At 45.7% G+C, this 288,358-nt stretch overlaps 1 protein-coding gene and 1 long non-coding RNA gene across 6 annotated transcripts; one reads left to right on the forward strand and one right to left on the reverse strand.

Moving 5' to 3' along the window:
* The first annotated feature begins 577 nt into the window (after window positions 1–577).
* Window positions 578–93,836, forward strand: LOC143815003 (nectin 1a-like). 4 transcript variants are annotated; one of them, XR_013223663.1, is made up of 10 exons: window positions 578–717; window positions 5,253–5,576; window positions 15,334–15,645; window positions 28,609–28,714; window positions 40,619–40,866; window positions 44,127–44,275; window positions 47,763–47,866; window positions 84,577–84,700; window positions 88,184–88,237; window positions 92,108–93,836. XR_013223663.1 is itself a non-coding variant. In XM_077293774.1 (10 exons), the coding sequence occupies exons 1-10, from the start codon at window positions 657–659 to the stop codon at window positions 92,118–92,120; spliced, it is 1,212 nt and encodes a 403-aa protein (XP_077149889.1). In that variant the 5' UTR covers window positions 578–656; the 3' UTR covers window positions 92,121–93,836. The 4 variants fall into 4 exon arrangements, 2 of the variants coding, with proteins under 2 accessions (XP_077149889.1, XP_077149890.1); XM_077293774.1 differs by lacking the exon at window positions 40,619–40,866 and adding an exon at window positions 75,572–75,616 and having other exon boundaries at window positions 47,763–47,856; window positions 84,647–84,700; XR_013223664.1 differs by lacking the exon at window positions 40,619–40,866.
* Window positions 93,837–106,251: 12,415 nt separating this feature from the next.
* LOC143815004 (uncharacterized) lies at window positions 106,252–126,810 on the reverse strand. 2 transcript variants are annotated; one of them, XR_013223666.1, is made up of 4 exons: window positions 126,695–126,810; window positions 125,239–125,488; window positions 115,829–115,936; window positions 106,252–106,873 (listed from the first exon to the last, which is right to left on the reverse strand). It is a non-coding gene; the product is annotated as an uncharacterized LOC143815004 (long non-coding RNA). The 2 variants fall into 2 exon arrangements; XR_013223665.1 differs by lacking the exon at window positions 106,252–106,873 and adding an exon at window positions 114,183–115,687.
* Between the last annotated feature and the right edge of the window lie 161,548 nt (window positions 126,811–288,358).

Genomic DNA, 288,358 nt, shown 5'->3' on the forward strand with positions numbered 1-288,358 from the left:
CTATCATCTAACTATTATCTATCTATTCTCTATCTATCTAGCTGTGTGTGTAAACATTATTTTTCAATGGAGTATGTAAAAGAAGAGGTTGGACAAGAAATGACATCACAATTCTTTTTTTTGTATATTTTTTATTTAGCTTACAAAAACACACAAATCTGCATGAAAAAAACGCAGGTGACCTGACAGTGACCTCAGATGCAGATTTAGTGCAGATTTTACCTGCGTCAAATACTGAGCAAATACTGAGCCATTCCTGACCGTGGAAACATACCCTAAGACATTATTTAAATTACTTTGCATGAGTAGTAAGCTGCATTTACGCAGTTATTACGCATGTGACTAATAATTAGATGCGGTTTTCCCGCATCTAATGATTGTCAATGGGAAATTTACGCAGTGGGGACGGAGCGTCTCTGCATTGTAAATAGACATGCTGCGGTCTAGAAAGACGCACCGCATGTCCGGATACACAGGTCTGCTGCCTGTGTCTCGGAACTTATAGTCGAGATCCCATCCACTGTGCTGTAACATCGGACCGTGGAAACATCAGAGGTCTCTCTGGTGCCACCTTGTGGTGAACATTTTTGTGAAACGTCACACTGCACAGACAGAGACAGAACAGACAAAGATGTTTAGAGAGCTGGGAGTCCACCATGTCTCTGCTGTTCCTGCTCCTCTGTGTGTCTCTGTTACTCCAAGCCGGGCACTGCCAGGGTGAGTAATCTCCAGAATTATCTCTGTTAACCCTGTAGATGCTGACTCTGCTCCTCTGTCCCTGCCAGGGTGAGTAATCTGCAGAATTATCTCTGTTAACCCTGTAGCTGCTGTCTCCTGCATGTTCTGCGTCCTCTGCTGTTCTGCCAGTGCAGACATGGAGCCTTTGTGCTTCTGTAGCTCCTGTCACATCTCTGCCTCTGCTCTGTACACTGTCTCACTGCTGAATACAATATTACATATGGGTGAGAATAGCTCTGACATGTGGGGTCCCCATCAGGGGGGATACAGGGCGGGGGTGGGCTCTGCTGGGGTCTCTCCTCTGTATATTGTTCTCTATTCACTTATTCTATAAGGAATCTGAGACTCTAACATTCGTATTTTTGGCCAAGTCTTCACCGTACGGTTCCAGAACAGTTACTAAAATGAGGAGCCGAGCATCTTCTCTGGGAACAGACGGGTACAGAAAATAAACCATTGTCCCCAACCTGCCCCCCAACCTCCGTGACACATATTTGGGATTATCAATGGGTCAGTGTCAGACCCCGGTAGAAGATGGCTCCCAGCTGAGGGCGGTATAAGGGTCCGTTGGGGGCCAATAGTTCAGCTTCTTGCTGGTTTGGCGGTAGAAGTCGCCCCCCGACCCTCTGTGCCCCTGTTCTGCTGCCCCAGTGACATGTCCGCCTCTGCGGTGGGTTATTACGGACCTGAAGGGGCATTTATTTCACCAGTTAAAAGAACAAACAAACCTGTAAATGACCTCAATTTCTTACATTTTGCAAATAAAATCCTGCAAATATTAAATATAATCATCTGATATCGTCGCATCCATAAGCTCCAATTGCTGCTTCTTAACGTCGCCTAGAATTGCTGCTTTTTACGTACCTTGTCCCCTTCCCAAAAATATAATAAAAAGCAATCAAAAATTCTGATGGTCGTCAAAATGGTGGCAGTAAAAGCTATGGTAAGTCTCACCCTACAAAGGATGCAGCGCACCTGCCCTCACGTAGCCGCGTCCTCAGGTTTTCTGTTTTATAAAAGTAATAATATGAATACTCTGGTCTTGCTGTAATTGTTCTCTCGGGGACGGTGGGTGACGGGTCATTTCCTATTCAGTACAGTTAAGAGTTAAGTCTTTCCCATAAGTAGACCTAAGTGTATGTCCCGGAGGCTTCATCACAGTCCAGTGTGTAATTCCTTCCAGACATTGATCCATCCCCGTGTGAGACAAGCAGCTCGGGATCTCAGTGTCTGACACTTGCTAGGCACCGGCAGACATTACTGGCAGGGGCTTTTGTTCCTTGCAGACAATAGCTGTGTTTGTACTGACCAATCACCATCATTATTGGTGGCTCTGATATCCTCATTTTTGTTATGAAGTCGGCTAGAGAGAAGATCTCTGCTGCAATAGAGCAAAGTATTAAAAACATGCCGAGTCACCAGGTCCAGTTCGCCAGGTCCGGTCAGTCTGGTCTGCCTGTGCCGGGTCTGGTTCGCCCTTGCCATGTCCGTCCGCATGTGAGGTGTCGCCGGGACTGGTCTTCACGTTCCAGGTCCTGTCCGTCTGTGCTGTGTCGCAGGCTCTGGTCTGCCATGGCCAGTTCCTGTCCGCCTGTGCTGAGCCTGTTCAGCCCATGCTGAGTCGCTGGGTCCGGTCCTCTCATGCCGAGTCACTGGGCAGGGTCTGCCCGTCCCCTGATTGGTCAGTCCGTGCCATGTCACCAGGACCGGTCTGCTCATGCCGGGTTACAGTCCACCCATGCTGTGTCGCCGGGTCTGGTCTGCCAGTGCCAAGACAGTATAATGGCCCCACACAGCCCTCCACACACTATGATGGACCCCAGATAAACCTTAACACTGTATTTGGAGATGTGATGGAGGCACTGTGTGCATAGCGCTGTATTTTTTTAATCAATGATTACACAGTGGCCGTACTACTACATGGATGGCTTTGGGCTGTGCATGATACTATATGGATGACTATGGGCTGTGCATTATACTATATAGATGACTATGGGCTGTGCATTATACTATATAGATGACTATGGGCTGTGCATTATACTACATGGATGACTATGGACTGTGCATTGTACCACATGGATGACTATGGGCTGTGCATTATACTACATATGGATGACTATGGGCTGTGCATAATACTATATGGATGATTATGGGCTGTGCATTATACTACATGGATGACTATGGACTGTGCATTGTACCACATGGATGACTATGGGCTGTGCATTATACTACATATGGATGACTATGGGCTGTGCATAATACTATATGGATGACTATTGACTGTGCATGATACTATATGGATGACTATGAGCTGTGCATTATACTATATAGATTATTATGGGCTGTGCATTATACTGCATGGATGTCTGTGGGCTGTGTATTATACTACATGGATGACTGTGGGCTGTGCATTATGCTATACTGAGGACTATGGGCTGTGCTATATGGAAGTGCATTATACTGTATGGAAGAATATGGGCTTTGCATTATATTACACAAAGGACTATGGTGCATAATATATGGTGGTGTATTATACTTTATAAATGAAGATGGAGAACTATGATAGGTGGTGCATTATATTTTACGGAGGACTGTAAGCTGTGAATTATATATGGAGGTCTATGGGATGTGCATTATACTACATGGATGACTATGGGTTGTGTGATTATGGGTTGTGCTTTATACTATACAGAGGACTATGGGTTGTGCATTATTCTTTTTGGATAACTATGGGCTGTGCATTACTTTATATGGAGGAATATGGGCTGTGCATTATACTATACAGAGGGCTATGGGCTGTGCATTATACTTTATAGATGACTATGGCCTGTACATTATACTATATGGAGGACTATGGACTGTGCATGATACTGTATGGATGTCTATGGGCTGTGTATTATAATTTATGCATGACTATGGGCTGTGCATTATACTACAAGGATGACTATGAACTGACTGCATTTTACTATATGGAGTACTATGTGAGTATATTATACTTTATGAATGACTACGGGCTGTGCATTATACTATATGGAGGACTATGGGTTGTGCATTATACTATATGGATGACTATGGGGATGCATTATACTGCATGGAAGACTATAGAGTGACTGCATTTTACTATATGGAGGACTATGGGAGTGTATTATACTATATGGAGTACTATGGGCTGTGCATTATATATGTAGGTATGTGGATTACTATGGGCTGTGCTATGGATGACTGGACTGTGCATTATACTATATGGAGGACTATGGGCTGTGTTTTATACTATATGGAGGACGATCGGCTGTACTTTATAATTTATGGATGACTATGGGGACTATGGGAGTGCATTATACTACATGGATGACTATAGGCTGTGCTTTATACTTTATGGATGACGATGGGGGTGTATTATACTAAATGGATGACTATGGGAGTGCATTATACTACATGGATGACTATGGGCTGTGCTTTATACTTTATGTACGGTATTGTAGAATTTACAATAATGTAATGTAAGAAGTAAGTGAAATCTTTGGCATTGTACTATACCTACAGTATATTTCTCTGCCGTTTCTGTGCATCATAAATATCGTGGTATGAAGATACAAAGTGTTCATGATGTCTTGTTTATGTTCAATGGAACTAAGGGTCCGAGGCTGCCCTCTGATAACAGCCCATAGCATTATCCTCCTCCACCATCTGCACAATGGCACAATGCAGTCAGGGGGAAACGTCCTCCTGGAATCACCAGATTCCAGATAGAGAAGTGTGATCCATCACTGCACAGAAGACCTCTCTTCCAGAGTCCAGTGGTGGAGCTTTATACCACTCCATCTGACGCTCAGCATTGTGCTTGGTGATGTACGGCTGCATGCAGCTGCCCGGCCATGAAGCTCCCGGTGGGGATGCAGTGTGTGTGCTCATGTTATACCAGAGGAGGTCTAGACTCTGCAGTTATGGGGTCAGCAGAGTGTTGGTGACTTTCATGCTTTATGAAAAGATTTCCCGTGGGAGCACTCGACCATGCTATTTTTCCAACTCCTGAACAAAATCTGCTTTGAGCTCCCCCGAAATCTACAGAAACCAACATATCACAGACCAAAGAGTTAGTGTGGGTTGGTTCACACATTTTCAAATGATGTACGTAAAGCTGAGAGGATCGAAAGACTTTAGATGTCTGCATCCAATTACTACATCCAAGCCCCCGGGGGAGGCCCTGGACCTCCCATTACATCTGCCAGTGTTTTATACCAGACGATAGCACAACTCCATCTCTGATCCTTCTATTGGAGAAGGAGGAAGCAAAAGTAACGAGGCGATCTTTCCAGCTGGGCCCAGTTTGGGGTTTTCAAAAAGTTGAGTTAACGAGAACCCATGGAAGAAACTAGGCCTGACTGTGTCACAAACACGTCCCCAATGGTGGAGAGGTCCCCACGTGTCGGTGATACATGTACCTCCTTTCTTATGTAACCCTGTTATTGACCCGGCTTGGCTAAGAGTTCATTACTCATGTGCTTCTTTTTCAGTCCGAGTTCCAGGAATGGTTTATGCTTGGTTGGAATCTCAAGTGGCGCTACAATGCCGAGCTGACACCAATGAAGAAATCAAGCAAGTCACCTGGGAAATCCAGAGCAGCGGAGGCAGCGTGACACTGCTTACTTATAGGAACGATACCGGAGCCAGGTATCACATGTCGCATGGAAAAAGAGTCAGGTTCAAGGGTAACGGATACAAAGATGGATCCATCGAGATATTCAACGTGAGCCTGGTCGATGAAGGCTTCTTCAAGTGTGTCTTCACTACATTCCCATCCGGTACCATTGAAGGAAGAATTCAGTTACAAGTTTTTGGTAAGAAGACTTTATTTGGTAGCTCTCTCCATTTTATAATATCTTAGATCCATAAGAGATTTTTTTTCCCAAGAGATGAGCCCAAAGCCTGAGTTTACAGTACTGACAGATTCTTTATCCTGTGCCCCAGAGCTGCACTCACTATTCTGCTGGTGCAGTCACTGTGTACATACATTACATTACTGATCCTGAGTTACACCCTGTATTATATTCCAGAGCTGCACTCACTATTCTGCTGGTGCAGTCACTGTGTACATACATTACATTACTGATCCTGAGTTACATCCTGTATTGTACTCCAGAGCTGCACTCACTATTCTGCTGGTGCAGTCACTGTGTACATACATTACATTACTGATCCTGAGTTACATCCTGTATTGTACTCCAGAGCTGCACTCACTATTCTGCTGGTGTAGTCACTGTGTACATACATTACATTACTGATCCTGAGTTACATCCTGTATTATACCCCAGAGCTGCACTCACTATTCTGCTGGTGCAGTCACTGTGTACATACATTACATTACTGATCCTGAGTTACATCCTGTATTGTACTCCAGAGCTGCACTCACTATTCTGCTGGTGCAGTCACTGTGTACATACATTACATTACTGATCCTGAGTTACCTCCTGTATTATACTCCAGAGCTGCACTCACTATTCTGCTGGTGCAGTCACTGTGTACATACATTACATTACTGATCCTGAGTTACATCCTGTAGATCTTTTATTATAAAAATGAAAAACATAACAATAATAGCAGAAAACATAACAAAAATATTAGCCAGAAAATAATCAGTATACTGAACACTGGTCCAGCCGCTCATTCTCTCCTCTCACACATATTATACAGTATATACAGAACAATAACTTCAGGTCCGGTCACCAAACAAAATAATAATAACAAATAAAATAAACAATGGCAAACAAAGACTATATACATGAACTTTTTTTTTTTTTTTTTTTTAGTTTTAAATAAAATAACTACAAATTAAACAAATATATACAATACTAATCTATCCTCCATTCCCAACCCCCCGCACTGACCTGAGAGCTGGTCCTGCGTCTCATGCCTCAGTCCATGTCCAACGTCCATAGGCCAGATCAGGCAGTGCCAGTTTTTCCCCCAAACAACCCAGTGTCCCATAGTCCCACAAGATAATCCCACCTCCCCCCTTTTCCCACCACCCAACCTAAGACCTACACCCAAATCTATATCCCCATATACAATATATACACTATATACAGCAGCACACACCACAATAATCACAACTCACGAAGCCCAAGTTCGGCGCCTGCAGCCCTACATCACTGTATAATGATCAAACAAAACAAAAATCTACAGTGTCAGCAGCAGCCCACCACCAGGAAAGGAGATGACCAGACTAGGGCACACTAAAAGAAAAGCCCCTCCAGAGGAGCGCAACCCTCCGTGCGCCCAGTCTCCCATACTCCAGAGAGCGCACCTTCACCAGGTCACCGAGTATGGTCCTAAACACATCGTCCACTGGGAGGATTTTTCGTTGCATCGATACTAAGCACCGTGCGTTCCACGTGTGATACCTAACCACTGCGCTAACTAGAAATAAGGTGCAGCGGTCCCGACCACCCAGGTCTCAGAATGCTCCATAGGCCCATTCCGCATAGGAGAGACCGGCCAGCCGAGACCAGCCAATGAAGGCGCCCACCCTGTTGTACACCTCTGTGTTGAAGGGACAATGAAGCAGGAAGTGGTCCATGCTTTCCAGCAAGGTACCACAATGCTCCCGAGGACAATTCCTGTCCTCAGAGCTCCTACACTTCAGATTGTCCCTCACACACAGTTTCCCATGGAAGCAGCGCCAAGCCAAGTCCCAAAACTTCGAGGGGATCCTGATAGAATTCAAAAGATGCAAACCCACCCCAAGATCCCGACTTGGGCAGTCCCTGAGCGCCAGAGGCCTCTGGAAATGGGTCAACAGAACTCTACTGTCAAGTAGTTTCCTTGGCAGAGTCCTGATCTCCCACATTCCCAGACCCCACCGACGAATTACCTTCAGAACCAAGGTAGCGTAAGCCGGAAGATGTCCATGCGGTGTGTGAAGATCCTTCACTTGCCCTCCTGTCTCCCATTCCTGGAAGAAAGGCTGAAACCATCCCCTACAGGAGAATACCCACGGAGGAGCCCTCTCTTTCCAGAGGTTTGCGATATTGATCTTAATGAAGGTATCCACAAGGAATACCACAGGGTTGACCATACCCAACCCTCCTAGTCTCCTCGTACGGTAAGTAACCTCCCTCTTGACCAGGTTCAGTCTATTCCCCCATAACAGTTGGAAGAACAAACTGTAGACCCGAGTCCAGAGAGATTCCGGCAAGATGCACACACTGCCCAGATAAATCAGTAAAGGGAGCAGGTAAGTTTTGATCAGGTTTACCCTTTCCCTTAGGGTCAAAGACCAACCCTTCCATTGGTTCACCTTCTGAGTGGCGATCTCTAGCCTGCTATCCCAATTTTGTTTGGGGTAATCCCCCTGGCCAAATTCGATGCCAAGGACTTTTGCAGAGACTTTGGGTCCTGGAAGGGTGTCCGGGAGATCAAAACCAGGATCTCCTCCTCCCAGCCAGAGACTCTCACACTTATCCCGGTTGATCTTGGACCCGGATGCCTCCGAGTAGCGATCTACCTCTGACATCAGCCACCCTGCCTCCTCATGAGAGGAAGCAAACAGTGACATCATCGGCATATGCCACCACCCTCAGAGTGGCTTCCGGTGCTGCCTGATCCATCCCGATCCCGGCCAACGGTCCACGCTCCACCCTCCTAAGAAGAGGGTCAATCGCAAACACGTACAGCAGCGGGCTCAAGGGACAACCCTGGCGAACACCGGACCCAACCTCAAAAGAGCTACCAATCCAACCATTCACAAGCGGGAAACTCTCTGCCCCACTGTACAAGGTCTTAAGCCAATCAACAAACCCCCCCGGCAGGCCATATCTCAGAAGGACGGACCAGAGGTACTCGTGATTAACCCGATCAAACGCTTTTGCCTGGTCCAGTGACAGCATGTACCCCTTCCAGTGACCAGCCCTACCCTGCTCCACTGCCTCTCGGACACAGAGCACAGCACTAAATGTGCTGCGGCCTGGAACAGAGAACAGAGCAATGCTGGGCCCCCGAAAGGAGTCGGGGTGCAAATTTCACCAGCCGATTAAACAGCACCTTTGCCAGAACCTTCCTGTCTGCATTGAGAAGCGCTATGGGACGCCAATTCTCAATGCAAGACGGGTCCTTACCCTTTGACAAGATGATCAGAGCAGACCTCCTCATTGACTTCGGCAGAGTGCCCGAGGAAAGACACTCATTGAATACCTCAGTCAAGAGGGGAACCAAAACGTCCTTAAAGGTCTTATAGAATTCAGATGTTAAGCCATCTGGACCAGGCGATTTTTTGGGGGCAAGCCCTTCAATCGCCAACTGAACTTCCTCTTCCCTGATCATTTCTGTCAAAACGTCAAGAGAGGGGTCTACCCCTGGTTCGGGGACAGCTTCTGCCAGGAAAGCCGACATCTCATCCCAATCAAGATCCCTCTTCCCCAAGAGGTGCGAGTAGAAGGATCTGACAACCTCCAGGATCCCTGATCTGGATCGCCTCAGGGACCCCGTAGTGTCGACCAGTCCTGTAACCACTTTACTATTCACTGACATCTTGCAGTTTCTGTAAGGGTCGGGCGAGCGGTACTTCCCGTAATCCCTCTCAAAAACCAAAGATGCGTGTCTATCGTACTGACACCTCATAAGCAAAGATTTCACTCTGGAGATCTCGCGGCTACCTCCAGTTGAGACAAGATGCTCGAGTTTCCTCCTCAGACCCTGATACAGGCGGTACCTGCTCAGACTCCTGAGGCTCGAGAGCTGGCGGAAGAATCTCGCCACCCTTTCCTTGAACATCTTCCACCACTCTGACCTACTACTACAAAGATCCAGTAAGGGTACCTGGCTCTGAAGAAAATCCTCAAAGGACTGTCTTATCTCCGCTTCTTCCAAGAGAGACGAATTGAGCCTCCAAAAGCCTCTTCCCATCCGGATGGTCTCTGTAACATTCAGAGAAAACAAAATTAAACAGTGGTCGGAGAACTCCACCTCAACAACAGACACTGCTGAAGAGACAGCTTCCTCCTTTAAATAAAACCTATCTATTCTGGACCTACAGTTACCTCTATGATAGGTGAACCCCTCGTGGCCTGGGGTGTGCCGAATGTGGACATCCACCAGGCGAGCCTCACTAGCTATACTATTAAGGGTGACGCTATCATAAGTCAGCTTGTCTCTGGAACCTCCTCTATCTCGGGGCCTCGTGACAGCATTGAAGTCCCCTCCAAAGACAACCTGCCGACTTGTAAAAAGGTAGGGCTTGATCCTCATAAAGAGACACTTCCGGTCGCACTTAGATTGGGGACCATAGATGTTAATGAGCCGGAGCTCTTGTCCCTTCATGAGGACATCTAAGATCAGGCACCTCCCCATTTCTAACTCAATAACCCGTCGGCATTCCACCGGTGCGGTAAAAAGGACCGCCACTCCGCTATACGGCTCGGCCGCAAGAGACCAATAGGAGGGCCCGAGTCTCCACTCCCTCTTAGCTTTAAACACATCTGCCATGTTTGGCAGCCTGGTCTCTTGCAAAAAGAAAATGTCAGCTTCAACCCGGCTGAGAAAATCAAAGGCCGCAAATCTAGCTGTATTTGACTTTATGCTGGTGACATTAATGGACGCCAGCGTCAACGGAGTGGGTTCCGCCATCATTGGTGATTGAATTAGATGGCTTTCTTTTTCCCACTACCCTTATCCTCTGCCTCATAGGAGGAATATTTCCCCCTCTTTAATGACATGGAGGTATCCATTTCCACTAGTGTTGAGCATTCCGATACCGCAAGTATCGGGTATCGGCCGATACTTGAGGGTATCGGAATTCCGATACCGAGATCCGATACTTTTGTGATATCGGGTATCGGTATCGAAACAACATTAATGTGTAAAAGAAAGAATTAAAATAAAAAATATTGCTATACTCACCTCTCCGACGCAGCCTGGACCTCACCGAGGGAACCGGCAGCGTTCTTTGCTTAAAATGCGCGCGTTTACTTCCTTCCGTGACGTCACGGCTTGTGATTGGTCGCGTGCCGCCTATGTGGCCACGACGCGACCAATCACAGCAAGCCGTGACGTAATTTTCAGGTCCTCAATGCCTAATTCTAGGCATTCAGGATTTTAAAATTACGCTCCGGCTTGTGATTGGTCGCGTCGCGGTCACATGGGCGACGCGACCAATCACAAGCCGTGACGTCACGGGAGGCAGGAAACGCGCGCATTTTAAAATTACGTCACGGCTTGTGATTGGTTGCGTGTCGCCCATGTGACCGCGACGCGACCAATCACAGCAAGCCGTGACGTAATTTCAGGTCCTGAATGCCTAATTCTGCATTCAGGACCTGAAAATTACGTCACGGCTTGCTGTGCGGCCACATGGGCGGCACGCGACCAATCACAAGCCGTGACGTCACGGAAGGAAGTAAACGCGCGCATTTTAAGCAAAGAACGCTGCCGGTTCCCTCGGAGTTTCCTCTCCTTCAGACCCTGGGAACCATCAGGGATACCGTCCGATACTTGAGTCCCATTGACTTGTATTGGTATCGGGTATCGGTATCGGCCGATACTTTCCGATACCGATACTTTCAAGTATCGGACGGTATCGCTCAACACTAATTTCCACGCGTTCTTTATTTTTTTCGTCCTCGTCTCCGGACTCTGGGCCAGTCCCTCCCTCCAAAGATCTTATGTTCCCAGAAGGAGGAGACTCGGCGCCCCCTGTGAGCCCCGCCGAAGCCAGAACCTCACCCTCAGCTTCCTCCTCAGAGGAAGAGATGTTTTCAAGGGCTTGGAACCGGTTAGAAAGACCAACCAGAGGGGAGTCGGTTTTTCCTTCCTTAGGTACCTTGGTCAGAGTGAGAGAAGATTTTTTTTTTCTCCCTTCTTTCTCTTCTTTTTGGTGCCGAGCTTACGCTTGTCCTCTAGCCACTGCCTATTATCCTCATCCATACTTTCATAATGGGAGGACTCTGGGGCAGTGGCACTCTCCTCCCTGTGGATCCTCCTGACCTCCTCATCCAACTCATCATCCCTTGGGGCCTCAGCAGCAAGACTGGCATCCAGGACAGGGGCCGCCCCAGTAGCCCGAGGCTCGCCCAGCTCCCTATCCTGTCTGCGCTTGTCTAGACACCTTAGCTGGGCAGGCGTCTTTTTATTGCTTTTCTTCCTTGGCCCCTCAGCTCCCTCACCCTTGCTAGTCCCTTCCCCAGCAGAATCAGCCTCACGGCTTTCTCCCACCGGGGTCACGACTGCGTTAGCGAAGGAGCGAGGACAACGGCTGAATGGGTGACCTAACTCACCACACAGATGGCACCTAATCTCCACACAAGATGCAGCAAGAGGGCCGACATCCCCACACAATGCACACTTCTGCACAGTGCAGTTTGCGCTGAAGTGTGTGGGGTCGCCGCACTTGTGACAGAGCTTCGGTTGCCCCTGGTAGAAGACCAGGATACGATCCTTACCCAGGAAGGCAGATGATGGTATGTGGGCAACCGTACCACCTGAACACTTAAGTTTTACCACAAACGTCCAGGCCCCTGACCAGATACCAAACTCATCACGGTTTTTCTTTGGCATCTCCACTACCTCTCCATACCGGCCAAGCCACGTCATGATGTCATAACAAGAAAGCGACTCGTTACACGTCATCACGGTCACTTTCTTGACTTGATTTTGGCGAGACACCGCCTGAACGGCAAAGTCTCGCCAGCCGGGCTCATTTTTTGCCAACTCATAGTTCGACCAGAAAAGTTCAAGCCCCTCCGGCCGAACAAAGCTGACATCAAACTCAGGTGTGGAATAGGGATGTATCAAGGCGTAGATGTCAATCGCCTTGAAGCCCATCCTCAGCAGGAGCTCCACAACCTTCGACCTTGGAGGACATGCATCACTGCCCCTCCACCGAAGACGGACCACATTCCTACGCACACTACCCGGCCCGGCTGTTGGGAGGGACCACACTGTATCCCCCCCTCTTTGCTCTCGGAAGGCCCCGAGGCCATGCCTCTCTATCCAGAAGGATAGATCAACCTCTCGACCCTCTACCATTAGTGATCTCTCTCCCTTCTTTAGAGCCTCCAGGAGACGCCGTTGCAACATGCCGCCCCCAGAGCCCAGAGACGAGGAGGACGCCCTATTTCCCCCGGAGGTGACAGCGGCATAACTCCTGACAGGTGCTGCCACCACCGGGGGGGCAACCGGACCAGTGACCACATCCACACCAACAGCATCACCATTACCCACCTCCATAACCTCCTCACCCTCCACCAAACCAGCAACCACACCACTAGACAAAGAGTTTTCCTCATCCATACCCACCATCACATTCACTCCTGCTGGACCAGTGACAACAGGGGGTGACACTTTGGCCTCCGCATCATCTGGCACAAGGGGCTGAGTCTCCTCCACAGAACTGGAGGTGACCTCACCCCTGGTTTTATGTGTGCCCTCCGCATCATCAGTTGATATTTTCCGCTGCTTCATGGTTGCTACCAGGCGCCGTTGATCTTTAGCTGCTGTGAGGCACCGCTGATCCTTAGCATCAGGATCTTGTTGACCAGCGGCGCCAACACAGAATAGGACTTTGGTGGGAGGACCGGAACGCCCAGCCCCGGTAACCCCCTCACACTGCCGCCACTTCTCAACTAAGTGATCAGCGGCAACAGCATTCAGGGGCACCGAGGCTACCGGAGCTGCCCCTGACACCGGGCTGCTCCCCCCTCCCACTGGGGAGCGCACCACAGTATCGTGGCCTGATTTTTCGCCCGCCGCCGGGCCGCCCTCACTGTCCAGCCTCTCGGCTGATGCCCCTGCTGCTACGTCCCCGCTACTACAAGCAGAGATGGAGCTCTGCGCCTCACTACATTGCTTTGTAGTCTCCCCGCGCCTTTGCACCGGATCCACAGCAGAACCCGGGCTGGGCTGGGCAACGGGGCTTATACAGCGAGCTGACCCTGCAGCCGACTCAGGGGGTACAGGGAGGGGGGCATACACATAGCTTACCGCTTCCTGGAGCTTAGGTTTGATCTTCTTTACCTTTTTCTTGTGGCCCCCAGGTGCCTCCTCTGGCAAATCATCACCAAGATGGAAGTTCTGAAAGCACACTGGGGACTCCAGGAGCTTGATCTCTGCCATTAGCGCCCCTCCCTGGCCGATGTCACTGTCCTCCCCAGAGCCAGCAGAACTGCGACGAGATGTCATTGTCGCCTGTCCAGCAGGGAGCTCGCTGCACGTGGCCTGTGAGTGACTAAGCAGGCCGCCAGGTGGGGCTTTCTGCTGGTCATCCTCCTTCTTCTCATCATCATCATCATCATCATCATCATCCACCTGGCTCCCAGGCTGCAGCCCTATCTGCCTTTGCTCTCTGTTATCAGCCATTTCTCTGAATCGGTCTTCATTTTGCAATTTTTCTTTAAATGGTCCACTTTTTTCTTGGATAAAGGCTTTTCTTACCTCTAGGTCATTAATTTCCAGCTTCAGCCTCTTTACCTCAGCCTGGAATTGCATCTTCCTGGGTCTGGAGGTGCCTGCAGCTTTTGCGCTTGTGCAGCGCAGCTCCTCCAGGAGCCTTCTCAATCTCTTGCTTGCCTCTTCATACTCACGAAGGTGGCTCATGACCCGGGAGGCATAGGTGGACACAGACTTCCGGGGTCTCTGCAGCGCCCAACCCTCCTCAGTGAGGTCGGCCTCACCTCCGTGAGCACTCAGCTTTCCTCCGGAAGGGCCGTCATCCTGCACGCTAGCAGGCTTCTCCTCCATGGAAGCCTTGCGGCTTCTCTGGGTCTCTGCAGGCCTGGGGGGAGTAGGAACCACATTGCTGCGACTCCTGGTGGAGCGTCTCACCCCCGAATCCTCTGATGTGCAGGCTGGTTGCTGGTTCCTTCTGCCCCCCGCCAGCCTGGTCCGGGAAGCAGAAGCCTGGGACTTGGCTCCTTCACTCATCCCAGGAAACCCACTCCCTCCCTGGGTAAGAGAGAGAGCAGGTCCCTGGGTGGAGAGGTGGTGGTTCTCAGGAGCTCAGGAGCACACTGCAGGTTCAGCAGCGACCGCACCCACAATCAGCACAGTGAGTAGCAGCTGAGCAGAGCTGCACCCACTATCCTGCTGGAGCAGTCACTGTGCACATACATTACATTACTGATCCTGAGTTACATCCTGTATTATACTCCAGAGCCGCACTCACTATTCTGCTGGTGCAGTCACTGTGTACATACATTACATTACTGATCCTGAGTTACATCCTGTATTATACTCCAGAGCTGCACTCACTATTCTGCTGGTGCAGTCACTGTGTACATACATTACATTACTGATCCTGAGTTACATCCTGTATTATACCCCAGAGCTGCACTCACTATTCTGCTGGTGCAGTCACTGTGTACATACATTACATTACTGATCCTGAGTTACATCCTGTATTATACTCCAGAGCTGCACTCACTATTCTGCTGGTGCAGTCACTGTGTACATACATTACATTACTGATCCTGAGTTACATCCTGTGTTATACCCTAGAGCTGTACTGGTTGTAGGGAAATAGTCAACAATCTTGTAGTCAGACAATGCCAATTAAGTTTTCACATAGATGATAAATATTAACATAAGCACTTAATATTTTTTTTGCAGTTCTACCTACAGTAAATCAAGTGCTTAAGAAAGGCTTAATTGCTCCTTGTGTTAATTTGGTGGCCGAGTGTTTGGTGTACTCGGCAAAACCAGCCGCAGAGATCCAGTGGATTACAAATGGAATAAATTACACTTCAGAAGAAGAATCCATTACGCACTCCGATGGAACGATGAGTAAGAGGAGTCAATTGTACATGATGACGACACCGGATTTGTTTGGCCGTCAAATATTTTGTGAGGTCTATCAGCCCAAGATACCTTTTGATTTCCAGGACAATATCACCACCAACGTCAACCTGACCAACATTCAATGTAAGTGTCTGCTAATTTACATGAGTTTTTTGATACTTTGTTTGGGTGGAGATACATAAACTACATGTCCAGACCAGATTATTATTATTATACATTTTTATAGCGCCATTTATTCCATGGCGCTTTACATGTGAAAAAGGGGGCAAATATAGACAAGTACAATAAACATGATCAAAAAACAAGGCACACAGGTACAGAAGGAGGGAGGACCCTGCCCGCGAGGGCTCACGGTCTGCAGGGGATGAGTGAGGATACACTAGGAGAGGGTAGAGCTGGTTGTGTGACGGTTCAGTAGGTTGAGGATCACTGCAGGTTGTAGGCTTGTCGGAAGAGGTGAGTCTTCAGGTTCTTTTTGAAGGTTTCTGTGGTACGCGAGAGTCTGATGTGTTGGAGTAGAGAGTTCCAGAGTATGGGGGAAGCACAGAAGAAGTCTTGGATGTGGTTGTGAGAAGAAGAGATGAGAGGGGAGTAGAGAAGGAGATCTTGTGAGGATTGGAGGTTCCATGCAGGAAAGTACCGGGAGACGAGGTCACAGATGTATGGAGGAGACAGGTTGTGGATGGCTTTGTATGTCATAGTTAGAGTTTTGAACTGGAGTCTCTGGATGATAGGAAGCCAGTGAAGGGCATGGCATAGGGCAGAGGCTGGGGAATAGCGGGGAGACTAGTCGGGCAGCAGAATGAAGGATGGATTGGAGTGGTGCCAGAGTGCTGGAGGGGAGGCCAGAGAGTAGGAGGCTGCAGATAAGTAATACTTTTCCTCAATATATTAGTAACCTTTTTGTCCGTTCAGTTCTACTTTATACCTTTAATAGCTCTAAAATTCTGTAAAACAAGCAAAAAAAAAGTCAAAAAGTTTCGAAGTTCCAAATCCTGAAATGCTTCCCCCAAACCAGTGTACTCAAACTACTCTTACACTGACTGGTGGAGCTTAGATTTTCTTGGCATGAAGATAGTTTATTATCCTTACATGGGTTGTCCTAGGTTAGAAAACCATGGCCTATCTCTTCTAAAAAAAAAAAAAAAATCTCCCCAAAACAAAAAGAGAATGGAGCTGTAATAAAGTGCACAATCTCTATACATTTGTTTATTTATTTTTTTTTTTAATCTAATCTTGGACCACCTGTTTCTGTTCTGTCTGTTTTTTTCTTATGGATGAACCACACTCGCCCTCCTTCCCCAAGGCATATCTATAGTTCTATATTTCTTCTTCCTAAAGGGTCTCTCAATAAATATTTTCACCCAGTTTCACCTTTTTCTGCTTTCTCTGGAACTCACAATGCCATGACCCATCTATTATTATTATTTATTATTATAGCGCCATATATTCCATGGCACTTTACATGTGAAAAAGGGTATACGTAATAAAAACAAGTACAATTATCTTAAACAGTACCATTCAACTGGTACAGGAGGAGAGAGGACCCTGCCCGCGAGGGCTGACAATGTACAAGGGATGGGTGAGAATACAGTAGGTGAGGATAGAGCTGGTCATGCAGCGGTTTGGTTGATCGGTGGTTACTGCAGGTTGTAGGCTTGTCGGAAAGGGTGGGTCTTCAGGCTTTTTTTGGAGGTTTCCATGGTAGGTGAGAGTCTGATATGTTGGGGTAGAGAGTTCCACAGTATGGGGGATACGCAGGAGAAATCTTGTATGCGATTGTGGGAAGAGGAGATAAGAGGGGAATAGAGAAGGAGATCTTGTGAGGATCGGAGGTTGCGTGCAGGAAAATACCGGGAGACGAGGTCACAGATGAATGGAGGAGACAGGTTGTGGATGGCTTTGTATGCCATGGTTAGGGTTTTGTACTGGAGTCTCTGGGTAATAGGGAGCCAGTGAAGGGATTGACAGAGGGGAGAGGCCGGGGAATAGCGGGGGGTAAGGTGGATTAGTCGGGCAGCAGAGTTTAGAATAGATTGGAGGGGTGCGAGAGTTTTAGAGGGGAGGCCACAGAGCAGGAGGTTGTAGTAGTCACTGCGGGAGATGATGAGGGCATGGACTAGGGTTTTTGCAGATTCTAGGCTGAGGAATGTGCAGATCCGGGAAATATTTTTGAGCTGAAGTGGAAAGGGCTTGTATATGTGGTTTGAAAGAGAGATCCAAGTTAAGGATTACCCCGAGGCTGCAAGCTTGTGGGACTGGGGAGAGTGGGCAGCCATTTACTTTAATAGATAATTGGGGGTTGAGTAAGATGAGGGAAAGATGATGAATTCTGTTTTGTTCATGTTAAGTTTTAGAAATCGAGCATTGAAGGATGAAATAACGGACAGACATTGAGGGATTCTGGTTAGTAGGGTGGTGATATCTGGTCCAGAGAGGTAGATCTGTGTGTCGTCAGGCCAAATGTGTAAATTGAGAAGAGCAGAGGTCCTAGAACAGTGCCTTAGAGAACACCGACTGATAGGAGGCAAGATGAGCAAGATGAGGGGGTGGTGTGTGAGTGGGAGATGGTGACTGTCCGGTCTGTTAGGTATGAAGAGATCCAGGATAGGGCACAAATCTGTGATGCCAAGGGATGAGAGGGTCTGTATGAAGAGGGAATGGTCGACCATGTCAAAAGCAGATGACAGGTCCAGGAGGAGGAGGACAGAGTAGTGTCGCTTGGATTTGGCAGTTAGTAGGTCAGTTTCGGGTGAATGATGCAGTCGGAAGCCAGATTGTAAGCGGTCAAAGAGGGAGTAGGAAGAGAGGTGGGAGGATAATTCAAGATGGACTTGTTGTTCCAAGTCAAGAAGACAAGTTCCAGAGACAAGAGAGGATGGGTCATGGCGTAGTGTTGAGCATTCCGATACCGCAAGTATCGGGTATCGGCCAATACTTGCGGTATGGAAATTCCGATACCGAGTTCCGATATTTTTGTGATATCGGAAATCGGAATCGGAAGTTCCCAGTGTATGGTTCCCAGGGTCTGGAGGAGAGGAAACTCTCCTTCAGGCCCTGGGATCCATATTCATGTAAAAAATAAAGAATTAAAATAAAAAATATGGATATACTCACCCGTCCGGCGGCCCCTGGACCTTACCGATGTAACCGGCAGCCTCCGTTCCTAAGAATGCAGTGAGTTTAGGACCTGCGATGACGTCGCGGCTTGTGATTGGTCGCGTGAGCGGTCACATGAGCGGTCACGCGACCAATCACAAGCTGCGGCGTCATCGAAGGTCCTAAACTCCTCATTCTTAGGAACGGAGGCTGCCGGTTACATCAGTAAAGTCCAGGGGCCGCCGGATGGGTGAGTATATCCATATTTTTTATTTTAATTCTTTATTTTTTACATGAATATGGATCCCAGGGCCTGAAGGAGAGTTTCCTCTCCTTCAGACCCTGGGAACCATCCAGGATACCTTCCGATACTTGTCTCCCATTGACTTGCATTGGTATCGGGTATCGGTATCGGCGATATCCGATATTTTTTGGATATTGGCCGATACCATCCGATACCGATACCTTTGAGTATCGGAAGGTATCGCTCAACACTAGTCATGGGATTTCCTTTTTAGGATGGGCGTGATCGAGGCATGTTTGAAGCATGCAATAGTAGGTCTACAAATCTTGAAAGTTTATTATCTGTCTTTCAGTCCTGCAGAAAAAAATAACAATTTACAGCAATGTTTATGGGAAAATAAAATTATAGCTTTCAGAATTTGCACGTACCACAGAGTCCCAAAATAGACTGTTTCTTGGAACGTTAACCTTACTGTATTTACTAAGCTTCATTACTCACCCTGTCTGGCGTTGCCAATCATTGTTTATTGATATATGTAGTTTTTGCTGACAGGGTTAGATTTTTCTTCTTTCCACTAACCTTTTTCCTTAACTAGCGAGATTCCACTCAATGACTGGAGAAAGAAACTGCAGCGTTTAAATTTTTCACATTGAATTTCAAAACCCTCCTACGCAGGTGAAAACATGGACTCCTTTGTTCCTACGATAATACCACTAATTGCTACAGAAAATTTCCCTTCTCGATGTTAACCTATTGCAACAAGTTGCTCCAAATCTTTGAGTCCTTCCAACTAATAAATCAAAAATCTTGAAATTTCTAGATTAAATTACATGAAAATGAATGAGAAGGGGCATCACAAAGTTTCCCAACCATTACCCTCTTCTTAAAGATGGTTTAAGAGCCAATAAGATAAAGTCGTGCCTCGCTACTATACCACTTCCTTCAGCACACCACACCGTGGCCTGTGAGGAGCAAGAGAATCTTGTTGTTCTTTTTACCTATTTTAATATGATTCTATACCTTTACCTTTAAGGGGTGTTCCATCATTAAAAAAAGTAAATAAATAATACTCACCCTTTCCAATCCTTTGCAATTTCCTTTCTGATGTTTGTGCATATACTAAATACAAGAAAGTGGAATACATACTAATTAAAAGGGGATAAAAACATAGTTTTACAAGGGCTCAGACTGGTATAAAAAAAAAAAAGAATCAGAAAAAAAATCGATACTCACTCTAGTTTCCTTGCAGCTCCAGTTCCAACACATATCTAGTGTTGGCTGGTCTCTGCTATCTGGTGCAGTAATGTGTTGTGAAATTGGATTTTGGGCTCCCCCGGTGGCCACTGGTGGAATTGAACTGGTGTGCATCATCCCCTCTGTTCACCTGTTTCCATCAGGATGTGGGAGTCGCTATTTAACCTTGCTCCTCTGTCACTTCCATGCCGGTCAACATTGTAATCAGAAGCCTTTCTGTGCATGTTCCTGCTGCTAGACAACTCCCAGCTAAGTTGGACTTTAGTCCTCGTTTGTTTTTGCATTTTGTTCCAGTTCACTGCTGTAGTTTCGTTTCTGTGTCTGGAAAGCTCTTGTGATCTGAAATTGCCACTCTGATGTTATGAGTTAATACTAGAGTCTTAAAGTAATTTCAGGATGGTATTTTGATAGGGTTTTCAGCTGACCATGAAAGTGCCCTTTCTGTCTTCCTGCTATCTAGTAAGCGGACCTCAATTTTGCTAAACCTATTTTCATACTACGTTTGTCATTTCATCTAAAATCACCGCCAATATATGTGGGGGCCTCTGTCTGCCTATCGGGGAAACTTCTCTAGAGGTGAGCCAGGACTATATTTTCCTCTGCCAGGATTAGTTAGTCCTCCGGCCGGCGCTGGGCGTCTAGGGATAAAAAACGTAGGCAACGCTACCCGGCTACTGTTAGTTGTGCGGCAGGTTTAGTTCATGGTCAGTTTAGTTTCCATCCTTCCAAGAGCTAGTACTTATGTTTGCTGGGCGATGTTCTCTTGCCATTGAGAACCATAACAGTTTGACCGGCCCCAAAAAAGGGTTAAATTAATTGACAGAGAAAGGAGAGAAAAGAGAAGTCTGCTGAAGATTTTTTTTTTTTTTTTTTTTTCCCCTTCCCTTCAGTTCTGAGTGTGCTTGTAATTGAATCTCTTGCAAGTCTGCCTATATTGCAGCCTTTCTCTCTCTCTCTCTCCTTCTAATCCTGGAATGGCTCTGTGTTCACCTGTTTAAAATGGATATTCAGAGTTTAGCTGCAGGTTTGAATAATCTCACCACGAAAGTTCAAAATTTACAAGATTTTGTTGTTCATGTTCCTATATCTGAACCTAGAATTCCTTTGCCTGAATTTTTCTCGGGGAATAGATCTTGCTTTCAAAATTTCAAAAATAATTGCAAGTTGTTTTTGTCCCTGAAATCTCGCTCTGCTGGAGATCCTGCTCAGCAGGTCAGGATTGTGATTTCCTTGCTCCGGGGCGACCCTCAGGATTGGGCTTTTGCATTGGCTCCAGGGGATCCTGCGTTGCTCAATGTGGATGCGTTTTTTCTGGCCTTGGGGTTGCTTTATGAGGAACCTCAGTTAGAGCTTCAGGCGGAAAAGGCCTTGATGTCCCTATCTCAGGGGCAAGACGAAGCTGAAATATACTGCCAGAAATTCCGTAAATGGGCTGTGCTTACTCAGTGGAATGAGTGCGCCCTGGCGGCGAATTTCAGAGAGGGTCTCTCTGATGCCATTAAGGATGTTATGGTGGGGTTCCCTGTGCCTGCGGGTCTGAATGAGTCCATGACAATGGCTATCCAGATCGATAGGCGTCTGCGGGAGCGCAAACCTGTGCACCATTTGGCGGTGTCTACTGAGAAGACGCCAGAGAATATGCAATGTGATAGAATTCTGTCCAGAAGTGAACGGCAGAATTTAAGACGAAAAAATGGGTTGTGCTTCTATTGCGGTGATTCAACTCATGTTATATCAGCATGCTCTAAGCGTACTAAGAAGCTTGATAAGTCTGTTTCAATTGGCACTTTACAGTCTAAGTTTATTCTATCTGTGACCCTGATTTGTTCTTTATCATCTATTACCGCGGATGCCTATGTCGACTCTGGCGCCGCTTTGAGTCTTATGGATTGGTCCTTTGCCAAACGCTGTGGGTATGATTTGGAGCCTCTTGAAACTCCTATACCCCTGAAGGGGATTGACTCCACCCCATTGGCTAGTAATAAACCACAATACTGGACACAAGTAACTATGCGGATTAATCCGGATCATCAGGAGATTATTCGCTTTCTTGTGCTGTATAACCTACATGATGTGTTGGTGCTTGGATTGCCATGGCTGCAATCTCATAACCCAGTCCTTGACTGGAAAGCTATGTCTGTGTTAAGCTGGGGATGTAAGGGGAAGCATGGGGACGTACCTGTGGTTTCCATTTCATCATCTATTCCCTCAGAGATTCCTGAATTCTTGACTGAATATCGTGACGTTTTTGAAGAACCTAAGCTTGGTTCATTACCTCCGCACCGGGAGTGCGATTGTGCCATAGATTTGATTCCGGGTAGTAAATACCCTAAGGGTCGTTTATTTAATCTGTCTGTGCCTGAACATGCTGCTATGCGAGAATATATAAAGGAGTCCTTGGAAAAGGGACATATTCGTCCTTCGTCATCTCCCTTAGGAGCCGGTTTTTTCTTTGTGGCTAAGAAAGATGGCTCTTTGAGACCGTGTATTGATTATCGGCTTTTGAATAAAATCACGGTTAAATATCAATATCCGTTGCCACTGCTGACTGATTTGTTTGCTCGCATAAAGGGGGCCAAGTGGTTCTCTAAGATAGATCTCCGTGGGGCGTATAATTTGGTGCGTATTAAGCAGGGGGATGAGTGGAAGACCGCATTTAATACGCCCGAGGGCCACTTTGAGTATTTGGTGATGCCTTTTGGTCTTTCAAATGCCCCTTCAGTCTTTCAGTCCTTTATGCATGACATTTTCCGTGATTATTTGGATAAATTTATGATTGTGTATCTGGATGATATTTTGATTTTTTCGGATGACTGGGACTCTCATGTCCAGCAGGTCAGGAGGGTTTTTCAGGTTTTGCGGTCTAATTCCTTGTGTGTGAAGGGTTCTAAGTGCGTTTTTGGGGTTCAAAAGATTTCCTTTTTGGGATATATTTTTTCCCCCTCTTCCATCGAGATGGATCCTGTCAAGGTTCAGGCTATTTGTGATTGGACGCAACCCTCTTCTCTTAAGAGTCTTCAGAAATTTTTGGGCTTTGCTAACTTTTATCGTCGATTTATTGCTGGTTTTTCTGATGTTGTTAAACCATTGACTGATTTGACTAAGAAGGGTGCTGATGTTGCTGATTGGTCCCCTGCTGCTGTGGAGGCCTTTCGGGAGCTTAAGCGCCGCTTTTCTTCCGCCCCTGTGTTGCGTCAGCCTGATGTTGCTCTTCCTTTTCAGGTTGAGGTCGACGCTTCTGAAATCGGAGCTGGGGCAGTTTTGTCGCAGAGAAGTTCCGATTGTTCCGTGATGAGACCTTGTGCCTTTTTCTCGCGTAAATTTTCGCCCGCCGAGCGGAATTATGATGTTGGGAATCGGGAGCTTTTGGCCATGAAGTGGGCTTTTGAGGAGTGGCGTCATTGGCTTGAGGGGGCTAGACATCAGGTGGTGGTATTGACTGACCACAAAAATCTAATTTATCTTGAGTCCGCCAGACGCCTGAATCCTAGACAGGCGCGCTGGTCGTTGTTTTTCTCTCGGTTTAATTTTGTGGTGTCCTACCTGCCGGGTTCTAAGAATGTTAAGGCGGATGCCCTTTCTAGGAGTTTTGAGCCTGACTCCCCTGGTAACTCTGAACCTACAGGTATCCTTAAGGATGGAGTGATATTGTCTGCCGTTTCTCCAGACCTGCGGCGGGACTTGCAGGAGTTTCAGGCGGATAGACCTGATCGTTGCCCACCTGGTAGACTGTTTGTTCCTGATGATTGGACCAGTAAAGTCATTTCTGAGGTTCATTCTTCTGCGTTGACAGGTCATCCTGGAATCTTTGGTACCAGGGATTTGGTGGCAAGGTCCTTCTGGTGGCCTTCCCTGTCTCGAGATGTGCGAGGCTTTGTGCAGTCTTGTGACGTTTGTGCTCGGGCCAAGCCTTGTTGTTCTCGGGCTAGTGGATTGTTGTTGCCCTTGCCTATCCCGAAGAGGCCCTGGACGCACATCTCGATGGATTTTATTTCGGATCTTCCTGTTTCTCAGAAGATGTCTGTCATCTGGGTGGTGTGTGACCGTTTCTCTAAGATGGTCCATTTGGTTCCCCTGCCTAAGTTGCCTTCTTCTTCCGAGTTGGTTCCTCTGTTTTTTCAAAATGTGGTCCGTTTGCATGGTATTCCGGAGAATATCGTTTCTGACAGAGGAACCCAATTCGTGTCTAGATTTTGGCGAGCATTCTGTGCTAGGATGGGCATAGATTTGTCTTTCTCGTCTGCTTTCCATCCTCAGACTAATGGCCAGACCGAGCGGACGAATCAGACCTTGGAGACATATTTGAGGTGTTTTGTGTCTGCAGATCAGGATGATTGGGTTGCTTTTTTGCCTTTAGCGGAGATTGCCCTCAATAATCGGGCCAGCTCTGCCACCTTGGTGTCTCCTTTTTTCTGTAATTCGGGGTTTCATCCTCGATTTTCTTCTGGTCAGGTGGAATCTTCGGATTGTCCTGGAGTGGATGCTGTGGTGGAGAGGTTGCATCAGATTTGGGGGCAGGTAGTGGACAATTTGAAGTTGTCCCAGGAGAAGACTCAGCTTTTTGCCAACCGCCGGCGTCGGGTTGGTCCTCGGCTTTGTGTTGGGGACTTGGTGTGGTTGTCTTCTCGTTTTGTCCCTATGAGGGTTTCTTCTCCTAAGTTTAAGCCTCGGTTCATCGGCCCGTACAGGATATTGGAGATTCTTAACCCTGTGTCCTTCCGTTTGGACCTCCCTGCATCTTCTTCTATTCATAATGTTTTTCATCGGTCATTGTTGCGCAGGTATGAGGTACCGGTTGTGCCTTCCGTTGAGCCTCCTGCTCCGGTGTTGGTTGAGGGCGAGTTGGAGTACGTTGTGGAAAAAATCTTGGACTCCCGTGTTTCCAGACGGAAACTCCAGTATCTGGTCAAATGGAAGGGATACGGTCAGGAGGATAATTCTTGGGTGACTGCCTCTGATGTTCATGCCTCCGATCTGGTCCGTGCCTTTCATAGGGCTCATCCTGATCGCCCTGGTGGTTCTGGTGAGGGTTCGGTGCCCCCTCCTTGAGGGGGGGGGGTACTGTTGTGAAATTGGATTTTGGGCTCCCCCGGTGGCCACTGGTGGAATTGAACTGGTGTGCATCATCCCCTCTGTTCACCTGTTTCCATCAGGATGTGGGAGTCGCTATTTAACCTTGCTCCTCTGTCACTTCCATGCCGGTCAACATTGTAATCAGAAGCCTTTCTGTGCATGTTCCTGCTGCTAGACAACTCCCAGCTAAGTTGGACTTTAGTCCTCGTTTGTTTTTGCATTTTGTTCCAGTTCACTGCTGTAGTTTCGTTTCTGTGTCTGGAAAGCTCTTGTGATCTGAAATTGCCACTCTGATGTTATGAGTTAATACTAGAGTCTTAAAGTAATTTCAGGATGGTATTTTGATAGGGTTTTCAGCTGACCATGAAAGTGCCCTTTCTGTCTTCCTGCTATCTAGTAAGCGGACCTCAATTTTGCTAAACCTATTTTCATACTACGTTTGTCATTTCATCTAAAATCACCGCCAATATATGTGGGGGCCTCTGTCTGCCTATCGGGGAAACTTCTCTAGAGGTGAGCCAGGACTATATTTTCCTCTGCCAGGATTAGTTAGTCCTCCGGCCGGCGCTGGGCGTCTAGGGATAAAAAACGTAGGCAACGCTACCCGGCTACTGTTAGTTGTGCGGCAGGTTTAGTTCATGGTCAGTTTAGTTTCCATCCTTCCAAGAGCTAGTACTTATGTTTGCTGGGCGATGTTCTCTTGCCATTGAGAACCATAACAGTAATGGTTGGAAGGCCCGCCCACCTCAGCCTGTGATTGGCTGAAGGAGTATTTCCTGTTTATAAAATTAGAACTAGGAAGCGGAGACCAGCCAGGACTACATATATTTTGTAACTGGATCGGTGAGGTGAGTATTGTTTTTTTTTTATTTTATAAAGGTATGAGCCCTTTTAAAAATATTTGTTATACAATTATTTCCCACTTACGTTTGTGTTTTTTTATTATATGGTTTATTATATGCACACACCTCAGTCCTTCATACTGTGAATCATGTACCAAAGGAATAAAAAGCAACCCTCGTGGATGCATCTCTATAAGAAAAAACGTAACTTATCACATATAATAACGCAGTGAAGTAATGTACAGAGCAAAGAGATTCAGCACTCTAAATGTAATAAAATAATAAACTAGGTAGCAGAGTCATTTAATTGGGTCACTGCCCGCCCATATATGTGAGGATCACAGAATCCCAAAAATTAACTACTGGTTGTAAGCAAGTGAACGGATATGCACAAGCACACTCACCCTGCAGCATAAATCCACTGGCGCTTATGAAGATGAGTGCGCTACGAGTGGAATATTATTTTTTCTTTTGCTCTTGTATTATTGCTTGTGGTATACTTGTGCATCACGTTATGTAACTTGGTAATGAGTCTGTTCGCTGCAGCGGTTCAGTTCACCTTGTCACCTACTTGTTTCACATAATTTTTCTTGATTTACCATTCTGGCTTTACAGGAGCCAGAGAAGGGTGGGAAGGGGCACTAAACTGTTTAGCCATGACGAGGGCGCGCTGACATTCTGTGCTTGGTTAGAACGGTCTACACAAATGTTGAATCGAAGTTGGCCGAATATGCTGATTCAGAGGGGAGCGACTGAGCATAGAGCCTGTACTGGGGTTTGTGTTATTTTAGACGGTTTGGGTAGTCTGAAATTTTGGGGTTTTTAGGATCTGTAGAGATCTTAATTTAGGAAGTCTGACGTCTTCTTTTGGGGTTTAGGCTACCCAAGAAGAAATGACCAAGTAGTTTCACAGCTTTTGTGTCAATCTGATGCCAACCAAAGACCAGAGTACGTTTGGAAGAGGCAGAAGGAGGAATTTTTGTGAAAGGGGAAAAAAATTTTGAGGAAAGTTTTTCATTTGTACAGGGTAGTATTTTAGGTGTCGAGGGGCCCCTGAGTAGATGTGTATTAATATACGGTAAAAAGGAATAAAACAAATTTCATTTGTCTCATTCTTGTCCTTGGCATTTAGTTCCTCCACAAATGGCCCACATTGAGGTCCTCAAACATGACCAAGAAGTTCTGTAGCTTTTATGTATGAACACTTGTAAGCATTGGTGCTTGTTACCTGATGGAGGATTTTGACCTAGTTAACAGATCGGTCCCACAAACCGCCTGACTGTGACTGTCAGAAAGATGGTGGGTAAAACAGTCCTGTCTGCCATGTTCACTACAAGTTTCGATGCCTACATTGATGTCTCAGAGCAGGTTGGCATGGCAGTGTGGCTATGTGATGCTTTCTGAGAGGGGTTGAGGACCATGTATATAGGACTGAGTTTGGTGTCAAGGTAAAGGTGGGTGGGTGACTAGGTTTAGCACAACCTTGTAAGGTAGGTGTTCCTCCCAGCTTGAGATTAGACATTTCAGAGCAGAAGATCCAGAGGAGGCGACTAGAATCTTACTGACTTAGCCACCATGTGAGGCCTAGAAACTTTCCTCATGGCTTGATGCATCAAATGGTAGTGAAAAAACCTCATCATTATCATTTTTCATGTTCCTTGGCCTTCGTTCCTTGGACACCCTATACCTAAAAGACTTTGCCTGAGATGGTTTCCAATTTATTTGAGGTTTCTAAATATTGTATCCACTTTGTGAGAGTGACCATCAAAATCTAGATGCTTCTTACACCTAACAACTCTCCCAGATTTCAGAAGACACTTCTCGAAAAAGGGTAGGTCTCCCTGAAAAGGTAGTCAGGAATAGAGAAAGATGAGTGTTTGTAGGGCTGTTCTGCAGTCTGTATAAAAAGGGTTTTGTTATGTGTCATATACTATGGGGTGCCTAGTTTGAGGTCCGTATTTGTTTTTGATGACCCAGGCTTGTTTTTATTTATTAGGTCTGAACTGAGATCTATATTAGCTTAGAAGCGTTGGGAATCTGAAATTATCCTGAATGTATACAGAGGATGTAGAAAGCTCTTTATTTTGGAGGTCAGAGGTCTTTGTTTATTTTGAGGAGTCTCAGCCATGTTTTTTATCTAAGGAGTTTTTTTTGTAAGGTCTATTTTTATTTAAAGAGTCAAACTTCAGAATTTATTTAAGGGAAATGAGATCTACCGTATGTTTGTTCTATAGGTGCTAAATTGGGTCATATGTACTATTTGTAATTCTGTAAGGTATGGACGTTTCATGAAAAAAAATCCATCTCCTTTTTTAAAAATGTCTGTACATTTGATTAGTAAGGCTAGCTATGCACATACATGCTGATATTTTTCATAAAACACAATTAAACTTAGCAGCTCCCTGTGAAGGGAAGGAGCAGAGACATTTGGATAAAATGTTTTTGGAAAGGTTTTTCATTTGTTCATTGTAGTATTTTAGGTACCACTTGGCCACTAAGTGGATATGTACTGATATCAAGCATAATGATAAAATAAATAATTGCAATTGCCTAATTGTTATTTTTAACACTTAGTTCCTCCACAGGCGGTCCATATTGAGGTCTTCAAAAATGACCAAGAAGTTCCGCAGCTTTTATGTAAATCTGATGCCAACCCAAGAGCAGAGATCATTTGGAAGAGGTTAGTAGAAGGATGACAAATCCCCAATCACATCCCACCCCTAACAGTTATCCAACAAAAATGATGGCTTGTGCTGTCATGATTCTACTACTCATGTTGTCCTAGGGACGCTTTGAATAACAGCTCTTCCGCCCTAAGGGATCGAGGGCTGGCTGAGCTGTCAGGATTGTGACGAGTGACAGGTCTACCGCCCAATCTGAGGCAGAGGTATTGTTATGAGTATTGTGATTGACAGCTCAGCCATCTTATCTGGTTGCGTTTGTGGGATATCTTCCAGGTCTCATCTATTTTGGGTGATTACAGAGCTATTTAGCACTCTAACAATTGTCAGATCTTTACCAATTGCAGCTTTGCTCATATACTGTAGTGTGTGTTTGCTCTGTACTTTGAGTTGTATTCTGATCTCCGTTGCTGACCTTGGATTTACCTTTCTGATCATCTGTTTCACTTTCCCCTTTGTCTTGATCCGCTACATTCCTGATTCTCTGACCTCGGACTGTTCCTGGACTACACTTTGTCTTTTACCTTTGTCTATTACGAGCCCTCTTGACCCACTTGGGTACTTGACCCACTTGGGTACTGACCCAGGACATCTTAACTATCCTGGCTCACAGTAAGTCCGTGAGTAGTGACTAGCGTCACATTGATTAGTGACTGGCATTACATTACTATTGGCCAAAATATATATTTTTTGTCTTTCTCCCACGAGTATGGAACCAATTCGCACACTTTGCAATCAGGTGATGAATCTGACCCTGATCTGAGGAAGCATCACAGTCTTAGCTGCAAAGTCAGTTTTCCAACGCGATGGTGCTATTCAGAACCCTATGCAGTAGTTATGACAGCTGTGCCTTCTGATGTGCAGTTGGTCACTTCTGAAACAGTAGTTGCTCTCCCTGATAAAGTTTCAGGGGCAAAAGATTAGTCCAGGGTGTTCAGGTAAAGCTGTAGATTATTTTTTTCACCTTGGTCTTCAGAGGCTGAGTCCCAGAGCGTGGGAATAATCATGTCACTACTGCGAGGAGTTCCTCAGACTTGGGCATTCTCTTTGTCTCTACAATCCCCAGAATGGTCTTCGGCTAGCGCTTTTTTTGTCGAGATATAGTTTAACTATGAAGAACCTGACATGATCCAGGTCACGGAGGCAAAAATTATGACTCTGACACAGGGGGCTGCACCGCTGAGGATAACTGTACCAAGTTCTGACAATGGTCCACCAAAGTGCTGTGGAACAATGCTGCTCTCAGGTGCCAGTTCCGCAGAGGCCTCTCAGATACCCTCAAGGACGCTCTGGCTCTCCATATTCCACCTTGTTCTTTGGAAGAGGCCATGACCCAGGCTATTCGGTTAGATCACAGAATTCGGGAGAGGTGTGAAGAGAGACAGGGGAGTCTGGTCATGCCCCTGAACCTGTCAATTTACCTGAGGCGGAACTGATGGAAGTTGGAGCTGCCAGCACTTGGGTCATTGAGAGGAGTCATTCTGGACTGCACAATACACCCTCAAACAAGCAAGTTGGCTTGAAATGCCTAAGGCTGGATGATTGTCGAGGAGATCACTCTGACTTCCAGTTTAACTTTTTATTCCTTTGATAAAGTGCTGTTAAACGTAGAACTTCCAGAACCTGTGGTTATCTGCATTTGCTTTCATTGACTGTGGGTCTGCAACCAACTTCACTGATTCAGGACTGGTTTGTAAATTAGGATTAGGGATAGTTAGATTAGAAAGACCCATCCAAATTGTCACCATTAACAAGTCACCATTACTCCAGAACTTTGTCCAGCTGGAAACGGTGTAATTCACACTTAGGCTGCCGTCACACTCGCAGTATTTGGTCAGTATTTTACATCCATATTTGTACCAACCAAACCAGGAGTGGGTGATAAATGCAGAAGTGGTGCATATGTTTCTATTATACTTTTCCTCTATTTGTTCCATTCCTGGTTTTGGCTTACAAATACTGATGTAAAATACTGACCAAATACTGCTAGTGTGACGGCAGCCTTAGAGTGGGAACACATCACTGTGAGTCTATCTTTTGCTATTTTTGGATAATTTACCTGCTGGGTTGGTATTTGGATTTCCATGACTGCGCATTCACAATCCTGTTATTCATTGGTGTCAGAAGGGTATTCTTAAGAGGCATCCTGATTGTCATAAGAAATGTCTTAGTTCTGTACAAATTTGCTCCACTAGTCTGGAAGGTCTTCCGAGGTACCTGAAAGACTTAGATGGGCTCTCTGAAAGACAGGCTGAGATACTACCTCCTCATTGTCCTCATGATTATGCTATAAATCTTATCCCTAATGCCAAATTATCTGTAACGCTCGCTCCCAGACAGGTTGGCGCAGGGGTGCGGCCGCACTGTGCCACAAGCCAGACTACCCTGGAAGGGGCCTGACTAAGTAGCTTCCTTGGTGTTCACTGGAGCCTCTGATGTTAAGGTCAGGCTTGTGCGGCAGGAAGCTGCCAGGTACCACTCCAGGTTGGTGTCTGGTTGTGGCTGCTGATCCCACTGGGGGACAGAACACTCGGACAGGTGCAGTCGAGTGTCGACGGGCAGGACTGACACTCTGGCAGGACAGGTGGGCACGGCTGGCACTCTGGCAGGACAAGCGGGCACGGCTGGCACTCAGGCAGGACAGGCAGGCATGGCTGGCACTCTGGCAGGACAGGCGGGCACGGCTGGCACTCTGGCAGGACAGGCGGGCACGGCTGGCACTCTGGCAGGACAGGCAGACACGGCTGGCACTCTGGCAGGATGGCACAGCTATCGGGACCGGAACTGGTACGGGTAAGACAGGAGCATAGACAGGTATGCGTAGTATATGGAGACAGGTAGGGACCTGTTCACACTGGAGGAGAAGGGACAGATTCAGGGAGGACAGGAACACGGACAGGTATGTGGAGCGCCCCCACACCGCCGCAGGGCCGAGGGGTACCCGGAGCCGGGCCTCTGAGAGTCTCTGTCCAGTACTGGGGTTGTCACGGTGGCTAGACCCGGTCCGTGGCCCTGTCTGTCAGTGGGGGACGTCCAGTGCAAATAAGTGGTGGTGTAGCGGTGCAGTTGTGGGGTGCAGGTCGCGGTAAATAACGAGGACACCAGGTTGCAATCTCTTTACCTCTTTACTGGAGATCTCTGAGTCCTCAGTCCAGAATACGGTTCACCAGGCTGCGCAAGTCCGGCCGGTCCAATGGCACTTCCAGAGTTCTCTTCACAAGTGGAAATCAGTGCCTTCCTTCTTAGCGCTATGTGTTGTAGTCCTTCCCTGCTGTGCTTACGGAAAGTACCCCACAACTGTTGTGTCTGTTTCTTAAGTTCCCTCACAACTCGATTAGATGATGTTCTGCTAATCATCCGTCCCTTCCTGATGTTACAGTTAGAACGGCACCCGTTTGTCGGGTAGGCCTGGAGTTCTTCCGGGACCCTAGAGACGCCCCTCTCCCGCAATTGCCTCCCAAGACTTCATAGGTGATTTAGGTGAGACAGCCCGCCTGAGACTGACTGTCCTGCCGCTGTTTAGAGTATTGCTTGAAGCTGTCTATTGAAATACTCCCTCGGCGTTCCGGCCACCGGTAATGCGCCTCAGTAGGATGTTGCTCCGGTCTTACAGCACGACCCCTACTGGTATTCTCCTATTGCTTCGATCTCGTTTCTCACTCAGCACAATATATCTCTCTTCTAGTCCCTTCTTGGGCACCGCCGCTACCCGGAGCAGGCGCGGTCCCGTTACGTTCGTTCTCGTTGCCAAGCCTCTGTCAGGATCCCACCCCTGACAGAGACCCTACTGTCTCTGCGGAGCGCCCCCACACCGCCGCAGGGCCGAGGGGTACCCGGAGCCGGGCCTCTAGGTCTCAGTCCTGGGGTTGTCACGGTGGCTAGACCCGGTCCGTGGCCCTGTCCGTCAGTGGGGGACGTCCGGTGAAGTAGGTGGTGTTAACGGTGGTGTAGCGGTGCAGTTGTGGGGTGCAGGTCGCGGTAAATAACGAGGACACCAGGTTGCAGTCTCTTTACCTCTTTACTGGAGATCTCTGAGTCCTCAGTCCAGAATACGGTTCACCAGGCTGCGCAAGTCCGGCCGGTCCAATGGCACCTCCAGAGTTCTCTTCACAGGTGGAAATCAGTGCCTTCCTTCTTAGCGCTGTGTGTTGTAGTCCTTCCCTGCTGTGCTCACGGAAAGTACCCCACAACTGTTGTGTCTGTTTCTTAAGTTCCCTCACAACTCGATTAGATGTTCCTCTCTTATTCCATCCCTCCCTGTTATTCAGGTTGGAACGGCACCCGTTTGTCAGGTAGGCCTGGAGTTCTTCCGGGACCCTAGTGACGCCCCTCTCCCGCAATTGCCCCCCAAGACTTCATAGGTGATATGTGGTAGACAGCCCGCCTGAGACTGACTGTCCTGCCGCTGTTTGGAGTATGGCTTAAAGCTGTATATTATTCCACTCCCTCGGCGTTCCGGCCACCGGTAATGCGCCTCAGCAAGGTGCTGCCTCTTTCAACAAAACCCCTGCTGGTATTCTCCGTCTGCTTGATCTCGTTTCTCACTCAGCACAATCTATCTCGCTTCTAGTCCTTTCTTGGGCACCGCCGCTATGCTGAGCAGGCACGGTCCCGTTACGTTCTTTCCAATGCCAAGCCTCTGCCAGGATCCCACCCCTGGCAGAGACCCTACTGTCTCTTCCTCCACAACACCCTCTCTCACTAGGTGTTGCTTCGTTCAATCCAGTCAGCGTTCTCTCTAACTTCCTGCCTGACCCCCAGTTTACCCACTATGGTGGGGAGTGGCCTAATGAATAGCACCCTTAGCTCCCCCCGGAGGCCCTGCTGTGAAACATATTGGTGTCTGTGATACCTGATCAGAAGAACTCCTTCAGTGCCATCGAACGCACCATGGCTCCCCTTAGTGGCGAAGCCACAGTACTGCAACGACCAGGACTCTGGGGCGCTGCATCTCTTCCCCTGCAACACCCTCTGCCACAAGGTGTTGCCTGGTTCCGACTCAGTCAGCTTCTGACTAACTTCCTGCCTGACCCACAGTTTACCCACTATGGTGGGGAGTGGCCTAATGAATAGCACCCTTAGCTCCCCCCGGAGGCCCGGCTGTGAAATGTATTGGTGTCTGTGATACCTGATCAGATGAGCTCCTTCAGTGCCATCGGACGCACCACAGCTCCCCATAGTGGCGGAGCCACAGTACTGCAACGACCAGGACTCTGGGCCGCTGCATATGAGTGATATATGGGAACAGGTAGGGACCTGTTCAGACAGCCGGACAAAGACCCGCGAGGTGCGGAACGAGAGCGAAGCAGAACTGCAAGGAGCGGAGCAAGGCAGAGCTGCAATGAGCGAAGCAGGACGGAATCGCAAGGAGCAGAGTAGGGGAGAACCGCAAGGAGTGAAGCAGGGCAGAACCGCAAGGAGCAGAGCAGGACAGAACCGCAAGGAGCGGAAAAGGGTAGAACCGCTAGGAGCAGAGCCAGACAGAACCGCAAGGAGCGGAGTAAGGTAGAACCGCAAGGGGTGGAGCGAGAGCAGGACGGAACTGCAAGGCGTGGAGCAGGAGCAGGACAGAACCGCAGAGAGCGGAGCGAGACCAGGACGGAACCACAAGTGAGCGGAGCCAGGTGCAGAGCGGAGCCGAGAGCAAAACAGAGCCACAAGTGAGCAGAGCCAGGTGCAGAGCGGTGCCAAGAGCAGAATGGAGCCGCAAGAAGCAGAACTGAGAGCAGAGCAGAGCAAAGCCGCAGGGTGCGGTGAGCAGAGCAGAAGTAAACACAGAGAGCGGAGCACAATGATACACCCAGCAGGGTAGGGAAGGCTACAGACAAGGTTACAAGTAGCCACTGGTATAGGACTGAGTTCAGACTAGGTCAGGTGCAGGAACAGGATAAGATACAAGAGTAGGACACAGTACAGACAAGAACGGACACGGGAACAGATACTGCGCACGGACACAGGCCTGAGTATGCAGCCCTCAGGGAGGCGGAAACAAAACATACAAAGCACAGTAACAGGTCTGGGTATGCCGCCCCCAGAGAAGGCAAAGAACATACAAAGTACAGAAACAGGTCTGCGTATACAGCCCTCAGAGAAGGCAGAGACAGGACAGGACCTGGCAACAGAGCAGCAATGTACAGACTGACATAGTATGTTGCTCAGGCCCCACTCTAGGGATGGGGATGTCTTAAGTACCTGAGACTGCATGGCAATTGGCTGGGGACACCTTAGGAAGGTGCACACCATCACCATAAGACTCAGGAAGTGTCGGCATTGACGCCCTATGCACACAGCCAGGAAGTATGCAAAGAGCAGGCAGGGGACATGAAGTACACAACATGGAGCCGGCAGCAGACAGAACTCACTCACAGCATAGCCTGGAGCAGTGAGTAAGTAAAAGGCAGGTGGGGGATGGGAGGCCATGCAGTGATGCCGGCAGGGTTGTTACATTATCTAAAGCTCGCCTGTATAGTTTATTGAACATACTGCCATGAAAGAATATGTAAATGAAAGTTTACGAAAGAGTCATGTTCGTCCTTCCTCCTTGCCAGTAGCTGCTGGGGTTTTTTCTTTGTTAAAAAGAAAGACGGTGGCCTCCGTTCCTGCCTCGATTTCCGTGAACTAAACAAAATTACGGTTAAGAACACTTACCCACTTCCACTCATCTATATAATCAGTTTACAGGGACTAAACGGTTTCCTAAACTTGATCTTGGAGGGGCTTATAATTTTTTATGTATCTAGGAGGGTGATGAGTGGAAGACAGTGTTTTTGACGTCTGAGGGTTTATTTGAAAACCTTGTCATGCCTTTTGGGTTAACCAGTGCACCAGAAGTCTTTCAAAACTTTATGAATTACATTTTCTGATATTATTGGAAGGTTTATTGTGGTATACAAAGATATTTCACTATGGGGCATGTCCACCAAGTGTTGATGTGTCTCCCACTTCATCACACCCCTGAAGCATTTGTCTGGAACTGTATGACAGATTTTGTGTAGGTAACTAGGGACATAATGAGTTCTATGGAATAATCTGAGGGAGGTTTCGGTAAGCGAGATTTGGTTACTTCCTTTTAAAATGTTTTCAGAACATTTATACCATCTCTGAGGTGAAAGGGTAGTTTGTAGATCTTCTTCCCATTGCTCCATGGTTTTTAATTTCAAGTCAACATTGGATTTATTGAATATATTCTATAAATCTGATATAAGGCCCTTTCCCAGAGGGTCGTGTAAGCACTTCAGTTCATAAGTAGTTGGTTTTGGATTTGGTGCATTAATAGTTAGGGTCTGCAAGAAGTGAAATATTTGTTCTAATCTGAAATTTTTGGACATTGGTACTTGTCATTTTATAATGAATGTATGTTTCGACATTAATTTAAAGTGAGTAGTTAAACACTGGTATCTAGTTATGTTATTTTGCTTCCACCAGGAGTGATTCCTGCATGCTACACCCGGGGGGATCATGGGGTTATCAAACAGTCCCAAAAGTGGCGATGGTTGTGAGTGTAGAGCAAATTGGAACCTGTTGGCTCTGCACATACGTAGTGAGTGGGATGTGTATGGTGAGTGTATAGCCAGGTCTTTTGGTAAAGGTCCGATAGCCCAAATGAGACTCTCCAGAGAGGAAGGCGCTAGATTTGAGCTTTCTATTTGAGGCCAGAGAGGCGCGTGTTGATCTACTTTCACGGCTGCCAATTGTGCAATCTGGGCTGCTCTGTAATAATGAGCAAAATTCAGTAAAGAAACACCTCCCTGTCATTTGCGTCTGAATAATATCTGTTGTGAAATATGAGATTTTTTGTTATTCCATATAAAACGTCGTATGTGCGAGTGGAGTGTTCTAAAAGTCATGGAAGGTATCGGAATTGGCAGTGAAGAAAATAAATATAGAAACTGAGGCAGTGTTACCATTTTTATGGAATGAACTCTTCCTAAAAAGGAAAGAGAAGGAGAGGACCAAACCTCGTGACTTTAAAGCATTACAACAGTTTCCTAGAAACCTTTTACTGATCTAACACATAAGAGGATGGATCGTAAAGTTTGTTCACCGGATGCTATTAAAGCCTTTAGTAAATTGAAAGCATGTCGGCTCCAGTTTTAATCTATCCCGATCTACAGAAACCATTCATTGTGGAGGTGGATACTTCAGAGGTCAGGTTAAGGGTTGTTTTGTCTTGAGGTCCAAAATCTCTGACCAACTTGAGGCTATGTGCATTTTTCTGCAGGAAATTTTCATGTGCTGATAAAAATTATGATGTTGGGAATCACGAAAATGGAGACATTTTTTGGAGGGAGCTATTCATCAGGTCACTGTTGTGACGGATCATAAAAAATTAGCTTTTATTGAACCGGCTAAACGTTTAACTCCAAGATAGGCCACAAGGTCCTTTTTTCTAGATTCAATTTTGCTATCACTTTCAGGTCAGGGTACAAGAATGTTAAGACTGACTCAGCCTTGATTCAGTTTCTCGCCCAGAATCTCCATCCTCCATTCTTCCTCAGGGTATTGTGGTATCTATGGTATCCTCTGAGTTGGAAGCAGAGATTTGTGAAGTCCAGTTGTTGGCTCCTTCTGCTACTCCAGGGTCCAGATTATTTGTGCCTCTGTACCTAAGATTGCGTTTGTTGCAGGAGTTTTTTGATTTCGTCTTGAGAGTTCATCCTGCGGTTACATCTATAAAGAAACCCAATGCTAGACTCTTTTGGTAGCCATCCATGCTTAATGATATTAAAGATTTTGTATCCATTTGTGATGTTTGCGCACACGCTAATGTCTGTCATAACTGGTTGTCCGGGGAATTGGCTTCATTGCCAGGTCCAGAAAGACCGTGTACTCATTTGTCCATGGATTTAATTCTGGATTTGTCTTTGGAGGGAAGACTGTTATTTAGGTAGTCGTTGACCAATTCAATGAACAGGCTCATTTTGTTCCTTTTTTGGGGTTACTGAATGCTGAAACACTTTCCAGATTTTTAATCAATCATGTGGTGATATTGCATGGAATCCCTTTGAACATAGGGGGAGCAATTTGTTTCGGCCTTCTGGAGAGAGAGTTTGGTAAGACATTGGGGATTGATTTGTCATTTTTCTATGCTTGCCACCTTGAAATAAACTATCTGACAGGAAGAATCAGTCGTGGGAACACTTTTTAAGGTGTTTCGTTGGTGCTCAGCAGGAGGGCTGGTTCTCATTTTTACCTTTTTCTGAGTTCACCTTTAACAGTCTGGTTAACCAGTCTACTGGAGCTTCATGTTTTTTTTTTAATTATTGTTTTCATTCCCATTTTGGTAAAATCTCTACTATAAGTCCCGGAGTAGAGGTTGCTATACAGAAACTTGGGGATGTCTGGAGGGAGGTTCAAAAGAATATTGGAGTTGCTAAGCTTTGCCAGAAAGTAATGCTGATAGGAAATGTTCAGTGGGTCAAATATTCAAAGCACTGTAGATTATAAGGTTTGGTTGTCATAAAAAAATATTAAGTTGAAAGTGCCATTAGCAAAGTTGGGTTCTAAGTTTTTTGGCCCATATGAGATTTTGGAGGTAGTTAATCCAGTTGCCATTAGACTAAAACTCCCTCCATCTTTTTGCATCCCGACTGTGTTCCGTAGATCACTGCTAAAGGAGTTTGTCCCTTCAGTTTTGTTCCCCTCATCCACACCTTCCCTCAGTTTCTGTCAATGACAGTTTAGCATATGAGGTACAAAAAATTGTTGATTCTCCGAAAGTCCATAATTCCCTACGGTATCTCATCCATTGGAAGTGATACGGACCAGAGGGGAGATCCTAGGTGTCAGCTCAAGCCATGAAGGCCGATCGTCTGGTCAGAGTCTTCCATCGTAGGTTTCCTGGGAAGCCGGGGAGGAGGGGGCGGTGTCCCGCTCTAGAAGAGGTGGTACTGTCACGATTCCACTGCTCACGGTGTTCTAGGGATGCTACGAATGACTGCCAAGTCTGAGGCAGAGGTGTGAGTATTGTAATCGACTTCTCAACCATTCTATCTGGCTGGGTCTGTGGGATCTCCTCCAGGTGTCATCTATTCTGGGTGATTACAGGGCTATTTAGCACTCTAACAATTGTGAGGCATTTGCCAATTGTAGTTTTGCTCAAGTAGTGTGAGTGTTTGATCTCTACTCTGAGTTGTATTCTGATCTCTATTGCTGACTTTGGTTTTACCTTTTTGACTTTCTGTTTGACTTACCCCTTTGTCAAGATCCGCTACATTCCTGATTCTCTGACCCCAGACTAGTACCTTACTACGCTTTTGTCTTTTCCCTTTGTCTATTACGAACCCTCTTGTTACTGACCCCCGATCTCTTTAATATCCTGCCTCATGATAAATCCGTGAAGAGTGACTAGATCACATTGAGTAGTGACTAGCGTCCCATGTGCCATTGGGTTTCAAACATAATGGACAGTAGGTGTTAGATGGGGTTAAATTCTGCATGCTGTAATTTAGTTTGCGCCATCACCTTTTACCCCATTGCTGTAAGATTGCTACTTACAAAGAAGGAAATTTTGCTGTGTGTAAAGAGGCTACTGAGAATTGTTTGCGTTCTTGGCCAAGCAGGTGTAGAATAAAGTCTCTGTGAAAAAGTAAGAGTACTATTTTTCTTAAATGACTATTGTCTCAACCTCTCCTATGAGTGGTTAGAACAATATAAAGGTGAATGTAAAGGCATTGTTAACTCGATACTGGTAGAACGAGGGGTGTATGTTTACTAATAGGGTGCTTGGGGGCTCAGACGCTTAATCATCAGGATAGGGCAAAAATGTAAACCTCACACAGTAGATGTATTACTGATCATTCTTTGGCAGTAAAGTGAATGTATTGTCAAAAAATTACCTACATTGTTTTTTTTTAGGCATTTGCTGGAAATATTTTTTTATGTCACAATTTGTAATAATAAAGAGATCTAGAGTCTCTGGCCTTTAAGACACCACTACTGAGGAAGGTCAAAAAGATGACTACCTCAAGCAGATGTCTTAAATAGTGATGATATTAGTACCCCTTATCATCGTTCATGGACATTGAGTTGCTAGCAGAGGTATTCAAAGTCGTTACCTGTAAGGAAGCTTTGAGGTACAATGGATCTTGTCGGCCATAGGGAGTTCAAAATGACACTTTTTCTTAATCTAGGTACTTAGATGCATGGTGGAGGCAACAACTTGATCCTTTGCCCTTGGTAAAAGTCTTAATCCTTGACGATCAAAACAACTTCATGACAAAGAACTAAGGGAACCTTGGGCTCTACATGCGAGACAAGCATGTGTTTCATGGCACTAGGTTATCATGGAAAAGTTGGGTCTCAGTCTCAGATTATATCTTGGGTATGACTTTATATGCTCTGTTGAAAGGCACGATTCAGTTGCATTTACATTCAAAAATGGCCTAAGCATAGCTAGGACTAGGTTCTGAGACAGAAGCAATGTCAGTGACAACATTTTTGTCCATAAACAATTGGCACACATTTAAAGGGTTGTTCTAAAAAAAAGAAAGTTATCCACCATCCATGGGAAAATGAAAAGCTTGTTGATCACTGGGGTCCAACCATTGGGACCCTCTGCCATGCCGAAATTGGGGCTTTACAACCCAAAGAACTAAGCTTTACAGCCGTTTCTTGAATGGATTCCAAGGTTCACATTCTTGATTTATTCCTCATTCATTGTCTATAGGACTGCTACATGTACCAGCCAGACTGGGAAAAGATGAGATTAGGAATTATATCAATATATCACAATGTACAATAGCAGACAGACAGGAGCCAGGAAAGGTTTTGATCCTTAAACACTAAACGGTGAATAAAAGAGACCTAGTGAGGTTGTCCTTACTTTCTTGATCAACCACTGCTGTATACACCCATAGAGTGCAATATATGCCATACTGATTGTATTATCCTGTGCTTTGCAGGCCACATGGATCACAATTTCCACTACTTCTCTACTGTGACACATACCCACTGGCTATTGGAATCTATGGCACGTGGCACAATAAAGTTGGTAATGGGAGTCACATGGCATTGATGGGCTTTAGTCCTCAGCAAGAGACTTGGCAAAAGTTACATTGGTCTTCAAATTCACCACATATTCCTCTGTTGCTTCGGCAGTTCTCGGGACACCCCACAAAACGTTATGGGTATCAAGATGCTCGACTCTTCCGTGAGTAAATAGGACTTTTAATGACTCGACAAAATATTGTCACCAAGCATTTATCAAGATTCTTGATATTTTTTTAATCACTTGTTTGCAAATCCAATTTTTTTTTTAAATTTTTTTTATTTTATCTAAATCATTATATTAGAAATGGCTCCTATAAATGTGGTGCTTTGTGGTGGCCATTGTTCCTGTGGTTCTGTGCCGCGGAGGCTTTGTCTTGTAGCTGGGTGCTGTGGGGCTCCTGTATCGCTCTCTGAGCTGGTGGGGAAGCGATGTGGCGCTGGTTGCTTCACAGCTCTACGTCTGACAAGTTAGAGGTTGTAATTTTACATGACTCTTCATATTTTGTTAATTGACCTGTTTCTATAAAGAAGTGCCTGCATAAAAGAACCAGTCTTCTTAAAATTCAGCCTTGTATGATCATATAAACAGTGCCAGACATGGTGTTCTCCCATAAACAGTGCTAGACAGTGTACCAGTGTACCCCATGAACAGTGTTAGACGGTGTACCCCATGAACAGTGTTAGACGGTGTACCCCATGAACAGTGTTAGACAGTGTACCCCATAAACAGTGTTAGACAGTGTACCCCATGAACAGTGTTACAGTGTACCCCATGAACAGTGTTACAGTGTACCCCATGAACAGTGTTACAGTGTACCCCATGAACAGTGTTACAGTGTACCCCATGAACAGTGTTACAGTGTACCCCATGAACAGTGTTAGACAGTGTACCCCATAAACAGTGTTAGACAGTGTACCCCATGAACAGTGTTACAGTGTACCCCATGAACAGTGTTAGACAGTGTACCCCATAAACAGTGTTAGACAGTGTACCCCATGAACAGTGTTAGACAGTGTACCCCATGAACAGTGTTACAGTGTACCCCATGAACAGTGTTAGACGGTGTACCCCCATGAACAGTGTTATGAACAGTGTTAGACAGTGAACCCCCATGAACAGTGTCAGATACAATGTGTACTCAAAAAAAGCCAGAGTTCTGCCATGAACTGTAGCAACGACAGTGTGTCCCCATAATGTAAGCCACAATGTGTCCCATAAACTGTCAGTCATGGTGTGTCCTGTACTCAGTGTCAGTCCTAGCGTGCCTCTTAAACAGTGCTAGCTGAAGTGTGCCTTTATAAGCAGTGTTTGACATGGTGTGCCCCCATAAACAGTGCCAGGCATAGCGTACCCCATAAGCAGTGCCAGTCACAGTGTGCACAATGAACAGTGTAAACCATCGTGTGCCATGTAGAGACATGGGGGGTCAGCAGGTGCTCTAGTCTGCTAGCCGAAACCGCATGGACCAGGGCTCATCCCACTGAAAGCCCACTCTCCTTTTACCATGGGCATAATACTACTCAGACAACACAGGGTGAGGGTGGAACAGTGCGGTAAGCACAAAAAAACAGCCAATTAACACATAGAACATTCCCAGCAAAATACCCAAGATGGTGCACATTACAGTTTCACCCTTCCGCTGACTCACTTTGATAGGAGCAGTTGAGACTTCAGAGCTTCCAGGGCCAACTGCCCCCACTTGAGGCACACACAGAGAGGAGGTAACGACAAGATTAGGAAGCTGGCAGTCCATTGATGTACAATGCCAGGTGACTGGTGCCTCCTGGCTTCTCCGAACACCTCAATGGAGTCAGGTAACCGATGGGTCCCAATCCTGGCTTTCCCAAACGTATCCATGGGGCTCAGGTGACCGGTGGGTTAAGATCCTGACTACCCCAAACATATCCATGGGTTCAGAGATGGTCAATGGAGCAGATCTGTATTCTTTCAGCCGGGGCCGTGGTCCCCTATGCTGGCATCCTGTAGAATGTCAACTCTGTGTCCGTCGTTTTGGAGCCATTATCCCGTAGAGTATTCCTGCCTGTGGTTTTGTAAAGAGTCTCTGGTTCTTTGAATCTCTATTTCTCCTGGAAAGTCTGGTTGTATCTTGTTACAGATGCATATACCTTTTTTTAGCTCACAACTGTTCTTCAAGCTATTATTCACAGGTCAAGGAGAAAAGGTGTTGAGATTTACTCATATTGTTTGATTATTTAGTTTATCCTTCAAGGTTTGCAAGTCAACAAACTGCATGGCCTGGTATAATGTGTAATCAACATGTCAGCAAACATCATTGTTCAGTGACCCTGCATCCCAGTTTTGCAAAGATAACAGTACAATAAACCATAGGAGCTCACATAAGAGGTAAATAACAACCATTTACAAATCTCAATTCAACCTACAAGAAGAGCCAACATAAAGATAACAGTCTATGCGTCCTGGCTTACTGCAAATAGACGTCTGGATAATTGAGATTAAATACTGTGTTGTTACACACCCCAATAACATTTCCAGCCATAGTGTGCCCAATAAACAGTGCCAGAGCAGTGTTACCGCATAAACAGTACAAAAAGTGTGCCCCCATAAACAGTGCAAGAACATTGTCCCTCCATAAACGGTGCGAGAACATTGTGCCCCATAGACAGTTTAAGAACAGTGTGTCCCCATTAACTGCAAGCACAGTATTCCCCCTAAACAGTATTAGACTCTATAGTCCTCTCCTCCTTTACCTATTTAGAATGGACACACTTGGGTCTACTTCTTAAGAAGTCAATTACTCTGTTAATACATTTTTGTAGTTTTTGGCCAAACTGGAGTACCTGCAAAACTCATTGACCCGTGTCCGATGACACAGCGACCATGTCATCATCTGATGATGGTAGATCCGATATTTACAGTATTATAGACTAATTTGACCACTTCCTCTTAATATTTTGGTTATTACGTTGGTAGCTAGACTATTCTAAAGGCTGACAACTCCTGCTTTCTGCTGCTCGCATTTCAGCTTTGCTGTATAGATTGAGTCAAGATGAGCGGAGTCTTCTCAGTATTATTATGGACAGCAGCTTTTATCGTAGATTGCTGCTCCCTCGCTCTGCTGGAGGACACGATGAGGCCGCTTAGTAACACTGTACCATACTTGTCCACTATTGTCCAATCAAGAGAAAAACTTCCAAACTCCTGAAATATTTGAGAACCCCGACGATCACGACTCACAGAAGACATCACTTCTGGAAGGTTTCATGTACGTGATGGTGGGATGCGTAATGACACTCGAAAGGAGCAGAAATCAGGTTCAAGAAAGGCTCATGGATTCTTACACTATTTGTGCTGTATGATTTAAAGCCTAATGAATTTCACTCACATTATATACGGCAGACATTCCCTATAATTAACTCTTTGCTGTATTTTTATTACAGAAGTGACAACCAGAAAAGTGAAGCTTTTCTCCCAGTGTCATCAGCGGTTCTCCGCTTCAATGACACGACTAATGATGGATTGTACATTTGTGAAGCATCAAACGCACTTGGCATTAACCAAGGATATTTTTACAAGTACACATCAAAAGGTAAAAACTGAGCGTCGTTAAAAGGGGTTGTCCACTACTTGAATTGCTCCTTCTTAAATATTGTTCCCCTGAGTAAAATTTAAAAATCTTAGACTCCTCTCCCACAACAAACCATTCCAGCCATTTTGGTGCTGGGTCTACCAACACAAATGTGACATATTGTCATGTGAGCGCTGCAGGCAATCAGTGACCGCCAAAAGGCTACTTCACTTACATTTCCCTGTGACAAAATCAAGATCTCTGGGATTGAGGTTTGAGCACTGCACCCATTAGTGTCTGCAGATTGGCTGCAGCTCTCATGTGACATAATATCACCCAACCAGTGGGAGATGCGGTGCTGACAGCACTAGAACAAAGTCAATCTAGAAGATGACTATACTCAGGATAAAACGGCATTTTATAGGATTTCCAAGTAGCGGACAATCCGCTACATGTGATCATGCATTACATATACAAACTGATCCTGTACTGACCCTGAGTTACCTCCTGTACTATACTTCAGAGCTGCACTCACTATTCTGCTGGTGCAGTCACTGTGTACATACATTACATTACTGATCCTGAGTTACATCCTGTATTATACTCCAGAGCCGCACTCACTATTCTGCTGGTGCAGTCACTGTGTACATACATTACATTACTGATCCTGAGTTATATCCTGTATTATACCCCAGAGCTGCGCTCACTATTCTGCTGGTGCAGTCACTGTGTACATACATTACATTACTGATCCTGAGTTACATCCTGTATTATACCCCAGAGCTGCACTCACTATTCTGCTGGTGCAGTCACTGTGTACATACATTACATTACTGATCCTGAGTTACATCCTGTCTTATACCCCAGAGCTGCACTCACTATTCTGCTGGTGCAGTCACTGTGTACATACATTACATTACTGATCCTGAGTTATATCCTGTATTATACCCCAGAGCTGCACTTACTATTCTGCTGGTGCAGTCACTGTGTACATACATTACATTACTGATCCTGAGTTACATCCTGTATTATACTCCAGAGCCGCACTCACTGTTCTGCTGGTGCAGTCACTGTGTACATACATTACCTTACTGATCCTGAGTTACATCCTGTATTATACTCCAGAGCTGCACTCACTATTCTACTGGTGCAGTCACTGTGTACATACATTACATTACTGACCCTGAGTTACATCCTGTATTATACTCCAGAGCTGCACTCACTATTCTGCTGGTGCAGTCACTGTGTACATACATTACTGATCCTGAGTTACATCCTGCATTATACTTCAGAGCCGCACTCACTATTCTGCTGGTGCAGTCACTGTGTACATACATTACATTACTGATCCTGAGTTATATCCTGTATTATACCCCAGAGCTGCACTTACTATTCTGCTGGTGCAGTCACTGTGTACATACATTACATTACTGATCCTGAGTTACATCCTGTATTATACTCCAGAGCTGCACTCACTGTTCTGCTGGTGCAGTCACTGTGTACATACATTACCTTACTGATCCTGAGTTACATCCTGTATTATACTCCAGAGCTGCACTCACTATTCTACTGGTGCAGTCACTGTGTACATACATTACATTACTGACCCTGAGTTACATCCTGTATTATACTCCAGAGCTGCACTCACTATTCTGCTGGTGCAGTCACTGTGTACATACATTACTGATCCTGAGTTACATCCTGCATTATACTTCAGAGCCGCACTCACTATTCTGCTGGTGCAGTCACTGTGTACATACATTACATTACTGATCCTGAGTTACATCCTGTATTATACTCCAGAGCTGCACTCACTATTCTGCTGGTGCAGTCACTGTGTACATACATTACTGATCCTGAGTTATATCCTGTATTATACCCCAGAGCTGCACTTACTATTCTGCTGGTGCAGTCACTGTGTACATACATTACATTACTGATCCTGAGTTACATCCTGTATTATACTCCAGAGCTGCACTCACTATTCTGCTGGTGCAGTCACTGTGTACATGCATTACATTACTGATCCTGAGTTACATCCTGTATTATACCCCAGAGCTGCACTCACTATTCTGCTGGTGCAGTCACTGTACATACATTACATTACTGATCCTGAGTTACATCCTGTATTATACCCCAGAGCTGCACTCACTATTCTGCTGGTGCAGTCACTGTGTACTGACATTACATTACTGATCCTGAGTTACATCCTGTATTATACTCCAGAGCTGCACTCACTATTCTGCTGGTGCAGTCACTGTGTACATACATTACATTACTGATCCTGAGTTACATCCTGTATTATACCCCAGAGCTGCACTCACTATTCTGCTGGTGCAGTCACTGTACATACATTACATTACTGATCCTGAGTTACATCCTGTATTATACCCCAGAGCTGCACTCACTATTCTGCTGGTGCAGTCACTGTGTACATACATTACTGATCCTGAGTTACATCCTGCATTATACTTCAGAGCTGCACTCACTATTCTGCTGGTGCAGTCACTGTGTACATACATTACATTACTGATCCTGAGTTACATCCTGTATTATACCCCAGAGTTGCACTCACTATTCTGCTGGTGCAGTCACTGTGTACATACATTACATTACTGATCCTGAGTTACATCCTATATTATACCCCAGAGCTGCACTCACTATTCTGCTGGTGCAGTCACTGTGTACTGACATTACATTACTGATCCTGAGTTACATCCTGTATTATACTCCAGAGCTACACTCACTATTCTGCTGGTGCAGTCACTGTGTACATACATTACTGATCCTGAGTTACATCCTGCATTATACTTCAGAGCTGCACTCACTATTCTGCTGGTGCAGTCACTGTGTACATACATTACATTACTGATCCTGAGTTACATCCTGTATTATACCCCAGAGCTGCACTCACTATTCTGCTGGTGCAGTCACTGTGTACTGTCATTACATTACTGATCCTGAGTTACATCCTGTATTGGTGCAGTCACTGTGTACATACATTACATTACTGATCCTGAGTTACACCCTGTGTTATACTCCAGAGCTGCACTCACTATTCTGCTGGTGCAGTCACTGTGTACATACATTACATTACTGATCCTGTACTCCGGAGCTGTATTTTCAATTCTGAAGATTTTATAGTTCACTGGTTATTCAGTGCCCGTACAGAGCTTTCTTCAGTCATCTTGGTATCAAGCAATAATGTAGAAAAACTAAGTGCCCCACTGCATTATGGGAGCTGTCCGGGACATATGTGATGATTAGTAATGAACTGTCGTTAAGGCCATGGGAATATAATTCACAGTGCACACAACAGGCCGGGTCATGTGCAGCTACATCCGAGGTCACGAATTTTGCTGTAGCATACAGTTCTCTTGTGATTGCTGCAGAGGATCAGCGCCTTCGCTCATTTCGCCTTGTGATACTTTACCATAAGTTGAATAAATAGATAAACATTTACTCTTCGCTTCTTACCACTGCTTTTTGTTTTTTTCTTACCTTTTAGGATCTGACCGTTGTCGTTATGTGCCCTTATGTAGCATCACCGTTATTCTTTGTTTGCTGTTTTTGCTGTGTGCTTATTTCATGATCCGAAACAAGTATGTATTAGTGGATAGTACTATGCATTGTTCATTATTCCCATCATTGCTGTCTCACTGACTGTTTGTTGTATTCCAATTGTTCAAACATTATAACAATCACTTAAAAAAATACCTGCTTAAAATACAAAAAATCCCAAATAACAGTGAATTGAATTCTATGACAATCTCATTATGAAATATGGGCTTCATTCACAAGGAATGAAAGTAACTACATTTTTTATACAGTTTTTATTCTTTCACTATAATTGCCTTTTGTTCCCCGGCGGGGGGTTCCGGAGACCCTCAAAGATCACTTGAAAGACCCCTATAAAATCACAGTGGAGTACAGACTCAGTTGAAAGCATAGACCTCTGACATCCTCAGTCCTGAGCTGCCCACTTCTCAGGAGTCTTTTGATAGGTCAGCATTCTGCAGGCAATTAAAGAGACAAAAGAAAAAAATCTAAAGTTTGTTTACTTTTTAGTCTATGTGCACGCATTGCAAATTTCCTGCGGATCCACAGCGTTTTTTTTCGGCGCAGAAACGCTGCAGATCCGCAAGTGATTTACAGTACAATGTAAATCAATGGAGAAAAAAAAAGCTGTGCTAATGGTGCGGAAAAATCCGCACGGAAAACGCAGCAGATTCAAAAAAGGACCATGTCACTTCTTTTTGCGGATCTGCAGCGTTTCTGCACCCATTGACTTCCAATGTGTCAGGCCAATCTGCAGCAAAACCACAGATGTAAAAAAAGATCTACAGATTTGCTGCGGATGTGCCTGCGAGAAACGCTGTAGATCGGGAGGGGGAAGAGTGTGGGCGGAGACTGTGTGTGCTTAGATGTGCGTGTCTGTGTGCGGGTGTTTGTGTGTGTCTGCGGGGCTGTGCGGGGGTCTGCGGTGCTGTCAGGGTCTGCGGGGGTCTGCGGGGCTGTGCCAGGCTGTGTGGGAGTCTGCAGTGCTGTGCCTGGGTGTGCGGGGGTCTGCGGGTCTGTGCCGGGCTGTGCTGGGGTCTGTGCCGGGCTGTGCGGGTCTGTGCCAGGCTGTGCGGGGGTCTGCAGGTATCTTCTGATGGGATTACGAGTCCCATCCGGCTATGCCTGCTACAGTGACAGCTGTCCTGGATGATGGGACAGTATAGTGCCATCATCCGGCTACTGTGTTCAAGTGTAAAATAAAAAACAAACACATATACACATATAGACATACAGTACATACTCACCACACAGCTATTCCCCGAAGCCATCGATCATCTGTAAGAAAGATAAAAATAATAAACCAACAATATACTCCCTGATCTGCAGTAATCCATGTAATAACGAGTGTCCCATGACTATCTCCAGGGGCTCCGGGATACAATGACGGCAGGTATCCTTCTGCACTGTATCCCTCCGCCGCTGTGAGTACAGTATAGTTCATACTGTCTCTTGCGGCACAGCTGCGTCGGAAATTTCTCACGCAGGAGTGCCGTAATGTTAGAGCAATGAACTCATTGAACCCTCAGTGATAACACTGCAGGAGCCATTGTCTCTTGTCAGTGTATCACTGGAGGCCCTGTAGAGCAGTGACATCTCCTGATGTCACTGTTCTATAGGGGAGATTGTCGTGGGACATTCATTATTAATTGGGCTGCGTCAGACAGTGAGTATACTGTTGGTTTATTATTTTTTCTTTTTTGCAGGTGATCGATGGCTTCGGGTAATTAGGCGTGGTTGTAAGTATGGTAAAATTAGAAAAAAGCAACAAAGATCAGCTCACCTCCTCTCAGTCCCACCGCACGGATCATGCAGTGCTGTTAGTAGTATTAAGGTGATGCAGAAGTCCAGCATGGGTGATATCCTTAAAAAATAACTTTTATTCCATTTTCATTAAAAGCACATAAGTACAAAATCAATCTTTATATCTAGAGACACAAAAACGGGTGATTCCTACCAGTGACCGTCACAGGCTTACAGTGGATTTAAAATCATAAGCGTTTCAGTTTTAGTTATTGTGAATTATTATGGTGAAATTAAGAATATTTCAATACTTTTTTCTGGCTCTTTTTTTTAACTCTTTCGCTACTATGGGATTAGTAATGGATAGGATTCTTATTGACATCTCTCCATTGCTAACCGGGCTTAATATCACCTTACAATCAAAGGTGACATTAACCCCTTATTACCCCATATGCCACCGCTACAGGGCAGTGGGAAGAGAGGGGCTAAGTGTCGGAATTGGCGCATCTTACTGATGCCCCATTTTTGGGGCTGCTGGGAACTGGTGTTTGTAGCCGGGGGGGGATATCCATGGCCCCTCTCTAGGCTATGAATATCAGCCTGCAGCTGTCTGCATAGCCTTTATTGCTACAAATTATAGAGGGACCCCACGTCCCACGTTTTTAATAGCAAGTAAAGGCTAAATATACAGCTGCGGGCTGATATTCATATCCTGGGAAACCCTTCCCAGGCTATAAACATCGGCCCCCGGTCGCCGGCTTTCCCACTCAGGACTTGAAAATTGCGCGGGAGCCCATGTCATTTTTTTCTATTTTTTTAAATGAAACAGATACTGTGTTTAAGGCCGGGGTCACACTTGTGAGAAAATCGCACGAGTCTCGCGCCTCAATACGCCTCAATAAGTGCGCGGCTGCATGTATTTGTATGTAGCTGAATGCTCCGGTCCCAGTGCTGCCGGCGCGAGGCTCGTGCGAGTTTCTCACAAGTGTGACCCCTGCCAACACAGATTTTGTGTGTGTGTGTGTCTTTATTTAACTCTTTATGTACCATTTTATCATGTTTATTACTAAACATCGGGCTTGGTATTATCTATAGATATATCTATCTATTATCTATTTATGTATAGATCTATCTACCTGTCTATGTATCTATCTATCTGTCTATGTATAGATCTATCTATCTATCTATCTATCTATCTATGTATCTGTCTGTCTGTCTGTCTGTCTGTCTATCTATCTATGTATCTGTCTGTCTGTCTATGTATAGATCTATCTGTCTATCTATCTATCTAGCTGTGTGTGTAAACATTATTCTTCAATGGATTATGTAAATGAAGATGTTGGACAAGAAATGACATCACAATTTTTTTTTGTTAAATAATAGATCTTTATTTAGCTTTCAAAAAAGCATACAAATCCACATGAAAAAACGCATAAAAAATGCATAAAAACGCATCAAAAACGCATCAAATCCGCACCTGCGTTTTCTGGCAAGAGAGGGAAGAATCTGCACAGAAAATTTCACAGGCAAATCTGCAACCTGTGCACATACTCTTACAGGTAGTTTCAAAGCTAAAGTTCCAAGCCTCAATTGTCTGCCTATGACATAGCACAGAAATCCCGAAAAAAATCAGTAAAACTAAAAAAAAATTTGAAGGGTACTTACATTAATACATCTCCAGAGTCAGGTTTTAAGTATTTGGGAAGGATTTTGAGAGTTTATACTCCACCAAAATCAGTGTAAACACACACTAACTTAAACTGAGTTTTTGGAGCAGAAACTCGCCAAATCCTACTCATAAAAATAGTCAAAATCTAAAGATTTGAGATTAAGTTGTAACATAAGCCCGTAGCAATTGCTACTTGTTGAGGATCAGAACCAGCATCAGTACAGGAATGCAGCACCATAACTATCATCAGTACACGAGTGCAGCACCAGAACCGTTGTCAGTACATGATTGCGATGCTAGAACCACCATGAGCAGATGAACGCAGGGGCCAGTACCACAGTCAGTACATGAATACTTTGCCAGAACTACCATCAGTACATGAAAACAGCGCCAGAACCAACGTCAGTACATGAATGCAGCGCTAGAACCACCATTAGTACATGAGTGCAGCGCTAGAACAAATGTGATGTCATTTCACCCCCAAATATAATTGTATTGCTCAAACCTATAAATCCCACTTTGCCTTTAACAATGGTAAGGAGATACTGGGAGTTGTTGTTACCAGCCATCAGACTGCAGACCTTACGGGCACCACAGTACTGATGAGACGTAGTCAGTATCTATATATATATATATATATATATATATATATATATATATATATATATATATATATATATATATATATAAAATCGTCTAAGGGGTACTTCCGTCTGTTTTTCTGTCTGTCTATCTTTCTGTCTGTCTATCTTTCTGTCTGTCTGTTTGTCTGTCACGGAAATCCCGCGTCGCTGATTGCTATTAACCCTGTGTGACCAACTTTTTACTATTGATGCTGCCTATGCAGTATCAATAGTAAAAAGATCTAATGTTAAAAATAATAAAAAAAAATAAAAAATCATTATATACTCACCTTCCAGCGCCTTTCCCGCTCCTCGCGACGCTCCGGGCCATTCATTGCAGTCTCGCGAGATGATGACGTAGTGGTCTCGCGAGACCGCTACATCATCATCTTGCGAGACCGCAATGCATTCTTGGGACCGGAGCGTCGCGAAGAGCGTCGCTAAATGCCTCACTTGGATCCGGGGGCCGACGGAAGGTGAGTATATATCTATTTTTTATTTTAATTATTTTTTTAACAGGGATATGGTGCCCACATTGCTATATACTATGTGGGCTGTGTTATATACTACGTGGGCTGTGTTATATACTGCGTGGGCTGTGTTATATACTACGTCTTTGTGCTATATACTACGTGGGCTGTGTTATATACTGCGTGGGCTGTGTTATATACTACGTCTTTGTGCTATATACTACATGGGCTGTGTTATATATTGCGTCTCTGTGCTCTATACTACGTGGGCTGTGCAATATATTACATGGCTGGGCAATATACTACGTGGCTGTGTTATACTGCGTGAGCTGTGCTATATACTACATGAGCTGTGCTACATACTACATGAGCTGTGCTATATACTATGTAGCTGTGCAATATACATGGCTGGGCAATATACTACATGGCTGTGCTATATACTATGTGGGCTGTGTTATATACTACGTGGCCTGTGTTATATACTACGTGGCCTGTGTTATATACTACGTGGTCTGTGTTATATACTACGTGGGCTGTGCTATATACTGCGTGGGCTATGCTATATACTGCATGGGCTGTGTTATACACTGCGTGGGCTGTGCTATATACTGCGTGGGCTATGCTATATACTGCGTGGGCTGTTATACACTGCGTGGGCTGTTATACACTGCGTGGGCTGTGCTATACACTGCGTGGGCTGTGCTAAATACTCTGTGGGCTGTGTTATACACTGCGTGGGCTGTGCTTTATACTGCATGGGCTGTGCTATATACTGCGTGGGCTGTGCTATATACTACGTGGGCTGTGCTATATACTACGTGGGCTGTGCTGTATACTACGTGGGCTGTGCTATATACCACGTGGCTGTGCTATATGCTACGTGGATGTTTTATATGCTATGTGGGCTGTGCTGTTGTGAATTTTCCTTTTGGCTCCCTCTAGTGGCTACTAGTGATTTGACTCTGGGTATGTCATTCATCCCTTGTATGCTCACCTGGGTCGTTAGGTCAGGGTGTTGCTATATAAGCTCCCTGGACCTTCAGTTCAATGCCTGGCAACGTTGATATCAGAGCTAATCTGTAGTGCTCTTGTCTACTGATCCTGGCTCCTGCTTGATTAAGCTAAGTCTGCTTTCTTGCTTTTTGCTATTTGTTTTTGTTTGCATTTTTGTCCAGCTTGTACATAATCTGTATCCTATCCTTGCTGGAAGCTCTAGGGAGGCTGGAGTTCTCCCCCCGGGCCGTTAGACGGTTTGGGGGTTCTTGAATCCCCAGTGTGGATTTTTGATAGGGTTTTTGTTGACCATATAAGTTATCTTACTACATTCTGCTATTAGTAAGTGGGCCTCTCTTTGCTAAACCTAGTTCATCTCTGTGTTTGTCATTTCCTCTTACCTCACCGTTATTATTTGTGGGGGGCTTGTATCCAACTTTTGGGGTCCTTTCTCTGGAGGCAAGAGAGGTCTTTGTTTTCTTCTTCTAGGGGTAGTTAGCTCTCCGGCTGGCGCGAGACATCTAGCGACCAACGTAGGCATGTTCCCCGGCTACTTCTAGTGTTGGCGTTAGGAGTAGATATATGGTCAACCCAGTTACCACTGCCCTATGAGCTGGATTTTTGTACTTCGCAGACTTGCTGATATCTCTGAGACCCTCGCTATTGGGGTCATAACAGTTTGCCAGGCCAGTATTAAATGTTAAATGCATTGCAGAAGCGGGATTATAAGAAAGAAAATTCTGAGTTTTTTTTTTCTCTCTCTCATTTTTTTTTTTTTTTTTTCTTTTCCCCTTTACCTCTGAGTGGCTTGTGTTTGCTGCAGACATGAATGTTCAGACCTTGATTACAAGTGTGGACCAGCTTGCTGCTCGTGTGCAGGGCATACAAGATTATGTTACCAGAAATCCTATGTCAGAACCTAAGATACCGAGTCCTGAACTGTTTTCCGGAGACCGATTTAAATTTAGAAATTTCAGGAATAATTGTAAATTGTTTTTGTCTCTGAGACCCTGTTCATCTGGAGACTCCGCTCAGCAAGTAAAAATTGTTATTTCTTTTTTACGGGGCGACCCTCAGGATTGGGCCTTCTCGCTGGCGCCAGGAGATCCGGCATTGGCTGACATTGATGCGTTTTTTCTGGCGCTCGGTTTGCTTTATGAGGAACCTAATCTTGAGATTCAGGCAGAAAGAGCCTTGCTGGCTATGTCTCAGGGCCAGGACGAGGCTGAACTGTATTGCCAAAAATTTCGGAAATGGTCCGTGCTGACCCAGTGTAACGAGTGTGCATTGGCTGCAAATTTTAGAAATGGCCTTTCTGATGCCATTAAGAATGTGATGGTGGGTTTTCCCATTCCCACAAGTCTGAATGATTCTATGGCCCTGGCTATTCAAATCGACCGGCGGTTGCGAGAGCGCAAAACCGCAAATTCCCTCATGGTGTTGTCTGAACAGGCACCTGATTTAATGCAATGTGATAGAATCCTGACTAGAAATGAGCGGAAAATTCATAGACGCCAGAATGGCTTGTGTTACTACTGTGGTGATTCTACACATGTTATCTCAGCATGCTCTAAACGTCTTACTAAGGTTGTTAGTCCGGTCACCATTGGTAATTTGCAACCTAAATTTATTCTATCTGTAACTTTGATTTGCTCACTGTCATCGTATCCTGTCATGGCGTTTGTGGACTCAGGTGCTGCCCTGAGCCTTATGGATCTGTCATTTGCCAAGCGCTGCGGATTTGTTCTTGAGCCATTGGAAAATCCTATCCCTCTTAGGGGTATTGATTCTACGCCATTGGCAAAAAATAAACCGCAGTTTTGGACACAGGTTACCATGTGCATGACTCCCGAACATCGGGAGGTAATACGTTTTCTTGTTCTGCATAAAATGCATGATTTGGTTGTTTTGGGTTTGCCATGGTTACAGACCCATAATCCAGTCTTGGACTGGAAGGCTATGTCAGTGTCAAGTTGGGGCTGCCATGGAATTCATGGAGATTCCCTGCCCTTGTCTATTGCTTCTTCTACGCCTTCGGAAGTTCCGGCGTATTTGTCTGATTATCAGGATGTCTTCAGCGAGTCTAAGTCCAGTGCACTGCCTCCTCATAGGGAATGTGACTGTGCAATAGATTTGATTCCTGGCAGTAAGTTTCCTAAGGGGAGACTGTTTAATCTGTCGGTACCTGAACATACCGCGATGCGTTCATATATCAAGGAGTCTCTTGAGAAGGGGCATATCCGTCCTTCTTCTTCCCCTCTTGGTGCGGGATTTTTTTTTGTGGCCAAAAAGGACGGATCTTTGAGGCCTTGTATTGACTATCGGCTTTTAAATAAGATCACTGTCAAATTTCAGTATCCTTTGCCGCTGTTGTCAGATTTGTTTGCCCGGATTAAAGGTGCCAAGTGGTTCACCAAGATAGACCTTCGTGGTGCGTACAACCTTGTGCGCATTAGGCAGGGCGATGAATGGAAAACCGCATTCAATACGCCCGAAGGTCATTTTGAGTACTTGGTGATGCCATTTGGGCTCTCTAATGCACCTTCAGTTTTTCAGTCCTTCATGCATGACATTTTCCGGAAGTATCTGGATAAATTTTTGATTGTTTATCTGGATGATATTCTGTTTTTTTCTGATGATTGGGACTCGCATGTGGAGCAGGTCAGGATGGTTTTTGAGATTTTGCGTGAAAATTCTTTGTTTGTAAAAGGCTCAAAGTGTCTCTTTGGTGTACAGAAGGTTCCCTTTTTGGGGTTCATTTTTTCCCCTTCTGCTGTGGAGATGGATCCAGTCAAGGTCCGAGCTATTCATGATTGGACTCAACCCTCGTCAGTTAAGAGTCTTCAGAAGTTCTTGGGTTTTGCTAACTTCTACCGTCGTTTTATCGCAAATTTCTCTAGCGTTGTTAAACCGCTGACGGATATGACCAAGAAAGGCTCTGATGTAGCTAACTGGGCTCCTGCTGCCGTGGAGGCTTTCCAGGAGTTGAAACGCCGGTTTACTTCGGCGCCTGTTTTGTGCCAGCCTGACGTCTCACTTCCCTTTCAGGTTGAGGTGGATGCTTCGGAGATTGGGGCAGGGGCCGTTTTGTCGCAGAGAGGCCCTGGTTGCTCTACTATGAGACCTTGTGCCTTCTTCTCTAGGAAGTTTTCACCGGCAGAGCGAAATTATGATGTGGGCAATCGGGAGTTGTTGGCCATGAAGTGGGCATTTGAGGAGTGGCGTCATTGGCTCGAGGGTGCGAAGCATCGTGTGGTGGTCTTGACTGATCACAAAAATCTGATGTATCTCGAGTCTGCTAAACGCCTGAATCCTAGACAGGCCCGCTGGTCATTGTTTTTCTCCCGTTTTGACTTTGTGGTCTCGTATTTACCAGGTTCTAAGAATGTGAAGGCGGATGCTCTGTCTAGGAGCTTTGTGCCTGATGCTCCTGGAGTCGCTGAACCTGTGGGTATTCTTAAGGAAGGAGTTATCTTGTCTGCTATTTCTCCAGATCTGCGACGTGTGTTGCAGAGATTTCAGGCTGGTAGGCCTGACTCTTGTCCACCTGACAGATTGTTTGTGCCTGCTAAATGGACCAGCAGAGTCATTTCTGAGGTTCATTCCTCAGTGTTGGCAGGGCACCCGGGAATTTTTGGCACCAGAGATCTGGTGGCCAGGTCCTTTTGGTGGCCTTCCTTGTCAAGGGATGTGCGGTCATTTGTGCAGTCCTGTGGTACTTGTGCTCGAGCTAAGCCTTGCTGTTCTCGTGCCAGCGGGTTGCTCTTGCCCTTGCCTGTCCCGAAGAGACCTTGGACACACATCTCTATGCATTTCATTTCGGATCTTCCGGTGTCTCAGGGCATGTCTGTCATCTGGGTGATATGTGATCGTTTCTCCAAGATGGTCCATCTGGTTCCTTTGCCTAAGCTGCCTTCCTCTTCTGATCTGGTTCCTGTGTTCTTCCAGAACGTGGTTCGTTTGCACGGCATTCCTGAGAATATTGTGTCGGACAGAGGATCCCAGTTTGTTTCCAGGTTCTGGCGATCCTTTTGTGGTAGGATGGGCATTGATTTGTCGTTTTCGTCCGCTTTCCATCCCCAGACTAACGGACAAACGGAGCGAACTAATCAGACTCTGGAGGCTTATTTGAGGTGTTTTGTCTCTTCTGATCAGGATGATTGGGTGACCTTCTTGCCGTTGGCTGAGTTTGCCCTTAATAATCGGGCTAGTTCCGCCACCTTGGTTTCGCCATTTTTCTGCAACTCTGGTTTCCTTCCTCGTTTTTCCTTGGGACATGTGGAGCCTTCTGACTGTCCTGGGGTGGATTCCGTGGTAGATAGGTTGCAGCGGATCTGGAGTCATGTGGTGGACAACTTGAAGTTGTCACAGGAGAAGGCTCAGCGTTTTGCCAACCGCCGCCGCGGTGTGGGTCCCCGACTTCGCGTTGGGGATTTGGTATGGCTGTCTTCTCGATTTGTTCCTATGAAGGTCTCCTCTCCCAAATTTAAGCCTCGCTTCATTGGTCCTTACAAGATATTGGAAATCATTAATCCTGTATCCTTTCGCCTGGATCTTCCGGTGTCGTTTGCCATTCACAACGTATTTCATAGGTCCTTGTTGCGGCGGTACGTTGTGCCTGTGGTTCCTTCTGCTGAGCCTCCTGCTCCGGTGTTGGTTGAGGGCGAGTTGGAGTACGTGGTGGAGAAGATCTTAGATTCTCGTCTCTCCAGGCGGAGGCTTCAGTACCTGGTCAAGTGGAAGGGCTATGGTCAGGAGGATAATTCCTGGGTGGTCGCCTCTGATGTGCATGCGGCCGATTTAGTTCGTGCCTTTCACGCCGCTCATCCTGATCGCCCTGGTGGTCTTGGTGAGGGTTCGGTGACCCCTCACTAAGGGGGGGGTACTGTTGTGAATTTTCCTTTTGGCTCCCTCTAGTGGCTACTAGTGATTTGACTCTGGGTATGTCATTCATCCCTTGTATGCTCACCTGGGTCGTTAGGTCAGGGTGTTGCTATATAAGCTCCCTGGACCTTCAGTTCAATGCCTGGCAACGTTGATATCAGAGCTAATCTGTAGTGCTCTTGTCTACTGATCCTGGCTCCTGCTTGATTAAGCTAAGTCTGCTTTCTTGCTTTTTGCTATTTGTTTTTGTTTGCATTTTTGTCCAGCTTGTACATAATCTGTATCCTATCCTTGCTGGAAGCTCTAGGGAGGCTGGAGTTCTCCCCCCGGGCCGTTAGACGGTTTGGGGGTTCTTGAATCCCCAGTGTGGATTTTTGATAGGGTTTTTGTTGACCATATAAGTTATCTTACTACATTCTGCTATTAGTAAGTGGGCCTCTCTTTGCTAAACCTAGTTCATCTCTGTGTTTGTCATTTCCTCTTACCTCACCGTTATTATTTGTGGGGGGCTTGTATCCAACTTTTGGGGTCCTTTCTCTGGAGGCAAGAGAGGTCTTTGTTTTCTTCTTCTAGGGGTAGTTAGCTCTCCGGCTGGCGCGAGACATCTAGCGACCAACGTAGGCATGTTCCCCGGCTACTTCTAGTGTTGGCGTTAGGAGTAGATATATGGTCAACCCAGTTACCACTGCCCTATGAGCTGGATTTTTGTACTTCGCAGACTTGCTGATATCTCTGAGACCCTCGCCATTGGGGTCATAACACTGTGCTATATGCTACGTGGGCTGTGTTATATACTACGTGGCCTGTGCTATATACAATGTGACCTGTGCTATATACTACGTGGCTGTGCTATATGCTACGTGGCCTGTGCTATATGCTACGTGGCCTGTGCTATATACTACGTGGCCTGTGCTATATGCTACTGGGCTGTGGTATATTTCTCTGCTGCATCTGTGCATCATGAATCGTGGTATGTGTTAAAGAGGGGGGCCCACTGAAACTCTTTCGCCCAGGGTCCTCAAAAACCTGGAGCCGGCCCTGGCTTCAGTGATTGGTCACGCCCGGCCGGCCGCGAACAATCAGCGACAGGCGCAGTCCGGCTGCGAAGTGACGCGGAATTTGAACCACGCTTCGCTAATTGGTCACGGCCGGCCAAATCCTGTGTATAAATTGCATTATTCTGAAAACTTCATAAATAAACTATATACATATTCTAGAATACCTGATGCGTTAGAATCGGGCCACCATCTAGTAACAAATAGAGGTTTACACTCGGGTACCTCATAGGTGACATCTTCAATGACCAGAGTCGTTCTCATCCCTTTTGTCTTCACAAAGTACAGACGCCATGATGAGATTTCATGTCTCTGGGGGCTTCCATCTTCAGCAGCATTTCCTGACACGGTGCTCTTATTAAAATAAAAGTATCTCCAGTGCTGTACCCCGGAATAAATAATTGCCCTTCAGTTTGCTTCCTCACAAAATATTCCCCCCACACTGCCCATCTACATAGTATAACCATCCCCACAATGTCCCCCACACTGCCCCTCTCCATACTGTCCCCCACACAGTCTAAGCCTCTCCATAATAACCTCCCCATAATGCCCCATTCCATAATGTACCCCCCATATTAATCCTGTCCAAAATATTTCCCCAAACTGCCCCTTTCCATAATAAACCTCCAGACTGCTGTCTTCTTCATAAAGTCCACCCACTCCACTACCCCTCGCTATATGGTGATATCTTTCACAATCCCCCCATAAAGTTCCTTGTCAGTGACGCAGACAACCCCCAATCTAAAATTATGTGTAAACAAGTATAATCTTCAGCTCCTCAATAGAGCGCTTACTGTTGTGAATTTGGATTTTGGGCTCCCCCGGTGGCCACTGGTGGAATTGAACTTGTGTCATCATCTTTCCTGTTCACCTGTTCTCATCAGATCTGGGTGTCGCTATATAACCTGGCTTCTCTGTTAGTTGCTTGCCGGTCAACAATGTTATCAGAAGCCTCTCTGTGCTTGTTCCTGCTCCCAGACATCTACTAGATAAGTTGGACTTTCGTCCATGTTTGTTTTTGCTTTTTGGTTCCAGTTCACAGCTGCAGTTTCGTTACTGTGTCTGGAAAGCTCTTGTTGATCAGGAATTGCCACTCTGGTATTATGAGTTAATGCCAGAGTCCTAAAGTAATTTCTGGATGGTGTTTTGTTAGGGTTTTCTGCTGACCATGAAAGTGTTCTTTCTGTCTTCTGCTATCTAGAAAGCGGACCTCAAATTTGCTAAAACTATTTTCCTGCTGTGTTTGTTATTTCATCTAAAATCACCGCCAATATATGTGGGGGGCCTCTGTCTCCTTTTTGGGCATTTCTCTAGAGGTGAGCCAGGTCTTATATTTCCCTCTGCTAGCATTATTTAGTTCTCCGGCCGGCGCTGGGCATATAGGGATAAAAAGTAGGACATGCTACCTGGCTACTTCTAGTTGTGCGGTAGGTTTAGTTCATGGTCAGTACAGTTCCCATCTTCCAAGAGCTTGTTCCTATATAGGCTTATGCTATGTTCTCTAGCCATGGAGATCATGACAGTTTGACCGGCCCACTAAAGGGTTAATTCCTTGGCTGAGAAAGGAGTGAAATAAGAAGTCTGCTGAGAGTTTTTTTTTTTTTTTTTTTTTTTGTGCTCTTAATTGGATCATTTGCTAGTCTGTCTATGCTGCAGTCTTTCTTTTTTTTCTCTCTCCTTCTAATCTTTGAATGGCTCTGTGTTCACCTGTTTATTATGGATCTTCAGAGTGTAACTGCAGGTTTGAATAATCTCACCACGAAAGTACAAAATTTGCAAGATTTTGTTGTTCATGCTCCGGTATCTGAACCGAGAATTCCTCTGCCGGAATTTTTCTCGGGGAATAGATCTGGTTTTCAGAATTTTAGAAATAATTGCAAGTTATTTTTGTCCCTGAAATCTCGTTCTGCCGGGGACCCTGCACAGCAGGTTCGGATTGTGATTTCTCTGCTCCGTGGCGACCCTCAAGACTGGGCTTTTTCATTGGCACCAGGGGATCCTGCGTTGCGCAATGTAGATGCGTTTTTTCTGGCCTTGGGGTTGCTTTATGACGAACCTCATTTGGAACTTCAGGCAGAAAAAACTTTGATGTCCCTATCTCAGGGGCAAGATGAAGCTGAAATTTACTGCCAGAGATTCCGTAAATGGTCTGTGCTTACTCAGTGGAATGAGTGTGCCTTGGCGGCTACTTTCAGAGAGGGTCTCTCTGATGCCATTAAGGATGTTATGGTGGGGTTCCCTGTGCCTGCGGGTCTGAATGAGTCCATGACAATGGCTATTCAGATCGATAGGCGTCTGCGGGAGCGCAAACCAGTGCACCATCTGGCGGTGTCCACTGAGAAGACGCCAGAAAGTATGCAGTGTGATAGAATTCTGTCCAGAAGCGAGCGGCAGAATTTTAGACGGAAAAATGGGTTGTGTTTCTATTGTGGGGATTCTACTCATGTTATATCAGCATGCTCTAAGCGTACTAAAAAGCTTGATAAGTCTGTTTCCATTGGCACTTTACAGTCTAAGTTTATTTTGTCTGTGACCCTGATTTGCTCTTTGTCATCTATTACCACGGACGCCTATATCGACTCTGGCGCCGCTTTGAGTCTTATGGATTGGTCCTTTGCCAATCGTTGTGGGTATGATTTAGAGCCTTTGGAGACTCTTATTCCTCTGAAGGGGATTGACTCCACCCCATTGGCTAATAATAAACCACAATACTGGACACAAGTAACTATGCGTATTAATCCGGATCACCAGGAGATTATTCGTTTTCTGGTGCTGTATAATCTACATGATGATTTGGTGCTAGGATTGCCATGGCTGCAGTCTCACAACCCAGTCCTTGACTGGAGAGCTATGTCTGTGTTGAGCTGGGGATGTAAGGGGACTCATGGGGACGTACCTTTGGTGTCCATTTCATCATCTATTCCCTCTGAAATCCCTGAGTTCCTGTCTGATTATCGTGACGTCTTTGAAGAACCCAAGCTGGGTTCACTACCTCCGCACCGTGAGTGCGATTGTGCTATAGATTTAATTCCGGGTAGTAAATACCCAAAGGGTCGTTTATTTAATCTGTCTGTGCCTGAACATGCTGCTATGCGAGAATATATAAAGGAGTCCTTGGAAAAGGGACATATTCGTCCATCGTCATCTCCCTTAGGAGCCGGCTTTTTCTTTGTGTCAAAGAAAGACGGCTCTTTGAGACCATGTATTGATTATCGGCTTTTGAATAAAATCACGGTTAAATATCAATACCCATTGCCGTTGCTGACTGATTTGTTTGCTCGCATAAAGGGGGCCAAGTGGTTCTCTAAGATTGATCTCCGTGGGGCGTATAATTTGGTGCGGATCAGGCAGGGGGATGAGTGGAAAACCGCATTTAATACGCCCGAGGGCCACTTTGAGTATTTGGTGATGCCTTTTGGTCTTTCTAATGCCCCTTCAGTCTTCCAGTCCTTTATGCATGATATTTTCCGCGATTTTTTGGATAAATTTATGATAGTGTATCTGGATGATATTCTGATTTTTTCGGATGACTGGGACTCTCATGTCCAGCAAGTCAAGAGGGTTTTTCAGGTTTTGCGGTCTAATTCTCTGTGTGTCAAGGGTTCTAAGTGCGTTTTTGGGGTTCAGAGAATTTCCTTTTTGGGATATATTTTTTCTCCCTCTTCCATTGAGATGGATCCTGTCAAGGTTCAAGCTATTTGTGATTGGACGCAGCCCTCTTCTCTTAAAAGTCTTCAGAAATTTTTGGGCTTTGCCAACTTTTATCGTCGATTTATTGCTGGTTTTTCGGATGTCGTTAAGCCATTGACCGATTTGACTAGACAGGGTGCTGATGTTGCTAATTGGTCCCCTGATGCTGTGGAGGCTTTTCAGGAGCTTAAGCGCCGTTTTTCTTCTGCCCCTGTGTTGCGTCAGCCTGATGTGGCTCTTCCTTTTCAGGTTGAGGTCGACGCTTCTGAGATCGGAGCTGGGGCAGTGTTGTCGCAGAAAAGTTCTGACTGCTCCGTGATGAGGCCTTGTGCCTTCTTTTCCCGTAAATTTTCGCCCGCTGAGCGGAATTATGATGTTGGGAATCGGGAGCTTTTGGCCATGAAGTGGGCGTTTGAGGAGTGGCGCCATTGGCTTGAGGGGTCCAGACATCAGGTGGTGGTATTGACTGACCACAAAAATTTGATTTATCTTGAGACCGCCAGGCGCCTGAATCCTAGACAGGCGCGCTGGTCATTATTTTTTTCTCGGTTTAATTTTGTGGTGTCATACCTACCGGGTTCTAAGAATGTTAAGGCGGATGCCCTTTCTAGGAGTTTTGAGCCTGATTCACCCGGCAACTCTGAGCCCACAGGTATCCTTAAGGATGGAGTTATTTTGTCAGCCGTTTCTCCAGACCTGCGGCGGGCCTTGCAGGAGTTTCAGGCGGATAGACCGGATCGTTGTCCGCCTGATAGGCTGTTTGTTCCTGATGATTGGACCAGTAGAGTCATCTCTGAGGTGCATTCTTCTGCATTGGCAGGTCATCCTGGAATTTTCGGTACCAGGGATTTGGTGGCAAGATCCTTCTGGTGGCCTTCCCTGTCACGAGATGTGCGAGGCTTTGTGCAGTCTTGTGACGTTTGTGCTCGGGCCAAGCCTTGTTGTTCTCGGGCTAGTGGATTATTGTTGCCCTTGCCTATTCCTAAGAGGCCTTGGACGCACATCTCGATGGATTTTATTTCAGATCTGCCTGTTTCCCAGAAAATGTCTGTCATCTGGGTGGTGTGTGACCGTTTTTCTAAGATGGTCCATTTGGTTCCCCTGCCCAAATTGCCTTCTTCTTCCGAGTTGGTTCCCCTGTTTTTTCAAAATGTTGTTCGTTTGCATGGTATTCCTGAGAATATCGTTTCTGACAGAGGAACCCAATTTGTGTCTAGATTTTGGCGGGCATTCTGTGCTAGGATGGGCATAGATTTGTCTTTTTCGTCTGCTTTTCACCCTCAGACTAATGGCCAGACCGAGCGGACTAATCAGACCCTGGAGACATATCTGAGGTGTTTTGTGTCTGCTGACCAGGATGATTGGGTTGCTTTTTTGCCATTGGCGGAGTTCGCCCTCAATAATCGGGCCAGCTCTGCCACCTTGGTGTCCCCGTTTTTTTGTAATTCGGGGTTCCATCCTCGATTTTCCTCCGGTCAGGTGGAGTCCTCGGATTGTCCTGGAGTGGATGCGGTGGTGGAGAGATTGCATCATATTTGGGGGCAGGTGATGGACAATTTGAAGTTGTCCCAGGAGAAGACTCAGCTTTTTGCCAACCGTTACCGTCGTGTTGGTCCTCGGCTTTGTGTTGGAGATTTGGTGTGGTTGTCTTCTCGTTTTGTCCCTATGAGGGTCTCTTCTCCTAAGTTTAAGCCTCGGTTCATCGGTCCGTATAAAATATTGGAGATTCTTAACCCTGTTTCCTTCCGTTTAGACCTCCCTGCATCCTTTTCCATTCATAATGTTTTTCATCGGTCGTTATTGCGCAGGTATGAGGTACCTGTTGTGCCTTCCGTTGAGCCTCCTGCTCCGGTGTTGGTTGAGGGTGAGTTGGAGTACGTTGTGGAGAAAATCCTAGACTCCTGTGTTTCCAGACGGAGACTCCAGTATCTGGTCAAGTGGAAGGGATACGGCCAGGAGGATAATTCTTGGGTCACTGCATCTGATGTTCATGCCTCCGATCTGGTTCGTGCCTTTCATAGGGCCCATCCTGATCGCCCTGGTGGTTCTGGTGAGGGTTCGGTGCCCCCTCCTTGAGGGGGGGGTACTGTTGTGAATTTGGATTTTGGGCTCCCCCGGTGGCCACTGGTGGAATTGAACTTGTGTCATCATCTTTCCTGTTCACCTGTTCTCATCAGATCTGGGTGTCGCTATATAACCTGGCTTCTCTGTTAGTTGCTTGCCGGTCAACAATGTTATCAGAAGCCTCTCTGTGCTTGTTCCTGCTCCCAGACATCTACTAGATAAGTTGGACTTTCGTCCATGTTTGTTTTTGCTTTTTGGTTCCAGTTCACAGCTGCAGTTTCGTTACTGTGTCTGGAAAGCTCTTGTTGATCAGGAATTGCCACTCTGGTATTATGAGTTAATGCCAGAGTCCTAAAGTAATTTCTGGATGGTGTTTTGTTAGGGTTTTCTGCTGACCATGAAAGTGTTCTTTCTGTCTTCTGCTATCTAGAAAGCGGACCTCAAATTTGCTAAAACTATTTTCCTGCTGTGTTTGTTATTTCATCTAAAATCACCGCCAATATATGTGGGGGGCCTCTGTCTCCTTTTTGGGCATTTCTCTAGAGGTGAGCCAGGTCTTATATTTCCCTCTGCTAGCATTATTTAGTTCTCCGGCCGGCGCTGGGCATATAGGGATAAAAAGTAGGACATGCTACCTGGCTACTTCTAGTTGTGCGGTAGGTTTAGTTCATGGTCAGTACAGTTCCCATCTTCCAAGAGCTTGTTCCTATATAGGCTTATGCTATGTTCTCTAGCCATGGAGATCATGACAGCTTACCAAGGTCCGATATCACTGCTGCCTGTGCGGCGACAAGAGAAATGAAGTATTACACTGCGGACATTCTCATCAATGTACTACCTGTGTTAAGGTATATAAGACAGGAGAGGTGCTCTAGAGCAACTGACGCACTTTATAACTGCTCTTCTCTCTCTTTACCTTAGAATTTAGTATTTGAAAATGGGCTTTGTATTTGTTTTATTTAATATAAGTATTTTTATTTTATTTTATGTGACATCCCCTGTTGTGAATGGTGGATCCTGTGTTATCTACTGTATATATAGAGGTGTTATCAGTCATTGTACAGGAGGAGGAGGTGAGCTGTGACATCACCTATTGTGAATGGTGGATCCTGTGTTATCTACTGTATATAGAGGTGTTATCAGTCATTGTACAGGAGGAGGAGGTAAGCTGTGACATCACCTATTGTGAATGGTGGATCCTGTGTTATCTACTGTATATAGAGGTGTTATCAGTCATTGAACAGGAGGAGGAGGAGGAGGAGGTGAGCTGTGACATCACCTATTGTGAATGGTGGGTGTTATGATGACCTGGTGGTTAGAAGCACCCGGAATGACCTGATGAGCAAACTAGTAATACAGGACAAGCTCTGGCAAGTGGGAGCTCTGCTGACCGCAACCACTAATCCTATCACAACACACTAGAAATAGCCGTGGAGCGTACCTGACTCTGCCTAGATGCCTCTTCACAGCCTAAGAGCTAACTACCCCTAAAGATAGAAAATAAAGCCTAACTTGCCTCAGAGAAATTCCCCAAAGAAATAGGCAGCCCCCGACACATATTGACTGTGAGTTAAGATGGAAGTCACAAACACAGGAATGAAACAGGTTTCAGCAAAGGAGGCCAGACTTAACTAAACAGACTGAGGATAGAAAAGGTATCTTTGCGGTCAGCACAAAAATCTACAAAAAACCACACAGTGTGCAAAAGAGACCCCCGCACCGACTCACAGTGCGGAGGTGCCACTCTGCATCCCAGAGCTTCCAGCTAGCAAGACAAAATCATGATAGCAAGCTGGAAAAGAAAACAGTGGTGAACAAATAAGCTAGCAGGGACTTAGCTTTTGCTGGAGTAGACAGGTCATCTGAAAGATCCAAGAGAAAACTGAACCAGTACTAGGACATTGACAGCTGGCATCAAGTAACGATCTGAGTGGAGTTAAATAGAGCAGCCAGCCAGGACTAAACGAGATCAGCTGAAGAAGGAACCTCAGAACCAGCAGCTCCACTCACAGCCGCCAGAGGGAGTCCATGGACAGAACTCGCCGAAGTACCATTCCTGACCACAGGAGGGAGTTCGAGAACAGAATTCACAACAGTACCCCCCCTTGAGGAGGGGTCACCGAACCCTCACCAGAGCCCCCAGGCCGATCAGGACGAGCCAAATGAAAGGCACGAACCAGATCGGCAGCATGAACATCAGAGGCAACAACCCAGGAATTATCCTCCTGACCATAACCTTTCCACTTGACCAGGTACTGAAGTTTCCGTCTCGAAATACGAGAATCCAAAATCTTCTCCACCACATACTCCAACTCCCCCTCAACCAACACCGGGGCAGGAGGGTCAACGGAGGGAACCATAGGAGCCACATATCTCCGCAATAACGACCTATGGAACACATTATGGATGGCGAAAGAAGCTGGAAGGTCCAAACAAAATGACACAGGATTAAGAATTTCAGAAATCTTATAAGGACCAATGAAACGAGGCTTAAACTTAGGAGACGAAACCTTCATAGGAACATAACGAGACGACAACCAAACCAAATCCCCAACACGAAGTCGGGGACCAACACAGCGACGGCGGTTAGCGAAACGTTGAGCCTTCTCCTGGGACAATGTCAAATTGTCCACCACGTGAGTCCAAATTTGCTGCAACCTGTCCACTACAGAATCCACACCAGGACAATCCGAAGACTCAACCTGCCCGGAAGAAAAACGAGGATGGAAAGCAGAATTACAGAAAAAAGGCGAAACCAAAGTGGCCGAGCTGGCCCGATTATTAAGGGCGAACTCAGCCAAAGGCAAGAAGGACACCCAATCATCCTGATCAGCAGAAACAAAGCATCTCAGATATGTTTCCAAAGTCTGATTGGTTCGTTCGATTTGGCCATTTGTCTGAGGATGGAAAGCTGAAGAAAAAGACAAATCAATGCCCATCTTAGCACAAAAGGACCGCCAAAACCTTGAAACAAACTGGGAACCTCTGTCCGAGACGATGTTCTCCGGAATGCCATGCAAACGAACCACGTGCTGGAAAAACAATGGAACCAAATCAGAGGAAGAAGGCAATTTAGGCAAAGGTACCAAATGGACCATCTTAGAGAAGCGATCACAAACCACCCAGATAACCGACATCCTTTGAGAGACAGGGAGGTCTGAAATAAAATCCATGGAAATATGCGTCCAGGGCCTTTTCGGGACCGGCAAGGGCAAAAGCAACCCACTGGCACGAGAACAGCAGGGCTTAGCCCGAGCACAAGTCCCACAAGACTGCACAAAAGAACGCACATCCCGGGACAAGGAAGGCCACCAAAAGGATCTAGCCACCAAATCTCTGGTACCAAAGATTCCAGGATGACCAGCCAACACCGAACAATGAACCTCAGAGATAACTCTACTAGTCCATCTATCAGGGACAAACAGTTTCTCCGCTGGGCAACGGTCAGGTCTATCAGCCTGAAACTCCTGCAGCACCCGCCGCAAATCAGGGGAGATGGCAGACAAAATTACCCCCTCTTTGAGAATACCAGCCGGCTCAGGAACTCCCGGAGAATCAGGCACAAAACTCCTTGAAAGGGCATCCGCCTTCACATTCTTAGAACGCGGAAGGTACGAAACCACAAAATCGAAGCGGGAGAAAAACAGCGACCATCGAGCCTGTCTAGGATTCAACCGATTGGCAGACTCGAGATAAGTCAGATTCTTGTGATCCGTCAAGACCACCACACGATGCTTGGCTCCTTCAAGCCAATGTCGCCACTCCTCGAATGCCCACTTCATAGCCAACAACTCTCGATTGCCCACATCATAATTGCGCTCAGCAGGCGAAAACTTTCTAGAAAAGAAAGCACATGGTTTCATCACCGAGCCATCAGAACTTCTTTGAGACAAGACAGCCCCTGCTCCAATCTCAGAAGCATCCACCTCGACCTGAAACGGGAGCGAAACATCTGGCTGACACAACACAGGAGCAGAAGAAAAACGACGCTTCAACTCCTGAAAAGCCTCAACGGCCGCAGAGGACCAATTGACCACATCCGCACCTTTCTTGGTCAAATCAGTCAATGGTTTAACAACATTAGAAAAATTAGCGATAAAGCGACGGTAAAAATTAGCAAAACCCAGGAATTTCTGAAGGCTCTTCACAGAAGTAGGCTGAGTCCAATCATAAATGGCCTGAACTTTAACAGGGTCCATCTCGATAGTAGAAGGGGAAAAAATGAAGCCCAAAAATGAAACCTTCTGAACTCCAAAGAGACATTTAGACCCCTTCACAAACAAGGAATTAGCACGAAGGACCTGGAACACCATTCTGACCTGCCTCACATGAGACTCCCAATCGTCCGAAAAGACCAAAATATCATCCAAATATACAATCATGAATCTATCCAGGTACTTTCGGAAGATGTCATGCATAAAGGACTGAAACACAGATGGAGCATGACTTTTGGATATGGGATGGACCCCACTCCTTCTTAAAACCACCATAACTACTGTAAACCTAGGTACTAAAATAAATACACAAAACACATTATTTTGGTTGTCAAAATGGCCACAGCTTTTATTCAAATCACAGGATTAAATAATCACAGTAGGAGTCAGGTGAAGTGCTAGTACATTGGGATTCACAAGTACTGCGATATCCCCATCTGTCTGACATACAGCACCAGGACAGACAGCCATAAAGGGGCGGCACGCACTGGCTTGCCATTCAAGCAGAGCCAGTAAACTTTCAGGGCACCAATGACCCTATTATCCTCACTCCTGTGCTTAACCACTGTGCCCGCCCCTGATTGATGTTACCATTACAACGTCCTTGAGGCTGGCCACCAAAGCCGAGCCTGCTCACCACCATGAGGTTTTACATCCTCTATTAGTTAAAATGAGTCCACCTTAACTTGTCTGCAACTTCCACCTGACTCCTAAACCACAAAGCCGTGACGGGTTAAATATTCCAAGTCTCATTTGACACCTTTTTTTTTTTTTTTAATAAATAATTAAATCATTTTTGTAAACTTAAAAACTAGAAGTCCCTGCAAAAGCATTAATGGGACTAAACTTGGCAAACCCCCGACTCACAAAGAGTCATCCTACAGCGCTCAGGAGAGGAAAAAACCCCTGTGGAGGAAACCTCCAGGGAACCATGGCTGAAGGATTGCCCTTCCCTTGGGCTTAGAAGGTTACCACAAATAATAACTCTTTATAGCCAATATACAATTGAACATGGTACAAGATATACAATGACAAATTCAAAAATACAATGAAAAATTTATCATTATACAAGCAATAATTAAAAAGTTTAAGGACAAAGATTATAAACAGGGCGGGAGGGCGGGTAATGTTTCCTCCTGTCCATCCTGTGAGAGAGAGAGGGAGAGCCAGAGTTGCCTCCCCTATATAAGCCCCACCCTCCTCACAGTAATACACCAGGCACAAACATCTAAACTTCCTCTTAAAGCAACAACACTCTTGTTTAAAATCTACACCGCAATACAAACAAAAGCTGCAGGAGTTCTTGGTCCACCCATCCCCAAGTCATGTCCACCTCCATCTAGTCTCCGGTGGTTTCTTTAGAAAGCCCGAATGGCATCACCAGGTACTCAAAATGGCCCTCGGGCGTATTAAATGCTGTTTTCCATTCATCGCCCTGTTTAATACGCACAAGATTATACGCCCCTCGAAGATCTATCTTGGTGAACCAACTAGCCCCCTTAATCCGAGCAAACAAATCAGACAGTAGCGGCAAAGGGTACTGAAATTTGACGGTGATTTTATTGAGAAGGCGGTAATCTATACAAGGTCTCAGAGAACCATCCTTGGCCACAAAAAAGAATGTATATAGAGGTGTTATCAGTCATTGTACAGGAGGAGGTGAGCTGTGACATCACCTATTGTGAATGGTGGATCCTGCGTTATCTACTGTATATAGAGGTGTTATCAGTCATTGTACAGGAGGAGGAGGTGAGCTGTGACATCACCTATTGTGAATGGTGGATCCTGTGTTATCTACTGTATATAGAGGTGTTATCAGTCATTGTACAGGAGGAGGTGAGCTGTGACATCACCTATTGTGAATGGTGGATCCTGTGTTATCTACTGTATATAGAGTGTTATGACCCCAATGGCGAGGGTCTCAGAGGAACGTGGAAGTCTGCAGAATACAAAAATCCAGCTCATAGGGCAGTGGTAACTGGGTTGACCATATATCTACTCCTAACGCCAACACTAGAAGTAGCCGGGGATCATTCCTACGTTGATTCTAGATGACACGCGCCAGCCGGAGAATCTAGCTACCCCTAGTAGAGGAAAACAAAGACCTTTCTTGCCTCCAGAGAAGGGGACCCCAAAGCTGGATAGAAGCCCCCCACAAATAATGACGGTGAGGTAAGAGGAAATGACAAACACAGAAATGAACCAGGTTTAGCACAGAGAGGCCCGCTTACTGATAGCAGAATAAAGAAAGGTAACTTATATGGTCAACAAAAACCCTATCAAAATCCACACTGGAAATTCAAGAACCCCCGAACCGTCTAACGGTCCGGGGGGAGAACACCAGCCCCCCTAGAGCTTCCAGCAAAGGTCAGGATATAGATTTGGAACAAGCTGGACAAAAATACAAAATCAAAACAAATAGCAAAAAGCAAAAGGCAGACTTAGCTGATATAACTGGAACCAGGATCAGTAGACAAGAGCACAGAAGACTAGCTCTGATAACTACGTTGCCAGGCATTGAACTGAAGGTCCAGGGAGCTTATATAGCAACACCCCTAACTAACGACCCAGGTGCGGATAAAAGGAATGACAGAAAAACCAGAGTCAAAAAACTAGTAACCACTAGAGGGAGCAAAAAGCAAATTCACAACAATAGAGGTGTTATCAGTCATTGTACAGGAGGAGGAGGTGAGCTGTGACATCACCTATTGTGAATGGTGGATCTTGTGTTATCTACTGTATATAGAGGTGTTATCAGTCATTGTACAGGAGGAGGTGAGCTGTGACATCACCTATTGTGAATGGTGGATCCTGTGTTATCTACTGTATGTAGAGGTGTTATCAGTCATTGTACAGGAGGAGGTGAGCTGTGGCATCACCTATTGTGAATGGTGGGTCCTGTGTTATCTACTGTATATAGAGGTGTTATCAGTCATTGTACAGGAGGAGGAGGTGAGCTGTGACATCACCTATTGTGAATGGTGGATCCTGTGTTATCTACTGTATATAGAGGTGTTATCAGTCATTGTACAGGAGGAGGTGAGCTGTGGCATCACCTATTGTGAATGGTGGATCCTGTGTTATCTACTGTATATAGAGGTGTTATCAGTCATTGTACAGGAGGAGGTGAGCTGTGACATCACCTATTGTGAATGGTGGATCCTGCGTTATCTACTGTATATAGAGGTGTTATCAGTCATTGTACAGGAGGAGGAGGTGAGCTGTGACATCACCAATTGTGAATGGTGGATCCTGTGTTATCTATTGTATATAGAGGTGTTATCAGTCATTGTACAGGAGGAGGTGAGCTGTGACATCACCTATTGTGAATGGTGGATCCTGCGTTATCTACTGTATATAGAGGTGTTATCAGTCATTGTACAGGAGGAGGAGGTGAGCTGTGACATCACCTATTGTGAATGGTGGATCCTGTGTTATCTACTGTATATAGAGGTGTTATCAGTCATTGTACAGGAGGAGGTGAGCTGTGACATCACCTATTGTGAATGGTGGATCCTGTGTTATCTACTGTATGTAGAGGTGTTATCAGTCATTGTACAGGAGGAGGTGAGCTGTGGCATCACCTATTGTGAATGATGGATCCTGTGTTATCTACTGTATATAGAGGTGTTATCAGTCATTGTACAGGAGGAGGTAAGCTGTGACATCACCTATTGTGAATGGTGGATCCTGCGTTATCTACTGTATATAGAGGTGTTATCAGTCATTGTACAGGAGGAGGAGGTGAGCTGTGACATCAGCTATTGTGAATGGTGGATCCTGTGTTATCTACTGTATATAGAGATGTTATATCCTGTACATACCGTATTTTTCGGACCGTAAGACAAACCCCAAACATTCAGGAGGAAAATAGGGAAAAAATTAAATGTGTCAAATGGGGTCCGTCTTAGGCTGGTTTCACACTTGCGTTTTTGTCTGCAGCGTTTTTTGCACAAAAAACGCATGCGTTTTTTCCCCCTATATTTAACATTGTAAACGCATGCGTTTTTTTGCACATGCGTTTGTTTGCGTTTTCAAACGCATGCGTTTTTTGTCTGCATGCGTTCATTTTCAAAAATGCTACCTGCAGTATTTTCTTGCGCGTTTTTTTGCCGCGAAAAAACGCATGCGTTTTTTCGCGGTAAAAAAATGCATTGCTGTCTATGTAAACGCATGCGTTTTTAAGCACATGCGTTTGTTTGCGTTAAAAACGCATGCGTTTTTATAGAAAAAAAACAGAAAACACACTGAAAAACCACCCACCACCATCAAGGTGATAAAGGGATCCAAACCCTAACCCTAACTCTACCCCTAACCTCACCCCTAACCGTTTAATGAACATTTTCTGACAGTCATAGTGCCACGTATATAAGTGCCACGTGCCACGTATGTAAGTGCCACGTATGTAAGTGCCACGTGCCACGTATATAAGTGCCACGTGCCACGTATGTAAGTGCCACGTGCCACGTATGTAAGTGCCACGTGCCACGTATGTAAGTGCCACGTGCCACGTATGTAAGTGCCACGTGCCATGTATATAAGTGCCACGTGCCACGTATGTAAGTGCCACGTGCCACGTATGTAAGTGCCACGTGCCACGTATGTAAGTGCCACGTATATAAGTGCCACGTGCCACGTTTGTAAGTGCCACGTATGTAAGTGCCACGTATTTCAGTCACATTTAGGGTTAGGGGTAGGGTTAGGGTTTTCTTGTTTTTTTCTGGTGTTTTCTTGTTTTCTTGTGTTTTTCTATAAAAACGCATGCGTCTAAAAAACGCATGCGTTTTACCGCGTTTACATGCGTTTTTTCACACATGCGTTTTTTTTTAAAACGCATGCAGATAAAAACGCAAGTGTGAAAGCAGCCTTACAGTCCGAATTCAGCTTACCAGGGAAGGGCACAGGTGGAGGAGTGGTCACAGGGGTCGTTCGGTGGTCCAGGCTGGTGCGGTGGCCTTCAGGAAATCCCATCCCAAGCTGGTGCAGTGGCGGCGGCTCTGTGCTTGGGCAGGGGCTCTGTGCTGGGACAGGAGCTCTTTGCAGGGGCAGGGGCGCTATGCTGGGACAGCGGGCTGTGCTGGGGCTCTGTGCTGGGGCAGGGGGGCTGTGCCCTGGGGCAGGGGGCCTATGCTCCGGGGCAGGGAGGCTGGGCTCTGAGACAGCGGCTCTGTGCTCCGTGGGGGGCCCTGTCGGCATTTCGTCTAAGCCCCCCTACATCTGTTGCTGCCATTTTGGGGTGGCCTCCGGGAACATGGCCTACGGGAACATGGCCACCGGGCCTAGCTCTGTGGAGTAATCATGGCGGGCTGTGCTCCGGGGCAGTGGCAGCGGCTCTCTGTGCTCCGTGTGGGGCTCTGCTGGCATTCCATCAAAACCCAGAGGCCCCCGCACATCTATTGCTGCCATGTTGCGGTGGCCTCCAGGAACATTGCCTCCGGGAACATGGCTGCGCCGGAGCGGCGCATGCTCAGATTCAAATCTCGGCAACGAGATCTTGTCCTGAGATCTCGTCTCCCAAGATCTCGGGACGAGATCTGAATCTGAGCATGCACTGCCCCCAGCCCAGCGGCCATGTTCCCGGAGGCAAAGTTTCTGGAGGCCATGTTCCTGTAGGCCATGTTCCCAGAGGCCAGCGCAACATGGCAGCAACAGATGTGCTAGGGTCTCCGGGCTTTGTCAAAATGCCAGCGGAGCCCCCCACCGAGCACAGAGCCGCTGCCACTGCCCCGGAGCACAGCCCGCCACCACCACACCACAGAGCCTCGTCGCACCGCCGCAGCCGCAGGATTTGTAAGTATATTGCGACCATAAGACGCACCACCATTTTCCCCAAAAATTTGGGGGAGGGGGGAGGAGTGCTCCGAAGAATACGGTAAATTATGTCATCAGTCATTGTACAGGAAGAGGTGAGCTATGATATCAGTTATTGTGAATGGTGGGTACTGGTTTATCAATTATTGTACAGGAGGAGGAAGTGAGCTGTGACATCTCCCATTTTCAATTATAATATATATCATTCATAGCATATCAAGAATACTATCTATTATTTCACATATGCAGACTACTGACAATATTTAGATTAGAACGGAGCATCACAAAATGAACTGCTGATACCTACATGGTATATTTATTTTTTTCGACAATTTCAGAGCAGTTGTATATCTGTGCACAAACTGGTGGGAAATTAGAGCTCCCCAAAAGCCGCAGGTCTTCACACAGTTATTCTACACCCAAGGTCACATTATGAAAAAGACGACTCAAAAATATATTTTTACAAGTGTTTTTGTTTTTTTAATCTTGTATTGCCCATTGTTTGTTTTTGCTGTTAATCTCTTGATCACTTGGTATTTACAGGCGGCTGTTTACTATGGATCAATGTTCTGAAAAGAAACATGTAAGGTGAGATGATGATGATGATGATGATGATGATGATGATGATTTATTATTATTAATTATAATAACATGAGAAATGATTAACTTTTATGTTTTCACAAGTTACACAAAATTTATTTGTTACCCCCTCAAACTGGACTTGTATTAGTAGATTGCGTTCTGTTCCACTCAGGTATTGATAGCACAAATTTCCTGTTTCTAACCTGCTGAAAATCGCATGCAAACTGGTGTCATAATATTATCAGCAACAACTGCTGGTCCACCTGGGTTTATACTAGGCACTGGACCACCAGGGATTATAATGAACACTAGACTGCCAGGAATTTTTATAGATTCTTAAACCACAAGGAAATATAATGGATGGTAGACAACTAGGGATTATAATAAACACTAGACCATCAGGGATTATAATAGACACTGGACCACCAGGGATTATAATAGGAACTAGACTACCAGGGATTATAATAAACACTAGAACATCAGGGATTATAATAAACACTAAACAACAAGTAATTATAAGAGACACAAGACCACCAGGTATTATAATAAACCCTAAACTACAACAAATTATGATGGTCGCTGAGCTACATTGGATCAGGCTGCTAAATGACAATCCGGGATTAAACTTCAGAGATACCACTGATAACCATTTTTAATGATTAACCATCTTTTTCTTGGATACTAAATATGTAAGTAACCACATAATATCCAGACGCTAGCTTTAATATTCAGTACCAACAATTAGGGTGGCTTAACCTTTTGGCATTACTCCTTCACTTGCTTGGTCGCATTTATGAGATTATTCAGAGGGGAAGCCCTTTGCCAATACACTTAGTTCACTGGAAAGGTCCCACGGCCGGCATCTGCCAGCAGAAGGTTTTTTTTAGTATGTAGAGGTATTCATTATGTAAACTAGGGGGCAGGTCAGTGAGGGATCAGTGACCTGTCAGCAGTCTGCATTATGAATAACTAATCAGAGCACCACATGAAGACCCCCACAGGCCGCCCCTGAGTACGAGCATATCATTAACTAAAAACTGAAAATAGAGATTACACAACAACCACAAGACGGATTTCATCAGCAGGTATCACTGTAATCAGTATAACGGCGCGGACCCGACACTGTCTGTAGGTTACTGTGCACAATCCTGCTGACAGGTTCCCTTTAAGATGCAGTGACGACACTGGAAGTCAATATAAGAATAGCTATGTGCAAATCAACAGTACAGTCAATGGAACAGGTCTTCAAATCAAGCAACTTTTCACTTCCAATGAAGACATGGTTTGTACATAGTCTGGTCTTTTCTGTAGTAACATTTGGATGCGAAACCTGGACGATAAAGAAACAAGTCAAAAGAAGAATTAACACCTTCGAAATGTGGCGCTGGAGAAGAATGTTATCAATACCATGGATGTCAAGAAGAACAAGCAAATCAATTTTGGAATAAATCAAGCCAGGCATGTCACTGGAAGCAAGGATCACCAAGCTTCGACTTGCCTACTTTGGACATATCATACAAAGAGAGCAAACACTGGAGACAGACATTATGGTTGGAAGATTAAAAGGAACAAGGCGAAGAGGAAGACCAGCAACCTGATGGCTTGATACTATTAAGATAACAGCGGAGAAGACCCCGATGGACCTATCTGGGCTTGAACAAGATCGATCATCCTACAGAGCTGTCATCCATCAAGTCGCCATGGCTTGAGATCCATATACCAAAACCAATAATAAAACATACAAGGGAGAAATACTGCCACACCATGACTTGACCACATATTACAACCACATAGTGGCCAAATCGGACAACATGCATGGGAGGAATACTGCCATACTTCATGTTACCAACACATATCACATACAAGAGTCAATGTGGATAGAGCGTGTGAGCCATACATGAGCGAAGAGAGGGACTGATGTGCATGGAGCATGTGAGCCATACATGAGAGAGAGGAGAGGGACTGATGTGGATTCAGTGTGAACCATACATTTGAGAGGAGAGGGACTGATGTGGATAGAGCATGTGAGCCATAGATGAGAGAGGAAAAGGACTGATGTGGATGGAGCGTTTGAGCCGTACATGATAAAGGAGAGGGTCTAATGTGGATACAGCATGTGAGCCGTACATGAGAGATCAGAGAGACTGATGTGGATTCAGTGTGTGAACCGCACATGAGAGAGAAGAGGGACTAATGTGGATACAGCGTGTGATCCGTAGATGAGAGAGAAGGACTATTGTGACTGGAGCATGTGAGCCATAGATGAGAGAGGAGAGGGACTGATGTGGGTGGAGCATGTGAGCCGTACATGAGAGAGAAGGACTGATGTGGATACACCATGTGAGCCGTACATGAGAGAGGAGAGGGACTGATGTGGATACAGCATGTAAGCCGTAGATGAGAGAGAAGGACTAATGTGACTGGAGAAGGTGAGCCATAGATTAGAGAGGAGAGGGACTGATGTGGATGGAGCGTGTGAGCCGTACATGATAAAGGAGAGGGACTGTTGTGGGTGGAGCATGTGAGCCTTTACATGAGAGAGTAGGACTGATGTAGGTACAGCATGTGAGCCATACATGAGAGATCAGAGAGACTGATGTGAATGGAGCATGTGAGCCATACATGAGAAAAGAGAAGGACTGATGTGGATACAGCATGTGAGCCATAGATGAGAGAGGGATTGATGTGACTGGAGCATGTGAGCCGTAAATGAGAAAAGAGAAGGACTGATGTAGATGGAAGGTGTGAAAGGCTGATTATTCTGAAAGAAAAAAAATCAGCAGACATGAAGACCAAGGCAGTAAAAATAGAAGGAGAATTTTGCAAGTGTGTGGAAGTTCTGCTTGTAGGGGTCTGACATGTGGAAATAAGAGTGTGTTAAATCAGTTGAGTAAAAAGTTTAAAAAGGAACAGTCAATTCTGTAAGGGTAAGTGCACATGATCAGTAAACACTGCAGGGTGGACGCTGTGTACTTGTGCAGAGTCAAACACGCAGTTGTCCAGATGTTACAGCATAGTGGATGGGATTTCAAGACATCCCATGCCCGCTATGCGTGCAGCGGCACCTGCAGCTCACCCGCGGAGACGGACATGTGGCATGTCTCTACAGACCGCAGTATGTCAAGTCTATTGCGGAGATGCGAATCTCCGCAAGAGAAATGTCACCCATACTAACATAGTAACATAGCAAGGCCGAAAAATGCCATTTGTCCATCCAGTTCAGCCTATATTCCATCAGAATAAATCCCCAGATCTACGTCCTTCTAAACAACCTAATAACTGTAAGATACCATAATGTTACGCTCCAGGAAGACATCCAGACCTCTCTTGAACCGCTCGACTGAGTTCGCCATCACCACCTCCTCAGGCAAGGAATTCCAGATTCTCACTGCCCTCACAGTAAAGAATCCTCTTCTATGTTGGTGGAGAAACCTTCTCTCCTCCAGATGCAGAGAATGCCCCCTTGTGCCCGTCACATTCCTTGGTATAAACAGATCCTCAGCGAGATATTTGTATTGTGCCCTTATATACTTATACATGGTTATTAGATCGCCCCTCAGTCGTCTTTTTTCTAGACTAAATAATCCCAATTTTGCTAATCTCTCTGGGTATTGTAGTTCCCCCATCCCCTTTATTAATTTTGTTGCCTTCCTTTGTACTCGCTCTAGTTCCATTATATCCTTCCTGAGCACCGGTGCCCAAAGCGGTACACAGTGCTCCATGTGCGGTCTAACCAGGGATTTGTACAGAGGCAGTATAATGCTCTCATCATGTGTATACAGACCTCTTTTAATGCCCCCCATGATCCTGTTTGCCTTGGCAGCTGCTGCCTGGCACTGGCTGCTCCAGGTAAGTTTATCATTATCTAGGATCCCCAAGTCCTTCTCCCTGTCAGATTTACCCAGTGGTTTCCCGTTCAGTGTGTAATGGTGATATTGATTCCTTCTTCCCATGTGTATAACCTTACATTTATCATTGTTAAACCGCATCTGCCGCCTCTCGGCCCAAATTTCCAACTTATCCAGATCCATCTGTAGCAGAATACTATATTCTCTTGTATTGACTGCTTTACATAGTTTTGTTTCATCTGCAAATATTGACATTTTACTGTGTAAACCTTCTACCAGATCGTTAATAAATATATTTAAGAGAAAAGGTCCCAACACTGACCCCTGCGGTCCCCACTGGTCACAGCGGCCCAGTTAGAGACTATACCATTTATAACCACCCTCTGCTTTCTATCACTAAGCCAGTTACTTACCCATGTACACACATTTTCCTCCAGACCCAGCATTCTCATTTTGTGTACCAACCACTTGTGTGGCACGGTATCAAACACTTTGAAAAAATCAAGATATACCACGAGTAACGATTGGAGTGCATCCTCTCTATAACGCTCCTATATCTGTTGTCCTAGTGCAGCGCCCCAGAGTCCTGGTCGTTGCAGTAATGTCATTCTTCCACCAGGGGGAGTGATATTACATCTGAAGGTAACAAAGGAGATCTTCCTACCAGGTATCACAAACCATACACCACACTTCACACTCCAGTCCACCAGGGGGAGCCTTGCTCCTATCTATTAGGGCACTCCTCACAGAAGGGTAAAACTGGTGGGCTGGATAGAAAGTTAGAGAGAAGCTGGCTGGGCTTTGCCCAGGCAACACCTGTCAGGCAGACAGGGGGAAAGGAGGAACATCTGAGCTGCAGATAGAGGGTCCTTGTCAGGGGTGGGATCCTGACAGATGCCTAGCGGGACAGAAAGCTACGGAGCTGCACCTGCCCCACGTGCGGCAGCATCCTAAGAAAGGACAAGAAGAGAATTGTATTGTAGAGGGTGAGAAGCGAAGTCACAGCACAAGGAGAAAACACCAGGAGGAGTTCTGCACTGAAATAGGCTGCCTCCTTCCGAGGCGCATAGCCGGAGGCCGGAACACCGAGGGAGTAATTGACTCTACGCATTACTTCATAGACCGGCAGGACAGTCAATTCCAAGTTGGTTGCCCGACCTTAATACCTAAGAAGACAAAGGAGGCAAATTGTGGGAGAGGGGCATCTCTAGGGTCCCTATAAACAAGCCTCAGGCCATCAGTCATACGGGTTTGTCCTATCCATACCATCTCCGGGGACAGAGAGGAAGAAATAACATCTAGAACATCTACAAGAGTTGTAAGGACCTTACCGTGGTGCTCAGCAGGGAGGTACTACAACACACAGGCGCTAAAGGAAGGCTACTGATTTCCACCTGGATAAGGGGACTCTGGATTTGCCTTCGGACCGGCCGGACTCTGCCTGCCCTGTGATCTGTACCCTGGACTGTGGATGCTGGAGCCTTCAGTAAAAAGGTAAAGAGACTGCAACCTTGTGTCCTCGTTATTCTCTGCGCCTTACATCACCCACCATCACCATCTACACTTCTGGGAAGCCCTGGGGATACACTTCACCTGTGGGAAGATATACCATCTAGCTGCCATCACATCACCCCAGCGGATGCCTAAGCAGCGTCGGTCACCCTGACCGAATACCACAGGTGGCGTCACGAACTTTATACAAACTCTCCCTTTCATTGGACTCCCCTCTAAGGGCCACGGGCCGGGTCAGGCCACCGTGATATTCCCCCGAACCGAAGGACCCGGTACCGAGTACCCCATTGCCCTTAACGTGGGGGTGATCCACTATTATATGGAGTCTATCTAAGCAGCATTTTCTGAAGACCATAAATGTATAGAGACCTCCCAAGCTTTGTGGTGGCACAATGTCCTCATTCACCATTGCACAGAGATACAAAAAAAAAAGAAAATTCCGATGTTTGTGTCAGCTTGTGCTGCAATCTTTGGCTATGTCACACGTTTTGTTTTGTAACCACAAAGGAGGATCACAATATTTTTAGAAAAACCTGTTCGGCAGCTGCTGACTTTCACCATCTCACTGCCAGAAATGTGTTTTCTTACTCGCTCCGGTGGCATCAGGAGTGGGACGAGCTCTCATGGGGCACACAGCAAGGGTTTTCGAAGGCCTCCGTCTCTTTGGCCCTGAAGTTGAGGATTATGTTTCCAGTTAGTGGGACAAACATTCATTTCATTACAGAAAAGCTGTGATTGTTCCCAGTAACCTTGTGACAGTCTGCAACTGACAGGCGCCATTTCCTCCCCAGTGCACCAATCGGAGGCACGCACTGGTGCCCGGCACCTACTGGTTTTACAAAGAAACTAAAAGGCAGAATGTCCATTTTTATATTCTTACTGTTTTGTGATGTGAATTTAAAAAAAATGTATGTTCTAATGGAAATATTTTTCAATTTCTTTTTTTTTTGCAACTTTTTATTGTTTAGAAATGATAATTTAATTAAAAAAATAATTAGCCTTTTCTTTCTAATTTTTTTTTAAATCTATTTAGATACATGTTTATATATTGTCTGTACATATCTGGGCATAATGATGTACTAAAGGTATTTAGGTTAATTTAAGGCTGTTTAGCCTGAGGTTCACTATTAGTGTTGCTGCCCCCTGTATAAAGTTTGGTGCCAACTGTTCAGAAAAAGACAGAATAGTGTCCTGTGCACATTATGTTGCAGTCTCCCACCAAATTTGTGTAAGGAGAGGCTGCACAACAGGGTGAACAGGTGAAGGTGTCATATCCTCATTCCGGGGACCACTCCAGCAGTATATTATTCACACCCAGTAATACTCACCGAACTTTACTCTTCTAACACCCAGAAAGGCACTATCCCTGACTCCCAGCCACACTGACAGCGCAGCCGCCTAAATACCGGGTCCTGGTCTCTACACTCAAAGTAGCAACATGAAGTTCATAGACAACTGGGCTGGTATGAAATGGTTGTACAAGGACTTACGTCCTAGAGGAGAGAGGACCCTGCCCATAAGAGCTGACACTCTACAGGAGAGAGGACCCTGTACACAAGAGCTGACAATCTACAGGAGAGAAGACCCTGCACACAAGAGCTGACAATCTACAGGAGAGAGGACCCTGCACATAGGAGCTGACACTCTACAGGAGAGAGGACCCTGCACATAAGAACTGACACTCTACAGGAGAGAGGACCCTGCACATAAGAGCTGACACTCTACAGCAGAGAGGACCCTGCACATAAGAGCTGACACTCTACAGGAGAGAGGACCCTGTACACAAGAGCTGACAATCTACAGGAGAGAAGACCCTGCACACAAGAGCTGACAATCTACAGGAGAGAGGACCCTGCACATAGGAGCTGACACTCTACAGGAGAGAAGACCCTGCACATAAGAGCTGACACTCTACAGGAGAGAGGACCCTGTACACAAGAGCTGACAATCTACAGGAGAGAAGACCCTGCACACAAGAGCTGACAATCTACAGGAGAGAGGACCCTGCACATAGGAGCTGACACTCTACAGGAGAGAAGACCCTGCACACAAGAGCTGACAATCTACAGGAGAGAGGACCCTGCACATAAGAACTGACACTCTACAGGAGAGAGGACCCTGCACATAAGAGCTGACACTCTACAGCAGAGAGGACCCTGCACATAAGAGCTGACACTCTACAGGAGAGAGGACCCTGTACACAAGAGCTGACAATCTACAGGAGAGAAGACCCTGCACACAAGAGCTGACAATCTACAGGAGAGAGGACCCTGCACATAGGAGCTGACACTCTACAGGAGAGAAGACCCTGCACACAAGAGCTGACAATCTACAGGAGAGAGGACCCTGCACATAAGAGCTGACACTCTACAGGAGAGAAGACCCTGCACATAAGAGCTGACACTCTACAGCAGAGAGGACCCTGCACATAAGAGCTGACACTCTACAGGAGAGAGGATATTGCCCATAAGACCTGACACTCTACAGGAGAGAATATCCTGCACATAAGAGCTGACACTCTACAGGAGAGAGGACCCTGCCCATAAGAGCTGACACTCTACAGGAGAGAGGACCCTGCACATAAGAGCTGACACTCTACAGGAGAGAGGTCCCTGCACATAAGAGCTGACACTCTACAGGAGAGAGGACCCTGCACATAAGAGCTGACACTCTACAGGAGAAAAGACCCTGCACATAAGAGCTGACACTCTACAGGAGAGAGGTCCCTGCACATAAGAGCTGACACTCTACAGGAGAGATGACCCAGCACATAAGAGCTGACACTCTACAGGAGAGAGTACCCTGCACATAAGATCTGACACTATACAGGAGAGAGAGGACTCTGCCCATAAGAGCTGACACTGTACAGGAGAGAGGACCCTGCACATAAGAGCTGACACTCTACAGGAGGGAAGATCCTGCACATAAGAGCTGCACCATCTTCCTGTTTTCCAGGCCTCCTTTTGAATTTGAATCCAGCCCCTCAGTTGGTGTTACCTGTTGCACTAGTGTGCATAGCCTCTTGGTTTCTTACACTTGATAAAGATGCCAGTACAGCATTGAAACGCTTAGTGGATACTGATGGGTGAACGTGCTCAGATAAGGTGTTATCTGCCACGCTCGGGTGCTAATCGAGTGAGTTCAGCATACTCAAAAATTATGTCCTAGTCCCTGCTGCTTCATGTCTCTCGATTAACCAACAGCCGCAGCACATGCGTTGATTACCTGTTTGTTAGTTAATCCCTGTATGTGTTGCGCCTGTCGAGCAGCCACGAGACATGGAGCTCGGGGACTCGGACATATTATCCGAGCACGCTGAACTCACTCGATTAGCACTCGAGCATGCTCGCTCATCACTAGAACCAATTTTTTTATGTGTTTTTATCCTGTTTTGGTAAATTCCATCTGGCGGATCTTTCCCCAGTGACTCGGCTGCTGGCGATCTAAACCTTTATAGCGCTAGTGTCTTCACGCCAATGTGAGAAAACCTTTTGTTTTTACTGTCTCCTACATAAGGCTTTATTGTGCGCTTCTACCTTCTCAGTCACTGATTCCTTATAAGATGAGGAAATACATAAGTAATTTAGTGTTCAGATTTATTTTTAGTCTGGGAATTTTCTGATACCAAAAAAGAATTAAAAGTTTCTAAAATTAAAAATGTTTTTTTCTTGCAAAGGGAACCGAGCACAGAAAGAACTACAGTTATGGGAAGCGTAAAAGAGTCTGAAAGGTGAGAATGTTTTAGTATTGCTACAATAAAGATTCTCTAAATTCTCAAGACACAATCCAGTTAAAGGGAAAAGATTTTCCTGCTTGCAGCTGCCACTAGGGGGAGCTCTCTGTATTCAGATTTATACAACTCCTATTGATTGCAATAATAAATCAGCTGGAGGAAAGAATATGAATCCTTGACCTTCATGATGCTAGAAATCCCCGGCTGTCATTCACACCACTCACTGGCTGGAGAATACATGGAGTTGGTTTCATGAATCGAATACTTATGACCATGTGATATTTCAGTTTTTCTTTTTTATTAAATTTGCAAAAATTTCTACATTTCAGTTTTTTTTTCAGTCAAAATGGGGTGCAGAGTACATTAATGTGAAAAAATGAACGTTTTTGAATTTACCAAATGGCTGCAATGGAACAAAGAGTGAAAAATTTCCATACCCACTGTATACATACACCATGTTCCAAATTATTATGCAAATGACATTTTTATCGGATTTTCCTAAATGGACGGTGTAAATGACAGTCAGTCTAATGAAGGTCATCACCCATTAGAGTATATATCGAATTTTATTGAAGAAACCTCCCAATAATAACAGTATAATCTCCAAAATGAATAAAACCTCACAATGCACTGTTCCAAATTATTATGCACAGTAGAATTTCTAAACATTTGATCTGTTTTAAAGAACTGAAAATGCTCATTTGTGGAATTAGCAGCATTAGGAGGTCACATTCACTGAACAAAAAAGCTATTTAACTCCAAAACATCCTAACAGGCCAAGTTACATGTTAACATAGGACCCTTCTTTGCTGTCACCTTCACAATACTTGCCTCCATTGAACTTGTGAGTTTTCGGAGAGTTTCTGCTTGTATTTCTCTCCTTGTATTTCTTTGCCTCCAGAGCTGCTGTTTGGATGTGAACGGCCTCCCACCCTCATAGATCTTTTGCTTGATGATCCTCCAAAGGTTCTCTATAGGGTTGAGGTCAGGGGAAGATGGTGGCCACACCATGAGTTTATCTCCTTTTATGCCCATAGCAGCCAATGTCTCAGAGGTTTTCTTTGCAGCATGAGATGGGGCATTGTCAGCATGAAGATGATTTTGCTCCTGAAGGCACATTTCTGCTTTTTATACCATGGAGGAAAGTTGTCAGTCAGAAACTCTATATACTTTGCAGAGGTCATTTTCACACCTTCAGGAACCTTAAAGGGCCCTACCAGCTGTTTCCGGCCCAAAACATGACTCCTCCACCTCCTTGCTGACGTTGCAGCCTTATTGGGACATGGTGGCCATCCACCAACCATCCACTACTCCATCCATCTGGACTGTCCAGGGTTGCTCGACACTCATCAGTAAACAAGAATGTTTGGAAATTAGTCTTCTGTATGTCTGGGTCCACTGCAACCGTTTCTGCTTGTGAACACTGTTTAGGGATGGCCGAATAGTAGGTTTATGCACCACAGCAAGCCTTTATAGGATCCTATACCTTGAGGTTCGAGGGACTCCAGAGGCACCAGCAGCTTCAAATAACTGTTTGCTGCTTTGTAATGGTATTTTGGCAGCTGCTCTCTTAATCCAATGAATTTGTCTGCCAGAAAACTTCCTCATTTTGCCTTTATTTGCATGAACTCTGTCTGTGCTCTGTTTCAGTCACAAATCTCTTCACTACGATGATCACGCTTAAGTTTTCGTGAAATATCTAATGTTTTCATACCTTGTCCAAGGCATTGCACTATTTAACGCTTTTCGGCAGCAGAGAGATCCCTTTTATTTCCCATATTGCTTGAAACCTGTGGCCTGCTTAATAATGTGGAACATCATTTTTAAGTAGTTTTCCTTTAATTAGAATCACCTAGAAAACTAATTATCAGATGTGTTTAAGATTGATTTCAGTGATCTATTGAGCCCTGAGACACAATACCATCCATGAGTTTATTTGAAAAACAAAACAATTAAATCTTTATGACACTTAAATCCAATTTACATAATAATTTGGAACACTGTGTATATATATATATATCACATAGGATACACTGAGACTGCTATATAAAATATCACATAGGAGACACTGAGACTGTTATATAAAATATCGCATAGGAGACACTGAGACTGTTATATAAAATATCGCATAGGAGACACTGAGACTGCTGTATATAAATCACATAGGAGACACAGACTTGTAAATAAATCACATAGGAGACATTGCAACTGCTTTATATGCATCACATAGAAGACACTGAGACTGCTGTATACATCACATAGGATATACTGAGACTGCTGTATATACATATACTAGAAATAGGCCCAATGCTATTGCATCGGGAGTGCGGTGAAATTAGCAACTGTGTATGCTTAGTGGTGCTGACAGGAGCAGCGGACATGTCTTACACCGTTTGCGCTTTCCAACATATCTGTTCTATATCATCCCTCTGCATTTTTGTATTTTTGCGCAGACGCAGTTCGTGGCCTTGCAGCCACGAACTGCGCCTGCGCAAGTGACTGCTTGTCACTGCTATTCCCGCGCATACGTACGACACTGCGCCTGCGTGGGAATAGCGGAGAAGGCCACGAACTGCACCTGCACAAGTGACACTGCCGTGGTGCCTTATGGGATTCGGGGACAGCGGCCGGAAGTCCCAACTGGCGATTCTGATTATATATATATAGAGGATATATCTGAGGATGTATGTATGAGGATACACTAAGACTGCTACATAAATATCACATAGGAGACAGACTGCTACATAAATATCACATAGGAAACAGACTGCTACATAAATATCACATAGGAGACACTGAGACTGCTCTATATACATCACATAAGGTACACTGAGACTGGTATATACATATATATCACATAGGATACAATGAGACTGCTGTATATAAATCACATAGGATACACTGCACCTGCTGTATATGCATCACATAGGATACACTGAGACTGCTGTGTACATCACATAGGATATACTGAGACTGCTGTATATACATCACATAGGATACACTGATACTGATGTATATACACCATATTAGAGACAGCTGTATATAATTCACATAGGAAACACTGTGACTGCTGCATTTACATAACGTAAGATTCACTGCAACTGCTGTATATGCATCACATAGGAGACGGTGAGTCTGCTGTATACATCAGGTAGGGGAGACAGAGTCTGCTGTATATACATCACCTATGAGACACTAAAGCTGCTACATTATCATAGGAAGGAGTGGAACGGGAGAGCAGAGCTTGCTAACTTCGCCCATAAAGAATGTTCAGAAGTATTCTGCCCTCTACTCTAGATTGTGTCCAAATGCTGGAGGAAATGGTGCAGTGAGCCATAAATGGCCCATGGGTCAGAGATTCTTCACCTCTGTATTAGAATGATAAAATTGAAACTTAATTTAGCATGCAGTTTTTAGTTTTAATTTCTTGATACAGAAAAAAGTAAAGTCTCTTAAAAAATTTTGTTGTTTTTTTTAAAGGGTACACAGTAAAGAAATAACAAATGTGGACGACAGTGATGATGAATCTGAAAGGTGAGAACATAGTAGTATTGCTGTGATACAAATTTTCCAATTTCTCAGACACAATCCAGTTAAAAGGTAAAGTTTTGCCTGCTTCCATCTGCCACTAGGGGGAGCTCACTATATTAAGACTTAAACAACTCGCATTGAATTCAATAATAAATCAGTATACAGTAAGCTCCCCCTAGTGGTGGAGGATTTATTTATTTTTTTAATCAATGACCTTGGTGATACTAGAAATACCCAGCAGTCATTCACATCACATTCCAGTTAATTGATAAGGGTTGGATGGAAGAATTATTATGATTCACCTGTAATAAAAATGTTTACTAAAACTATTGTTTTTTCTTTATTTATTTAAATATTTTTGGGGCAATCATGCTGATTGACTGCCCGTTCCCAGCAGTTAGGCAGTAAGGAGCTGACTGTCAATCAGCATGACGTCAGCAGTGACTCTCTGTCAACAAAGCAGAACTGAAGAGAAAGAGCTGCTCTGTTGATGAGAGGTGAAATGAATCTATGGAATTGATAGCTGTGCTGGCACAGATCATTCCCGTGCAGAGCAGGCAGGTAGTTAGTAACTACCTGCCTATTCATCCTTTCTTTCTTAAGGTCTTTTTTTCTATTTAGAGTGGGGACATCATTATAATATTATCTACTATATACACTCACTGGCCACTTTATTAGGTACACCTGTCCAACTTCTTGTTAACACTTAATTTCTAATCAGCCAATCACATGGCGGCAACTCAGTGCATTTAGGCATGTAGACATGGTCAAGACAATCTCCTGCAGTTCAAACCGAGCATCAGTATGGGGAAGAAAGGTGATTTGAGTGCCTTTGAACGTGGCATGGTTGTTGGTGCCAGAAGGGCTGGTCTGAGTATTTCAGAAACTGCTGATCTACTGGGATTTTCACGCACAACCATCTCTAGGGTTTACAGAGAATGGTCCGAAAAAGAAAAAAAATCCAGTGAGCGGCAGTTCTGTGGGCGGAAATGCCTTGTTGATGCCAGAGGTCAGAGGAGAATGGGCAGACTGGTTCGAGCTGATAGAAAGGCAACAGTGACTCAAATCGCCACCCGTTACAACCAAGGTAGGCCTAAGAGCATCTCTGAACGCACAGTGCGTCGAACTTTGAGGCAGATGGGCTACAGCAGCAGAAGACCACACCGGGTACCACTCCTTTCAGCTAAGAACAGGAAACTGAGGCTACAATTTGTACAAGCTCATCGAAATTGGACAGTAGAAGATTGGAAAAACGTTGCTTGGTCTGATGAGTCTCGATTTCTGCTGCGACATTCGGATGGTAGGGTCAGAATTTGGCGTAAACAACATGAAAGCATGGATCCATCCTGCCTTGTATGGAGCATCTTTGGGATGTGCAGCCGACAAATCTGCGGCAACTGTGTGATGCCATCATGTCAATATGGACCAAAATCTCTGAGGAATGCTTCCAGCACCTTGTTGAATCTATGCCACGAAGAATTGAGGCAGTTCTGAAGGCAAAAGGGGGTCCAACCCGTTACTAGCATGGTGTACCTAATAAAGTGGCCGGTGAGTGTAATAGTCTAAGGGTACTTCCGTCTGTCTGTCCTTCTGTCTGTCTGTCTGTCGCGGTTATTAGTTCGCTGACTGGTCTCGGCAGCTGCCTGTCATGGCTGCCGTGACCAATCAGCGACGCGCACAGTCCGGAAGAAAATGGCCGCACTTACTCCCCGCACTCACTGCCCGGCGCCCGCACACACCCCTCCGCTCACCGCTCACGCAGGGTTAATGCCGGCGGTAACGGACCGCGTTATGCCGCGGGTAACGCACTCTGTTACCGCCGCTATTAACCTTGTGTGACCAAGTTTTTTACTATTGACGCAGCCTATACAGCGCCAATAGTAAAAACATCTAATGTTAAAAATAATAAAAAAAATAAAAAATGATTATATACTCACCTACGCCTCCTTTCCCGCTCCTCGCGATGCAACCGCCACGTTCCGTTGGCACCGATGGTCTGGCAGAAGAACCTGCCGTGACGTCACGGTCATGTGACCGCGACGTCATCACAGGCCCTGTGCGCCTGCGCGAGCAGGCTGGGTCCGGAAGCTGCCGCCTGTACCTCGCACAGGCGACAGAACTACAAGCATGGTGAGTATGTTAGAACTTCAAAGGGCCCTCGGATCGGAAGGTGAGTATGTTTATTTGTTATTTTTTAACCTGTGACATACATGGCTGGGCAATATACTACGTGGCTCTGTGCTCTATACGACATCGCTGTGCAATATACTGCGTGGCTCTGTGCTGTATGCTACGTCACTGGGCAATATACTACGTGGCTGGGCAATATACTACATGGCTGGGCAATATACTACATGGCTGGGCAATATACTACGTCGCTAGGCAATATACTATGTGGCTTGGCAATATACTACGTGGCTGAGCAATATACTATGTGGCTTGGCAATATACTACGTGGCTGAGCAATATACTATGTGGCTTGGCAATATACTACGTGGCTGAGCAATATACTATGTGGCTTGGCAATATACTACGTGGCTGGGCAATATACTACGTGGCTTGGCAATATACTACGTGGCTTGGCAATATACTACGTGGCTGGGCAATATACTACGTGGCTGGACAATATACTACGTGGCTGGGCAATATACTACGTGGCTTGGCAATATACTACGTGGCTGAGCAATATACTGCGTGGCTCTGTGCTGTATACTACATCGCTGTGCAATATACTACATGGCTGGGCAATATACTGCGTGGCTGGGCAATATACTACGTCGCTAGGCAATATACTATGTGGCTTGGCAATATACTACGTGGCTGGGCAATATACTACGTGGCTTGGCAATATACTACGTGGCTGAGCAATATACTATGTGGCTTGGCAATATAGTACGTGGCTGGGCAATATACTACGTGGCTTGGCAATATACTACGTGGCTTGGCAATATACTACGTGGCTGGGCAATATACTACGTGGCTGAACAATATACTACGTGGCTGGGCAATATACTACGTGGCTTGGCAATATACTACGTGGCTGAGCAATATACTGCGTGGCTCTGTGCTGTATACTACATCGCTGTGCAATATACTACATGGCTGGGCAATATACTACATGGCTGGGCAATATACTACGTCGCTAGGCAATATACTATGTGGCTTGGCAATATACTACGTGGCTGGGCAATATACTACGTGGCTTGGCAATATACTACGTGGCTGAGCAATATACTATGTGGCTTGGCAATATACTACGTGGCTGGGCAATATACTACGTGGCTTGGCAATATACTACGTGGCTTGGCAATATACTACGTGGCTGGGCAATATACTACGTGGCTGGACAATATACTACGTGGCTGGGCAATATACTACGTGGCTTGGCAATATACTACGTGGCTGAGCAATATACTGCGTGGCTCTGTGCTGTATACTACATCGCTGTGCAATATACTACATGGCTGGGCAATATACTGCGTGGCTCTGTGCTGTATACTACATCGCTGTGCAATATACTACATGGCTGGGCAATATACTGCGTGGCTCTGTGCTGTATACTACATCGCTGTGCAATATACTACATCGCTGTGCAATATACTGCGTGGCTCTGTGCTGTATGCTACGTCACTGGGCAATATACTACGTGGCTGGGCAATATACTACATGGCTGGGCAATATACTACGTCGCTGGGCAATATACTACGTAGCTGGGCAATATACTACGTGGGGCTGGCCAATATACTACGTGGCTGGGCAATATACTACGTGGACTGTGCAATATACTACGTGGACATGCATATTCTAGAATACCCGATGCGTTAGAATCGGGCAACCATCTAGTAATATTATAATTCTTTTGTTTCCAATCAGAAATGAAAAATGATGAGAAATGACACAGAGAATAAGCCAAAGACGCTGGACCCAGATGCTCCTTTGAAGCTTTAAGTAACAGTCTGATTTTCAAAGCACTACCTTCATGGAGGGCACATTGTCCTTCAGCAGACCCCGGGCTCAGATGACAAGTTGGCAGCCGAGTACTGATGCGCACATGGAAAAACGCACCCCAAGACCATACACCTTTAAATGCCGCTGTTAGAGATTGACAAAGAAGTTAAAGGGTTGACAGCAGGGAGCAGAGGTCGGCTCCGCTTGCTGCTGGTAGAGACAGCTCCTGAGATCGCTACATACATTGCAAAAGCAATAATGAAACTACGGTCTTTCACTTGCCTAATCTTAAGCCCAGGACCCCAAGTACGACTTCTGTCTCGGCACCTCTATCAGCCACCTTCCTGCTCATAGCTAATGTCAGGCTTGTTGAGAAGCCCTGCTTCAGTCCATCTCACTGTGAAAAAGTTTTTCAACAAAACACAGCGACCAACATACAGCAATTCACGGGGCCGCCTATAATTTATCATTATTTTATATTATTTATTTTGGGTGGCAGACCCATATTCCGCGTTGCTGTCTGCAGATTGATGTCACGGACAATTTTCTGTCCTTAATGGATCTGTCTCGTAAGAAGCCAAATCAAGATGTTTTTGGAGCATGATGGAAAACAAAAAAATACAAAAAGAAACGATGGAAACGACTCCAAGACCCCATCAGTCCCAACCAATGAGCCGCTATAGTTCTCTGCTACAGTGTCTTTACATTTCAATTTTTGTTTTTATTATCATTACCCTTCAGGCCTCCTCATACCTGTTCCTCCGCCATCAGTCCTCTGAGCAGCTCATCACTCCTCTATCTTCCTTTCAGTGGGGTCTTTCCTTCTCTAGGCCCCACGCTGTCATGTGGGGAGCGATGCATACCTGTGAATTGCACCACATCCAACATGATGACGTTGGGCTTTATGGAATGCAAGACTCGGCGGGAAGCCCGACAGCCGGCGGTTTACTACTTCTACGAGAAACCCTTGAAACAGGCTGGGGCAAAGAACTAGAGGATGGGTTAAGATAAAAAGTTGCTATTCTTATTCTATTATGTTCTGCTTTTCGTTTTATACATTTTGGTAGCATTCCTTATTTTGACAGTATAACAGTATTATTTATGAGCACATCGCCGTGGTATTATTTATGAACATTAGAAGTGAAGAAGAGAACTGACTATATCAAGTACAGTATCTAGCAGGTAGTGTGATCTGTTACAGTTGTATTGTCTATTTTCACTTTTTTTTATTATTTAAGGCGATATTAGGGTTTAAAGTCGCAGGTCAAAATGTCAAGTTGTAGTTTTGATTGACACCGTTCATTTTACCATACAATGAGTTGAAAAAAAAAAATAGAAAAATAAACGACTTGCAGTGAAATAATGAAATAGATGCAACCCCACCTTTTTTCAGGGTTCATTAAATTATAAAATTAACCCGGTAACATAAATCTTCAATACCGTACAATGACAGTGATGTCAACATGTGCAGTTCACATATATATTAGCGGTTAAAAACAATCAGAAATTTGTGAATCAAGAATTTGTTATTTTGTCGCCATTTTCTGAGATCTTTATTATATTCTTTATCTTACTTTAGTTTTAGTTTAACAAGCTGACATTTTGATTTACACCAATTTGGGGTTCTTATAAAGAGTTGATTACTTTCCCTCATAAAAAAAATAAGAAAGAAATTAAAAACTGAAAAAAAACAAAACAATTAAACATATCAAACCTCCTGCTTTGCACTGATGAGGGGCAAACACCCCGAAACACCACGTGTCTGCAAATGGAGTTTCTGGTTGGCGTCTTATCCTACATCATGTAGCAAGGCTCATGAAAGCGTAATATTGACTTTTAGGTTTTCTACCCCCAATAGCTTGGGCTAGAGGTCCTCTTCCTCTGTGAAGATGCTATTTACATACTTAAACCCGCAGTGGAGCATTGTATGGCCTACAAGTCTCCTTACGCCGGATTGGCACTGTCTGCAAGAAGAAACGCTCCTCCTTAGACGTTTGGAATAATGTGACACAAACCAAAATGTATTTATTTTTTTCAACAAACCACAATTTTTTTCATTGCTTAAATAATAAAAATAAAATTTATGCAAGTTTTACATAGCTGTAATAGTACGTACCGCACAATGAACGCAGCAAAAACAAAGCCCAAAAACAATGGTGGAATTGCATTGCCCTAAACCTATCTCCAGTCCTAACTCTTGCCCCTAAGATTAGCTACAGCCTTGGCCCAAGCTCCAAATTTAACCCTAGCCCTAACCATTAGCCTCAGTCCTAGGTTTAGTCGCAGCCTTAGCCCAAGCTCCAATCTTAACCTTAGCCCTAACCTTAACCCAAGCCCTAACCTCAACCCTAGCCCTAACCACTAGCCTCAGTCTTAGGTTTAGCCGCAGCCTTAACCCTAGCCCTAACCTTAACCCTAGCCCTATCAACTAGCCTCAGTCCTAGGTTTAGCCGCAGCCTTAACCCTAACCTTAACCCTAGCCCTAACCTTAACCCTAGCCCTAACCACTAGCCTCAGTGCTAGGTTTAGCCGCAGCCTTAACCCTAACCTTAACCCTAGCCCTAACCTTAACCCTAACCACTAGCCTCAGTCCTAGGTTTAGCCGCAGCCTTAACCCTAGCCCTAACCTTAACCCCAGCCCTAACATTTACCCTAGCCCTAACCATTAGCCTCAGTCCTAGCCTATCTTTATGGTCTCATTTTGTGAGTTTTCTTTATCTTTATCCTGATTATATACATTGATAAACTTTCTGGGATGTCATTACATTATATTTTCTCTGGGATTCCATTCTAATAATCTGTTGCTCATGTGGTATTTGTTTCCTTTGGTTTTTCATGGCATTATCTTGTATTGTACTAGGGAGCTTTTGTCTTTGTAGTAGGGGATAATTTAGGATCATGGTCTTTCTCGGAGTGTCTGGTGTGCTCATGTGCTCTGTATATTTATACTGTGTAGCATTGTTCTAACTGAATTGTCATGATAAATAAAGTTTGTGTGTCCACTTCATTTTTCTTAACCCTTTGGTTTTGCCTTATGGCTGGTCTGTGATTATTTTACTGTCTGTGGAGATCTTGGTATAATAGTATTGGGCGAGGGGACAAGTAATACTGTGATCTGTGGGAGTATTCTGTACGTGTTCTGTGTAACACCACATCACAGCGATAACGGAGTACAGATAATGTAGTAGATGTCACCTGCAGTCCCATGTAACACCACACAGATAACAGTGATAACTCTCTGAGTACATATAATGTAGTAGATGTCACCTGCAGTCCTATGTAACAGCACAGATAACACAGCAATAACTCTCTGAATACAGATAATATAGTGGATGTCACCTGCAGTCCCATGTAACACCACACAGATAATACAGTGATATCTCTCTGAGTACAGATAATGTAGTAGATGTCACCTGCTGTCCTATGTAATGCTACTATTTCCCGCATACAGTGACCATATAACAGAAGCTCTCGTCAGACCTTATATGATGATACAGTAACACATAGGTAAAAACTCTCTCTTTATAGTTGTTCACATTCTTCTCCATTCGGCCCAGACCGTCATGACCACTGCTTCAGTCTAACACACTGACATCTTTGATCAATTTAAAGGGGTTCCCAGGACTTACAATCTTTATATTTTCCAGGAGACAGTGCCACTTCCGTCTGTCTGATGAGTCTGACATTCACTAAATAACGTTGGGCTACAATATCAGACACAGAAGTGGCACTGTTTCTGGTCTTGGGCCCCTTTAATATGTGCTCAGGTACATACAGGTATGAACATGTGGCTAAGGCTTCTTTCACACTTCAGTTGTTTGGCGTCAGTCAGCTCCGACATATTGACGGATCGCCGGATCCATCACAATTGTTGAGAAAACGGTTCTAACGGATCCGTTTTTTTGACGGATCCGTTACTTGGGGGTTGTCTGGGAAAAGTATCTACTTTTTGGAGCATGCGCAATTGAAAAAGCGGATTGGGGTGACGGATCCGCCGAAATGACGGTCGCGACGGATCCGTCGCCCATAGGCGGCCATTCTATGGAATGGCGGACGCGACGGATCCGTCGCGAACCGCCATTTCGGCGCAGACAAAAAACGTTACAATGTCTGTCAATGTCTAGATGACATCCGCCAAATCTCGACGGATCCGTCGCATGGCTGATCATCCGCCACAATCCGTCGCTAATGCATGTCTATGGGAAAATAGCGGATCCGGAAAAAAAAAATGGCGGATCCGCTATTTGACGAAAATGACGCCAAAAGACTGAAGTGTGAAAGAGGCCTAATAGAAGTAAAGTACAAAAGCTGCTTAACATACCAGAGACCCAAGTGACAAGTCATCCTCTTGTGGCGCCTCATCCATCAGCAGACATGATCCCTCTCAGAAGCTTAGAGACAACAGTCCCTGTCTCGGGAGAGAACAAAGTGCTCACTATTTATATCACTCTCCATTAACAATTGACCTTCTGTTTTGTGCCATTTAGATCACAAACTAATGTTATGTTCTATTTTAATTTCCGACAGCTATTATTTTTGTGTTATATTTCTTCACTAATGGACATAGCTGTACTATTTATTATTACTAGATGGAGGCCTGGTGCTATCGCATCGGGGGGGGGGGGGGGGGGCGGTAATGTCGCGATGGGGGTAGGCTTTGCAGCATTAAGAATCTCTCCCCCTCATGTGCTCACCCACCTATCCTCTCTGTCTTTCCCCATGTGCTGACTTCTCCCGTCTGTGCTTTCTTCTTTGACATTAGCGTACTTTTTAGGAGGAGCCATGTTGGCGTTGATATTTGCTTTTTAAAGGAGTTTTCCCACGACCGACAGTTCATTTTAAAAATTGTCTCTGTCTGACGTGTACAGAACATACCACAGCTCCTGGGCAGGGGAGGAAGCAAAAGACAATACAGACTTTACAGCAGGAGATGGCAGAGGATACATTTTGTGAGGTAAAATATTCTTTAAAAACAGTCAGTGAAATATTTTACCTCACAAAATGAATCCACTGTGATCCCCTGCTGTAATGTCAGTATTATCTTTTGCTTCCTCCCCTGCCCAGGAGATGTGCTATGCTCCGGACACGGTCAGACACAGACAATTTTTAAAATGAACTTTCGTTCATGGTAAAATCCCTTTAATGTGACCATCTTCCTCTGCCTGTAGACACGTCGCACATCTGCCGCTGGGATCAGCCGAATGATTCACTGCGCCTGCTCGGAATTCCCTCAGGCGCAGTAAATCAGACCTCCACCATCTTTGTGCAGACAGATAGCGTCAGATGTACAGTTAGGTCCATATATATTTGGACAGAGACAACATTTTTCTCATTTTGGTTATAGACATTACCACAATTAATTTTAAACAAAACAATTCAGATGCAGTTGAAGTTCAGACTTTTAGCTTTCATTTGAGGGTATCCATATTAAAATTGGATGAAGAGTTTAGGAGTTTCAGCTCCTTAACCTGTGCCACCCTGTTTTTAAAGGGACCAAAAGTAATTGGACAATTGACTCCAAGGCTATTTCATGGACAGGTGTGGGCAATCCCTTCATTATGTCATTCTCAATTAAGCAGATAAAAGGCCTGGAGTTGATTTGAGGTGTGGTACTTGCATTTGGAAGGTTTTGCTGTGAAGTAAACATGCGGTAAAGGAGCTCTCCATGCAGGTAAAACAAGCCATCCTTAAGCTGTGAAAACAGAAAAAACCCATCCGAGAAATTGCTACAATATTAGGAGTGGCAAAATGTACAGTTTGGTACATCCTGAGAAGGAAAGAAAGCACTGGTGAACTCATCAATGCAAAAAGACCTGGGCGCCCACGGAAGACAACAGTAGTGGATGATCGCAGAATTATCTCCATGGTAAGAGAAACCCCTTCACAACAGCCAACCAAGTGACCAACACTCTCCAGGAGGTCGGCGTATCAATATCCAAATCTACCATAAAGAGAAGACTGCATGAAAGTAAATACAGAGGGTTCACTGCACGGTGCAGCCGCTCATAAGTGTCAAAAATAAAAAGGCTAGACTGGACTTTGCTATAAAACATCTGAAAAAGCCAGCACAGTTCTGGAAGAACATTCTATGGACAGATGAAACCAAGATCAACCTCTACCAGAATGATGGAAAGAGAAAAGTATGGCGAAGGCGTGGTACAGCTCATGATCCAAAGCATACCACATCATCCGTAAAACACGGCGGAGGCAGTGTGATGGCTTGGGCATGCATGGCTGCCAGTGGCACTGGGTCACTAGTGTTTATTGATGATGTGACGCAGGACAGAAGCAGCAGAATGAATTCTGAGGTCTTCAGAGCCGCCATACTGTGTGCTCAGATCCAGCCAAATGCAGCCAAACTGATTTGTCGTCGTTTCATCCTACAGATGGACAATGACACAAAACATAAAGCCAAAGCAACCCAGGAGTTTATTAAAGCAAAGAAGTGGAATATTCTCGAATGACCAAGTCAGTCACCTGATCTCAACCCAATTGAGCAGCATTTCACTTGTTAAAGACTAAACTTCAGACAGAAAGGCCCACAAACAAACAGCAACTGAAAACCACCACAGTGAAGGCCTGGCAGAGCATCAAAAAGGAGGAAACTCAGCGTCTGGTGATGTCCATGGGTTCAAGACTTCAGGCAGTCATTGCCAACAAAGGGTTTTCAGCCAAGTATTAAAAATGAACATTTTATTTAAAATTATTGAATCTGTCCAATTACTTTTGGTCCCTTTAAAAACAGGGTGGCACATATTAAGGAGCTGAAACTCCTAAACCCTTCATCCAATTTTAATGTGGATACCCTCAAATGAAAGCTGAAAGTCTGAACTTCAACTGCATCTGAATTGTTTTGTTTAAAATTCATTGTGGTAATGTCTATAACCAAAATGAGAAAAATGTTGTCTCTGTCCAAATATATATGGATCTAACTGTACCTCCTGTACAAAGATGGCGGCGGTCAGTGAATCATTCGGCTGATGCCGGCGGTGGTGTGTTCACGACAGTGTTCCGCTGGTGGTACTGCGCAAGAGGCTGCGTACGGTGTATACTGTGCGTGTGGTGCACACGGCGTATACTGTGTGTGTGGTGGACGGTGTTCTGCTGGTGGTACCAATATGGAGGTCGGCGAACTTCCGCCGCTTGGAATTATGGGATCTGGATACATCTGGACGGAACAGGATGTGAAGACATTACAAGGTAAGTATATATTAAGATTATTATTATTATTATTATTGGGCATTTATTCCATCGTGGGAGGTCCAGAGCCGAAGAAGTGAAGAAGACTTGTTTAGGGTGTGATGGAGATTAATTACCCTGCATACGAAGAAGATTATAGACTCGATATACATGATTGATATTTATGGATAATTATGTAGAACAACTAGAAGGAAATACAAGGAGCGAGAAGTCTGCGCAGAGTCTTGCAGAATCTCGCAGAGAATAGACAAGTAATAAGTTCTGATCCATCACCCTAAAGAAACTTACGGATAACTTTTATAATGGCTAATAGTGTATTATAATTGTTTTTTTACCTAAACACAGAAGGAAGTATAAGCAGCGAGAAGTCTGAAGAGTCCTGAAAAATCTTGCAGAAAACAGACTTGCACTAAGTTCTTACCCGCCACCTTAAAGAAATGCATTCTAGTATGTTACTATTAAGGATAATTATGTATTAAAGCTGCGAGAAGTCTGCGGAGAGATCTGTAGAATGTCGCAGAAAACAGACTAGGACTGAGCTCTGACCCATCATTTTATAGCAACTTATTATGGCTAATTATGCCTTACATTTGCGTTTTTATCTAAACATACAAGGAGATACAAGAAGTGAGAAGTCTGTGCAGAGTCCTGTAGAATCTGACACACCAGAAGTTCTGATGTACCAACCTAAATAATACATTAAATAAATAAAAAAATAAATATAATAATAAATAATTATAGTAATGAAATATTAAAAATAATAATATAATAATAAATTAAAAACAAAATCTTACTAATCAGACCACATTTAATGAAAGGGACCTAAATTCCACTATCCCTACAATTGTTACGAGGGGATGTATGAGGTACTGTTCAGACCAAGGAGACATTTACTGTATTGTTCTTTAAAGGGATGAAAGATCATAAGTCCAGAAAACTCCCCGTCCGTCTATTCCATTATTCTTTTACCTGCAAAAGACTTTTTCCAATTTTCTGGATTCAAAAACCATCATTCCCAAAACCCATGAGGTGCTATGATCATGTCACCTGATGTTCGGAGATTTACTTATTTTTCAAGTGATAAATATCTAATAATGAAGTACAAGAAGTAGAAACGTGTGTCCCAAGAGATCCACCATTACCATCCTCATTACAATAGACTCCGTTGTGAGGTGACTGATCTCGGCGGGAGCTGTTCCCCATTTTTCTACCTTCAAAAAAGAGAAAAAGAAACCGAGCATGAGACAAAGGGAAGGGGAACAAGTGAACCCATTGTGGTCTGGATGATGCCTACAACACTGTTTCATTGAGGAGGAACAGGAGATTCTGCAGACAATCACTGTGGTTGAGGTCACCTCCGGCCTTACCAATAATTTATGTGTGCCGTCTCTTTTAGATCGTGACTTTTTGCATTCGTGATTGACCTTGTATCTGAGGAGCGGGGATTTCCATAGAATGAGATACCGGGCAGAGAAACCAGAAAAAGAAACTTAATAAGGTTAAATGAACAACTGCGCACTGGGTCTTATCTTGGACGGTAATTTTAGTCTTTCTATTTCTGTTGGACTTGACATTTAAAATGCTGCAAAACATCATAATCATGATCAAATCTAGGCATTTTTACCAACTGTCTATAGGTACTACTGAAGAAATCCAAAAGTATATATATATATATATATATATATATATATATATATATATCGCTTGAGGTTTCAGAAGATTAGGTACGAAACGGGGAAAAAACCCTAAAAAAATAACCTTTACTAATTATTATCTAAAACCATGTTCCCATATGAACCGCTCTCTTAATTAAAAGCAAATACTACACAGTAAAGGGTGTTCACAGGGAAAAACAATTGTAAGGCTAACAGACCCTAGTAGACCCTATGTACCTGTTAGCCCATCTAACCGTGGACGTTGGCACCCTAAATAATCGACATGGCGCCCCCGCTCAATGACGGCAGTCTCTGGAAACCCTTGTGCCACCTGTGCTAAACAATAAATATAAGGTATAGAGTACATATACACCATCCTACTTGGAATCTCAAGTAAAAATTGGTGGCCTTACGAAGAAATCTGAATAAGTAATGTCATGACATACATAGGTCCTCCAAAATACCTTTGACATATATTTTTGTTAAGGTTGGTACATATAAACATTTTCTAGAGACACAGCCATAAATAGAGTACCTAGAAGTAGCCAACTGTGCGTAAAGATACCCCAAGATATTTCCTCACCCATTATCCCCTATACTGTAAAATCCCCTAATAAAAATAATTTTGAGAAACCCCCAGATATTGGGGAAAGAGTGTTCATGTCACGTTTCTCCTCGTCATTCTGGGGTTCATCAGGGGACACCTAACAGAGAATGACCTTAATGGGTTGGAGGGCCAATAATCCAGTGTTTAGTTCCCCCTAGCCACAAGGAGACCATGCCCGTATAGGTGGTACTGAATATTTTTACATTGTGTGGCTTATGGGTTCATGATGTAATACTCCTGGTGGTGGAGAGCAGTTTACCGAGTAATTCTCAACATCCTTGATGGTCCAAGGCATGATTTGTCAACCCTCTGATCGTGTACTCCAGTGTGTTCATGCCTTGGTTGAAAAACAGAATCCAATTCTTGTTTTCCGTAGCATCTAACAATGTTGTTTTGCTGGCCTCTAAGGTGAAAGCCTCGATCTTTGGCGGGAGGCCTGCCTCCTCGGCAGCACTGTGACGGGGCATTGGTCTTGTAGCCACCACTTTCACCTACATTGTTGCCATCATTCTATGTATGGCTGGAGCACAAGAGGCTGAGGAAAGTTTTTGTATCTTTTGGGGTCATATGCTCCTATGCCATAGGGTGGGGCATGTTTCAATTCTTTTAGGTAGGAAAATAGGCAAATATTTTGTCTGACCTGCTGCTCTCTTTTTCTTATTTGCCTTGTCACACTACTAAATCCATCCTATGGTGGTACGCAGTGTCATCCCCCCAATCTCTATAACGCAGAGCAAAGAGAACCGCTGTCCATCACAGTCACAAGTTTTAAGCTACCAGGATCTGAGTTTTCTCCAATTTTGGCCTTCATCACTGGGAACATAAGAAAAGCCCTTACTAAATATATTCAATGAACATGCTGCTCTTCCACCAAGAAGATATGACCCATGCAATGTGCCCCATGTTTCTTCTCTAGGTGAACGGTCCATGTCAGCTTGCCTAATTGTCCTAGAGATATCAGTGGGTCGTTTGTATGTCCTTAGCACTTGCTGATACATGTTGTCGTTTTCCCAGTGTTCTAGCTCTGGTTACTTTGATTTTTAGGTTTACTGTTCCTTTCATGTTTGTTGTGTACACAGAATTCTGGGCAGGGAGAGAGTGGAAGTGTAATCAAGTGTGACTGCTATTGCTTCATCCATGGATGGCTGCTGATTGCGTCCCTCTACTAATGTGTTTGTACATGGCCCAGTGAAGCTTGTCATGTAAGAATAGACCTTTGGAGCGTGAGACTTTGACCTGATGAAAAATAAATTAATCGGAAAACTGGAAATCTGAAAGTATCTTAAAGGGATTTAAAAACGTACATTTCAGATCACCTAATATGGTTCTACGGTTACAAAATGACCCAACCGTAGACATTAAAATAAACTTTTCTCTGAATGTAGGATTGACCAAAAATTCAGTGTCTATGATGGTGTCCTGAGTCTTCCTCCATGGCAGACATTGGAGGAAAGAAGAATTGAGCATGGGGACTGGAAGAAGCTCAATGTCCTTGGATTGAAGAACACTCACTTGGATGTGCATCGGTTATCACGGTAGACTAGCAATCGGCAGAATGAGCCCCAATCTTCTCATCTGACAGCGATTGAACTTGAGATATTATTTTATTTTTTCACTTATGAAATTTCTCTTGGATGTGTTATTACTACATGATCCAGCCTCTCAGATCTCCGCTAATCACGAGAACAAACGGCTCATTTCTTGGCACCTTGGCTGCTCCAACCTGCAGATTGTGAGATCACTACAGTCGGACCCTCACGATGAGGAAGATGGAATACTCTGCTGATCAGTTATACCATGATCTGGTTCAGCGATCCGAAGGTGCAAGTCCTCTCCATCCTGTATTCCCAGTATCACCAGTCACTCCCAGAATTGATGAAAGTCTTATATTGTCATAACACAGTGGAAAGCGGTTAATTATGCCACGGCGAGATTTTCTTCTAAGTGGTTTTCCATTAATGAATCTCTTTGTTCCTTCTTCCTGGAAACCATCTAGGTAATAAAACATTTCTTTGAAAATAAACGGCACTTAGGCAATTATTTACGAACAGGTTGAGATTACATGACTAAGTGGACAGTTAACCATTCTGCTAAATGGTATTCAAAACCATAAAATAATAATAAAAAACACAACTTATGATTCCTAAATATTTTTGCCTTCGTGTACTTTTGCATCATAGCATGACATTTTGCTTAAAAAAAAAAAAAAAAAAAAAAAAGGATACACAGTGAGTGCATGTTAGTGGCTAAAAAAAAGACCCTTGAAGTATCTGAGATGCACAACACATCTTACAAATAAAGGAGTTTAAGAGCTGCAGGGGCTTTGGGTTGTAAGACCCCATAAAAAAATTCTGTAGCCGGTCCGTAATTCTATGGCCCAATATTTAGTAAGCAGTTTTTACAATTTATTAATTAAACTGGACCCTAAAAAATAGGAAGAAAAGTTGACATACAGCAAAATGACTTGTGCGGTTTCTCATCACGTGAAATACTTATAGACATGGCCTATAAGGAGATGAAGTCTAGGCCACATTTACAAGGGGATAAGCTGTTCGAAAGTGTTTGTGGGAAACCGCATCCCCTTCTTCCCCGACAGCACACCTCTTCAGACCAGAACAGAGAGATTGATGGGACTCGTCATTAGCAACTTCAATTGAAGCACACAACTTAACCAAGAGACACACAAGGGGCTTGGGACCATGAACAATCCAAAAGATGGAAGGTCGAGCTCAGCAGTTGTGTGAAAATATTAAATGCCTTATTCAAAAATCATTAAAATAATGGAAAATACCAAAGAAATCTGTATCACCAACACGTTTCAGGCACGTTATGTACAGAAACTCAAGGTGCCTCAAAGAAGTATGGAATAGACACAGTTATGATAGATTCTGGCTCCAGTTGGGCCAGAAGTGGACTAATCACCAGGACTAGTCTAAATTAAGAACTTGAGAGAAATCATCAATCCGTTGTGTAACATTGGTTACCTCTTGACGTTTAAGCCACGGGGTGTTAAGTTTAGACATCCTCCTGCCTCCGTATTCACAAGGAGAAGTTCACTATCATCAACTCTATTGTTGAAATGTATTTGTTCAATGACAAATGCTTGGAAAAAAATCAACGTTCTCATTGTGACTGTTAATTGTTTTTTTTTAGGTTCCCGTATACACACCTGTCCCTGATGGAACCATTCAGTACAATGAGACAGATGGTGCTCAGATGGACGCCACTTGTTTTCTTTTATGACGATCCATTATTTTGTTGGGGAACAAGCACTGTCATAGCTTGAGTTGCCATGGCCCAGGCCTAACCCGTTATCGTTAAACAGAACATTATAAAAATACCGTTATACTTTACAATATCTTAACTTTTTTGTTTTATTTAAAGCAACTATTTTATTACCCTAACTCTGGTCCTATATCTATCCCTATACCTAGCACTAAACCTAGCACTGAAAAAAAAGTAAATATAAAATTAAAGTTTATTATAATATCAGTCTTCTTAATTATTTTGAGACAATTCTCACAAATTTACAAGCGAGAGGAGTGATCGGGAACTGTGGGAGAGCCCAATGCAATTGTATGTCATTTCCGTTGCTGCCTATACAGAGCTCCCTTCCGGTCACTCGCCACTGACTATGGAGGTTCCCTTCCCCCTCGACATGCAGGGACGCCGGCATACTCACCGGCCGCGTGGCGTGGTCTAAGATGTGCTCTGTGTTTCTAGAGTAGTGCACAACACACCAGCAAAGTGCTCCCCTGCTCTTAAAGGGGCAACGCACACATAGTAACATGCTCCCAGCCAAGGCATTTACCGTAGTAACAGTGTACACCTGCAAGATGGCTCCCAGCGAATAGCATTAATCTTAAGCTTAATGTTTTATAAAAATTGTTTTTTTTGCAACAGCTATTTCAGTTTCATATATCTAATAACTGTTGGACACAGTAATGTTTCTGCCTTGAAATGAGGTTTATTGTACTAACAGAAAATGTGCAATCTGCATTCAAACAAAAGTTGACAGGTGCATAAGTATGAGCACCCTTATCATTTTCTTGTTTTAAATACTCCTACCTACTTTTTACTGACATTCTAAAGCACTTTTTTTGGTTTTGTAACCTCACTGAGCTTTGAACTTCATAGCCAGGTGTATGCAATCATGAGAAAAGCTACTTAAAGTGGCCACTTGCAAGTTGTTCTCCTGTTTGAATCTCCTCTGAAGAGTGGCATCATGGGCTCCTCAAAACAACTGTCAAATGATCTGAAAACAAAGATTATTCAACATAGTTGTTCAGGGGAAGGATACAAAAAGTTGTCTCAGAGATTTAACCTGTCAATTTCCACTGTGAGGAACATAGTAAGGAAATGGAAGAACACAGGTACAGTTCTTGTTAAGGCCAGAAGTGGCAGGCCAAGAAAAACATCAGAAAGGCAGAGAAGAAGAATGGTGAGATCAGTCAAGAACAATCCTCAGACCACCTCCAGAGAGCTGCAGAATCAACTTGCTGCAGATGGTGTCACTGTGCATCGGTCAACTATACAATGCACTTTGCAAATATATAATTGCCAAAATATATATTTATTATTATTATTTATTTATATAGCCCCATTAATTCCATGGTGCTGTACATGAGAAGGGGTTACATACAGGGTTATAGATATTGTTTACAGTAAACAAATTTACAATGACCGACTGGTGCAGAGGGGAGAGGACCCTGTCCTTGCGAACTTACATTCTATGGGATAATGGGGAAGAGACAGAAGGTCGGGGGTGCGGCAGCTCTGGCGGTGGTGAGGCGGCAGTTCTGGTGGTGGTGAGGCGGCAGCTCTGGTGGTGGTGAGGTAGCAGCTCTGGTGGTGGTGAGGCGGCAGCTCGGGTGGTGATGAGGGGGCAGCTCTGGTGGTGGTGAGGTGGCAGTTCTGGTGGTGGTGAGGCGGCAGCTCTGGTGGTGGTGAGGCAGCAGCTCTGGTGGTGGTGAGGCGGCAGCTCGGGTGGTGGTGGTGAGGCGGCAGCTCGGGTGGTGGTGAGGCGGCAGCTCGGGTAGTGGTGAGGGGGCAGCTCTGGTGGTGATGAGGCAGCAGCTCTGGTGGTGGTGAGGCAGCAGCTCTGGCGGTGGTGAGGCGGCAGCTCGGGTGGTGGTGAGGGGGCAGCTCGGGTGGTGGTGAGGGGGCAGCTCGGGTGGTGGTGAAGCGGCAGCTCTTATCTGGTTTTTCGGGAACAATTATCTTTGCTGTCTGCAAAACCGGAAATGTTATTATCGGATGAAAGAAAGGGCCACTTTCCAAATCAAGGAGCCACATGATTTTTCCCATTTAATTTTTAGTGTCTACCAAAAACTAGCATCTTATACAACTTACTAATAGCCTTCAGTCATTACAGGTGCCCCGATCTTCAGCTATCTGCTTAATTTGTGGTTTGGGCTCTTTTGTGTTTGTAATCCTCTTGACGGAGAAAGAAGACAGAGTCTTTAGAGCCCCCGGTTGAAAGTTGCGCTCCTATAAGCCGATATCAATCCATTCCACATGACTTCGAATCTATAGACAAACCAGAATCTACTCCTAAAAGAAAAGACCTCCATTTACACAGAGCTGTTTCTGTCTTTTCGCCTCTCATTAGAGCAAAGTAGGAGACTGGTTGGATGGATGAGCAAACTTTGATGAGGTTAATGCTTCTCCTTAAGGACACCATCAATGGGGATACGTATAGGTCATGCTATACTCTCTGGGAAATAAAACATGCAAGCAGCCTCTCAACTGGAAAACCAGTCTCTTATTTTGCAGTGATGTTTTTATATTGTCTTTTGGAGAGGATTCTGTTCTTAAATCCTAGTTCATGTTTCAAGGGCCAATATTGACTTCTAGGATTGCTCCTTTTAATTAGTGGCACTAAGGATACTCTTCTCTTCCTTTGTTAAAAAGCTTTTGGCATACCAGCCCTTACCAAAAGGACTTGACCCTGTGATAGGAGCCTGTGAAGAGGCTGCTGGTGAGCACTGCATGGAGAAACTTAATCTCTTAGATCCTTGGATAGTGTACAGGACCGATCCTCAGGTGTTGACTTATCATCAAAGCTGGGTTTTAAGGGGACAGAAGGAAGCTCCATTCCACCTTTTCGTCAATGGTAGAGGGGGGCTGGTTTGGACATTAAAAAGCGTAGTCAACCATCCCCCTAAACACAGCATTGGTCAGGTGTCTCTCCTTAGTCGAAAAAAGGCCAGAAGTTAACACTTTTGATTTTAAACTAGTACATTCCTAGTATAACTTGATTTTTTGCACAGTGGAGGCCTTTTTTTTCTTTAACAGTACAACCCCTTTAATTTATATAATGAACATGTATGCAGATAGTACCTAAGCTCCCCCTAGTGGTGGCTGCAGGAAGCCAAAATTATGTGACTTTATGTAGTCCTGCATAGGAAGAGTCAGAGCTCCTGGAGGGGACAGGAATTGGATATCTGACCCCATATATATTTTGGTAAGCCGTCATTCGAGCATAAAAATATGAGTAAAGAAAGAAGAAAATATCTAGCAGGAAAGGAAATTCTCAATCTCTAAAGCCGCAACACCATTTCTGAGAATAGCCCAGGAAAAGTATATAGGTTAGAGAAAAAGAGAGAGCGCTTAGTGCGTCATGGTTCACCGGAAGGTTTTCACACTACAGAAGATTTACGCACCTTCTGGATACTGAGCGGTGGGACTGGAGGAAATTGAGGTTTATGATGATTCTTCTCCCACCTTCATTAGTAATTGCATAACTTCTAGGTCTGGAATATATGACTAAAAGTAAAATCAGGTGTGACTTCAGTCAACCGCAAAATTCCTTATTTCTTGCCATTCATTAGAGGTGTTGATATTTGAGGATTTGGGGATTGCTTCCTGAGATCCTTACAGCTAAGAAATGATTTATCGGTGCTTATTCCGAGCTTAGACTTCTCCAGGAACGTCCAGGAGGCTCCCGGAATAAGAGGAGACGTCTCGGTCTAATGGAAGGATCAACAAATCTCCGGGATCCCTCTGAACCTGCCTGAAAATGCACAGAAAGTAGCGCTTTTTTCATTCAGAGAAGTAGAAAATATGAAGTGGCGCGGTGGAGAACAAGGTGTGGAAAGGTAGGGAATGGGTGTGGAGGGTGTATGTAGTGCTGGGTGATGTGCTGGGGTGAGGTTTTATCCGACCATGCTCTTGTGCTAACCGAGTATCTTGGGCGTGCTTGAAAAATATGTTCGAGTCTCCGCGGCTGCATGTCTCGCGGCTCTTCGACAACCAAAACACATGCAGGGATTGCCAAACAAACAGGTTGCGCGACATGCAGCCGTGGGGACTCGAAAATATTTTTCAAGTACGTTATCACCCGAGTATGATAACACCTTATCCCAGCTCGCTCGCTCATCACTAGCTGTATGGCTTCACACACATCCTTGTCAAAAGTTGACAAGTATTACTTAAAAGGGGTCTGATTCTGTGTCATTATTTTCCCCCAAACTCACCATAAAGAGCCCCTGTACATCACATAAGGCATGTCACTACTTTCAGCTTTTTTTCAATGTTTTTCACCCATTGAAAGCAATGGGTCATGAAGAAAATACTGACAAAATGAAAAATAGCAAGTACAGCAGTATATGAAACCCATTTATTTTTGTGTTTTTTTCCAGGTTTACCATCTTGTCTTGGTCACCTGAGATGGCAGTTGGGATTGGTACAGTTTTATTCAATTAGTGATGCGCAAAAAGTAAACATTGGATAACAAAGGTGTGAGATTGAACAATGCATGAGCAACTCAATGGCTGACCAAAGTGTGAAAGTTAAACAGCGTCCCACAAACTCAATGCACTGCCAGTGTTTTAAGTAAATGATTCCAGACAAACTCACCTCCCCCAGCTGTTATATTTGTATGTGTATTTTTACATTAACATATGTCTCGTATTGGTGACCTGTGTTCATGCTTCTGTGGTGCAAGCAAAGCTGGACTTTGGGATCATGAAAAAAACAAAAATGGGGATCTGTGGATGACGCACTGTTATGGGGGATCTGTGGATGATGCCCTGTTATGGGGGATCTGTGGATGACGCACTGTTATGGGGGATCTGTGGGTGACGCACTGTTATGGAGATCTGTGGATGACACACTGTTATGGGGGATCTGTGGATGACGCACTGTTATGGGGGATCTGGGGATGACACACTGTTATGGGGTATCTGGGGATGACGCACTGTTATGGGGTATCTGGGGATGACGCGCTGTTATGGGGGATCTGGGGATGACACACTGTTATGGGGTATCTGGGGATGACGCGCTGTTATGGGGTATCTGGGGATGACACACTGTTATGGGGATCTAGGGATGACGCGCTGTTATGGGGTATCTGTGGATGACGCACTGTTATGGGGTATCTGGGGATGACGCACTGTTATGGAGATCTGTGGATGACACACTGTTATGGGGATCTAGGGATGACGCACTGTTATGGGGGATCTGGGGATGACGCACTGTTATGGGGTATCTGGGGATGACGCGCTGTTATGGGATATCTGGGGATGACACACTGTTATGGGGTATCTGGGGATGACGCACTGTTATGGGGTATCTGTGGATGACGCACTGTTATGGGGTATCTGTGGAGGACGTGCTGTTATGGGGGATCTGTGGGTGACATACTGTCTCTATTGACCATTTATTTTTGGAAAAATACATGACTGCAACACAAGAAATCATGGAGGGGCCCCCATATGAGCACATTGAGGTTTGTACACACAGACATCTAGTATCTAAGTACATTTGCTGAAGTTCTTGCTTCGGTCACAGCAGTTCTAATAATTAAATCTGAGTTAATTCCAGAAATAATTCCTCAGCGCTGAGTTTCAGCCTCACCAGGAGCTGATGGTGACTGCGGCCTTTGTGCCCTTCTGAGCCTCAGAAACAAGTGCATACATGTGGAGTATTAATCCTCCAGAACACTGAACGGTGAATTGTTCTTCTGCCCCCGTCCAGCTGAGGTAAAACACTCTCACCACGTGTGATGGTGGCTCTACCACATGTAGGCCTCAGGCAGACGTACCCATAATAGTCTATGGAGATATTCACATGTCCACGTTTCTCAGGGGATCTTGTGTCAGCAAAAAAAAATCAGAGACTTGTCCGTTTTTTATCAGCGTCACAGATGAAAATCACAAATAGAGGCCTATGCATCCATGAAAATCAGGGACAGCGGCGTCAGTGTGCAATCTGTATACTGTCTGCTGTCCGCAATTAATGCTGCCATGTATAGGAGAAATTTTGTAATTTATTTATTTCTCCATACGTGAAAATGACTGATGAAGCTGATGTTAAAAACTATCACATGGACCAAACCATGGTGAGACGCGGAACGATGCTTACACAAGTGAAAAATCACTGACGTCTGAATGAGGCCTTAGACAGATTCATCCAAAATTTTCAATATTTTTAATTTAGATTTAGTTAGTTGGCTGCTCACAATAAGCTCTCCATGAGGAGTAACACTATTTCTGGCCATTTCATAATTTGTTTTCTGCATTTTTCACCAATTTTTCCAGCTACGGGCTCCATCTCTAATTTTCAGCTGTCTCTGAGCTGGTGGTTGGAGACTACCTGCTATGATGATACACAGAACATACAGACATAAAGGATTCCTGCTCTACTTTCTCTATGCAGCACATGTTCATAAGCGGATACATGGCCCACATTGTAAAGCACTACTGAGCAGTGTAGGTGTAAATCCAGCTTTGAGGTGAGATAAGATATCAAATATTATAGAGCAGTACAGCTGTGAATCCAGCTCTGATGTGCAATAAAACACTTATTAGAGAGCAGCATCAGCATGTAGTACATTATACAGCAGTGCTGCAAAATGTCACTGTTAATAAGGCCCACATAGCCATCACTGGTCATCATGCAAGTGCCAGATATGCCATATCAATTGTGACTTTTTTTTTAAACAGTATTGGTGTTCTCACAATGCCGGTACTGTTAATAGCTGTGGCGGAGCACAGAGACACCAAAGCTGTGAGGTGACCATCATCCTGTTTACTGAGCAGTGCTGACATTATGCTGTATGTGGGGCAGTTACATAGTTATTAAGGTTGAAGGAAGACTGTAAGTCCATCTAGTTCAACCCATAGCCTAACCTAACATGCCCTAACATGTTGATCCAGGGGAAGGCAAAAAAACCCCATGTGGCAAAGAGTAACTCCACCATGGGGAAAAAAATTCCTTCCCGACTCCACATACGGCAATCAGACTAGTTCCCTGGATCAACGCCTTATCAAGGAATCTAGTGGTGGCCATCATACTGTGTTTGGAGTACTGGAGGAGCCATCATACTGTGTGGAGTACTGGAGGAGCCATCATACTGTGTGGAGTACTGGAGGAGCCATCATACTGTGTGGAGTACTGGAGGAGCCATCATACTGTGGGGATACCATAATACTGTGTGGTGGGCTGTGGTAACCGTTATACTATGTAATGGTCTGTGCTGGCCATCATATTGTGTGGGGGGGGTTGTGGTGACCATCATACTACAGTATATGGGTTGATATGATGACCATAATTCTGTGTGGTGGGCTGTGGTAACTGTTATACTATGTAGTGGTCTGTTCTGGCCATCATATTGTGTGGGGGGGCTGTGGTGACCATCATACTGTGTGGAGTACTGGAGGAGCCATCATACTGTGTGGAGTACTGGAGGAGCCATCATACTGTGGGGATACCATAATACTGTGTGGTGGGCTGTGGTAACCATTATACTATGTAGTGGTCTGTGCTGGCCATCATATTGTGTGGGGGGGCTGTGGTGACCATCATACTGTGTGGAGTACTGGAGGAGCCATCATACTGTTTGGAGTACTGGAGGAGCCATCATACTGTGTGGAGTACTGGAGGAGCCATCATACTGTGTGGAGTACTGGAGGAGCCATCATACTGTGGGGATACCATAATACTGTGTGGTGGGCTGTGGTAACCATTATACTATGTAGTGGTCTGTGCTGGCCATCATATTGTGTGGGGGGGCTGTGGTGACCATCATACTACAGTATATGGGTTGATATGATGACCATTATAATGTGTGGGGGGCTGTGATGATCATCATACTATGTTGGGTGAGTAGTGACCATGATACTGCATGGTGGGCTGTGGTGACCATCATGCAAAGTAGTAACCATGAAACTGCATGGTGGGCTGTGGTGGTTATTGTTACACCCGATCCGTTCTCTGTACCTTTGCGGGGTCGGGACTCTCGCTCTGTGCCGGCTCCACGCTGTCAGGATGCAGTTTCTCCCCCTCCTTCCTCTCCTGCTTCCTGGCGTGCTGCCAGCAGGTTCTCGGGCAGAGTGCTTAGGGCAGGCGCTCGCTCGTTCCCAGTCTCTTAAAGAGACAGCGCGCATTTTATAAAATATGCTTCTGGCTAATGGCGTGTTATTCATTGCTATTTCTAACTCCTCCACCATAGGGAGGGCGCCGGAGCAACAAGTATCCACTGTTGCTTACTTCCGGTTCCTGTCTGCATGTGCTCCTGTTTCTGAAGTGCTTTCGCTAGTACTCCACTACTCTCTGTTTCCACAGTTCATCAGCTATCAGTTACCCGGCTATCTTGGGCGACGTTCGCTCTGTCTACGCCAGTTCCCTCTCGTTCTGCCAATCTGCCATCCTCATCTCCGGACAACGCCAGTACCGCTGGAACCAGCTTCTACCAGTACACCCGGTCCCACCTGGTTAGCTCCATGTCTCCCGCTAACCCTGCTTGTCCGTTCGTCCCGCTGGGACAGCTACCACGAGTCCGGGGTCTAACTGGAGGTAGCACCCGTGTCCCCAGGCATTCCATTCTGACCCTGTTCGAGGGGACTTACCACGGGTGTCTGGGGCTCACGTAGTCACGCCCCCTTCAGAGCCCCCCGGACCGTGGCCCAGAGGTTCCACGCTAAATCATAATAAAAACGAATGTGAACTTCAACTTCTGTGCCTCCGTTTCCATTCGTTACAGTTATCATAATATGTGGGGGGCTGTGGTGGGCATCATACTGTGAGGGGGCAAAGGTGATTATCATACTGTGTGGGGGGCTGGGGAGATCATCTTACTGTGTAGGTTGTGGGGCCATCATGCTGTGTAGGTGGATGAATATTGGAACATCATTCTGTATGGGGGTAATTCTGGGGCTTCATATTCTATGTTGGCCATGCAAGTTGTATCATAGTGGGTGAGAACACTCAGGGTATGTGTCCACGTTCAGGATTGCTTCAGGATTTGGTCAGGATTTTATGCAGGTAAAATCCTGACCAAATCTGCACCTGAGGTCACTGGGAGGTCACCTGCGTTGTCCTTGAGTTTTTTCTGCAATGTAAGAACATGCTGCGTTCTTAAAAGACGCGCCGCATGTGAGTTTTCTCGGGTGTGCCGCATGCATCTTTTACTGCATAGTGGAAACAGGATTTCATGAAATCCCTCCACTATGCTGTAACATCTGGACGCTGCGTTTTTTATGCATGCTGCTCAACGCTGCGTCAAAAACGCAGCGTTTCCTGAACGTGGACACATACCCTAAGGGGCTTCAGTAGGGGTAATATAACCGTGGAAGTGCTGAAATACACATTCCTCTCCAGGTCTTAAAAAGTTGGGAGACTGCACCTATGTGGTGTGAGCAGACTTCTACTTTGGGGTCCCATGATTTCTATGTATGCTCCTGCTCAGGGACATAGTTATAAGACGGCACATTAGGTGGGTGGGATTATTATAAGGAAGCTCACTAGGGTCATTATCACATTAAGCACATGGGTGTTACGGTATCATTATGGGAAGCAACGGGGGTGTTGGTAATATTGATTGCGAGTCATTATTATAAAGTGTCTGTGTTTGTGTAGGTGTGGGAATGTGAATAGCATCCTGGAAAAGCAGTAAGCCAAAGATGTCTGTGTGTCACAGTTTGCATTGACGAGTTATGGATGGAAGAAGAGGTCATGGCGGTCTGGGCCGAATGGAAAATAAAAGATAAAAATAATACTGTGGTAATTCTGCTTCATGTCACCTGGCTTATCCATGGTTTTTTTCCCCTCTCCCTTTTTTTTTTTTTTTTTTTTTCTATACTATGTTGTGCATAAATATGTGATTCTTCAGAATTTGTTTTAGTCTTTGCCTGATGAAGAGACCTGTGTAGTCTCGAAAGCTTGCAATTTGTTATCATCTTTTCAGTTAGCCATTAAAAGGGATCAACCACTGAGGACTCTCAATTCTAAATATTTTAAAAATAATACCTATGATCATCGAGAACATCACTGGCGAGGACCTGCACAGTATACATATGTGGTCTGCAGAGCACTGGTGTAAAACTAATATTACCATTATATAGTCACTGGTGGTAATGTCCTGGTACAGTGGTTGTTGTTAATGGTCAGTATGGTGATATTATTGCTACTGTATGTGCTAGCAATATTTGTCATGGTCTGGCGATATTTTTCTGTTACATTGCAATATTATTACTAAATCTAAAATGGTAATATTATTGGAAATATTGGTGTTGTAGTAAATCTTGATTTTGTGCAGGAAGGGTAATATTTGTGATAGAAACCCTATATAGGGAAGGGGAAGGAGCTGGCATGGGCCTGTGTGCTTTCAAAGGCCAGGGTCCAATTTTAGTCCACTCTAACCTTAACTGTGAAGACAGCTCCTGAGAGAAATAAAATGCTCATTAGAAAGCAGCATCGAAATGGAGGACATTGGTCAGCGGTACTGAGCAGTGTGGCTGTAAATCCAGCTCTGAAGTGAGATATAACACTAATTAGAAAGCAGCATCAGCATGGAGGATGTTATATAGCAGTACTGAGCAATGTAGCAGTGAATCCAGCTGTGCAGTGAGAGATAACACTTATTAAAAAGCAGCATGAGAATTGAAAGCATTATACAGAAGTACTGAGGAGTGTAGCTGTAAATCCATTACAGAAGTGAGATACAAAACTCATTAGAAAGCAGCAGCCGAGGTCTATGTGTCTCCCAATCTGCTCCTTCCTTCTCCATAGATCTTAATAGGCAGTAAGCGGGCAATCCATCTAGAGCAAGACAGGTTTCATTAATTGTTTTTACAGCGAATGATGAGTTCAAGAGGCAAGATGCAAGGGGAGGAGAAAAAGTGGCTCATAAGTGGAGAAAGAAGCAGGTTTGATATCTATTACAAAGATTCTTATACTCACGTGTAAGATTGATTTATGCAGTTTGTTGGCATGTGAGTGATCATTTATCTGGTCCTGTATCACTACTTTCCTACTAGTCTTCGTCCAGTCATCGTATTTGATAGGAATCTGTGCAAGAAAAAGTGAAGCAGTAAAGGAGCTATTGCCTTTTCTGTGACAGTTGAGCTTTATGTGAGCCTGTTCCCTGCCCTATGATGGGGATGGAGCTGAACTTTAGCCGTCACTTATTTTCCACAGCGAGATCCTGTGTTTTTTGCCTCTTGCCTTATCTCACAGGCGGAAATGATGGAGTTCTATAGCTGAACTGTTGTCATCAAGCCTAAATATTTACAGTGATCTGGTACCAAGAACTACAGACGTCACCTATGAGAAATGTTATGTCTGTGGACTGAGATAGCAACACAGTTTAACCCCTTAATACAGAATGCCGCACATGTATGTCATTATAACTGCTCATCCTCGGTTGCTACTGCCAGACCTGGTTTTCGACAAAGTGGGGGCCAGGGTTGCCTATTTTATTTTTAGTTTTCTTTTTAAATGCTTCTCAAAAAATCACAGACAGACAACTTCTTTTTTATATTGACAAATAAGATGATCATAATAAATCATTACCACTATAAGTGATACATAACATGACCTATATGAAGACATCAGTGTCACGAGTGTGTCACGCCAACCTGGGAGATCAGAGGGTAGAAGATCACTGCGTGTTGTGAAATGCAGATCTTCCATTTTGACTGTGTATTTGGATCCCATATTAGATGAATTTGGTTTCCTTTGTTGCATAAGAGGTTAATGACCCTTTCTTTGCTGGTCAGAAACATGCAGCTCCATTTCAGCTGCTTCTGATCTGGTCATTGCCTCTACCTATAGAACCTGGCCAGACCTTCTCTGTCCTGCCGGTAAAAGCTCTGCTTCCTTGCTCTCTGGAGATGCTGTGCTGTGTGCTAAACCTAGGTAGTTGGAGTTGTGGTGCTCTGTAGTTTGCTGTAGTACGTGTGTGTTTATCTCCTGGTCCCTTATCCCAATTAGTTTATTCCTCCCTGTCCCTATCCTCCACCCTATTGTTGGTTAGTGCTCTTGTATGATAGAGTTTTCTGTTATCTATGTTTTGTCTTTGTGTCTTGTTCACCTTCCATTTCTGTCCCTTACCTCATAGCGTGGGGGAGGGGAAAGATCAGGGTTTTTAGAAGAGCATAGTAAGGTCAAAGACTTGGGGATCTCTACCTTTTAAATGTACCCCCAGGACAGGGATAGTTAGGGTCCCAGCTTCAGGGGCAGTTTGAGGCCCCTCTTCCTTACTGAAGACCGCTGCCTTCACTATGAACAGGAATTTCTAACATATTGCACCATCACACACAAACATTTCGGTTGCATTTACATAAGCTGAGTTCATGACGTGTGGGGTACACCTGACTCACAGGCGCCTCTGCTAAATATACCCTTCCTCCCAAGCTCATTTATCCATACCACCCCCACCCTATAATAACATCATTTTGTATCACCCCAAGAATGACATTACACCAACTTTTGGATTAAATGGCCACAGCAGCCTTTTATTAACATACAAATACAAAAATTAAACAATAACCCAAACTAGGAAGGGGTGGTCCTCGAAGCCACAAATTAAGTATTTCCAATGTTCCGATTAACTATTCCTTTTGGCCTCCAGGCTTAATCTTACCCCCAGCTGCGAAGCACCAGCTCGGAGGCAGCTGATGACCAGCCCGGCCAAAACCAACCAATACCAAGTCCCATAATTATCCGTTCCACCGAATGATCGGCCACATCCACTCCTAAACTACTCCGGGGGAGTCCAGGACCAATATAGATCCCCCCCCCCTGCAATCCGCCATCGCCCTTTCCACCAACTTCGAGGACCTCCCTCCCCCACCACCAACATAAATGTTCTGCCACCTCAAACATTTATGTCCCTCCAAACTCTGAGGCCGGTTTCAATGCCCTCTTGTATGGCCAAGCACCACATGTCCGTCCCTACATCATTTAAGTGAACCCCTTCTGATCTCCAATATTCCCCTTTTCCCGACTCTAAATTAGCGTGCCGTACAACCACTGCTCCATTTCGTGACATGAAGCGCGAAATTGTCCTGTTCACATTGATTCTCGCCCTGTTTATTCCTTCAACTGACCTTGCCGGGCACCACACTTTCCGAGGAACAATGTCAGACCATACAACCATCAATTTTGGGAACGATGCCCACAACCGCAACATGTCAAATTTTACGTCTTTTATCAGTTCCCGGCAAGGCCTTTTCCCCAAATCGTTCCCGCCCAAGTGAATTACCACCAAATCCGGAGCCCGATCTAAGCGTACAAATCGGTGAAATTCCGTCAGGGATTGACTCCAAACCATCCGCGCTTCCCGATCCATCGCAACGTCACGGAATCTCTCTGGAAACCCAGCTGACGCCCATCGGGCCGAACCTCCGCCCTAAGTGCCGCCCAGAACACGAAGGAATGGCCTAAAATCCAGACCAAACGGGGTGTACAGCCTGAAATAAATAACAAAAACGTAAGTAAGAAAACATCTTCACGAGGCATATAACCGCTAATACACTAGATTTGGGCGGATATAAGATCTGAATCTGATTGATTCCCATCGACCAATTCTCTTAACCACATCTTCACCTAAACCTCTTTTAGCCGCCTCCGTCGCGGCACCAATCCTAAACGAGTGTCCACTGTAATCCGTAGGCGGCACACCCCCAGCTGCCAAACAACGCTTGAACACAGCGATAAACTGGAATCGCGATAAAAAAGACCCCTCTTCATGTATCAAAAAGGGGTTGGGTAACACGCCATCTCGTCTAATGAAATTATTCGCGCACAACACTGGACACATGATAGAACCCGGAACTGCAAAAAAGGCTATTTTATAACCTTTACCGCAAACATCAGTCTTAGAAGACCGTAATAATATCTCAACCCTGTCGCTAAACACATTGACATCTTCTCTCCGTACTCCCCCTTTCTTTAGTTTGGAGGGGCTAACCAACTCCTCGAGGCGAAAAGCACCGAAAAAGGCTAAAGCAAATGCTACTCTGAAAAGGTCGATCTCCCATTGCGAAACACATACCATAGACAACTGTGCGCCTAAAACCAATAACACCTCGTACGAAACCGGGCGTCTTAAATCCTCCACTTTCCAACCCTTTCTCCACCCTTTTAACGCCTGACACACCAAAAACGATTTTGTGACATCCTTGGCACCACGGGCCTTAAAACCAAAAGCTAGCCCTGCAAGCATCTTGTTCAATTTAGAAACGGACCAACCCTTTTCTTTTAGGTGTCCGATCAACAAAAGCATTCTGGGTTCATCTTGCAAACGCTCCCCTAAATAACCTTTCCAATCCTCCCAAACGCCCCAAGCATGATCGTACTGCTTCCAGGACTTATCGGATAGGGAGTTTGCCAATAAACCTTCTAAAGCCCGCCAGGAAGATTCCACAATTCCGCCGGACACTCCATGCCTGTTGAGTCCGCTTGAGGCACCAGCTCTCGAAAACGGTCCTCCTGAAGATGAGAAAGAGCAACAACAACTGAGTTACTCTCCATTGACCTGACTTCAGCCACAATCCACAAGTTACACGATAAACCCAAGAAAACCAGACGTTGCAAAATTTTAACCACTAATGGGGAATCCGCTGACAATGAATTCAACACCTTCGCCTCACTTTCTGACCTGCATGGGAAACGTATCTTTTTATTCATGATAACCTTGCCCCATAACGACAAGGCCACCAAAATGGGAAACAGGTACGTCAACACACGATTCGCTGTCCAACCTTGTTCCTTCCAAAATTCGGGCCATTCCGCCAACAACCAAGCTCCCTGAAAAAAACAATCCGAAACCGCATCCGTCTGCTACTGCAATAAAAAGACCCAAAGCATCAGCATCTATCACCGGCTCAATCCAAATGGACTTGCCATTGTAATCCTCCAAAAATCGCGCCCAAACTGCCAAATCATCCCGTAACTCTTTTTTCAGTCTAATAAAATGAACGGGAGATTTTACGCCTGCTGTTGACAATGATAGCCTCCTGCAAAATGCTCGGCCCATCGGCATGATCCGACAAGCGAAGTTTAACTTGCCCAACAACGACTGCACTTCATGTAATCTCAGTTTCTTCGCCCTGTACGCCTTAAACACTTCATCTCGCAGCGTGCCAACTTTTTCCTCTGGTAATCTACAAACCATTTCCACCGTGTCAATTTCAATGCCTAAAAAACTCAAAACAGTAACTGGGCCCACTGTCTTATCTGACGCTAACGGGACCCCAAAACTCTTAGCAACTTTCTCCATTGAATGCAATAGTATTGAACAATCTGCAGTCTGAGGCGCCCCTATGAACAAGAAATCATCGAGATAGTGTATGCATGAATTTAAACCTGACACGTCTTTTATCACCCATTCCAAAAAAGTGCTGAAGGTTTCAAAATACGCACAAGATAGGGAACACCCCATGGGAAGACAACGGTCAACAAAATAACCTCCATTCCAATAACACCCTAACAAATGCATACTATCAGGATGAACAGGTAAAAGACGGAAAGCTGCCTCGATATCTGTCTTTGCTAGCTTGGCACCCTGGCCGCATACCCGAACCCAATGCATGGCTGCATCAAAGGAAGTATAAACCACCGAGCACAATTGCGGGTCAATGCCATCATTCACAGACGACCCCTTAGGAAAGGACAGGTGATGTATCATCCTAAATTTATTGGGTTCTTTTTTAGGAACTATACCTAGTGGTGAAACCCTTAAATTCCGCAGAGGAGGACCAGCAAACGGACCTGCCATCCTGCCTAGACTGACTTCCTTTTCTAACTTCTCCGTCACAAACTCAGCAAATTGCCGCGCCGACTTTAAATTTTTTTTTTTTTTTTTTTTTTAGACAAATTTGCTGCCGAATCAACTGACGGGATACGAAAACCATCCCTGAAACCGTCTTCCAACAACCTGGCAGCCGTCCTATCTGGGTACCTATTTAGATAGTGTACCATCTCTCCCAGCCGAATTGGCGTCACCCCTTTTTTCAGATCCCTCAGCTCCTCTCTGTCTGTTTCCCCTGAAACATTTAGATGATCCGTGTGTTCCTCCGCAAATTGTACACTCGTGCTTAAACTTGCATTTTGCGCCAAATCTACAAACCCCCTCGTTGAATGCGAAACACAAACCTTTTTGCATAGCCGTTGAATGCCCTGACTGACTATAGCCCCGGGAAAGGACTGAGTGCTAGGTACAGCTCTGGATGGGACCATCACCCGCATCTAAAGAGCGATATCCTTCTGATCCCACCGAATGTTAGGCCTAACTGCCTTCCTCTGACGAAATTGTTCGTCATATCTCAACCACCCCTGACCTCCGTAAACACGGTAAGCCTCACCTATAGCGTCCATATCTATATATATAATTGTCTAAGGGTTTTTCTGTCTGTCTGTCCTGGAAATCCCGCGTCTCTGATTGGTCGAGGCCGCCAGGCCTCGACCAATCAGCGACGGGCACAGCATGGCGACGATGATGTCATAATGGAAATCCCGCGTCTCTGGTCGAGGCCGCCAGGCCTCGACCAATCAGCGGCGGGCACATAATGGTTGCCATGGCGACGATGATGTCATAAAGGTTGCCTCAACCAATCAGCGACGGGCACAGTTTGCCGCGAATTCTGGAATCATCATTGTCCATATACTACGGGGACATGCATATTCTAGAATACCCGATGCATTAGAATCGGGCCACAGTCTAGTAACAAAATAATCCTGAACAATTCTCGGGAGCCTTTTCACCTATAACGCTGGCCAAAATGGCAAATGCCTGCAGCCAATTTGCAAAAGTTCTCGGAATCAATCTATATCTCCTCCTTTCCTCGTCCTCTTTCTTAGACTCATCCCTCTTCACTCTATCTAAATTAAACCGTTCCAAAGGCAACAAAGAAAAAAATCTCCACATACTCCCCTTTCCATATTTTTTCCCTAACCTCATTTTTAAGATGAGCTTCCTAAGGGCCCTCGAAACAAACATATACCTCTCCTCGTGCTGTATCGTCTAACCTCACTGTATCCTCCTTCTCCTTTTCAGTGTCTCCTACCTGGCTAGCCACTGATACTGTAGCGGATGAAACGGCTGCACCGGCCCCCCCGCTCTCGTTCCTTAAACTCTCTGCTGATAAGTCCCTAGCCTGCACATTAGATACCTCACCAAACACGCCCCCATGCCCAGAGCTCCTACCCATATATCCCAGCCAAGCAGTAGATGGGGGGGAATAGGCTAATCCCCCCAGAAGAGCTAAATCTCTCAGACCGTGCATAAGCATGTTTAATCCCCCGCTAACCCCCCCTGGAACTGCATCATGACTACCACTCCCAAGCGAGGTTAACAAAGGGGGGTAAGATAAAAAAGAGGTGTTCTCACCAAGCTGCCCGGGCGCTGTGGACCCGGCAGCCGACGATCCGGAAGCCCGATGCTGCCTCTCCTCCTCAGTCCTCCTTTCATGATCCGATGATCCATGGACCATGTGGGAGGTGCTCTGCGACGCCCTCCTCGGCGTTCCCGGTGAATCGGTGAAAGTCTGTGCTGGGGACTGTGATCCTGCAATATCCAGGGACTGCCGCCGCTGATGGTCCCTGCGCATGGAAACGGGGGATGGGGCCCTCGCAGCATCCATTGACGGCCCGGGTACACGTGCCATGATCGACCCCCCGCTGCCTTGCGACGTAACTTGTAAGGCGGCGCTGCTGGGGCCGGCTGTCAGCCGCCCGCGTTGCACCCCCCGCTGAGGCACCTGAGGAGCAGGCCCTCGTATAGGGTCTCTCCTGCCTGTCACACGCTGAGCCGGCTCACCTGACCTGGTGGCTCCGGCCGTTCCTGCTCCTGCCACCCTGCGTAGTCTGGATGTTGAGGAGGAGGCCGACGCCTCCCCCTGCTGCAGGCCCCGCCGCGTGACCGGATTCCTCCCAGCTCGCCCTCGGGACCCAGCAATCCCACGGCATGTGCTGCTAGCTGGAGGGTCCCCGGAGGGGCTCCTAACTCGGCGTCGGGCCCAGGGGTGACATCAGGGCTTAGGCGTGCCGGCGGCCGGGACCGCCGCAGCCGGCGCCCTCCGGTGGAGACCTGGGGAGATCCGCTCGCCACCCCCTGGAGAAGGCTGCTCACATTTTGTTGCAGCCACGCAGTACCCTGCGTGCTGGCTGCGTCTCGGAGGCTCTGCAGGAGCGCTTCCACCTCCATGACGCCGGCAGACCGGAGCTTTGTTCACTGGCAGACCGGCCGGTAAGTGAAGGCTCCAGCAGGATGGATGACGTGTCCTTCTTGGCGGTTTTCTTATTAACCGCCCTGAAAGCTCTCAGCCCACAGCTCCTCCCCTTTTTGAATCCCTCCCCCTCCTCTATTCAAAAAACTCCTCGCAGCCCACTTAACCCCATAATGCCCATTAACCCCCTGTGGCCCTGAAGTTCGCATGCGACCCCGTCATGGCGGCCTCCCTTGATGGCCCGGGGCCCAGTACGGCCTTTTTGGCCTTTAAACACACAAGATCAACAATATTCAGGTTTTACATGGTTCTTTCCCGTCCTCTTTACACCGGCTGAAGAAGGATAATGGACACAGAAAGATCACTAATAGATAAATCTGTCCCCATACACTATCATCTTATCAGCGGCATATCTGCAGGTTACAGTGGGCGATGTGCTGCTGAGAACAACATCTTTTTTCCAGCATAAACAATCCAATCACACCACAAATGAGCAGCATGTTGCTCGTTTGTTTAACAGTTCCCATTGAACAACAGATTGCATACCTAGAGATGAATGTGAGGCATAAAGGAAGCATCTGCCGTGGATATTCAGCAGAATGGCGGTGTGGCTGTCCGCGACAAACTTCTGCTTGAAGATCCCTCGAGTAAATTGACCCTAATAAATATCCCAAATGTTGTGTATAAACTCTGTTAAGACAGGTAACTGAATGTTATTGCAGACAGTCAGCGATCAGGCTGGGAGGGGGAAAAGAAGAGGAGCGGGTGGGTGGGCCAGGGGGTTGGTGAATGGGAGGTCGGATGGGGGAATGGGAGGTCGTACAGGTGGGCGCACGCATCTCGTCTCTTTCGGGCCCACAACTCCTGCATATAATGTGCCAAAAGGGCACGGTGCACGCCAGCAGCTTAGGAACAGAGGGTGGGCTGGCAGCGTCTGACGTCACTGATATCAGACTGCTGCTATAATGTAGGTAGAGTGACTCGGGCCCTGGGGCTTATTAAAGCAAAGTAAAGTAATTAGCCCGGGCCCCTGAGTACCACGCAGTCTGCCAGGCTGTTTATACAGTGGCTTGGCTGTATTGTGTCAAACGGAGGCTGTGCAGCATGTCTCACCCAGTCGGGACGCTCTCTTTGCTTCTGCTCACCAGGCCCAATAATGCTTGGATGGTGGTCCTGCACAAAGCATATACATACACACAAACCCTGTACACAGAGCACATACATACACAGACATCTACTCCTCATAATCTTATCCAGAGCACCCTTCTGCCTGTGGTATATAGTGCCATGGTACTGGTGGATAGCCTGGGCTGTTGAACCACGGTATCACACAAAAAATCCAAAGCCAACACCACTTGTCTGAAGTATCTCAAAATGTTATCTCAAGACACTCCTTTGTCTATGTACTCCTCCATCTGGAGGAGCCAAGGCCGAAGCTCCCTTGCCACAGTTTAAGAGGAAATGGCAGAAGTTGCCTGTGTTGCAGCCGACAGGTAGCATCTGCGTTGTGCACTGTAGATCCTTTTATCTATAGGATTAGAAATATTAGAACTGTCTTCACTGGGCACAACCATATGTTTAAAGGGTATATCCGGGACTTTACAAAAAAAATTGTACCTAAGCACCATCAGACAGGTAATTGCAACCTGTCTGCCTGTTGTGCAGTTCTTCCCCAGCACAGGGCGGTCACAGACCGCTCCTCCTTGGGATTCAGAAGCCTCTTCGGATGTCATATCTACAGAGTAGAGGCTTCTTTTCCACTCCGCTCTGTTGAAGGACCGGGACTGTCTGGCGTCATTGTGATTGACAGCCGGATCCCTGCTGCCTAATTGGGGGAGCCAGCTGTCACTCAGAATGACGCTGGAAGTCCTGCCCTGTTGCATCAGCAGAGGCAGCTGAATCCCCGGGAGGAGCCCTTTTGCTGTATTAGTTATGTCGCATTTCCCTATAATCTCTGAATATAGGACATCCTCAGGAACAAGCTTCTTAACCATTCTAGACGTTTTCTCTAGTGGAAACAGGTTAATCTCCTGGTCACTCAGAGAGGGAAGAAGAAACGTGAAATGTTCTGCATCCTTCGACTCTCTTTACGAGGTGAGACCTCATCATGGTTCTGGGTCAACTGGACTCGGAAGTTACCTGGGATGTCTTGGGATGCAGCTTGGCTATAATGTCTCATGTATCATGTAGAAAGTCCTTCATCCACAGCATCATCTCCCTGTTGGGGAGGTTCTGCTCCTCTATAGGATAGTCATAGTCTGCAGTCTGCCAAAAATCTTATTCATTGCCATCTGGCTGGGGAGTGTCACAAGATCTACATGACAAATGCCTCAATTTTTCTCAAGCAGTTCTTCCCCCTCGAGCTTCTACCCGCAGAGCCTTGAGTCATCTGAGGATAGAGAAAGAGATAAAGAGAAAGAAGTGCCGCCATGTGGACATGCTGAGTATGTGGTGATTTTTTTACCTCAGCATTTGTAGCCAAAATGAGGAGAGGAACAATCAGAGGAAAAGTCTAATAAGAACACGTCACCACTTCTGAATTCATCACCCACTCCTGGTTTTGGCTTACAAATGCTGAGGTTTCGCTAATCCATGCTTCAGCGGGTCCAGTTGAAGCGTGGAAACACGAAACGGCTGTCTGTCCACTTCATCATCTCCTTGCACCCCTCTGCATGCCTATGCACCGGACCATCTGATATGAAAGTCACGCAATAAAGGACTGAAATTTCACATGCCTTGGTGAGTGCTGCTTACTTTTTCTTTGTTTGAAGGAATAAAGACTTCTCATACCTGCAGGGAAAATAATGCTCTCTGGTGGCATGTAAAAGTTTGGGCACTCCTGGATCAATCATGCTTTGGGGTTTTGTTGCAGCCAATGGCACAAGGAACATTTCGTAGGTTGAGGGAAGAATGGATGCAATGAAATTTCAACAAATTCTTGGTGCAAACCTAACACCATCGGTAAAAAGCTGAAGTGGAAAAGAGGATGGCTTCTACAAATGGATAATGATCCTAAACACACGTCAAAATCCACAATAGACGACCTCAAAAGGCGCAAGCTGAATGTTTTACAATGGCCCTCACAGTCCCCTGATCTGAGCATCATTGGAAATCTGTGGCTAGACCTCAAAATAGCAGAGCAAGCAAGACGACCCAGGAATCTCACAGAAATGGAGGAATTCTCTAAGGAAGAATGGATGAAAATCCCTCAAACAAGAATTGAAAGACTCTAGACTGGCTGTAAAAAGCATTTACAAGCTGTGATAATTGCAAAAGGGAGTGATACTAGGTAGTAACCATGCAGGGTGCCCAAACTTTAGCATCAGCCCATTTTCCTTTTTGTAATTTTTAAAATGTAAAAGATCAAAATACATTGTTTTAATTTTTGCCTAAAATACCAAGGAAATGTGTCATCTGTAACTTTAGGCCTTTTAGAGATCATTTCATCTTCAACTTGCTTAACTGTTCACAATAACAGTAATTTTGACCAGGGGTGCCCAAACTTTTACATGTCACTGTATTCCTCAGAAAAGAATTCAACCACAGCCACAGATCTGTATACGGTGGCCTACACCTTTATTTCAACAAACGTTACCTCAACACTGCTTTCAACCTGGCAGGTGCTGATGGAAATTGGCGGTCTGCCCAGTTAACTGCTCAGGGAGATGTGATTACCGCCCTGGAGGCGTGCACACAGTAAGTGCATGCAGTGTCATGGCAACGGCCGAGAGAGGAGATCACATGGCTGCAGATAACAGGAACTCACTAAGATCTCTATGGAGACACTGGGGAGGAAACATGTGACCAGCAGATGACGTCTCGGGTCGGGGAGCAGGAATTTAACCTGTTCATGTAAACTACTCCAAAAGAGGGATAACTTTGGGAAAAGATAGTATTAAATATGGCACTTATGTAAACAAAAATAGACTGGAAATTATGAATAGTTTATGGAACAGTGGATAAAGTAAAGAGACTTTGCTCCCACCTCCCCAGAAGTGAGGTAGGACACCCTCTGAGAAGAGGGAAAGCTAGAGATAGGACATCTTCTGAGAAGAGGGAAAGCTAGAGATAGGACGCCCTCTGAGAAGAGGGAAAGCTAGAGGAAGCATGCCCTCAAAGAAGAGGGAAAGCTAGAGGTAGGATGCCCTCTGAGAAGAGGGAAAGCTAGAGGAAAGAAGCCCTCTGAGAAGAGGGAAAGCTAGAGGAAGGATGCCCTTTGAGGAGAAGGAAAGCTAGAGATTGGACGCCCTCTAAGAAGAGGGAAACCTAGAGGTAGGACGCCCTCTAAGAAGAGGGAAAGCTAGAGGTTATACGCCCTCTGAGAAGAGGGAAAGCAAGAGGTAGGAAGCCCTCTGAGAAGAGGGTGCAGCGCCCCAGAGTCCTGGTCGTTGCAGTAATGTCAGTCTTCCACCGGGGGGAGTGATATTACGTCTGAAGGTAATAAAGGAGTTCATCTTTCCAGGTATCACAAACCAAACACCACACTTCACACTCCAATCCACCAGGGGGAGCTACGCTCCTATCTAGTAGGGCACTTCTCACAGAAGGGTAAAACTGGTGGTTTGGATAGGAAGTTAGTCAGACACTTCCTGGGTTTGACCCAGTGAGTACCTGTCAGGCAGACGGGGAGAAGGAGGAACATCTGAGCTGCAGACAGAGGGTCCCTGTCAGGGGTGGGATCCTGACAGAGGCCTAGCGGGATAGAAAGGACACGAAGAGAACTGTGTTGTAGAGAGTGAGAAACAAAGTCACAGCACAAGGAGAAAACACCGGGAGGAGTTCTTCCCTGTAAAGGCTGCCTCCTTCTGAGGCGCGTAGCCGGTGGCTGGAACACCAAGGGAGTAATTGACTCTACGCATTACTTTAGAGACCGGCAGGACAGTCAATTCCAAGTTGGCTGCCCGACCTAAATACCTAAGAAGACACAGTGGCAAATTGTGGGGGTCGGGGCTTCTCTAGGGTCCTTATAAACAAGCCTCAGGCCATCAGTCATATGGGTTTGTCCTATCCATACCATCTGTGGGACAGAGAGGAAGACATCTAGAACATCCACGAAAGTTGAGAGGACCTTACCGAGTTGCTCAGCAGGGAGGTACTACAACACACAGGCGCTAGTAGGTAGGCTACTGATTTCCACCTGGATAAGGGGACTCTGGATTTGCCTTCGGACCGGCTGGACTCTGCCTACCTTGTGGTCTGTACCCTGGACTGTGGATGCTGAAGCTTCTAGTAAAAGGTAAAGAGACTGCAACCTCGTGTCCTTGTTATTCTCTGCGCCTCACAGCATCCACCATCACCATCTCCACTTCTGGGAAGCCCTGGGGATACACTTCACCTGTGGGAAGGTATACCATCTAGCTGCTTTAACATCACCCCAGCGGACCCCTAAGCAGTGTCGGTCACCCTGACCGAATACCACAGGTGGCGTCACGAACATTATACAAACTTTCCCTTTCATTGGACACCCCTCAAAGGGCCACGGACCGGGTCAGGCCACCGTGACATCCCCCAAACCGAAGGACCCGGTACCGAGTACCCCATTGCCCTGACGTAGGGGCGATCCAAGGGAAAGCTAGAGGAAGGAAGCCCTCTGAAGAGAAGGAAAGCTAGAGGTAGGACGCCCTCTGAGAAGAGGGAATGCTAGAGGTAGGATGCCCTCTGAGAAGAGGGAAAGCAAGAGGTAGGATGCCCTCTGAGAAGAGGGAAAGCTAGAGGAAGGAAGCCCTCTGAGAAGGAAAGCTAGAGATAGGACGCCCTCTGAGAAGAGGGAAAGCAAGATGTAGAACACCCTCTCAGAAGAGGGAAAGCTAGTTTATTTAAACCAATGAAGGGACGTGTGGGTTATCACCCAGTCTGTGTGATATCAGGGTAACAGCACTCTGTGCACCAAGGGAATATACACCACTATGGGATTCCTTAGATATTTTCAAGAAAATGCACTTTATAAGCACATAGAGACTTTACACTGCAACAACTTCAGTGTCTTCATGCTGATACCTCCCAATAGCAAGTGCACTACCCTCATGACTTCTCTTTAAGGAAGGAGCCTCTTTTTAGGATAATAGCTCCACTTGGGTACTGCCCTTGTTAGTGCTGGAACAACTGCAGGGGGCACGACAGGGCAGAGTGAGGGATGCTTCTTCCCGGGTGGACGAGATCCACGTTGTTTCTTCCATTTTCATTCACCTTATTGCACTGTGACACTTTACTCATTTAGCCATAGCATCACTACTCACATACATTAGTTAGCATTCTTACAAAAGGATGGGAATGCTTTTTTGTGGTTTCTAGTATCTTGATAGTAGGTGTTAGTTTTGGATTTGAGCTCTTGCTGCTTTGCTTTGCTGAATTTTTTAAGCTGTGAGTTAATTAAAAGTTAATTTTAATAGTATCCTCTAGGCTGGATGCGTGACTACCGCCATGGAACCGAAACATGGTTAGTTATACTGAGAACCCTGGAAGAGGCACAAGGGACGCGCTCTGAATAATCAAAGGAGGAAAAAAGTAACGGAGGGAACGTTCAAAGTAAACAGCACTCTCCATCCATAACACATAATGTCACTAAAGAGGGAGCAGGAGTCCCTGCTGTAATTCCTCAGGATAGCCAGATATAGTCAAAATATCTCCTATAGGTGAACCAAAAGGGCACTGACAGGAGTCATAAGGACCCCAGCTGCCATTGAAACACATAAGCAGGCAACACCAGCACATTTTAAAGGTCCAATGACCCTTCCTCTCAATATAAACAGTATATGGAGAAAATATGTGCCCCCTTCACATCCTCTTCCAGAAGCTTTTCTGACCCTTCCTACATCCATAGACATTAATAGGGATTTGGACCCTCTGCAGTTATAACGGCTTCCGCTCCTCTGGGAAGGATTTCTGGAAGTGTTTGTGGGATTTTTTCCCTTCATCCAGAAGAGCATTTGTGGGGTCTGAACCTTATGTTGGGGCGAGGACAGGCTCACTCGGGCTCTGTGCGGCCGCTCATATTCTCCCCCATGTCTGTATGGACCTTGTGCACTGGGCACAGTCATGGAGGACAGATAAGGGTCTTCACCAAACTGTTCCCACAAAGCCGGAAGCTACAATTGTCCACAATGTCATGTACTGAAGGATAACGATTTCCCTTCACTGGAGCTAAAGGGCCGAGCACAAGCCCCGATAACAAACCCACATCATTATCCTCCTCCACCATCTGTACAGGGGGCACAATGTAGTGAGAGTCTAATGTTCTCCTGGAATCACCAAACCCAGACTCCTCCATCAGACAAGGATAGAGAAGTGTGATCCATCACTGCTCAGAACACGTCTCCTCCAGAGTCCAGTGGTGGCGCCTTTACATCACTCAATCTGATGCTCGGCATTGTGCTTGGTGATGTACGGCTGCATGCAGCTGCTCGGCTACGAAGCTCCCAGTGGAGGGCGCAGTGTTTGTGCTGATGTTATACCAGAGGAGGTCTGGACTCTGCAGTTATGGGGTGAGCAGAGCTTTGGTGTCTTTTCTGTCCTCTGCTCCTCAGCGTCCCCCTGCTGTGTAACGTTACGGGGTCTCCACTTCATGACTGAGTTGCTGCAGTTCCTTCCACTTCTCAATAACATCACTCATAGATTATGGGGGGACATTCAGGTACATGAACTGACTTGTGACCCCTGGTATCAGTGAGCTCTGCACCACCTGCCATTCTGTCTCATGGTAATAAAGGCAGCCAGCAGATGGGGGCCGGAGGTTATACCAGGAGGGGGTGTTCCACACCGCCCATATTATTATCTGCATGTCTCCATGGACTACTTGGCAGATTTAACTCTAAGCTATTAACCAGCAAAGAGAGAGGAGAGGAGTCAGACTCTGAATTTTCCGCTTCTAATTATATTACACTATGACCCAGACATCTGGATTATTCAATGTTCCCATTATCACCATAGACGGAATCTCTGCAAAATATGTTCTCATCTTTGCTCCTAATCTGTAATTTCCATTGCAAATAGTTTCTATGGAAAAGAAAAAATGTGGAGTCAGAAACCACAAGGCGTAACAAGAGATGAGGGCATAGCAGCCAACGTGCCGTGCCGAAGCAAAAAGCACAAAAACAACTAAAAAGTGACATTTTCCAGTCTGGATGAGCTTCAACTTGATTGGGGGTCGCACAATATGTGCTGCGGGGAGACAAGACACCGCATAGCGAGGGAACTCCTAAACTCTACCGTAGTTTTCAACTTCATCCACATCTGAAGGAGGCAGTGTAAGGTAATGCTTGGACCCCAATCTATTCATGACACATTCTAATTTAGCATTCTCTGTTATCAGCCATTCTGGGCTGAGCGGAAGCTTGGTATAAAGGTACCGTCACATTAAGCGACGCTGCAGCGATACAGACAACGATGCCGATCGCTGCAGCGTCGCTGTTTGGTCGCTGGAGAGCTGTCACACAGACCGCTCTCCAGCAACCAACGATGCCGAGGTCCCCGGATAACCAGGGTAAACATCGGGTTACTAAGCGCAGGGCCGCGCTTAGTAACCCGATGTTTACCCTGGTAACCAGTGTAAAATGTAAAAAAACAAACAGTACATACTCACCTTCGCGTCCCCCGGCGTCCGCTTCCTGCACTGACTTTGAGCGCCGGCCCTAACAGCAGAGTGGTGACGTCACTGCTGTGCTTTCACTTTAAGGCCGCGCTCAGTCAGTGCAGGAAGCGGACGCCGGGGGACGCGAAGGTGAGTATGTAGTGTTTGTTTTTTTTACTTTTACGCTGTTAACCAGGGTAAACATCGGGTTACTAAGCGCGGCCCTGCGCTTAGTAACCCGATATTTACCCTGGTTACCATTGTAAAACATCGCTGGTATCGTTGCTTTTGCTGTCAAACACAACGATACACGCCGGTCTGACGACCAAATAAAGTTCTGAACTTTATTCAGCGACCAGCGATATCACAGCAGGATCCTGATCGCTGCTGCCTGTCACACTCAACGATATCGCTAGCCAGGACGCTGCAACGTCACAGATCGCTATTGTTATCGTTTAGTGTGAAGGTACCTTTAGTCAGGTGGATATAAACTATTGCTCCTGTTATCATGTAGAGGTCAGTCTTTGATATCCTGTGAGCTACAGGATGATTGTCACCTATAAAAGTCACACCCCACCAAGCTCCACTCTCCAGAGTTCTGACAATGATTAGCTGCAGTGTTCAAAAACCCTCCTCATTTACATATGCTGGCTGTAATATCAATGAGTGAGAATCTCCTAAGAGTTGACAAAGAAAAAGCTGTCACTTAAGATACATTGATACTGCGGAATACATCACATAAGAGATGCTGAGACTGCTGTATATAAATCAAATAGGATACATTGAGACTGGTGTATATACATCACAATGGATACATTGTTACTGCTGTATATACATGACCTAGGAGATACTGAGACTGCTGTATAAATCACATAGGAAACACTGATACTGATATATACACCATATTAGAGACACTAAGACTGGGATACATTGAGACTGCTGTATATACTGTACATCACATAGTATATATTGCAACATCTGTAAAAATATCACATAGGGGACATGAGACTGCTGTATTTACATCCCATATCATACATTGATACTGCTGTATATAAACCACATAAGATACACTTACACTGCTGTTTATACATCACAAAGGATACATTGGTACTGCTGTATATACATCACATAGGAAAACACTGAGACTGCTGTATATATACCACATTGGAAACACTAAGACTCTGCTGAATATACACCACATAGAAGACACTGATATGCCTGTATACAGTACATAAGGTGCACTGAAACAGCTGTAAATACATCACTTAGGATACACTGAGATTGCTGTGTGTACTTCACATAGGATACACTGAGACTGCTCTATATAAATCACATATTTTACATTGAGATTCTGCTGTATACATGCAGCGCCCCAGAGTCCTGGTCGTTGCATTACTGTGGCCCCGCCACTATGGGGAGCCTGTTGTGAATTCTGTTTTTGGGCTCCCTCTGGTGGTTACTGGTGGTACTGGCTGACTTTTGTCTTGTGTTTTCAGTGCACCTGTTCCCATCAGGAAACTGGGAGTTTCCTATTTAGTCTGGCTTCTCAGTCATTCTTGTGCCGGCAATCAATGTTACCAGAGCACCTCTGTTGCTTGCTACCTGCTCCAAGTCTGCAATTCAGCTAAGTTGGATCTTTGGCATTTTTTGTGTTTGTTTGTCCAGCATGCATTTATATTTCTCTTGCTGCTGGAAGCTCTAGTGATCTGAAATTACTACTCCGGTGTCATGAGTTGATAACGGAGTTAAAGTAATTTCAGGATGGCTGTTTAGGGTTTTGAGGTGACCGCGAAGTCCTCTTTTGTATTTTCTGCTATCTAGTCAGAGGGCCTCTCTTTGCTTAATCTATATTCATACTGCGTACGTGTTTTCCTCTTACCTAACCGTTATTATATGTGGGGGGCTACTATCACTTTTGGGGTTTCCCTGGAGGAAAGCCAGGTCTGTGTATTCCTCTACTAGGGGTAGCTAGATCTCCGGCTGGTGCGAGGTGTCTAGGGATAATCGTAGGCACGCCCCCTGGCTACTATTAGTTGCGTGTTAGGTTCAGCATCGCGGTCATCTGAGATTCCATCTTCCTAGAGCTAGTCCGTTTTTGCCTGAGTCCCTGCCATTGGGAACCATGACAGTATTGCCGGCCACAATGTATTAAAGGTATTGGCTGAAGAAAGAGAGAAAAAAGAAGTTTCTGACACTTTTTTTTTTTTTTTACTCAGAAGTTCTGTCTAGCCATAATTGCAATCTGCTGCTTTTTTCTCTCCTCTTAACCCCTGAATGGCTCAGATCTCAGCTGTTAAGAAATGGATATCCAGAGTTTAGCTTCAAACCTGAATACTCTTGTTTCTAAGGTTCAAAATATCCAAGACTATGTTATACATGCTCCCATGTCTGAACCCAAGATTCCTATACCTGAGTTCTTTTCTGGAGATAGATCTCGTTTTTTGAATTTTAAGCACAATTGTAAATTGTATCTTTCTCTGAGATCTCGCTCCGCTGGAGACCCCGCTCAGCAGGTTAAAATTGTTATTTCCTTGTTGCGGGGTGACCCCCAGAATTGGGCATTTGCATTGGCACCAGGGGATCCTGCGCTGCTCAATGTGGATGCGTTTTTTTCTGGCACTGGGGTTGCTCTATGAGGAACATAATTTGGAGATTCAGGCTGAAAAGGCCTTGATAGCCCTCTCTCAAGGGCATGATGAAGCTGAAATATATTGTCAAAAATTTCGAAAATGGTCTGTGCTTACTCAGTGGAATGAGTGCGCCCTGGCGGCGAATTTCAGAGAAGGTCTCTCTGACGCCGTTAAAGATGTCATGGTGGGGTTTCCTACGCCCACAGGTCTGAATGAATCCATGACTATGGCTATTCAGATTGATCGGCGTTTACGGGAGCGCAAACCTGTGCACCATTTGGCGGTGTCTTCTGAGCAGGCACCGGAGATTATGCAATGTGATAGAATTCTGTCCAGAAGTGAACGGCAGAATTATAGGCGTAAAAATGGGTTGTGCTTCTACTGTGGTGATTCTGCTCATGTTTTATCAGCATGCTCTAAACGCACAAAAAAGGTTGATAAGTCTTTTGCAATTGGCACTTTACAGTCTAAGTTTATTTTGTCTATAACTTTGATCTGTTCATTATCATCTATTACTGTGGATGCCTATGTGGATTCTGGCGCTTCCTTGAGTCTTATGGATTGGTCCTTTGCCAGACGCTGTGGGTTTAGCCTAGAGCCTTTGGAAGTTCCTATCCCTCTGAAGGGTATCGACTCCACACCATTGGCTAGGAATAAACCACAATACTGGACACAAGTGACTATGTGTATGACTCCTGACCATCGGGAGGTGATTCGCTTCCTTGTGTTGCATAACTTGCATGATGTCTTAGTGCTTGGATTGCCATGGTTGCAAACTCATAATCCAGTCCTTGACTGGAAAACAATGTCTGTGTTAAGCTGGGGATGTCAGGGGGCTCATGGGGAAGTACCCTTGGTTTCCATTGCTTCATCTACTCCCTCTGAAATTCCGGCATTTTTGTCTGACTATTGTGATGTTTTTGAGGAGCCTAAACTTGGTTCTCTCCCCCCTCACAGGGATTGTGATTGTGCTATAGACTTCATTCCTGGCAGCAAGTTTCCCAAGGGTCGTTTGTTCAATCTGTCTGTGCCTGAGCATGCTGCTATGCGAGAGTATATTAAGGAGTCCTTGGAAAAGGGACATATCCATCCTCATCCCCTTTAGGAGCAGGTTTTTTTTTCGTGGGTAAAAAAGATGGCTCCCTGAGGCCCTGTATTGATTATCGCCTGTTGAATAAGATTACAGTCAAATACCAGTATCCTTTGCCACTATTGACTGATTTATTTGCTCGTATTAAAGGGGCAAAGTGGTTCTCTAAGATTGATCTTCGGGGTGCGTATAATTTGGTGCGGATTAAGCAGGGAGATGAGTGGAAAACTGCATTTAATACGCCCGAGGGCCATTTTGAGTATTTGGTAATGCCTTTTGGTCTTTCTAATGCTCCTTCAGTCTTTCAGTCCTTTATGCACGATATTTTCCGTAAATACCTGGATAAATTTATGATTGTGTATTTGGATGATATTTTGATTTTTTCGGATGACTGGGAGTCGCATTTTCAACAGGTTAGGAAGGTTTTTCAGGTTTTGCGGGCCAATTCTTTGTTTGTAAAGGGTTCAAAGTGTATTTTTGGGGTTCAGAAGATCTCCTTTTTGGGGTATATTTTTTCCCCTTCTTCTGTTGAGATGGATCCTGTCAAGGTTCGGGCTATTTGTGATTGGACGCAGCCTACTTCCCTGAAGAGTCTTCAGAAGTTCTTGGGCTTTGCTAATTTCTATCGTCGATTTATAACTGGGTTTTCAAGTGTTGCTAAACCTCTGACTGATTTGACTAAGAAGGGTGCAGATGTTGCCAATTGGTCCTCTGCGGCTGTGGAGGCCTTTCGGGAGCTTAAGCGCCGCTTTTCTTCCGCCCCTGTGTTGCGCCAGCCTGATGTTTCGCTCCCTTTTCAGGTCGAGGTTGATGCTTCCGAGATTGGAGCGGGGGCGGTTTTGTCGCAGAGAAGTCCCGATTGCTCAGTGATGAGACCATGTGCATTCTTATCTCGAAAGTTTTCGCCCGCCGAGCGAAATTATGATGTCGGTAATCGGGAGCTCTTGGCTATGAAGTGGGCATTTGAGGAGTGGCGTCATTGGCTTGAGGGTGCTAGACATCAGGTGGTGGTCTTGACTGATCACAAGAATCTGATTTACCTTGAGTCTGCCAGGCGTCTGAATCCTAGACAGGCGCGCTGGTCGTTGTTTTTCTCCCGGTTTAATTTTGTGGTTTCATACTTGCCGGGTTCAAAAAATGTGAACAGATGCCCTTTCTAGGAGTTTTGAGCCTGACTCCTCTGGTGATTCTGAGCCTACGGGTATCCTTAAGGATGGGGTGATTTTGTCTGCTGTCTCCCCAGACTTGCGACGTGCTTTGCAGGAGTTTCAGACTGATAAGCCTGATCGTTGTCCGCCTGGGAGACTGTTTGTTCCAGATGAGTGGACCAGTAGAGTCATCTCGGAGGTTCATTCTTCTGTGTTGGCAGGTCACCCTGGAATTTTTGGTACCAGAGATTTGGTGGCCAGGTCCTTCTGGTGGCCTTCCCTGTCTCGGGATGTGCGTACCTTTGTACAGTCTTGTGATGTTTGTGCTCGGGCCAAGCCTTGCTGTTCTCGGGCTAGTGGATTGTTGTTGTCCTTGCCTATTCCGAAGAGGCCGTGGACGCACATCTCTATGGACTTTATCTCGGACCTCCCGGTTTCTCAGAAAATGTCCGTCATTTGGGTGGTGTGTGACCGTTTTTCTAAGATGGTTCATTTGGTACCCTTGCCCAAATTGCCTTCTTCATCGGAGTTGGTTCCTTTATTTTTTCAGAATGTGGTTCGTTTACATGGTATCCCGGAAAACATCGTTTCTGACAGGGGATCTCAATTTGTGTCTAGGTTCTGGCGAGCGTTCTGTGCCAGGATGGGCATTGATTTGTCTTTTTCGTCTGCATTCCATCCTCAGACTAATGGCCAGACGGAGCGAACTAATCAGACCTTGGAGACTTATTTGAGGTGTTTTGTGTCTGCTGATCAGGATGATTGGGTCGCCTTTTTGCCGTTGGCAGAGTTTGCCCTCAATAATCGGGCCAGTTCTGCCACTCTGGTTTCTCCTTTCTTTTGCAATTCAGGGTTTCACCCTCGTTTTTCATCTGGCCAGGTGGAATCTTCGGATTGCCCTGGAGTGGACACGATGGTGGATAGACTGCACCGGATTTGGAGTCATGTGGTGGACAATTTGAAGTTGTCTCAGGAGAAGACTCAGCAGTTTGCTAATCGTCATCGTCGTGTGGGTCATCATCTCCGTGTTGGGGACTTGGTGTGGTTATCTTCTCGTTTTGTCCCTATGAAGGTCTCTTCTCCTAAGTTTAAACCTCGGTTCATAGGTCCTTATAAGATTTTGGAGATTCTTAATCCTGTATCTTTTCATTTGGACCTACCAGCATCTTTCACCATTCATAATGTCTTCCATCGGTCGTTGTTGCGGAGGTACGAGGTACCGGTTGTTCCTTCTGTTGAGCCTCCTGCTTCTGTGCTGGTGGAGGGTGAATTGGAGTATGTTGTGGAGAAGATTTTGGACTCTCGCGTTTCCAGACGGAGACTTCAATATTTGGTTAAATGGAAGGGATACGGTCAGGAGGATAATTCTTGGGTGACTGCCTCTGATGTTCATGCCTCTGATTTGGTTCGCGCCTTTCATAGGGCGCATCCAGATCGCCCTGGTGGTTCTCATGAGGGTTCGGTGCCCCCTCCTTAAGGGGGGGGTACTGTTGTGAATTCTGTTTTTGGGCTCCCTCTGGTGGTTACTGGTGGTACTGGCTGACTTTTGTCTTGTGTTTTCAGTGCACCTGTTCCCATCAGGAAACTGGGAGTTTCCTATTTAGTCTGGCTTCTCAGTCATTCTTGTGCCGGCAATCAATGTTACCAGAGCACCTCTGTTGCTTGCTACCTGCTCCAAGTCTGCAATTCAGCTAAGTTGGATCTTTGGCATTTTTTGTGTTTGTTTGTCCAGCATGCATTTATATTTCTCTTGCTGCTGGAAGCTCTAGTGATCTGAAATTACTACTCCGGTGTCATGAGTTGATAACGGAGTTAAAGTAATTTCAGGATGGCTGTTTAGGGTTTTGAGGTGACCGCGAAGTCCTCTTTTGTATTTTCTGCTATCTAGTCAGAGGGCCTCTCTTTGCTTAATCTATATTCATACTGCGTACGTGTTTTCCTCTTACCTAACCGTTATTATATGTGGGGGGCTACTATCACTTTTGGGGTTTCCCTGGAGGCAAGCCAGGTCTGTGTATTCCTCTACTAGGGGTAGCTAGATCTCCGGCTGGTGCGAGGTGTCTAGGGATAATCGTAGGCACGCCCCCTGGCTACTATTAGTTGCGTGTTAGGTTCAGCATCGCGGTCATCTGAGATTCCATCTTCCTAGAGCTAGTCCGTTTTTGCCTGAGTCCCTGCCATTGGGAACCATGACAGGAGCCATGGTACGTCTGATGGCACTGAAGGAGTTCATCTGACCAGGTATCACAGACACCAATACATTTCACAGCCGGGCCACCAGGGGGAGCTAAGGGTGCTATTCATTAGGCCACTCCCCACCACTGTGGGTAAACTGGGGGTCAGGCAGGAAGTTAGGAGAGAAAGCTGACTGGATGTGAACCAGGCAACACCTTGTGGCAGAGGGTGTTGCAGGAGAGGATTCGGTAGGGCCTCTGACAGGTTTGGGACCCTGATGGAGACCTGGCTACAGGAAAGAAAGTAACGGGACCGTGCCTGCACTGAGAAGCGGCGGTGCCCTAAGGAAGGACTAGAAGAGAGATATATTGTGCTGAGTGAGAAACGAGATCGAAGCAATAGGAGTATACCAGTAGGAGTCGTGCTGTTAGACAGAGGCAACATCCTACTGAGGCGCACAACCGGTGGCCGGAACGCCGAGAGAGTATTATAACACTGAGCTTCAAGCAATACTCTAAACAGCGGCAGGACAGTCAGTCTCAGGCGGGCTGTCTCACTCAAATCACCTATGCAGTCTTGGGGGGCAACTTGTGGAGAGGGGCGACTCTAGGGTCCCGGAAGAGCTCCGAGCCTACCCGTCAAACGGGTGCCGTTCCAACCAGATCAACAGGGAGGGACGGAGGATTAGCAGAACATCATCTAATCGAGTTGTGAGGGAACTTAAGAAACAGACACAACAGTTGTGGGGTACTTTCCGTAAGCACAGCAGGGAGGGACTACAACACATAGCGCTAAGAAGGAAGGCACTGATTTCCACCTGCAAAGTGAACTCTGGAGGTGCCATTGGACCGGCCGGACTTGCGCAGCCTGGTGATCTGGATTCCGGACTGAGGACCCAGAGATCTTCAGTAAAGAAGTAAAGAGACTGCAACCTGGTGTCCTCGTTATTTACAGCGATTTGCACCCCACAACTGCACCGCTACACCACCACTTATTGCACCGGACGTCCCCCACCGACCGGCAGGGCCACGGACCGGGTCTAGCCACCGTGACAACCCCAGAACAGAGACTCAGAGACCCGGCGCTGGGTACCCCTCGGCCCAGCGGCGGTGTGGGGGGCGCTACAACGTGGCGTCACGAACAGGATCTACTTAAGCCTGAAGAATCAGGTCATGTGTGCCTTGGAACTGTGACTTATTGTGCTTGGACTGTACTTTATTGAGAGACTGTGTATTGCCATTGACCGAGAGAAGTTCCTGCCAAAAAAGCCGCCGCCATTGCTACGCCAGAGAAGAAGGAGGGCTTGCCATGGGAGGAGACTACCAGAGCGGCGCGAAAAATGGCTACCGCCCCCTCCGATTCCTGTTGCGAGAAGATGACCTGCCCAGGAACCGAGGAGAACTGCCCCCTGAGTTGCAACAGCGAGAAGCGGGTGACGGAGAAGCTCGGCCCTGGAGAAATGGCGGAGTCCGATGCATGCACTGCCACAGATTATCAGATCATGACAATGAACAGCAGGTGCCAGAACGAGGAAGGAACGGTCCTGTCTTGCCCTCGTTCGCTGGAGGCGGACCCGAAGCCCTTGGAACAGATAGCGGAGCTGAGCCCACCTATCCCGACCTCGGAGCCAGCGGAGGAGGAACCGCAGCGGGCGGAGCCGTGTTCGGGGATCGTATTGGAGGAGCCACGGTCCGAGCTGCAGCCGACTCCAGCACCCTCGTCAGTGGACCAGATCGACATCGGTGGAATCACATCAGGCGCAGGTGCGGAAGACACCCCTGTCTCCACGCTCGATCCCGCTCTCGCGACCGACCCTCCCCGCAACAGTAACCCTTCATTTACAGTTGAGCGGGTGGTCCTCCACCCCAGCGCAATGGGGAAGTTGATACCGCCGCTACCGACCAAGTGGGGGGAACCCATAGATGTGGGCCCGGATGGGGTGATGCTCCGGTGGGACACCTCCTGGGTTGAGCCGGATGGGACCCCGGGGGATGGTCTCACCATTGCCATACTTACCTGGGAACAATACAATCAATGCTTGATTCAGCACTGGAAAAATTGAGACGAAATGGAACAACAAGAAGCGCAACGCAAGAAGTCTGTGCATGGCAGGAAGGATGTGGTAAAACGGGGAACCGTGCTGGCCTATCACCCGAAGAGGGGATGGGGCTCCATACAGGAACCGGGACTACCAACTGATGTCTTTGTTACCAGTTACAACGTAAAAACTCCATGCTGCAGTCGAGATGGTGACCCATTGCAAAGAGGGGATCAGGTGACCTACACTCGCCACCGGAATGCACAAGGATGGTGCGCTCGGAACGTCCACCGGTGTGGGCCTGAGGGAGCGTCACCTGTGGCCCCGATCATGACCGACCCAAATTTGCCAGATCTTGTGACCATCACCACTGTGCGCCTAGTAGCGGCTACTGAACTTGCAAGTAAGGTCAGCCTCCAAATCCAGACACCAGGTGATCTGACGGCCCCTGCGGGACCTGCCACCGGCACAGACGCTGCAGCAGCCGGGGGTCAGGGGCCAAGGCCACCTGAGCAAGAATAAACCTCGAAGGCCTGAAAATGTAAATAGTTCTTCCGTTAACTGTTTGTTTACTGTTTGCTGCTAAACCCGTCCAGGGTTAATTCTTTATGGATCCCTTTGCTGACCCGGGATCCCTGTTGTTTTGGTTATTTTTCTCAAGTTTGCACAAAGTTTACAGAACTGCCGTAATCATGAACAGTGCATGATACAAACTTTCTGTATATAGTTTGCACCTTCTTAAAGGCGCTTCTTACTGGTTTTACTTAAAAAGAGACTCTTTGCGAAGATACCGTACCGGAGCCTTTGCTGAGTAAGGACTGGTAGCCTGAGAAGATATGCTACCTCATAAAAACTTGATCCCCTCTTAAAGGGGATGTTCAGTTGTTGCACTTGAAAGGATCATATTGCTTTAAGACTGATAAGAAGCAATAATGTCGTAAGGAAGTAATGATGATGATGGTGTTTACATGTAAAGTTATATGTATTTGATTAAGTTAATTGTAACCAAAATGCTGATAATGTTCCTTAGGAGAAGGTGTGAGAGCTGGAGGAAAGGTGTAGTAGGCCCGTAGGGGGTAGACATAGTGTCTCACATAGTTGCAAGTAAGAGAAGAGTTAATAATGTGTTGCAGAAGGACAGAAAGTAGACCCGGAGGGGTTGGTCAGTGAGTCCTCTTAGGAGCCATATGCAGATGGCTCAGTGCTCTTAAATTGAAAGTATGTTATGTTCTATACTGTGTATAGCAGAGGAAAAGACAGAAGGCTCGGGGCTGAAAGGAGCGGTCCTGTAAGAAAGGAGAGGCAGTAGGTCTGGTGCCGTTAGGACAGGCGGTCCTGCAGATTAAAGAAGGAGAATGTAAAGTTAAACTTGCCTTATAATGTGGTTATAAGAAGGTCTTTAATGGATGCCGAGTGTACGTCCTTAAGGGCGATGTTAAAGTATTGTTCAAAGAATTGCACTAAGTAGAATACCCGGTTGGGTAACAGGAGTTGTTTATAACCTGTAATTTATACTGTTTAACCATGTTTTGTAACGTTCAAGTGTCCTCACCTCCCATAAAGGGAAGCCTGTTCAAGTATACTTATTATTATTTGCACTCACAAAAATTGTATGTCTTTTTGCTAACTGTATTGTTGTTTTCTTCCCAGTCCCGGAGTACTGGATTTAACTGGGGGGGGAGTGCAGCGCCCCAGAGTCCTGGTCGTTGCAGTACTGTGGCCCCGCCACTATGGGGAGCCATGGTACGTCTGATGGCACTGAAGGAGTTCATCTGACCAGGTATCACAGACACCAATACATTTCACAGCCGGGCCACCAGGGGGAGCTAAGGGTGCTATTCATTAGGCCACTCCCCACCATTGTGGGTAAACTGGGGGTCAGGCAGGAAGTTAGGAGAGAAAGCTGACTGGATGTGAACCAGGCAACACCTTGTGGCAGAGGGTGTTGCAGGAGAGGATTCGGTAGGGCCTCTGTCAGGTTTGGGACCCTGATGGAGACCTGGCTACAGGAAAGAAAGTAACGGGACCGTGCCTGCACTGAGAAGCGGCGGTGCCCTAAGGAAGGACTAGAAGAGAGATATATTGTGCTGAGTGAGAAACGAGATCGAAGCAATAGGAGTATACCAGTAGGAGTCGTGCTGTTAGACAGAGGCAACATCCTACTGAGGCGCACAACCGGTGGCCGGAACGCCGAGAGAGTATTATAACACTGAGCTTCAAGCAATACTCTAAACAGCGGCAGGACAGTCAGTCTCAGGCGGGCTGTCTCACTCAAATCACCTATGCAGTCTTGGGGGGCAACTTGTGGAGAGGGGCGACTCTAGGGTCCCGGAAGAGCTCCGAGCCTACCCGTCAAACGGGTGCCGTTCCAACCAGATCAACAGGGAGGGACGGAGGATTAGCAGAACATCATCTAATCGAGTTGTGAGGGAACTTAAGAAACAGACACAACAGTTGTGGGGTACTTTCCGTAAGCACAGCAGGGAGGGACTACAACACATAGCGCTAAGAAGGAAGGCACTGATTTCCACCTGCAAAGTGAACTCTGGAGGTGCCATTGGACCGGCCGGACTTGCGCAGCCTGGTGATCTGGATTCCGGACTGAGGACCCAGAGATCTTCAGTAAAGAGGTAAAGAGACTGCAACCTGGTGTCCTCGTTATTTACCGCGACTTGCACCCCACAACTGCACCGCTACACCACCACTTATTGCACCGGACGTCCCCCACCGACCGGCAGGGCCACGGACCGGGTCTAGCCACCGTGACAACCCCAGAACAGAGACTCAGAGACCCGGCGCCGGGTACCCCTCGGCCCAGCGGCGGTGTGGGGGCGCTCCATACACATCACATAGGTACACTAAAACTGCTGTGCACATCACAAAGAGGACACAGACTGCTGTTTATACATCGCATAGGAGATACTGAGACTTTGCTGCATACATCAGATAGTAGACACTGAACCTGCTGTATATACATCACTTAGGAGAAACCGAAACTCTGCTGTATACATTAGATAAGAGACACAGAGACTGCTGTATATACATCACGTAGGAGACACTCAGACTGCTGTATCTATATATATAATTGTCTAAGGGTTTTTCCGTCTGTCTGTCTGTCTGTCTTTCTGTCTGTCTGTCTTTCTGTCTGTCTGTCTGTCCTGGAAATCCCGCGTCTCTGATTGGTCGAGGCCGCCAGGCCTCGACCAATCAGCGACGGGCACAGTATCGACGTAGATGTCATAATGGTTGCCTCGACCAATCAGCGACGGGCACAGTCTGCCGCGAATTCTGGAATCATCATTGTCCATATACTACGGGGACATGCATATTCTAGAATACCCGATGCGTTAGAATCGGGCCACAGTCTTATATATATATATATATATATATATATATATATATATCATATACAGTAGATACATTAACTCCAGTAATCTGATTACAGTAAGATTTGTGGCAAGGTACATACGGAGGCACATGTCACTTCGTGTGTGCAACTTAGTGAATCAGGAGCCTTACATTCCACCCCGTCCACTCATCAAGACAAGCAGGAAAACCACACTTCTTAAGAAATCAGGGCATATAACTTTCCTTTCCTTTCCTTTCCTGGATTGTTATCCTCAGCTTGACTAGATCTGCATACCCACTACTTATCTCCTTCTCTCTGCACATTCTTCTCCTTTATCAGTATAAAAATTTTTCTTATCTTATCAGCTCATCTACTCTAGTTTTATTGCTCCCCCCCCCCCTGCCATCCATTTTCTTTGATTGGAGCTTATTAATCATTGCTGAGCATTACTACACAGGGATATTACAATACTAAATATTTTCAGATGATGTCAGTGACTTGGAAACTGTCTGCCCATCCTCTGCTGATTGAGTGTAATATATGGTATATCTGTACATATCCTATGCTTATAGAATATATCAGGTCACACTTGTGATGTGCATGCATATTATATTGTGTGAAGACAATAAAGGGTTTCGTTAGAGCCACAAACTTTGTGTGGGTGAATACAATGGACTGGTTGTGAAGAGAGTCGCCCTACCACTTTACCCACCTCTCCTTCTTCCAAGAGGAATGACGTTTTTATTTTTCTACAGGTGTCGATGCATGTCTCCTCCACTTCTACTTTGGGTGTTGTGCGACACGTGGTAAGGTGACTCTACAGTAGCCATGCTTCACTGCTGGGACTTGTGGTTCCGCTCAGCCCAGAAGATTGGGGATTAATTCTTGCCAATTTACTTAATCGATTCCCTTCTTAAACGCTTAAGAGTCAGTTTCCTGTGCCAGTTATAGTGAATACTACTCTGGTTATCTGTAGCAAATGCCTAAGAGTCAGTTTCCTGTGCCAGTTATAGTGAATACTACTCTGGTTAACTGTAGCTTGTTTTGCCCTTGTTCCATCTATGTTATTCCAGTCCCGATTACAGATAATTTCCTAACAATACTCGGATTTTCAATTTTGTACCTTGACTGCCTTTTTGTTTTTGACCCGGCGATCTGACCATTTCTGCCAGCCTACAACACCGGCCAGTGACTCTTTTGTAAGTCCACATCTTTATACTGAGTTTATGGGTGAAGTCCAAGCCACATCTGTGACCTGATATTCGGAGTAGCCACAGCTATGGCTGTCCATACTATCCTTTTTTAGAACAGACAACCGCTGACAGACCCCTGTAACAGCAGCCATTTTAGGGCTTGTTTTTTTGTGTGGGATGAGTGATAAAACCAATTTATTTTACCATATAATGTACTGAAAATTGAAAAAAAAAAATGGTGTGAAATGTTGAAAAAAATGCCATTTTTTTTAGTTTATATTCTTATGGTCTTCATTATGTGGTAAAATGACCTGGTACAATAACAGCAATACCAAACTGAAATGAATTTTTTTAATATATTTTAGTAGTGAAAAAAATTCAGAACTTTGGTAAAAGAAAAATTGTTTTGTGTCGTCATTCTCTGGCACCAGTAACTTTAAAAAAAAAATCTTTCTGCCAATGCAGCCATGAGAGACCTTGTTTCTTTGTGTGGCGCGCTGTAGCTTTTACTGTTACTATTTTGCATGCGAGCCATTTTTTGTTTTTATTGCATTTTTGTGAGAGGTGCGGGGACTAAGAAAAACAGCAATTCTGGCATTTCAAATATTTTTTTTTGCATTAAGGTGGTGGCCATACAGCATAATTACAGGATATCTAATATGTTTATTTTCTAAATGTCTTTATTTTTACTTTCGGAAATTTGCAGGGGGTAGAGGGTGATTCAACCTTCTTATATTTATTTTTAATAACTTTTTTATTTCATTTTTTGTCCCTTCTGAACAAGAATCAAAGGGAAAGTTTCTACGGTAATCTCACCACTTGTTCAGCTGTCTTATCGGCCTTCCTACATGTGCAAACCATAAGATAAAGTAACGAGGTCCTGCTGTGAAGGTCAAATTTTCAGCTTTCCAGAAGAATTTGGATGTTGTTTATGATAGCCTGTGTATAGTCTATGCTGTAGGAATGCACGTTTGTTGCCTTGTATCATGTACTAACATTTTAATTTTCAGTTTCTTTTCTATAAATAACGTTTGTTTCATATTGAAACATTAAACAGCTTCTAAATACTTTGCATTTCAATTCCTTCCAATTTCAAGATATCCATTTGCTGTCGGTGAATGCACAGACCTAATACTTCTCAGTGCGTCTGCTTGCTACAATTGCATCCACCATATACAATCCTTTGTGGGTAATTTTTTACAAACTTTTTAAAAAGTTTGAAAACAGGTACCCAAATATCCTCTTCCAAGGAACTTGAGAACTTCCGTTTTTGGGCCGTCCCGCCTTGACTCTTCTGAAGAACTGTGATTTTTGAGAATTCAGGCAAAGTTGGTCCCAAGACACCCTACAGAATCAAAGTGGAGGGAACAGCAGCCCAATGGGAAAGTGAACAGCCCATGAGGCAGTGAGAATTGGCAGAGTGGAGTGTCGAAGAACTGGTATAATACCACAGAGTTTCTTGCCTCCATGTTTGGGGTTCACTAGGTCTCCCAATGAAACTCTTACATCGTAGTCGTAACTGGGATCCAATAGGAACTTGTTGATCGAAGTTCTCAGGGCTCATTTCCAACCAGTGGACATGCCTTAAAGGTATCAGATGAAGTAAGAAGAAGGAACCCCTTCATTGTTTACCACCTATGGTTACTTGGTCATTATAGTTATCACCGACTTAAGCCATCAACATGTAAATGATGGCGCCCAACAGCTCTTAAGCCTATGAAATGCCAGCTTTCCTCCTGCACCAAAAACATGTGACACAGTGCGGGAAGGGGTTAAAAGTTACAGCTGCTGTGAGATTTGCATGAAAATCTTGAAGTTGTGGAACCAGATTGAATCAAGTAGAATCTAAGACCAGCTGTACAAATGGTATAACTCCTGGCTGAATGTCTAATGACCTCACCATAAATTTGCATGTTTAGCTCATTAATTTCAATCAAAACATTGCTGCAAGAAACTGATGCCATATAAATAGTGATTAAATCATCATAAAGTCCCCATATATGAGTCATGGATAAGTGGCGCCCACTGGCCGGCCGTGTCTCTAGACGGGACTGAAAGTCATGGCGGGGGATGTTTTGAAGGACAACACGTGGATCAGTGAGGACCAGGACAGCAGATAACGCAGGATGGCTGATGAACAAGCGGAGCAGGTAGCACAGATGAATCAGAGCCAGGTGTATGGATACAGACACAGTAGGGGATCATTTGCAAGTGTCGAAGGGTTACAGTAAACGGCCATTTGGTAAATGTTTACCTATCGGTTGTCATTTAATAACTTTTGGCGCAGGTAGATAAAAGTACATGATGCTCACTGAGAGATGTGTAATAAATTCTTCAGCGCAAATAGGCTGTCATTGTTTTCAGCAGTGTGAGTCCTGATTACACAGGGCAATGCACCGTAGAGAACAATGATCTTTCAAGCTTTACAAAACATAATTTCACCTCTTTCGATCTTTCATGATACTCTTTCAGTGTATATGCACATTAAATGTAAAGGAAACTGGTATCTTCCAGCATGGCAATGGTTAATCACAGAAATAAATGCAGGCTAGCAGTTTCTAGCAGGCAAATGGTTAATCACAGGAATATCAGCGTTAAATGCATTCTGTTACTTTTCAAGAGAGAAGAGGTTAATAGCAGCGATGTCTGCAAACATGAGCTTGAAACAAGGAAATTATTTAACTTGAGATGTACTTGAAGAGATGTGTTACCTTGATTGCAGAGGCCAGGTGTGAACAGCACTAACAACAGTTGTAAGGAGATGGCAACTTGTATGCTGAGAAGAAGTTGTGGACTTCACTTAGTAAGCTGGACTGAGCTTGGAAATAATGCTGATTGTAGCATGAAAGTCAGAAGGAGGAGATGATAGACATCAGGTTGGAGCGGAGTCATGTGAAATAGCCGCAAACTCCTGACAAACTTAATGCAACTTCAGCCAATGCTACTTAATATCCAAGTACCTGGTCTGTGAGAGCAGGCATATAGTGATAATGTCAGAGACGTTCACTGCGCTACTTGAGAAATTCGGCGTGGACTACTGTAAAGGTAGGAAGCAAGGAGAAGGGAGCAAGGACCGGCGCAGGAGCCGGGACAGGTGAGTAACATCCTCTACTCTTACAGCAGCACAATAAAGAGTGACGCATACAGTATTTCACTAACTGACAGATGTTTTCATTTCATTTTTTTCTAGAGTTTCCCATTTCTGTTTTCTTTGACCATTACACACATTATTATGCCAATGTGTGGGTCTGCGAGGAAATGAATAATGTGTGACTGTAACAACAATTTTAGTCTCTGCCCAGAGTTCAATATGGTCTTGTGGAAGGTAAATTGAATTTGTATTATTGTATTAAAAAGAAATTGTCTTTGAAATCCTGTTACTTGTACTAATAGTGGTACTTCTATAATAAATAGTCCTGCTAATCAAGGCTGGACTGGGCCTGAAATTCAGGCCTATTGTGTGAGAGCAGACAGCCCACATTCTATGAAGTGAGTGTGAAATATGATCATCTGTGGATTACCACATTACATAATCCAAACTGCTGTAAAGCCAGAATTAAATTATGGGGAATTTAAGTTTCGCTAAAGAAAAATTTAGATTGCTCTTAGGAGGCCGGACCATATTTTTTAATAAAAAACACCCTCCAGTCCAAAAGAAAGCATGCACATGCTGCCCCACCGCTCTACTTTCCTGGATGGGGATCTTTATTATAATTATTGCCCGGCTTGACATTAGAGGAAATCAAGATTTAAGTCACTCGCTCTTCAGGACGTCTGTCAGTTTCCACAACTTTTGTCACCGCACTACTCTGAAGCTGACCTCTATCTGGAGAGAAGCTGTGGGAGAGGTGAGTGCAGTGCCGGCAATCTGTTTCTGGCCCTGCCGGTCGCAGTGTCTTACTGTGAAATGAAATGTTATCAGGCGGTGGTGATAGACGCAGGGTGAGTGACAGCAGTGCTGCCCCCTGATGATAACTTGTTCCACGAAGGGCAATAGATACTGCAGAGAAGTGAGTGCAGCCCCAGCATCCTGTGACATCCTGCCTGAGACTCAAATTTCATAGGAAGGGAAGTAGAAAACCACATTTATGAATTTTCTGTATAATTAGCTACATAGGGAGAGATATAGGGTATTTTAGAATAAAACAAATGACAAAATTGCTAAAGGTGGAAAAATAAATGATTATAAAGGACATTTTAGATATAGGAGCCACTAATTGTACCATTATAGGGATCCCATCAGCTGCACAAACCATCACCATGTCTCTATTACACCCTTTTTCTACATTCTAATTAGCCTTTTTTTATTGTTTAGCGATTGCTGAATAAATGTAAAATTCACTTTTAACATGCGTTCCTTCTGTCTGTGCCATTGCTGAGTGCATAATGATGATAACGCTGACTGGCTACATCTGCACCTTCCTCCTTCACATAATGTATGAGGATAGGAAGGATCGGATTTTGCAGACTGTACAGTTCTATCCCTGCAGGGTTCCAAACATTAGTGCAGAGACCAAACAGGACGTCCGGTGGGAGGATTGCATGTGCGTCCCTAAAGTGAGACACCAGCCCACTGCTGGCATCGACCCATCAGCCCACTGCTGGCATCGACCCATCAGCCCACTGCTGGCACCGACCCATCCGACATTTACCAGATGGCCAATCTGGCTCTGCTCCTAGTTTATTAGTAATTGAAACTCTTCCAGCACAGTACTTATAATACTATTAGTTCCTGTTCTATTGTTACTATCTCTGTGATACTGGTGGTAGTAGTACAGTAGAAGTTATTACCACTCAGTAATAGTCAGGCATGCACTATACTGCTATAATGCTTTACTGACCTTACTACTACAGCACTAGTAACAGTAGTAATACAACCGTGCTATTAATATTCAGGGGTGTATGCCGAATTGGCACCTAATGAGAGCTATGCCACACACACACACACACACACACACACACACACACACACACACACACACACACACAACTCCCACAGACTACACATAGTGGACACATGCTGCACACACAACTCACACATTCTGCAAATGAAGCAGATATGGAGCTCATACAATGGAGACATTCCACATTCTCACTTGTGGAAAGGAATCATCAATCATGCACACAATGGAATTGGACACATGCTGCACACACAGCTCACACAGGCAGCTGGGCATATGTTGCTCACATCCAGTATTTTAGAATAATTTGATACATAATTCATGCAATTGCAATATAGCCAGTACATTTCATCACTCCCTTCAACTGTAGAGTAGTGACAAGATGTAAAATATATGAAGAAATGGAGACAGGAGTAATTTCTTGCATCTCAATGATCCTCAGGGGCGGTTCTCCATTAAGCATCAGCTCCTCCTTCCAGTAAAGTGAAGAACATTGGTTCAGAAGAAGATGATCCACATTATCAGCATTTCTTCTCCTCTACCTCCCACCAGGCAGCTCGATAAGAAATCTTGGCAGCCAAAAAAAAGGAGGGGAATTACCCAACAAGGGGCTCAGCGTAAGATAAACTAGTTTATTCCACTTAAAGAAAGTTTTGACAACGCTTTTTTTGTGTGCAAACTAAATGTAATACAGGGCAGCGAGAGTGCAGCCAAGCTTTGGTGGCAGCAGAAGCAGAATCTGTTGTCACTTACAATTATGGGGTAACAATGGGTTCTCAGGACAGCAGGAGACCTAATAAACACCCCTATATATGCCGTGGTAGTGCCATAAACCAGGGTCTAATAGGGTTTAATCACTGACAGAACAATATACTGCAAATAGGAGCTATTAAATGATTTTAGGTTCACGTCCCCAAGAGAGACTACTAAAAAAAAGTTTTTAAAAAAATATACAGTACAGTCCAAAAGTTTGGACACACCTTCTCATTTTAAGATTCTTCTGTATTTTCATGACTATGAAAATTGTACATTCACACTGAAGGCATCAAAACTATGAATTAACACGTGTGGAATTATATACTTAACAAAAAAGTGTGAAACAACTGAAATTATGTCTTATATTCTAGGTACTTCACATTAGCCACCTTTTGCTTTGATGACTGCTTTGCACACTCTTGGCATTCTCTTGATGAGCTTCAAGAGGTAGTCACCGGGAATGGTTTTCAATTCACAGGTGTGCCCTGTCAGGTTTAATAAGTGGGATTTCTTGCCTTATAAATGGGGTTGGAACCATCAGTTGTGTTGTGCAGAAGTCTGGTGGATACACAGCTGATAGTCCTACTGAATAGACTGTTAGAATTTGTATTATGGCAAGAAAACAGCAGCTAAGTAAAGAAAAACGAGTCGCCATCATTACTTTAAGAAATGAAGGTCAGTCAGTCCGAAAAATTAGGAAAACTTTGAAAGTGTCCCCAAGTGCAGTGGCAAAAACCATGAAGTGCTACGAAGAAACTGGCTCACATGAGGACCGCCCTAGGAAAGGAAGACCAAGAGTCACCTCTGCTTCTGAGGATAAGTTTATCCGAGTCACCAGCCTCAGAAATCGCAGGTTAACAGCAGCTCAGATTAGAAACCAGGTCAATGCCACACAGAGTTCTAGCAGCAGACACATCTCTTCAACAACTGTTGAGAGGAGACTTTGTGCAGCAGGCCTTCATGGTAAAATAGCTGCTAGGAAAACACTGCTAAGGACAGGCAACAAGCAGAAGAGACTTGTTTGGGCTAAAGAACACAAGGAATGGACATTAGACCAGTGTAAATCTGTGCTTTGGTCTGATGAGTCCAAATTTGAGATCTTTGGTTCCAACCACCGTGTCTTTGTGCGATGCAGAAAAGGTGAACGGATGGACTCTACATGCCTGGTTCCCACCGTGAAGCATGGAGGAGGAGGAGGTGTGATGGTGTGGGGGTGCTCTGCTGGTGACACTGTTGGGGATTTATTCAAAATTTAAGGCATACTGAACCAGCATGGCTACCACAGCATCTTGCAGTGGCATGCTATTCGATCCGGTTTGCGTTTAGTTGGACCATCATTTATTTTTCAACATGACAATGACCCCAAACACACCTCCAGGCTGTGTAAGGGCTATTTGACCAAGAACGAGAGTGATGGGGTGCTATGCCAGATGACCTGGCCTCCACAGTCACCAGACCTGAACCTAATCGAGATGGTTTGGGGTGAGATGGACAGCAGAGTGAAGGCAAAAGGGCCAACAAGTGCTAAGCATCTCTGGGAACTCCTTCAAGATTGTTGGAAGACCATTCCCGGTGACTGCCTCTTGAAACTCATCAAGAGAATGCCAAGAGTGTGCAAAGCAGTCATCAAAGCAAAAGGTGGCTACTTTGAAGAACCTAGAATATAAGAAATAATTTCAGTTGTTCCACACTTTTTTGTTAAGTATATAATTCCACATGTGTTAATTCATAGTTTTGATGCCTTCAGTGTGAATGTACAATTTTCATAGTCATGAAAATACAGAAAAATCTTTAAATGAGAAGGTGTGTCCAAACTTTTGGTCTGTACTGTACATATTAAAAATTGATAAAAAAGGATAAAATATTAAAGTTAAAGTCATCCCCCTTTTTGTCATTATATCTTAATCTTAAAATTAAAAACAATAAACATTTGCTAAAATGTATGTTTTTGGTGATGTCATCTCCAAAAAAGAGTAATAAAAAACTACCAAAATAGAAAATAGAAAAAACAGAATAACCTGCAAAAATGGAGCCTCATCCACCTCCAGTTTTTTTTTCTAGAAGTAGTAAAACATAAAAAACTTAAATTTGGCCTTGACATAATTGTACTGACCCACAGAGTAACTTTAGGAGTACATTTAGACAAAACATAATTTTGGACTGTATGTCGTCCCAATGTTAGTTTATGCACTAATTTTCTCATGGATGTAGGGTCTGTGTGAAAAAAATGGCACAAAGTTGTAGTCTGGTTGGATTTATGGGCCAGGTTAGTGCATGTAAATAGCAGGCAGCTCCCGCACCTGTCCATTATGACTACAGGCACAAGGAGCCAATTTGCAGACGTGACTTCTTCACGTAGCTAAACAGATAATTTTTCTATTTCGTAAACCCTGTAAAAATGGAACTCAAAAATGAAGCCGTAATTGCTGGTTTTTTTCCATTTCACCAAATTAAGAATTTTTTTCTCATTTTTCGGTACCTTGCACGGTGATTTTACAAAAAAATACACCTAATTTAATTTTAAAAAAACAAGCCCTTTAATAGCCATCAAGGAAAATAGAACAAATTGGAGACCGGCTCAACAGGACTTTTTCCTTTTCTTTTTCAAAAGAAAATATAGTGCATACAAAAGAAAAATTTACATGGTCGACATGACCCAGTCGACGCGTTTCGACTGCACTAAGCAGCCTTACTCATGACTCGTGTCTGAGCCCCAGGTGGATGAGCATAGAGCAACTGGGTGAGCTGGAATTAAGTTTCTATAACTTTAATAGCCATGTCTAAAGAAAGATCAAAAAGTTTTGGCTTCTGGAAGATGGGAATGAAAAAACAAAAACGGAAAATGAATCAGGTCTAAGGGGCGAAGAAAAGGAAACATCTGTCAGGACGGAGTAGTCGCCAGTTCTTGTTTCTGTTCTTTTTACGAGACTGAAACCTGCCATGTGAAAAAACGACAAGTATTGCAAAACACAAAAAGTTGTACATGATCAGATGCACGTATACAAAGAGGGGAACAGCAATAGGGGGGCAGTCACAGTCTCCTGGGTATCTGACTTATCTACAGTGGTATGGAGGGCACGTGGGCACATGTCCAGGGGCTTCTACCATGCACAAGCTGGTTGTTCTCCATATTCTCCAATTTCGGCAGTCACAGACATTGGTGGTGAGGCTATAAGATCCCACATCAGGGGCTAAGTCCTCAAGTTGGGCTCTGGATCTCAAGTTAACTTTTTGCCTAGAGACAATCAACAACTTCCAACCATCCAAAATCCAGTAAAGATTTCTTGTCAGAAGTGTAACGGTCGCAGTTGTACCCTCTGGGTGGAGTCAGGTGGCCTCCTAATACCGTCGCCGCCATTTTCACCTGAGCGTGCGTCCTTGGGTGCAGACTTAGATGAAATGTGTTATGGTGCAGAGAGTCACGGGTCTCTGCACTGCATTCACTATACGGGCCGACAGGCAATCAGAGGCCGGCAGCTGACGTCAACTGGCCCTTAGTGGGTTGTGCATGACGATGCCCCTCTGCATCGGCTATAGAGAAGAGGATGATGAGCTGGAAATGAGAACATGTAAGAAGAATTTTTTTTAATGTGTTGGAAGGGAGTAACAGGACAGGGGACGATATTACAGGATAGGGGACATTATTCCAAGAAGGGGCCAGGATGGGGGATATTTTTACAGTAAGGGGCTCAGGATGGTCGATATTATTTCAAGAAGGAGTCAGGAATAGTGACATTATTACAGGGTGGGAGACATTATTACAGGAAGGGGCCCAGGATAGGGACATTATTACAGATGGGGCCTAGGATGTGGGACATTATTACATTAAGGAGTCAGGATTGGTGACATTATTAGAGGATAGGGGCCAGGATGGGATACATTAATATATCGTGGAGGACATTATTACAGGGGACTTTACATCTGACCTACATGCTCTTGGGGACCCTGGGACATGCTTTGCAAAGGGGCCCAAAGGACTCTAGTTATGCCACAGTTTCTTGAATATATTTAGGAGCTTTGTTTCTATGACGAATGCTGCTTCCTGACCTGCATGAACTGTCTGGATATGTCCTGTATATTATATATAAACCTTTCAGTTCTCTGTAGCTTGACTCTCACTCATCCACACACACTCTACATACATGTATATATACACACACACACACACACACACACTATACATACATATGTATATACACACATACACAGCACATACATATACATATATATACACACACACACATCACATACATATGTGTATACACACAGCACATACATATACATATATATATATACACACACACACATCACATACATATGTGTATACACACAGCACATACATATACATATATATATATACACACACACAAAGCACATACATATGTGTATACACACAGCACATACATATACATACATATATATATACACACACACACAAAGCACATACATATGTGTATGCACAAACATTCATACGCACACATGGATATATACACACACTGCACATACATATAATAATAATAATAATAATCTTTATTTATATAGCGCCAACATACTCCGCAGCGCTTTACAGTTTAACAGTTTCAAACACAACAGTCATAGGTAACAATGTTAACAATACAGTAATAAATACAGTAATAAAGCAAAATAAAACAAAATACGACGACCCTGCTCGTGAGAGCTTACAATCTACAGTAAAGGTGGGGAGATACAAAGTACAGGTGTGTATTTACAATGGTGTATTTACAATGATGGTCCGGCCATCTTCAGGGGGTGGGGGGTAGATGGAGATAGTGAATGGGCTACACACACTCACACACAAACATAGAATGATTTTGATTAGGGAACGTGATAGGCCGCTCTGAACAAATGAGTTTTGAGCGAGCGCCTAAAACTATGCAAGTTGTGGATGGTCCTAATTTCTTGGGGTAGAGCATTCCAGAGGATTGGTGCAGCGCGGGAGAAGTCTTGGAGTCGGGAGTGGGAGGTACGGATTAGTGCAAAGGTTAGTCGAAAATCATCTGCAGAGCGCAGCGGTCAGTTAGGCCGATAGAGAGAAATGAGGGAGGAGATGTAAGGGGGGCCGCACTGTGGAGAGCTTTGTGGGTGAGAACAAGTACTTAGAATTGTATCCTGTAATGAATGGGCAGCCAGTGTAATGACTGGCGAAGAGCGGACACGTCCGAGTAACGATTAGCCAGGTGGACAACCCTGGCTGCTGCATTAAGGATAGACTGGAGAGGGGAAAGTCGAGTGAGGGGGAGGCCAATTAATAGGGAGTTGCAGTAGTCCAGACGGGAGTGGATTAGGGTGACAGTGAGGGTTTTTGTTGTCTCCATGGTGAGAAAAGGGCGGATTCTAGAGATGTTCTTTAGGTGTAAGTGCAGCGCCCCAGAGTCCTGGTTGCTGCAGTACTGACGCTCCGCCGCTATGGGGAGCTATGGTACGTCTGATGGCACTGAAGGAGTTCTTCTGACCAGGTATCACAGACACCAATACACTTCACAGTCTGGCCTCCAGGGGGAGCTAAGGGTGCTATGTATTAGGCCACTCCTCACAATCTGGTAAAACTGGGGGTTAGGCAGGAAGTTAGACAGAAAGCTGACTGGGAATCGAACAGGCAACACCCTGTGGCAGAGGGTGTTGCGGGGAAAGACTCAGTGGGGTCCCTGTCAGGGGTGGGATCCTGGCAGAGGCCTAGCGAACAGAGAGAACGCTACGGGACCGCGCCTGCCCTAGATAGCGGCGGTGCCCTAAGAAAGGACAAGAAGCGAGATATATTGTGCTGAGCGAGAAACGAGATCAACGCAACAAGGAGAAATACCAGTGGGAGTCGTGCTGTAAGACGAGGCAACATCCTACTGAGGCGCGCAGCCGGTGGCCGGAACGCCGAGGAAGTATCAGGCTCCAGGCAATACTTCAAACCTACGGCAGGACAGTCAGCTATAGGCGGGCTGTCTCACACAAATCACCTACGAAGGCATGGGGGGCACAACAGGAGAAGGGCGACACTAGGGTCCAGGAAGAGCTCCGAGCCTACTCGTCATACGGGTGCGTCCTAGCCATACAATCTGGGGGACGAAGAAGAACATCAGAATCGAGTTGTGAGGGAACACGAGAAACAGACACAACAGTTGTGGGGACTATCCCGTAAGCACAGCAGGGGAGGACCGCAACACACAAGCGCTAGAAGGTGGGCACAGATTTCCACCTGCGAAGGGAACTCTGGAGGTGCCATCGGACCGGCCGGACTTGCGCAGCCTGGTTAACCGTATTCCGGACTGAGGATCCTGGGACCTTCAGTAAAGAGGTAAAGAGACTGCAACCTGGTGTCCTCGTTATTTACTGCGACCTGCACCGCACCACCACAATATCATCACCATTCCCTCCACCTTTATTGTACGCCCCTCAGCAGGGTCACGGACCGGGTCTAGCCACCATGACAATCCCAGAGCAGAAACTCAGAGGCCCGGTACCGGGTACCCCTCGGCCCTGCGGCAGTGGGGGCGCTACAACTTGGCGTCACGAACAGGATCTACTTAAGCCTGAAGAATCGGGTCATGTGTGCCTTGGAACTGTGATTTATTGTGCTTGGACTGTGACTTATTGCAAAGACTGTGTACTGCCACTTGCCGCCCAAAGGTTCCCGCCAAAACCGCCGCCATTGCAGCGCTAAGGAGAGCGAAAGAGAAGAAGAAGGGCGTGGAAGTGGGCGTGAACAAGCTGAAGAGCGCGAAAGACAATGGCCGCCCAGTCTAAATATTCCGGCCCCTTGTGGACGTGTCCGTCAGCAGCCGAGATCCGCCTCCTGATCCTCAATGGTGGGCAGAGACAAAGAAAGCGAAACCGCCCACGAAGGAGAGAGCGGGAAAAGGACCAGGAAGGAGAAGTCAGCGACATGGAGGACGCCATGGCCAGCCACCCGGAGCCGGAGCGTGGGGTAGGAGCAGAGGACTCCCCCAGCTACCCGGAGAGGCACCGCAGCCAGACCTCCACAGTTGATGCTGACCTCCTGCAGACCGGAGCGGACGAGCTGATCCACCAACTCCTGCGGACACAGCTGAGCACTGAGGCCGGGTGGGAGAAGACCTTCATCGGGAGCCTCACCAGACGTCTGTCGGCAGCCTCGTCTGGTCCGGAGCAGGAAAGAAATTCCAGCGCTCCGAAGCCAGGAAGCAAGGCTCTGCCGGAAAGCACGATGCTGCAAACGGAAATGACAACGCCGCAGCGCAAGGCCCTGCAACCAGCGTTCCGGATCCCAGCGGAGACGGAGCAGATCGGCACCGGAGGGACCGCATCTGAAGCAGGTATGAAGAACGACCCTGCCCCGCCAGCAGAGGCCCTGCTGATAGGCCCCGTCGCGGCACCCCCTCTCCCTGGGACCTATAAACTCCAGCGCCTTACACCCTGGGATCAGGCCCCGGGTACGGAGCACTTCTTAAAGGCACCCGAACTCGCCGATCACCTTGCCGGGCGAGGTCTATGCGGAGCTACGGCCGCCAGAGCGAGAGTAAACCTCGATGCCATGGATATGTAAATAGTTAACTGCTTGTTTCCCTGCTTTTTGCTGCTTTAAACCCGACTAGGGTTATTCTTAAAGGGATCCCTTCGTTTAACCGGGATCCCTTCTTCTGCTTTTTGTTTCCTGGTTTATCATTATTGAAAGAACTGCTGGATCATGAACACTGCATGATTACAAACTCCTTGTAAATAGTTTGCACCTTCTTAAAGGTGCCCTCTACTGGTTTTATAAAAGAAAGGACTCTTTGCGAAGAAACTGTTCCTGGAAGCAGTATCGGAGTCCTTGCTGCGTACGGACTTGCAGCTTGAGAAGTTGTACTACCTCATAGAGACTTGTTCCCCTCTTAAAGGGAACGTTCATCAATAGCACTTAAAGAATGATAATGCTTTAAAAGAAGTAATAATGCTGATATGTAAAAGTTATATGTAGTACGCTAGTTAATTGTAAGGAATGTGTAATTGTAATAATGTGTTAAGAAAGGCAGTAGGCCTGGGCAGATAGACAGGCGGTCCTGCATAAGATAGTAGTCCTCCTAGGAGTCATACAGAGATGGCTCCGCGGTCCTAAATTGTGAGATGGATGATAAGTTCTATACTGTGTATAGCAGCAGAAAGGCAGTAGGCCCGGGCAGAAAGGGGCGGTCCTGCAATAGAACGAGAGGCAGTAGGCCTGGGCGAGTAGACGGGCGGTCCTGCAGATGTAAAGATGGAAAATGAAGAAAAAGTTGATTAGCCTTATAGCGTTTTATAAGAAGGTCTTTAGTGGATTCAGTGTGTATGTCCTTAAAGGCAATGTTAAATTATTGTTCAAAAATTTGCACTTAGTAGAATACCCGGTTGGGTAAGAAAAGTTAATTATAGTATGTTATTTAAAGTATTCAACCATGTTTGTAACGTTCAAGTGTCCTCACCTCCCATAAAGGGAAGCTCTGTTCAAACTTACTTGTTCTTTGCATTTTCAAAATTGTATGTCTTTTTGCTGACATGTATTGTTGTTTTCTTCCCAGTCCAGGAGTACTGGATTTAACCGGGGGGGAGTGCAGCGCCCCAGAGTCCTGGTTGCTGCAGTACTGACGATCCGCCGCTATGGGGAGCTATGGTACGTCTGATGGCACTGAACAAGTTCTTCCGACCAGGTATCACAGACACCAATACATTTCACAGTCTGGCCTCCAGGGGGAGCTAAGGGTGCTATGTATTAGGCCACTCCTCACAATCTGGTAAAACTGGGGGTTAGGCAGGAAGTTAGACAGAAAGCTGACTGGGAATCGAACAGGCAACACCCTGTGGCAGAGGGTGTTGCGGGGAAAGACTCAGGGGGGTCCCTGTCAGGGGTGGGATCCTGGCAGAGGCCTAGCGAACAGAGAGAATGCTACGGGACCGTGCCTGCCCTAGATAGCGGCGGTGCCCTAAGAAAGGACAAGAAGCGAGATATATTGTGCTGAGTGAGAAACGAGATCAACGCAACAAGGAGAAATACCAGTGGGAGTCGTGCTGTAAGACGAGGCAACATCCTACTGAGGCGCGCAGCCGATGGCCGGAACGCCGAGGAAGTGTCAGGCTCCAGGCAATACTTCAAACCTACGGCAGGACAGTCAGCTATAGGCGGGCTGTCTCACACAAATCACCTACGAAGACATGGGGGGCACAACAGGAGAAGGGCGACACTAGGGTCCAGGAAGAGCTCCGAGCCTACTCGTCATACGGGTGCGTCCTAGCCATACAATCTGGGGGACGAAGAAGAACATCAGAATCGAGTTGTGAGGGAACACGAGAAACAGACACAACAGTTGTGGGGACTATCCCGTAAGCACAGCAGGGGAGGACCGCAACACACAAGCGCTAGAAGGTGGGCACAGATTTCCACCTGCAAAGGGAACTCTGGAGGTGCCATCGGACCGGCCGGACTTGCGCAGCCTGGTTAACCGTATTCCGGACTGAGGATCCTGGGACCTTCAGTAAAGAGGTAAAGAGACTGCAACCTGGTGTCCTCGTTATTTACTGCGACCTGCACCGCACCACCACAATATCATCACCATTCCCTCCACCTTTATTGTACGCCCCTCAGCAGGGTCACGGACCGGGTCTAGCCACCGTGACAATCCCAGAGCAGAAACTCAGAGGCCCGGTACCGGGTACCCCTCGGCCCTGCGGCAGTGGGGGCGCTACAACAGCGGCACGAGCGGGCAAGAGATTGTATGTGGGAGGTGAAGGAGAGATCGGAGTCAAACATAACACCCAGACAGGGTGCCTGCTGCCTAGGCGTTATTATGGTGCCACCCACGGAGAGGGAAATGTCAGATTTAGGGAGGTTAGTAGAAGGCGGGAGCAGAAGAAGTTCAGTTTTGGAAAGGTTGAGTTTCAGATAGAGGGCGGACATGATGTCAGAGACTGCGGACAGACAGTCAGTGGCGTTCTGTAGTACAGCAGGGGTAAGGTCAGGGGATGACGTGTATAGTTGTGTGTACATGTATACACACACACAGCACATACATACATACCCTCACATGTATATATACACAATGCACATACAGTACATACCAGCCTGTCTCCTCTTTAGTACCTCTAGACCCCGCAGTTATAGGTCCTTTGGTGACGTTATGGTCACACCGACCCAGACTGTAGCTAAGGCTTTGTTTAGGAGTATGGCTTATTTTTCAAGCATACTCTAAAAATCTTATAAGAATATACTAGGTCTCATTTACAGGGTAGATCTCATTTTAAATCTTATATCTTTATTCTGTATGTATATGTATAGGATATAGGATAAAGCTAAATTTAAAAAAACAGGTGCACTTTTGTGCTTCTTCCTTGCACACTGGAAACTGGAGACTTTTCTTTATATCTAAATTGAGCAGAATAGTCATCCTTCCCACCAAAAATGAATATACATTAATTGGTAAAGAACCGAAACATGACACCTATGTAACGTACAACTCAGCTGATAACTAGACTTGTATTAATGGATTTACTTTATTCCTCCGGGTTCCAGACTAAATATTATCGCTGCCTTTGTATGAACCATGGTTGTTACAGCTGCTGTTTACTGTCTTGATCCACCTGCAGGGAGGAGATGTGCCTACAGGAAGACGGTTTAACTGATCTTTAATCTCGAGGCTTTACAGGTGCAGTACGGAGGTTGGGATGCAAAAACTGCCGCTTCTGGGACAAGAATTCATTTTCTTTAGGACAAGGATCCGGGATGAAAGATCGTTCACATATGACACCGATGTGACTGCATTAAATTCAGGTTTGTATATAAAGCTTATGTTGCTTCGGGCACCCTTTGTTCTTCCATGCTATTACTATTCACCGAACCCCAATGTATAGCAGGGGAAATAAGTATTGTACACGTGAACAAATCTATTTCTAAAGGTGCTACTGACATGACTTTCTCACCAGATGTCGGTAACAACCCATCCAATCAACACAATGATGCAACATATAATTTTTTGTGGGTTTTTTATATGTGTTTTTGAACTGGGAAAAGGGTGGGCTGATTGAAACTTTTATATATTTTCTTTCTTTTCATTTTTACTTTTTTTTTAATACTTCCAATAGGATGATTGAACCTGCAGTGTACACATATATGAGTGTCACTGATCTGTGAGACAGAACCACAGTCTGCTCTTCATAAGAGCACCACTATGATGGGGCAAATAAAGCCAGCAGGCCCCTGGCTGCCATCACAAACCATCAGCCCCCTGCAGTCTTGTCAAAGAGTGGCCATGGAACCCCAGAATAATGCTGTCACTCAAGTGTGCTATTACAACGCCGCTCTCGTAGATCTACTGCCTCATTTGTATTGTTAAACAGCAGTGATCGGAACAAGCTCTGATTGCTCCCATTAGAGGCAGATGCTGGCTGTATAGCACAGCTGGTGGCACCTGTTATGATTGGATCGAGCTTAGCATCATCGAGGTTGTCTTGACTCCGTTCCCATTCCACCCAATCAATTGCAAAGCTCCTGTCCTCCTCACACTCACTTTCCATCCTTACCGCAGTAACAACCAAAAGTTCCTGCTCTATTTTTTTTACCTTTCCTGCTGTCAAACAGGACACAAACCTCAAATAAACCCATGATCTCAAATCAAAACCAAAACTGAGAGCTCTCGGGTTGATCGGAACAAGCTCTGATCGCTCCCATTAGAGGCAGATGCTGGCTGTATAGCACAGCTGGTGGCACCTGTTATGATTGGATCGAGCTTAGCATCATCGAGGTTGTCTTGACTCCGTTCCCATTCCACCCAATCAATTGCAAAGCTCCTGTCCTCCTCACACTCACTTTCCATCCTTACCGCAGTAACAACCAAAAGTTCCTGGGCCCTTTTTTTTACCTTTCCTGCTGTCAAACAGGACATAAACCTCCCATAAACCAATGATCTCAAATCAAAACCAAAGCCGAGAGCTCCCAGGTTGGACTCCAGAGCACAGTTCATGTGCATAAAGTTGACAATTAGCTGCGTAGCTGGTGGCAAAATAAAATCAATGCAGTCAGGGCCAGAGAAACATCTGTTCATCTTTTGTATTTTGTGTCTTTACATTCAGGCTCAAAAAAAAAAAAAAAAATTCTGCTTGACTGAGCACAAACTTGATTATACAAGCGGTGAGCTACCAGCCACTTCACCCAGCTTTCCCCAGATGAGATAAAGTATATACCCCCTGAAGCCTAAGATGTGTATCTGTAGACAAAAATTTTGAGGCAGATGCAAATTTTTGTTTTCACAGAGTTTGCCGCTTCAGTGACAATTTACATTAACTCTAGATAATTAAGCAAAGCGATCAGATAAATTGCAAAGTCATTCCTGGTCAGGTAAAAAAAAAAAGCCCAAAAAGGTGTTGGATACAGTCCTAGGAGACCTCAGAGCGTTACATACGTCTTTTCCGGGAAATCGTAGACTTTGCAGTTTTTGTGTATCGGCATGAATCAATTTGGAAAAAAATTTGCAAAGCTGACAAACTAAAAGAAAAAAACCCAGTTTTTATCCAAATTTTTTAATCAATACGTAAGGCATATTTATCAAGTCATGCACATTCAATACATTTGTCACAATTCTCACCAACCCATTATTAATAAATGTTATAATTCATCACTAATTAAGAGAGACCTAAAAAAGATGGATGCCGTCACCATCCCAGCAACACAATAAACAATGCAAAAATAAGGGCGTAATTACAACACTTCTTTTGTCATGAGGTTTCTATTTTTAGGGCTCGTACCCATTACACAAAGTGCAAGAGTGATCTTATCCAGAGGGAAAATTGTTTGAGCACTCACATACATGTTTAAAGGGAATCTGTCAGTAGGATCGTCCCTCCTGAGCCGTCTATATGGGCATGTAGGTCATAGGAAGCTGAATAAAATGACACCTTGATAGCTATGATCTGAGGTCTTATTCCAGAGAAATCCACAATTTTCTGAATATGTAAATGAGCTGTTAAGATCTATGGGTGGGACATAAATCTCTCTGAGAATCTGCCGCCAAAGCTTATGTTAAATGAAAGTAGGAGTTACCAGTGTGAGACATGCACTGACTGACAGTCCGCTCTCCTGAACGACATGTCTTACACTGGTAACTCTCCCTTTCATTTGGAGGCAGATTTTCATGAAGATCTATATCCAGCCCATAGATCTCAACAGCTCATTTACATATTCAGAAAAACATGGATTTCTCTGGAATATTACATCAGATCGCAGTTATCAAGGTCTCATTTTACTGAGCTTCCTATGACCTACATGCCCATATAGACGGCTTAGGACCGTGGATCTTACTGACACATTCCCTTTAAAACCTTTGAAAATTCACTGCTATTTAACTTAACTCATTTTTAACCGTTTCTCAACTTTTTTCATTTTTGGACTTTCGTTTTTTCCTCCTCCTTTTTCCAAGAGCCAGAACTTTTTTATTTTTCCATCCTCATAGTCATATATGGATTTTTGTTGTAGGACTAGTCATAGTTTTAAAATCAGGAAATTCACTTTACCATATAATGTGCTGAAAAATTTGGAAACAAAAATTGCAAATGGAGGGAAATTGACTCTTCCGAAAGATTTCTGGGCTCCTGGAAAAATTATCCAGTAGAGTTGGAAAATATGCCAGAATACCCCATCTAATGTACAGCACCATGTACAGCACGCTACTTTTCTGTGACTATCCACTCCTTTTGTGTCACCACACGAGGCGCGGATAACAACGACCCAACAAACTTATTATAATTTAAGCCAAAATTAAACAAAAAGGTCATAAATGCGGAGAATGCTCTTCTTCTGATGGTGCAATGGGGGCAAATCACATGGAGGACATCCCTTTAGCCAAACAAAGGGGGCACTGAAATGTAGCAGAGTGGTAAAAAATAGCAATTTAGAATGTGGAATGGAGAGGAATGTGCCCTATCCCTTTAAATAAGCATTTGTAGTACTTAAAACAAGGCAGCAGAAGACAGAAATGTTTTCTTCAGTTCTGGTGAGAAAAAGAAAAATTTTCTTTTCAACTATTCTTACATCCCAACCCTCTACACAGAAAAATAGCACACCAAAAGTTGTTCATCTTAAAGCAGAACCACCCTTGCTTAAAATAGAATCTGTCGCTTGCCATAAGCATATATATATTTTTTTCACGTGGTGTTCATGACGCTGTTCTCCTGAATCCGATGCTGTTTTTTGCTTGTTCCTGCGCCCTTCCATTCCTCAGATATGGCCCCTTCTTTCCTATATATAAAGCTAGTCTTTTTTTAGCCAAATGGGCTTTATCCTCAACTTTTCTCAATAGGCCAACGCCCAGTTGGCAAAAAAAGGACTAAAATAATATACAGGGTAAAAGTGGCCGTATCTCAGGAACGGAGAGGCGTAGGAACAAAAGTAAAGCATCGATGGATTCAGGAGAAGAGGGGCATTTAGACCAGGTACAAAAAAAATACCATACATATTTACTGTATAGGAAATGTCAGGTCCTCTATAAAGGCTATGGAGACCTTTGGCAAAAAAAGATTCAGGGAACAAAAGTTGACCCTTGCCACTTAGGGAATAACGGGGGCTCGTGTGATCATTTGAAACAATTATTTCCCTGCATTATTTGGTATTATAGAGTTTATCAATTCTCATTCGCTAATGAACAATATTAATTATTCTGATTTCTTTCCCCTGGTGCTGAAGGAGTTAACCATAACATATGTACAAGCTCTGCAGCCCGCTGACAATCCCCCTGCTGACGGTTTCTCCTTTAAGAATCGAGTTATTTTAGGTGTGGAGCTGCAGAACAAAGATTACATTGAGTTGCATGAATTCTTGTGGATGGCAGCTATTTCAAGCATTCAGCAGAAAAAGTCTCCACATAGCAAAGGGTAAGTACCAGGAACTCGCCAATCATCATGTCCACAAGGTCGCAGGCGCACGGCCTCCAGCTGCTGCCCTTGTTGTTTGCAGCAGGGCGGACATAGCATGGGAGCAACCTGACAAAACCGCACAATGGGGAGAGGGCCATAACCACCTCCAAAGCAGAAAGCAGTCACATTAATACTCTGTCCTGGCACAGGGTCGTCTTCTGTCCGTATCCGTCCTTGGTTTGCACCGGTTCATTAAAAATAACATTTGGCCGAGGACGGATTGTGTCATGGAACATTCCATAAAACATTTCATAAAACAGACCCTTTGATGTATGACTTATCTACGACGAAAATGTCCGATAGGTGCGGATTTATGTTATCCAGGGGAAACTGTCTATTTCCTTTTTATATTTCCATAATAAAGGGGTTTTCCAAGCGCTCAAAAGAAAAAGAAAAAGAAAAACAGCATAAATTAGCTTTAGGCCAAGTTCACATTAGGAGTTTTTGCTGCTTTTTTATGATAATTTTCAGCTGTGTTTTACAGTACCAGCAAAGCCTATGAGATTTATCAGAAATCTCATGCACACACATTGTTTTTTTTCTGTCTTCAGTATTTTGTGCTTTGCATGTTTTTTTGGACTTCTTTCAGCGTTTTTCCCCATTGACTTGAATGGGTGGTGAAAAAAACTGTCAAAAAAACGCAGGTATAAGGTTTTGCTGCTTTTTTTGTGCCAAAACCTGATTCTAAGGAATAGGACTTTTTTTTTCAACACTAAACTTTATCAACATGCACAAGAGACAAATCTAGCATGCCAAAAATGCTGCAAAAATGCACAAAAAAATGCATAAAAAAACACTGAAAACCAAGGAAAACATGTTTTCTTCTGCAGCATCTTTACTGCGAAGAGATCGGGTTTTGCTGCAGAAAAAGAAAAAAGCTGGAAAAACGCCTAGTGTGAATTTACCCTTAGAGAAAAGCTTAAAGCCACTGTAACCTCAGACCACAGCTCGCCCCTATGTTCTCCTACTACCTAAATATTTTATTATTATGCAATATAATTCTCTCCTTAGACTTTGTTCACACGCAGCTGCTTTTGGAGTTGAAAAGTGATGGCCTTTTCAAGCAGAAACTATTTCATTTTTGGAGTTTTTCTTTTCCAGAATTTGGATGAGGTTTTGGAAGAGGTTTTTTTTTTCAGCCTCTTGATTGGACAGTGTCTAGTTTGAAGAGGTTTCCTTTAGGATCTTCTTCAAAGAAGTGACGTGCACTTTTTTTTTCCTCCCATCAGGCATTTTTTTCAAAACCTCTTCAAGAAAAAGAAAAAAAAGCTACCCCCCCCCCCCCTCCTCGAATGAACTGCAAAGTGGATTTCCCATAGAAATGAACAAGAAGATTTTTCCAAGAGTTTTTGAGGGTATGCTTCCACGACACCTTCTCCGATCATGATTTTTTTTTTTTTTGAGCGGACCTGCTAAAAAACCCCCAAAACTCCTCGTTTTATCATGATTTTTTTTTGGCACGGACCTGCTAAAAAATAATTCCCCAAAAACTCTACTGACAAACAACCTAACAGCTGTATGTAAGTGATCCTGCTGCGGAGTCTGAATGTCCATCGGCCCCTGACCCCGTGATCACATGGTGCCGGCTATACTGGAGTGCTGTACATAAAAGGTTCAAGAAAAATATATATAAAAAAAGAAAATATAATAAAAAAGTAAAAGAAATAAAAAATAGGTGTAAAAAAATTAAAAACTAATAAACTCTACTTTTTCCCCCCTGCAAAGAATGAGTTTATTCTAGAAATGACCAATCAAAAGAAGAAATCATAAACCCAGATGGTAATTGCCATAAAGAGAAAAAAAAATCAAAATGCCAGAATTGCCATCATTGTATGTACCCCAAAATGGTATTAAGAAAACCTACAACTCGACAAGCAATTTGTTTTAAAACATTTTTAATTTTTAGGCCACAAAAAAAAAAAAAAATTACAAGTTCAGAATCTCTGTAACTGGTCCTCCAAGAAAACAATAAACAAGCCCTCGTACAGCTGTGTAGATGGAGGTATGAAAAAGTTATGGCTGCTGGAAGAAGGGAAGAAAGAAAGAAAAGAAAGATTAAAAATGTTCCCATCCTTAAGGGGTCAAATACAGGGGCCTTTGTATCCCCTTACATAATAATAGTGTCGGGTGAGACGACAGAGACTGTTGTCATGTAATGTAACACGGCCCTGGATATGCTGCATTGTGCAGTTCTCACTGATCTCGTTATCTGTGACATCAGTTGTAAAGAGCCGAGGGCAGAGGTGGATAATGCGTTTTGTCTGTGCAAAGTGGAAAATCATATTTTGTCCAGTGTGTGACGTATTGAGGATTATTCAGCACAGACAGGTAAGCATCCATAACCATTGCCAGTCACAGAGCCTCAAAATAAGAGACTCACCGGTAGAGCCTCACAATAAGAGACTCACCGGTAGAGCCTCACAATAAGAGACCCACCGGTAGAGCCTCACAATAAGAGACTCACTGGTAGAGCCTCACAATAAGAGACTCACTGGTAGAGCCTCACAATAAGAGACTCAACGGTAGAGCCTCACAATAAGAGACTCACCGGTAGAGCCTCACAATAAGAGACTCACCGGTAGAGCCTCACAATAAGAGACTCACCGGTAGAGCCTCACAATAAGGGTACATTTCCACTGGCGAGGAAAACGGATGAGTGCAATCCGATAAAAAATCGGATTGCACTCGGACCAATGTTATTCAATAGGTGTCTTTTCATTTGCGATTTTTTTCTCGGCCGAAATCGGACTGAGAAAAAAATCGCAGCTTGCTGCGATTTGCTGCGAGTCTCGGACGAGACTTGCCAATGCAAGTCAATGGGTGCGAGAAAAAAATCGCACATCACTCGCACCATGCGAGTTCTGTCCGATTTTTACGCACCGGTGTCCTTTGAAAAGCCGGCAATTCAGCGCGGTGTACAGTAAAATCACACTGACAGGTTAGAATAGACTAGATATATACACATAGAATGTGTATATATACATATATATATATGTCAGTGAGACCCCTTTATATGTATATTTATATCTAATGCAGCGCTAGAGAGCATTAAAGCCGCTAATTCAATTGCCGGCTTTTGCTCTCTCCTTCACAAACCCGACATGATATGAGACATGGTTACATACAGTAAACCATCTCATATCCCCCTTTTTTTTTGCATATTCCACACTACTAATGTTAGTAGTGTGTATGTGCAAAATTTGGCCGCTGTAGCTGCTCAAATAAAGGGTTAAATGGCGGAAAAAATTGGCGTGGGCTCCCGCGCAATTTTCTCCGCCAGAGTGGTAAAGCCAGTGACCGAGGGCAGATATTAATAGCCTAGAGAGGGTCCATGGTTATTGGCCCCCCCGTGGCTACAAACATCTGCCCCCAGCCACCCCAGAAAAGGCACATCTGGAAGATGCACCTATTCTGGCCCTTGGCCACTCTCTTCCCACTCCCGTGTAACGGTGGGATATGGGGTAATGAAGGGTTAATGCCACCTTGCTATTGTAAGGTGACATTAAGCCACATTAATAATGGAGAGGCGTCAATTATGACACCTATCCATTATTAATCCAATTGTTTGAAAGGGTTAAAAAACACACACACACATGATTAAAAAGTATTTTAATGAAATAAACAGCGGTTGTTTTAATATTTTATTGCTCGCTCAATCCTTAGGAAACCCTCGCTTGGCAAAATAATAAACGCACAAGATACATACCCTCTGTTGAACCGTCACGTCCCACGAGGTAATCCATATGAAGGGGTTAAAATAATTTACAAGCAGGAGCCCTGCTAATGCAGCTGTGCTCCGTGCTTGTAATTCCCCGCCGAATGAATGAAATGTAGGTCATTGACCTACATTTCCTTCAGTCGCGGTGATGCGCCCCCTGGTGGATGTCCTCATATGACCTGGAGCATGGGAAAAAGTTCCCAGGCTGCAGTTCATGAGAACATCCAGCAGGGGGCGCATCACCGCGACTGAATGTAAGTATAGATCACTCTGCTTTCCTTTCAGCACCTGGGGGATTACAGACACAAGCGAGTGGTCTATCGCAGCTCGTGCCTGTAATATTAGTTAACCCCTTCAGATGGATTACCACGTGGGACGTGATAGGACATCAGAAGGAATGTATCTTGTGCGTTTATTATTTTGCCAAGCGAGGGTGTTCTGATGGATTGAGAGAGCAATAAATTATTAAAACAACCTGTTTGTTTCTTTCATTAAAATACTTTTTAATCGTGTGTGTGTGTTTTTTAACCCTTTCAGACAAATGGATTAATAATGGATAGGTGTCATAATTGACGCCTCTCCATTATTAATCTGGCTTAATGTCACCTTACAATAGCAAGGTGACATTAACCCTTCATTACCCCATATCCCACCGCTACAGGGAGTGGGAAGAGAGTGGCCAAGTGCTGGAATAGGGGCATCTTCCAGATGTGCCTTTTCTGGGGTGGCTGGGGGCAGATGTTTGTAGCCAGGGGGGGCCAATAACCATGGACCCTCTCCTGGCTATTAATATCTGCCCTGAGTCACTGGCTTTACCATTCTGGCGGAGAAAATTGCGCGGGAGCCCACGCCAATTTTTTCTGCCATTTAACCCTTTATTTTAGCAGCTACAGCGCTGAAATTTTGCACATACACACTACTAACATTAGTAGTGTGGAATATGCAAAAAAAATGGGGATATGAGATGGTTTACTGTATGAAAACCATGTCTCATATCCTGTCGGGTTTGTGAAGGAGAAGGAAAAAGCCGGCAATTGAATTAGAGGCTTTAATGCTCTCTAGCGCTGCATTAATTATAAATATACATATATAGGTGTCTCACTGACATATATATGTATATATACACATTCTATGTGCATATATCTACTCTATTCTAACCTGTCAGTGTGATTTTACTGCACACGGCGCTGAATTGCCGGCTTTTCAAAGGACACTGGTGCGTAAAAATCGGACAGCAATACGGATGTCATACTGATGTCATACGGATGATGCGATTACAAATCGCATTGCACTCGCATTGCACTCGCATGACACTCGCATGACAATCGCATACGTTACATCCGTTTTTTCGGTCCAGATTACGGACCGATTTGTCTCTCGGCAGTGGAAATGTACCCTTAGAGACTCACCGGTAGAGCCTCACAATAAGAGACCCACCGGTAGAGCCTCACAATAAGAGACTCACCGGTAGAGCCTCACAATAAGGGCTCATTTCCACATGCGAGTCACACGTCCGTATCTCGCATGTGGAAACCAAGCTGTGGAGCCAGCACTCAGGAGCGGAGCGTGCGGCCGCATAGGAACACATGGAGCTGCACAGCTCCGCTCCTGAGTGCCGGCACCAGAGCTTGGTTTCCACATGCGAGATACGGACGTGTGACTCGCATGTGGAAATGAGCCCTAAGAGACTCACTGGTAGAGCCGCACAATAAGAGACTCACCGGTAGAGCCTCACAATAAGAGACTCACCGGTAGAGCCGCACAATAAGAGACTCACCGGTAGAGCCTCACAATAAGAGACTCACCGGTAGAGCCTCACAATAAGAGACTCACCGGTAGAGCCTCACAATAAGAGACTCACCGGTAGAGCCTCACAATAAGAGACTCACCGGTAGAGCCTCACAATAAGAGACTCACTGAAGACACCTTCTTGATCAGCTCACAGTGCCAGCTACATGCCCTAATAGAGTGGCAGAACAGTACCCAGCGAATCATACATTCATAGTCTCAATAACCAGTGCAGTATCCCCATAGCAATATGCTCAAGAACAGTGCCAGACCAATGCACCCATAATGGTGCAGCCAAATATCTTTTGGTCAGTTTCAGCTTCTTGCCCCATGCCAGTAATACCGCATTCCCTATATCATCGCCAGTCCAGTGCTCCATAGCACTTCAGATTTGTGCCCCTTTAGCAGTGCCAAACAGTTGCCCATTAGACTGAAGCAACTTGTTGACTGCCATGGTCACCTGGCTCTTTAACAGTTCCTCATAAGTTCCTCGGCTTTGACAGTTCTGGTCCTTCCTTTATCGTTGCATCAGTCCCTAGTGCCTAAAGTTTGAGGCTAGGGGAGCACAGTGGTGAATTGGGGGTGCCTATCCTTGGATTTGGGGGTACCAGACCCTGGATGGTCAAGGCTGAAGTTGATGAGGGTGAGGTCAACAGTGTAATCCCTCTTGTGTAATCCATCTAGTATAATGCTAGTATTCTAATTGCCTATCTCATGATATTCCCAGAACTCTGTCATCATGCTGGCACAGCCGGCACACCATCACATAGGTCTGGGGGTGACTGCATGGTGGTGGAGGCCTCTCAGGGTCATTCCTGTACGCCTGGTACCTGCGTAAGACCTGCTACTCTCCGAGGTGCTCTGTCACAGAAGATTCTTTGCACGTCTTTAGTCAGTGCCCCTAAGCAGAGGTTCAGCCGGATGTCTTGGAACATGAACTCACACACTCTGGGCCCAGGAATCAGAACGTTCTGTACTTTATGGATGATTTCCAATAAATCACACTGTTGGACAAATCCAGGGTCCTGGCACCCAAAAAATTGTTTTATTGGTTCAGAAAAGTACAGAAAAAACTTTTCTCAAATATAATTAATATAATCCCATTATATCCTCAGTATTTATGTTTCCATGGTCAGGAATAGTTCAGTATTTGCTCAGGATTTGATTGACACAGGTAAAATCTGCACCAAATCCGCATCTGAGGTCACTGACAGGTCACCTGCATGTTTGATGCATTTTTTTCCATGCGTTTTTGGTGCGTTTTTTCATTGCATGCGCTTTTTTTGTCACTTGAAATAAATCTAATTGAAAGTTGGCTTCTGGGAAGAAAAAAAAAAGTGTTTTCCTGTTTGCAGATATATTGGAGGTATGTTCCCACGGTCAGTAAATGCTGCGGGTTGGGTGCTGCGTACATCTGCAATGTCCAACCTGCAGCGTCCAGCTGTTACAGCATAGTGGATGGGATTTCAAGAAATCCCATGTCCACTATGTGTGCACCAATGCCCGCGGCTCACCTGCAGAGACGAACATGCGGCGCGTCTTTCCAGACTGCAGCATGCCAATTTATGTAGTGGAGACTCTCCATCTCTGCTGCATAAATTACCCATACACTTTCATTAGATGCGGCAAAACCGAATTATCTTCCTAATCACATGTGTATTAAATGCGGGAACACAGCTTTCTACACATGTACTAATTTACATAACGGTGAATCTTGTGACACAACCGGAAATACATGACACAGGAAGTGGAGGAAAGCACAGAGAGTGGTCCCCTCCTTTTTAATAAATAAACAATAATTTTTTTAAAAATAGCATGTGGTCCCCCTATATATGTTAGCCAGCCAGAGTAAAGCAGACTACTGCAACTGGTATTTCAGGCTGGTAAGGATCCAATATCCATGAACCTTACCAGCCTTAAAATACCAGCAACAATAGTGGGATCCCCTCCAAAAAAAATGGCGTGGGGTCCCCTATTTTTGTTAACCAGCCAAGGAAAAAGCAGACAGCTGCGGCCTGGTATTTTCAGGCTGGTAATGATCCAATATCCATGAACCTTACCAGCCTGATAATACCAGGCCGCAGCAGTCTGCTTACCTTGGTTGGTTAGAAAAAATAGTGGGGTCCCCTACAAAAGAAACGACATGGGGTTCACCTATTTTTGTTAACCAGCCAATGAAAAAACAGACCGCTGCGGCCTTGTATTCTCAGGCTGGTGAGGTCCATGGATTTTGGCTCTCACCAGCCTAAAAATAGCAGCCCGCAGCCGCCCCACAACTGGCACATCCAAAGATACGCCAATTGTGGCACTTTACCCATCTCTTCCCACTTGCCCTGTAGCGGTGGCAAGTAGGATAATATTTGTGGGGTTGATGTCACTTGTGTGTTGTCCGGTGACATCAAGCCCACATCTTAGTAATGGAGAGGCTTCTATAAGACACCTATCCATTACTAATCCTATAGTTATATGGTAAATAAAGACACACATATTACATGGATGCAGAATTTACATTTCTTGTAGCAGAGGGTGATGTGACTCTAATTTCTGGGAAGAGGAGATTGTATAATTTATCTTCCAAGAGGAGCATTGCAAGGTTTAAAAAAGTCTCCTCACCTTGGCATGTCACTCTCCACAAGTAAGAAACTTTACCCCTTGGATCTATGATTCTATGTTCTTTACTCGTCCTCCTCTGGTCCAGCACAGAGTACACGCCGCTACTGCCAGTGCCTGTTATTGTCTGCAGCGCTGACAGCCAAGTTGACAGCAGAATCCGCTCGGGGACACTGATCATACTGATTGGCTGCAGCGCTGTTAATATAATGTTACAATTGTATAATAATTGTTTCCAATGTGGCGATGTGAAGTGTTTGTGCTGCGGTATGTTATCGCATAAGAGCAATTGCTCTGATTCTCAAGAGATGCTGGAATTTGGTATCAATTGATACTTTCCACCAGGAGAAACTTTACCCCTTGGAGTATATTATAGCTGTAATTTACAGTACGCAGGAAGAACCTTCCAGATAGTCAGGAAAAGAATGAATTTTAAACAGACACAACATCTAGACTGGGATATGAAATCATAATCCATCTTAATATTTCTGTTCTACACAGAATCAAGATCTCTATTGTTTAAGATTGAAAGTAATAGAGCGAAGCCCCGAGTCTCATCCAGGCTAGACACCTTGTCCCATGAGGGGTTAAATGCAATGGCTGAAAGAACACTACTGTTATAGGTCTTATATTTGACCACTGGATTTTTTTTTTTTTAAAGGGAAAGGGGGGAATATTATTATTATTTAACGCTTATGTACACATGGAGTCTTTTTGCAGATGTTTCAGAGCAGAAACTCCACGTTTTTGAGACTTGGAGGATTTGTAGAATTTCCGCTCAGTTTCATCTCCAAAAAGTCCTGAAGAAACTCAGTGTGCACCTCGCCCTCCTAAGCCGCATCTGCACTTTTCCGATAATTCGCCGGATTCCAACATTTCCGACCCATCTGATAATTGTGTAAATGGAGATTGTTCGCTCGTTCAACTATTGTACTTGTAAGACGGAGGAGAGGAAATTCTAGTCCTAAATACGGTCGATCGTGATCCCAGACAATAACCGGTTCAGGAGCAGTTGGAACATTGGAACGAATACAAATTTGTGATTATCTACATTTTTTTTTTGGCTTTGCTGATTTGGTGACATTTTCTTTGCACAGTATCTACAGAAATGTTTGGACGATACTTTATCAATTCATGTTTTCTAAATAAATAGTATAATTTATGGGATGTGAATGTGGGACGCAATCTCAGATTATCTGCGTGATGTTACAATGTAACGACCCCTCTTCAACCGTTTCGTTCCCGATTCTAGTCCCGCATAAACACTCGTCTGACGTTATTTGCTCGTCGTGAGTAACGATCGCATTGTTCACTGTGTAAATGAACATCTGTGTCCTTTAATAAACCGTATAATCTCCCATCCCTGCCTCCATCCTCGCCCTCTCCACTCCACCATCACTGCCTGCAGTAGTTTGTTGTGTGACTTGCAGGGATGCTCATGTAGGACCTGGTTAGGACCTTCCGTGTGTGTCGTATTTTTACGTTATGTATGCTGCACATTATTTATCGTGTGCTGTCTTGTAGCCTTCGTTGCGTCTCTTTGTGTCATAATAAGCTATTTTCTGAAAAGTTGTCTGCAGGTCGACTCTTGCTGATGGGAAATAGATCTCCTTTGTGCGGAGGAGAAGGAATGCTCACAGCCTCCGTAGTATAATATTTTGTTCCAGCTGTTTTCCTAATTTTAGTTTTGCGGTTTCTACAGTTTCCTTAACCCCCTCACTGCAAATGGAAGAAGCAAAAATGTCCTATTCCCACACAGCAGCATAAGATTTTACAAGCTGATAGGACAATTTCATCTGGCGTTCTCAAGACTGAAAGTTACCCCTATCACTGTGGGTGGGGGCTGACCACAGAGACCCCCACTGTTCCCGATAAAGGAGCCCTGAAAAGCACCTTGTGAATGGAGCAGAGGTCAATCATGCTCACTGCCACCGCTTTCATTCTTATGGGAGTGCCGGAGATCACTGAGTGCAGTGTTTTGCAAATCTTCTGCACTCCCATAAGAATGAATGGAGCAGCATTGTGCATGATCCTAAATTTCAGAGTTTTGAGGTCATCTAAGACTCTCCCAGTAACGCTACAATATGTACACACAGATTAATTTTTTTAATATGGTCAAAAACAACAACTCTTCTAATAGAAACCACTTCTTCTTGGGATACATGCACATCACGTCTTTTGCAGGCAGATTCTACCTAGAATTCTCCTAAAAATGTTCCGCATAAACTCTTCTAATAGAAACTACTTCTTCTTTGGATACATGCACACCACGTCTTTTACAGGCAGATTCCACCAAGAATTCTCCTAAAAACGTTCCTCATAAACTTTTCTAATAGAAACTACTTCTTCTTTGGATACATGCACACCACGTCTTTTACAGGCCGATTCCACCAAGAATTCTCCTAAAAACGTTCCTCATAAATTCTTCTAATAGAAACTACTTCTTCTTTGGATACATGCACATCACGTCTTTTACAGGCAGATTCTACCTACAATTCTCCTAAAAAAAATGCTGCATAAACTCTTCTAATAGAAACTACTTCTTCTTTGGATACATGCATATCACGTCTTTTACAGGCAGATTCCACCAAGAATTCTCCTAAAAACCTTCCTCATAAACTCTTCTAATAGAAACCACTTCTTCTTGGGATACATGCACACCACGTCTTTTACAGGCAGATTCTACCTAGAATTCTCCCAAAAACGTTCCTCATAAACTCTTCTAATAGAAACCACTTCTTCTTTGGATACATGCATACCACGTCTTTTACAGGCAGATTCCAACAAGAATTCTCTTAAAAAAGTGCCGCATAAGTGTGAAGGTGGAGAAAATGGCGTAATATCTCTCTGAAGAGCGCTGTCATTTTGAATGTGTGAAAATATGCTGCCCCCATCATTGACTGACAGCTTTCTATCTACACTGTGCATAGGCTGATAGCTTCCAATTAGTGGTGGGTGCCAGGGGTCATGAATATAGAGGACTTTATATATGGTAGGAGCGTGTCGTTGAGAAGACTAGCAGAGCAGTAGCAGATAAATCAGTTTTGATTAAAAAAAAAAATCCCTACATTATGCAGAAAAAAAATGAGTGACAGACTTTTTTTTAGAGGGGGTGTGAGGCTGGTTCCAATTTTGCAGAGAAACCTTACCATACAGTATATAATGATCAATCAGGATTAGCAAAAAAAAAGTTCTGATATCTTTTTATTACACTCTGAAAAACATAACACATTTGTTGTAGATTTTACACTTAGATTTCTATATGGAAAGACAAATTATTTTTGCATCTAAAATCCATGGCTGTGTTTTAATTGGCCAGCATCAGGGGAGAAAAGGGAAACACCCACGAGGTTCGGTGGTGGATACCCAATTATTTCTGGTTGGCATAACAGAGAGTCACAGAACAAAAAAAAAACTGTTCCAGAATTAGTGGAACAGCAGGAGATGAAAGAGGTACTCAAAATACATTTTTTAAAAAGGCAAACTCCTACTCATATAGTTTCCTCCAGAAATAAAAAAAAAATAAAAATAAAAACAAAATTGATGTCTTCCTCTGCTCTAAAAAATGGAAAGCGATGAAAAACCTGTGCATATCCCAACATGGTACTGATAAAAACGTATGCAGCTCAAGTGATAAAAAAAAAGTCTCAGAAGATGGTGACACGCACCAAATTTGTGCTTTTTAAAGTTTTAAAACTTTTTAGGGCTGCGGTTATAACACTGACCCCACAGAATAAAGGAATCAGATGGTCATGTACATACCGCAATGTGAATGTCTTAAAAATCAAGCTAAAAAAAACCAAATGATGAAATTCCTCTTTTTTTGCGTCTTCCTCCTCACAGAGAACATTTTATTTCTATTTTATAATAAATTACATAGAAAAAAAAAAAAAGGAAAACAAGCCGTCATGAGACTATGACAATGAAAAAGTAAAGAAAAAAAATCATGAGTATGAAAAAACAAGGCAAAAAAAAAAAAAATGTTAAAAAATAGCCATGGCGGGAAGGGGTTAAATCTCTTCCCTTCAAATCTAGCTATATTTAGTTTTTGTCTATCCAAGAAGCATAATCATAAATGACAAGATATTCTGGGCTATGGAGCCGAGTATGCGGTAAACTGCCAGGTACAACATAAATATCCAAAAGAAGAGCGGAGGAGTGACATGGACCTGACATTGCCTGCAAGGTAAAACTGCATTACTGTAATCTGATCTGCACCTAAATATGTGCCGTCATTTCATTTTAAGAGGGAAAAGGCCCATGTGGCCACAAGGTGACGGCTCTATCACTTCCCTAGTGAGGGGCCGCTCCCGATGGAATTATTATGCTTCCATTCCCACCTTTTTCTCATTCTATTCTACCTTTGTACTATCACTGTGTTTCTGGTTGTTAGTATCGTTTCTCCTTGCAGAGATTGACATGCTAAGTATGCCGAGATGAGGAGACTTAAAACCGCAATGCTCCTCTGGGAAATATGCTAACTATGCAAATGATCTCTTCAGAGAGGAAGAGAACTAGAACTCTAGCACCACCTGTAGGATTGCTACCTTCCAATAGGTGGCACTAGAGTTCTAGCTCTCTTCCTCTCTGGTTGTTAGTATCGTTTCTCCTTGCGGAGACTGACATGCTAAGCATGCCGAGATGAGGAGACTTAAAGACGCAATGCTCCTCTGGAAAATATGCTAACTATGCAAATGATCTCTTCAGAGAGGAAGAGAACTAGAACTCTAGCGCCACCTGTAGGATTGCTACCTTCCAATAGGTGGCACTAGAGTTCTAGTTCTCTTCCTCTCTGGTTGTTAGTGTCACACACACCAGCGATGGTGTGGAGAACTGGGCAATTGCCTAGGACCTCTATCCCTAAGGGTCCCCCAGTGAGACTTAACACAGAGGCATCTTTGGTGGGCCGGTCAGTCTCTGATCCACAGACTTTATAAATTAGAAACTGCCCTGATAATGTCCTTCCTGTATTACCAGTGCAGTTTCTGAAGTTAGAAGTGTAGAATGGCCTTTGGAAAAACAGTCATGTGACCAATGGTCCTTCATCCCGTGAAAGTATGGACGAACGGAAGAGAAAGAGTGAGTCTAGTATGTCCCTAAGGCCGGGGTCACACTAGACCGTAATACGGACGAGTGCTATGCCATAAAAAATCGCATAGCACTCGGCCCAATGTTAATCTATGGTGCAGCTCCCATCATCCGATATTTTCTCCACCGTATTTCGGATCCGAGGGCCGAGACTCGCCAATGCAAGTCTATGGGTGCGAGAAAAAATCGGATTACACACGGACCATGCGTGTGCATTGCGAGAAATATGCAGCGGTGTTCTATAGAAAAGCCGGTAATTCAATTGCCGGCTTTTCATTTCTCCTTCCCAAACCCGACAGGATATGAGACATGATTACATACAGTAAACCATCTCATATCCCCATTTTTTTTGCATATTCCACACTACTAATGTTAGTAGTGTGTATGTGCAAAATTTGGCCGCTGTAGCTACTCAAATAAAGGGTTAAATGGCGGAAAAAATTGGCGTGGGCTCCCGCGCAATTTTCTCCGCCAGAGTGGTAAAGCCAGTGACTGAGGGCAGATATTAATAGCCAGGAGAGGGTCCATGGTTATTGGCCCCCCCCGTGGCTAAAAACATCTGCCCCCAGCCACCCCAGAAAAGGCACATCTGGAAGATGCACCTATTCTGGCACTTGGCCACTCTCTTCCCACTCCCTGTAGCGGTGGGATATGGGGTAATGAAGGGTTAATGCCACCTTGCTATTGTAAGGTGACATTAAGCCAGATTAATAATGGAGAGGCGTCAATTATGACACCTATCCATTATTAATCCAATTGTTTGAAAGGGTTAAAAAACACACACACACATGATTAAAAAGGATTTTAATGAAATAAACACAGCGGTTGTTTTAATATTTTATTGCTCTCTCATTCCATTTTCAGACCCTCGCTTGGCAAAACAATAAACACACAATATACATACCCTCTCTGATGAACTGTCACGTCCCACGAAGTAATCCATCTGAAGGGGTTAACTAATATTACAGGCACCAGCTGCGATAAACCACTCGCTCGTGCCTGTAATCCCCGGGTGCTGAAAGGAAAGCAGTGATCTATACTTACATTCAATCGCGGTGATGCGCCCCCTGCTGGATGTTCTCATGAACTGCAGCCTGGGAACTTTTCCCCAGGCTCCAGGTCATATGAGGACATCCACCAGGGGGCGCATCTGTTGTGAATTTGCTTTTTGCTCCCTCTAGTGGTTACTAGTTTTTTGACTCTGGTTTTTCTGTCATTCCTTTTATCCGCACCTGGGTCGTTAGTTAGGGGTGTTGCTATATCAGCTCCCTGGACCTTCAGTTCAATGCCTGGCAACGTAGTTATCAGAGCTAGTCTGCTGTGCTCTTGTCTACTGATCCTGGTTCCAGTTATATCAGCTAAGTCTGCCCTTTGTTTTTTGCTATTTGTTTTGGTTTTGTATTTTTGTCCAGCTTGTTGCAAATCTATATCCTGACCTTTGCTGGAAGCTCTAGGGAGCTGGTGTTCTCCCCCCGGACCGTTAGACGGTTCGGGGGTTCTTGAATTTCCAGTGTGGATTTTGATAGGGTTTTTGTTGACCATATAAGTTACCTTTCTTTATTCTGCTATTAGTAAGCGGGCCTCTCTGTGCTAAACCTGGTTCATTTCTGTGTTTGACATTTCCTCTTACCTCACCGTCATTATTTGTGGGGGGCTTCTATCCAGCTTTGGGGTCCCCTTCTCTGGAGGCAAGAAAGGTCTTTGTTTTTCTCTACTAGGGGTAGCTAGATTCTCCGGCTGGCGCGTGTCATCTAGAATCAACGTAGGAATGATCCCCGGCTACTTCTAGTGTTGGCGTTAGGAGTAGATATATGGTCAACCCAGTTACCACTGCCCTATGAGCTGGATTTTTGTATTCTGCAGACTTCCACGTTCCTCTGAGACCCTCGCCATTGGGGTCATAACAGTTTGCCAGGCCAGTATTAAATGTTTAATGCATTACAGAAGAGGGATTATAAGAAAGAAGATTCTGAGTTTTTTTTTTTTTCTTCTTCCCCTTTACCTCAGAGTGGCTATGCTTGCTGCAGACATGAATGTCCAGACCTTGATTACAAGTGTGGACCAGCTGGCTACTCGTGTGCAGGGCATACAAGACTATGTTATCAGAAATCCTAGGTCAGAACCTAAAATACCGATTCCTGAACTGTTTTCCGGAGACAGGTTTAAGTTTAGGAATTTCGTGAATAATTGTAAATTGTTTTTGTCCCTGAGACCCTGTTCATCAGGAGATTCTGCTCAGCAAGTAAAAATTGTTATTTCGTTCTTACGGGGCGACCCTCAGGATTGGGCTTTTTCGCTGGCGCCAGGAGATCCGGCATTGGCTGATCTTGATGCGTTTTTTCTGGCGCTCGGTTTACTTTATGAGGAACCCAATCTTGAGATTCAGGCAGAAAAGGCCTTGCTGTCTATGTCTCAGGGGCAGGACGAGGCTGAAGTGTATTGCCAAAAATTTCGGAAATGGTCCGTGCTGACACATTGGAACGAGTGTGCACTGGCCGCTAATTTTAGAAATGGCCTTTCTGAAGCCATTAAGAATGTTATGGTGGGTTTTCCCATTCCCACAGGTCTGAATGATACTATGGCACTGGCTATTCAAATTGACCGGCGGTTGCGGGAGCGCAAAACCGCAAATTCCCTCATGGTGTTGTCTGAACAGACACCTGATTTAATGCAATGTGATAGAATCCTGACTAGAAATGAGCGGAAAATTCATAGACGCCGGAATGGCTTGTGCTACTACTGTGGTGATTCTACACATGTTATCTCAGCATGCTCTAAACGTATAGCTAAGGTTGTTAGTCCTGTCACCGTTGGTAATTTGCAACCTAAATTTATTCTGTCTGTAACTTTGATTTGCTCACTGTCGTCTTATCCTGTCATGGCGTTTGTAGATTCAGGTGCTGCCCTGAGTCTCATGGATCTCTCATTTGCTAAGCACTGTGGTTTTACTCTTGAACCATTAGAAAATCCTATTCCTCTTAGGGGTATTGATGCTACGCCATTGGCAGCAAATAAACCGCAGTATTGGACTCAGGTTACCATGTGCATGACTCCTGAACACCGCGAGGTGATACGTTTCCTGGTTTTACATAAAATGCATGATTTGGTTGTTTTAGGGCTGCCATGGTTACAGACCCATAATCCAGTCCTGGACTGGAAGGCTATGTCAGTCTCAAGTTGGGGCTGTCGTGGTATTCATGGGGATTCCCTGCCTGTGTCTATTGCTTCTTCTACGCCTTCGGAAGTTCCGGAGTATTTGTCTGATTATCAGGATGTCTTCAGTGAGTCTGAGTCCAGTGCACTGCCTCCTCATAGGGACTGTGACTGTGCTATAGATTTGATCCCGGGCAGTAAATTTCCTAAGGGAAGACTGTTTAATCTGTCGGTACCTGAACATACCGCTATGCGTTCATATATCAAGGAGTCTCTGGAGAAAGGACATATTCGTCCGTCTTCTTCCCCTCTTGGTGCGGGATTCTTTTTTGTGGCAAAAAAGGACGGATCTTTGAGACCTTGTATTGATTATCGGCTTTTGAATAAGATCACTGTCAAATTTCAGTATCCTTTACCGCTGTTGTCTGACTTGTTTGCCCGGATTAAGGGTGCCAAGTGGTTCACCAAGATAGACCTTCGTGGTGCGTACAACCTTGTGCGCATTAAGCAAGGTGATGAATGGAAAACCGCATTCAATACGCCCGAAGGTCATTTTGAGTACTTGGTGATGCCTTTTGGGCTCTCCAATGCGCCTTCAGTTTTTCAGTCCTTTATGCATGACATTTTCCGGAAGTATCTGGATAAATTTTTGATTGTTTATCTGGATGATATTTTGGTTTTTTCTGATAATTGGGATTCGCATGTGGAGCAGGTCAGGTTGGTCTTTAAAATTTTGCGTGAAAATTCTTTGTTTGTCAAGGGCTCTAAGTGTCTCTTTGGTGTACAGAAGGTTCCCTTTTTGGGGTTCATTTTTTCCCCTTCTGCTGTGGAGATGGACCCAGTCAAGGTCCGAGCTATTCTTGATTGGACTCAGCCCTCGTCAGTTAAGAGTCTTCAGAAGTTCTTGGGCTTCGCTAACTTCTACCGTCGTTTTATCGCTAATTTTTCTAGCATTGTGAAACCTTTGACGGATATGACCAAGAAGGGCTCCGATGTAGCTAACTGGGCTCCTGCTGCCGTGGAGGCTTTCCAGGAGTTGAAACGCCGGTTTACTTCGGCGCCTGTTTTGTGCCAGCCTGACGTCTCACTTCCCTTTCAGGTTGAGGTGGATGCTTCGGAAATTGGGGCAGGGGCCGTTTTGTCGCAGAGAGGCCCTGGTTGCTCTGTTATGAAACCTTGTGCCTTTTTCTCTAGGAAGTTTTCGCCTGCCGAGCGAAATTATGATGTGGGCAATCGGGAGTTGTTGGCCATGAAATGGGCATTTGAGGAGTGGCGTCATTGGCTCGAGGGTGCTAAGCATCGTGTGGTGGTCTTGACTGATCACAAAAATCTGATGTATCTCGAGTCTGCTAAACGCCTTAATCCGAGACAGGCCCGCTGGTCATTGTTTTTCTCCCGCTTTGATTTTGTTGTCTAGTATTTACCAGGTTCAAAGAATGTGAAGGCCGATGCTCTTTCTAGGAGCTTTGTGCCTGATGCTCCTGGAGTCGCTGATCCTGTTGGTATTCTTAAAGATGGAGTTATCTTGTCAGCCATTTCTCCGGATCTGCGACGTGTGTTGCAGAGATTTCAGGCTGATAGGCCTGAGTCTTGTCCACCTGACAGACTGTTTGTCCCGGATAAGTGGACCAGCAGAGTCATTTCCGAGGTTCATTCCTCGGTGTTGGCAGGTCACCCGGGAATTTTTGGCACCAGAGATCTGGTGGCCAGGTCCTTTTGGTGGCCTTCCTTGTCAAGGGATGTGCGGTCATTTGTGCAGTCCTGTGGGACTTGTGCTCGAGCTAAGCCTTGCTGTTCTCGTGCCAGCGGTTTGCTCTTGCCCTTGCCTGTCCCGAAGAGACCTTGGACACATATCTCCATGGATTTCATTTCTGATCTTCCGCTATCTCAGGGCATGTCCGTTATCTGGGTGATATGTGATCGCTTCTCCAAGATGGTCCATTTGGTTCCTTTGCCTAAGCTGCCTTCCTCTTCCGATCTGGTTCCTGTGTTTTTCCAGAACGTGGTTCGTTTGCACGGCATCCCTGAGAATATTGTGTCAGACAGAGGATCCCAGTTCGTTTCCAGGTTCTGGCGATCCTTTTGTAGTAGGATGGGCATTGATTTGTCGTTTTCGTCTGCTTTCCATCCTCAGACTAATGGACAGACGGAGCGAACCAATCAGACTTTGGAGGCTTATTTGAGGTGTTTTGTCTCTGCTGATCAGGACGATTGGGTGACATTCTTGCCGTTGGCTGAGTTTGCCCTTAATAATCGGGCTAGTTCCGCCACCTTGGTTTCGCCTTTTTTCTGCAACTCTGGTTTCCATCCTCGCTTTTCTTCGGGTCATGTGGAGCCTTCTGACTGTCCTGGGGTGGATTCTGTGGTGGATAGGTTGCAGCAGATCTGGAATCATGTGGTGGACAACTTGAAGTTGTCACAGGAGAAGGCTCAGCGCTTTGCCAACCGCCGCCGCGGTGTGGGTCCCCGACTACGCGTTGGGGATTTGGTGTGGCTTTCTTCCCGCTTTGTTCCTATGAAGGTCTCCTCTCCCAAATTTAAACCTCGTTTTATTGGGCCTTACAAGATATTGGAAATCCTTAATCCTGTATCTTTTCGTCTGGATCTTCCTGTGTCGTTTGCTATTCACAATGTATTTCATAGGTCCTTGTTGCGGCGGTACATTGTGCCTGTAGTTCCTTCTGCTGAGCCTCCTGCTCCGGTGTTGGTTGAGGGCGAGTTGGAGTACGTGGTGGAGAAGATCTTGGATTCTCGCCTCTCCAGGCGGAGGCTTCAGTACCTGGTCAAGTGGAAGGGCTATGGTCAGGAGGATAATTCCTGGGTGGTCGCCTCTGATGTTCATGCGGCCGATTTAGTTCGTGCCTTTCATGCCGCTCATCCTGATCGCCCTGGTGGTCGTGGTGAGGGTTCGGTGACCCCTCACTAAGGGGGGGGTACTGTTGTGAATTTGCTTTTTGCTCCCTCTAGTGGTTACTAGTTTTTTGACTCTGGTTTTTCTGTCATTCCTTTTATCCGCACCTGGGTCGTTAGTTAGGGGTGTTGCTATATCAGCTCCCTGGACCTTCAGTTCAATGCCTGGCAACGTAGTTATCAGAGCTAGTCTGCTGTGCTCTTGTCTACTGATCCTGGTTCCAGTTATATCAGCTAAGTCTGCCTTTTGCTTTTTGCTATTTGTTTTGGTTTTGTATTTTTGTCCAGCTTGTTCCAAATCTATATCCTGACCTTTGCTGGAAGCTCTAGGGAGCTGGTGTTCTCCCCCCGGACCGTTAGACGGTTCGGGGGTTCTTGAATTTCCAGTGTGGATTTTGATAGGGTTTTTGTTGACCATATAAGTTACCTTTCTTTATTCTGCTATCAGTAAGCGGGCCTCTCTGTGCTAAACCTGGTTCATTTCTGTGTTTGACATTTCCTCTTACCTCACCGTCATTATTTGTGGGGGGCTTCTATCCAGCTTTGGGGTCCCCTTCTCTGGAGGCAAGAAAGGTCTTTGTTTTTCTCTACTAGGGGTAGCTAGATTCTCCGGCTGGCGCGTGTCATCTAGAATCAACGTAGGAATGATCCCCGGCTACTTCTAGTGTTGGCGTTAGGAGTAGATATATGGTCAACCCAGTTACCACTGCCCTATGAGCTGGATTTTTGTATTCTGCAGACTTCCACGTTCCTCTGAGACCCTCGCCATTGGGGTCATAACACGCATCACCGCGACTGAAGGAAATGTAGGTCAATGACCTATAGTTACCTTCAGTCGCGGTGATGCGCCCCCTGGTGGATGTCCTCATATGACCTGGAGCGTGGGAAAAGTTCCCAGGCTGCAGTTCATGAGAACATCCAGCAGGGGGCGCATCACCGCGACTCAATGTAAGTATAGATCACTGCTTTCCTTTCAGCACCCGGGGATTACAGGCACGAGCGAGTGGTTTATCGCAGCTCTGCCTGTAATATTAGTTAACCCCTTCAGATGGATTACTTCGTGGGACGTGACAGTTCATCAGAAGGTATGTATGTTGTGTGTTTATTATTTTTCCAAGCGAGGGTCTGAAAATGGAATGAGAGAGCAATAAAATATTAAAACAACCGCTGTGTTTATTTCATTAAAATACTTTTTAATCATGTGTGTGTGTTTTTTAACCCTTTCAAACAATTGGATTAATAATGGATAGGTGACATAATTGACGCCTCTCCATTATTAATCTGGCTTAATGTCACCTTCCAATAGCAAGGTGGCATTAACCCTTCATTACCCCATATCCCACCGCTACAGGGAGTGGGAAGAGAGTGGCCAAGTGCCAGAATAGGCGCATCTTCCAGATGTGCCTTTTCTGGGGTGGCTGGGGGCAGATGTTTGTAGCCAGGGGGGGGCCAATAACCATGGACCCTCTCCTGGCTATTAATATCTGCCGTCAGTCACTGGCTTTACCATTCTGGCGGAGAAAATTGCGCGGGAGCCCACGCCAATTTTTTCCGCCATTTAACCCTTTATTTGAGCAGCTACAGCGGCCAAATTTTGCACATACACACTACTAACATTAGTAATGTGGAATATGCAAAAAAAATGGGAATATGAGATGGTTTACTGTATGAAAACCATGTCTCATATCCTGTCGGGTTTGTGAAGGAGAAATGCAAAGCCGGCAATTGAATTACCGGCTGTTCACAGATATCGCGCTGAATGAAATATAAATACAGAATATATATATATGTGTCTCAATGACATATATATATATATATATATATATATATATATATATATATATATATATATATACTGTATATATGTTTTCCCGAACATTTGAGCACATAAATCCATTAGATGTCGGTTTTGCAAGCTTGCGAGAAAATCTCGGCATACGGATGCCATACGGATGTCACACGGATGTCACACGGATCATTTGATGCGAGGAAATCGCATCCTCGCACTGCACACGGATCACTGTTTTTGAAACATTTGTGCGATTCTCGGCCGTGAAAAACAGACCGTTTTTTTATACGTTAAGTGTGTCCCCGGCCTTACACTGTGTGTGCAACATACAGTGTGTGTATAGCATAGAGACTGTAGATTACTTTTGCATTACACTATATTATATAATTGTCCTATATGATCCAGTGATTCCCGGGGGCAGAATTACACACATGACGCACGATATAATAATTAATAAAAAAAATGCTATAAAAACAACAGTTCTGCTCTTGAAAGTCGAATGTAGCGTTGATCTTCCTACAGCAGCGCCATATTGTGTTCACTTATTGAATTGACATTTTTCCAGTATTAATAAATAATAAAGTGCTTTCACATTTGTTCATGTTACATCCTCAAACATAAAATGTATTTTATTGGGATTTTATGTGTAGCGAGTATTTGTGACGTGTAAAGGAAATGATACAGCGTTTTCTAATTATTTTAAACATATAAATTCAAAAATTGTGAGATACATTAGTATTCAGCCCCCCCCATAGTCTGATACCCCTAAATAAAATCCTGAGTGACCAATTGCCTCCAGAAGTCACATATTTTGCATTACATATAACAACATATCTCGCTCCTACTGTGGTAGATTGTGGAAGCTTAAATCACGCAACTTGTAGGTACAAGAGCGCAGGACTAAAGCCCGAAAGAAAATGGTGCTTGGTCGTTATTAAATAAGACTGGACGAGCGAGTAATTAGGGAGGTGAAATCTAGCAAATTCCATGATGTTGGAGGAGGAGGAGATGCGGGTTGGCAGCCAATGGAAATTCTTATTACATCACTGGCTACTAGTGTGCAGCGCCATCTTGTGGTTGTGTGGTGTTTATTTCAGCTGTAGCTCAGCTGGTCGTTACTTTTGCTGTAATTGCGCAAAAATTATGATTCACTAATATTTGCAAATTTGGGGGAAATTATAAATTAATGTGATTACTTTAAAACTGATTTGTTCATCCTTAATTATAAGGCAACATAACCTGTAATACCATGCTCTTACATACTTACTGACGGTTTCCTTCATCGATCGCTGGAGATTTCTGGAGCAGGAAAGTTTGCGTTAAGTTTTTAAACACAGTTATATTGGTATGACAGAGAGAAATGTGACTAAGTAATGATCCAGATCTATGTGCCTCTATATATACACACATTTGTCATATGATTTCATTTCCATGCTAGTGGGCTGAGGTCGCCATTTTCAAGTGCAGCTTTTAAGTGCACATTAAAAACATACCAGAAATGTCACAAAAGTGACCAGAAGGTAAGAGCTACCACTGTTTATAGTGGCATGTAAAAGCGTGGGCACCTCAGGTCAAAATTACTGTTATTGTGAAAACTTAAGAAAGTTGAAGAGGAAATGATCTCTAAAAGGCCTAAAGTTACAGATGACACATCTCCTTTATATTTTAGGGGGAAAAAAATACTTTTTCATTTTTTACATTTTAAAAATTACAAAAATAAAACTTTGAGCACCCTTGGAGATTTGTGGTCAGATAACTATGACCGAGGTTTCAGACATTAATTAGCCTGTTATAGCTTATTCACTATCATCATTAGTAAAGGTCAGGTGATGATGCAACTGTCCCAGCTTTATAAAAACCCAGCCTCCTCTAACCTTGTGCCAGCAGCTGTGGGTTCTTCTAAGCAGCTACCTAGCACTCTGAAAATGGTGGAGGTCCACAAAGCAGGAGAAGGCTATAAGAAGATAGCACAGTGTTTTCAAGTTGTTCTTTCCTCAGTTCAAAATGTAATTAAGAAATAGCAGTTACTAGGAACAGTGGAGGTCAAGATAAGGTCTGGAAGACCAAGCAAAATTTCAGTGAGAGCTGTTCGTAGGATTGCAAGAGACGCAAATAAGAAGCTCCAATTGACTGCAAAAGACCTTCAGAAAGATTTAGCAGACTCCGGGGGCGTTGGAGACAACTTTTGCATTGGCCCATTTTCATTTTTTGTAATTTTTAAAATGTAAAAAATGAATACTACAACACAAAACACGTTAGCCACTCTACTTCTTCCATCTCCTCTACCTTTCTCTGCTTCTCCTCACTCCTCACTGCTGGTGATGTATTTCCCAATCCTGGACTCACCACCTCCTAGAAACTATCAGAATTTCTGCAACATGAAATCCATTAGCAATAGACACACAGTGGTGGAGTGGTTCTTCTCCTTTCTAACAACTGCACCTTCAACCCCATCCCACCTCCACCGTCCCTCACCGTCCCTTCTTTTGAACTGCACTTTGTCCGTATCTACTCTCCCTCCAACCTCCGGGGCCTGGCCACTTCCTTTATTGACCACTTTTTCACCTGGCTTATACACTCCCTCTCTGCTGACATCGCCACTAACATCATGGGTGACTTCAACATCCCTACTGACACCCGCCAACCTGCAGCCTCCAAACTCCTGTCCCTTGCTTCATCCTTTTGTTCTTACCCAGACACACATTAGATCTTATTTTCACCCGCCTCTGCTCCCTACCTACTCTCACAACCTAATCTCTCCCCGTTTGACCACCATCTACTCACTTTTGCATCCCTGTCCTCTTCACCTGCCCCCCATGTTCGGAAACTAGCACAACCCCCGCAGAATCCTCATACATCTACACACTCACACACTCTCTGACTGTTTTATACCACTGTCCTCCATATCTTCACTCCACCACACAGACAGTGCCTCAGTTTTTTTACAGCACCACACTGGCATCAGCTCATCTCGTGCATGGCAGAGTGCGACGAATCAATCGGCAACCCTGGCACAACAACTTCACAGAAAAAGTTTGGCAAGTGTCCAGGGTTGCTGATCGGTGCTGAAAGGAAACACACTCACATGAACACTTCACTGCAGTCCAAAAAGCAACTTTCACATTTAAGTTGGCCCTCACTTTAGCTCAAGAGGACAAGTTTACAACTCTCGTAACTTCCTTATCCTACAACTCCCTCCTCTGCCCTCCGACCTCCATCATATCTGTAGAAGACTTTGCCTCATATTTCCGAACAAGGCAAGTCTTTACTTACCATCCACCAAAACTCCTACGTTTAAAAGACCACTGCCGCCCATAACCTTTGCCCCACCATCACTGAAGGAGAACTCACTCATCTCCTCTCCGAATCACACCTCACCACTTTTGCACTTGACCCCATCCCTCCCCAATCTCAGCACCACTCTTATCCTGGCCCTAACCCATGAATTCAACCTGTCACAAGTTTCTTTAAAATCTGCAGCAGATGTTGTCCTTCATCCTCTCTTCCTCTCACTGTCGGGGTACCTCAGGGCTCAGTCCTTGGCCCCCTTCTCCTCTCTCTACATGGCCCCAATTGGACAGACCATCAGCAGATTTGGCTTTCAGTACCATCTTTATGCTGATGACACACAACTATACACGTCAGCCCCTGACCTTACCCCCGCTGTACTACAGAACGCCACTGACTGTCTGTCCGCAGTCTCCAACATCATGTCCGCTCTCTATCTGAAACTCAACCTCTCCACAACTGAACTTCTTCTGCTCCCACCATCTACTAACCTCCCTAAATCTGGCATTTCCCTCTCCGTGGGTGGCACCATAATAACACCCCGGCAGCAGGTGCGCTGTCTGGGTGTTATGTCTGACTCCGATCTCTCCTTCACCTCCCATATACAATCTCTTGCCCGCTCATGCCGCTTACACCTAAAGAACATCTCTAGAATCTGCCCTTTTCTCACCATGGAAACAACAAAAACCCTCACTGTCGCCCTAATCCACTCCCGCCTGGACTATTGTAACGCTCTATTAATTGGCCTCCCCCTCACTCAACTTTCCCCTCTCCAGTTCATTCTTAATGCAGCAGCCAGGGTCGTCCATCTGGTTGATCATTACTCGGACGCGTCCGCTCTTCGCCTGTAATAATTATAGGGGATAACTCAGGAGACTCTTGGTGTGGAACAAGACAACTACAGGACACAGTTTCATAAGTGGTAAAGTCTATATTATCACACGGTGATTCAAGCAGGTGCAGAGAGAAACTCAAGTCCACAACACTTGATGTAAATATTAAACGCAGCTTAGCAGTCCATAGGAAACTTCAGAGGAAAATGCAATCACACAGAAAGTCTATGAAGCACAATTATTCTTGAGGATACTTGACACGAATAAATCCTTGTCTTAGTCCAAACACAGATAGATATGCTTATAAGGCAGTTCAAATCATATCTTAGCTCCACCAGGGAGGCCTGGGTAATAGTCTCAGGTATTTGCAGAGCAGCAACAGCTTACATGTCCAGCAAATGCAGATGGAAGTAAATACGAGCAGCAGATGAAGGAGGATTACTGAACACTGGTGTATGCAGCAGGAACTCAGAGCAGAGTGGCAGGATCACCACACAGGTTCACAGAAGCAGGTACATAGCCAGGCAGTAATCAGAGGTCAGGAGCTGGATGCAAGGCAGAATACTCTAGCACAGACTGAAGGCTGGGGTGGAGTTATATAGCAGGAGATACAGTGCACATGAGACCAAAGACGCCATCTTGGAAAAGGGCAGTAATGCACAAAAGGTAAAAAATGTTCAGAGTCCTGAAATCGCCAGTCGTTACACTGGCTGCCCATTCATTACAGGATACAATTCAAAGTTCTTGTTCTCACCCACAAAGCTCTTCACCATGGAGGGGTCCAGCCGATCTGTGCCGATAGATGGTTTCACTGCAAACTGTCTCTAAAGCAATCAGAATTCACTCTCCCCTCTGCTGGGTGTGCTCCACGTAGTATCTCCACCAATGACACAGGACATTTACATGAATTACTTTTTTTTTTTCAAGCTCCTATAACCAAAGAGTAAAACTCAGCACCTGTAGCATGTAAGGCTGTACTGGTGACTTTAACCCCTTCACCCCCGAGCAGTTTTCCGTTTTTTGCATTTTTGATTTTTCCTCCCCTTCTTCCCAGAGCCATAACGTTTTTTTACTTTTCCATCAATATGGCCGTGTGAGGTCTTGTTTTTTGAAGGACGAGTCATACTTTTGAACAACACCATTAGTTTTACCGTATCGTGTAATGGAAATTTGGCAAAAAAAAAAAATCTAACTGCGGTGAAATTGCAAAAAAAAAAAAAGTGCAATTCCACAACTGTTTTTTTTTTTCACTCACTATGTTCACTAAATGCTGAAACTGAGCTGCCACTATGATTCTCCAGGTCATTACGAGTTCGTAGATACCAAACGTCTAGCTTCTTTTTAATTTACGTGGTGAAAAAAAAATCCGGTTTGTAAGAAAGAAAAAATGGCGCTATTTTTCGCGACCTGAGGCTAATGAGGGATTATTTTTCTATGCGCCGAGTTTATGCTTTTATTGATACCATTTTGTTGCGCATACGATGTATTGATTGCCACTTATTGCATTTTATTGTAATGTTGCGGTGACTAAAAACCTATAATTCTGATGTTTTGATTTTTTTTTTGTTACGCCGTTTACCGATCGGGTTAATTGTTTTTATATATTGATATATTGCATTGCCAAATATGTGCATTTTTTATTTTAATAGTTTTATTTTGAATGGAGCGAAAGGAGGGTGATTTTAAATTTTATTTTTTTAAAATATTTTTTTAACCCCTTCCTGACATCGGACGGGATAGTACGTCCGACGTCAGGTCCCCTGCTTTGATGCAGGGCTCCGCGGTGAGCCCGCATCAAAGCCGGGACATGTCAGCTGTTTTGAACAGCTGACATGTGCCCGCAATAGGCGCAGGCAGAATCGCGATCTGCCCGCACCTATTAACTAGTTAAATGCCGCTGTCAAACGCAGACAGCGGCATTTAACTACCGCATCCGGCCGGGCGGCCGGATATGACGTCATCGCCGACCCCCGTCACATGATCGGGGGTCGGCGATGCTTCTGAATAGTAACCATAGAGGTCCTTGAGACCTCTATGGTTACAGATCGCCGGCAGCTGTGAGCGCCACCCTGTGGTCGGCGCTCACAGCACACCTGCAATTCTGCTGTGTAGCAGCGATCTTATGATCGCTGCTATGTAGCAGAGCCGATCGGGCTGTGCCTGCTTCTAGCCTCCCATGCAGGCTATTGAAGCATGGCAAAAGTGAAAAAAAAAAAGTAAAAAAAAATGTGAAAAAAAATAAAAAAAACATAAAAGTTTAAATCACCCCCCTTTCGCCCCAATCAAAATAAATCAATAAAAAAAATCAAACATACACATATTTGGTATCGCCGCGTTCAGAATCGCCCGATCTATCAATAAAAAAAAAGCATTAACCTGATCGCTAAACGGTGTAACGAGAAAAAAAATTGAAAAGCCAGAATTACGTTTTTTTGGTCGCCACGACATTGCATTAAAATGCAATAACGGGCGATTAAAAGAATGTATCTGCACCGAAATGGTATCATTAAAAACGCCAGCTCGGCACGCAAAAAATAAGCCCTCAATTGACCCCAGATCATGAAAAATGGAGACGCTACGGGTATTGGAAAATGGCGCAATTTTTTTTTTTTTTTTTTATTTTTTTTTTAGCAAAGTTTGGAATTTTTTTTCACCACTTAGGTAAAAAATAACCTAGTCATGTTAGGTGTCTATGAACTCGTACTGACCTGGAGAATCATATCAGGTCAGTTTTAGCATTTAGTGAACCTAGCAAAATAGACAAGCAAAAAACAAGTGTGGGATTGCACTTTTTTTGCAATTTCACTGCACTTGGAATTTTTTTCCCGTTTTCTAGTACACGCCATGGTAAAACCAATGATGTCGTTCAAAAGTACAACTCGTCCCGCAAAAAATAAGCCCTCACATGGCCATATTGACGGAAAAATAAAAAAGTTATGGCTCTGGGAAGGAGGGGAGTGAAAAACGAAAATGGAAAAACGGAAAATCCCACGGTCATGAAGGGGTTAAACTTTTTTTTCTAAAACTTTTTACTGGCGTCAATAATCTCCATAGGAGACCTGAAGCTGCGATCATCCGATGATGAGGCCCTGCTATGTGTAGCAAAAACGATCATCTGCTATGAGCACCGACCACCGGGCCGGCATCCAAAGGAGATCTGCAATGCCAACCCATCGGCGCCACACGATCATGTGACATGGGCGCCGATGGGTGTGTCTTATGATGGGCATCTGGTTTGCGTGAGTTAAGTGCCGCAGTAAGAGATTGACAGCGGCATTTAATATGTTAAAAGTGATGGGTGGACCACGATTCCACCCGCGGCTGTTACATCTCTACATACTGATACAACAACAAAAAGGAGAAAAAAGAGAAGCTGAAACAAAAGCTTTTTGAAACTACCAAAAAGAATAACGTCTCAAAATAAATAAATAAATGCTTTTTTTTTTTTGTAATACACCTTTATTAAACAGAAAAATCATAAAACAGCAAATAATATGGACATATTTGGTATTCCCGTATTTTTTTAACAACCTGCTACGGTATACCGAACATGTACCGTATTTTATGGTGATTGGTTAATGGCATGTGTAAAAAAGGTGCTTTAAAAAAAAAATATTTGATTAACATAAAAAGTTCATATAAATATAACGCCTATATATGTGTTTGGTAAAATGATGCCTAAAAAAATGACAGCTAATCTTGTAAAAAAAAAAACAAATAACAAGAATTCTAGGCTGGCTGCCAATGGAAATTCTTACAGATGCGCTGGCGCCTTCCATTTTGTTGGAGTGCAGCGCCATCTTGTGGTTCTGTTATGTATAATTTTATATATTTTTTCTCTTTCAGCAGCGCCATCTTGTGGTGCTTTAGATTACTGTTTTCTAATCCAATCTACAATAAATCATTTAATGATCCTTTGGTCACCTCGTGCTATAAAATGGATAAATAGGCAAAAATGTGATAAATAATTATGGGATATTTTATGGCAGTATAATTTATCAAACAGATCTGAAATAGTGGACATTTATTTGATAGTGGAGATAAATCCAGACACTTGTTTATGGGAATAAAAAAAAAATGAGATAATTTTTCCTGAGTTCATATATAAGATTATAGGTAAAATAATGGAACTCTATGTTGTTTGGATCCCAGTAGGCGAGCGCCTGGTATCTAATCTGTACGGAGTCACAATATGGCATCCATAGAAATCTGCGGCAGCGGCCTGGAATGAGGCAGAGTGCAGATATGAGAAAAACCATGAATCAGCTCCTCTGGGGTGGGGTCTGTTTTACTTTGGGACATCTGAGGTCTGTGTTTATTTAGGGACTGTATTACTTTCTGGGCCTGGTTTGTGGTCTGCATTTATTTTAGGTGGCCTCGTCTGGGGTCTGAATTTGCTTAGGGAAGGGGTGGGCAATTGATTTTTCCAAAGGGCCACATGAGAAGCTGGGACTGCTGTGGAGGGCTGAAACAATCGGCTAAACTTAAAGGGATTGTACACTGTTGTCTTCCTAATTACTATAATGGTTTAGTGCTCTCCGTGTAGGGTCAGTATTTTTCATAGATACCACTTGGACAAAAAATATGGTCAAGTGAATATATTTCCTTAGGTCAAGTTCAAATGTCGCGAATTTGCGGATGGTCGAAAGTGTTGGCACCTTTGAAATTGCTCCTGAAAAGCTAGTATTTCTCCAAGACAATTATTGCAATTACTCACGTTTTGTTATACACATGTTTATTTGCTTTTGTGTGTATTCGAACAACATACAAAAAAAAACTAAGAAAAAAAAGGCAAATTGGGCATAATTTAACACAAAATCCTCAAATTATTGGCAACTTTACAAAACTGTGTGTAAACAACTTTTGTGATGCTCGGTCAAACTCACCTGTGGCAAGTAACAGGTGTGGGCAATATGAAAATCACATCTGAGACCAGGTAAAAAGGTGAGATGTTGGCTGAATCTTTGCATTGTGTGTCTGTGTGTGCAACACTAAGCATGGAGAATAGAAAGAGGAGAAGAGAACTGTCTGAGGACTCGAGAACCAAAATTGTTGAAATGTATTTAATGCAGGGTATTTAATCATCATGTTTCTGTCTTTGTTTTTTTTTTTATGTAACAGTTCATACCTTTGGGTTTTTTTCAGTCTGTTTACATCATGTGCATATAAAAGTGTGGCTGCCTTTTCTTTGCGCTGGACATTATATTGATGTGGTCTCTCATGGCTGTGTGTCCACTATTTGGGCCCAGTCGTAGTCAGCCCTTATCCACATCCCTTATCCACAGGGCCGTATTTGCCACTAGGCACTCGAGGGCACGTGCCTAGGGCGGCGACATTGCGGGGGGCGGCACCTGAGCAAGGTTGTTTTTATTTTTTATTTTTTTTAGCCCCAGGTCACAAGCGAATGACCGCCCCGCCCCCCCGCCCCCCCCGCCCCCCTCCCGCTCCCCCCGCCCCCCTCCTCCGAGTCCCACCTGCCCTCCCGGAAGACAATACTCACAAGTCACAACTCACACCGGGCGGATAGCAGGGAGGGGGGGGCGTGGAGAGCAGCTGCACCATCCAGGAAGTGTCTTCTCGCGCTGCAGCTCGGAGGAGGCATGGGGCTAGAGAAGGAGGAGGCTGACGCTCGCATCTTCATGGACGAGTTCAGCCGCTCCTCTGCCCCGATGCTGACGCTGGAGGAATCGCATGACAGTCAGCCGGACCGGGACCCGCACGACTTCAACGGGCACCTGAAGGTGAGTGCTGCGCAGATGTAGCAGAACCGAGCGGTCCCGGTCTGGCTAACTGGCAAACTCCCCACACGCCATCCAAGTCCTGCATTCCTGTGTAATATGAGCCATGCATACAGGGGGGGGGGGTGAATATGAGCCATACATACAGGGGGGGGGGGTGAATATGAGCCATACATACAGGGGGGGGGGGGGTGAATATGAGCCATGCATACAGGGGGGGGGGTGAATATGAGCCATACATACAGGGGGGGGGGGGTGAATATGAGCCATACATACAGGGGGGGGGTGAATATGAGCCATGCATACAGGGGGGGTGAATATGAGCCATGCATACAGGGGGGGGGGGTGAATGAGCCATGCATACAGGGGGGGGTGAATATGAGCCATGCATACAGGGGGGAGGGTGAATGAGCCATGCATACAGGGGGGGGGGTGTAATATGAGCCATGCATACAGGGGGGGGGGTGAATATGAGCCATACATACAGGGGGGGGGTGAATATGAGCCATGCATACAGGGGGGGGTGAATATGAGCCATGCATACAGGGGGGGGGGGGTGAATGAGCCATGCATACAGGGGGGGGTGAATATGAGCCATGCATACAGGGGGGGGGTGAATGAGCCATGCATACAGGGGGGGGGGGTGTAATATGAGCCATGCATACAGGGGGGGGGGGTGAATATGAGCCATACATACAGGGGGGGGGTGAATATGAGCCATACATACAGGGGGGGGGGGTGAATGAGCCATGCATACAGGGGGGGGTGAATATGAGCCATACATACAGGGGGGGGGGGTGAATATGAGCCATGCATACAGGGGGGGGGGGGTGAATATGAGCCATGCATACAGGGGGGGGGGTGAATATGAGCCATACATACAGGGGGGGGGTGAATATGAGCCATACATACAGGGGGGGGGGGTGAATATGAGCCATACATACAGGGGGGGGGGGTGAATGAGCCATGCATACAGGGGGGGGTGAATATGAGCCATGCATACAGGGGGGGGGTGAATGAGCCATGCATACAGGGGGGGGGGGTGTAATATGAGCCATGCATACAGGGGGGGGGTGAATATGAGCCATACATACAGGGGGGGGGTGAATGAGCCATGCATACAGGGGGGGGTGAATATGAGCCATGCATACAGGGGGGGGGGTGAATGAGCCATGCATACAGGGGGGGGGGTGAATGAGCCATGCATACAGGGGGGGGGGGGGGTGAATGAGCCATGCATACAGGGGGGGGGGTGAATGAGCCATGCATACGGGGGGGGGGTGAATGAGCCATGCATACAGGGGGGGGGTGAATATGAGCCATACATACAGGGGGGGGGTGAATGAGCCATGCATACAGGGGGGGGGTGAATATGAGCCATGCATACAGGGGGGGGGTGAATATGAGCCATGCATACAGGGGGGGGTGAATATGAGCCATGCATACAGGGGGGGTGAATGAGCCATGCATACAGGAGGGGGGGTGAATATGAGCCATGCATACAGGAGGGGGGGGTGAATATGAGCCATGCATACAGGGGGGGGGGGTGAATATGAGCCATGCATACAGGGGGGTGTGTGAATATGAGCCATGCATACAGGGGGGTGTGTGAATATGAGCCATGCATACGGGGGGGGAGTGTGAGCCATGCATACAGGAGGGGGGGTCATTATACAGTATCATGGAGAACTGTGTGTGGCCATTATACAGTATTGAGCATCATGTGTGGCCGTTATACAGTATGGAGCATCATGTGTGGCCCATGGCAATTATACAGTATGGAGCATCATGTGTGGCCGTTATACAGTATGGAGAACTGTGTGTGGCCGTTATACAGTATGGAGCATCATGTGCGGTCATTATACAGTATGGAGCATCATGTGTGGCCGTTATACAGTATTGAGCATCATGTGGGATCATTATACAGTATGGAGCATCATGTGTGGCCGTTATACAGTATTGAGCATCATGTGTGGTCATTATACAGTATGGAGCATCATGTGTGGCCATTATACAGTATGGAGCATCATGTGCGGTCATTATACAGTATGGAGCATCATGTGTGGCCGTTATACAGTATGGAGCATCATGTGGGATCATTATACAGTATGGAGCATCATGTGTGGCCATTATACAGTATGGAGCACTGTGTGGCCATATTTTTTCGTTTATAATTATTGTATATAAAACATTGTGATCAGCAGTGCTAATATGGCTGTGGTTGGGACGTGGATATGGGTGTGACTAGTTGTGAAATGGGTGTGGTCAGAGGCGTGGCCTAAAATTTGCTGCGGCGCGCTACGCCTTCCCTTCTTCAAAAGTTGGGAGGTATGGTACCACATTTGCCAGATCATGGCAAGTGCCGCAGATACCATAGGGAATGAATGAGGCCAACCGCAGTGTTGCCGTAAGTGATCCGTTACGTGGCAGATGCAGAAAAACTGCCCCATCTGCTGCAAAAGGCGACTTTCACATCAGCGATTCTTGCCAAAGTCCCTGCCAATAGTGTCATACTCACCGATGGGGGGGGTGCGGCTCTAAAAGTGCCTAGGGCAGCAGAAACTCTAAATACGGCCCTGCTTATCCACATGCATGTCACTTGACAAATGGTAAGGTTTTTAATATTAGAGTTAGGACTGTCCCGATTATGGTCGTCGTGGCTAGGTGGGATGGCATTTGTATTTTTTTAATTAAAAAATAATATTAACTAAGTACCGTATATTATTTTCATGCACTATGCTATTTATTTATTTACTGCAGGGTATTTAATCATTATGTTTCTGTCTTTGTTTTTTTTTTTTCAAGCTGTCCTGCAGGCTCAGGGTGCATTAGTTAGCGTGAACTATCCGCCGACATTTGAATGAAATTAAACACTATCGCAGGAGACCCAGGAGGTCCCCACTGCTGACACAGAGACAAAAAAATAGACTGCAGTTTGCCAAAATGTACGTAAGCCAAAATCCTAATAAAGTGTCTTGTGGACAGATGAGACCAGATATTTTTTTCGGTAAAGCACATCATTCTACGGTTTACCGAAAATGGAATGAGGCCTATAAAGAAAAGAACACAGTACCTACAGTCAAATATGGTGGCGGCTCAAAAATGTTTTGGGTTTGTTTTGCTGCTCCTAGCACTGGGTGCCTTGACTGTGTGCAAAGCATCATGAAATCTGAAGATTACCAAAGGATTTTGGGTAGCAATATAATGCTCAGTGTCAGAAAGCTGGGTTTGCGTCCTAGGTCATGGGTCTTGCAGAAGGACAATTACCCCAAAAATGTTTCAAGAAGCAACCAGAAATGGATGGAAACAAAGAGCTGGAGTGTTCTGAAGTGACAGCAATGAGTTCCCATACTGTGTCCGCACCCATCCCATCGCCCTCACTCCCCATACTGTGTGAGGAGAAATGGGAAAACGTATGCAGATACTGTGTACAGATGAATGCCCCCACTCCTCATACTGTGTCGACATCCATACATGCCCCTCATCTCACCCCTTCCTCCTCATATTGTGTCTTCAAATTTCTCCAGCTCCCCATATTGTGTCTGCACCTGTCCCTTCTTTGCTCTCCATACTTGTATCCTCAAATCTCCCCCAGCTCCATTACACTAATTAGCCCCATCACAATAAATCTCCCCTAGGTCCATTACAGTGAGTCTCCCCCACACTTAGTAAATACCCCCCCGGCAGTAAATACCTCTATCACCACTATTGCTTTTTACTTACTTACAGTAAGCTATATGTTTATTTTGTTTCTAACTTAGATTGTATCTGTTCAGTGGACAGTGTGGCCATGCTCCTACACATTCCATGTGTACCAGCTTGTACTCCAGGACATTTCTTTAGCTCCCTCAGTGGGCAGCACCAAGTCTTTTTGAACCGACGGCCTCAGAGAGATTCTTACAGCAATGCTTCATTTGTCCTCTGGGGGGCGCTGCAGAAGATTTGAATACTTGCTGCTGGGTTTCCGCACACATTACATTAAACATTATGATCAGTTTTTATAGATCACTACACGTGCAATGCAGATCTATGTATCTGTATCCATTATGGAGTCAAAGGGATTGTCTAGAATTTGAAAAACATGGCTGCTTTTTTTTCCTGAAACAGCGCCACTTCTGACTATGGGTTATGCTTGGTATTGCACCTCAGCCTCATTGAAGTAAAAAGAGCTGAGCTGCAAAACCTATGGTCAGGGGTTGTCACTGTTTCTGAAAGAAAGCAGCCATGTTTTTTCTAATTCTGGACAACCCCTTTAATAATTGATATGAGTAATTGTAGAAATCAGGACGGCGAGTATCAGGAGGTTGTGTGACCGGAGCCCACAGCTGGAAAGGATGGGAGACTGAGGGACGGTAAGTTTAGGGTATGAATAGGTTTTATTTTTCTCTAGCCTGAAATAATTGTTGGTTCTGGTCTGGGGTGTAAATTAATTCTGGTGCCTTATCTGAATTAGTTTTGGGATCTTATCTGGACTAGTTTGGGGACTTAGTCTTAGATCTCTTTATTTTTGGAGTTTTATTAGTTTGGGGATCAGATCTGTGGTCTGGATGAATTTTGGAGCCTGGTCTGGATTAGCTTGAGGGCCTAGTCTTGTGCCTGAATTCATGTTGGGGTTTGGGCCTAAATTAATTTTGGAATCCATTATGAATTCATTCATGAGAGTATGGTCTGACTGGGATGAATTCATTTTGGAGTCAGATTTTATTTTGGGCTCTGGCCTCATCTCCCCTGTCCACCTCCGGCATTTTCTTCTTCTCTGTCTGATCCTCTGATAACTTTCCTGGTCCTGCTGGATCCTTTCTATAGTGTCCAGCCTGTAATGTGCGGCCGATCTCCTGTATGGTCCTGGTTTCTGGCCGCACAATATGGTGGTATTATTAGTTGTGTCGGTGCTTGTACACGGGTAGCGTGCACTCCTCCCTGACTGTGGGATTATCTGTTCTTTCTTCTGATAGCAGTGCAGTTTCCCAATTTAAGGAAGTGACCAAACAAACAAATGTTGCCGCAGCGCTGAGAATTAACCCTGGAAGCACCGCGATCATTACTGCGATCTGCAACTTGGAAACCGACTTTTCACAAATTCCACCTTTGACCCTTGATCAGAGATCAGTGCATCCTGGGAGCTCAGAGGAGGATTACGTGGTGGCATAGGGCAGATGTTGCCTCATAATTGTTAATGTTGATACTTTAGCCTGAGGTGCATCACCATCACTATTGGGCCCATTACCACCGTCACTACGTAGGCAACATGAACCATAATAGAGGCGCTAACGGAGGCCTTTGACACCACGCCGTTAGGCCGCAAGTCCCTTATCGATGAGTGACTTTGCACCCCTGTTACAATTGCCACCTTCGTCCCCTGAAGCACGGCCCCAGTCCCCTGTGTACCGTATGTCTACACCGGAAGTCACAGTTAACACGAACGTCCCTCTTTAATGACTTGGTCGTCTCTCTAGGCTGAAGCTCTGCTCCCTTGGCTCTGGTCTCTCATCTTCGGTTCCGGCTACCCATCTCTGGTAGCTCATCCTCAATTCTGATTATTCGATTCTTCACTCGGGTCTGGTCACCCAACTCCACACTTTGGTCTGGACACTGGATTCCTCTCTCGGGTCTGGTAACCCAACTCCACACTTTCGTCTGGACACTTGATTCTTCACTCGGGTCTGGACACCCAACTCCACACTTTGGTCTGGTCACTCGATTCTTCACTCGGGTCTGGACACCCAACTCCACACTTTGGTCTGGTCACTCGATTCTTCACTCGGGTCTGGTCACCCAACTCCACACTTTGGTCTGGTCACTCGATTATTCACTCTGGTCTGGACACTTGATTCTTCACTCGGGTCTGGTCACCCAACTCCACACTTTGGTCTGGACACTCGATTCTTCACTCGGGTCTGGTCACCCAACTCCACACTTTGGTCTGGTCACTCGATTATTCACTCTGGTCTGGACACTTGATTCTTCACTCGGGTCTGGTCACCCAACTCCACACTTTGGTCTGGACACTCGATTCTTCACTCGGGTCTGGTCACCCAACTCCACACTTTGGTCTGGTCACTCGATTATTCACTCTGGTCTGGACACTTGATTCTTCACTCGGGTCTGGTCACCCAACTCCACACTTTGGTCTGGACACTCGATTCTTCACTCGGGTCTGGTCACTCAAAACGGCAGCCATAAGCCAACCATGCTGCACCATTTGTCCGTCCTACAGATTCATGTACCGACTCCTCTCCTTGATATTTTATAATTATTCACTAGGCCAGAACTATTAGCTGACCTGGTGTCTCCTACAATCTCTTCCCCTCAAGAATTAGGTGCTTCGTTATGTAGTTCCTTCTAATGCAATCCTTTCCATTTTTTCTTGACCTACAATCGTTCTCCAGTAGATGGCGGCACTGACTTGAGGGCATCCTGTTAGACATTATCTGTGGAAATCTTCCCTTGTCTGTCTCCTTGGTTATGATTGCTTTCAGATTGCAAGTAAATCACATGCTGGACAAGAAGATGTGAAATAACTCTGTGCAACAAATGGAATTCCACCCCAGCCCCCTCCATTGTGGAGTCTTCTTTTTTGCACTGGTGGTTTTATTTCCTCTAATTTATAATTATTTAATTTTGGTATTGAGCAGAGCTGCAGTGTAAATCATTGAGAAGTGCAAAGCGGCACAAACCTCTAGAATCATAGGAAGATATCAGACTTCCCTTTCCCATAGCAATGAAGCATATAAGCTACACAGTATTGTAAATTGCAGGCTTTCCACTCACAGCCCGAATTCAGACCCGCGTTCCCACGTAGGGTAAATGCTGCATTTTTTTCTGCTGACATTTTTAGTGCAGAAAATCTGCTGTTAACAATTCAAGTAACATGGATGCGATTTCATGATAATTCGTGCCCGCGGGGCATATAAAGATGCTGGGGAACCATCCATTTTGGGTGTTTTTTTTTCCTATATGCTTCTGCTGGGAGCCTGAAAAAATTTGCTTTAAAAATAGAGTTTCATTTGTAATATTAGAGTCCCAGTGTTTCTGCACGAAAAAAAAAAAACTGTTTTGAATTTGCACCAAAAATGCAGCAAATTGCAATAATCAGAGCAGATTGCTGCTGCATATTTTAGTGCGCACACCAGCCAAAAAGCACACGTGAAAAAAATCAGTGTTCCAGCACTTAGGAACATGACGACCTAGAAAAACAATGATAAAATATTTAAAAGAAAGCTTTGTAATACATTCACTGCGGAGTTATGATCACTTGAAGGTTCAGGCCCAAAGCCTGAGGCTGCACGACTGACAGGGTCTGTCCCTATATAAAGTTAGATCTGCTTCACTGCGGTGTCTGCTCTGCTGCACCAATTTCCATGGTTCCGACTCTGCTGCACCAGATTCCACCACTGTTCTTGCTTATCAGACTGCTGCACCAACACCACCTGTCCGTGCTGCATAGGAACCTGGACTGAAGACTTCATAATAACGAAGAAGTTGCCATGATGAGACAGTGCCTTTAAGTAATAACCTCCTATATATGCAATATATTCACCAGTGAAGCATTTGCAAACCCTGGCTTTATCACCTATGACTTTGGGAGCAACCCAACATGGTGAAGGTCAGGTTAGGAGGTGAATCCAGCTAGATAACCTGTCTGGTTGCTCTTTGTACCAAGCTCCATGAAGACGTGTATGGTGTCCATTTACACTTCACGATTACCGTACCTCCCAACTTTTGAAGAACAGAGAGAAGGAGAGATCATGTGGCCTGTGGAGCGGCCCCCAGACGCAGGGCAGCGGGGGTACTCGGCATCGGGTCTCTCTCGGTTCCGGGGATCTCACGGTGGCCTGACCCGGTCCGTGGCCCTGCTAAGGGGCGCCCAATTAAAGATGTAGGTGACGGTGTAGGTCGCAGTAAATGACTAGGACACAGGGTTGCAGTCTCTTTACCTCTTTACTGAAGGCTTCGGCATCCGCAATCCAGAGCACTGCTAACAGGGCTGGCTGAGACCGGCCCGTCCGAAGGCACATCCAGAGTTCCCTTTGCAGGTGGAAATCAGTAGCCTACCTACTAGCGCCTGGGTGTTGTAGTACCTCCCTGCTGAGAACCACGGGATAGTCCTCACAACTGTCGTGTATGTTTCTGTTCTTACTCTCCGTCGCCCAGATGATATGGCTAGGACGCACCCGTATGACGGGGTAGGCCTGGAGTTATTTTATAGGGACCCTAGAGACGCCCCTCTCCCACAATTGCCTCCGTTGTCTTCATTAGGTGTAAAGGTGAGACAGCCAACCTAGAGTTAACTGCCCTGCCGTAGTTTAAAGTAATGCGTAGAGTCTATTACTTCCTCGGCGTTCCGGCCACCGGCTACGCGCCTCAGAAGGATGTTGCTGATCTTGGGGCACGACTCCTTCTGGTTCTATCTCCTTTGTGCTGTGATCTCGTTTCTCACTTCTCCACAATATACTTCACTTCGTGTCCTTTCTTAGGAGACTGCCGCTATAAGGCACAGGCACGGCTCCGTAATGATCTGTCTGTGCTAGGCCGCTGTCAGGGTCCCACCCCTGACAGGTCCTCTCTCAAACTCTCCCCAGCTACTTTCTCCCTAACTTCCTATCCAACCCCCAGTTTTACCCATGTGTGAGGAGTGGCCTAGTAGATAGGACCTTTTGCTCCCCCTGGTGGCCGGAGTGTGAAGTGTAATGTGTGTCTGTGATACCTGCAAGGTGAACTCTTTTAGTGCAATCAGACGTACCATCACTCCCCCTGGTGGAAGAGCGACGTTACTGCAACGACCAGACTCTGAGGCGCTGCACTTGTGCAGCTAATTTTGGCCACACCCTAATCCACGCCCATTTACCATTTCTTCCTCCCCTGCAGGAGGAGTTGTCAGAGGGGCGCTGGCAGTGAGGGACACTCAGCAAATGCCCAAGACTGCAGGGCGTAGACCCAAATCCAGGACTGTCCTCAGTATCCGGCACAGTTGGGACTACAGATGAGCGGATCGATTCACGGCATCTTGACGGAAGGCCGCAAATCTCTAACCTTCCGGCTTGTGATCATCCCGAGCTGGCCGGACGTCATCTGCTCATCTCTAGCTGGGACCAATGGATTTAATTTTTGTCCCTTCATTCACAGTCAGAGCCGTCAGAACTTTCTCATCTTTATGTAGCTTCCCTTTATGACATCTGGTGTCTCTAGGCCGTTGTTATGAACTGGTGGCCTAGGAGCAGCATGGACGAGCTCTGGAGAAGGTGGCCTCTATACTGACCGCAGATCCTGAACTTAACACCGCAACTATAAGTAGCCGTGGGATGTTCCTGTCACTCCCTCGACACCTCGTCACAGCCGGAGGACTAATTACCCCTAAAGAAAGAAACAGGAAAACTATCTTGCCTCAGAGAAAATCCCCAAAGGAAAGACAGCCCCCCACAAATATTGACTGTGAGAGGAGAGGGAAATTACCAACGCAGACTGAAAACAGAATTTAGCAAAGGAGGCCACGCTACCTAGAAAGAAAAGACAGGACAGAGTACTGTGCGGTCAGTATTAAAATACTACAAAAATCCACCACAGAGAATACAAAAATCTCCACACCTAACTAAAGGCATGGAGGGTAACTCTGAGACTCCAGAGCTTCCAGCTTGGCTGAATAAATCCTTACACAGACAAAGCTGGACAAGAAAAAACATAGCAATTCACTGAACTATAAAGTCCACCGCATGTGGACTGCAAAAACAAAGCCAGGACTTATCTTTGATGATTTGGACAATCCAGCAGGAGAAACCAAGCAGAGATGTGAATCCTCCAGAAAAACAATGGACAACTGGCACTCACTAAAGGGTGAAGCCAGACTAAATAGTCCCGTCCAAAGTGGAAGCACCTGATGACTGCTGTGAAGGACAAACAGCAGCACTACCACTTATAACCACCGGAGGGAGCCCAAGAGCAGAACCCACAACAGAATTCACAACAGTACCCCCCCCTTGAGGAGGGGTCACCGAACCCTCACCAGAGCCCCCAGGCCGATCCGGACGAGCCAAATGGAAGGCACGAACCAAATCGTCAGCATGAACATCGGAGGCAACAACCCAAGAATTATCCTCCTGGCCATAACCCTTCCACTTGACAAGATACTGAAGCCTCCATCTTGAAAAACCGGGCCAGGAGGATCAACAGAGGGAACCACAGGCACCACATATTTCCACAACAAAGATCTATGAAAAACATTATGGATGGAAAAAGAGGCTGGAAGGGCCAAACGAAAAGACACTGGATTGATAATCTCAGAAATCCTATAAGGACCAATAAACCGAGGCTTGAACTTCGAGGAAGAAACCTTCATAGGAACATGACGAGAAGACAACCAGACCAAATCCCCAACCCGAAGCCGGGAACCCACACGCCGACGACGGTTGGCAAAACGCTGAGCCTCCTCCTGAGACAACACCAAATTGTCCACAACATGAGCCCAAATCTGCTGCAACCTGTCAACCACAGAGTCCACCCCAGGACAATCAGAAGACTCAACCTGCCCTGAAGAAAAACGAGGATGAAACCCAGAATTACAAAAGAATGGTGAAACCAAGGTAGCCGAACTAGCCCGATTATTAAGGGCAAACTCGGCCAATGGCAAGAAAGCCACCCAATCATCCTGATCGGCAGACACAAAGCATCTCAAATAAGTTTCCAAAGTCTGGTTAGTTCGCTCGGTTTGGCCGTTTGTCTGAGGATGAAATGCGGAAGAAAAAGACAAATCAATGCCCAGCTTAGCACAAAAGGACCGCCAAAACCTAGAAACAAAATGGGAACCTCTATCGGACACAATATTCTCCGGAATGACATGCAAACGAACCACATGCTGAAAAAACAACGGAACCAACTCAGAAGAGGAAGGCAATTTAGGCAAAGGTACCAAATGAACCATCTTAGAAAACCGGTCACAGACCACCCAGATAACAGACATTCTCTGGGAAACAGGAAGGTCTGAAATAAAATCCATAGAAATATGCGTCCAAGGCCTCTCAGGGACCGGCAAAGGCAAAAGCAACCCACTGGCGCGGGAGCAGCAAGGTTTGGCCCGCGCACAAGTCCCACAGGACTGCACAAAAGAACGCACATCCTGTGACAAAGAAGGCCACCAAAAGGACCTAGCCACCAAATCTCTGGTACCAAAAATCCCAGGATGGCCAGCCAACATGTAATAGAGTGCAGGGTTGCGTATGTCACCACGGAACAGACAGACCAACTGTTGAGGGGAATTTATTAACAGGAGTAGATTCTCCACGCAGGGAGTAAACAGGGGGTTAATAGAGGTAAAACAATAGTAAACAGTTAAACGGAAACGAAAGGGTTAACGAGTGTTCTTGTAACTTATCAGTCCATGGAGATCCTGACTGGAGGGTCCTTTTACCAACGTGGATACAGTCACCAGCAGGGCTTGAGATTCTGGTCTTTTCTGTGTCTCCTGGAAAGTCCGGGGTTAAGTCTGCAGCCTGTTCTTCTCAAAGTGGAACTGGAACCAGGAAATAGCACAGTCTTTCCTTCACTGCTGCAGGAGTCTCCGTAAGTCTGGCAGCTTCTCTGTAATAACGATGTCACACACACTGGACAGTTACTAATCTCACTCAGGGATCTTTGCTTGTCACTGCGGTCACCAGGGCTGCACTGAGTCACTGTCTTGCACTGTCAGGGGAAGAGTCTTCTCAGATTATGGAGGCTTCCAAGTCCCCACTCTCACCCCAGCCTTAGTGCCCTCACGGGGAGCACTCTGTCATGGGGAGCGCGGCGCTGCAGCCTGCTTTCTCTCTGGCATGCTGTCCCCTCTCTGGCGCGCTCTCTCTCCCGCACTTTTCTGACCACTCCCCTCTCTTTTCCCAGCAGTCACCACGTCCCCTCTGTCCAGGGCAGAAAGTCTTCCCCCCAACAACCCAGCTGTCTGACTAAGTGGTTCCAGGCAAGGAGCAGGGAAAGCAACCTCCTTACAAACACAGAACAGTGAACCCCAGAAATCACTTTACTAGTCCATCTGTCAGGAACAAACAGTTTCCCCGCTGGACAGCGATCAGGTTTATCAGCCTGAAACTCCTGAAGAACCCGTCGCAAATCAGGGGAGATGGCAGAAAGGACCACCCCTTCCTTCAGAATACCAACCGGCTCAAGAATCCCAGGGGAATCAGGCAAAAAACTCCTAGAGAGGGCATCAGCCTTAACATTCTTAGAACCCGGAAGATACGAGACAACAAAATCAAAACGGGAGAAAAACAGGGACCATCGGGCCTGTCTAGGATTCAGCCGTTTGGCAGACTCGAGGTAAATCAGATTCTTATGATCGGTCAAGACCACAATACGGTGCTTGGCCCCCTCAAGCCAATGTCGCCACTCCTCAAATGCCCACTTCATAGCCAACAACTCACGATTGCCGACATCATAATTGCGTTCCGCAGGCGAAAACTTTCGAGAAAAGAAGGCACACGGTTTCATCAAGGAACCATCAGAATTCCTCTGAGACAAAACGGCCCCTGCCCCAATCTCAGAAGCGTCAACCTCAACTTGAAAAGGAAGAGAAACATCCGGCTGACGCAACACAGGGGCAGAAGTAAATCGGCGCTTAAGCTCCTGAAAGGCAGAAACAGCCTCAGAGGACCAATTAGCTACATCAGCGCCCTTCCCCGTCAAATCGGTCAGGGGTTTAACCACACTGGAGAAGTTGGCAATGAAACGGCGATAAAAATTAGCAAAGCCCAAAAATTTCTGAAGGCTCTTCACGGATGTGGGCTGGATCCAATCATGAATGGCCTGAACCGTAACCGGATCCATTTCTATAGATGATGGAGAAAAAATGAAGCCCAAAAAAGAAACCTTCTGTACTCCAAAGAGGCACTTAGACCCCTTCACAAACAAGGCATTATCACGAAGGACCTGAAATACCATCCTGACTTGTTTCACATGAGACTCCCAATCATCTAAAAAAATCAAAATATCATCCAAATATACAATCATGAATTTATCAAGATAATTCCGAAAAATATCATGCATGAAGGACTGAAACACAGATGGAGCATTAGAGAGTCCAAATGGCATCACAAGGTATTCAAAATGGCCTTCGGGCGTATTAAACGCAGTTTTCCATTCGTCACCCTGCTTAATACGAACAAGATTATATGCCCCTCAAAGGTCAATCTTAGTAAACCAACTAGCCCCCTTAATCCTGGCAAACAAATCAGAAAGCAAAGGCAAAGGGTATTGGAATTTGACCGTGATCTTATTCAAGAGGCGATAATCAATACAGGGTCTCAAGGAGCCATCCTTCTTGGCAACAAAAAAAAAACCTGCTCCCAATGGAGAAGAAGATGGCCGAATATGCCCCTTCTCCAAAGACTCCTTTACATAGCTCCGCATGGCGGCATGTTCAGGCACAGACAGGTTGAAAAGTCGGCCCTTAGGAAACTTAGAGCCTGGAATCAAGTCAATAGCACAATCACAGTCCCTATGCGATGGAAGGGAACTGGACTTGGGCTCATCGAAAACATCCTGGAAATCTGACAGAAACTCAGGAATTTCAGAAGAGGGGGAGGAGGAAATTGACATCAGAGGAACGTCATCATGAACCCCCTGACAACCCCAACTAGTCACAGACATAGATTTCCAATCCAACACCGGTTTATGTACCTGTAACCATGGAAACCCCAGCACAATAGCATCATGCAAATTATGCAACACCAGGAAACGACAATCTTCCTGATGAGCTGGCGCCATGCACATGGTTAACTGTGTCCAAAATTGAGGTTTATTTTTAGCCAATGATGTAGCATCAATGCCCCTCAAAGGGATAGGACTCCGCAAAGGCTGTAAGGGAAAACCACAACGTCTGGCAAATTCTAAGTCCATCAAATTTAAAGCGGCGCCTGAATCCACAAATGCCATGACAGAGAATGACGATAATGAACAGATCAGGGTCACAGATAACAGAAATTTAGGTTGTACAGTACTGATGGTAACGGAATTAGCGATTCTCTTGGCACGCTTAGGGCAATCAGAAATAACATGAGCAGAATCGCCGCAGTAAAAGCACAACCTATTCTGACGTCTGAATCCTTGGCGTTCAGCTCTAGACACAGTCCTATCACACTGCATAGGCTCAGGACTCCGCTCGGAAGACAATGCCATAGTGTGCACCACTCTGCGCTCACGCAAGCGCCGATCAATTTGAATGGCCAGAGACATAGAATCACTCAGACCTGCAGGCGTGGGGAAGCCCACCATAACATCTTTAACAGATTCAGAAAGACCCTTTCTGAAAATTGCCGCCAAATCATCCTCATTCCACTTAGTAAGCACAGACCATTTTCTAAATTTCTGGCAATATGATTCTGCCGCTCCTTGACCCTGACACAGGGCCAACAAGGTTTTCTCAGCATGATCCACAGAATTAGGTTCATCATACAATAACCCAAGCGCCTGAAAAAAGGTGTCTACATTAAGCAAGGCCGGATTCCCAGATTCCAGGGAAAATGCCCAATCCTGCGGGTCGCCACGCCACAGAGAAATGACAATTTTTACCTGCTGGATGGGATCACCAGAGGAACGGGGTTTCAGAGCAAAAAACAGTTTACAGTTATTTTTAAAGCTAAAAAATTTGGACCTGTCCCCAAAAAACAGATCGGGGGTAGGAATTCTAGGCTCTAAAACAGGAGTCTGCACGATATAATCAGAAATACCCTGTACTCTAGCAGCAAGTTGATCCACCCGAGAAGCAAGTCCCTGAACATCCATGTCAGCGCCTAACTCTTGAGCCACCCAGAGGTGAAGAGGGAAAAAAAAACACAACAGAGTACAGAAAAAAAAATGGCTCAGCACTTTCTTTCCCTTCTTTTGAGATGCGGTTAACTCATTGTTGGCCAGTTGTACTGTTATGAACTGGTGGCCTAGGAGCAGCATGGACGAGCTCTGGAGTAGGTGGCCTCTATACTGACCGCAGATCCTGAACTTAACACCGCAACTATAAGTAGCCGTGGGATGTTCCTGTCACTCCCTCGACACCTCGTCACAGCCGGAGGACTAATTACCCCTAAAGAAAGAAACAGGAAAACTATCTTGCCTCAGAGAAAATCCCCAAAGGAAAGACAGCCCCCCACAAATATTGACTGTGAGAGGAGAGGGAAATTACCAACGCAGACTGAAAACAGAATTTAGCAAAGGAGGCCACGCTACCTAGAAAGAAAAGACAGGACAGAGTACTGTGCGGTCAGTATTAAAATACTACAAAAATCCACCACAGAGAATACAAAAATCTCCACACCTAACTAAAGGCATGGAGGGTAACTCTGCGACTCCAGAGCTTCCAACTTGGCTGAATAAATCCTTACACAGACAAAGCTGGACAAGAAAAAACATAGCAATTCACTGAACTATAAAGTCCACCGCATGTGGACTGCAAAAACAAAGCCAGGACTTATCTTTGATGATTTGGACAATCCAGCAGGAGAAACCAAGCAGAGATGTGAATCCTCCAGAAAAACAATGGACAACTGGCACTCACCAAAGGGTGAGGCCAGACTAAATAGCCCCGTCCAAAGTGGAAGCACCTGATGACTGCTGTGAAGGACAAACAGCAGCACTACCACTTATAACCACCGGAGGGAGCCCAAGAGCAGAACCCACAACAGAATTCACAACAGTCGTGTTCACACATTGCAGAAATACTGTGTTTTTTTTGTTTTCTTCAGATGTCCGCACCAAACGACATTATAACAAGCTTCTCCCACTTACTTAATGCGTTTTTGGCACAGATTAGTGATGAGCGAACGCGCTCCGGTAACGCGTTATCTGAGCATGCTCTTGTGTCTTCTGTTCGGAAAATATGTTCGACAGCCACAGCACATGCAGGGATTGCCTGTTTGTTAGGCTAACAGCGGCGAGATATCCAGGTGTGGGAACTCGAACATATTATTCAAGTACACCAAAGACACTCGGTTAGCATAAGAGCATGCTCAGATAACACCTTATCCCACCACGTTCGCTCATCACTAGTGCCGATATGAAGCCGTGTTTTTAATGTGCTTTTTATAGTACAGAAAAGCTTTGATTCTGCGCTAAAAAAGTATCTGCATTTTTTTTACATGTGTTTTTTCTTTAGGATCCACGTAGAAGACAAAAGAAAGAAAAAAGCACCAAAACCGCAGAGGTTAAGGGTACCGTCACACCGTGCAATTGCGATCGCTACGACGGCACGATCCGTGACGTCGCAGCGTCGTATGACTATCGCTCCAGCGTCATAGACTGCGGTCACACTTTGCAATCACGGCGCTGGAGCGATGCCGAGGTTCGCTGGTAACCAGGGTAAACATCGGGTTACTAAGCGCAGGGCCGCGCTTAGTAACCCGATGTTTACCGTGGTTACCAGCGTAAAAGTAAAAAAAAACAAACAGTACATACTGACCATCTGATGTCTGTCAGGTCCCTTGCAGTCTGCTTCCCGCTCTGACTGTGAGTGCCGGCCGTACACTGAGAGCAGAGTGAAGCGGTGACGTCACCGCTGTGATCTGCTCTCACTTTCTGGCCGGCGCTCACAGTCAGAGCGGGAAGCAGACTGCAAGGGACCTGACAGACATCAGATGGTGAGTATGTACGGTTTTTTTTTTTTTACTTTTACGCTGGTAACCACGGTAAACATCGGGTTACTAAGCGCGGCCCTGCGCTTAGTTACCCGATGTTTACCCTGGTTACAAGCGAACACATCGCTGGATCGCTGTCACACACAACGATCCAGCGATGACAGCGGGAGATCCAGCGACGAAAGAAAGTTTCAAACGATCTGCTACGACGTACGATTCTCAGCGGGGTCCCTGATCGCTGCTGCGTGTCAGACACTGCGATATCGTAACGATATCGCTAGAACGTCACGGATCGTACCGTCGTAGCGTTCAAAATTGCACTGTGTGACGGTACCCTTAGACCACAGGGGGCACAGTCCTCATGGAATCACATCCACTTTGCTTGGACGTTACAGTTTATTACATTTTTTTTATGGGTTTAATAGAGAAATAATATTAATGACGCCTTTTTTAAAAGTCTTTCACCGATGCCCGCAAAAAATCTGATAGCTGTGTTGTGCGGGTCGCTACAATTACACTGACACCAAATATGTCCGTGTTATGTGCTGATTTGTAATGTTTATTATTATTATTATTTAAAAAAAACTCATTAAAATGACATTTTTTTTCATTATCAAGTGTTTTTCATTATTATTTTTTTTATAAAATATAAAACATAGCAGGGACACATTTATAAGATTATCTCAGCACATGAGCATTTAATTTAAACCGATCCAATTGTGGAAATTATTATTATTACAGGATCTACTGATTAAAATTAACTTTTGTTAATGGGAAAACCGCATTAAGCTCCTGCCTGTAATGTTAAGGTTGTGGGTTTGAGGTATTATTTTTTTTCTACTTTTATGGGATTAAAGAAAATCACTTCAGTATACAGGGACCATAGAAATACATTGTTATATACAATGAATTTCTATGGACATGGATAACTTGTTTCTGGGTTCACTGCCTGCAATTGAGGTCAAGATTACCAAATTCTTCAATCTATGTCATTTTGGGTTGTGGCTTGAAGAAAACTGAATAATACAATTTAATTTACGCACTGAGCAGGCAGAAGCCCTGCGCCTGAGGAGAAGGAGCGATGGAGCGATGAAGACGTCGGACAGGAGATAGGCGAGTATAGAAGCCGGGGCAAAAGCTCTGACGTGCAGGGACAGTCCCACTGAATGCGGGATGGTTAGGAGCGATGCAATTACTTTTCCTAGCTCCTTTCATGATAATTAAGTGGTCCAAACAATTTGCGATCACCCAACAATTGTACAAAACGCTTGTTCGGTTGGTGAAATGATCTTTTGGTTTGCAGACAAGATCATTGTTCTCAGGAGCACATTGTCCAGGGTAAACAGAGCTTGAGCTGCCAAGAATAATGTCAGTCTATGCGTGCTGAGCCGTCTATCATAGATTGTTCAGTGCGCTTCTGTAGAGGGGCAAACATGTTACCGGTCGGTGGTCGTTTTACATAGCAGGCCTGAAACACTTGTCAACTAGATGGGATAATTGACTATGGTTTCAGTCTCGTTAGCAAGAAAAAAAGGTGAAAAGGTTAAGGAAACAGCGATTATCTAGTCACTTACTAGACTCTCACCACTTCCTTTATCCGATTTCACTGTTGACTATTCTCTTCCCTGACTCATCCAGTGACTAGTCAGGCCGGTTATCTTGAAAGACCATAACAATGATGACTGTAACCACTCTCAATACAGAACGCTCCATCACACAAGGATTAAAGATATGGTACACCTGCACCGTAATCCAAAACCTCAACAAAACTTACACGATGGCCCGGGCTGGGCATTACCCTCCTTGAGACAGCATGGAAGATGATATTATAGTTAGACTTGGCACACACGTGGTAAGATGCAAATGAGAATTTAATAGAAGGAGAGTACATACAGTATTGACATTTCGGTCACAGATTAGACCTTCATCAATGTACTAAACAAAAAAAGAAACTAACATAAATAAAGTATGTACAATAGATTATATATAACAGATAATCTATATGGGTCCAAACAGGAAAACAGAACAACGACTGACACAGATCTAAACGGTACAATAGAAATGGCAAATCATTGCGGGAGATATGACCGTCTGACGGTCTGATAATCATGCACTTATTATAGTGTGAATGTTGGGACTAATCCCAATATAGTAAAGAGGTAACTAGGTGAACCTCGTGATTGTGACCGGTAGGGTGAGACATAAGCTATCTATAAAGACATGAAAAGAGAAGGAAAATGGAAAATTAGAGGGGGAAACCTACCCTCTCATAGAGCATTTCATAGTTATTTGGGTCAACAGGGGATTAATCTGTAAGGATATGGAAGAAACAGGTTATAGGTCACTGGGAGGGGCCCGCATATAAGTAAATGGTAGGTAGAACCAGTGAGAATTTACATACCCCACTTCAGGCCAGGGTCAGTTCAAGAAAGAGGCCGTATATGGTGCTGTGGGGAAAAGAGCGGAGTCTTAATGGTGACCGTAGTATTAATGTATCCTGTAGCAGGAGTGGTCACACATCACCAAGTGGTAAGGGGTATGTGACACTTACCAAGTGCAGCGATTATCGGACGCGGCATCCACCGCTCGTCCTGAGTGTGGAGTGAGGGACCCTACAAATAGGATTAAAGAACTCATCCAGGATACACTTACAAAATACACGGAATTGAAAGTGTTGGATCAAAAAACATGTGAGTTCCTAACCAAACAGAACCCTATCACCCCAGTATTCTATGTACTGCCAAAAATCCACAAAAGCCTAGAGAATCCACCGGGAAGACCCATTGTGGCTTCAACGGAATCAATCTTGTCACCCATCTTAAAATACCTAGAAAAGGTACTCACACCTCTAATCAAACTAACCCCCTCTTTCCTATTGGATACAGGAGCCTTCTTGAAACTCATAGATGAGCGCAAGATTATTCCTAAAGAGGCGCTTCTAGTTACATTCGATGTAAAGGATTTATACACGTCCATATCACACACAGAGGGAATCACATCGGCTAGATTACTCACAACTTCAAACATGGATCCAAAACAAATTAATCTCTGTTGCAAATTATTTTCCATAATACTTCACTTTCTTTTTGAGGACCAATTCTACCTACAAATAAGGGGTACCGTGATGGGAAGTAACGCAGCGCCACCTTACGCTAATTCCTACATGGCGGATTATGAAAACAGTACCATCTATATCAATGACCTTTTCCGCACACACGCTATAGTGTGGAAAAGATACATTGATGATGTATTCTGCATTTGGAATGGCCCACAGACTACATTGGAAACTTTTTTTGAGTTCCTTAAAACATCATGGCCAGGTTTGGATTTAATGATCCAAATAGGGTGAATTTCTTAGACACCGTAATCATTAAGAATGACCAGGGAGAACTCTCCACAGATCTCTTCACAAAACCAACAGACCGAAACAGGCTTCTTCATTACGATAGCTTTCAATCCACAAAAATGAAAAATTCAATTCCAAAATCACAGTTCCAAAGGGTCCATAAAATAGTCTCTGATGTTAAGTTACAGGAACAACGATTGGAAGAGATGCGTACAAAATTTGTTGAGAGGGACTATCCTCCCCACATTCTTAACACATCCAGAACCACTTTCTCTCCTAACCCGAGAGCAAATACAAAAGATCGCATCCCATTCGTCCACAATTACCACCCCCTGGCATACCTACTGCATAAGTCCATAAGACGCCATTGGCAGCTTCTAGGGACAGCACATCCAGGGATTAGAGAATTCAACAAACCTTTCCTTCCATGCTTCCGGAGACCACGCAATATACGTGACAAACTAGATAGGGCAGACATAGGCACTTCCCAACAGGGGACAAGACAACGTTTTCTCAATAATCCTAAATTTGGTACTTACCCATGCCTACAATGCACACAGTGTAACAGCGTACAGAGAGGCACTACCTTTCACCATCCTCACAATGGAAAGGAATACCCCATTAAGGGATTCTTCACATGTGACACGTCATATGTTATTTATCTGATAAAATGCCCTTGTGGGTTATGTTATGTAGGTGAGACGACGCATTCCATTAAACAACGGATATCGAAACACAAATCTACAATTAGATGTAAAACCACTCTATTACCCATACCTCATCATTTTGTAACCCTGGGTCACACTATCGCCCAATTAAAATTCCAAGTGATCGAGCAAGTCACACCACTACGTAAGAGGTGGCAATAGGGTACACCTCCTTAAAAAGAGGGAGGTGTACTGGATACATGAACTGCAGACCTTGGCCCCAAAGGGCCTCAATAGGGACTATGACATCCAGTCATTTATGATCTAATCAAGAACAAGACTTTATGTTAAGGCATTTTTTTGTTCAATATATTGGCTCATTCTGTGACTGTTGTAATCTCATTCTATATGCATGGGACTAATATATACATTTCTCTTACAGAATCGTCTATATTAACTTAGCAACCACAGGATCTTCACCTCTTCACTTTACTACAGAGATCGGTCACTTGGATAAATCACTAATCTGTTACCACGCTTCTCCAGAGGAGCACATTATTTCCACCCTTCTCTGAGTCATCACGCTGAGAACGATCACTTCATCTGCACGTCATCTGCCCCAGGAGGGCTTACGGCATGAATTCATCTATAGCGCATGCTCCGAGTGGAACGCACAGTTCCGCCCACTTTCTAACAGGTGGAACGCACTATAGCAATACCCATACCCCCAGGTTACTTCCTGTTGAGCACTTCCGGTCGCACGTCATCTTCACATATTCAGCGCGCCTTTATAATGCAGCCGACGGGACTCTCACTCCACACTCAGGACGAGCGGTGGATGCCGCGTCCGATAATCGCTGCACTTGGTAAGTGTTACATGCAGCGCCCCAGAGTCCTGGTCATTGCAGTACTGATGCTCTGCCGCTAAGGGGAGTGATGGTACATCTGATGGCACTGAAGGAGTTCACCTGACCAGGTATCACAGACAGGGGTGAACCTAGCCACACTGCTGCCTGAGGCGAACTTCAAAACGGCGCCCCCCCAAACACATATACAGTACAGCCCCCCTATAGGGCTCCCATCTCATATACAGTCCCCCCATACATTACATGAGTGATACCTATTGTACATTCTACAATAGGTCATAAATCAGACAGTATAGTCCTCCATACAGTATTCTGGGCACCACAGTGCTCCTTACAGGATAATGAGCCTCATATATTGCTCCATACAGTATAATGAGCCCCATATATTGCTCCATACAGTATTGTGGGCACCGCACAGCGCCCCATACAGAATAACATGCCCCATATATTGCTCTATACAGTATAATGAGCCCCATATATTGCTCCATACAGTATGAGCCCCACATGATGCTCCATACAATATAATGGCCACACAGTGCTCCATACTGTATAATGGCCACACATGATGCTCCATACTGTATAATGGCCACACAGTGCTCCATACTGTATAATGGCCACACATGATGCTCCATACTGTATAATGGCCACACATGATGCTACATACTGTATAGTGGCCACACATGATGCTACATACTGTATAATGGCCACACAGTGCTCCATACTGTATAATGGGCACACATAATGCTCCATACTGTATAATGGTCACACATGATGCTCCATACTGCATAATGGGCACACATGATGTGCCATACAGTATAATGGGCACACATGATGCTCCATACTGTATAATGGCTACACATGATGCTCCATACAGTATAATGGGCACACATGATGCTCCATACTGTATAATGGTCACACATGATGCTCCATACAGTATAATGGGCACACATGATGTGCCATACAGTATAATGGGCACACATGATGCGCCATACTGTATAATGGCCACACATGATGCTCCATACAGTATAATGGTCACACATGATGCTCCATACTGTATAATGGTCACACATGATGCTCCATACAGTATAATGGTCACACATGATGCTCCATACTGTATAATGGCCACACATGATGCTCCATACAGTATAATGGTCACACATGATGCTCCATACTGTATAATGGTCACACATGATGCTCCATACAGTATAATAGGCACACATGATGTGCCATACAGTATAATGGACACACATGATGCGCCATACTGTATAATGGTCCCACATGATGCTCTATACTGTATAATGGCCACACATAGCTACTCCTACACACACGGCTGTGCTCCCCTACACCTTGTACTCACGGCTCCACTCCTTACTCACGCGACTCCGCTCCATACACCTCGCACACACCCAGCTCTGCTCCATACACCTCATACACACCCGGCTCTGCTCCATACACCTCATACACACCCAGCTCTGCTCCGTACACCTCATACACATTTAAACAGGAACACGACAAAAGTCAGCATAATACAGATATCCCCAGAAAAAACCTAATACAATAAAGAAAAATATGGCTATGCTAATAAACGTGAGGACTAAATGAACGAACTAGTCGCTAATTATATTAACAAAGAGGAGTGGGTCAGAGACCCAAAAAGGACCCAAAATTCACAAATACCAATATATAAAAATAGTCTTTATTAGAAAACATTTATTAAAATGAAAACAGGTAGGGGCATGGCGCCGCATGGCGCACAAAACACACCGCACAGTCATGTGTAGTTACCAAGGGCGCACGGAAACGAGAAACCAAACATCCATAATCAAACTACAATTCAGCAGAGAACCATATATTCTCCGTAATGGGTAAGTTAACATGTAATGTATAGTATAACATGCTACAAAATGGATGCACTATCTCAATGTAAATACCATAATATATAAGGAGTGCTCATTACCTCTAAATAGGATGCAAGACTTCCAGGGTCCGTGCACCCACCCCGAAGCGCGTTTACACACCTTCCTCAGGGGACACCGTAGCATGTTATACTATACATTACATGTTAACTTACCCATTACGGGGAATATATGGTTCTCTGCTGAATTGTAGTTTGATTATGGATGTTTGGTTTCTCGGTTCCGTGCGCCCTTGGTAACTATACATGACTGTGCGGTGTGTTTTGTGCGCCATGCGGCGCCGTGCCCCTACCTGTTTTCATTTTAATAAATGTTTACTAATAAAGACTATTTTTATATATTGGTATTTGTGAATTTTGGGTCATTTTTGGGTCTCTGACCCACTCCTCTTTACACGTGCAGCTCTGCTCCGTACACTGAATACACACCTGGCTCCGCTCCATACACCTCATACACATGCAGCTCCGCTCCGTACACTGAATACACACCTGGCTCCGCTCCGTACACCTTATACACATGCAGCTCAGCTCCGTACACCTCATACACACCCGGTTCCGCTCTGTACACCTCATACACATGCAGCTCAGCTCCGTACACTGAATACACACCCGGCTCCGCTCCGTACACCTCATACACATGCAGCTCCACTCCGTACACCTCATACACATGCAGCTCCGCTCCGTACACTGAATACACACCTGGCTCCGCTCCGTACACCTTATACACATGCAGCTCAGCTCCGTACACCTCATACACACCCGGCTCCGCTCTGTACACCTCATACACATGCAGGTCAGCTCCATACACTGAATACACACCTGGCTCCGCTCCGTACACCTTATACACATGCAGCTCTGCTCCGTACACTGAATACACACCTGGCTCCGCTCCGTACACCTTATACACATGCAGCTCTGCTCCGTACACTGAATACACACCTGGCTCCGCTCCGTACACCTCATACACATGCAGCTCCGCTCCGTACACTGAATACACACCTGGCTCCGCTCCGTACACCTTATACACATGCAGCTCTGCTCCGTACACTGAATACACACCTGGCTCCGCTCCGTACACCTTATACACATGCAGCTCTGCTCCGTACACTGAATACACACCTGGCTCCGCTCCGTACACCTCATACACATGCAGCTCCGCTCCGTACACTGAATACACACCTGGCTCCGCTCCGTACACCTTATACACATGCAGCTCTGCTCCGTACACTGAATACACACCTGGCTCCGCTCCGTACACCTCATACACATGCAGCTCCACTCCGTACACTGAATACACACCTGGCTCCGCTCCGTACACCTTATACACATGCAGCTCTGCTCCGTACACCTTATACACATGCAGCTCTGCTCCGTACACTGAATACACACCCGGCTCCGCTCCATACACCAAATACACACCCGGCTCTGCTCCGTACACCTCATGCACACCCGGCTCCGCTCCGTACACCTCATACACACCCGGCTCCGCTCCGTACACCTCATACACATGCAGCTCTGCTCTGTACACCTCATACACACCTGGCTCCGCTCCGTACACCTCATACACATGCAGCTCCGCTCCGTACACTGAATACACACCTGGCTCCGCTCCGTACACTGAATACACACCTGGCTCCACTCCGTACACCTCATACACATGCAGCTCCGCTCCGTACACTGAATACACACCTGGCTCCGCTCCGTACACCTTATACACATGCAGCTCTGCTCCGTACACTGAATACACACCCGGCTCCGCTCCATACACCAAATACACACCCGGCTCTGCTCCGTACACCTCATGCACACCCGGCTCCGCTCCGTACACCTCATACACATGCAGCTCTGCTCTGTACACCTCATACACATGCAGCTCTGCTCTGTGCACCTCATACACACCCGGCTCCGCTCCATACACCTAGCACACACACACTTACCATGGCAACCAGCACAGCAGAGTCCTGCAATCCATGGAGGTCCCGATCATGTGACCTCTGACTCCTCCCCTCCTGTGACCTCATCACAGGTCCTGTTTGCACAGAGCAGCGAAGGTGCAGGGATGACTGGGTGGTGGGTTGTGAGCAGGGGCGCGCTAGTGACTGACTGCAAGTGTCAGTGATTATGGAGAGTCGGCACCAGGTGTTCTGACCGCCGCTCTGCCGCCCCCTGTCTTTCAGTGATGACTACCGCCTGAAGCAAAGGGCTCAACTTGCCCCATGATAGCGGCGCCCTTGATCACAGACACCAATACACTTCACAGTCTGGCCTCCAGGGGGAGCTAAGGGTGCTATGTATTAGGCCACTCCTCACAATCTGGTAAAACTGGGGGTTGGATAGAAAGTTAGGGAGAAGCTGACTGGGTTGGAACCAGGCAACATCCTGTGGCAGAGGGTGTTGCAGGGGAAGATTAAGGGGGGACCCTGTCAGGGGTGGGATCCTGACAGAGGCCTAGCGAACAAGACAGAGCGTTACGGGACCGCGCCTGCACTGATTTGCAGCGGTACCCCAAGAAAGGACAAGAAGCGAGGTTTATTGTGAAGAGTGAGGAACGAGATCAACGCAACAAGGAGAAAACACCAGTAGGAGTCGTGCTGTAAGACCGAGGCAACATCCTACTGAGGCGCGTAGCCGGTGGCCGGAACACCGAGGAAGTATTGGGCTCCAAGCATTACTTCAAACCTACGGCAGGACAGTTAATTATAGGCGGGCTGTCTCACCTAAATCACCTAAGCAGACATAGGGAGCAACTGTGGGAGAGGGGCGACGCTAGGGTCCCGGAAGAACTCCAGGCCTACCCAGTCATACGGGTGCGTCCTATCCATATCATCTGGGGGACGGAGAGAAAAAGAACAGAAACATACACGACAGTTGTGAGGACTATCCCGTGGTGCTCTGCAGGGAAGAACTACAACACACAGGCGCTAGTAGGAAGGCTACTGATTTCCACCTGCAAAGGGAACTCTGGATGTGCCTTCGGACCGGCCGGTCTCAGCCAGCCCTGTTAGCAGTGCTCTGGATTGAGGATCCTGAAGCCTTCAGTAAAGAGGTAAAGAGACTGCAACCCTGTGTCCTCGTTATTCACCGCGACCTGCACCACGCACCACCACCTACACCTTTCATTGGACACCCCTTAGCAGGGTCACGGACCGGGTCTAGCCACCGTGACAACCCCAGAACTGAGACAGAGAGGCCCGGTACCGAGTACCCCGCGGCCCTGCGTCTGGGGGCGCTCCATTACATACCCCTTACCACTTGGTGACGTGTGACCACTCCTGCTACAGGATACATTAATGCTACGGTCACCATTAAGACTCCGCTCTTTTCCCCACAGCACCATATACGGCCTCTTTCTTGAACTGACCCTGGCCTGAAGTGGGGTATGTAAATTCTGAGGCTATGTTCACACTTTGCGGTTTTTGCTGCGGATCCGCAGCGGATTTGGCGCTGCGGATCCGCATCAGTTTTCCATGCAGGGTACAGTACAATGTTACCCTATGGAAAACAAAAACCGCTGTGCCCACTTTGCGTTTTTCCGCAGGAAAATCCGCGCTGATTTTCTGCGGAAAAAAATAAGTACCATGTCAATTCTTTCTGCGGATTCCGCAGCGGTTTTCCACCTGCACCAATAGGAAAGTGCAGTTGGAAAACCGCAGTGGAATCCGCAGTAGAAACCGCACAAAAAACCGCAGTGAAAATCACCGCGGTTTTGCACTGCGGTTTTGGCAAATCCGCTGCGGAAAAATCCGCAGTGGAATCTGCAAAGTGTGAACAAGCCCTCACTGGTTCTACCTACCATTTACTTATATGTGGGCCCCTCCCAGTGACCTATAACCTTGAGGCACTCGAAGGGGTGTAACGATAGTGGTCACAGAGGGTGTGACTTGGCCTGAGTAGTAGGGGGGTCTGGCCCCACCCCGCTCACACCAGCAGCTATTCTGGTTGGATGTGCATGCAAGGATGCACATTCAGCTGAAATGTATTGTGGTGCAAAGACCCACCTGGTCCCTGCACTGCAATATACGCTGCCAGCCTATCAGAAGCCAGCAGCTGACATCGGCGTGGTAGTGACAGGTGGCTCAAAACAGTGACGTTATGCGTCGCCAATAGCAGGCATGCCGAAGTCAGCTGCGGACTTCTGTCTAGAGTATAGAAGAGAACGCAACACTTTATGGAACTGGGAGTAACTGAGAAGATTGCTTTTTTATGTGTTAGAGAAGAGGGAACAGTATTACAGGATGGGTTCAGGAGGGGGGACATCATTACTGGAAGGGGCATTATACCAGGAAGGGGCCTGGATGCGGAGCCTTACTGCTGGAACAGGTCCAGGCTGACTGACATTTATGCCAATAAGGACAAGGATGGGGAGATTATTACAGGAAGGGGCTCAGGATGGGGGACATTTATACCAGGCTAATGTAAAAAGTATAAAAACAATGTTTTACTCAGCTCTTTACTCTTTTTTTTTCTGTAATATACAGATGCTAAGTAGAATTTCTGGAGACTAGAATGAAATCTGTGAATGACTTGGGTATTTCCGAAGTCATATAAAGTTGACATTTGTAGTCACGTGGATGTTTGCTCATGATTCTCAGGTGATTTGTAGTCCCGCGCCCAGGTGTATCTTTAAGACAAAGGTCAACTTTTTTGGAATGCGATGGAGAATGTCTTATCCAGGTGCCTTGTGACTCCGTCGCGGTCCTCGCCGCGTAAGTCACCATACCCTCATCAATTTTTTGGAACTTCTTCCTCATTACTAACACTGAGGAGCCCACAGCCATGTGCACGTTCTCATCACCTGGTATAGATATTTGTGTAGTGCATGACACCATTCTAACCTAAAGCCACGTATTGTGGTTCCATGTAGAAATTATTTGAGGGTCTTTTTGTAAGTCAGCTTATGCCTAGGACCTAAGAGATCAAAGAGGTTACAAAAAAAAACCCTCGTATACAGTATGTCATACTTTCATCTCTTCATGATCTGGAAGGTTGATGATAGATTATGTAAGTTCTTGCTTTGTAATAGGAGTTAATTTCTTGGGTAAATTTATATTAACAAATTTACTGTTGGTGGCCAAAATCCAACTTTCATGAGTTGTACACTTCTTCCCACATGTCAATTTTTGTCAGAACAAGTATAATGGGACACGTACTGGAATGTCCCTTCACCATTGATAAGTTATTAATGGATCCCCTATGATTTGATCCTCCAAAAGTCTGTCACTAAGACTTTTCTCATGCTGCACCAGTTTTCTGGAATGTGTTAACCATAATTATTATAAGTGTTTCCTAAAAACACATCTTTTAGGCAGGTCTATCTTATTACATAAATTGACCCCTGTGTTTTTGTCACCATTTTTCCTTGTAATCTTATACGTTTTTTCAACATTTCACTCCACGATCCTTGCATCATAACACACTTTAATTCTGTACATTCACAGATACTGGCTTGTCACTGAATCAAGACAAGTTAATGTGTCCTACCAAAAAAATGGCCCAACCATTGTACAAAATTGTTTTGGCTCACCTGATGATGTGGAGCAAGAAAACTCAGTCATCATCATCACAAACATCTTTTCTACATATGCTGTCACCTGATCAACATAATGAAAGCTTACATTTTAGGGAACAAAAAAAAAATCATTACTGATTTTACATGATTACTGTTTTACGTATTTTGTGACAATGTGACACTCAAGTGATCTGCTCACCTCAGAACAAAACAAGACCATTAGATTGCACTGGAGAGTAAGATTCAACACACATGGCAGCACTGATGTAGAATATTATATATTCAGTTAGAAAACCAAATGAGTGATCAAATACAAAGGCCTACAAAAATTATCACTCGCTGCTTATTAAATAAAATACCATTTAGTCCATTTAAAATTCTGCTTCCCCCCGACACTAATAAAGAAATCCTGAGAGTCCTACTGCTCCCACCCACTCATTGATAAAGCATGAGAGTCCTTCTTCCCCCGCCGACTCATAGTGAAAGCCTTAGAGACCTAATTCCTAGCCCATTCATAAAGAAAGCCTGACAGTTCCGCGCTTTCTACTCATAGAAAAAGCCTGAGGCTCCTGCTCTCCCCACTCTTAAAGAAAACCTGAGAATCCTGTTGCCCTCACTCACAGATAAAGCCTGAAAGTCCTGCTCCCTCCACTCATAGAGAGAGCCTGAGAATCCTGGTCCTACCACTCAGAGAGAAAGCCTGACAGTTCTGCTTTCCCACTCAAAGAGAAAGCTTGAGTCCAGCTCCTCCCACTCAAAAAGAAAACCTGAGTGTCCTGTTTTCCCATTCATAAGAAAGAAAACCTGAGAGTCCAGCGTTCCCACTCATAAAGAAAGCCCGAGAGTCGTACTTCCCCCACTCAATCGTAAAGCTTGAGAGTCCTGCTTCCCCCACTCTTTAAGAAAGCCTGAGAGTCCTTATTCCCCCCACTCATACAGAAAGCCTGAGAGTCCTACTTTCCCCACTCATACAGAAAGCCTGAGAGTCCTACTTCTCCCACTCATACAGTAAGCCTGAGAGTCCTGCTTCCCCCACTCACACAGAAAGCCAGAGAGTCCAACTTCCCCCACTCATGCAGAAAGCCTGAGAGTCCGATTTCTCCCACTCCTGCAGAAAGCCTGAGAGTCCTGCTTCCCTGTTGTGATTTTGCTTTTTGCTCCCTCTAGTGGTCATTAGTGATTTGACTCTGGAGCGTCTGTCTTTTCCTATATCCTCACCTGGGCCGTTAGTTCAGGGGCGTTGCTATATAAGCTCCCTGGACCTTCAGTTCAATGCCTGGCATCGTTGAAATCAGAGCTAATCTGTTGTGCTCTTGTCCTCTGATCCTGGTTCCTGTTTTTCAAGCTAAGTCTGCTTCTTTGCTTTTGTTTTGTTTGGTATTTTTGTCCAGCTTGTTCCTATCTGTATCCTGACCTTTGCTGGAAGCTCTAGGGGGCTGGTGTTCTCCCCCCGGACCGTTAGACGGTTCGGGGGTTCTTGAATCTCCAGCGTGGATTTTTATAGGGTTTTTGTTGACCAGATAAGTTATCTTGCTATATTCTGCTATTAGTAAGCTGGCCTCTCTTTGCTGAACCTGGTTCATTTCTGTGTTTGTCATTTCCTCTTACCTCACCGTTATTATTTGTGGGGGGCTTGTATCTTGCTTTGGGGTCCCTTTCTCTGGAGGCAAGAGAGGTCTTTGTTTTCTTCTCCTAGGGGTAGTTAGATTCTCCGGCTGGCGCGAGTCATCTAGCGATCACCGTAGGCATGATCCCCGGCTACTTCCAGTGTTGGCGTTAGGAGTAGCTATTTGGTCAACCCAGTTACCACAGCCCTATGAGCTGGATTTTTGAATCTCGCAGACTTACACGTTCCTCTGAGACCCTGTCCACTGGGGTCATAACAGTATGCCAGGCCAGTATTAAATGTTTAATGCATTGCAGAAGTGGGATTATAAGAAAGAAAATTTTGAGTTTTTTTTTTCCCTCTCTCATTTTTTTTTTTTTTTTTTTTTTTTCTTTTCCCCTTTACCTCAGAGTGGCTTAAGCTTGCTGCAGACATGAATGTCCAGACCTTGATTACAAGTGTGGACCAGCTTGCCGCTCGTGTGCAGGGTATACAAGATTATGTTACCAGAAATCCTAGGTCTGAACCCAAGATTCCGATTCCTGAACTGTTTTCAGGAGACCGATTTAAGTTTAGGAATTTCAGGAATAATTGTAAATTGTTTTTGTCCCTGAAACCTTGTTCGTCTGGAGACTCTGCTCAACAAGTAAAAATTGTTATTTCATTCTTACGGGGTGACCCTCAGGATTGGGCTTTTTCGTTGGCGCCAGGAGATCCGGCATTGGCTGATATTGATGCGTTTTTTCTGGCGCTCGGTTTACTTTATGAGGAACCTAATCTTGAGATTCAGGCAGAGAAAGCCTTGCTGGCTATGTCTCAGGGCCAGGACGAGGCTGAGGTGTATTGCCAAAAATTTCGGAAATGGTCCGTGCTGACACATTGGAACGAGTGTGCACTGGCCGCTAATTTTAGAAATGGCCTTTCTGAGGCCATTAAGAATGTTATGGTGGGTTTTCCCATTCCCACAGGTCTGAATGATACCATGTCCCTGGCTATTCAAATTGACCGGCGGTTGCGGGAGCGCAAAACCGCAAATTCCCTCATGTTGTTGTCTGAACAGACACCTGATGTGATGCAATGTGATAGAAAAACCGCAAATTCCCTCATGATGTTGTCTGAACGGACACCTGATTTGATGCAATGTGATAGAATCCTGACTAGAAATGAGAGGAAAATTCATAGACGCCGGAATGGCTTGTGCTACTACTGTGGTGATTCTACACATGTTATCTCAGCATGCTCTAAACGTATATCTAAGGTTGTTAGTCCTGTCACCGTTGGTAATTTGCATCCTAAGTTTATTCTGTCTGTAACTTTGATTTGCTCACTGTCATCTTATCCTGTCATGGCGTTTGTAGATTCAGGTGCTGCCCTGAGTCTTATGGATCTCTCATTTGCTAAGCGCTGTGGTTTTATTCTTGAACCATTAGAAAATCCAATCCCTCTTAGGGGTATTGATGCTACGCCATTGGCAGAAAATAAGCCGCAGTATTGGACACAGGTTACCATGTGCATGACTCCTGAACACCGCGAGGTGATACGTTTTCTCGTTCTACATAAAATGCATGATTTGGTTGTTTTGGGGCTGCCATGGTTACAGACCCATAATCCAGTCCTTGACTGGAAGGCTATGTCAGTGTCTAGTTGGGGCTGTCGTGGTATTCATGAGGATTCCCTGCCTGTGTCTATTGCTTCTTCTACGCCTTCGGAAGTTCCGGAGTACTTGTCTGATTATCAGGATGTCTTTAGCGAGTCCAGGTCCAGTGCATTGCCTCCTCATAGGGAATGTGACTGTGCAATAGATTTGATTCCAGGCAGTAAATTTCCTAAGGGAAGACTGTTTAATCTGTCGATACCTGAACATACCGCTATGCGTTCATATATCAAGGAGTCTCTGGAGAAAGGACACATCCGTCCGTCTTCTTCCCCTCTTGGTGCGGGATTCTTTTTTGTGGCTAAAAAGGACGGATCTTTGAGGCCTTGTATTGACTATCGGCTTTCAAATAAGATCACTGTCAAATTTCAGTATCCTTTGCCGCTGTTGTCTGACTTGTTTGCCCGGATTAAAGGTGCCAAGTGGTTTACCAAGATAGACCTTCGTGGTGCGTACAACCTTGTGCGCATTAAGCAAGGGGATGAATGGAAAACCGCATTCAATACGCCCGAAGGTCATTTTGAGTACTTGGTGATGCCTTTTGGGCTCTCTAATGCCCCTTCAGTTTTTCAGTCCTTTATGCATGACATTTTCCGGAACTATCTGGATAAATTTCTGATCGTTTATCTGGATGATATTCTGTTTTTTTCTGATAATTGGGACTCGCATGTGGAGCAGGTCAGGATGGTCTTTAAAATTTTGCGTGAAAATTCTTTGTTTGTCAAGGGCTCAAAGTGTCTTTTTGGTGTACAGAAGGTTCCCTTTTTGGGGTTCATTTTTTCCCCTTCTGCTGTGGAGATGGACCCAGTCAAGGTCCGAGCTATTCTTGATTGGACTCAGCCCTCGTCAGTTAAGAGTCTTCAGAAGTTCTTGGGTTTCGCTAACTTCTACCGTCGTTTTATCGCTAACTTTTCTAGCATTGTGAAACCTTTGACGGATATGACCAAGAAGGGCTCCGATGTGGTTAATTGGGCTCCTGCTGCCGTGGAGGCTTTCCAGGAGTTGAAACGTCGGTTTACTTCGGCGCCTGTTTTGTGCCAGCCTGATGTCTCGCTTCCCTTTCAAGTTGAGGTGGATGCTTCAGAGATTGGAGCAGGGGCCGTTTTGTCGCAGAGAGGCCCTGGTTGCTCTGTTATGAGACCTTGCGCCTTTTTCTCTAGGAAGTTTTCGCCTGCGGAGCGAAATTATGATGTGGGCAATCGGGAGTTGTTGGCCATGAAATGGGCATTTGAGGAGTGGCGTCATTGGCTCGAGGGTGCTAAGCATCGTGTGGTGGTCTTGACTGATCACAAAAATCTGATGTATCTCGAGTCTGCTAAACGCCTGAATCCTAGACAGGCCCGCTGGTCATTGTTTTTCTCCCGTTTTGACTTTGTTGTCTCGTATTTACCAGGTTCGAAGAATGTGAAGGCCGATGCTCTTTCCGGGAGCTTTGTGCCTGATGCTCCTGGAGTCGCTGAACCTGTTGGTATTCTTAAGGATGGTATTATCTTGTCAGCTATTTCTCCTGATCTGCGACGTGTGTTGCAGAGATTTTAGGCTGATAGGCCTGATTCTTGTCCACCTGACAGACTGTTTGTGCCTGATAAGTGGACCAGCAGAGTCATTTCCGAGGTTCATTCCTCAGTGTTGGCAGGTCACCCAGGAATTTTTGGCACCAGAGATCTGGTGGCCAGATCCTTTTGGTGGCCTTCCTTGTCTAGGGATGTGCGGTCATTTGTACAGTCCTGTGGGACTTGTGCTCGAGCTAAGCCTTGCTGTTCTCGTGCCAGCGGGTTGCTCTTGCCCTTGCCTGTCCCTAAGAGACCTTGGACACATATCTCCATGGATTTCATTTCTGATCTTCCGGTGTCTCAGGGCATGTCTGTTATCTGGGTGATATGTGATCGCTTCTCCAAGATGGTCCATTTGGTTCCTTTGCCTAAACTGCCTTCCTCTTCCGATCTGGTTCCTGTGTTTTTCCAGAACGTGGTTCGTTTGCACGGCATCCCTGAGAATATTGTGTCAGACAGAGGATCCCAGTTCGTTTCCAGATTCTGGCGATCCTTTTGTAGTAGGATGGGCATTGACTTGTCGTTTTCGTCTGCTTTCCATCCTCAGACTAATGGACAGACGGAGCGAACTAATCAGACTTTGGAGGCTTATTTGAGGTGTTTTGTCTCTGCTGATCAGGACGATTGGGTGACCTTCTTGCCGTTAGCTGAGTTTGCCCTTAATAATCGGGCTAGTTCCGCCACCTTGGTTTCGCCGTTTTTCTGCAACTCTGGTTTCCACCCTCGTTTTTCTTCGGGTCATGTGGAACCTTCTGACTGCCCTGGGGTGGATTCTGTGGTGGATAGGTTGCAGCGGATCTGGAATCTTGTGGTGGACAACTTGAAGTTGTCACAGGAGAGGGCTCAGCGCTTTGCCAACCGCCGCCGCGGTGTGGGTCCCCGACTACGTGTTGGGGATTTGGTGTGGCTTTCTTCCCGCTTTGTTCCTATGAAGGTTTCCTGTTATGACCCCAATGGCGAGGGTCTCAGAGGAACGTGGAAGTCTGCAGAATACAAAAATCCAGCTCATAGGGCAGTGGTAACTGGGTTGACCATATATCTACTCCTAACGCCAACACTAGAAGTAGCCGGGGATCATTCCTACGTTGATTCTAGATGACACGCGCCAGCCGGAGAATCTAGCTACCCCTAGTAGAGGAAAACAAAGACCTTTCTTGCCTCCAGAGAAGGGGACCCCAAAGCTGGATAGAAGCCCCCCACAAATAATGACGGTGAGGTAAGAGGAAATGACAAACACAGAAATGAACCAGGTTTAGCACAGAGAGGCCCGCTTACTAATAGCAGAATAAAGAAAGGTAACTTATATGGTCAGCAAAAACCCTATCAAAATCCACACTGGAAATTCAAGAACCCCCGAACCGTCTAACGGTCCGGGGGGAGAACACCAGCCCCCTAGAGCTTCCAACAAAGGTCAGGATATAGATTTGCAACAAGCTGGACAAAAATACAAAACCAAAACAAATAGCAAAAAGCAAAAGGCAGACTTAGCTGATATAACTGGAACCAGGATCAGTAGACAAGAGCACAGCAGACTAGCTCTGATAACTACGTTGCCAGGCATTGAACTGAAGGTCCAGGGAGCTTATATAGCAACACCCCTAACTAACGACCCAGGTGCGGATAAAAGGAATGACAGAAAAACCAGAGTCAAAAAACTAGTAACCACTAGAGGGAGCAAAAAGCAAATTCACAACAGTTTCCTCTCCCAAATTTAAACCTCGTTTTATTGGTCCTTACAAGATATTGGAAATTCTTAATCCTGTATCCTTTCGCCTGGATCTACCTGTGTCGTTTGCTATCCACAACGTGTTTCATAGGTCCTTGTTGCGGCGGTACGTTGTGCCTGTGGTTCCTTCTGCTGAGCCTCCTGCTCCGGTGTTGGTTGAGGGCGAGTTGGAGTACGTGGTGGAGAAGATCTTGGATTCTCGTCTCTCCAGGCGGAGGCTTCAGTACCTGGTCAAGTGGAAGGGCTATGGTCAGGAAGATAATTCCTGGGTGGTCGCCTCTGATGTTCATGCGGCCGATTTAGTTCGTGCCTTTCATGCGGCCGATTTAGTTCGTGCCTTTCATGCCGCTCATCCTGATCGCCCTGGTGGTCGTGGTGAGGGTTCGGTGACCCCTCACTAAGGGGGGGGTACTGTTGTGATTTTGCTTTTTGCTCCCTCTAGTGGTCATTAGTGATTTGACTCTGGAGCGTCTGTCTTTTCCTATATCCTCACCTGGGCCGTTAGTTCAGGGGCGTTGCTATATAAGCTCCCTGGACCTTCAGTTCAATGCCTGGCATCGTTGAAATCAGAGCTAATCTGTTGTGCTCTTGTCCTCTGATCCTGGTTCCTGTTTTTCAAGCTAAGTCTGCTTCTTTGCTTTTTGCTTTTGTTTTGTTTGGTATTTTTGTCCAGCTTGTTCCTATCTGTATCCTGACCTTTGCTGGAAGCTCTAGGGGGCTGGTGTTCTCCCCCCGGACCGTTAGACGGTTCGGGGGTTCTTGAATCTCCAGCGTGGATTTTTATAGGGTTTTTGTTGACCAGATAAGTTATCTTGCTATATTCTGCTATTAGTAAGCTGGCCTCTCTTTGCTGAACCTGGTTCATTTCTGTGTTTGTCATTTCCTCTTACCTCACCGTTATTATTTGTGGGGGGCTTGTATCTTGCTTTGGGGTCCCTTTCTCTGGAGGCAAGAGAGGTCTTTGTTTTCTTCTCCTAGGGGTAGTTAGATTCTCCGGCTGGCGCGAGTCATCTAGCGATCACCGTAGGCATGATCCCCGGCTACTTCTAGTGTTGGCGTTAGGAGTAGCTATTTGGTCAACCCAGTTACCACAGCCCTATGAGCTGGATTTTTGTATCTTGCAGACTTACACGTTCCTCTGAGACCCTGTCCACTGGGGTCATAACACTTCCCCCACTCATACAGAAAGCCTGAGAGTCCTGCTTCCCCCGCTCTTTAAGAAAGCCTGAGAGTCCTACTTCCCCCACTCATACAGAAAGCCTGAGAGTCCTGCTACCCTAACTAATACAGAAAGTCTGAGAGTCCTATTTCCCCCACTCATGCAGAAAGCCTGAGAGTCCTATTTCCCCCACTCATGCAGAAAGCCTGAGAGTCATTGTCACGATAATGTATAAAATGTAATATGATTATTAGTTTTCCCTGATAGCACACCACTGTGGGTTTTGACCCCCCTTCTCTGTGCTTCTGCTGGCAGGGATGTGTGTATGTGGATCCCAAATCCCTCCTGGCCCCCCCACAAGAATTTTTATTGCCCTTGTAACTGCACAAATCTCCCTCCAGCTCCAGATGAAACTGGTCTGATCTGTCCCTCAAGACAGGAGGTTCTTTGTTATAATATAGTAAGATATTGGGCCACTGATTTGAGCTAGGAAAATAATAAGTACATATTGCTAACTTCCATCGGTAGATCTGTTAAACACTGTAAGCGCGAGCCGCTAAACACATCGAGTGCAAAGTGTGGATTTCTCCGGAACTGTGTGAAACAACTATGACAAATTTGGTACCAATAGAAAGCCAATTTTAATACAAGATGGATGAGATGTGTGTTATGATTCCGACACGTTCTCCAGCGAAGATAGGAGAATTGTAAGAATTGTTGTTAAAAGTTTTAGTCTGAGGAAAGGGGAGGGTTCAGGGAAACCAGCCTTTTTAGTGATGTCACAGCCGACCAGGTATAAATCTCTGCACTTCACCCAGCCTTCAGTTTTTTTTGCCTGGGATCACACTATAGAAAGACTATCTCATGAATTGGGATATTTGGCTCCGCCTACCAGCATGGTTTTGCCTGAGATGATCTGAGCACATGTGAGTTTTATCTTTCTTCTTTAATCCATGTTATTTTATAATTGCTTTGTACATACTTTAACTTGTCTCATATTGTAACATCCTTGTAATATTTTTATAAACACTGCCTAATCTTTTGGAGTAAACTATAAAACTACTAGTTTCGTTCTCCTTGCTCTTAAACTTACCCTAAGTCTTCTGAAGTAATTACACTACTGTTTTGGGTTGGCTTCAGACCCGTTTAATCGAAGCTGGTGGCAGCATACCTTGTTCTGTGTATTTGGGAGTGGTTGTAGCGATGGCGACGTTGAGAATTATTGTTCCTGCCTGAGTGGGAGTAGTTATATCGCTCTCGCCGCAGCGTGCCCATTAGCCAGTACATAGCAGGCAGCTTTTGTGGCGACTAATTACCCTAGGTGCAGTACCTAGTCTGGCCTGAGGGTAATGGGGGCGCCAGAGAGCTGCAAGTTCTCAAATGGAACTGTAAAACGGGATATACATAAATCCCTGCAGTTCGTGTTATATTGTAGAGCAGTGAGATAACTAAAATAAGCCCCTACTGTAAATTGATAGGTCAATAACCTTGTGTGTGTTTTCATCACATTGTAGCAGGGGAGGGATAACTAAGATAAGCCCCCTGCACAAGTGATAGCCGTCTGTTGGCCTAAGGTCACACCGATTCCTGACATAGGGGTGACCGTCACGGTGTGACTCGTAACAGTCCTACTTCCCCCAATCATGCACAAAGCCTGAGAGTCCTGCTTCCTTCATTCATACAGAAAGCCTGAAAGTCCTGCTTTCCCCATTCATACAGAAAGCCTGAGATTGCTGCTTCCCCACTCCTAAAGAAAGCCTGAGAGTCCTACTTCCCCCACTCATGCAGAAAGCCTGAGAGTCCTACTTCCCCCACTCATGCAGAAAGCCTGAGAGTCCTGCTTCCTTCACTCATACAGAAAGCCTGAGATTGCTGCTTCCTCACACCTAAAGAAAGACTGAGAGTCCTACTTCCCCCACTCATACAGAAAGCCTGAGAGTCCTGCTTCTCCAGTCAAACAGAAAACCTGAGAGTCCTGCTTCCCCCACTGATACAGAAAGCGTGGGAGTCCTACTTCCCCCACTCATACAGAAAGCCTGAGAGTCCTACTTCCCACACTCATACAGAAAGCCTGAGATTCCTGCTTCCCCATCCCCACTCATACAGAAAGCCTGAGATTCCTGCTTCCCCACTCATACAGAAAGCATGAGATCCCTGCTTCCCCACTCATACAGAAAGCCTGAGAGTCCTGCTACCCTAACTAATACAGACAGTCTGAGAGTCCTATTTCCCCCACTCATGCAGAAAGCCTGAGAGTCCTGCTTCTCCACTCATACAGAAAGCCTGGGAGTCCTGCTACCCTAACTAATACAGAAAGCCTGAGATTTCTGCTTCCCTACTCCTAAAGAAAGCCTGAGAGTCCTACTTCCCCCACTCATACAGAAAGCCTGAGAGTCCTACTTCCCCCACTCATACAGAAAGCCTGAGAATCCTACTTTCTCCACTCATACAGAAAGCCTGAGAGTACTATTTCCCCACTCATGCAGAAAGCCTGAGAGTCCTACTTCCCCCACTCATGCAGAAAGCCTGAGAGTCCTATTTCCCCCACTCATGCAGAAAGCCTGAGAGTCCTGCTTCCTTCACTCATACAGAAAGCCTGAGAGTCCTGCTTCCCCCATTCATACAGAAAGCCTGAGATTGCTGCTTCCCCACTCCTAAAGAAAGCCTGAGAGTCCTACTCCCCCCACTCATACAGAAAGCCTGAGAATCCTACTTCCTCCATTCATACAGAAAGCATGAGAGTCCTATTTCCCCCACTCATGCAAAAAGCCTGAGAGTCCTGCTTCCCCCACTCATACAGAAAGCCTGAGAGTCCTGCTTCCCCCACTCATACAGAAAGCCTGAGAGTCCTGCTTCCCCCACTCAAACAGAAAGCCTGAGAGTCCTGCTTCCCAACTCAATCAGAAATCAGTCCTGCTTCACCCATGTTAAATATTAATTATTAATGGAATTATTCTTAATTCTGTACTGAGCATATTGCCTCTCGCTGACATTACAAAAAACTATTTCTGTATATGTAGCTCAGAGTATAAGTGAACACCATATATAGAGAGCACATGGTCTATGGGACACATATATAATCACAGCTCTCAGGAGGTCGTGGGTTGTCACGTGGGTCTGTCACCTTGGGCCTCTTCTCTTCTTCATTCTCCATGGACTTCAGACGACACACAGAAGAAATGAACAGCTGGTATGTGAGTTAACAAGGATGACTAATACCATACTCCATGTCTGTGATTTGGTTAAAAATGTTCATATTTCTTAATGTTTTTCATATCCTCTGCATAACACTAGAGTTACATACGTTCAGCCACCACTGGAGGGATCTCACTGCATACAGTTATATTAAAATGTCAGAATGAAAACAAGTGAAATTCTGATTGCTCGGTATGAGTCAGTGATAGAGCCGCGGACGTCCACATTACTCATAGTTACTGGCAGTCGCTGCTCTTTACAGAAGTGAAAGTGAGTCTTCCTCGTTTCTTACTTTTTATTAGTGATTCAGTCTATGAGGTTCAATTATTCTGTACACATTTTGTTTTTCTGAACATGTCCTGGTACAGAGGATTTTTATGTGGGGTTTCCTAGTGGAGAGATTTTTTTGCCAGGGAAAGAATCACAAAAATGGTGGTAGTGTTTGGGTATGTGCACACCTTGAGTATTTGCAGCAGAATGTTGGAAAAACACTGCATTTCTTTTATGCATTTTTGCATAGGGGAAAAACTCTGCAAAATCTCTTACAGATTTGATGTGATGCAGATTTGAAAAAAATGTACTGAAATTTTAAATCTGCGAGAAAAAATGGAGCAGCTTCTGGTTGAGGTTTCAGAAATCTCATTCGCTTTGCTGCTACTGTAAATTTTGTTTTTCACATCTGAGATGCATTTTCAAAATCTTAGCAAAATTGCAACTTGTGAACAAGCTCTTGTGATAAAAATCTGCCCCTGCCCCCTGAGGGAGATGTTGGGACCCTGCTGTTACTGCTGGCGCTGACTCCCCATTCCTTGCACTGTAATGCTCACTTATATAGCAGGGAATGGTCCTTCCTTTATTATGGATTTTTGAGTAAATATTTTTGTCTATTAATAAAAAAAGCTAAAATAGTAATTGATATTAACTAGGTCTGATTGATTCGCAGGGACCTAGTCGAGCAGCCACATCTGTACTCCATTGAAGCTCTGCAAAATGCTTCCGACCTCCCGAATTCCTCTTTTAATTAGTCAGCCTGGTGCAATGTGACAAGTTCATTATGCCACAACCAGGGCAGCGTCACCACCAGGCGCACTCGGGCAAGTTCTGGCACTGTGAGGAAGCAGGGGAGCCCAATCAACGTCGGGAACACCGGCACACTATGAGGCCTGTGAGTCAGTGGGCTGGGTACCAGTCCAGGCGCTGGCACTTGGTCCCCCCTGTGTATGGAGCAATATATGGGTCCATTATTCTGTATCTAGCATTATATGGGGATCATTATTCTGTAATGAGCATTATTTGAGGCCCATTATTCTGTATGGAACATTATATGGAGTCCATTATTCTCTATGGAGAGCATTATATGGGGTCTATTATTCTGTATGGGGCATTATATGAGGCCCATTATTTTGTATGGAGCATTATATGGGACCCATTATACTGTATGGAGCATTATATGGAACCCATTATACTGTATGGAGCATTATATGGGACCCATTATACTCTATGGAGCAATATATGGGGCCCGTTATTCTGTATGGAGCACTATGTGGTGCCCATAATACTATATGGAGCAATATATGGGGCCTGTTATTCTGTATGAAGCAGTGTATGGGCCCCATTCTATATGGAGCATTATATGAGGCCCATTGTTCTGTATTGAGCATTATATGGGGTCCATTATTCTATACGGAGCATTATATGGGGTCCATTATTCTGTACGGAGCACTATATGGGGCCCATTATTCTGTACGGAGAACTATATGGGACCCATTATACTGTATGGAGCATTATATGGGACACATACTGTATGGAGCAATATAAGGGGTCCATTATTCTGTATGGAGCAATGTGGTGCCCATAATACTATATGGAGCATTATAAGAGGCCCATTATTCTGTATGGAGCATTATATGGGGTCTATTATTCTGTATGGAGCATTATATGGGGCCCATTATTCTGTATGGAGCATTATATGGGGTCCATTATTCTGTACGGAGCATTATATGGGGCCCATTATTCTGTATGGAGCACTATTTGGGGCTCAGTATGGTGTATGGAGGACTATGCAATGCCCAAAATACTGTATGGAGGATTATACTGTTCAGTTTAAAATGAAAACTTTTGAATCCCCCCAGGTCCCGCACTGTGCGCTGCAAGGATTCACCATTTTCTGAGCTATTGTAGAATTTCCAATAGATATCACTCATGTAATGTAAGAAGTAAATAAAATCTTTGGCATTGTACTATACCTATATTTCTTATCTGTGCATCATGAATATGTGTTAAAGGGCCCAGTGAGACTCTTTTGCCCGGGGCCCATGAAAACCTGGAGCCGGACCTGGCCACAACGATGACATACCACCAGGCTGGCTAATCAAAGGTGGAATCGGGGATGCCGGCAGGAGGCTTTCTGCAGTGCTCCCATCCAAGGGCCACGGGGTACTGATATGGTCCCGCTGGACTAGCAACCTGCGAATCACTTCACTCATCTCTACTATTCCCGGTTAGTTATTGTTTTCTTTCACACTTATAGTAATTTCCCTTGTTACGGACTCGTTTACATTGACGAATGATATTTCTAGGTTTTGATAATTCTGCCATCATTAGGAATTGTCAGCAGCTCATTTTGTTGCATACTTAGGGTACCGTCTCACTATACGATTTACCAACGATCACGACCTGCGATACGACCTGGCCGTGATCGTTGGTAAGTCGTTGTGTGGTCGCTGGGGAGCTGTCACACAGACCGCTCTCCAGCGACCAACGATGCCGAGGTCCCCGGGTAACCAGGTAAACATCGGGTTACTAAGCGCAGGGCCACGCTTAGTAACCCGATGTTTACCGTGGTTACCAGCGTAAAAGTAAAAAAAAACAAACAGTACATACTCACCATCTGATGTCCGTCAGGTCCCTTGCCGTCTGCTTCCCGCTGACTGAGTGCCGCCGTAAAGTGAAAGCAGATCACAGCGGCGACGTCACCGCTGTGATCTGCTCTCACTTTCCGGCCGGCAGACAGTCAGAGCGGGAAGCAGACGGCAAGGGACCTGACGGACATCAGATGGTGAGTATGTACTGTTTTTTTTTTTTTACTTTTACGCTGTTAACCACGGTAAACATCGGGTTACTAAGCGCGGCCCTGCGCTTAGTAACCCGATGTTTACCCTGGTTACAAGCGAACGCATCGCTGGATCGCTGTCACACACAACGATCCAGCGATGACAGCGGGAGATCCAGCGACGAAAGAAAGTTTCAAACGATCTGCTACGACGTACGATTCTCAGCAGGGTCCCTGATCGCTGCTGCGTGTCAGACACTGCGAGATCGTAACTATATCGCTAGAACGTCACGAATCGTGCCGTCGTAGCGATGAAAATGCCACTGTGTGACGGTACCCTTAGGCAAAGTAAATGTTTGCATATATCCAAAGGAAAAGGAGATAACGGCCGGCACGACCATACAATAAAATAAAAAAAACCCCTTTATTCAAAATTTAAAAAAAAAACAGGTGGAACCACATAGAAATTTTAAAATGCTATAACACTGGTCAACGCAATTTTTCTGGCAAAAGGTTTTAAAACATATTTTAAGTCAATTTTGGCTGCTGATTACGAATATGATCTCCGTTTTTGGCTATCACATCAGGATTGCGAGATTTTCAATTTTTGATGAAAATTACTCCTAATGTTTTATGATAAAAACACACGATTTTCGATACTACATTGTATATTTTTAATCAAGGAGTAACAAAGATTACAAAGTCTATGTACAGCAAATCAAATATACTTACAAACTACAAAATATAAAGACACATATATATGGCACACAGATGAATGACACATGGCAGTTATTTGAACTTTCTTTTCTTGGCTTATCTGTGATGTGCAGCTTCTGGGTTGTCTCTCACCAAGCTCCAGCAATAGTCAGCCATCATATGTGAGTCCCACCGGCCTTGATACCGTTCTTCCTTTGTTTTAATGTCCTGATGAAAACACTCCCCTTGTTCCTCGCTCACATCCCCAAGGTTCTCTGGTAAAAATTCCACATGGCTGTGTAAATAGTGAATCTTCATACTCATTCTACATCCAAGATTCCGCAGACTCATCAGTAGCTCTTCCACAATCTCTTCATAGTTGTCTGCTTTCTTATTCCCTAGAAAATTCTGCAGCACATTACAAAATGCATTCCAAGCTCTTTCTTCTGTCTCATTCATTGATGTGATAACATTTGGGTCTCTCATAAGTGTTCTTATTTGCGGTCCATCAAATATTCCAGCCTTTTTCTTCTCTTCACTAAGACCAGGAAAAGTTGAACATATATAGTTAAAGCATTCTCCACTGTGATTGAGAGCTTTGATGAACTGCTTCATCAATCCAAGTTTTATGTGTAAGGTAGGAAAGACAATGTCCTTCCTATCCACTAGAGGATCATGGATGACATTCTTATCGCCAGACGACAAACTCTGACACTGAGGCCATTCAGTTTTCACCCAATGCTCTGCTGTAGCTCTACTGTCCCAGTAGCACAGAAAACAAGGGTGTTATCATAACAAATGGGAATTATGCACGTTCAAAGAAAACAAAGATATTCTCACATTTATTGGGAGACTAAATGAAAACTAAATTTACCTTAGTGAACCGTGTAAACCGGCACTTTTCATACACTACTTATATTTATCACTAGATGGTGGCCCGATTCTAACACATCGGGTATTCTAGAATATGTATGCGTAGTGTATAGCACAGCCCACGTAGTAAATTGCGCAGCCCACGTAGTACATTGCGCAGCCCAAGTAGTATATTGCGCAGCCCACGTTGTATATTGCGCAGCCCACGTAGTACATTGCGCAGCCCACGTAGTACATTGCGCAGCCCACGTAGTACATTGCGCAGCCCACGTAGTACATTGCGCAGCCCATGTAGTACATTGCGCAGCCCACGTAGTACATTGCGCAGCCCACGTAGTACATTGCGCAGCACACGTATATTGCGCAGCCCACATTGTATATTGCGCAGCCCACGTTGTATATTGCGCAGCCCACGTTGTACATTGCGCAGCCCACATTGTATATTGCGCAGCCCACGTAGTACATTGCGCAGCCCACGTTGTACATTGCGCAGCCCACGTTGTACATTGCGCAGCCCACGTTGTACATTGCGCAGCCCACGTTGTATATTGCGCAGCCCACGTTGTATATTGCGCAGCCCACGTAGTATGTTGCGCAGCCCACGTAGTACATTGCGCAGCCCACGTAGTACATTGCACAGCCCACGTTGTATATTGTGCAGCCCACGTATATTGCGCAGTCGACATAGTATATTGCCCAGCCACGTAGTATATTGCACAGCCCATGTAGTATATTGCACAGGCCACGTAGTATATAGCAATGTGGGCATCATATCCACGCTGCTCGTGCGCTCCGGTCTCAAGAGTGCATTGCGGTCTAGCGAGATCATGACGTAGCGGTCTCGCGAGACCGCTACGTCATCATCTCGCGAGATTGCAGCATGGACCAGTTACCGGAGCGTCGCGCGCGGGAAAGGCCTGTTGTCGATCCGGGGGACGACGGACGGTGAGTATATAACGATTTTTAATTTTTTAATTATTTTTAACATTAGATCGTTTTACTATTCATGCTGCAAAGGCAGCATGAATAGTAAAAAGTTGGTCACACAGGGTTAATAGCAGCAGTAACGGAGTGCACTACACCGCGGCATAACGCGGCCTGTTACCGCTGCTATTAACCCTGTGTGAGGGCAGACTGGAGGGGAGTACGGAGCGGGCACTGACTGCGGGGAGGAAGGAGCGGCCATTTTTCCGCCGGACTGTGCCCGTCGCTGATTGGTCGTGTTTTGCCACGACCAATCAGCGACTTGGATTCCATGACAGACCGAGGCCGCGATCAAAGAATATCTGTGACAGACAGAAGGACAGACAGACAGAAAGGCGGAAATGACCCTTAGACAATTATATAGTAGATGGAATTCTTGAAAATGGGCTATATACCTGTAGCGCAAAAACGTGATGTGATAGAGAAATTATAAGATCATATTTGAATTCAGCACCCTCAAATTAGTCTAAAACTGTTCTTAAAGTCCATGCCAGAATTTTTTTTTTTTTTTTGTAGACCAGTGTAATTAATGCAGAAATATGTCAGGTTTTTAATTTGCCACCTGTTTTTATGGAATTTTAAACAAACTATATTTTATTTTATTGAATAATCGTGCCGGCATTTCCCTCCTTTTTCTTTGGATATTTTTGCTGTGCTCCACCGGCCGGGTTCGGCACCCTTCCTTCACTATTTCAGTGCTTCTGCAGGCCCGGTGAGCCCCATTACGTTTTTAATTTGCATATATCATCATTTTGCCTTCATATTTGTATCGATAAACTGTAGTTTACAAGCGTTTCTGACATTCCCAGGTGCCCACTGCCAATCCTGCACATGGGTAATAAATGTATTTAAAGGCACAATCCCATTATACAGGGTTAGCTATAACGTGGCTGCTTTCACCCTTACCCAATGTCAGGGATACTGTAATCCCAATTCCTTTAATTGAGCTAAGCTGCAATACCAGATGCAGCCTATGGTTAGATGTGGCACTGTTTGAACTGTTTTTATAACCCTAGCCAGACCTCTTTAAGACATTAATTTAAAGGACTGTCCAACTAATCCCAGCGGATTTGGGGTGGGACATCTCTAAACCCACCTATCGTTTGTTATCGTTGGGTTAAGCTCAGTGCGGCCACTACAAGGCAAATAAGGTATTACATGGTTCCTTGGATACCTTGCTCTTTGCAGTGACTCTCCCATCTGGATAAACTAGGAGGATCCCTGGAGAAGGACTTTTCTCTAATATGCTTTTATAGGTCCTATGTAGAGTTTGACCAGATGGGACTACCCCTTTAATAAATCTGCTCCTAATACTCCATGATTAATAATATTGAATTACTTAATCAGAAATGTGATCCTCACATTACACAGAATCGGGGTCTGATGATAGAAACCATTATCTCAATGTTAACGTTGGAGGAAGTTGGATACTTTTTATCATTTCCAGTATTTTCGTAACGTTCACTATAATTTTATAATGTTTTATATTGGGAACAGAAAGTGACAAAGAAGGAGGTTTTTTTAGTAAACATCATAGATCTGATGGAAAAGGTAAGAAGAGACCGACCGCCATCATGGTTGAGGTAAAGAATCACATAAATCAGGTCACCAGGAGTCTGAAGACCCAAGAAGAAGACAGGACATCCAGGGAGTTCCTTGAAACTGAAGGGGATGGTCCAAACTTGGCAGACTTGTTTTGTAAAAATAAAAGAAAAATCTGCCAGTGATCAGACCCGTGCCCGATTGCCAAAATCCCTGGTGATCAGTTGCAATCCCCAGGTGAAGCCGAGGATCAACCGATGACCCAAACTGGAGACCCAACTGTTGGGTTTTCCGCTGGAGCAAGGAAAGGTCCAGGAATGACTGACAATAAAAACAACCTCTTCCCAACTGATATTTGTAGAATTTATTTGTGGCTTTTCATTAGTTTCAGCCCTTGTAATCCCGCCATACACTACCCACTCAAATGAAAAAATAGTCACTATACAAATGAATACTTAAAAGAAAAGGAAAATATATATCACCTATTGGACACTCAAAATTGCTTTGGTGGAGGCTGTGTTCACCACCAGCCTTCATGTTTGCTCTTTTGGTGGTGGATGTTCCATGACCACTGTAACCAATCAGATGGGCTGCAGAGGTGAAGTTCCATCCCAGCCTGAAGAGAAAGAGCTAGGAGATTATTTCTCCCGGTTCAGATAGAACTTCACTGCTGCAGTCAATCATTGGCTGCAGTGGTCACGTGATGTTCCCTGGCAGTAGAGAAAGTAAGAAGTCCAGTGGAGGTCCATCCAGCGAGGAGTAGGAACAGTGATATTGTTTTTTAGTCCTTTTAAGACCATGATGGGTCCAATTGTAAAGTATAATGTCCAACACATGGCAGCATTTTCTGTATCAAAACATCATCAGTTCTGTGTGTATGTAATGTTCCTCTGCTATCTTCAAGATTTCTTGTGTATCGTTGTATGCATCTCACTTTCCATTAAAAAAATTATTACTTTCTCAGATTATGTTAAAATACCAAACAAACACCATAAATAATGAAAGAAACAATAAATAATCCTAATGCGCCCTATTGCTTACCGCTACCTAACCACAGAGGTTGGTATACCCTAGTGGTAGACGCAACAGTGGCCCCCGCTCAGCCGCCGCGTCTCCCTGATTTTCTATATATCCATATTAATATGGAAAAATACAACAGAGAGCCATCACACACACAGGAATGTCACCTCAATACATATAAAATAGAGCAAGTCCTCAGATACAATGATATTTTTTTGATAAAAACCAATATAAATGTGAAGAGAAAACATAGACTTATCTAAGTACACCTGTCCGTTCATTGTCACCGGTCCACAAGTGACACCTCGAAGCGTTTCACCTCTGAGTCGAGCTTCATCAGGAGACAATTATTGCAACAAGGTCTGATATTTATTGACGTGATCCCGCACATGTGCAGAAGTGCCGCTGTCATCTTGGATGAGATTTTTTCCTATGAAACAGAAGCACAGACAATCATACGTGTCTGTGTGCAGCGTAGTGAACATGGCGGGCAGTATATATTAATGTACAATGTACAAATAGCTACCGAATATGTATGGAGCATTGGTAATCATATAAAGGTCCTTTTATAACATGAGTGTTTTTTTTTATAATATATCACATATATGTCGATGTGTGACAATAATTCACCAAAGACATCAAATAACAGTACAAACTATTTATGAGCCAATATATAAGAAGAGTAGTAGGCAAAAGGATATTAAGACACAGGAGATGATCCGATATGAAACACAGAGGATGTATTACCAGTATGTTCCCATAACTATAAAAAGCAACCATAAGCGCCTTGAAACCGTATTCATACCCCATGAAGTTTTACACATTTTTCCTGTTACACCACAAACTGAAATCTATTCTTAGTATGTGATATTAACACCAAGTAGCAAATATTTGTGAAGGAAATGATACCGGGTTTTCTAATTCTAATTTTGTAATTATTTTAAACATATAAATCTGAAAATCGAGACTTCTATTTATATTCAGCCCCTTGTAGTCTGATGCCCCTATATAAAATGCTGAGTGACCAATTACCTCCAGAAATCCAGAAGTCACATAATTAGTACATTGAGTCCACCTGTGTGTAATTTTTTCTCAGAATAACTACAGCTGTTCTGTGAAATCCTCAGAGGTTTGTGTGAGAACATTAGGGATCAAACAGCATTATGAAAAGCAAGGAGCTCACCAGACAGGTCAGGGATAAAGTTGTGGAGAAGAGTAAAGCAGGGTTATAAAAATAAGTCCAAGCTCTCAACATCGCACAAAGCACTGTTCAATCCATCATCCAAAAGTAGCACAACTGAAAACCTACCAAAACATGGCTGCCCACCTAAACTGACATCCAAAGCAAGGAGAGCACTAATTAGAGAAGCAGCCAAGAGGCCCATGGTCATTGTGGAGGAGATGCAGAGATCCACAGCTCAGCTGGGAGAATCTGTCCACAGAACAACTGTTAGTTATATGCTCCACAGATTTGGTCATTATGGAAGAGTACAAAAGAGAAAGTAATTAGTCATTATTGAAAGCAAGCCATAGGAAGTCCTGTTTGCAGTTTGCAAAAGGCCGTGTGGGGGACACAGCAAGCATGTGGAAGAAGGTGCTCTGGTCAGATGAGACCAAAGGAGAACTTTTGGGGCTAAATGCAAAATGTTATGTGTGGTGAAAAACTAACACTGCACATCATCCTGAAAACACCATCCACATCGTCACACGTGGTGGCAGCATCATGCTGTGGAGAGGCTTTTCTTCAGCAGGGGCAGGGAAGCTGCTCAGTGTTGATGGGAAGATGAATGGAGATAAATACAGGGCAATCCTGGAGGAAAAGTCTTGAGACTGAGGCGCCGGTTCACCTTCCAACAGGACAACAATCCTAAACATCCTGCAAGAGATACATTGGAGGGTTTAGATCAAAGCATATTCTTGTGTGTCAACGGCGCAGTCACCATCCAAACCAAAATCCCAGAGAATCTGTGACAAGACGTGAAAATTGGCAATCGCAAACGTCTCAATTTAATCTCACTGAGCGAGTGTGCAAAGAAGGAGGGGCAGAATGTCACCTCTAGATGTACAAAGGTGGGAGAGACAGACCCCAAAAGACTGGCAGCGAAAAGTGGTCCTACAAAGTATTGACTCAGGGGGGGCTGAATACAAATGCACCTCACAATCTTAAGATCAATATTTTTCAAATAATTAGAAAACCCTGTATCATTTCCTTTACACATCACAAATTCGTGTTACATTGTGCTGGTGTCACATAGAATTCCAATAAAATACTTTTAAGTTTGTGGACATAAAGTAAAATGTGGAAAAATCTCCTGACATTCCTTCTGAAAGATTTTTTCGCTCTCATCCCCTTTTCTTGGAGATGGAGGAATAACTTCAATGACACAGAAAGAAATGTCCTAAATATCCCCCTTATGACTATTCCTAATGTGTCGAGAGATGGACACATCCTTAGAATGTCTGACATCACTCATATGTTCTCTAATGTGTCTTCTAGTTTCTTGGTTTGAGCTGAGTTCTAGTGAAGAAGAAGAGAGCTAACATGTACGAGAACACTATGTGCTACCAACTGATGAGACATATTGGAAAGTACCTTATTGAGTCAGAAGACTGACCGGACTGACCAGCACAGAATAATCATCAATCCGAGAGAACGAAATACTGACTTTAAAGAGGACCTGACACCAGCTCAAAAGTGGGTGCACTTTTTAAAATTCCTGTTACTCCTTTTTTTCCTTTTTTTTAAAATCCATCTCAAGATTACAGTGATATGAGCCTTTTTGTTTAGTGCTAATCTAATTTTTACGATCTTTACCAAGGCGATGGTATTTGCAGGTTCATTCTGCAGAGCTAACCATAGAATTCTGAGAGCCACGCCCCCTTGGAAAAGAACATAGAAATAATCACTAAATAAAAAGGCCCATATCACTGGAATCATAAGGCAATTTTTTTTTTTTAAACAAAATCTTAATACTCAGGAGAGCAGCCGTGAGAAAAAAAAAAGGTACAAAAATAGTCCACTTTTGGCCTGGTGACAGTTCCTCTTTAAGGCCAGTGTTGCTAATCAATTCTCACCAATTAACATCTTAACCCCTTCCCAACATATGACGTACATTTACATCATATGTCGTGTCCCTGCCTCGTGAGCCAATCTGGCATCTTTCCCGGCAGGTGATGGCTGATTTAATCAGCCATCATGTGCCTTTAGCAGCCATGGGTGGAGTGGAGCTGGAGTGGAGGATTTTGTGAGTTTTAAGTCCCCTAAGGGGACTATTAAGTACAGTAAAAAAAAAGTTTTAAAAAATATATGATTTTTTTTTTAAAGTTCAAATCTTTCCCCTATTAAAAATAAGAAAAATTTAAAAAAGTACACATATTTGGTGTCGTTGCGTTCGTAACAGTTCGATCTATCAATTTTAAATAAATTAATCTGATCGGTAAATGGTGGAATGAGAAAAAATCAAAACGCCAAAATTACATTTTTAGTGCAGCAATAAACTGCAATAACAGGTGATTAAAATATCGTATCTACCCTGAAATGGTATCAGTAAAAAACATCATCTCACAGCGCAAAACATAAGCCCTCACCCGGCCCCCTATCCCAAAAATTGGAAGCGTTACGGGTCTCCACAAGCAAAGTTTGTTTGTTTTTTTAAATTTCCCCCCAATTTTTCATTACTAAAATAAAAAAAAAACTACATACCGTATGTTTGGTATCTGCGTAATTGCAGTGAAATGGAGAATTATATTGCGGTGTCAGTTTTACCATATAGTGAACATGATAAATAAAACTGTGATATTGTTATGGGGGAGCACAGTCAAACCTGTTACTGTTAAGTCTAGTATAGACCATGACTAGTTTTCTCTCCCTTTGACATTTGAACCTGTGACGCTGCACTGCCCCCGCAGTCTGAAAGAGGCATTACACACCTTTATAGTGGAATTCTCATCTTTTTTAGGATATACACAGACTATACCATAATGTCTGATTTGGCAACTGAGAAACGAGACAAGGCAGCCTCACGAGTTAGTGGGAATTATAAAATTTCCCACTTTCCAAAGTGCTGAACTAGGAATCACTTTTTTTTTTTTCTCCTGATAGATGGAAAAACCCCCATAGAGATTTATGGCACATATTATCGATAAGCCATAAATGTGTCAGAAGGAACAATCTCACAATATGGCCCTCAAATCCCAAAATGCTGAATTTTGTGGCTGACAGCAATGTTGCCATATGGGATAATTGAAAGATAATTTGCAAGACAGGATCTTGGTGCAGCGTCCAATGGATTTTGTCATCTAGTGAATAGTTTAAGCCACTGTCACAAGAAAAGGATTTTAGTGCAGAACCCCTGAAGAAGCAAAAGCGAAACGTGCATCAAGTATTGGTTATTTCATGTATAGACACCTATTGACGTATTTATGTTTGTTCATAAGTGAAAAATTCTTCATATATGCTATTGGATTGGTATTTTCATATTATACATCTTTGTGATCTATACCTATTTATTGGGGTTACCACTTTAGCTCACGCACCAATTTTTAGTGTTTGCCTGTATTGCTGGAGCTACCTGTATTTAACGTTTTTTTTATTTTGTACCTAATACATTTTATTAAATTCTTAATTTATTTGTGTTATTTACTCCGGCACAACTTTTTTTTTTGGTCGTATTTAGTGCAGATCTCTGCGGGATGATGAATCCACTCTCTAGGCGTTTCTTGCACATTATGACTCTGCGGATAGATGATATTTCCATACAGATGACGATATTCAATCACGCCGATGCTATAAATTCTTAACTTATCATCAACATTTATAGATGTCATATAATCAACAAATTGCATAAAACCAGCTCCGGGAAACACAAGGGGGTTTTCAGGAGGTTGGAATAGGAAAAATCTCGTTATAGGGGGAAAGGGCACATTAGCATACTAGTGAAAATTCTTCTTCCTTCCCATTTATTTTTTAATCCCTTTCCACCAAATTCTTATAGTTATTTGTTATGCTTTATGTATTTTAAAGACGACTTGTCGCGAGATGATAAGTGACCAGTTTTTGCTTTTATTTTACTTCTTCTCCTCCCCTGAGTAACTGTGTTTTTTTCTTTTTTTATAGCCATCATATGATTCCAGCGAGGGCTTTATATTTAGCGCTAGGTTTTTAGGTCTTTACCAAGGGGGCATAGTTTTTCTTTATATTTTATACTAACACCCCCTTAGGGATGGACTTGTTACCTCCAATCACTTGATTGCAGGCTACAGGGTGAATCGCTACATTACGAGACGCAACACACAGAAGAGCACCAGGTGGGAACAGACAACAAAGCTTTTATTACTTCTGATATGGCGGGAACGTGGGTAGCAGTTAAACAATATAAAACTGTGCATACACTAATGGATCATACAACATATAATAAGTCTTAAAGTTCAATTTAAATAACAGGAAAGTTATGCTGGTGTGTCTCCGACAGTGGTGGTACACCCATTCCTGGGAGAGCTGCTACGCTGGCTTGCTTTGACACAATGGCCATAGCGGGGATTTTCCTACTAGGCTGCAAGTCCTCCTAACGAAGTCTATCAATGAATTCTGAGTTTCCCTTGCCCCAGCCGACACCACCTCACCTCCTGTCCTAGCTCAGGTTGACCCCTGCACCATACGTTGGTGCCGGAAACGATGGCCTGACTCACTCATGTCTTCCTTCTATCGTCCTCCTCCCCCGTTCAAAGTCTCCTCTTGGATCTTCGGTGCTTGACTGATGGCGGGTGTCTTCTGGGCCTGGGGGAAAGAGGGCTGGGCTCCGGCTGTATCTAACGTTGTCTGGACTGTAGAACTTGACCAGTGGAAATCAAGAATTCTGACCTTGACTGTTGCAGTCTGGGCTTTAGGATCGAGTCCTTGGGTCTTGACTGGCATAGTCAGGTCCTTGGATCTCATTTGGCTGGCACATGCTTTCCACTGTGGCCTGGCACTCTGGTTTCATCACCATTCTCGGTCCACATCCGCACCTTTCTCTCAGCACCAAATTCTCCCTTTGGCGTGGATGACCTTTATTTTCGTGAACTTTGTCACCAAAGGCACCTGATCGGGTCCCGCATTTGAACTCGTCCCCCATGCATCTCTTCTTGTGCCGGTAGGTTCCTCATGATTCCATCCTGTCAGTAGATGACAGCCTTCCCGCACTAATGGTACATTACACAGGGGCTCCTCAGAAGTATCCTTGATTCCTCTTACATAACTTCTAATAGAGATGGTCGACCATACTGAAATTTGGACTGAACATACCTTGGTTCATGAAAAACTGATGTTTTAAAGCAGGTGTTGAAAATATCCATCATTTGCATCCAAGTACACCTACACGTGCCTTTCTATATTGTTGAATGCATTCCGTTGTATGTTCTCTCCGAGTACTTGTGGTATTCGTGGCTTGTTACTGTACACCTGACCCTTCAATTGGACCTAAAGGAAAAAATGCAGCAATAACTCATTCTTTCCTTTTGATCGGGCAATTTAAATTCCTGAACAACAGCGACTCTGTACCAGGGAACACAACCTTTTTTGACCGCTTGTTGACCTGTGGAATATGACTTGATTGTCTACTGGGAAAGCCCGTGCAATGATTTATGTGGAGATGCCAGAAATCGCTGTTTCACATCTTGAATTGTTTCCTCAAACTTTTTTGGATGTCCTCCATCATGCCTGTCCTTGTCCAGTAATGTTCCTATACGTTCCAACTTGTTCACCAATGACAGAATACACAGTTTGGAAGGAGGATTTTGACCTCCAAGCTTCTTTAGAAACTCACTTTGGCACCTCTTTAGGGACTCAGTTTACCAATTAAGGTTTCACGATGAAAACATGCTCCTCCAAACTATATCTTTACAAATGAAGAAAGAATTTGGCAGGCGTGAAATCCAAGCACCGCACATAAGCAACTGCAGAAAGTCATGCAGCAAGTCTGTCTTGTAGGGGAGACAACCGATAGGCGAAAAGTCAACGAGACCTCTTGGCATGAGGATGTTTCTCATCTCTGGTGCTGAGGTTCATTCCATTCTCCCTTCTCATGAACCAATGTATGTACAGTCCAAATTTCAGTACGGTCGACTCTCTTTTTTAGAAGTTACAGCAATTTTTCTGGATAAGCAACAGAATGAATCACCTTGTACAATATGCCTAGTTTCATAGGAGGACAAATTGATGAAACAAGGGATTTAGTAGGCTACTATGACAGCCCATCAGCATCCCGTTAAATTTTTGAAGCGTGGACATGAGGTGACAGAAGTGTCCCACATCTGTAACTGCTTAGCTTCCGTGGTCGCTCCTACAGCATCTAAGGGGTTAGAGGCAAGAGCCAACTGTATAACATAGCCCGCTGCCTGTGCAGTGTGCTGATCTCCTGAGCCTTCGTGTAAAGCAAAATTTGTGAATGGTCCCTGGAAAAATTTGTAAAATTCCCAACCTGGAAAAGAAGATGGGTTTTTAAAATCCTTGACCCAAAGTATGAAAAAATTAGGAGCATTACCGGATGGGTCAAGGTATTGCCAGATGGACTGGAGAGAAGGGGAGTCATAAACATCTCTACACTTCCAACTCTGATGTCTAACACTAGGGGCAGCATGATGGCTCAGTGGTTAGCACTTTTGCTTTGCAGCAGTGGGGTTGTAGGTTCAACTCCCACCAATGTATGTTCTCCCCATGTTTGCGTAGGTTTCCTCCAATCTCTAAAATCATACTGATAGGGAATGGAGATTGTGACGACAATGTCTGTAAAGCGCTGCTGAATATGATGGCGCTATATAAGCATAACAATAACTTATGTTGGGAAGGTAACGAAACACCAAAATAACAACAGAAAAGGTAAAGTCAACACACAGCGGTAACCATGATACCAGGCAGGGGATTTTCTCTGGTTATTCGAAGGAAAAGTTATGTAATCGTTGATCTCACACCCAGGACTTACAGAATCTACTAAGACGAGAGAAGAATTATTGGTTCACTAACAAAGGAGATTGTTTTTACGAGTCCTCTTGCGGTCAGGAGATGTCTAATACAGAAACCGAACCAGTCCACCCCTTAATACAGACACCAGAACATGACACCCCCTTAATTCAAGCTTATTTCCATATTCATAAACAGATATTTTCAGATAGTGCTTGTAAAAAAAGCAATTTAATGCTTGTTAAAATTTCCAGCCATCTATGTAGATGGAAATAACACTTTAAGGCCAGGCTCCTGATAACTGATGATAGGCCAGACTAACCCCTAAACGGTGACCCCAAATTACCTAATTTCTCCTTTAAGAACAGTCATGCAAATATCTTCAGGCTTCACAGTTCATACACTCCTCTATCCGCTCAGTTTTGCCTTGGCATCAGTCTTGTGATTTTTTTTTTACCCCATCAGGAAAAACTAGCCCAGCCCATGGAGCTGGAGGCCATACTGAACCTCCTACGGGAAATGAAGATTGTGCTTCCATTGTCTGGGTACCCAATACGACAGGACATCTTCCCTTCAGAAGTCTTGTGAAGTCTGGGCTTCGAAGGATCCAAGCTTTTTGGCACAAAACAATCTATCTATATATATAATTGTCTAAGGGTTTAATTGTCTGTCTGTCCTGGAAATCCCACGTCGCTGATTGGTCAACACAGGGCACATAGTATATAGCACAGCCCATGCAGTATATAACTGCGCCGCCCTCTGCCTGAACAGTCAGTGCGGAGAGACGGGACGCTGAGGAGCAGCGACGAGAGGTGAGTATGTGATATTTTGTTTTTATTGCCTCAGCAGCAGCATTACATGTGGCACAATGCTGTATGGAGCGTCTATGGGGCCATAAAGAACTGCATGGAGCATTATATGGGGCATCTATGGGGCCATATCTGCATGGAGCATTACATGGGCCATCTATGGGGCCATATCTGCATGGAGCATTATATGGGCCATCTATGGGGCCATAACTGCATGGAGCATTACATGGGACATCTATGGGGCCATAACTGCATGGAGCATTACATGGGCCATCTATGGGGCCATATCTGCATGGAGCATTATATGGGCCATCTATGGGGCCATAACTGCATGGAGCATTATATGGGCCATCTATGGGGCCATAACTGCATGGAGCATTACATGGGGCATCTATGGGGCCATAACTGCATGGAGCATTACATGGGCCATCTATGGGGCCATATCTGCATGGAGCATTATATGGGCCATCTATGGGGCCATATCTGCATGGAGCATTATATGGGCCATCTATGGGGCCATAACTGCATGGAGCATTACATGGGGCATCTATGGGGCCATATCTGCATGGAGCATTACATGGGCCATCTATGGGGCCATATCTGCATGGAGCATTATATGGGCCATCTATGGGGCCATAACTGCATGGAGCATTACATGGGACATCTATGGGGCCATAACTGCATGGAGCATTACATGGGCCATCTATGGGGCCATATCTGCATGGAGCATTATATGGGCCATCTATGGGGCCATAACTGCATGGAGCATTACATGGGGCATCTATGGGGCCATAACTGCATGGAGCATTACATGGGCCATCTATGGGGCCATATCTGCATGGAGCATTATATGGGCCATCTATGGGGCCATAACTGCATGGAGCATTACATGGGACATCTATGGGGCCATAACTGCATGGAGCATTACATGGGCCATCTATGGGGCCATATCTGCATGGAGCATTATATGGGCCATCTATGGGGCCATAACTGCATGGAGCATTACATGGGACATCTATGGGGCCATATCTGCATGGAGCATTATATGGGCCATCTATGGGACCATAACTGCATGGAGCATTATATGGGGCATCTATGGGGCCATAACTGCATGGAGCATTATATGGGCCATCTATGGGGCCATAACTGCATGGAGCATTATATGGGCCATCTATGGGGCCATAACTGCATGGAGCATTATATGGGGCATCTATGGGGCCATAACTGCATGAAGCATTATATGGGGCCATAACTGCATGGAGCATTATACTACATGACTGGGCAAAATACTACGTGACTGGGCAATATATTACGTGGACATGCAATGTACTGCGAGGGCTGGGCAATGTACTACGTGGGCTGCGCAATGTACTGCGTGGGCTGCGCAATGTACTACGTGGGCTGCGCAATGTACTGCATGGGCTGCTCAATGTACTACGTGGGCTGCGCAATGTACTGCGTGGGCTGTGCAATGTACTGCGTGGCTGCGCAATGTACTGCGTGGGCTGCGCAATGTACTGCGTGGCTGCGCAATGTACTACGTGGGCTGCGCAATGTACTGCGTGGCTGCGCAATATACTGCGTGGGCTGTGCAATATACTACGCATACATATTCTAGAATACCCGATGCGTTAGAATCGGGCCACCATCTAGTGCAGTAAATAAGACATTGTATAGTGGCCATTCTTGGGTAATGCAGCTCAGCTCCCATCTACTTCAATGGGAGCTCAGCAGCACTCAGGAATGGTCACTTTTGGGTGTTTTTTGGGATCCATATACTCTGTACGGTGTACATCATGCCATCTTGGTAAATGCTAACAGGTAACTGGTGGGGGGTGTTGGACTCTCAAGAGCTCTGGACAACCCCTAAGATAAAGCCTCCAAAAAGTAAAAATAAAAGATATAATATAATAATGTAATGTAAAAAATAAATTCAATAATTTTTACATACAGAAAAATAATATATAGCATCCAAAACAATAAAAAATATAAATAATAATAATAATAATATATTAATGTGTAATAAATCATATACACAATAAATATAACAAAAACTGCTATAAACATGTAATTTTTTTTGACCTGGCATAAATTTTTGCCTTACCACAGTCTAATGATTAAAGAGGATCTGCCACTTGCCATAAATATGTGATTTTTATTACCTGGTGTACATGCTAGAGTTAAGCAGAATCCGGAGTTGTTGTTTTTCTTTTGTTTCCACGCCTCTCCGTTCATGAGATATGGCCCACTTTTTTCTGGATTTATTTGCAAGTAAGAAAGGGTCATATCTCAGGAACGGAAATGAGCAGGAACAAAAGATAGACAAAGCCGGAATCAGGAGACCTGTACTGTGTACACCAGGCTAGAAAAATACAATTTTATGGCGAGTGGTGGGTCTTCTTTAACCATTAGACTGCGATAAGGCAAAAATTATAAACCTGTTCCAGTCCCTAAAGACGTAACTGCTTTTTAGTTGATATAGATGTTAATTACAAGCCTCTCTATATTTACTTGAAACCATAATTACAATCCTGCAATTACTTTTCTGGAGAAGTCCCCATTCATTGAATGTTGGAGTCTTGGAACGTGAACTATGTCTTGTGACAATGTGCGTGACTGTCGAAGGCCATGAAAGACATTGCTGGGATTTTCCACAGTTTTCTTTTGTTTTAGGTATTGATGGAGTGTGCTATCAAACTCGGTAATAAAGTACACCTACTCACCACTGCTCTGTCCCTATGGCCGGGTCTACCGCCGGGCTGTTCTCTTTCTCTTCCGGTGTGGTCAGCTCGCAATGCGTAGGTCACTACTGTGGCCTCTAATTGGCAGTTAGAGTCATGCACCGACTACATGGGAAGAGGAGCCCGAAGGGAGACCCAGCCACGGAGGAGCGGCGGTGGAGCGGCAGATGACATTAATATTTTGATTGCACACATAAACAATACTAAAAATAAAGGGGTGGAAAACACCTTTACATTCTCCTCTTTCTTTAATGTACATCAAAATGACTCGCATCGAGAAAATATTCAGTGATCTCCAAATTCACACAAATCCATAGTAGTAGATGTGACTCATCTCATTCATGAGCAACGTGACCTCGTTACATCAGACTCATGGGAGCACTTGCATCATTGTTATTGAAGAACTTCGTGGTGGAGACCTCTTGCCTCTCACAAGTTCCCCATCATCATAGAGTAGAGAACACCTCCATTATAGGCTTATGTTTATTCCCCTAATATGCCATTATCAATATGGATTTTGCAGGAACATTTGGATCTAAAACATTCAGGTCTTTTTGTGATCCTCACCAGCGCTTATTGAAGCCTATTGAACACAAAATTATGTCTCACCAAACGGTTTCTCCTCCAAAGATTTGACACATTATAAATGCGTGACTGGTGAGCGGGATGGTGGTCCACCAGCAGTGTCACTAAATCTTCATTACAGGGGGCATCAGAGATTAAATCTATGACCAATAGCCATGCTGATGTTGTAAGCCCTAGTGATAAGGCCCTCACACACATTCCACTATGTCGGTTAACACGCCAATGTGTATGGGGCCTACTCGGCTTTATCTTGATGTATGATGGAGAGGGAGACAAGGATCTGTCATGTTCGATTTCTAATGATCCTTTTTGTCATCTGAGAGGAGTCTAGAGAACCAATAGGGTTCTAGAGGAGACAGACAAGACTGGTGGAGGACAGAGGAGTCTGGAGAAGGATAGAGGAGTCCGGAGGAGCATAGAGGAATTTGGAGGAGAATAGAGGAGTCTGGAGGACATATAGAAAGATGGAAAAGGACAGAAGAGTCTGGAGGACATTTAGGAGTGAGGATGAGGATGACAGCAGTCTGGAGGAAGAGGTCAGTGGAGGCTGGAAGGGGACAGAGGAATCTGGATAAAGAACAAAGGAATTTAGAGGAGAAGAACCTGGAGGAGTCTAGATGGGAAAGCACTCTGTAGGGGTAAAGAGGAGTCTGGAGGAGACAGAGGTGTCTGGCGAAGGACAGATGAGTCTAGCAAAGGATAGAAGAGTATGGCGAAGGATGGAAGGGTCCATGGGAGGATACCAGAATCTGGAGGAGGATAGGGGAATCTGGAGGAGGATAGGGGAGTCTGGAGGTGAATAGAGGAGTCTTGAGAATACAGAAATATGGAAAAGGACAGAAGAGTCTGAAGAAAAAGAAAGGAGTATGGAGGGAAATTGAGGGTTCTGGAAGAGGAAGACATAGAAGTTTGGAGGAAGAGGTCAGTGGAGACTGGAAGAGGATAGTGGAGTCTGGAGGTGACAGATGAATCTGGATCATAGGACAAAGGAATTTGGAGGAGGACAGAGGAATACTGAGGAGGACAGAAGAGTCTAGATGGGGGAAAAGGAGTCTGTAGGGGGGGACAGGATTCTGGAGGAGACAGAGGAGTCCAAAGAAGGATATATGAGTCCAGGAAAGGAAAGAAGAGTCTGGAAAAGGATAGAGGAGTCTGGAGAATACAGAGAAGTATGGCGAAGGACAGGAAAGTCTGGAGGAGAACAAGGGTCTGGAGGGGACAGAACATTGTGGCAGCGATTGTCTAATATGGAACACATGAATAGTCTGCCAAGCTGAGTGCTCCAGGGTAAGGAACAGTGACAGGAGATCATTAAGCAGACAGCTATATAATGGGCGTGGGGCCCATAGTCTCTGCAGCGATTGGCAGTATTCTGGCCATATTTACTGGCTTGTAAGACCCTGTGTTATGACAAACCTAAGGATTTGACATTGGACAGGAATCCCTATGCAATTTAATACAAAAAAGTAAAATGATATATAGATTCAGTACAAAGAATGTACAACCAAAAATAAGAATAAATGTGATGAGGATATATGTTATTCACTAAAAACAAAAATAGAATAGAATTATACAACAATATAGAGCTGGAGTGCATACCTTTTTCGGAGACACTAATAACGTATTGAAAGTCTGTCCCCTCCTATGTTTTCCATTTTACCTATATGAAATCATAAAAACTTAAAAAATATTGCTTCTGATTTGGCTAAAGATCTGTCTGGCCTGCAAAACTGAAAACAATATGTATAAAATATACAAGTATAAAACCAGTAGCGTAGCTACTGGGGGGGGGGGGGGGGGATGGGGCAGAGAGTGCAGCCACCCCGGGCCCCATGCTCTGAGGGGCCCATCCGGGCTAATCCTACTTTTAACTACATCAGCGTGGACAGCCCACAGATACAGATAAAGGGAACCTGTCAGCAGCATTGTGCACAGTAACTACAGACAGTGTCAGGTCGGCACCGTTATACTGATTACAATGATGCCTGGTGATGACATCCGTCTTGTGTTTGTTGTGTAATCTTTATTTTCAGTTTTGAGTTAACGATATGTTCATGCTCTGGGGTGGCCTGAGGACGGGACTGTGGGTGGGGCTGTGGGTGGCCTGTGAGGAGGTCTTCATGTGGTGCTCTGCTTACATATTCACCTGTATGGCTTATGATACGTCACTTATCCCTCAAAGACCCGCCCCCTATTTTACGTACTGTATATCTTATTGTTTTGAAAAAAAAAAAAATTGCATTCATCATACAGGCGTCGACATGATTGCATCGTGATAGAAGCTACTGCGCCGATGCCACCGCCAGCGCCATTTTGCTATGGAAAAAAAATGTCTCACCAAGATGGTGTCGGCGGCGCCTGTGCAGTAGCATTTATCGGATCAAATATAGATGCTACTGCACAGGCGTGGATAGCTCCATTTTGCTAGAGGAAAAACAAATTTGACTCTCCCAATGCATTATACTGTATGGGCCATGGGGTGCATTATACTGTATGGGCTATGGGGAGCATTATACTGTATGGGCTATGGGGAGCATTATATTGTATGGGCTATGGGGAGCATTATATTGTATGGGCTATGGGGAGCATTATATTCTATGGACTATGGTGTGCATTATACTGTATGGACTATGGGGAGCATCATACTGTATGGACCATGGGGTGCATCATACTGTATGGGCTATGGGGAGCATTATACTGAATGGGCAATGCGGTGCCTTATACTGTATGGGCTATGGGGAGCATTATACTGTATGGGCTATGGGGAGCATTATACTGTATGGGCTATGGGGTGCATTATACTGTATGGGCTATGGGGTGCATTATATTGCATGGGCTATGGGGAACGTTATACTGTATGGGCTATGGGATGCATTATTCTGTATGGGCTATGGGGTTCATTATACTGTATTGACTACAGTAAGCATTATACTGTATGGGCTATGGGCTGCATTATACTGTATGGACAATAAGAAGCTTTATACTGTATGGGCTGTGGGGTGCATTATTCTGTATGGGCTATGGGGTTTATTATACTGTATGGACTATAGGGAGCATTATACTGTATGGGCTATTTGCAGCATTATACTGTGTGGGCTATGGGGTACATTATACTGTATAGGCTATTTGGAGCATTATACTGTGTGGTCTATGGGGTGCATTGTACTGTATGGACTGTGGGGTGCATTATACCGTATGGACTATAGGGAGCATTATACTGTATGGGCTATGGGGTGCATTATACTGTATGGACTATAGGAAGCATTATACTGTATGGGCTATGGGGTGCATTATACTGTATGGACAATAGGAAGCATACTGTATGGGCTATGGGGTTCATTATACTGTATGGTCTATAGGAAGCATTATACTGTATGGGCTATGGGGTCCATTATACTTTATGGACAACATGAAGCATTATACTGTATGGGCTATGGGGTGCATTATTCTGTATGGGCTATGGGGTGCATTATACTGTATGGGCTATGTGGTGCATTATACTGTATGAACTATAGGAAGCATTATACTGTATGGGCTATAGGAAGCATTATACTGTATGGGCTATGGGGTGCATTATACTGTATAGACAATAGGAAGCATTATACTGTATGGGCTATGTGGTTCATTATACTGAATGGACTATTGGGAGCATTATACTGTATGGGCTATGGGGTGCATTATACTGTATGGACAATATGAAGCATTATACTGTATGGGCTATGGGGTGCATTATTCTGTATGGGCTATGGGGTGCATTATACTGTATGGGCTATGGGGTGCATTATACTGTATGGGCTATTGGGAGCACTATACTGTGTGGGCTATGGGGTGCATTGTACTGTATGGATTGTGGGGTGCATTATACTGTATGGACTATAGGGAGCATTATACTGTATGGACTATGTGGTAAATTATACTGTATGGGCTATAGGAAGCATTATATTGTATGGGCTGTGGGGTGCATTATACTGTATGGATAACTATGGGATGCATTATAGTGTATGGGCTATGGGGTGCATCATACTGAATTGACCATGGGATACATTATTCTGTATGAGCTATGGGGAGCATTATAGTGTATGGAGTGCATTATACTGTATGTACTATAGGAAGCATTATACTGTATGGGCTATGGGGAGCATTATACTGTATGGGCTATTTGGAGCATTATACTGTATGGGCTATGGGGTGCACTGTACTTTATGGACTGTGGGATGCATTGTACTGTATGGTTTATGGGGCGCATTACACTGCATGGGCTATGGGGTGCATTTTACTGTATGGGCTATAGGAAGCATTATACTGTATGGGCTATGGGGTGCATTATTCTGTATGGGCTATGGGGTGCATTATACTGTATGGATAACTATGGGATGCATTATACTGTATGGATAATTATGGGATGCATTATAGTGTATGAACTATGGGGTGCATTATACTGTATGGACTATGGGGTGCATCATACTGAATGGACCATGAGATGCATTATTCTGTATGGGCTATAGGGTGCACTATACTGTATGGACTGTAGGATGCATTATACTGTATGGTTTATGGGGTGCATTATACTGTATGGGCTCTGAGGTGCATAATATGAGTTGCCCGCCAGGGCAGTGGGGATAGTCAGTACCGTGTCCGGTCACAATTAAAGGGGTGGTCACGGTGGCAGTGACCCTGTCCGTGGCCATCCAAATAAAGTGGAAAGGTCTTTAAAAGGGTTTTGAATAAAGTTTGTGTATGTGATGCCACCTGTGGTTCTAGGTCAGAGGGGAATGATGCTGCTTAAAGGGGTACTCTGGGGGTACTACAGCAAAGATGGTGACGCTTCCCACAGGTGAAGCGGGGTCCCCAGGGCTCCCAGTGTGTTTGGCAGGGATGGTAAATGCTGGCAAATAAATGGAGGACAGAAGGTTGTAATGTCTTTACCTCGTTTACTGGTGGTAGCAGGCTACAGTCCAGGGTACCAGGAACAGGTGGTGATATAGTCCAGGTGGCCTGGAGGCAAAGGTGGATCCCTCTCCCAGGTGAGGTACATAAGCCTTCCTACTCGTGCTCGTATGCGAGGTCCTTGTTGCCTGTGGCTTTCTGGCAAAGTCTTCTCTCTCCTGTCCTGGGACAGTTACCCGTATGGTGGGCAGTGCGAGCCTTTTTATAGGGTCTCTATCATGACCTGAGCTCTCCGTGAACTGCTTCACCTCCAGGTGTGGGTGCGGACAAAATACTTAAAGTCCTTTGCCCTCCGGTTCTGCTGGGCGACCTTGAGTTCAACACAACCTCGGGCTCCCGGTGCCCGGTTCCTGCTCTTCAGCTCCGAGGGTGCCCGGTCACAGTTCCCCTCTTAGCCCTTTCCTTCTCCTGTGCTTCGTTCCTCTGATGTTCACTACATTCCAACTCTTCGGGTTATTTTCCTTTCCTGGGGCTGCAGCACAATCCTGGCTGCAGGGCTCCACACTCTCTGCTCTTCCTCCTCTCTCCTCACTGTCTGCTCCAGACTGACTAACTCCTCCTTCAGACCAGAATAGTGTAGGGCACTTTTGTTGACATCATACTTTACGAGTGCAATGAAAGGGGAATCTAGGGCTCCAGTGTGATGGAAAATTAGAGGTCAGTGGTCACACAGAACCACACAGCAGGTGCAGTAATAGGGATACATACGGCAGCAGCGGCTCAGTATTAAAAACATCTCCAGAATCCGACCTTTTCTCACCGTTGAAACTGCTAAGACTCTTACTGTCGCTCTTATTCATTCTCGTCTGGACTACTGCAACTCTCTTCTGATCAGTCTCCCTCTTAACAAACTTTCTCCTCTCCAATCCATCTTGAATGCGGCAGCCAGGGTCATATTTCTGTCCAGCCGCTTCACTGATGCCTCCATCTTGTGCCAGTCATTATACTGGCTACCCATTCACTACAGGGTCCAGTATAAACTCATCTCTCACCCACAAAGCTTTCCACAGTTCTGCACCGCCTTATATCTCCTCTCTCATCTCTGTCTATCGCCCTACACGTGCCCTCCGTTCTACAAATGACCTAAGGCTAACATCCCCTGTAATCCGAACCTCACACCTCCGTCTACAAGACTTCTCTCGTGCTGCGCCAGCTCTCTGGAATGCACTTCCCCAGACGATCAGACTGATACCTAGCCCCGACCTATTCAAGCGCACTTTAAAAACCCATCTCTTCAAACAAGCCTACCACATCAACTACTCAGTAAACTAACTTTGCCCTGTTCCCTCCTTCCAAATATTATTCTAAATCTGCACCCTACTATTCATCTGTCTCCACACCCTCCATGCACATGATAACTGCACTTGATACTTGACTATTGCACTTAACCACACGGGCTGATGACCGGATCATGTAGCTTTGTATGAAAATCCCTATGTATTATAATTGCCAGACCTGAAATAACAAGCACTTTTCTCCTATTGTGTCCCCCCATTTCCTTGTAGATTGTAAGCTCGCAAGCAGGGACCTCACCCCTAATGTCACTGTTTAAATTGTCTTAACTTGTACAGAATTTATTGTCTGTACATGTCCCCGCTTAATTGTAAAGTGCTGCAGAATATGTTGGCGCTATATAAATAAAAATTATTATTATTATTATTGGGGTATCAGGGGCAGTAATAGGGACACATACGGCAGCAGCAGCTCAGTATTGGGGTAGCAGGTGCAGTAATAGGGACACATACGGCAGCAGCGGCTCAGTATTGTGGTATCAGGGGCAGTAATGGGGACACATACGGCAGCAGCGGCTCAGTATTGGGGTATCAGGTGCAGTAATAGGGACACATACGGCAGCAGCGGCTCAGTATTGGGGTATCAGGGGCAGTAATGGGGACACATACGGCAGCAGCGGCTCAGTATTGGGGTATCAGGTGCAGTAATAGGGACACATACGGCAGCAGCGGCTCAGTATTGGGGTATCAGGGGCAGTAATGGGGACACATATGGCAGCAGCGGATCAGTATTGGGGTATCAGGTGCAGTAATAGGGACACATACGGCAGCAGCGGCTCAGTATTGGGGTATCAGGGGCAGTAATGGGGACACATACGGCAGCAGTGGCTCAGTATTGGGGTATCAGGGGCAGTAATGGGGACACATACGGCAGCAGTGGCTCAGTATTGGGGTATCAGGGGCAGTAATAGGGACATACGGCAGCAGTGGCTCAGTATTGGGGTATCAGGGGCAGTAATAGGGACACATACGGCAGCAGTGGCTCAGTATTGGGGTATCAGGGGCAGTAATAGGGATGCAGCGCCCCAGAGTCCTGGTCGTTGCGGTACTGTGGCTCCGCCACTAAGGGGAGCTATGGTACGTCTGATGGCACTGAAGGAGTTCATCTGACCAGGTATCACAGACACCAATACATTTCACCGCCGGGCCTCCAGGGGGAGCTAAGGGTTGTATTCACTAGGCCACTCCTCACAGACTGGTAAAACTGGGGGTCAGGCAGGAAGTTAGGGAGAAAGCTGACTGGGTTGGAACCAGGCAACACCTTGTGGCAGAGGGTGTTGCGGGGGGAAGATTCGGTAGGGTCCCTGTCAGGGGTGGGATCCTGACAGAGGCCTGGCAACTTGAGAGAACGTCACGGGACCGTGCCTGCTCAGCATAGCGGCGGTGCCCAAGGAAGGAACAGAAGCGAGATATATTGTGCTGAGTGAGAAACGAGATCACCGCAGAGGGAGAATTCCAGTAGGAGTCGTGCTGTTAGACCGAGGCAACATCCTACTGAGGCGCACAACCGGTGGCCGGAACGCCGAGGAAGTACAGTGCTTCAAGCCATACTTCAAACCTACGGCAGGACAGTCAGTTACAGGCGGGCTGTCTCACCCAGACCCAGGAAGACCTAGGGAGGTGTAAGGAGGTTGCTTTCCCTGCTCCTTGCCTGGAACCACTTAGTCAGACAGCTGGGTTGCTGGGGGGAAGACTTTCTGCCCTGGACAGAGGGGACCAGGGGATTGCTGGGAAAAGAGAGGTGTGGTCAGAAAAGAGCAGGAGAGCAGAGAGAAGGCAGCGCGCCAAAGAGAGGGCAGGCTGCAGCGCCGTGCTCCCCTAAAAGTAGTGCTCCCCGTGAGGGCACTGAGGCTGAGATACCCACCAGAGTGAAGGCTGGATGTGGGGGTGTAGATTTGGAAGCCTCCAGAATCAGAGACAGTGACTGTGCAGCCCTGGTGACCGCAGTGACAAGCAAAGAATCCCTGGTGACCGCAGTGACAAGCAAAGATTCCCTGAGTGTGATAAGTAACTACCCAGAGTGTGTGTGACAGCGTTAATACAGGGAGACTGTCAGCCTGGTGCACAGAGGCTCTTGCAACAGCGACAAGACTGTGCTATTTCCTGGTTTCACTTTCACTTTGCGAAGAACAGATTGCAGAGAGACTTAACCCCGGACTTTCCAGGAAACACAGAAGAGACTTCAGGATCTCAAGCCCTGCTGGTGACTGTATCCACATTGGGAAAAGGACCCTCCAGTCAGGACCTCCCTGGGCTGATAAGTTACAAGAACACTCGTTAACCCTTTGATTCCGCTTAACTGTTTACTGTTTTACTTGACTCTATTAACCCCGTTTACTCCCTGCGAGGAGAATTTTACCCCTGTTAATAAATCCCCTTCAACAGTTGGTCTGTCTGTTCCGTGGTGACATACGCAACCCTGCACCCTATTACACTGGTACCAACAGGAGTGGGGCGACGCTAGAGTCCCGGAAGAGCTCCGAGCCTCCCCGTCATACGGGTGCGTCCTAACCGTAAGATCAGGGGGACGTAAAAAGGGAGAACATTACAGTTGTGAGGGAACATGAGAAACAGACACAACAGTTGTGGGGACTTTCCGTAAGCACAGCAGGGAAGGACCACAACACACAAGCGCAAGAAGGTAGGCACAGATTTCCACCTGCAAAGAGAACTCTGGAGGTGCCATTGGACCGGCCGGACTTGCGCAGCCTGGTTATCCGGATTCCGGACTGAGGACCCAGAGATCTTCAGTAAAGAGGTAAAGAGACTGCAACCTGGTGTCCTCGTTATTTACTGCGACCGGCACTTCACAACTACACCATCATTCACTATTCTATCACCGGACGTCCCCCACTGACCAGCAGGGTAACGGACCGGGTCTAGCCACCGTGATAACCCCTGAACAGAAACTCAGAGGCCCGGTACCGGGTACCCCTCGGCCCTGCGGCAGTGGGGGCGCTCCAGGGACACATACGGCAGCAGCGGCTCAGTATTGGGGTATCAGGTGCAGTAATAGGAACACATACGGCAGCAGCGGCTCAGTATTGGAGTATCAGGTGCAGTAATAGGAACACATACGGCAGCAGCGGCTCAGTATTGGGGTATCAGGGGCAGTAATAGGGACACATACGGCAGCAGCGGCTCAGTATTGGGGTATCAGGGGCAGTAATAGGGACACATACGGCAGCAGCGGCTCAGTATTGGGTTATCAGGTGCAGTAATAGGGACACATACGGCAGCAGCGGCTCAGTATTGGGGTATCAGGGGCAGTAATAGGGACACATACGGCAGCAGCGGCTCAGTATTGGGGTATCAGGTGCAGTAATAGGGACACATATGGCAGCAGCGGCTCAGTATTGGGTTATCAGGTGCAGTAATAGGGACACATGGCAGCAGCGGCTCAGTATTGGGGTATCAGGGGCAGTAATAGGGACACATACGGCAGCAGCGGCTCAGTATTGGGGTATCACGTGCAGTAATAGGGACACATACGGCAGCAGCGGCTCAGTATTGGGGTATCAGGTGCAGTAATAGGGACATACGGCAGCAGCGGCTCAGTATTGGGGTATCAGGGGCAGTAATAGGGACACATACGGCCGCAGCGGCTCAGTATTGGGGTATCACGTGCAGTAATAGGGACACATACGGCAGCAGCGGCTCAGTATTGGGGTATCAGGGGCAGTAATAGGGACACATACGGCAGCAGCGGCTCAGTATTTGGGTATCAGGTGTAGTAATAGGGACACATACGGCAGCAGCGGCTCAGTATTGGGGTATCAGGTGTAGTAATAGGGACACATACGGCAGCAGCGGCTCAGTATTGGGGTATCAGGTGTAGTAATAGGGACACATACGGCAGCAGCGGCTCAGTATTGGGGTATCAGGTGCAGTAATAGGGACACATACGGTAGCAGCGGCTCAGTATTGGGGTATCAGGGGCAGTAATAGGGTCACATACGGCAGCAGCGGCTCAGCATTGGGGTATCAGGGACAGTAATAGGGACACATACGGCAGAAGCGGCTCAGTATTGGGGTATCAGGGGCAGTAATATGGACACATACGGCAGCAGCGGCTCAGTATTGGGGTATCAGGGGCAGTGTAAGGTTTCTCTTACTGAGTGTGTTGGGGGACACTCGCTTGGCCGCAATATTCAAGCACACGGCACGGGTTTATAAACAAAGCAGTCCATACGGTTTATTAAAGTGCCATAAACCGGGTTACGCACAGTTCATTACTTGTATCACATAGAACACAACAGGCACCAACAGTCTCTTTGGTACCTGACGGGAGCCACTGCTCCACCTGCCGACTCTTCTAACAGCCTTTGGGTAAGCTGCCTAACGGGGATCACCAACTCGCCTGGTCAATACACAGTAGTCAGTCCAGACCTTACCGAAGGACTCCAGCTTCCCCACACTCTGTTAACACTCTTCCGGGTAAGCTGCCTAACGGGGATCCCCAACTTGCCTGGTCGGCACCCAGTAGTCAGTCCAGACCTCACCGAAGGACTCCAGCTTCCCCACACAGTAACTGTCCCTGGCCCCGCAGATCCCGGTCCTCACCTCGTGCTATTCAGGGATCCGGTCCTCGTCACAGGACCTCCCAACACCCAGGTAGCCTGGACCCTGCCTGGTGGCCTAGTCCGAGTATTCTTCAGGACGTCCTTCCCCAGCCGGGAACGTCCAATACCCAGGCCACCCGAAGCCAAGTCTCACGGTCTCAGGTGCTTGCAGGACCCTAGTCATTCCTAGGACAATCCAGCACCGACCGTCTCAGGTGCTTGCAGGACCCTAGTCATTCCTAGGACAATCCAGCACCATCCGTACATCAGGTTCCTCGGTCTCAGGTGCTCACAGGACCCTAGTCATTCCTAGGACAATCCAGCACCGACCGTCTCAGGTGCTCACAGGACCCTAGTCATTCCCAGGACGATCCAGCACCTTCACCGGTCAGGTCCATACACAGGTTCCACACAGGAACCACACAGGACCTACCGGACACACCTCTCAGCTCCACACACAGGGAGCTCACATCCAACATTGACCCACACCCTGGTCACGTTACATACTGGTAACCACTCCCCTGGGTGGGAGTGTATGTGTGGCTAGTCTGACCCTCCCATCTCTCATGACTAGCCTAGTAAGTCACCCAAACTTAACTAAACACATTACACAAACTCTTGAGGGACTACAGGTCCCAGCATAACCACAATACATCAGACTTACCACGCAGACTCCCTCTGCAACACATATCGGCCATTCACAACACTGCCGATTACAGGTTCACCACTATTACCACAACAGATATGCCTCCATGCATATCTCACAGAGCGCACAGAGCGCCCCCTAGCTGCCAAACTTTCTCTCTATACCATCACGTATCCAAGCGCATACTGGGGAGATCAAGCAGCGCCCCCTACCTGTTACAGGGGTTACTGCATCACATATATCACAGCAGTAATAGGGACACATACGGCAGCAGTGGCTCAGTATTGGGGTATCAGGGGCAGTAATAGGGACACATACGGCAGCAGTGGCTCAGTATTGAGGTATCAGGGGCAGTAATAGGGTCACATATGGCAGCAGCGGCTCAGTATTGGGGTATCAGGTGCAGTAATATGGACACATACGGCAGCAGCGGCTCAGTATTGGGGTATCAGGGGCAGTAATAAGGACACATACGGCAGCAGCGGCTCAGTATTGGGGTATCAGGAGCAGTAATAGGGACAGATACGGCAGCAGCGGCTCAGTATTGGGGTATCAGGTGCAGTAATAGGGACACATACGGCAGCAGCGGCTCAGTATTGAGGTATCAGGGGCAGTAATAGGGACACATACGGCAGCAGCGGCTCAGTATTGGGGTATCAGGGGCAGTAATAAGGACACATACGGCAGCAGCGGCTCAGTATTGGGGTATCAGGAGCAGTAATAGGGACACATACGGCAGCAGCGGCTCAGTATTGGGGTATCAGGAGCAGTAATAGGGACACATACGGCAGCAGCGGCTCAGTATTGGGATATCAGGTGCAGTAATATGGACACATACGGCAGCAGCGGCTCAGTATTGGGGTATCAGGTGCAGTAATAGGGACACATACGGCAGCAGCGGCTCAGTATTGGGGTATCAGGTGCAGTAATAGGGACACATACGGCAGCAGCAGCTCAGTATTGGGGTATCAGGTGCAGTAATAGGGACACATACGGCAGCAGCGGCTCAGTATTGAGGTATCAGGGGCAGTAATAGGGACACATACGGCAGCAGCGGCTCAGTATTGAGGTATCAGGGGCAGTAATAGGGACACATACGGCAGCAGCGGCTCAGTATTGGGGTATCAGGGGCAGTAATAGGGACACATACGGCAGCAGTGGCTCAGTATTGAGGTATCAGGGGCAGTAATAGGGACACATACGGCAGCAGCGGCTCAGTATTGGGGTATCAGGGGCAGTAATAAGGACACATACGGCAGCAGCGGCTCAGTATTGGGGTATCAGGGGCAGTAATAGGGACACATACGGCAGCAGTGGCTCAGTATTGGGATATCAGGGGCAGTAATAGGGACACATACGGCAGCAGCGGCTCAGTATTGGGGTATTAGGTGCAGTAATAGGGACACATACGGCAGCAGTGGCTCAGTATTGAGGTATCAGGGGCAGTAATAGGGACACATACGGCAGCAGCGGCTCAGTATTGGGGTATCAGGGGCAGTAATAAGGACACATACGGCAGCAGCGGCTCAGTATTGGGGTATCAGGGGCAGTAATAGGGACACATACGGCAGCAGTGGCTCAGTATTGGGATATCAGGGGCAGTAATAGGGACACATACGGCAGCAGCGGCTCAGTATTGGGGTATCAGGTGCAGTAATAGGGACACATACGGCAGCAGTGGCTCAGTATTGGGATATCAGGGGCAGTAATAGGGACACATATGGCAGCAGCGGCTCAGTATTGGGGTATCAGGTGCAGTAATAGGGACACATACGGCAGCAGCGGCTCAGTATTGGGGTATCAGGTGCAGTAATAGGGACACATACGGCAGCAGTGGCTCAGTATTGAGGTATCAGGGGCAGTAATAGGGACACATACGGCAGCAGCGGCTCAGTATTGGGGTATCAGGGGCAGTAATAAGGACACATACGGCAGCAGCGGCTCAGTATTGGGGTATCAGGAGCAGTAATAGGGACACATACGGCAGCAGCGGCTCAGTATTGGGGTATCAGGGGCAGTAATAGGGACACATACGGCAGCAGCGGCTCAGTATTGGGGTATCAGGGGCAGTAATAGGGACACATACGGCAGCAGTGGCTCAGTATTGGGATATCAGGGGCAGTAATAGGGACACATACGGCAGCAGTGGCTCAGTATTGGGATATCAGGGGCAGTAATAGGGACACATATGGCAGCAGCGGCTCAGTATTGGGGTATCAGGTGCAGTAATAGGGACACATACGGCAGCAGCGGCTCAGTATTGAGGTATCAGGGGCAGTAATAGGGACACATACGGCAGCAGCGGCTCAGTATTGGGGTATCAGGGGCAGTAATAGGGACACATACGGCAGCAGCGGCTCAGTATTGGGGTATCAGGAGCAGTAATAGGGACACATACGGCAGCAGCGGCTCAGTATTGGGGTATCAGGGGCAGTAATAGGGACACATACGGCAGCAGCGGCTCAGTATTGAGGTATCAGGGGCAGTAATAGGGACACATACAGCAGCAGCGGCTCAGTATTGGGGTATCAGGGGCAGTAATAGGGACACATACGGCAGCAGTGGCTCAGTATTGGGATATCAGGGGCAGTAATAGGGACACATACGGCAGCAGTGGCTCAGTATTGGGATATCAGGGGCAGTAATAGGGACACATATGGCAGCAGTGGCTCAGTATTGGGGTATCAGGTGCAGTAATAGGGACACATACGGCAGCAGCGGCTCAGTATTGAGGTATCAGGGGCAGTAATAGGGACACATACGGCAGCATCGGCTCAGTATTGGGGTATCAGGGGCAGTAATAGGGACACATACGGCAGCAGTGGCTCAGTATTGGGATATCAGGGGCAGTAATAGGGACACATACGGCAGCAGTGGCTCAGTATTGGGATATCAGGGGCAGTAATAGGGACACATATGGCAGCAGCGGCTCAGTATTGGGGTATCAGGTGCAGTAATAGGGACACATACGGCAGCAGCGGCTCAGTATTGGGATATCAGGGGCAGTAATAGGGACACATACGGCAGCAGCGGCTCAGTATTGAGGTATCAGGGGCAGTAATAGGGACACATACGGCAGCAGCGGCTCAGTATTGGGGTATCAGGAGCAGTAATAAGGACACATACGGCAGCAGCGGCTCAGTATTGGGGTATCAGGTGCAGTAATAGGGACACATACGGCAGCAGCGGCTCAGTATTGGGGTATCAGGAGCAGTAATAGGGACACATACGGCAGCAGCGGCTCAGTATTTGGGTATCAGGTGCAGTAATAGGGACACATACGGCAGCAGAGGCTCAGTATTGGGGTATCAGGTGCAGTAATAGGGACACATACGGCAGCAGTGGCTCAGTATTGGGGTATCAGGTGCAGTAATAGGGACACATACGGCAGCAGTGGCTCAGTATTGGGGTATCAGGTGCAGTAATAGGGACACATACGGCAGCAGCGGCTCAGTATTGGGGTATCAGGTGCAGTAATAGCGACACATACGGCAGCAGCGGCTCAGTATTGGGGTATCAGGGGCAGTAATAAGGACACATACGGCAGCAGCGGCTCAGTATTGGGGTATCAGGAGCAGTAATAGGGACACATACGGCAGCAGCGGCTCAGTATTGGGGTATCAGGAGCAGTAATAGGGACACATACGGCAGCAGCGGCTCAGTATTGGGATATCAGGGGCAGTAATAGGGACACATACGGCAGCAGCGGCTCAGTATTGGGGTATCAGGTGCAGTAATAGGGACACATACGGCAGGAGCGGCTCAGTATTGGGGTATCAGGTGCAGTAATAGGGACACATACGGCAGCAGCGGCTCAATATTGAGGTATCAGGGGCAGTAATAGGGACACATACGGCAGCAGCGGCTCAGTTTTGGGGTATCAGGGGCAGTAATAGGGACACATACGGCAGCAGTGGCTCAGTATTGGGATATCAGGGGCAGTAATAGGGACACATACGGCAGCAGTGGCTCAGTATTGGGATATCAGGGGCAGTAATAGGGACACATATGGCAGCAGCGGCTCAGTATTGGGGTATCAGGTGCAGTAATAGGGACACATACGGCAGCAGCGGCTCAGTAGTGGGGTATCAGGGGCAGTAATAGGGGCACATACGGCAGCAGCGGCTCAGTATTGGGGTATCAGGTGCAGTAATAGGGACACATACGGCAGCAGCGGCTCAGTATTGGGGTATCAGGGGCAGTAATAGGGACACATACGGCAGCAGCGGCTCAGTATTGAGGTATCAGGGGCAGTAATAGGGACACATACGGCAGCAGAGGCTCAGTATTGGGGTATCAGGTGCAGTAATAGGGACACATACGGCAGCAGCGGCTCAGTATTGGGATATCAGGGGCAGTAATAGGGACACATAAGGCAGCAGCAGCTCAGTATTGGGGTATCAGGTGCAGTAATAGGGACACATACGGCAGCAGCGGCTCAGTATTGGGGTATCAGATGCAGTAATAGGGACACATGCGGCAGCAGCGGCTCAGTATTGGGGTATCAGGTGCAGTAATAAGGACACATACGGCAGCAGCGGCTCAGTATTGGGGTATCAGGTGCAGTAATAGGGACACATACGGCAGCAGCGGCTCAGTATTGGGGTATCAGGTGCAGTAATAGGGACACATACGGCAGCAGCGGCTCAGTATTGGGGTATCAGGAGCAGTAATAGGGACACATACGGCAGCAGCGGCTCAGTATTGGGGTATCAGGTGCAGTAATAGGGACACATAGGGCAGCAGCGGCTCAGTATTGGGGTATCAGGTGCAGTAATAGGGACACATAGGGCAGCAGCGGCTCAGTATTGGGGTATCAGGTGCAGTAATAGGGACACATAGGGCAGCAGCGGCTCAGTATTGGGGTATCAGGTGCAGTAATAGGGACACATACGGCAGCAGTGGCTCAGTATTGGGGTATCAGGTGCAGTAATAGGGACACATATGGCAGCAGCGGCTCAGTATTGGGGTATCAGGGGCAGTAATAGGGACACATACGGCAGCAGAGGCTCAGTATTGGGGTATCAGGGGCAGTAATAGGGACACATACAGCAGCAGCTGTCAGATGTGTCTTTGTTGTAAGCTTTGCTGATGAGTCCTGGCGGGAGAAGTCGTCATGTCGGTCTGGGCCAGATGGAAAAGACAGGAAAAGTGAACGACTCCATCAGAAAGAACGTCTGTAAGTCACCATCTGTAACTGTGCTGTGATCTCTTATATGTTCTGCAGGACTGGTATCTACCACTATATGGTTACTATATGGCAGTATTATCAGTGTTTGCCTTAGTATAGAGATTATTTTCAGTCATCTGCTGAGGTTCTCCTACATCCACTATTATGGTGCGTCACCATAGATGTAATCAGGGTTACCTGGTTAGGGGCCACTCAGACGTTTCGCCCCCACCTGTACCAAACCCTTAGCTACGTCTCTGTAAGAAACAAAATTAAATCTGCGCAAATAAAATAATGAAATTTGGAAATGTTTCTGTGCACATTGGATTTTAAATGGCTAACATTGCATCACTGTTATGTCGTGAAGGTACGAGAGCAACATTCTTGTCATATATCTTGTAGATGTCTCATGGTCTTATGACACAGGGAAATTCCAAATGATTGCTCACAAGCTTTATGCAATGCATCGATTTCGTGAGACTTCATTGGTGGGAAAGAGTCTGCCTTTTTTTGGAGGATGGCATGAAAAATTTGAGTCACCACCATCAGATAAAAAAGTCATGGACAGGTTGTAAAGTGTCTGACTGTGTGCTACACCTGGTGGACATGGAACAAGTGGCATGTTTTACATCATGGAGTCACATTTGGCCAATTTATAAAAAAAATTGCATAAAAATTGACGCACAATTCAACAACAATTTCCCAAAATTTATCACTAATCGTACAGCCTTATAGGGGATATCGTCCCTATAAATATTGCCCCCTTTTTAAGTTAGAATTATCCCCTAATCACTCGCTGATCACATGGTCTGATCACCTCTACTCTATGTTAAACATCCCTGCAGCGCCACCACTGGAGAAATAAAGTATTACACCGCTTTTATTGACATCAATGGGCTGCTTGAGTAATGCAGGATTGGTCCTGTCCCCCAGAGAAGAATGCTGTTTTTTTGGGTGGGTTTTTGCTGCTTTCTTCTCTGGCTATTAGATTAGGATCTTAAATGGTGGACGCTCGTCTACTCAATAATTTGATATTTAAGAGATTAAATAAAATAGTAATTTATTGATAATGATAAGCGATAACTTATTGGTTAGTGGGGGGGGGGTCCAACCTTCAGGATTTGCACCAATGAGCAGAATGGGAAGTATTTAAAGGGGTATTCCCGTCTCCAAGATCCTATCCCAATATGTAGTAGGTATAATAATAATATTAGTAATATTAACAAATATAGTTTTTCTGGTTTGCTATATCACTTACCCCATTTAGGGCACCTCAAGACCTTAGGTATCCATGGTTATGACCACTGATATAGTGACAGCTAGTTGCTAGTGGTCGTAACCATGGATACCGAAGGTCCTGCAATGCCTGCACATGAGGAAAGAGACAGAGTGAATCAGAAAAACTACTTTACATTTCTAATTGGAGGTATTTGCTAATATTATTATCATTATACCTACTACATATTTGGATAGGATCTTGGAGATGGGAATACCCTTTTAAATGCCCGATGGGTACTTTTATCCACAATGGCAGGTTAGATGCTGCTTTATTCATTGTGTATGTCGCTGACGGAAAAAGCTCAATAGCCCCAGGGAATGAATGGTGGAGGGTAGGCATGTGCATTGCCACCTAAGCTGTCGCCTGCCTTCTCTGTGTGTAAGGAGAGACAATAGTGTCTTCATAAAATTATTAGCTGCTGATATGTAGGAAATATGGAAAGTAATTTGTTTTACACCACATCATGCCAGGACATGTCGGAGCAGGCCGAGGAAACGCCCTGGTACTTGTTCTCTCTGTTGTGGTGTTCCGGCTGCTCCCAGAAGAACAGAATAAGTGATGAAAGAAACAAACAGTGCACAAAAAGTCTCGTTCATACTATAAATCTGTGCAGTTCCACACTAATATCTCCAAACATATGAATTGCCAGTCATGGTCACCAAGCTCCTTCTCGAGGGTCTAACACTACGCATGGCACATTGCTGTCTAACAGTAGTACATGTTGTGTTCACTATCATGTGAGAAAGGTGTTCGGGGGGTGGCGTATCCCGTAGAGAGCTCGCTCTTGGGTAAGAAATGCTGATATACACGGGAGTCAGGAACATTACTCATGACTTCTAGGTTTCCACGAATACCAAAATTTGGGAAGATTCACTCATTTTTGGGGAAGATTCTATTTGCATTGAATAAATTCAGTTCCAATCGAACCTGCTGAGAAGGAAAACATTTAAAAAACTCTTAGACCGATCTCTCCTTAGCCCTGCCCATGTCAGGTTGTCCTCCGATCTACTTATTTTTCTTCACTTTCTTCCAGCAGTCTTCTGGCAAGAACTGCTGCTAAATAGGTCCAATGCGATGACATTCATTGAACCCTACATGACTTTTGGGGTCTAGGAAGCCCCAGCACCTGCTGGAAGATTGAAGAGAAAAGAAGCAGGTCAGAAGCAGGAAGAAGTACGGCAGCGGGTAGAAAGGTAGGGCTGAGGAGAGGTGAGAGTAAGAGTTCTGCTTCAGGTGCTTCCCACCTGGTCCTCCAATCTGCTCCTTTTTCTTCTTCTTCCTCTAGTCTTCTGTGGAGCAGTGGCGGCCACCAGAACATCGGAAAGAAAAGAAGGAGGAGGAGGAGACGCCGCAGGACAGTTATAGGGAGGGTTCAGGAGAGGTGAAAACAAGAGTTCATAGGGTTTTTTGTAAAAGGTAGCATGTCATCAGGTTTTTATACTCCAAATTAATGGCATTTATGTAAAGGCACCGTAATACGGGTTACATCCTGACCTTTCCTTTAGAAATCTTGGTCGACGTGTTGGAGACATTTATTGTTGAATTCACGAACAGCTATGCTGCCTCTCTTCCTTGTTCCCCGCCCGTCGCCTGTCTCCTGTCAGTGATTGACGGGTCACTCTTATTTCAGTGACCTGTCTCAACCGTATAAGATCTAGTGAAAGCGACGTAATTTCCAGAACTTACCGTCTTCTTCACTCCTGCCGCTCGTTTCCGCTTTTGTAGTGTAGAGGAATGTCAGTGTCGGGCACAATCTGAAAACTATGCAACTGCCTGCAGATGCTTGGCTGGCCATCTTATGCACTTTTGCAGGCTACGCATCCAGTTACTGTTATCAGTTCCTCACACTCAGACCCCAGTCTCATTGCCGTCTCTGAGGTAGCACACTTCTTGACATATAGGCATTAGCTTACAGACTTCAGCGTTGCTCTTTCTTTGCCTCTTTTGGGTAAATATACTTTGCCTATTTTGTGGATGTACAGTTCAGTCATGACAATAAGTCTGATGCTACGGAGGTACTTTCTCATAATGGAGGCTGTTGGTAGACAAACAGCACCAACAGCAGTACAGGTGGAAGCATCCTACATTTCTTCACCGTGGTCCTCTCAATAGCCCTTGATAAGCTCATCACATATCGAAAGTGTGACTCACTCCTACTATCTAGCCATGATGCAGACACTTTCTGCTAGGTTCCCTCCATTAACTATAATGATGACTAGTGTTGAGCGATACCTTCCGATATCGGAAAGTATCGGTATCGAAAAGTATCGGCCGATACCGTCAAAGTATCGGATCTAATCCGATACCGATCCCCGATCCAAATGCAAGTCAATGGGATGAAAATATCGGAATTAAAATAAACCCTTTCTTTCCTTGTAGGTTAATTCTACATGAAGGAAAACAACAAAGAATAATGTAGGATGTATTGGGGGAGGTGGCGGAGACATTAAAGGCACAGAGGTTTAGCCCAATCAAATAGAATAGCAGGATTTTTTTTTTTTTTATGACGTTAGGCGTTAGAAAGATTTTGACTATGTTAATTTTTTACTTATTTTTGTCAGATATTGATGTTTCACTACTTCCACGCCCTTCACCTTCTTTTTTACTTCTCCGACACTTTCTTCTTCATTATCCTCATCATCAGCTTCTTTGACATCAACTTCTTCACCTTATTCATCTTCTTTTTCATCTTCTACCTATTTTTTTTTTTTTGTTACATTGTTCATATTCTTTTAATTTAACTATTATCTTCTTCATATTCAACTTCTTCATCATATTCTTATTTGTGACAGGCATTCCCGTAGTTGTTATCTATAAAATTTTGAAGATTACACCTTCCGTTCTGCCTGTCACAAAAGAGTTACATTTGTCCGCGTTCAGTTTGGCCTGCAGCATCAGGCTTTATCCAGGGACACCACGAGGAGGAACGGACTCACCCCCATACACTGCTTAGTCTTCTTCTGCTTATAATTTAGATAATATCTTTTGCTCTGATATTTAGTCTTATGCTTAATGTTATTCTGCTCTTTGTTCTGCAGCCTCTTGTTCTTCTGCTTCTCGGTCTTCCAGGTCGTTGTCGTCTCCAGGGTCGTCGTCTCCGGGGTCGTAGTCATCGGGGTGGTCTTCAGGGTCATCGTCTCCAGGGTCGTCGTCATCACGGTGGTTGTCGTCTCTGGTGTCGTCGTCATCTTAGGGGTGGTCTTCCGGGTCATCGTCTTTAGGGTCTTGAACTTGGAAATGTAGCAGAAGGTACAAGAAGGCTGAGAAAATGCCGAGAAACAGCTGATGGAACTGGAACTCGGATGGCTACCCGAAGGTCCAAGAGCCAATGGAACTACCGTGGACCAGCTGACGTTACTGGAACCCGGTTACTAAGCAGGAGGTACCCGTGCCTGAAAGCACTACCAAGGACCACCTGACGTTGGTGGAACTCGGATACCCAGAGGGAGGCACCTAAGCCAAAGGCTCTGCCCGGAACCAGCTGACGGTACAGGAACCAGGATGGGGAGCAGAAGGTACAAGAGCAAAAGACACTGCCGAGAACCAGCTGACGGTACTGGAACCCGGATGAGTAGCCGAAGGTCCAAGAGCCAATGGAACTACCGAGGACCAGCTGACGTTACTGGAACCCGGTTACTAAGCAGGAGGTACCCGTGCCTGAAAGCACTACCAAGGACCACCTGACGTTGGTGGAACTCGGATACCCAGAGGGAGGCACCTAAGCCAAAGGTTCTGCCCGGAACCAGCTGACGGTACTGGAACCAGGATGGGGACCTATTCAAGCTTGTCTTCCTAGAGCCCCAACTGGCGGTGTTAGAGCCCAGGGTCAGCAGGAGGAGGAGCAGGAGGAGGAGCAGGGGGAGGGGAGTGTAGGCCGAAGCCTGCACTGGCGGCAGCTTTGGGTCTGTTGTGTCTGCGTGGCGGTCGCAGGACACGTTGCCGGCTACACAGCAGGGGAACAGCTGGCGGTGCTGGACCCCACTGACACATTGGCGAGGTGTTTGGCTCTGTGCAGCCAGCACTTCCGGACAGCAACTAGCGGTGTTGGAGCCCGGGCTCTGCAGGTGGAGCAGAGTGTAGGCCGAAGCCTAATTGAACCGATTTCAAAAGTAACCTTTAACCCCCCCTCAGGGGTTACAAACTAGAAGAGCCACAGCTTATGCAGCAGTAGTGCTGCACAAGTCAAAGGTTGCTCTTTTAATTTTTCTCCTTGCACACGCTGAATGAAACACGTATAACATTTAGCCCTTTATACAGTCAAACTGTGTTGGAGGCGAGAGTTCCCTTCGTAATGAGACGCAGCACAGATGTCAAGAATCCCACCTTGGTGCTGGGCGCAGCCTCCTGAGCGTCGTTATTTGCTGTACAGGAGTCTGCGCTGTCGTGTTATCCCTTGGCCTTGCGCTGTTAGCGCTGCCCATCTTCTGACATCATTTAATGTCGGCCGTTGCGCTTTGCGATGACCATGAATCCCAGCCCCGCAGTGTCTTAACATTGCTAAAACACTGCGGGGCTGGGATTCATGGCCTGGCGCAGTACATATGTTCGCCTCTCACACTCGGGTCCTTACACCCGCTTCAGACTGTGCGGCGTCAGCTGATCCCTTATCGCATGCCGCGGCCATGAAGCCGCACAGTCTGAAGAAGGCGGAAGGAGATGAGGGACAGGCGAACATAGGCACTGCTCATGCCCATCAATCACACCCTCGCAGTCCAAATAAATAAGACACCGAGGGGCGTTGTGTGGGTCAGGGCGGCCGCAGAGGCGCAGCCAGCCAAACAATGATGCCAGAAGACGGGCTGCGCTACCAAGGGGGTTGCAGCGTGTCATTACAAAGGAAAGTCACACCTCCGGGACGGTTAAATGGTCACAGAGGACACATTTTAGACGTGTTCGGTTCCCCATGGGCAAGGAGAATGAGTTTCCGAGCCACCTTGCACACATGCAGCATTACTGCTGTACAAGGTGGCTGTAAAACATAGAAACACCTGGGGGAGGGGGGACAGGTTCCCTTCAATTTCAGTTCTTGTGTCTGCGTGGCGGTCGCAGGACAAGTTGCCGGCTACACAGCAGGGGAACAGCTGGCGGTGCTGGACCCCACTGACACATTGGCTGGTGTTTTTCTCTGTGCAGCTAGCACATCTGGGCCCCAACTGGCGGTGTTAGAGCCCAGGGTCAGCAGGAGGAGGAGCAGGAGGAGGAGCAGGGGGAGGGGAGTGTAGGCCAAAGCCTGCACTGGCGGCAGCTTTGGGTCTGTTGTGTCTGCGTGGCGGTCGCAGGACACGTTGCCGGCTACACAGCAGGGGAACAGCTGGCGGTGCTGGACCCCACTGACACATTGGCGAGGTGTTTGGCTCTGTGCAGCCAGCACTTCCGGACAGCAACTAGCGGTGTTGGAGCCCGGGCTCTGCAGGTGGAGCAGAGTGTAGGCCGAAGCCTAATTGAACCGATTTCAAAAGTAACCTTTAACCCCCACTCAGGGGTTACAAACTAGAAGAGCCACAGCTTATGCAGCAGTAGTGCTGCACAAGTCAAAGGTTGCTCTTTTAATTTTTCTCCTTGCACACGCTGAATGAAACACGTATAACATTTAGCCTTTTATACAGTCAAACTGTGTTGGAGGCGAGAGTTCCCTTCGTAATGAGACGCAGCACAGATGTCAAGAATCCCACCTTGGTGCTGGGCGCAGCCTCCTGAGCGTCGTTATTTGCTGTACAGGAGTCTGCGCTGTCGTGTTATCCCTTGGCCTTGCGCTGTTAGCGCTGCCCATCTTCTGACATCATTTAATGTCGGCCGTTGCGCTTTGCGATGACCATGAATCCCAGCCCCGCAGTGTCTTAACATTGTTAAAACACTGCGGGGCTGGGATTCATGGCCTGGCGCAGTACATATGTTCGCCTCTCACACTCGGGTCCTTACACCCGCTTCAGACTGTGCGGCGTCAGCTGATCCCTTATCGCATGCTGCGGCCATGAAGCCGCACAGTCTGAAGAAGGCGGAAGGAGATGAGGGACAGGCGAACATAGGCACTGCTCATGCCCATCAATCACACCCTCGCAGTCCAAATAAATAAGACACCGAGGGGCGTTGTGTGGGTCAGGGCGGCCGCAGAGGCGCAGCCAGCCAAACAATGATGCCAGAAGACGGGCTGCGCTACCAAGGGGGTTGCAGCGTGTCATTACAAAGGAAAGTCACACCTCCGGGACGGTTAAATGGTCACAGAGGACACATTTTAGACGTGTTCGGTTCCCCATGGGCAAGGAGAATGAGTTTCCGAGCCACCTTGCACACATGCAGCATTACTGCTGTACAAGGTGGCTGTAAAACATAGAAACACCTGGGGGAGGGGCGACAGGATCCCTTCAATTTCAGTTCTTGTGTCTGCGTGGCTGTTGCAGGACACGATGCCGGCTACACAGCAGGGGAACAGCAGGCGGTGCTGAACCCCACTGACACATTGGCTGGTGTTCTTCTCTGTGCAGCTAGCAGTACCGGGCACCAACTGGCGGTGTTAGAGCCCAGGGTCAGCAGGAGGAGGAGAGGGAGCAGAGTGTAGGCCGAAGCCTGCACTGGCGGCAGCTTTGTGTCTGCGTGGCTCTTGCAGGACACGTTGCCGGCTACACAGCAGGGGAACAGCTGGCGGTGCTGAACCCCACTGACACATTGGCGGGTGTTTTTCTCTGTGCAGCCAGCACTTCCGGACAGCAACTAGCGGTGCTTGAGCCCGGGCTCTGCAGGTGGAGCAGAGTGTAGGCCGCAGCCTGCACTGGAGCAAGTTGAAAGGGAACCTTTAACCCCCCCCCCCAGGCGTTTGTAGCTGAAAGAGCCATCTTGTACAGCACTAATGCTGGAAAATGTAAACTTAGCTCTTTTAATTATGGTCCTTGCACATGCTGAACCTAACACTTTTGAAATGTGTCCCCTCACACGGTTAAACCGTCCGGTCGGTGGAACTTTCCTTTGTCATGTGACGCAGCACAGCTGTCATTCTTACCCCCTTGGCGCCGTGCGCCTCCTCCTCAGCGTTGTTTGAATCTGTCCCGGAGTCTGCGCTGTTATGTTATCCCTTGGCCAGGCACACTTAGCGCTGCCCGTCTTCTGACATCATTTGGTGTCAGGATGGCTGCGCCTGTGCGGCCGCGCTGGACGAGATCCCGCCTCGCCGTGTCATCTAATGTAATCACTCTGCGGACCTGTGATCCATGGGCATGAGCAGTGCATATCCTCGCCTCTCACTCCCCTCCCTACGGCTTCTTCAGACTGTGCGGCGTCACGGCCGTGGCATGCTATTAGGGATCAGCTAACAGCGCACAGTCTGAAGAAGGCGTAGGGAGATGAGTGAGAGGTGGAGGTTAAGATATGCACTGCTAATGTCCATGGATCACAGGTCCGCAGTGGGATTAAATCAGAAGACACTACGAGGCGGGATCTTGTCCAGCGCGGCCACACAGGCGCAGCCATCCTGACACCAAATGATGTCAGAAGACGGGCAGCGCTAAGTGTGCCTGGCCAAGGGATAACATAACAGCGCAGACTCCGGGACAGATTCAAACAACGCTGAGGAGGAAGCGCACGGCGCCAAGGTGGTAAGAATGACGGCTGTGCTGCGTCACATGACAAAGGAAAGTTCCACCGACCGGACGGTTTAACCGTGTGAGGGGACACATTTCATAAGTGTTAGGTTCAGCATGTGCAAGGAGCACCACGAAAAGAGGCACTTTTTCCCTTTGCATCATTACTGCTGCACAAGGTGTCTCCTTCAGTAACAAACGCCTGGGGGGGGGGGACAGGTTCCCTTAAATTTAACTTGTTGTGCCTGCGTGGCGGTCGCAGGACACGTTGCCGTATACACAGCAGGGGAGCAGCAGGCTTTACTGAACCCCAATAACAGAGGAGGGACTGTTGGGACTGTGCGTACAGCACTACCAGGCAACAACTAGCGGTGTTGGAGCCCAGGGACAGGAGGAGGAGGAGGTGGAGGAGATAGGAGGGATTGCCACACACACAGCAGGGGAGCAGCTGACGTTACTGAACCCCAATAACAGAGGAGGGACTGCTGGGACTGTGCGTACAGCACTACCAGGCAACAACTAGCGGTGTTGGAGCCCAGGGACAGGGGGAGGAGGAGGTGGAGGAGATAGGAGGGATTGCCACACACACAGCAGGGGAGCAGCTGACGTTACTGAACCCCAATAACAGAGGAGGGACTGTTGGGACTGTGCGTACAGCACTACCAGGCAACAACTAGCGGTGTTGGAGCCCAGGGACAGGGGGAGGAGGAGGTGGAGGAGATAGGAGGGATTGCCACACACACAGCTGGGGAACAGCTGACGTTACTGAACCCCAATAACAGAGGAGGGACTGTTGGGACTGTGCGTACAGCACTACCAGGCAACAACTAGCGGTGTTGGAGCCCAGGGACAGGGGGAGGAGGAGGTGGAGGAGATAGGAGGGATTGCCACACACACAGCTGGGGAACAGCTGACGTTACTGAACCCCAATAACAGAGGAGGGACTGTTGGGACTGTGCGTACAGCACTACCAGGCAACAACTAGCGGTGTTGGAGCCCAGGGACAGGGGGAGGAGGAGGAGGTGGAGGAGATAGGAGGGATTGCCACACACACAGCAGGGGAACAGCTGACGTTACTGAACCCCAATAACAGAGGAGGGACTGTTGACTGTGCGTACAGCACTACCAGGCAACAACTAGCGGTGTTGGAGCCCAGGGACAGGGGGAGGAGGAGGTGGAGGAGATAGGAGGGATTGCCACACACACAGCTGGGGAACAGCTGACGTTACTGAACCCCAATAACAGAGGAGGGACTGTTGGGACTGTGCGTACAGCACTACCAGGCAACAACTAGCGGTGTTGGAGCCCAGGGACAGGGGGAGGAGGAGGAGGTGGAGGAGATAGGAGGGATTGCCACACACACAGCAGGGGAACAGCTGACGTTACTGAACCCCAATAACAGAGGAGGGACTGTTTACTGTGCGTACAGCACTACCAGGCAACAACTAGCGGTGTTGGAGCCCAGGGACAGGAGGAGGAGGAGGAGGTGGAAGAGATAGGAGGGATTGCCACACACACAGCAGGGGAACAGCTGACGTTACTGAACCCCAATAACAGAGGAGGGACTGTTGACTGTGCGTACAGCACTACCAGGCAACAACTAGCGGTGTTGGAGCCCAGGGACAGGAGGAGGAGGAGGAGGTGGAGGAGATAGGAGGGATTGCCACACACACAGCAGGGGAGCAGCTGACGTTACTGAACCCCAATAACAGAGGAGCGACTGTTGGGACTGTGCGTACAGCACTACCAGGCAACAACTAGCGGTGTTGGAGCCCAGGGACAGGGGGAGGAGGAGGAGGTGGAGGAGATAGGAGGGATTGCCACACACACAGCAGGGGAACAGCTGACGTTACTGAACCCCAATAACAGAGGAGGGACTGTTGACTGTGCGTACAGCACTTCTGGACAGCAACTAGCGGTGTTGGAGCCCAGGGACAGGAGGAGGAGGAGGTGGAGGAGATAGGAGGGATTTCCACACACACAGCAGGGGAGCAGCTGACGTTACTGAACCCCACTAACACATTGGCGAGGTGTTTGGCTCTGTGCGTACAGCACTTCTGGACAGCAACTAGCGGTGTTGGAGCCCAGGGACAGGAGGAGAAGCAGAGGAACACAATGTAGGCCGAAGCCTGATTGGAGAAAGTCGAAAGGGAACCTTTAACTCCCCCCCCAAGGCGTTTGTAGCTGAAAGAGCCAGCTTGTGCAGCACAAAAGATGCAAAAGGAAAAGGTGGCTCTTTTCATTATGCTCCTTGCAAACACAGAACTAAACACTTATAAAATGTGTCCCCTGAAACCGTGAGACCGTCCCGGAGGTGGGACTTTCCTTCGTAATAAGACGCAGCACAGCTGTCATTCCTACCCCCTCGGCGCCGTGCCCCGGCTCCTCAGCGTTGTTTGATTCCGTCCTGGAGCCTGCGCTGTTATGTTATCCCTTGGCAAGGCACACTTAGCGCTGCCCATCTTCTGACATCATTTGGTGTCAGGCTGGCTGCGCCTGTGTGGCCGCGCTGGCCGAGAGCCCGCCTCGCAGTGTCGTCTAATGTAATCCCACCGCGGGCCTGGGATCCGTGGCCATGCGCAGTGCATATCCTTGCCTCTCACTCCCCTCCCTACGGCTTCTTCAGACTGTGCGGCGTCACGGCCGTGGCATGCTATTAGGGATCAGCTGACGGCGCACAGTCTGAAGAAGGCGTAGGGAGATGAGTGAGAGGCGGAGGTTCAGATATGCACTGCGCATGTCCATGGATCTCAGGCCCCCAGTGGGATTAAATCAGAAGACAATGCGAGGCGGGCTCTCGGCCAGCGCGGCCGCACAGGCGCAGCCAGCCTGACACCAAATGATGTCAGAAGATGGGCAGCGCTAAGTGTGCCTGGCCAAGGGATAACATAACAGCGCAGGCTCCGTGACGTAATCAAACAACGCTGAGGAGCCGGGGCACGGCGCCGAGGGGGTAGGAATGACAGCTGTGCTGCGTCATATTACGAAGGAAAGTCCCACCTCCGGGACGGTTTTACGGTATCAGTGGACACATTTTATAAGTGTTAAGTTCTGCGTGTGCAAGGAGCATAATGAAAATAGCTACCTTTTCCTTGTGCAGCATTACTGCTGCACAAGGTAGCTCTTTCAGTAACAAACGCCTTGGGGGGGGGGGGGACAGGTTCCCTTACATTTCAGTTGTGTCAGCGTGGCGGTCGCAGGACACATTGCCAGCTACACAGCTGGGGATCAGCTGACGTTACTGAAACCTAATAACACTGGGTCGTATGTTTTGACTGTGCAGACGGCACTTCTGAGCCTCAACTGGCAGTGTTGGAGCCCAGGAATTTAAGTTCAGGTGGTAGAAAGATGAACACAACAGGAGACCTGGATAACGTAGACAGTCACCTAATTATTTAATCAGGAAGAGGAGTGGCAAATTCCTTCGAGATCCAGGCCTTGTTCATTTTCAGGAAAGTAAGCCGGTCAATGTTATCGGAGGATAGTCGCATGAGACGGTCAGTTAATACACCACCTGCAGCACTAAAGACGCGTTCCGATAATACACTAGCCGCAGGGCAAGCCAGCACCTCCAATGCATACTGGCTTAGCTCTGGCCATGTATCCAGCTTTGAGACCCAAAACTTGAAAGGGGAAGAGCCGTCTGGGAGTACAGCAAGAGGGCAAGACATGTAGTCTGTCACCATCTGACGGAACCGTTGCCTCCTGCTGACTGGAGCCGTCTGTGATGGTGTAGACTTTTGTGGCGGGCACAGAAAACTGTGCCACAGTTGGGCCATACTGGTCTTGCCTTGGGCAGAGGCACTGCTTCTGCTCCCTCTTTGTGCAGAGCCTCCACCACTGCCTGGACGCACTGAGCTGCTTTGTAATGCACTAGCAGCACTTCTCTCACTTGGAATGGAGAAGATGATGGAATTCACCAGTGTGTCTTGGTACTCCCGCATTTTTCGCTCCCGGTTCAACGGTGTGATGAGGCTTTCTACGTTGTCCCGGTAGCGAGGATCGAGGAGGGTGAACACCCAATAATCAGACATGTTGAGAATGTGGGCGATGCGGCGGTCGTTTCTCAGGCACTGCAGCATGTAATCCACCATGTGCTGCAGACTGCCAACTGCCCAAGAAACGCTGTCCCCTGCTGGAGGCGTGATCTCTGCCCGCTCGTCATCACCCCACCCTCGCTGTACACACTGAGTACTGGACAATTGTGTAACTCCCTCCTCTGGACGGATGTCTTCCTCCTCCATTGACTCCTCCTCATCCTCCTCACAAACTGTCCCCTGCCTACGCGTTTGTGAGGAACCACGTGGCGCTGACTGTCCAGAAGATGATGGAAGTGGTGAATCCTCATCCTCCACCTCTTCCACAACATCATCCCTTAGCGCTTGCAGTGATTTTTCAAGCAGGCAGATAAGGGGGACAGTCATGCTGACTAGTGCATCATCTGCACTCGCCATCCGCGTGGAATAATCAAAGGGACGCAAAACCTGGCAGACGTCATTCATAGTGGCCCACTCTGTGGTTGTGAAGTCTGTACGGCGCGGAGTGCGACTTCTTTGCGCCTGATACAGCTGGTACTCCATTACAGCTTGCTGCTGCTCACACAACCGCTCCAACATATGTAACGTGGAATTCCACCTGGTAGGTAGGTCACATATGATGCGATGTTCCGGCAGGTGGTGTCGGCGCTGCAGAGCCGCAATGCGTGCTTTTGCCGTGCTGGAACGCCGCAAGTGAGCACACTCTAGGCGGACCTTGTGCAGCAGCGCATCAAGATCCGGATAGTCCCTCAAAAAACTCTGCACGACCAAATTGAGCACATGTGCCAGACATGGGATGTGAGTGAGGTTGCCGAGGCCCAGAGCTGCCACCAGTTTTCGACCATTATCACACACTACCATGCCTGGTTGGAGATTCGCTGGCACAAACCACACATCGCTCTCCTGCTTGATGGCATTCCAGAGCTCCTGCACTGTGTGGCTTCGATTCCCCAAAGAAATTAATTTCAAGACGGCCTGTTGACGTTTGGCCACGGCTGTGCTCATGTCGGTCGTAACAGGTAAACGTTCATCACGGGTCCATGTGGAGGTGGACTGTGACGGCTCCTGCAGCGATGAATCTGAGGAACTGGTGTAAGAGGAGGAGTCAATGCGTACAGAATGGATTCCTGCAATCCTTGGAGTGGGCAGGACACGTCCTGCGCCACTCGCACGATCTGTACCCGGCTCAACGACATTAACCCAATGGGCAGTGTTGTGAAATTGGATTTTGGGCTCCCCCGGTGGCCACTGGTGGAATTGAACTTGTGTGCATCATCCCCTCTGTTCACCTGTTCCCATCAGGATGTGGGAGTCGCTATTTAACCTTGCTCCTCTGTCACTTCCATGCCGGTCAACATTGTAATCAGAAGCCTTTCTGTGCATGTTCCTGCTACCAGACAACTTCCAGCTAAGTCGGACTTTTGTCCTTGTTTGTTTTTTGCATTTTGTTCCAGTTCACAGCTGCAGTTTCGTTTCTGTGTCTGGAAAGCTCTTGTGATCTGAAATTGCCACTCTGATGTTATGAGTTAATACTAGAGTCTTAAAGTAATTTCAGGATGGTGTATTGATAGGGTTTTCAGCTGACCATGAAAGTACCCTTTCTGTCTTCCTGCTATCTAGTAAGCGGACCTCGATTTTGCTAAACCTATTTTCATACTACGTTTGTCATTTTCATCTTAAATCACCGCCAATATATGTGGGGGCCTCTGTCTGCCTTTCGGGGAAATTTCTCTAGAGGTGAGCCAGGACTATATTTTCCTCTGCCAGGATTAGTTAGTCCTCCGGCCGGCGCTGGGCGTCTAGGGATAAAACGCAGGCTACGCTACCCGGCTACTGTTAGTTGTGCGGCAGGTTTAGTTCATGGTCAGTTTAAGTTTCCATCCTTCCAAGAGCTAGTTCCTATGTATGCTGGGCTATGTTCTCTTGCCATTGAGAACCATAACAGTTTGACCGGCCCACAAAGGGTTAAATTAATTGGCAGAGAAAGGAGAGAAAAAAGAAGTCTGCTGAAAAATTTTTTTTTTTTTTTTTTTTTTTTTTCCTTCAGTTCTGAGTGTGCTTTCAATTGAATCACT

This window comes from Ranitomeya variabilis, chromosome 3 (assembly GCF_051348905.1).
Source record: "Ranitomeya variabilis isolate aRanVar5 chromosome 3, aRanVar5.hap1, whole genome shotgun sequence".
Taxonomy (NCBI): domain Eukaryota; kingdom Metazoa; phylum Chordata; class Amphibia; order Anura; family Dendrobatidae; genus Ranitomeya; species Ranitomeya variabilis.

Coding starts and splice junctions, on each gene's coding strand:
- LOC143815003 (XM_077293774.1), top strand. CDS start 657: ATGTCTCTGCTGTTCCTGCTCCTCTGTGTGTCTCTGTTACTCCAAGCC. Junction 47,857..75,571: donor TATTTCATGATCCGAAACAA/GTATGTATTAGT, acceptor TGGTATTTACAG/GCGGCTGTTTACTATGGATC. Junction 84,701..88,183: donor AGCGTAAAAGAGTCTGAAAG/GTGAGAATGTTT, acceptor TTTTTTTTAAAG/GGTACACAGTAAAGAAATAA.